This window comes from Podarcis gaigeae, assembly GCF_964106915.1.
Source record: "Podarcis gaigeae genome assembly, chromosome: 2".
Lineage (NCBI taxonomy): Eukaryota > Metazoa > Chordata > Lepidosauria > Squamata > Lacertidae > Podarcis > Podarcis gaigeae.
The window spans coordinates 90,613,785-90,902,142 of NC_139679.1; the positions used below are offsets into that span (position 1 = coordinate 90,613,785).

At 43.0% G+C, this 288,358-nt stretch overlaps 2 protein-coding genes across 4 annotated transcripts; both read left to right on the forward strand.

Annotated features, from left to right (window-relative positions):
• The first annotated feature begins 18,588 nt into the window (after window positions 1-18,588).
• Window positions 18,589-123,534, forward strand: RAD18 (RAD18 E3 ubiquitin protein ligase). Of its 2 annotated transcripts, XM_083724613.1 has the most exons (13): window positions 18,589-18,721; window positions 21,050-21,131; window positions 26,101-26,162; window positions 28,676-28,746; window positions 44,292-44,629; window positions 48,393-48,492; window positions 53,434-53,618; window positions 57,394-57,470; window positions 58,133-58,193; window positions 73,571-73,702; window positions 77,342-77,504; window positions 96,070-96,132; window positions 122,879-123,534. In XM_083724613.1, the coding sequence occupies exons 1-13, from the start codon at window positions 18,668-18,670 to the stop codon at window positions 122,970-122,972; spliced, it is 1,482 nt and encodes a 493-aa protein (XP_083580739.1). In that variant the 5' UTR covers window positions 18,589-18,667; the 3' UTR covers window positions 122,973-123,534. The 2 variants fall into 2 exon arrangements, with proteins under 2 accessions (XP_083580739.1, XP_083580740.1); XM_083724614.1 differs by lacking the exon at window positions 96,070-96,132.
• Window positions 123,535-242,662: 119,128 nt separating this feature from the next.
• Window positions 242,663-272,801, forward strand: OXTR (oxytocin receptor). Of its 2 annotated transcripts, none has more exons than XM_083724958.1 (3): window positions 242,663-243,009; window positions 251,080-252,358; window positions 268,626-272,801. In XM_083724958.1, exons 2-3 carry the CDS (start codon window positions 251,440-251,442, stop codon window positions 268,871-268,873), a joined length of 1,167 nt encoding a protein of 388 aa, XP_083581084.1. In that variant the 5' UTR covers window positions 242,663-243,009; window positions 251,080-251,439; the 3' UTR covers window positions 268,874-272,801. The 2 variants fall into 2 exon arrangements, with proteins under 2 accessions (XP_083581084.1, XP_083581083.1); XM_083724957.1 differs by lacking the exon at window positions 242,663-243,009 and adding an exon at window positions 250,522-250,714.
• Window positions 272,802-288,358: the final 15,557 nt, after the last annotated feature.

A 288,358-nucleotide genomic window follows, 5' to 3' on the forward strand; every position in this document is an offset into this window, starting at 1 on the left:
AAGTTTTTAATGTTTAATGTTTTGTCGTGTTTTTAATATTCTGTTGGGAGCTGTCCAGAGTAGCTGGGGAGACCCAGCCAGATGGGCGGGGTATGTATGTATGTATGTATGTATGAATAAATAAATAAATAAATAAATAAATAAATAAATGGCAGAGAATCCCTGGTGTACAAATCAACATGGAAAGCTATTTCCTGAAAGTAGAGTGTGAATGCCATTTAGAGAAAGCCACTCTCAGAGGCTCAGTGAGTTCTGACTGCTTACCAGGCATGGTCAAACTTGGCCCTCCAGCTGTTTTGGGACTACAATTTCCATCATCCCCGATCATTGGTCCTGTTAGCTAGGGATGATGGGAGTTGTAGTCCCAAAAAAGCTGGAGGGCCAAGTTTGACCATGTCTGGCTTAGCCCCACTCCCTTGAAGGCCATCAGTAGATACCCTCCAAGTGCCCCTATTTTCCAGAGACAGTCTTGGAATTACAAAAACCATCCTGGCTTCTGGTCCTGGAATGCCTCTATTCCCCCCCCCCCCACTGCCGAGCTCAGGGAGGAGGAGGATGAGCCTGGGCTTGTCCTGAGCGGCAGGGGCGGCAGTGGCAGCTGTGAGGGAGCATCCCATTGTCTCTCTATGACCTCTCCACAACCGCTGCTACCAGTCTTCTCCATTGGGCACCTCATTGTGGTAGCTGGAAAGCGGGTGAGGAGGAGGAGAGGCTGCCACCGCTGAGGCCTAACCTTGTGTGATATGCCAGCCCTGAGGTGTAGGCAGAGGGCAAGGCCACCCTGGACAGGAAGGAAGGGTGAGTGGAACAGAGGGCAAGTCTTGTGGGAGTTTCTCTTTCTGAAAATCTATCAAAGAATATATATAAACAATGGGGATTTAGAGGTTTTCTCAGGATGGTGTGTGCTGTGTCCCATTGGTGTAGTGGTGGAGAAAATGATGGGGAGGGGGAGACAAAAAAAAGGAGGAAGGGGCTAGGAGTGTCAGTTGAGGGAGTGAGAAATGTCCCTATTTTCACCTGAGAAATATTGGAGGGTATGTCAGTGTTCCTAGGAGGCAGAGGCAATAGGGAAACACAAGGGAAAACCTAGGATGAAGGCAGGAAAGGCCACCTAAAAAATCTGGCAATTTGTAGTCTCTTACCTAAATAGGGAAACCGTGTAATTTTTTTCAGTCCTGAAACTTGCTTATTATTTTTATTGTAAGATGTTTTAAGAGCCTTTCCTGAGCTATGAAGCAAAGTGTACGTATTCTGAAAACATGCATTCAGGGGATAAAAAAGGTAAAGGAAAAGGATCCGACAGTTAAGTCGAGTCACGAATGACTCTGGGGTTGCGGCTCTCATCTCGCTTTAAAGGCCGCAGACAGTTTTTCCGGGTCATGTGGCCAGCATGACTACCTTCCCGCCGGAGCAGTAAGTACTTGCACTTTTTGGGGTGCTTTCGAACTGCTAGGTTGGCAGGAGAAGGGACCAAACAATGGGAGCTCACCCTGTCGCGGGGATTCGAATCACCGACCTCCTGATCGGCAAGCCCAAGAGCCTGTGGTTTAGACCACAGCGCCACCAGCATCCGTATTCAGGGGATAGGATGTGCTAATTTTGCACTGAACATATGCTCTAAGAAATGTTGAAAGTGAAGACCACAACTTGGGACACTTATGAAATTCCATCTATCCAGATTTCTCATGTGCACTGATTAAATTTCAGTGCAGAAAGCGCCTTCTCCCCATTGTGAACTCACATATGAAAGGGATTTTTGTGTGCGCTGTGATTTAATCAAAGAAAAAAGAGGGCAGGGGAGAAATGATTGAAACTAAAAACTGCAATAAAGTATTAATATTAAAATGGATGCTAGCAATGAATAAATTTGACTTCCTTTCCTCATCTGCTACTTGAAAGATCATAGAATTGACATAACACAAAATCAATGAGATAACTTTTTTTCTTCTTTAAAAATGTTGCACTAACTGCTGTTTTAATGCAGCAGTGCATGGCCTGGGTTAATTGGTTCTATAGACTTTGCATTCCCTGATTGCTGCGAGCAGACACAAAAGTTACATCAGTTTATTGTCAGCATAAGCATTTTTCAAAGAAAATGACTATAATTTTCCTGCCTGAAAAATTTGACATAACTACCCCCTCTCCACATAGTCAGCTAATTTTATGCTGAGAGAATAATCAACAATCTTTGAATTATGAAAAATTACTACAATCTGCTACAGGTCATCAAAAATGATCTCTACAAAATTCATTACATACATAACAATGAACACTTGCTTCAGTAAAAAACAGGGAGTTTCTTTTGGAAACATGACTGATAGGACTGAATCAGGAAGTAAAGTCAATTAGCCTAGACGAATGTTGGTTGAGGTATTGCTTAGCAACCAGGCAAAGTGGCATGAGTAGCTGAGTTGTTCTAATTGAGCTTTCCCTCTGCATGTTTGGTTGAATGACCTGCTATATACAAGGCCTGAAGAAAGACAAAACATCTCTGTTCCTTTTGCCTCAAATTATATGCTGTTTTTGATCAAGTTTTCCTCAGTGAAGTATTATCAGGATTTAGTTTCTCTCTGGATTCTGTCTGTGTTATATAAGTGGCACAGGGTTGATGATTGCAGGATGCAGGGAGGGTTGCTTTAATTCTTCCCTTTCCAGCTCTAATCTCAATGAAAATATTCCTTTCTCTCAGTGCTGCTATTAGCTCTGTGGGAAGGAAAGCTCCCATTGGTGCCAAGCTGGTGGTGTTGATTTTCATTGGGATCGTATCTGGAGCAGAAGCAGATGAACTCCTGCCTGCATGTTGCAGTCCTAATTAAAATCTCCCCGTAATTTTTCAGTTTAAAGTGATGACAAGGGATTAAAAGATGAAAGTTGATACCTGCTTCTTGTGACCCTCAAATGTTTTAGTAAAATAGATTCCCCCCCTGATAACCCTGCAATCATAATCTGAGGCCCTCCTTCGTGTGCCTCCTCTAAAAGAGGTCTGGAGAATGGCAACACAAAAACAGGCCTTTTCTGTGGTGGCTCCCTGTTTGTGGCATGCTCTCCCCAGGGAGGCTCACCTGGCGCCTTCGTTACACATCTTTAGGTGTCTGGCGAAAACATTCCTCTTCAACTAAGCCTTTGGCTAATTAAACAACCTATGGCTTTTTTATGTTATGCATTTTTGTGTTTTTGTACTGTAAACTGCCCTATGATCCTTGAATGAATTAAACAAATTAAATAATTAGTCATGTCATATAGATAGGTAAAGGTACCCCTGCCCGTACGGGCCAGTCGTGTCCGACTCTAGGGTTGTGTGCTCATCTCACTTAAGAGGCCGGGGGCCAGCGCTGTCCGCAGACACTTCCGGGTCACGTGGCCAGCGTGACGAAGCTGCTCTGGCGAGCCAGCACCAGCGCAGCACACAGAAACGCCATTTACCTTCCCGCTAGAAAGCGGTACCTATTTATCTACTTGCACTTAGGGGTGCTTTCGAACTGCTAGGTGGGCAGGAGCTGGGACTGAAAGACGGGAGCTCACCCCGCCATGGGGATTCGAACCGCCGACCATACGATTGGCAAGTCCTAGGCACTGAGGTTTTACTCACAGCGCCACCCGCGTCCCTATGTCATATAGATACTTGTATGCAATTTTTGCCTACTTGCCGAAACGGTGTTCATTCATATTGCCAAACAGCAAAATAATTTAATAGTGTGGAGTCAGTAGTATACAAAGCTTCTTACCAGATCTGGTAGATTAGCTTTTGTGGTCCAAAAACCTGTCAGCTGTAGCAGTTCATGGCATCCTATTGATTTCACGGCAGTTGCAAACTTGCAGTTGCTCTCGTAAATTTAGACAGGTCCTGATTGATGCTTCTAATTGACAAAGCTCAGTTACTGAAAAACGGCACAGGGCAGATCAGAGACAGTCAGAGATTTAAAAGCCTACAAGTTTATTGCTGTCAAGCCTCCCATGGCACACACATTTGATACAGCCCACAATCATTTTCACCGTCAAGCTCGTTGTCCTCACCACAGCCTGAACCGTCATCTGTCAGAAAGTCATTGCTTGTCATCTTTTCTCTTTATGGTTTCTTATTTTCCTACCCACATCACTATGAAAACCACATTTGCAGGGCCGGCCATTCTGTTCCCGGGCTTAAGTCTTATACAGCTGTTTGTATGCAATATCTGCTTCCTTGCCACAGGCTTTTACTAATGGCCAATAGTACTTCACATCATCTTTAACCTCTGTTAAAATGCTTGCTCATTCATGCTGATCTCTGCTGAACAGCTGAATAATTGGATAGAGCGCAGCCTGTAGAGCCTACTGCCAAAAGCAGACTTGGAAGATTTCCAAATGGGCTTGTGTGGCTGTGTTGCTTGCCTACTCCTTCTCAAATACCACACATTCAGCCTCTTTGTACTAAGAATTAAAGAAATGTAGAATTTTAGAGTTGGGTCCTGTCTAGTCCTCTCCATGGTCAGTGCAGGATCTTCACTGGATCTACACCAGGGGCCTGCAAATTTCTTTAGCAGCCAGCCGGTCCACTGTCCCTCAGACCTTGTGGCAGGCTGAAGAAGTGGCACCGGGGGGGGGGGAGCTGGAAGAAGAGGCGAGGGGGCAAGTAGTCCTCACCCCCCCCAGCTGCTGCGCTTACCTTCCCAGGGGCTGCTGCCGCCACCACCACCACCGCTGCTGCTGCTACTCATGGGTAGGCAGAGCGAGCTCGTCTACTCTGCTCTCTGGCCCACAGAAGCACCAGAGTGGCGGTGGTGACGGCGACAGGAGGAAGAGCCCGAGCGGTGGTGGCTCTACCAATCAAATGCCGTCCCTGGTTTACCTCAGTGCGGCGCAGTGACATCTCTGCCAATCAAACACCGCTGAGGTAAACCAGGTGTGGCATTTGAGTGGCAGAGCTGCCGCCACTCGGCCTCTTCCGTCACCATCGCCAGGAGCCTTGGCTTCATGGCAGGTTCCGGCTTCGTGGTGTGGGCCAGATTTAGGCCCCGGTGGGCCTGATTCGGCCCGGGGACCATAGTTTGCCGACCCCTTATCTACACAGTAGCTTAGCCACTTCAGTTCATGCAATGGTAACCTCACAACTGAACTACTGCTCTTCATTCTTTGTGGTGCTATGGGGATTGATCTGGAAGCTGCCACTGGTGAAGTATACTGTGGCCAGGTTGTTGAGTGCAGCAGCTGGACATGCTCTTATTACCCGTGCTGAGAGAACTGCACTGGCCAATGATCACCTACCAGGTCATGTTCAATGTCTTGTTCATGAACAGCTCTGGCTAAGGTTGCCTGGAAGACAGCTTGACCCTGTATAGACTGTAAGATCACTTTGCTCACCTGAGGAGATTCTACTTGTGCCACCATCCTACAGAATACCATAGGTAGGGTTGCCATATTTCAATAAGTAAAAATCTGGACAGAAAAAGCTGCTGAGCTCTTTTAGGACAATTGCTGATAGCTGGAGCGGATCATGCCAGAGTTCAGGCTGGAGCCAGAGCTTGAAACAGAGCCGCCCACACATTTTAAAAAAACCCAAATCCAGGGTATTTGTTAAAATGTACAATTCCCCCCAGATGGGCAAGTAGGACCCCCAAAAGAGGATATGGTGGCAACCCTACCATAGGGCGGAGACCCACAAACAGGCATTTCCTGCTGCTGTCTCAGCAGAGGAATGCTTTACCACAAAAGGGGACACAGATATGCAGAAAATGTGTGTATTCTAATAGGTATGTTTAAGTGCAAATTTTGAAACAATTATTCTAATTCAAACAGAAACACATACTGTGGAAAACTGTGATCAGGTGATCTGTATGCAGTCTAGTTGCCGATTATTGGTGGACAACTTCCTATAGTTTTTTTTTAATCTTTAAATGGGGCTCAACCTGGACAGTTCCTGGGGGCTGTGTTTTGAAATTCTTTGAATAGGGGAATGTCCTGTTTCCAAGACTTAAAAATACAGTCTTATTCTGGAAAGTTTGTTTTTAATAAGGGAGAAGGAGATCCATATTATTTCTAAACTTGCTTCTAAAAGAAAGGTACAGAAGAAGTTTCTTTCTAAATTAGAAATGAATCTTTAAATGCTTCAGAAAGGCAGTTCATAGATCATCCCTCATCTAGGCATGTGGGTAGCAGGGATATGTCAGTCCTTGAATGCCAAGTGATGGATTGATTTCTTTCCCAAGGCGGCACACTCATTCATCTTCGGTTGTGATGCCTGAGACAGCCAAGGTCTTTGATCTGATCTGAAGGAGTTATACCTAGGTTGCACATGTCAGCAGCATAGAAGGAACTTTTTGTGGTTCATTCACAACAAAGAACATGACATACATTTTAGCAATACTGAAACATGGGATGGTAAAAGAGGCTGCTTAATTTGTTACACTTCTTTATCTTTTGCCGCATATCTTTTATCTGCAGACTGGAGCTCTGGAACTTGTGGCCAATGGGAAACAAGTACTCAAGTGCTTTCTTTTGTGTGCGACTAACAGCCCAATTCTACAGTTGTTCCTCCAAGTCCAGTGGCCTTACTTAATTTCTGTTCACTTTCAGGGCTGGCTCCACCAGGAAGCAACCAACTTTGAGTGGCACCATGCGATGTGGCCATGGCTCCCAACTTCAATGGTTTAATGCAAAGGAGATTAGATTAGACAAATTCAAGGAAGATAAGATTATCAATTGCTACTAGTCACGATAACAAGATGCTACCCCCAGGATCAGAAGCAGTATGACTCTGAGTACCAGGTAATGGAGGGAACACCAGGTCATGTCCTATTTGTAGTTTGGATTTGGATTTGATACTCCACCTTTCACTCCCCTTAAGGACTCTCAAAGCGGCTAACAATCTCCTTTCCCTTCCTCCCCCACAACAAACACTCTGTGAGGTGAGTGGGGCTGAGAGACTTCAGAGAAGTGTGACTGGCCCAAGGTAACCCAGCAGCTGCATGTGGAGGAGCGGGGAAGCGAACCCGGTTCACCAGATTACGAGTCCACTGCTCTTAACCACTATACCACTGCTGACTATACCACTGTAGGATTCCTATAGGACTCTGGTTGGCCACTGTGCTGAATAGGATGCTAGATTAAATAAGCCTTTGGTCTGATTCAGCACTACATTATTTTTGTCAGGGAAGATAGATGGAAGACGGATGAAATGAGTGTCTGAATAGCAAGACTTTTCAAAGTGCTAGAAAAAATAGTGCCACTGATAAATGGCCAGGAAGATTAATTTATAGCTAAGAATTTTTGATGCTTTTGCAAATTATTACTCTGGGTTGGTATCTTTGCAAGAAACCCAATTCTGTGAGCATATATGACTTTCTGAATGCACATCTGCAGCATGGAAATGTGACCCAATGGATCGCCTACAACATTTGTCTGAGTATTGGTATTGCTTGCAATGAACAAAATAGCTATGCAAATTAAGGTTTCTATGCCCCCATCATTTCAAGGACAATTTCTTTGAAAAATAATTCCCATTTATGGTATATGCTCACTCTCAAAGGAGGGTGTGTAAGAGGGCTGCTATTCAATCCTATAGTTATATTGTGTTTTGTAATATATTTTGCATTCTACTTTTGATCTCTGACTCTGAAAATATGTAAGTGAAAATTGGTGGCTATATTTCAAATGAGTGCTTAATGCAACATTGATTAATAAAATATTGGTTAACGCATTGCTCTTTTGTAATGGAGACAGTACAAAAATAAACACAAATAAACAAATTATTTGCCCTAGTGGGGGGAAGGGAAGCCATTTGGCAGGGCTGGATCAAGGAATTTTGCTGCTTGAATTAAAGGTCAAGATGGCTTCCCCTACCATGGCATGTGTTTTAAAATCACCAGCAATTAAAATTATTTCCACGCCGGAGATGGGATAGCCACGTGCAGTGCACTTGAGAGAAGTAGGCTGGCATAGGGCAGGCCATGTGGTACACACCACTCTGTCCTCTCAACATCTTAGTGCTGTTCTCCTAGCATTTGCCAGCTGAGGCAGCCACCTTACTCTACATAATGGTAGGGCTGGCTCTGCCGTTAGGCTCTGCATCAGGCGGCAAAATGTCTTGGGCTAGCTACACATGTAATTGAATACAGTTTATTACTGGGCACAAAGAAACCAGTTGGCTTATCAATAGAATCCATTAAAAAACCCACACAACAACAACTCCATAATTTTCCTGGCAGCCTTGCTGTATATGGTAACATTTATTTATTTTTAGTTCAGTGAAATTGTTTACACCCATTTTTGTCCGTTATCAGATTTGCTCCTCATACAATAAGCTATCTGGAACTTTTCTGTGCTTCTGGAAAATCCTGTGCTCTGTGACATCGTGAATTATCTTGAGCCAAAATTTAAGTTGCCTAAATGATCATTAGCACCTCCAACATGTGTGTCTAGACGATGTTGTTTATAAGATCTGACACTTCCTCCAGGCGTCTGTCTACAAGGTACACCACCACTGTACTGATAACTCGGAAGGAGCTGGTTTCTTGCAGGCCATTTGTAGTATGTGAATTAATCTTAACTGTCAACGTTTATAATAAATGCTGATAGAAACTGTCTGCAGCATCTTATACAAAACAGCCTAAGGCAAACAGCACTTAACTGCTGTTGGGTGTTTGAGTAATAACTTGCAATGGAATCCTGCACATGCCTACTCAGAAGGAAGCTCTACTGACGTCAATGGGACTTACTCCCAGATAAGGGTGAAGTTGTATGGGAACATCTAGGAGTAAACCACTAGTAAACAGCGACTGTAAGTTTGAGCATTGTGTCCTTTTAAAATGAAGCTGTAAAATAATTACTATGTAGTTCAGGCTTAAGGCAATTTATAGCAATGCATTACTTCAATGTGTATACAAGCATTCACACAAAAAAGAAAAAAGCCTGGAACAAAATGTTGCAGTGCAGAGTGGATGCTCTATCCATCCAGTCACACCCCTTCCATTCAACTCCAAGCCCTGCAACAGACACTTAGCATTCTGTGGCTACTACTCAGTGGTTCTTAAAGTAAACCCTACACAAATCTGGAGTCAAGCCCCTAAGATGGTTGGATGATGAAGGCACCTCCTTCTGGCAACTCCTGCAGCCAAGCTGGTGCCTAATGTATTGCTCTGCTTTCCTTTGGACCACAACAGTGAGGCCAAGAGGGGGTTTTGATATTTGGGCAGCCCAGGACCTCTATACACACTGCCCAGGCTTGTGCCCTGGAGAGGTCACTTCTGTGCTACACTAATGCAACAAAAGCAACACGAGAGGCAACAGTTATGAGTTACCACTCTCTGCGGCCACAGCAGGCGCTGTGATTCTCCAGTAGTTTGACTTCATCCCAGCGGAGCTCTTCATTGTCTCTCAAGACAGACAGATACCAGCAACTAAGGGCCATGCTTAGGCCATTAAGTCACCAAGAAGCTGGCCTGGCCACTTCACCAACTGAATCCACCATTAGATTTTAGCCCTTGTGGATCCAGGAACCCAGAAATTAGAAAAGACTCAGGCATCATACAGGCTAACCTCCCCAAACTTACAACATGATGCAAGATGATCAACAGGAATATGAATCCTGCACTTTGACGCTGCTTAGACATGCAAAAAATAGTTTCTATAGTAATACAATTCATGTGACAGTTTCTAGATGACAGAACTTAATTGCAAACCAATGATTCATATCATACAGCATTCAAAATGAGATTATGCTATTTGCCTTGTAGAATGGCTATAATGAAGGGTAAATATTACAAAATAGAGAGGGAGAACTACAGATTAAAGGCTGGGCTATTGAATTTTAGCATTATTCTCCCCCACTTCCTCCTAGAAACTGTAGTTTATAAGATCTCTGGAACACCCACTGATGTAAAAAAGAGATTACTTATCTTATGCAATCATTTCTGTTTCACAAATGTGTCCAATAGGCTCTCTTATGAAAGATGTGGATTTTACTGCTGGTAGCATCTTGTCACTTTACCTATCTACCTGCAGGGTAAATGTTAATACTTTGCTTTTTTGTTATTGCTGTTTGGGTGCAGTATAGGGGAAGAAAGGAACAGAAGGCTTGCTATATTCTGGGAAATGCAAGGAAATGCTAAAAACATTAATCAATTTCACAGCAAAAACACCAAAATTTATATTCAGAAATGCAGCACTGAAGAGAGATATTTTCCATAGAAAAGAAGTTAATCACTGAAGGTCATATTATCTAAAATTAAATTCTTACTGTTAATGCAAGAACACATTCTGAATGAAAATGAAAACTGGTTCAATATGATATGGCACAAAAATCCACATTTATTTTAATATGGTAATATTTATTTCAACCAAAAACATATTCTCTTAAAAACACATTCTATTTATATGGGAAGGAGTGGCAGAATCTTATAAGACACAAGCTCATGCTCAAAGCAATGGTGGTGGCTGGGGATTCCTTCCTCTTCAGGTCTCCACTGGGTGCTGGGGGAATCCCAGAAATACTCCAAAAGCAGCAGAGACGTCTTACTGCTCTCCAAGCATTTCAGAAGTCTGCACTTTTCTGCATGCTCAGGAGAAGTACACCAATGCTTCCTGATGCTGCCCTCACCAGATCAAAAGACATGCTAACTTGTGGTGAGCAGGCAAGCGCATATGTGGAGCATGATCAAGACGTACAGTTCTTCGGGGTTCTCCCTCTTTTCCCAATGTGACCTACCCCTAAACCTCCCCAAATATTCAACTCCTCCTCTGTTCTGCAGGCCTTCAGGTTGTTAGATGTGTTAGATTTGGGCCCACCATCCATTGTTGATACTACACTACACTTCGACTGTTGTGATCAGCAGAGTATGCACAACTTCAGCAGAGTAGAGTAGTAGTTTGGACTTGATATCCTGCTTTATCACTACCCTAAGGAGTCTCAAAGCGGCTAACAGTCTCCTTTCCCTTCCTCCCCCACAACAAACACTCTGTAAGGTGAGTAGGGCTGAGAGACTTCAGAGAAGTGTGACTAGCCCAAGGTCACCCAGCAGCTGCATGTGGAGGAGCAGGGAATCGAACCCGGTTCACCAGATTACAAGTCCACCACTCTTAACCACTACACCACACTGGCTCTCAAGAGACTTCAAGCACATCAGGGTTTTCCTGCTTTCCAGTAGTCACCCTTTTTCAGAGTCCCCAGTTAAGACACCTTCTTTCCCACTCAGCTCAGTTCAAAGTACAGTAGGTGTTGCCTCATGGCACAAGAGGAGCATAAGCACACTAGCGACATAAACTAATCTACAGTAATGAAATTATCTGGTCTTAGAAATAAACCTTGTAAAGAGACAAGCATACAGAGAGATCCACTAGCACTTCACCATGCTAGCTCACCATGCTATACCGAACCATATAGCATGTAACTGTCAGCTTTGCCACAGATACCTTGCACTGAGCAAAAACCTTACTCTCAGTGAATACTTCTCGCCAATGCTGCTGAAGCCAACCTTGGCTTTATACCTGCCACTGCACATACACACATCTTAGAGAAAGGGAGGGAGGGAGAGTCGTCCTTCAAGCCTTGGGCTGTTTCCTGTGCAGCTGGGTCTTTCTCTAAACAAAATCCAGACAAGGCAGGTGGGCTCCTCAAGACATGGTCCAAGTACTTAGTGCAAATTCACCCATTTTTCCAAATTACGCCAACACTGGTCTGCCCTGTTTCTTCACCTCTAAAATGCCCCTCCACCTCTCTGTGCTTCTCCTGTCCATCCACGTGCCCTTTTCCTACTTCACTCATCCTCCCTGGAATCCTTTCAAAGCTCTCCCACCTACCAAGAATGTATTTTTCCTAACAGCAGTCCCCTTGACCCCTACACAAACCTCTGTCCGTTGTTCATTCTGAATGTACCCTTGCTTTTATGCAATCCCACCAGCCAGGTGAGGGAGGTGACCAAGGGCAAGTTTAGGCAGAATTAGGTATCCTTTTCTGAATGCAATAGGTTACACCTTGGTGAGAGAGCCTAGGATCTGGGCTTACAATCCTTGTTTCCAGCGCTCTACGACACATGGTGTAGACTCATTACCATACTGTTTATGCCTTCGTATGTGTCAGTAGAGTAATGCTCCTTTTTAGTTTTCACCATGACTGCTGAGTGGACACCATGTGTCTCGCCTTGTGGATCTGCTGGCCATACATACAGAACACACAAGTTCTGTATGAACAAGTACACTGTGTACAATGTCTAATGAAAGCAAAGTATGCTAAATGCTTAATGGCAGGGTGGATTCTGACTGTAATGGCACAACAATTAAGACTAAGAGAGGTGCTCAGAATGCAACGGTCTGGGGCAATTATTGCTATTAGCTATACAGAGCCATTTTGGCCCAAGTGCAATGCCTATTAACAACACAGTAGGGTTGTGTTCTTCAAACTGGTGTGCCCTTTAAACCTTGGGGGCACCACAGCAGTTTACCAGGCAGAAACAATTGGGAACGAAGGAACAGCCTGTGGTGGATGTTCAGCCTGTATATAACATTATGATGCATTTGGAAATAAACTGAATGGCAGCTTAAGATGACCTTAGAAGTCCCTGAATGTGATTCAGAAAAGCAGGCGAGTCTGTGCCAAGATGGTGAAAATTGCTTCTGTACCATTCAGAATAAAGGGAATGGAAAAACACTGAGCAGATAACATTGCTAAGGTCACAAGGAAGGTGGATTGTCAGAATGTCAGGATTTCTTTCTTTCTTGTCCTGCAGTTGCCACTGTAATTGATTTAAGGTTTACAGGATATGTTGGAAATGTCATTAGAAGTGCTGTAAAAATTTGCTCTCCCATTCGATGGGAACACATCCAGAGTGTGAGGCTGCTATAAATAATAACCGCATGTTTGTAGTTCCCTCTGCACCCTGGAGGGGAATGTAAGTGCGAGTTTAATAAACTATCTGCAGATGCCTGGTTGATAGCAGAATCCCCCAAAGCCTACAAAGAAGTACATACTGTGAAAGGTAAGCTCTGGTTTTGTACAACTGTCTATAAATTGAGCTGGGTGGGAAATCCTACTGTAGTTGGCCTTATTTATATGGATTGAATGATATCCTTGGAAAGTAAAACCAAAACCAAAACAACAAGATGAATGGAAGAGGGCGAAGAAATAATACAGAAGAGTTTCAGCATGTTCAAAGCACTTCACATAAATTATATTCAGCCAAAGTTCTGTTAGATACGTTATTATTATTGCTACCTCCATATTTCAGATTTGATATTTATTGCCTCCTTCATCAACAAGTTACTTGCCTGCTACAATATATTAACTAAGAAAGGCAACACATCTCCAAGCATCCTGTGTCTGCAATAACTGGTAGTTTGCTAAAAGAATGAAATCCGCCTCAAATTGATGCGCAATTCACTAAACATGAATTACAATCAAGCTGTGTATAAATGTTAGGAAATAACGAAAGATGCAGCGTGGTTGCCAACGTATGCTACTTTCTTTTATAATGAGGGATAGTCCTTATTCCTGAATATCGTTCACAACACTGTCATTTTCACAGAAAACTTGTGGTATAATGAATGCTACAGAAACGCACCCACCCCACCTGCCACCCCCCCAAACCCCTCCTTTCTGAAATTTATTCTACCAACGTTTAATCAGAACTACTCACAGATGAGAGTCTCTTGCAGGATGGAAAAACTTCCATTTGTATGTTAGTAGTGTAAACCCTAGAAGGGACGTGGGTGGCGTTGTGGTCTAAACCACTGAGCCTCTTGGGCTTGCCGATCGGAAGGTCGGCAGTTCAAATCCCCGTGACGGGATGAGCTCCCATTGCTCGGTCCCAGCTCCTGCCAACCTAGCAGTTCGAAAGCACGCCCCCCCCCAAAAGAGCAAGTAGATAAATAGGTACTGCTCTGTCGGGAAGGTAAACAACATTTCTGTGCGCTGCTCTGGTTTCGGTGTTCCGTTGCACCAGAAGCGGCTTAGTCATGTTGGCCACATGAACTGGAAGCTGTCTGCAGATAAACGCCGGCTCCCTCAGCCTGCAACCCCAGAGTCGTCTGCGACTGGACTTAACTGTCAGGGGTCCTTTACCTTTACCTTTTAGTGTAAACTGTATAGTATGTTGGGAGCCTAGAAAGCAGGGTGATTTCCTGAAGATCACACCTTACCAGAAGTATCTGCCCTAGAGGGTGGGCAGGATGGAGATATTACTGTTTATAAAAACCCACAGTACCTACATTTTAGTTATGTAAATATTCAGATTCCCATTATGATTAAGCATCTGTTCTGCTGGGGTGCTCTTAGTTGAAATACAACATGTCTAACTGAATTCATCAAATGGCACACTATATACATGAATGACCTGGGGAAAGTCCTTTGGAATTCAACAACAGTTATAAAAGGGAAGTTTGGAAAAATGTAGTTTGCACTTAATTTGTTTTAAAGGAACACTGTTTTAAAGCTACATTGTGGATAAGGCATGTCAGGTCATATCCCTATAATAAGACTCCTGCTTATCTAAAGAATGGATATACTGTTATCTCCTAACTGCTGAACTGGGTGACCTGCTGGGTTGTTGCTGTCATGCCCTGGCAAAATGAAAAAAGCATTTTCAGATTAAAAATGATGCAGCCAAGAACTCATGGAAGTGTAAATTACAAAATCTTATTTACAAGAAATGGCTGAACTTTACAGAGACCTTTTCCCTGCACCACCTGCTAGATGTAATCTTTTGGTCATTGTGTCCTCTCCAGTTACTCTAATGAATTTGTGGCAGATACGAGATTTACCACAATGTATTAATCAAATAACTGGAAGTGCTTTGCCTTAGCCGTAAACCTGCAGGGGATAAGTCCCCAGGTGCTCAGTGCTGTAGGAATTCAAAATCATCATCATCATTATTGCTTGTGAGTGCTTGGTGCTGTACAAATGTGGAAAATATCCTAGTCAGGTTGCATGGTTCGAGAGGATTATGTGGTTCATCTCAGGTGACAAAATTTATTGGGCTGGCCCTGTCGGGAGGGTAATAGATAAGCCACCCAAGTCCTAGTGACTCTTTGTGTAAAAAAAATCTCAGCCACATCAAACTGCAGACTGATGTTGCTTTTGTGGAAAGAATAGGCCCTGGACAGGAGAAAAATGGAAGTAAGAAGTGGATTTAGATATATGATTCCAGTAAGTAGCAGTAACTGACCTATTGATTAGAGTGTTTAGAAGTTCCAAAACAGATAAAATACAAGCCCTGCTTTACAAATGCATTATAGGTACTGTGGCCATTGGACTATGTAAGATGTGTTTTGTTCAACCATTTTTGTACCTTTGGAACGTGTTGTGTGCTATTGGTCAGCTAATTCTGCCTCACTGACCCAGAGCAAGCAGGAGTCCTACACTTGTCCTCAATGGAGAGTTTCAGAAAGTCTTCTTACTCCTTGCCTTTGTGTGTGTGTGGCTTTATACAGCATATAGGCTTTGCACCCGGGCTCCATTGCATCCCGAGTCTCCCTAGACATACAGTACAGTCTCTGTGGCTTTCTTCAGTCCAGTTAAATCAAACACAGAGAAACTGTGACATAATTCAATACAAATGGTTTCTTTGTCTTCTTGCCGCTGAGAGATAGTTTAGACTGTATTTTCAGATCTGTCCTGACATCTCTTAAAAGTACCAGCCAACAGAGAAATAAAATTGAAGTGGAAGTGATAAACGACATCCTTTTAAATAAAACCTTTCAAGGGCCTTTTTTGCAAATTGCGTTGACAGGCAGTGTCCAATAAGCAGAGTGAAAAACCATTAATTGTTTTAATTTTTATCTGCTGTTGCACTTTGAATTTAAACTAATATTGTTATGTAAAAGTGTTTAAAGTTCCCAGACAGACATAGAAAATGAAAGAAGCATGCGGTATATTCTAAGTACACAAGTGCCGAGGCATTAATAGAATCTTACACGATCTGAGCAATTAGTTCTGGTTCAAGGCCTGGCCCTTAGTGTATGGCATCTGCTAGCCACTCTCTGGGGGAATGTTCCAGTTTCTCACTCCTATTTCATATCTCCTTCCTAACCTCAACAGTGCTCTCATCAGGTATTGTTTTCATGTCTGCTTCACCTTCACAGTGTCAACATGACTTTCTAACAAGAACATTTAACGGAACTCCCAAAGACTTATGGCAGGATGTGGATGAGTCAGCAAAGGTGGAATACTTATTTAGAAACAATTTGGTGAAATAGACCCAGTGAAGAAAAATACACCACTTAAAACTGGAAACTGAACAAGGTCACTTTCACCACTCTCTGTAGAATTATAAGCAAACATAAACAGTAAACAATGTTAAAGACGAGAAGACAGTACGTATTGAATAATATATTTTGCACGCTTTTTTATATATATGAAAAAGCACAAGCAAATATAGGGGTAGAGACTATTGAACACTTGTATTTGATGAAATTTTATGGAAATGGGGAGTTCTATGCTACTGCAGAACTCTGAGGTTCCACAGCTGTTTTCATCACCATAAAGCTCTATTCTGCAGTCTTACGGAAACCCATTTTGGTGTCTCATGAAGAACTCCCAGTTCAGCATCCCCTCCCTTTTTCTGCTCCTGCAATGGTTGTAAAACTTTAAATAATTTACAAGTGCCTGTCCTTCAATGGTACTCCCAAACCAGCCACCTCTGGTGGGCTGCATTGCCTTATAGTAGGGTCAAAAGAGAGTGCTTTCAAGCATATATAGATGTTTCTCATCATTGCTGAGTCACTGCTCTCCATCATCTGGGATACAGACCTTCATGCCCAAAGGCTTCCAGGCAGCTTTGTGTGTGATTTCTGAGCACAATTCAAAGTGTTGGTGCTGACCTTTAAAGCCCTAAATGGCCTTGGCTCAGTATAACTGAAGGAGCATCTCCACCCCCATTGTTCAGCCCGGACACTGAGGTCCAGCGCCAAGGGCCTTCTGGCGCCTCCCTCACTATGAGAAGTGAGGTTACAGGGAACCTGGCAGAGGGCCTTTTTGGTAGTGGTGCCTGCCCTGTGAAACGCCCTCCCATCAGATGTCAAGGAAATAAACTATCTGACTTTTGGAAGACATCTGAAGGCAGCCCTATTTAGGGCAGTTTTTAATGTTTGAAATTTTATTCTGTTTTTAGTCCTCTGTTGGGAGCTGCCCAGAGTGGCTGGGAAAATAATAATAATAGCAATTCCCTATAACAGCTCCTGGCATGCTCCAGATGTATCATCATCCTGGACATTCAGCATAGTGCTGGGTCCAATGGGAGCTGGAGTCAAACAATACCACAAGGACCACAAGTTCCCCACCCGTGCCATTGCTGAGTGCAGTGCTAGATTACTTGCTGTGTACTGTATAGAGGAGGCTGTGACTGGGAGGAGCTCTCCAGAGAAACCCTGGAGAGCATCTCCCAGTCAGTGCTGACAATTCTGAGCTAGCCAGATGGATCAATGGATCAATAGCTCAGCGTTTCCCAAAGTGGGCAGCAGGATTGCCTAAGGAGGTGCCAGAGCTGTAAATGGCTATCAAAGTAAGGTTACCAGACATTGCTGTTTCCCGGGAACAGTCCCTGGGTTTACAAATCAGTCCCCTGACAAAATCCTTCTATTTAGTAGCAAGTTGAAAAATGTCCCTGGAGTCATTGAAAAAAACCTTGTAACCTTATATCAAAGTCTTTGTAAAGCTGGTATCTCTGGATCACGTTCATCAGTTTTGTTGATTTAATGAAGCTAACTAGTTTTATTTGGATTTGGAATAAATGTGCAAATAAATTGGTGATGCTTTGAATTGTGTTGTTATTATCTTCCTAAGTGGGTCACGCAAACCGCTATTCTGGATACAGTACTTCTTTTGTAGGTAAGTTTGGGGTGGTGGGGTGGGGACTGGGAATGAATTTACAGAACCAAGTGGGAGGGGTGGCCCGAAAAAGTTTGGCTCTAGCTTTTCACAAGGCAGATCCCTATGTTTCCAACAGGAAATCAAGCAGAACTGGAAGCCACCTGTGTTCCCTTACTATGAATACAGTGGATGCTTGGGTTGTGAACGTGATCCGTGTGGGAGGCATGTTTGCAACCCACAGAGCGCCGCATCTGCGCACGTGTGGGTCACAATTCGGCGCTTCTGCGCATGTGCGATTTAGTGTTTCTGCGCATGTGCGAGTGCTGAAACCCGGAAGTAACCCGTTCAGGTACTTCCGTGTTTGGCGCAGTGTGCAACCCGAAAACGCGCAACCTGAAGCGCCTGTAACCCGAGGTATGACTGTAGAGTGGCTGGGGGTATAAATAAATAAATTATTATTATTATTATTATTATTATTATTATGAACATACACACGTCTATGTACAGTAAGCCCTTGAATACAAGACTCTTAAGTCCCCACATCTCTTCCAGGTGGGAAACCAGGTGGCTGCAGGAAATTCATTCCCCAAACACGCTCATCATCAGCCTGCCTGCTCCACTAGCGAACAGCGGCGTAGTAAGCGGAGTCAATTGCCCTCCTTTCAATAACCTGGTTGCTTCTGCCCCGCTGCGAGGGAATTAGCATGGAGCGCGGTTTGCCCCCTCCGCTGCTTTAAGAAACACGGGGGGGGGGGGGCACAACAAACTACATTACCCATGAGCCTCGGCGCCGGATACGAGTGCGTGGCGTGCCGCGCGCTCCGGAAGGCGGAGAGCGCGGGTGATTCGGAGTTTGGGAGGCGAGGAGGGCGGAGTTCAGGCACCGGCGGGGGAATCATGTCTGTCCCGGCGGCTGAGTCTCCGTGGCCTCAGCCTCTCCAGGCGCTGAAAGTAAGTAAGGGGCCAGCAAGCGGCGGGGAAGATCCTGCCTGCGAGGCCGGAGGGGCCCTTATCCCTATGGCAAGCGAGGCAAGAAATGCCCAAGAGCGCTTCTGAGCATGTGCGGGGTGCCTGCCACGGAAGAGCCGTCCACAGCCCCGTGGGTGGAGCAAAATCCAGGTTCCTTTGGAAGCTGGGGCCTCCAGGTCGCTTCTCGAAAGGCTCGCCTTGGAGGCGAAGCTTCTCTGGGGCGGCGGCAGAGGGGGCCACACTTAAAGCTTCCACTTGAAAAGGCATCTCTTTTGAAAGGTTGCTGTCTGAGGTCCTCAAATCCTCTACCGCTCTTGGGTAGTTATGCCGGATTGTATAAGCCAAACAAGCTATAGTTTAGGCCCCCCCCCCCCAAAATGTAAAGGAAAGAAACCTGGATGTACATTTCCAAAATATAAGATAAAGAACAAATAAAATAAAACCTACATACAGCAACAGTGTCTTGTGTTGTGCAGGCTCCTATGATGTAAGTAATGGCTTTAGATATCTATTAGGTCCATAAATTACCATATAGCATATATTCAGCACACAAAAAACAAAGGACAGCTGGACATATAAAGGGCCCCAATACTTTCAGTAGCTTAGGGCCTCATCAAACCTAGATCTGGCCCTGCTTGGCGGGTGGTGATATGTGCAGGTGTGCATGCATGGCTATGTATTTGCTAGCCACATTGATAAAGTGCTCTTCACGATAAAGTCTAAACCCTGAAATGGTGCTAGATGCAGCTGTTAATATTAACTGCAAGTGGGACCTGCAACAAAATGCAACTTTCTCATAAACTCAGGCTTCTTATTTTACTAAACTTCCGGGGCTAGAGGTGGCTGATAAATAGTTGCATTTTTTCCTACACTGGGCAGGATTCACCTTACACTTGCACCTCTGAAACAGGGCTCCCCCCCCCATCCCTCTGAGTGTTGGGTGAACCCCCAGAACAGCATGCAGGGGGAGCGAGGATTGTTTCCTCAGGCAAGCTGATACGCTAGTGCACCTGGAACATTTGTGACATTGAATTCTTTGCCCTTTTAAAGAATTTAGCTTCACCCTGAAGCTCTATAAAACTGTCCTGAAGCTGTCACAAAGGAGACTTGCACCTCACTCGTGTCTCTGTGTGTCTGTGTGAATCATTGTATGCATGTGCTTTCTTTTAGTGTGTTTTGTTCATCTGCCATGATAAATGTGGAAAAGGTGGTTGCAACATCTACATTGTTTTAAAAATAATGTGTCGGGGAAAAACATCTGTGTCTGTTTACACAGGGTAACTTGGTATCATTTCTCAAAAAGGATTAAAATTGTTCCAAGCTTGGCCCCTGATAAACTGCCTGTGAGTGTTTCTACCATTAGAGAGCAGAAATCAAATAAAAAACAAAGATAGCCATGACAATGGGGCAATATCTTTATTAGGCTAAAAGTATTGTCAAAATACTGATTTAGAATTTTTTTGAATGCTGCTTGTAAGCTTCTGGGCAGCGCCTGCTTTTATTTTTGAAGTTTGTACAGTACTTATAGTTAAAGCCATGGTCTTCCCAGTAGTGATGTATGGAAGTGAGAGCTGGACCATAAAGAAGGCTGATCGCCGAAGAATTGATGCTTTTGAATTATGGTGCTGGAGGAGACTCTTGAGAGTCCCATGGACTGCAAGAAGATCAAACGTATCCATTCTTAAGGAAATCAGCCCTGAGTGCTCACTGGAAGGACAGATCGTGAAGCTGAGGCTCCAATACTTTGGCCACCTCATGAGAAGAGAAGACTCCTGGAAAAGACCCTGATGTTGGGAAAGATGGAGGGCACAAGGAGAAGGGGACGACAGAGGACGAGATGGTTGGACAGTGTTCTCAAAGCTACAAACATGAGTCTGACCAAACTGTGGGAGGCAATGGAAGACAGGAGTGCCTGGCGTGCTCTGGTCCATGAGGTCACGAAGAGTCGGACACGACTAAACAACTAAACAACAACAGTACTTAAGGTGGTCAACTAAGTTTTCATCTGTGTAGGCCTACTGAAACTAAAGGACATAACTTAGTCATGTTCATTAATTTCAATAGGACTACTCTGAGTAAAACTTAGTTGAATACCAGCTTAAACAATTTTAAGCACAATAAATCATAATGATTATATTTTGTCAGTAAGTTATTATGTTGCCTCTATTATGTAATTGTGGCAGTAATTTTATCCAGCTATTCTTTCTCAGTAAATAGTTTCTCCAAATGAGAAACTTTACTTTTGAAAGGTAATCTGAACTGTTCATTTTGCCAGATCTTTATAAACAAACTTTTAAAATCCCATTTCAGGAGGTGGATAACTTGTTGCGTTGTGGAATATGTTTTGACTACTTCAATATTGCAATGATCATTCCTCAGTGTTCACATAATTGTAAGTATACAAGTTATTTCATTTTTGTTTCCTGTTAATGTATTGTTTTATATCAGTGCTTAGTTATTTTTGAATTTTTAAAATCCAATATGTCAGTGCTAAGATACATAAACTAGAAATTTAAATCTTTAGGGTAGGGTGGTATTGGGAGTCTGTAATTTACAGAAATTGATGGCAGACTTGTTGATTCACCAGGTTTCATTATAGTTCTGTTATGCTCATCATAAGTGGCTCTTGCCACTTAAATAGGAGGTTCTTGGTTGTTTGCAACCTATTATGCTACAGTGCCCTGAGTGCAAGGCAACCAGTACAATACAACCTGGTGGTGCTGACCTGACCTCTAACTTGATCCTAAGCATATTTACTTGGAAGCAAGTAGCACTTATTTCTGAATAAGTGTGCTTAGTGATATGGCCGTTGGACCATAGCTAAGGTCCAGGACTCTTAAAGTTTGGGATATGCTTGTTTTATTTTTTTTATTTGTTTAATTCCATATATGAGTCACTGCCCATAAAATATATTGAAGTGACTTCATAATTTTTAAAAAATACCCAATTTCATATATAAAAGACAATTATAATAATTAAAAAATATTAAAAACTCTTCCATATGTAAAAACGTAGATGCCAGAAGGAGACACAGACAGCTGTCAAAGGCAGTAGTGCATTTGGGGATGGAGAGAGGGAGGCAGAGGCCATTCTCTCAGTATGAGTTCTCATGGATGGTCAGGATGTAAGTTCTCATTTGTTCTCAAGGTCCTTCACCACAAAACATAGCACTTGCACTGGGCCTATGGAAGACATGAAAGTCATATATGGCTGTCATAATGAAGATGGTAAGGAAGCAGTCCTAGCTCAGAGTGTCTGTTATGTATGCAAAAGTTCCATGGTTCAATTTCTGGAATCTCCAGGTTGGGCTGGGAGAGAACCGTGTCTGAAATCCTGGAGAGCTACTGCCATTGAGAGTAGACAGTACTCAGCTAGATGGACCCAATGGTCTGACTCTGTTTAAGGCAGCTTTCTATCACAGCAAACATTAGAAATATAAGGGTCTAAACTATTTATGGAGCAAAAAGATGTGTGGGGCTGCTAAACAAAATTATTTGTTTTAATTGATTTTAGAATAGTTGTATCATTAATTACAGTAGTATGATACAATCAAATTATTAGATACTCAAAGTGACTTGGAAATAGCGATATGTTTTTCCCACCTTAGGTCTTCTGGTTTAGCCTGTTTGCAATGCGCAGCTTGCAAGCATGACTTCCTTTTTTCTTCTTTTGTTTGATGTTTATCAGAAGTGGATTTACCTTTTAAAACATGAGATTTGCATGCTATGGACCATATGCCATGGTTAGCTGAGCTGCAGTATTCAGCTGTGTTTTTTCAGCCCCTCCCCTCAATTACTCCACTTCAGTCTTCTGCACTACTATTTTATGTTCTTGGTTTGCATGTAGATCTTTTTGGAGCTTTGCATGAACACCTTTTTAAAAAACCCAATTCTTCTGGAAGTGTGCAGAAGTGAACATTACCAACCTTAGCTATCATGTTTCTCAGTGAGCAAAATGAAGGTTTGTGGGTGGAGGGATATGCAAAATAGTCATTTCTATTTGTTGTTAATCTTGCAATACTGATGTCAAGAGCTTTATTTACCTAAGGTACAAGGCTTGCAATAGTGATCAACAGGTCTTGTACAAGACCTCCACATTATTATTTTAAAGCCTGCTGTAGGTACTCTGATTAGTTTCCAAGGTAATCGCTCACATTTACTTTGCAGAGATCTTGAGTGACTCACTCCTTTGAAAACCAGCATGCCTTCTGCATGCATGTATCAGAGGAAATAAGTGTTTTTCCTTTAGCATTGTGAGCAGTAGGAAACAAAATGGTTTGGTTATTCTCATGCGAGGAGCAAATGGAAGTAGGGGTGTGTCAATAAGGACCAGCCACAAAAATATTGTCATATGTGCCACAAGCTACGTACCTAACAATTGTGCTAATGTGCTTCCCCATCACAAGTGACTGCAGATACATGACAAGTTTACTTTCCAGATTTTCTGTGGTAAGATAGAAACTTAAATGTGTGTGGGTTTTTTTGTAAAAAGAAAAAAGGTCAGGCTGGCATTTTGATGATGGCAATGTCTTGTGGACAGTGCAAAAAAGGCCCTTCTGTGCATTACTAACACCAATTCCACAATAAACGTCCACCTGGGAGCATCCTTCATTCAGTAAACAACTGATCCTGAAAGCTAGCATAATGTGAGAAAATGTAGCTGTTTACTCTGTTTTCATCATTCATAACCTTATGAGCTTCTGTTAGGTCTCCTAGATGTGTTTCTCTGAACAAAGAAGTTTCTGCCTCTTTAGTATTTCTTTGCAGGAAAAATATTCACTCATGTTCTTTTCAGCTGTAGTTTCCTGCAGCTGCTGCTGCTCTTATGAAACCCCTTTTGAGATGGGATGACTGCAACTGTAGACAACATTCTGAATATGCCATAGATCTGTATAGTGGCACTGTGAAGATCATATCGTTTAGAGAGCTTCATCCACCTTTGTAAAAAGAATAAAAAAGGCTAAGGCTAAGATTTTATCAAAACATTGCTGGCATTGTGGTATAGTTCTGACTCTGTTGAACAGCTTGGGGTCCCTTGTCCTGGTTTCCTTTCTCTGGTGTTTAATGTAGTTGGATATTCCTGAGACTGGGCTGGACAGTAGTTGGCTCTTCTGACTTGGCGATTCATTTGAGTGCTGTAATTAGTTTTGTAGGTACAGTTCTTCAGGCAGAGATCTACTGCAGTGTCACCGCAAATATAAATGAGGTGTAGTGCTGAAGACTGTTCTTTTGGTTCAGCTTCAGTGTTTATCTCTGAGTGTGTTCCAGCTCCTCCGGGACATTAATATTGAACATAGCATCAACCAGTCCTTTCACGTTCTAAAATGTCTTGGTGCTCAAGGGATTGCAAGACAGACCAATTAAGCTGATCCATATTCATGCAGCTCCAAAGCTTCCCTTCCAGTATGGATTTTCATATATGGCATTTTGAATTATGTATCATTAATTGTGTTGACTACTTAATTGATTGACAGGGTAGACGCTGAACAGGAACTTTGTTAATGGCTCCAGTGCTTCTTAGTTTTCATCATAAAAGGTGATGTAAATGGATTAGTTACTAATTTTAAACTTGCGTCAACACCAGTGCTATAGTGAACAAGGAATTTGTCACTTATTCAAAACACATCTTAATGTGGTATAATGGTCTGATGTGAGTTCTGCAAGACCTGGTTGCTGCTTCTTTGATTGTCTCATCTCCACATGGCCTGGAGGGTGGGAACTGACTGATTCCAGTTACATAGCCTCCTGTTGCTAAATGAGCCTAGAGAGAAACCCCACTCAATTTGTTATGGGAAGAATTATTGGTAGTAAAGGTTTATGGGCTCTCTGATGAGACGAGGAGGAGCCTTGATGATGCCCTAGATGAGAGCTTGGATACAAGGTTGCCCAGCTGAGAGATGGGCTGTCCAGTTACTGTTTGTGAGAACTGGTGAACTTCCTTGGTATTGGATTTTTCTGTGAGCTTGTTTTTTGCTTTTCTTACGTTGATAAAGATGAACAACTTCCAGTTTCCCCAGCCTTATTTTAATAATGCTTCTGTGATGGAAATTAATTGGTTTAAAATGTAACCTTTTGATACTTAAAAGCCTTTTCTGCTGCAGATCCCTTTGTGATTTGGATTCATTAGTGAAAAATTGTTCAGTTGAATGTGGATATTTTAATTCTTGTGAAAGAAAAGTTTTTCTTACATTCAGGGTAGCTCTAATTGTAATATTTGTTAGCTTGCTAGCATAACTATATCATTCATTCATTTATTGGTTGGGGCTATATATTTACTGTTCTTGTAAGCTGATTTGAGCATACTGTAATTTGGAATAAGAAGCATATAAATAAATTTGTTGATTCCAAATGGTTGGATTAAACAATGTTGTCCCTTGAGGGCAAGAACTTAAAGGTTTTGTTTCCTAAAAGGAGGGGTTGCCTAAAGCACTGTCTAGGATCTGGCTGAAAGAAATATGGTTTTTCCAAAACAAAGTATTGATATTTGTGACAGAAGGTAGGCTATTTAAGTTTTTCTGCCACAGGCTTCTGACTGTCTAACTTAAAGGACAGGGTTGAGTTTCATGTGCTAAACTGAAGAAAAAACCTAAGCTTATGCTACCATTGACCATGGGTGCCTGATGCAAAAGGTTTCCATGCCAACATGGGTTGCTGGATCTTTACCTTCAAAAGCACAAGGGAATGTCAACTGACCTAACAATCCACAAAACCTTTAGAACAGCATTTGTTGGAATTCTAGAGTTGGAAGAGACCCCGAGGGTCATCTAATCCAACCCGAAGGTAATTTTGTTCTCACCAGGGCTAATGATTGCACCAGCAGACCACTCTGTTTTTATTAAAAAAAAGTTTTTAATCAAATATGTTTTGAATCATTTTTTTTTGATCAAATATGTTTTGTTTTGTTTTGTTTTTTTTAAATCCACATGTCTTGGCTGTAGTTAGAATTCTGTGCAGAAAGAACTGGTGTACATTTACTCCAAGGTGTTCACCTGTACAGGGATGTTCTGAAATGTATGGTTTGTTTATCTTAGGAAGTAGCTGGCAGGACCAAAGTGTGGGGTAGCATTTCCTGTTTGCATGTGGTCCATTATTGTCCATTAGATGTATGTTATGAGCTATGAATGTGTTTCATCCTACTTGCAAGGTTGCATCGTATAGTTTCCTCTACTTTGTGAGGCTGCTCTTCTGATAAATATTTTTCACCATTAAAACGATGAGCACAAAGTTAATACGCTGAGGGAAATTGAAACCAATTATGAAATTTACACTCTAAGTTCTGCCAACTGAAAATCAAACTGCAGCACTTCTAGCGCTGCCAAGTAGCCTGGTGTTCTAATTATGCTGTGTTTGTTTTTCCTCCAGATTGTTCTCTCTGCATTCGCAAGTCCCTGTCCTACAAAACTCAGTGCCCTACATGTTGTGTGGTAAGTGTTATTTCCTGTCCTACTGTTTCTGTTGAAGCAAATGCTCTACAGTTCTACAAACTGAGAACACTTGGAGGTATTGGAAAATGTTTCTAGTTCAATCAGTGCCTGATTTAGGCATTTTGGGATCTTAAATGGAACAACCTGTCCCCCTTGTTTGATGTATGACTTGGATGGTGAGCAAGCCAGTAGCACAACGTATGGTAAATGCTTAACTTTCTTTCCAGCATAGTCTACTGTCACTTGTAAGTATTTGTAGAGCACAGTGTGCATGCAATTAAATTATTGAGATCTTATGGGATTTCCTTGAGGTGCAAATGACTTCACCCAAAACAGAGAAAGGTTTGCTGTTTTCAGTGTTAAAAACTGAGATATGAAAGCTAGGAGCTAAATGGCACTTTAAACCGAGGGTATAAGCGCAACAATGGAATGTTTAGGCATGCTTTTTTACACCAAGAATACGAAGCTGAAAACTGCAGCTAAAATATTATGTTGATTTTTCATAATTAACCCCCCCCCCCAATATTCTTAAGATGGGTTGCGGGTGGCACTGTGGGTTAAACCACAGAGCCTAGGACTTGCCGATCAGAAGGTTGGCGCTTCGAATCCCCGTGATGGGGTGAGCTCCCGTTGATCGGTCCCTGCGCCTGCCAACCTAACAGTTCGAAAGTACGTCACAGTGCAAGTAGATAAATAGGTACCGCTCCGGCGGGAAGGTAAACACCGTTTCCGTGTGCTGCTCTGGTTCGCCAGAAGCGGCTTAGTCATGCTGGCCACATGACCCAAAAGCTGTACGCCAGCTCCCTCGGCCAATAAAGCGAGATGAGCGCTGCAACCCCAGAGTCTGCCACGACTGGACCTAATGGGATGGAGAACATAATTCTGAGGAAGAGGGAAACAACCTAGTCGGTCACGATTGGACCTAATGGTCAGGGGTACCTTTACCTTTACCTTAATATTCTTAAGAGGGTCTCTTCTCCAGTCTTCAGAGAGTAGCTGGAAGTGCGGAGGCAGAAAAAGGTCCTCCTTTCCTTCCACTCTGCAGTTTTAATCTGAAACTGTACTGCGCCCAGAGCTCAGAAACAGCTTGCACTAATGAAATTCCCTGTGGCAAAATGCACCTAAAACAATGGGAGTTTTGAACACTGGCTGTTTTACTGTTACTTATTTATACAACATTTTAAAATTTGCAAAACGTAAACTTTAGCCTAGAATTGCTCTCACCACAGCCATATAAGGTAAGACCCATTTCATAGGTGGGCAATTGAGGCTGAGAATGACCTGCCCAAAATCTTCCATGGGTTTCTTTGGCTGTGAAGCAAAGTTTTCCAGGCCTACCACTGAGTTTCTGGCTATCCAGACCTCCTAGGTTCCTGGTCATATGCTCTAATCTAGCCTCTGGCTCACAGTTGTAGCATTCTGTGTGTTTTTAATTGATGCATCCCTCTTGTGACTGCTCAATAAAATTTATCATAAGATTAAGATTGAATGCCTAGCTAATAACTGTAGTGTACCCAAGCCCTTATGGCTCATGAAATGGTGCTCAGCATTGAGGAACTGTAGCAAATCTGGGAGTAATGTTTCCTAAGTAGTAAATGAAGTCTGTATTATATATGCACAGTATGTTGGCTCTAAATCCATTGTTGGAAAAGTAAATAGCAGGGAGCCATATTTACTCTAAACCATATTGGGATTAGTTGTTGCTTCAAGCTTGTTGGACTTTAGTAGGCTTCTTAAAATGATAAGTTTCACTAAAAACTGAAGCAGAGGTTTTGATAAGCACCGGCAAAGTGTGTTTGCCTCTTATTACCTCCTCCTGAAGGTATGAATCGGACTACAAAGAATGGAAAGTTGGAAGTCTCAGCTTCCTGTCTCCCCTGACGCCTGGTGCTGGTTTTGAAGACTGCTTTGTAAATATGTCTGGAGCAAATAACTTGTTTTTGCCTTTGTATCGTCTACATCAAACAATTAGTTTTATTTCAATGGAACACAGTATGTATCAGCTTGGCACCATACAAGGCAACTAAAAGCAGAAGAAAGATAAATATCAGGCAGTTTTTATAAAAAGAATAATTTATATGCCACAAACCTTTGTGTTATCTGTATCTGTTTGTTCCACCATTAATTGAAGTTTTATCCTTTTTAAGTTCTCTCTCTAATTTCTCCAACCCCTGAATGTGCCTTAATATTAGCATCTTCAGTATATATCCTTTTGCCTTATAAAAAGCCATTGCAGCCATAATAAAACAGTGAATTTCTGGCAATTGGAGTTAAGTGTTTATTAGTTTGCCAGTAATAGCTTTTTATAATTTGATAAAAGAAACTTACATTTATAAAACATTTCTCAGATTTTTTGGTAAAAGAGGTGATTTCCCTAGCAGCTTAGATGTTTAAGGAAAAAGGATGCATACTTGGTTTTTTTTGTTTTGCTTTCAACATAGCAATTTTTGTGCAGATGATTTGAGATACTGGAAATGTACGAGCAAATTAGCACCCCCTTTGTTCTTTTCTAGGCAGCTACAGAACCTGACCTGAAAAATAACCGGATATTAGATGAACTGGTAAAAACCTTCGATTACGCAAGGTATCCCACATAATTTTGTAAATTTCAGAGTGAGAATGCGGATGTGACTGAATTTCCATTTGGAAATACAGGTTATGCTGAGGTTAAAAACCTAGACCTGTGATGATTCTGATATTGACTAACTTCTAATTTGGTCAGTGGCCATAGTAGATACTCCTATATTCTTGAAACCTTTCACTCATACATACATATATGGAACTTTGGATGACACATTCATGTATAATTCCTACAGTACCACAGTGGTTAGAAGCTGTTCAGAGCAACCAAAGACCGGAAGGGAGGGAGTAGGTGGGGTTAGGCCAGATGGTAAAATACATGCGTTGTGTTCAGACAGTCCCAAATTCAACCCTCAGCATCTCCATTCATGAAAGACCTTTGTCTGAGAGCCCAAAGCCACCGCTAGTCAGGTAGACAGTACAAGGCACATATCACAGAATTTTAGAGTTGTGAAAGCCTCCAGGGGTAATCTAGTCCAACCCCCTGCAATGCAGGAATCTCAACATAGAATCACAATATTGCTGCACCACTAGGAGGTAAATCGTTCGATCTTTCTCATTGTCCGCTCCCAAGTTATTTTTAAAAAATAATAAACAAATGATTGAGGAACGTGGTGCTCATTGCTTTCCTAATAGCAATTTAATATTCAGAACATCAATTCCTCCAGGTTAATGGCCTGCCAAATGGCAGAGAGTTAAGGAAAGCGAAAGCCACAAATAAATGCGTTTCCTGACAGGAAATCAAGCAGGAGACAAGGAGCGAGATAAAATTGTGAGTGGTTTCAACTTTCTTCTCTTGCGCTTGATAGGCCTCAGGCACCCTGTTGGCTTTGAAAGGAATATAAACTAGGGCTGACCTGGAACGGATTTCGTTTACATGAACATCACTGCCTTCAAAGTCATCTCCTGAGGGTAGTTTTTTTCAGGGTAGGGCTCAAGAGAGGAAGTGAACCCTCTTCATATAGTATGGTGGCCAGCGCCCTCCCTATACCAATAATTTTGGGTGACAGTGCTTCATTGTGAACACCATGTTCTGGTTCTAATGAGTAGTAATAATGGCAAAAATAAATATCATAGTCAATAATGGCAATATTTGAGTCTTTTCAAGGAAGGCTAGGGAACACAGGTGTTGTGTCGGGAGTCATTCAAGCAGGTGGATGCACAAGAATGGCAATGAAACCTGCATAAGACAACTGGCAAGCATACTACTTGCTGAAAAGTGACTGTTACGTAATTTAAAAAATAAATAAATTGTGTGGCAGCGAGCACTCTGTAAGAGAATGGCTATTGATTCCATTGTAAATTACAACAAGAATTGCTTTTCTTAACCAGAAGCTGTTAATAATTGGATATTTCCTGCAGTTTGGGTGTCTGAACTGTGTTACTATCGACTGCTTTGCCTTTTTGCTCCCCCAGTGTAATTTCTTTACTTGGATGACTCAGAGTTCTGTACCTCAGGGGTTCCGCTAAACTTCTAACCTTTCTGTGTGGAGCAAATTGTGTTTTAAAAATGTAGGCAAGGTTGTAGAAAATGTATTGATTCAAGAGAAAAATCCTGAGTTCCGACTTGTTTTTGGCTACCCAACCCTTCTTCAAGGGAATATCTTGGTGTGTGTGGAATCTTTCATAAAATAAGTGCCTTGCCAAGAGAATGCAATGAAATGGATCAATTCCTACATATATTATGGTTTTTTTTTTGTTTTTTTAAAGGAGGTTATTCTTTGAAATGTGGCTCATACCATGTGATAATAAGATTGCTATTTCCATACCCCCCCCACCACAAGGATCTGACCCTGAAGAATGTTTATATCGCTCAAAAGGAGTTGCAACTCAGAATATTTTCTTGCTTGACTTGACAGCTTTTATGGCAGAGGTGAGGTAACTTGCTGGACTTCAACTCCCATCATCCCTGAACATTGTCGTGCTGATTGGGGCTGATAGGAGTTGGAGTCCAACAACAATAGGAGGGCCATGTTTCTCGATCTCTGCTCTGTGGCCTACTCTGTGTTGGTTTTTAGTGCCATCACTGTCTCTCTTTACTTTTAAAAAACATGCTTTGGCTTTTCCTTTGGGCTTTTCAGCTCTGGGATTTCCCTCTCTTTTGAACACCTAACACTTATTTATATATATATTAAATGAAGTCATGTAACAAGTCTCCACTTTCTAGGAGGCAGCATACTTTGGTTCTTTTCACTAACTCTTCTTGAGATATCTCGGATCTTTGAATGTTAAGAGTTAGTTTTGGTATGACAAGTTGTAGCTTGTGGAGGAAACAGAGGACAGCAAACCATGAAATGAAGACTTTATAGTGACACCTAAAAAGATGAGAGAAGCCACTATCCATATAAACCTCAAAAAGTTGTGCTCTGGTTTTGAAACCAGACTTGTCTTTTATGAAAGGGAGCCAATCTGTAAAACATAACTACAGAATAATTATTATTATTATTATTATTATTATTATTATTATTATTATTAATATTTTGCTTTAAAGTCTTACTGGCGTTCCCACATGCCAGTGGAAGGGCAAGAAGGAACGTCAGAGAATAAGTCACACTTTAAAAAAAACAAAACAACTCTGAAATAGTTGTCATATGATAACATAGGTTGATCTGTTGTCCTCTGGAACCCTAGTTAGGAAACTTTGGAATGTTCCTGAATTTTCAACATGTAGACGTTTATTACTGTAATAGCATTGCCCAGGTAAGGTACTTGTTCTTTTTATTTTGAACTTGCTTGATCCTACACAGCTATTTTTATTGAGTATTGAGGGCTCTGGGTTAAAATAGAGATCAGCAGAGGACTTCTTGTCCGGGGTGGTGGTGGGTATAACTGTTAAACCAGGGTGGGGAACGTCTTTTCTCACAATGGCTGCATTCCCTTGGGGCTAAGCCCAAGCATCTGCAGTCTTTTTCAGCAGGGGGCCGGTCCACTATCCCTTAGACCTTGTGGGGGGCCAGACTATATTTTGAAAAAAAGAAGAATGAATTCCTATGCCCCACAAATAACCCAGAGAAGCATTTTAAATAAAAGGACACATTCTACTGATGTAAAAATAAGCTGATTCCCGGACCGTCCGCAGGCTGGATTTAGAAGGTGATTGGGCCAGATCCGGCCCCCAGACCTTAGTTTGCCTACCAATGGGCTAAGCCATCATGTCCCGCTTGCTGCTGGTGGATGGTGTTCCAGCCAGAAGCGAACGGCAACCCTTAAAACACTCACTCATTCTGTCCCTCCTTCACTTCACCTTGGCATCTGATAATGGCAAAAATACCCCTCCCCAAATTCTTACAAAGGAGCTCAAAGAAGAAATAACCCCTCGAGGCTTGTGGTCTCTACTCAAACTTGAGGAATAAAAAAAACAGCAGCAGCAGCAACCCAGCTGTTAAATGAATTGGACAGATGCCACAAAATATGAAAATTGTGGGAATTAAAGCATTTCCCTGAAGATGTTGGTTTTTTTTTTACTTGCTGTATCACTGAAACCTCTTCTCTATTTCATGGTTGGATTGTCTTCTTCTTTGCTTCTTCCACTGGGTATATTCCTTAGGAAAGCAATGCTGAAACTTGTTATTGTGCTAAATAATTTTCAATGTTGCTATCTGGTTATTCATAGGAGACTGCAAGTATTGCTTGAAGATGCCAGCTTTGTTTTTTTGGGGGGGGTTGGTGGGTTGGGGTTGGTACAGTGTTTGTTTCAATACTGTAAAGCAAGGGTAGTCAATCTTTTTATTCATACCGCCCACTAATGCATCTTTCTTGATGGTAAAATTTCCTTACCGCCCACCAGTGCTCGATGGAAGGAGGATTCAGCTTGTGTTGTAGAACCCCCTACCGCCCACCTAGAATCCCGAAACCCCCACTAGTGGACAGTAGGGACCAGGCTGACAACCCCTGCTGCAAAGGGTCTTCGTGTAAACTCTAGGAATCTTGAATTGAAACTACCATAAGGAAAAGTATAAAGCACATACTGTATATTATATTTACATACAAGCTCTGACTCAGTTATGGGGGGCATCATGTACAAGAGGACTATAAATGAGATGCTTCAACCTGGGGTATTGTGGTTGTCGTATTAGCCAGCCGTTGGGTCTGCAGCTGCTGCTGAATGCTAGATTGGCTCTGAATAAGACCTCCCTCATTTATGATCTGATTGTGGATGAGGAGGGCGATCTGGTCGGTAACCCTGAGACCTGAGGGGGTGAGCAGGGTGGAGTTGGTCTCATCCAGCTGTGCACACCTGGTATTTGGTGCAGCATCAGGACAGACTTGAGGGTTGGGGAGGGGGAACTGCTGTGGGTAAGAATAAGAAAAATTTATTATTTCTACCCAGCCCATCTGGCTGGGTTTCCCCAGCGACTCTGGGCGGCTTCCAACAGAAGGTTAAAAATACATTAAAACATCAGTCATTAAAAACTTCCCTAAACGGGGCTGCCTTCAGATGTCTTCTAAATGTCATATAATTGTTTATTTCTTTGACATCTGATGGGAGGGCATTCCACAGGATGGGCGCCACTACCAGAAAGGCCCTCTGCCTGTAACTTCGCTTCTCGCAGTGAGGGAACCGCCAGAAGGCCCTCGGTGCTGGACCTCAGTGTCTGGGCAGAACGATGCGGGTGGAGACGCTCCTTCAGATATACTGGACCAAGGCCGTTTAGGGCTTTAAAGGTCAGCACCAACACTTTGAATATAGACATATTCTCCCTCTCCCTTTCCTTCCCTTCCTTTCTAGGATCTCTGTCCATTTGGGAAGAAGGAGGATCTAGAGTGTGTGTTCCTGGTATTGGGCAATCAGAACAGATTAGGGATTCTGTTGGTTTACTATCCTCCTTGCTGCCCAGCATTCTCCCTGCCTGAGCTGACAGAGCTCATCTCGGAGGTGGTGTTGAGGACTCCCAGACAACTGGTTTGGGAGAACTTCAACATCCATGCCGAGGTGACTGGCTCTGGGGTGGTTCAGGACTTTGTGGCTGCTATGATGATCATGGCGCTGTACCAGCATGTCACCAGTCCAACGTATGTGGCAGGCCACAGTCTGGACCTTCCTTTCTCAACGGTGCAGGAGTACGGTGATCTGAAAGTGGGGGATATTGATATCAGTCCCTTGTCTTGGTCAGATCACTTTCTGTTGAGATTTAGGCTTTCAGCACCATTTTCCCTCTGCAGAGTCAACGAATCTATTAGGATGCTCCGCCCTCAGAGGCTGCTGGACGCCAAGATGGCTCTGGGTTTTTTCTGGCTGATATAACTGGCACTCCTGTCAAAGCCCTGGACGACCTCTGGAGCCTCTGAATGGCTTGGGCTGTTGACATGAAGTGACACACAGCTTCCCTTCTCCTTTACATCTGCAGGTGTGGCAGTGGATGTGCTGGAGTGTTGGCTTGCCTTGGTAATGGACTGAATGAGAGCCAGGAAACTGAAGCTCAAGCCAGATAAGACACTGTTAGTAGGCAGCTCCCTAGACCAGATGAATGGGAGGTTGCCTGCTCCTGAGGGGAGTGGGTATGTGGCTTGGAGGTAGTTCTGGATCCTATGTTGTCGCTCGAGGCTCAGATGGTGTTGGTGGTGTGGAGTGCCTTTCATCAGCTTTGGTTTGTTGGGTTAGATTGCTACAATACATTATACATGGGGCTGCCTCTGAAGACAGTACGGAAACTCAGCTGGTGAGAATTCAGCAGCCAGGTTCTTACCAGGGCAACACGGTTTGAGCACATAACGCCAAAATTGGCCCAAGTGCACAGGCTGCCAGTTAGTTTCTGGGCCCAATTCAAATACTTCAAGGGCCGCCTCTCCCCAAATGTACCAGCCCATATGCCCCCTCTGAGATCCTTTTTGTGTGCCCTCTCCATGAGAGATCCGGAGGGTACCAACACAAGAATGGGATTTTTATGTAGTGGCTTCCCTTTGTGGAATGCTCTCCACAGGGAGGCTCATCTGGCTCCTTAGTTACATTTATTTAGGTGCCCAGCAAAAACATTTCTCTTCTCCAAGGCCTTTGGCTTAAACAATCTGTGGCCTTTCAAACAGGGAATGGGAAGTTACTGTTTTTGTTTGTTACTATGTTAAGCATATTTGTATTCGTTGTTGCAAACCACCCTGTGATCCTTGGATGAGGCCAGTGTATAAAAATAAATTAAATTAAAATATCTGTTTGAAGTAGCCAACCTAATTTCAATATATTTGAAAACAGAACATTTCTTAGTGGAATGACGATGACACAGCAAATGGGGCATGGCTCAGTAGTACACCACCACTTCCCCTAGCGTATTTATTTGCATGCGAGTAAGTGGAACACCCAAGTAGGGCTACAGTGATGTCAAAATGGTTAAGAAACTCGCAGGCCACTGGCAAAGCTGAAATTTGGTACATATTCATAAAGCGTGCTTCTCCTTTCTTTTTGCATTTATGGATTGCATATTTAGAACAAATTACAGGAAGCAAAAAGAAGCTTGACTTTAATGTGGCATCTATATCTATCAAAAAAATAGTGTTTGATTCCCAGGTGCCTCTGTTTCTTAAGAACTATTGATATTCTGGAAATGATTGTTTTAAATCCCACAACATAAATATTTTAGTTTCTGCTTTCTGTCTAAATTGTCTTAGGGGCAGATTTACTGGCACCTTTATTGTTTCCTTGCAGTATTGCAAAGAACAAGTTGTGCTGCCTCTACCCATTCTGATCCTAGGCTGTTAATCCTTAACTACTTCTGATTTACTTAATGGATCTGAACATATCTTATAAATCAGGGAGGGTGAACAATCTATTCCTCTGTGGCCCAAAGGGCTATCAGCTTACCAATGCAGATGAAATCAATCGATGCTCAGCACAGTGTCCTTGGCTAACCTGATATACAATTAATACACCACAAAAAAGCCTGTAGTCTCAGGATTGTTCACACTTTTATATTCTAAGTCTTCCGGGTCGGCGCCATCGCCGAATGGCGGGCTCCCTCCGAGCTCCGGAGGGAGCCGGCTTGGCAGGGGCTGGGTCCTACCGCACCGGCGATGCGGAGACCCTTAAAAACCACGGCCAGATTGAGGCCGTGGACATGGAGACTCGGCTGGCACCGTTAGCGCCCTCCCGACTCGTGAAGGAGCCTTTTTAAAGGCTACGGATCGGGTGCCGGGGAGAAGCGTGGTGCTTTGAGTCCTCTGCTATCCCTGCCGAGCGCAGCCGCATGCCATCCGGCGGAGAGCGCTGACTTCTTCTATTGAAAATTCGGCTCTAAAGAAGAACCCGTGAGTAATTGGAATATGGACTAAAAAAAAGGGGGATAAATTTTTTAAAATTCGGAGCGAACGGGGGAGGTGGAAAAAAGGAAGTCAGCCTACCCCTAAATTGTAGAAGAGCCAAAACAAAGGACTGGATAACTAAGATCGAGTGTAACCTTATCTTGCCGAATTAGCAACTTCGCGAGGGAAAATTATAAGATTGAGCTGGAGGAGAAAAGTGGAATTGTCTTTAAAAGCAACCCCCCCCGGAATCCCTGGAGCGATTTGTGAAACTACCTGGAGAAAAGTGATGGAGGTTTTGACAGCTGTCAAAGAGCTGTCAAAAAGGAAGATTAAAATAGAGACTTTGTTATGAGGACTTTGCCGGTTATATTTGTTACAAATTGAATACAAATTGTTTTAAATATTGGTCAACAAGCTACTTGGTCTGGTGGATGTGATTCCGGAAGGGAACTTTGTTACTGCAATCCACCTAGAGGAGTCGAGGGACATTGCATGTGTTTTTCACAGGAAATGTGAACAGTTGAATGGAACTTTCAATCTCCTGGGAAACTGCAGGAATGGAACACTATTTTGTCTACAGAGGTCTACACACTACAGGAAACAATGGAACTATTTGTTGGAAAATGAAAGGAACATGATGTAATGCTTTGCTTCATGAATAACAAACCTCTGCAGAGACACTAGAAACTTTTGGAAAAAGAACATTTCTGTGGGGAACAGAGAAATAAAAAGGAGGAGAATGATTGATAAGAACAAGGAAACAACAAGAACTGGACAGAACTGGGGGAACATTTGGGATATTCAGGTTTGACAAGCTTATGGATATAAAATTGGAGTTTTTACTCCTGGATATAAAAACCTGGATAGAAGAAATGGGCCCTTATTTGATAGACTCCTTCTACGATTGGACATCCGTAATTAAAGACTGGCAAAGAACCGGAGGGACATAGTGTAATGTGGGAACTCCAGGAAAATATTAGAAGTGGAGGGATAAGTGAAACGCAAAGGGGAAAGAGGGGAGGGAAAATTGGAATCCAAAGGCTGTAAAATTATTATTTATATTTATCTTATTTTCATCTGTACTATGTTTGGAAGGGGGAAACCCGTGGAAGGGTATAGATCGATCTTAGGGAATGAGAATTTGGATAAATTGGGTTATTGACGAAGAGTGTAATTTGGGGATAAGAATTTGTTGAATTTAATTGCTTATTTGGAAGATTTGGAATACAAGAGGGGGTAGGGAGGGGAAGTCCTAGTTATTGGCAATAGATTGGATTTAATTTGTTATGATTTGTTCTAATTTGGAAAACCTTAATAAAAATTATTATAAAAAAAAATATATATTCTAAGTTTTAATGTTGGGTACCACAAATTAGTTTAAAAAAAGAAGTCTCACTTGGATTTATGGAAATGCTGGTATGATTCAGTATCTTGAGGCAGATAGGAAGACATTAGGTCCTTGTGTCCTAATTATGTGTCCTTTGTCCTTTGCGACCACAAATAGTTTCTCTCTTGCTCTTTTACAGTCTTTGTTTCCTTTTTCTTCTTCCTTTGAGACATTAGAAGCTGCCAAAGTGTTGAACTCTGGTGCTGAGTTTAGCAAACTGTACTAAAGGGCTAAGAGAGTTCATCGTGTTTTTGTTCATTATGTTTAGTGGTTGGGCTTAGCGTGATTTCTTCAAGTTCTTAAGACTGAAGTCACATCACCAGAGAGTTGCCTACATCTGAGCAGCTGCAGTGGTGTGATCACAAGGGGAAACAATAGTGTGACTGTGACTCTAGACAACTCACATTTTCTATAGTTGAAAAAGCACTTCTTAGTTACTGCAGTCATGGGAATAACTGTGCTATACACTGATGTTTCTGCGTGTGAAAATGGTACTGCTATTTCTTTTTTGCATGGCATGGGGGAAACTGACAGGAGTGAATGTTTCTTCTGGAAGAAGCTGACTAGTGATAGGAAGTTTTTATTACTCAGTTGAGTCATCAGCCTGGTGGTGGGATAGGATCTGTAGGGACTTGTGGAGGACCCTTTATCTGGCATTCGTGTGTGTCTCTGGGTGTGTGAAGATGGCAGTTGGGTTCTGTGACTTTGAGAACCCTTCAAGCTCTACAGTTCTAATGATTATCAGGACTCTTCCCCCCCCCACTGGAACTCAGTTCTGGCACCTTTCAGGTGGGCACCATTGGCATTAATAGAGAATAAAGGAGGTGTTCATGGTGAGTCCCTGCACCTCTTTTTCTATAAAAATAGCACTGAATGATGATTACTACAGTGGAACCTCGATTGCTGAATGCTTTGGAAGTTGAACGTTTCGGCTTTCAAACGCCAACAACCCAGAAGTGAATGCTTCCATTTTTGAACGCGCCTCAGAAGTACAACAGCTTCCGAGGTGTGTTTTTCCATTTTTCTCAATGGAACTTGCTGACCGGCAGTTGTGCCTCGGTTGTCAAACGTTTCGGAAGTCGAAAGGTCTTGCGGAACGGATTACGTTCGGTGACCGAGGTTCCACTGTATTTATTATTTATTAAGATTTTATACCGCCCTTCATCCATTGATCTTCGGGTGGTTCATAACATAAAAGACAACTTCTTTTACCTTCAGCGTCTGAAGGCTCTTGCCTTGATAACTTCATGCAAGAAGCTACAAAAAAACAAGCAACCCATTTTGAAGTAGCATAATTTCTCCGTGGTCTGTTGTTGGCAGCAAATACATTCATCATCAGTGAGAGGTTACTTTTTGTTCTTATAGAGCAGTGTGGTTCCCTCCAGATGTGGTGGACTACCACTCCCATCAGCCCCAGCCAGCTGGGCTTTTGGTGCGGGATGATGTGAGCTGGAGTCCACAACAAAGCAGAACATTTCCTCTGCTGTAAACCAGCTATACATAGAGACTTTTAGTGTTGCCGCCTTCTCTGATTCCTGCAGTGTTCACGAGGTATATGTGGTAGACCCAGAGCAGAGTAGTGGCTTCTTGTGGCCTATCTTGGCCTTCTAGTATCTTTGACATCTTCATTCTGTACAAAGCCTGGTATCAGCCATTTACCGTATTTTTCGCTCTATAAAACGCACCAGACCATAAGACCATAGTTTCTGGAGGAGGAAAACGAGAAAAAAAATATTCTGAATCTCAGAAGCCAGAACAACAAGAGGGATCACTGCGCAATGAAAGCAGCAATCCATCTTGCTGTTCTGGCTTCTGTGATAGCTGCGCAGCCTGCATTCACTCCATAAGACGCACACACATTTCCCCTTACTTTTTAGGAGGGAAAAAGTGAGTCTTATAGAGCAAAAAATACGGTAATTGCCGTAAACTTTCCCCAGAAACATGCATCTCCCAGTCTCCTTACATTTGTGTACCCAGGACACGTTTTAATGTCCAGTAAATAAAACATAAAAATAAGTTCTAAATTCAGAAGAAAGAGTGTGCGCTGCTAAAAGCAGTCTATTGTGTATTAATAGTTCTGTTTCGTCTCTTATCTAAGAAGATTAATGGCATCCATAATATTCAAACACACACAGGCCTGGGATGGAGTTTATAGAGGAACCATTGTATATTTTATGAGGTAATAAAGAAATAATTATGGTGAAACCGCTCGGCTGGTTTGTGTTTTAAGGTTAAAAGAAATGTTCCCAACTTCAATTGATCATTGAAAAATGTGACTTTTACTGCGCAGCTGTGAATTTTTTTGGATTTCTACTCTGGTAGGTTTGTGAAAGACGTAGCTTTACCCTTCCTCCTTTCAAAGGTGGGTTTTGTGGTTGTTTGGTTGATAGTTCTACAAAAAATGGGGGGGGGGAATATTATAGTAGAATTTTGGCGGGGCCTCAGCTCACTTTTCAGCAGTTGCTCCCTTATCCCACCACTGTGGCCCATTCAGAAGGGTAGTCTGACCTTTGTGAGAAGCATTTGGAGGGCTTCAGGAGACTGCCAGGTGAGGAAAGGTACAAGTTCACCTTCACTGAAACGTCTTACATTAGTAATTTTCTGGATCCAAACCATATAAGTTATTTTCTCTCTTTTTTTTAATAAAAAAAATATTTATTACTTTTAAAAGTTACAAAAAAGGAGAAGAAAGAAAAAGAAAGACAAAAAAGAAAAAAAACAGAAGAGAAAAAAGCAAAAACAATACAATACAATATATAAACAATACAAAACCCAACCTAAACCCATTAAACTAAACACATAAATGAAGCAAAACAAAAACAATTTTTAAAAATCCCTCCTTTTCCATACTCTATCCTTCATTCCCTTGTTTCCTCAACTTCCTCACACCTCCCTTTTTGTATCCCACTTCTAGTACTTGTTTCAGCAAATCCTTTCCATCTTTCTCTATTTTCTATCATATTATAAACATATAAGTTATTTTCTCTTTCCCTCCCAGTTTCTGGGTTTATGTGAATAAATATAATTTTATTTCAGTAGAATACTGACCTGGTGGTAATTGTGGTAAGTTGGCGTTAAGGTCAGTGAGAAACCCCCTCCCCCCGAAACAGGGGGATTGGAGTGGTTTTACTGAGCTGCTTTGTAATATATATGAATCTTAGGGATGTCTGTCCTTCATCTAGGACTGAAGGCTACTGACCCAAACCTTTTTGAATAAATTTCAGCTCACATGAAAACAAACAAACAGAGCCTTCCTGCCTGAAAGCAGAGACCAGGCTTTATTAGCAGGGTGACATTTTCAAGGAATTGAGATGTGAAATGCAATTTCAAAGTGCCCATATTCCAGACTGTCCTGGTGGAGAACCGTTACTTGATAAGAGTTGTAAATAGGTTTATGCAGTACATATCAAAAAGAGGTATGGCGGGGTTCTTCTTGCAAGCTTATACAGGCAAATTTATTTATTTATTTATTTATTTATTTATTTAGTGAGTGACATTTATGTAGAGCTGCAGCCAGTACTATGTCAGTTTTCATTTCTCAGTACAGAAAGTATTGCTTTGATGTGTAGAGATCTTTCCTATTCTGATTAGTTCAATACTAGTCCTACTCAGAGTAGACCCACTGAAATTCATGTAAGGCGCCAGGCAAAAATATTCCTTTTTAACCAGGTCTTTGGTTGACCTGATCAACATCCTATACCCTTTTAAAATGTGGCTCTTTTTTGGGGGGGGGGGTATTATTGGGTTATTGCTTTTACATTTATTTTACATACTCTGATATTTCTATGTGAACCGCCCTGAGACCTCCGGGTATAGGGTGGTATATATTCAATCAATCAATCAATCAATCAGTCAATAAAATAAATTCGCATGATTAACGGATCAGACCAAAGAACAATATAGTCCAGCCTGTTGTTCCCCACTGTGGCCAGCCAGATGTCCGGGGAGCCCCTAAACAGAGCATGGCACCACAGCACTCTCCCACTGTTGTTTTCCAGCAATTATGTATGCTGTTCATGATTGATTAATTACCTGCTTTGTTTCGTTATCATGTGAAGTGCATGGTCTTTTGCTATGGGGAGTTCCAGGAGCCTTGTCATCTTATTTTTTTTCCAAGTGAATTTTTATTGTTTTCCTTACATATTCTTTTCCAACAAATTGTAATAACACCATACATTCCCTTTGACTCTGCCGAGTCGCGACCCCCCTCCCTCCCCACAACTGGTATATTTATCCCCTTTCCATCACACACATCATTCTCATATTAGTACTATTATACATTGGAGGTATTATGTCAATCCTGCTAGTGTCTTGACCTCTTTACAATTCTTCTTTAAATAGTCAATAAATTTACTCCAGTTATTTTGGTATCTTTGATCTCCCTGGTCCTGGATCCTCCCTGACAGTTTGGCAAGTTCTGCATATTCTGTTAACTTCGCCTGCCACTCCTGTATAGTTGGTATATCTTGTACCTTCCATCTTTGGGCCAGAAGGGTTCTCGCGGCAGCTGTAGCATACATGAACAAAGTTTGATCCAGGAGCCTTGTCATCTTAGATTGAGAAACATTAAACGGTTGGGCAAACCTGTGCGTACTGATTGACTGCTTTCTTCCGCTGCCCCCTTTGGCCATTGTGTGGTGTGATTGCCCCTGAAAACTCATTGGATCAAATTGACACAAAGTGAAAACAAGGGTTAGGATTCATCTAAGGAATCTTGAGAAGTGACCAAAAGTGATTTTCAGACCTCCAAAGATAAATACAGGAGGTAGGAGTCTTTCCCCAATCCTCTTAAGTTTTTGACATCTGCTGTGCCCATCTCTTCTTTTACTTGTGCTAAGTCTAAAATTATATAAATTACAGTGGTACCTCGGATTAAGAACTTAATTCGTTCTGGAGGTCCATTCTTAACCTGAAACTGTTCTTAACCTGAGACACCACTTTAGCTAATGGGGCCTCCTGCTGCCACCATTCCACTGCTGCGTGATTTCTGTTCTCATCCTGAAGCAAAGTTCTTAACCCGAGGTACTATTTCTGGGTTAACAGAGTCTTTAACCTGAAGCATCTGTAACCTGAAGCGTATGTAACCTGAGGTACCACTGTATGTGTATCTGAAGAAGTGTGCATGCACACGAAAGCTTATACCCAGACCAAACTTAGTTGGTCTCTAAGGTGTTACTGGACAATTTTTTAAATTTATTTCGATTGCATCAGACCAACGCAGCTACCTACCTGAATCTAAAATATGCCAACCTACTTGTTTCCAGATGTTAAAGTGAACCCATGGTGTTCCATTATTCACATTGTTGTGACCTATCCTAGGACTTTCTAGTGAAGGGTGGGTAATAATAAATAAATAAATAAATAGCCAGCCTCTTGGGTCTAATTATGTGGTATGGTTGCACCCAATATATAACCACTAGATGTCACCACTTAGCTTATTGAAGTTATCAAAAGAATGAGTATTATAACTTCAGAAGCAATATTTTTGTCATCTTTTTGTGTTACATTTTTGCTTTTTTGGTTCTTCTGCGTGATATACATGCAGTCGCCTGCTGAGGGCCTGAAGGGCCCTGCCTTTGCCTCTCTCCACCTGGTTTCGGGCGGGGCTTGACAGACTTCACAAGGACTGCGGCTGCTGCATAGCAGAGAGGGCTCCTCTTTTAAATTGTTTTTAATTTTTATCTGTGTTGTTTTAAATGAGACCATCTTGGCTGTGAACCCATGGAAGACATGCACCCTGCCTTGCTGGCTTTTTCCCATCTGGCCTGGGAGAATGGTGCGCTGACTGACTCCAGCTACAAAAGCTGAGGCTGTTGAACAGATTCTTGGGCTGGAGTATTGTTTATGGGGGGGGGGGGGTTGAGAGAGCTGTTGCTGTTATTGATATTATTGTTGTATCTTTAGTTTTAGATCTTACGATTTACGTGGAAATTGTTTCCATTTGATTGTGTACTTTTTGATGTGTTCTATTTATTATGATTTCTGTTATGTTTGTATTTATTTAAATCTTGTGTTGTAAGCAGCCTTGAACATAGTTTCTACACTTGATCTTAGCCAAAAGGCCGAGAAGCAATGCCTTGAGCATAGTTTCAACCATGGAAAGGCAGCATACAAACAAAATGATGATGATGATGATACATAGCTGGAATGAACATATATGTGTCACCAGGAACCATTATTCATCATCATCATCATCATCATCATCACAAGAGTGGCGCATGTTCTGGTTATCTTCCTCTTGGAATACTGCAATGTGCTCTACGTGGGGCTACCTTTGAAGGTGACCTCGAAACTGCAATTAATCCAGAATAATCTAGACTGGTGACTGGGAACGGCTGCCGAAACCACATAACACCAGTCTTGAAAAAACTACATTGCCTCCCAGTACATTTCCGAGCACAATTCAATGTGTTGGTGCTGAACTTTAAAACCCTAAATGGCCTTGGCCCAGTATACATGAAGGAGCGTCTCCACCTTCATTGTTCAGCCCCTACGCTGAGGTCCAGTGCCAAGAGCCTTCTGGCAGTTCCCTCACTGCGAGAAGCGAAGTTGCAGGGAACCATACAGAGGGCCTTCTCGGTAGTGGCACCCGCCCTGTGGAACGCCCTCCCATCAGATGTCAAAGAAATAAACAGCTATATGACATTTAGAAGACATCTGAAGGCAGCCCTGTTTAGGGAGGTTTTTAATGACTGATGTTTTAATGTATTTTTAACCTTCCATTGGAAGCCGCCCGGAGTGGCTGGGGAAACCCAGCCAGATGGGCGGGGTATAAATAGTTGTTGTTGTTGTTGTTGTTATTTATTATTTTATATTTATTAAATTTCTATACTGCCCTTCATCTGATGATCACAGGGCGGTTTACAATATAAAAACACAAAAATACATAGCATAGTAATACACTGACATAGTTCTGTGTTTACTCCTAGACAGCGGCTGTTCCAGGCAGTCTTAGATCCTGCAGCACTTTCTTCTCCAAAGGTACTTACCAAGAAGGCTTCTGACCAAGTCCATATTTTGAGTTCCTCGTTTGGTCTTGTTTTAAAACAAGAACAGCAATCTGCTGATACCTTTATAGTCAAAGAGACCATTCCAGCCCGTAGAAAGCACTTAAACCCATCTGAAAAGGAAAGTAAACAGATCAAAATGGAGCAGGAGGAGATCCCATGTGGCTCTCAAGAGGACCAAGAGACTCTTCACACAGAAGCAGCAGGCACCAGAAACCCTGAAACGCCTTCCACATCTGCAATAAAAGTTATCCCAAAGGGTAAGTTGTTGGTTTTGTTTTATCGTTATTTTTTCTGTATGCACCAAGGTTCCACATTGATTTTTCATCTGCACTCAGATGGGTCTTTTGGGGTTGGATTATTAAGGAGTTTAAGTTTTTGGTTCAATCATGAGTTTACTGAAACATTGACTCCAGTGAAATGTAAGGTTCATATTCATTTCTTAAGTTTGTTTCACAAACTGCTTTCTCTCTCTGATTCTGAAACAATCCCTGTGCATTCTTTATGGCACCTTAAATGGAAATGTGTACAAAGTGATCTCTCATCCTAATGGTTTAGCTTCCTGCTGGGTTCATGCGCGCCCCTCCTTCCTCTCCTCTCCTGTTGTGTGATGGTAAAGAGGAGATTGGAAGTGTCCATTCCCTTTAAAAATTAACCACAGTTTAGCATTTTGTTGAAACCCTAAACTGTGGTTAATCTTAGTGTTAGTGGCCACCAGGCAACTTCAGAAACTATGGCTTGCACTTCCCTTATTTCAGCTTACTTTGGTTAAGAGTAACCACAGTTTGTCTGGGTAGAGATGATAGGGCAAGTTATGGTTTATCTTAAAAATCTGGAGCAGAAGTAGAAGTTTCTGAACTCATTCTTGTAGCCATTCTTGAGGAACAAGCCTGGGGAAAGGTTAGATTCATTCTTGTAATGTTAAGTATAGTTTACCATAGTAAACCAGCCTATAGTTCAATTATCATGCTACAGTGGCCCAAAAAATGAATCTGGTGCACTGAGCCATAACTATGCCTTCTGCAACAATCAGCTAGTATCAGCTAGTGTGATGCAGCACATATGTGGTTTAAATAGTGCTCAGCCATCTGATGGAAAGGTATTCCTATTAACACAGAAAATGTTAAATATATTAAGAGAAGATAGAGTTGTGTAATAGAATGGTTTCTACTATGTTTAAATTCTTGCTCATTGTAACATCCTGTTTCTTTTTGGGTCTTAAGAAAAAGGCAATAAGATGCCCATCAGGTGATAATGTTAAAAGGATTGTGCTGTAGCTGTTTTTTTCAATTGAGCATTTTTTGGTTTAAAAATGGACTTTGATAGAATCCCTAGTCAAGTGGTGCTTTGCAGTTGAGGCCTCCTTAATTCCAAAAGAAGTGGAAAATTCAGAGGTTATGTTTTTAAATTGCCAGTAATAAAGCCTTTACATTCATGATATACCACTGTTGTTCTTGCATATTTTGATGGGCATTTTTTTTTTGCTGCCTTAATATGAAAGGGGAAAGAGTGCAAACTTTCTAACTCCGTCTTGTGAATTGAGTCATAAATGTGAAATGCAACGATATCCTTTGTACGCTACCTTATATCACATATAATTATCTTTGCTAATTTATTTGTTATTTGGAATACAGTGTGGGAACCCAGTTGGCCTAGAAACAAAACATTATTGCTTAGATGAATTTGGCATTCCTGATCTCTTTTTTCAGTGTTATTTATAGAAGCATCGGAGCACATTTTAATAATTAACATTTCAAGAAATGCTACATTAGTAAGTGACGTCCCAGTCTCTATGCCCATGAAAAATAAACTTTACTGCCTGCTCCCAGATTCCAGTCCAATTATTCCATTTGCAATAATTCCAATTATTATATAGGAATAATTACTGTGTTTTAAGGATATTGTGTTTCGAATGGTGTTTATCATTTTATGTTGGAAACCACACAGAGAATAATGCTTTTGGGTGGCTTTATATAAAAACAGCAAGTAAATAAGTAAAATATTCCCATTCCCTGTCTGAAGCATAAGGAAAATAAATGCAGTACTATATTCCATTTTTTATTTTCTGTCCTCTGGCTTTGTACTACTCTATTTTGCCTTCCCCCTTTATGTCTCTGAGACATACTCTGAACCTTTTAAAGCTGTGACTTACAGTGATATAGCTGAGCTGAATATCTGTATACAATTAATTCGTTGCATAAGTTGCCTTATAAAAATGTTCTCTAGGTGACATAACACAGATAAATAAATAGACAAAATTAAAGCATGACACAGCAACTCAATAAACCATAAATCAATAACGCCAAACCAGCGGTAGGACAATAAAATCCAGCCATAAAATCCAACATTGCCCTGTTCCACGTGCTAAAGGGAGCCTGAGGTGACAAAACAAGAAAGGGAGTTAAGCAGATATGCAGAGAGAGGGTAGGTAGCACACATTTATTTAATTAAAACAGTTCAGAATAATAAGGATCCAGTGTAAGAACATTGTATGCTAGGAGCCAGATCCTGAAAGAACTCATAACTCAGGAGCTACATTCTAGGGGTAGGAAGCCTGTAGATACCTACGCTAACTCTGCGGGGAAGCTGGAGGGGCCACAGTAAACTAGGCTAAAAGCTTCCATTTTGGAGAAGGGATAAAAAGGAGGAAACTCCACCATATATAGTTCTACAAAACACAGATCTTGCTAGTGGGAGAATCAGCTTAGTTTTAAAAAGAGTGGGCTTAGCCTTCTTTAAAAACACCCCTCACCCTTCATAAGCTCTGTTCCCCTATATTATAAATGTTAGACTGTTGTTGTGGGTTAAAATAAGGTGCAGCTGAAAACTTGCAGCTGTCAGTGCAAGTTAAAAACAGGTAAAATTTAGTCAGGTCTATCAAAGCTAGGGACGTGGGTGGCGCTGTGGGTTACACCACAGAGCCTAGAACTTGCCGATCAGAAGGTCGGTGGTTCGAATCCCCACAACGGGGTGAGCTCCCGTTGCTCGGTCCCTGCTCCTGCCAACCTAGCAGTTCAAAAGCACATCAAAGTGCAAGTAGATAAATAGGTACTGCTCTGGCGGGAAGGTAAATGGCATTTCCGTGCACTGCTCTGGTTCGCCAGAAGCAGCTTAGTCATGCTGGCCACATGACCCGGAAGCTGTACACCAGCTCCCTCGGCCAATAAAGCGAGATGAGCACCGCAACCCCAGAGTCTGCCACGACTGGACCTAATGGGATGGAGAACATAATTCTGAGGAAGAGGGAAACATTCCCTTCAAAGGGGCCAAATTCCTTGGGAGACAAATAAATATCCTCTCATGCTGAGGTCAGGTTTTAGTAGGACTTTGAAGTCTGCACCTAAGAATCATGCCTGTGATGGACCACATTCCTGTTCCACATTGGCAGAAATATTAAGATTCCAAACACAGAGAATATGGGTTTGGAATCCAAAGTGGTTGTGTGTATGTTGTAGGGGAAAGTGGTGATTAAGAGAAGAATGATCTTTCCATGTCTTCTGATGCTTTGCTTCAAATGGATCCTTCTGATGCTGCTTTAAAGAGAAAGTGATTCTTTGGATTTTAGGATGTGAATTAATATGCACTTTTGACTTCAATTTTCTGCTGGAGAACGGAGCTTCCATTTTTTCCAGGCTGGCAGGAAATGTTCTGCAGACCTGGACCACTGGGCTGCGTCATTTGGGGTAAATTCAGTCATGTTTGGGAAAATCTAGACGAGGATGCATTGCTGGTGCCATTGTGTATCTTAAATATCCTAAATTTGCTAGAGGAAAGACATGTTTCTATATAGAAAGTGGCTGGTGAGGTCTGTACTTGTATTTTTGTGGAAGTAAGCTCCATTTGGAACAGGTAACGAAATGGTGTTCATATATTAGGAGCACCTCCACCCCAAAATCCTCATTTTGCTTTGCACATAAACACCAACGCTTTCCCTCCTCCCTTATGAAAATAGATGGTTTTCTTCAGTTGGCAAGCATTCTTTAGGAATGTCCATGTTAACATGAATGCTTTCAAATGTTTCAGTGGAGTGCCCTGTCTGCGGGGTTCCTGTTCAAGAACTTCATATAAATAAACACCTTGATGGCTGCTTGAGAAGAGATGAGAAGAAAGACAGTCTCCGAAGGTAAGATACTTGAGTGAGTGAGTGAGTGAGCTTCTGGTGAATGCTGCCCGTGCTTGCTGCAAGGAGATGCCATTATGTACCAGATTGTGCCAAGCTTTTTTGTTTGCTTGTGAACTAATGATATTAATAAGCACCACCCAAAAGGGGGGAAATGCCACTATCAACAACAAAACTCCGGGTGTTCAATTTATTCAGAGTCATTGGATTTATTGAATAAAGGGGAACATCTGTCCTGCACAGTTGTCTGGAAACAAGCTGAACCAGTCTTGCTGCCTTTGTATCAATATTTGGGTCTTTGTCACTTTCTTAGCCAGACTTAAAGCAAGCACCCACTGACTTCCTTTGAATCCTTCATAGATGCTATTATATTGTTAGCTAAAGGCATCATTTATGTTTATTTATAATATCATTCAGGTACCACTTTTGGATGACAGCCCAGCCTGGGTACAGGCATATAAAAAATAGCATAGCTGAATCTTTGGAAGAAAGATGATTGGCATTATGTCTGGACCTCTTCCTCTATCTTGTCAATCAACACAAATAAGAAGGAGGCACAGTGCAAAATTCTCAGTAGGTGGAGCACTACCCTTGCAAGACCTCACTGGCTATATCCAAATTATAGTTATACTTACTGGAAGAGGCATAGGCAGATTGATTCATCCTCCCCCGCCCCCCCCCCCCCCACTTTGGAAGTATCCAACAATGTGGATGTTCTGCAATGTGATTCCTGATTACTTCCAGGAATTTCTGCACATCATTATTATTAGATAACTGCAGGTAACTTTTTAAAGCCATGCTTCAGAATCTAATGATGCTGGGTCCATGCATCAAGACCTAATGAAGCAGTTATATAGACCAGCAAAGTCGATAGAAGATTCTCATATAGTCTTCTAAAGAGCCATGAATGCTTTGGAGACTGATTATGTACGAACTTGCTCAGCAAGTACAACAAACCAGAAAGCTTTATTTTGAAGAAAAGATGTTAGGGTGCTATGGCTTCCAGTTGTCTGCTATGTTAGAAGCCCTTCAAGCTTCTGATCACATCCAATCAAGTACAGACACACATCTTCTTTTTTCTATGATTACATCCAATCTATCTCAGTAGTCTGTGAGCTTCTCCTTAGGGTGTTTTCCTCTAATTGTTCCACAAGCTTACCCATGATGTACTAATGATTGCCATACCAGTGAGTTTGCTTTTGCTCTTAAAGATCGGTGATCTCGTTGCATTGTTATGCACGTTCCTTTATTTTGGACATAGAAAAACGCTTTCCAGCCATGTATTTTAATCCCTTCTCCCTCTTTTCTCTCATAAAAGCACACACAAAGCCAGGATAGTGAGTGAACGGACAGGTTTAAATGCAGTGATTATGTTTAACCATTTAAAACAACAACAGTAACAACAAGCATAGCGTGTGATACATTATTTGCACAATACAAATGTGGGTGGAGGACAGCCTTAGTTGATTTCATTAGTAAGAAACTAATGTCATTAGTAGGAAAGTAACATCTCTGATTGATCCCAGTAGAACATATATAAAGTCTCATGTAGATGACAGAATCCTACAATCACCTTGAATAAAAGAATCATGAATGGAGTTCATTTGTGAATAGGGTAGAATGGTTTATTCTGCATTACTGTGTGAAATAGCAATAGCACAAACAGGGTGAACGATGTCAAAGATTTTTTTATTTTTTTAAAGAGATGAAACGTGTGAGTTGCCTGTGGAGCCTGAGCTTGTTGCTAGGGAACATTATTGGTGGCATTTGTCGCAAATTGTTTTGAATGCCTGTGGCAGGACAGTGATTCATATGTGTTAGAAATAATAAATAAACAAGAAGGGATTAGATAAGTTTGTGGAGTACAAGAGGCGCTGGAGCCAAATTAGTCAAGTTAGTTAGGGAATGCAGTTGCATGTACCCATTGACTATATCTGTGACTGCGAGAAATAGAGAGGCGTGATTGCAGAGATGGGCCTCTTCATTATCGTCTGTTTTCCCACTTAGGAATATAGAATTCACTTCCAGTGAAACAGAATATCATGCTTGATGGGAATGCAATGGGGTCTAACAAGCTTAAGGTATATACACTGCCTTTTTCTTTAAGGAGTTCTTCATAACTATGTGAGGCAGACTCCAGCTTTTTAAGGCCTTAGTTACACAAAGACTATTTGTTTTCTATTGTGTCTCAAAGATCACAGTGTACATTCAAATGGCCCAAGGTCACCCAGTGAGCTTCATGACAAAGTAGGGATTTGAACCCTGGTCCCCCGGCTCCTAGACAGGCACTGTGACCACTGCACCACACTGGCCCACTGGGAGGATGACCACCTGTAACTTGTTCCAGTTTGCTGACCCTCGAAATGTTTGGCTTCCCATTTACTATGGGGTGCACATGCAGGTTGCACTGTAGCTGTGGTTATGAGCTCCACAACTATGGCAAAGCTCTACATACCTCTCTCCATGCCACCCTCAAACGCATAATGGTGATTTAGAACACAGGAAAAGGAAGTCTTGTTAACAGAGTGCTGTCATTTCTAAAGTGGTAGGCCGATTCAGGATTTCAGTACCATGAGTATTGAATGTGTCAAATGAGCTATAGCTGTGTCCCCAGTCAAAACATGATGACCTTCGATGCACATAGCATTTTCAGCCTAGGGATGATTAACCAGGGTTCTTGTCCTCATGTTGAAAACCCTATACATGGTGATCTTGGGCCAGTCACTCACTCTTGGCCTAAGCTTCAAACTAATGCAGATAAAGGTTTGGCTCCAGGTATGACCAGCAACAGATCCTGAAGCTGAGGCTCCAATACTTTGGCCACATCATGAGAAGAGAAGACTCCCTGGAAAAGACCCTGATGTTGGGAAAGATTGAGGGCACAAGGAGAAGGGGACGACAGAGGACGAGATGGTTGGACAGTGTTCTCACAGCTACCAGCATGAGTTTGACCAAACTGTGGGAGGCAGTAGAAATCAGGAGTGCCTGGCGTGCTCTGGTCCATGGGGTCACGAAGAGTCGGACATGATTAAACGACTAAACAACAACAACATGACCAGCAAATTTATTTCATTATGAGGAGGGGTAGCCCCATGTGTCCCCTTCACCTGTTTGGAACAAAGTGCCTAAATAGGACTCATGTTGACTTGTGATCCAAACTATAGGGACACAATGGCTGTGTTTAGATGATAAGTTCAACAGCCGAGCTAGGAACGGGTGCCCATGCACAGCTTCTTTGAGTGAGCAAACAGATTACAAAATCTTCCATTAACTATAGTTTCCTGTTTTGTTTGAACTGGGAAACTATGGCTAACAGGTTTGGAACAAGCCAGGATATGAGGCTATGGTTCAAAGATTGCTTAAAATCATAACTTGTTCTAAAGACATTAACTGTAGTGTCCTGGTTTCATGAAGCAAGAAACTAATAGTTACTAGATTTCCTGGCTTATTTTTCCACATCACATGAAGGGGCTGCATTGCACACTCACTGAGCAGTAGTTGTGCTGTCGGTTCTGATATAAATTTATTGAGCCATTTCTCCAGCCCTGATTTCAAACTTTGATCTAATTCTTAGTGGAATAGTAGGGAATATGAGCATGGCTAATCTGCCATTAATTTTGTTTTGCAAATGATGCACTGGGATTTTGAAATTTCTGTATTTGCTCAGTAGTTAATTCTTTCCCTTGTGCTCTCTCTAGTTCAAATGTGTGCTTTCATTACCCAAAGTTCTTAGTGTTATACTGAATGCAAAATACCACAAGCTTACCATGTATTAGCACTTTGCCATGGAAAGACAATGACAAATGTTTGCAAGTCATCTTATTTCCACAGAGGTCTCTGTATTGCACTCTGAACAGGTGCTAGCATCTTTATTTTGACAGCTTTTTGACTGTTTCTTGATTTTTGTTATTACTTGCAGATGTAAAGATTTATATATGGCTGGAACACGCTTTCCCTCTGGAATTCTAAGAAATGTGGCTGTTTTCTGTAATGTGGTTTATTTTTGTCTAGGCGTCATGCAGTTTAAAACAGCCTCTGAGAAGATTCTTGTCTCAAAAGATTTAGCTACTAAAAGTTATTGAGCATGACCTTGGCAATGTGTTCAACTTCCTTACAGTGGCAGTTAGGAGATTTAGCTTGCCTGTAAGGAATATTATCTGGGGTGGGTTTTGGTTTTTTTTGCTTCACATGGAGAATGGCCAACATATATTTTAAAGCAGTATTTCAGAGGGGCAGTTATTTATGATTCTGGGTTTCACACAGGAAACCTAGTAACTGCATACAAGTATGCTAACCTTTTTCTGTTTTCTGAGCTTAAAATGATGTGTGGAACTGGTTGTCAGTGCAGACTCTTGAAAAAGCTCAGTTCCCATTCTTTCTTTAAACAAAGATTTTTTGCCTCATAGGCTCATTTGCACATTAAGCTGTACCATGGCAAAGAAAACCTAACCTTCAATAGCCTTCATGCATTCAAATAATGAGCGGGGGGGGGGGGGCTGTCCCTGCCAGCTTCACCCTACATAATTTCATGTGTGGGGGGTGGAAGGCTTGAAGAGGGAACATACATGGGTTCCCTCTTCAGACTTTCTGCCCAATTTAATAGTGATTTTGGGGCAGGGCCAGCATGTGTGCTTCTAACTCCCACTCCATGTGTGTTTTGAAAATGTGGAGGTTCGAAGAAGCAACTCCCCCCACCCCCTATTAACCAGCATGGTAGAATCATACATTACGTTTTGAAGTTGGTTTGCAAGCCAAAACCAATTCTCAAAAAAGTAGTGTGCATTTTCAAAGTCCTTGATCTTTTATTGCAGTGCATTTGTGTGTGAGTCTCCCCCCTTTTGTTTTTTTGAATAACTATAATGTAGGGAAAAACGCATACATTTGTTGAAGTGCGTGACCGGAAAAACTTTATTGATTCCCTCCCATTTTTAAAAATTATTTCAGCTCTGGACAAAAAAGAAAGCTACTGTCTAAAGTGGTGTACAGTTTACTGTCTGATCGTGATCTGAGAAGAAGGCTGAAAGAACTTGGACTGTCCACTCAGGGAACGAAACAACAGCTTATTAAAAGGCACCAGGAGTTTGTGCACATGTATAATTCAGAGTGCGATTCTTTAAATCCCAAATCAGGTAGGAAGCTGGATTTCACATAATGGTTTTCCTTGAAAACTGCCAACATTTTCATAAAGTATGCCTCTTTCTGACAGCTTGTTTACCTACCATTTTATTTATTTGAGAACAAAACACTCAAGCATGCCTATTCCAGATTTCTCTTTGGACATATTTGGTCTTGGACTCTTTTCGCACTCTGCTGAAAGGCCATTTGAATTTTCATTGGCATGAGGTCAGCTCAGCGCAAGGTAGCTATTTGTGTCCAGTGGTTGCTTTCCGCATGGCGTTGGGATTCCCCTGTAACCCTGGCAGAAATATTCTCAGTGGTATCATGGTAGTTAATTTCTATGGCCTCCACACACACTGCACAGCTGCTACATGGATGCGACTTCAGATAACTTATTTGTGTGTTTATAGAGTGAAGTCAGCCTTAGAGACTTAATTATTGTTGGTGTTTGTCCTTGTTCATCCAGGGTGGTGGTGGCAATGCATGTGGTCATCCCATTCCGTCTTGCGCTATTTTAGCTATGGGTGCTGTAAATTGTTTGCTTCTAGCCAATCAACTCTATACACGCAGGCTACACTATCCAAACACTCGCTATACGAAAATTCACTTATCCAAACACAAGAAATTGGTACCCAAACGTCATGTGAGACCTGTGTGTATTATAAAACTCAAGGTATAATACACATACTCACCTCTTTCCCCTGGTCTTTCACATCTGATATATAAATTTTGAGGAACCCCCCCATTTTCTTGAGCGTAATGGTGGTAACCCACTCAGTAAAATGTACAAAATCTAAATAATGACGATGTCGATTCTCACATAGTTGCACAACACACTTTAAAAGTAAAAAAACAAACAAACTCTGAATAGAACTTAGGAGAGGAATCTCTGATTCAGTTCTACTTGTCCCATTTTAACAGAAAGCTAGGAAATCTTTTCTGCTAAAGGTCAAAATGACCTCTAGAGTTACAATTCGAAAATACAACTTGAGGGCACAAATATTTGTCTAGGGGAAGACAACATGACAGCTTACCTCTTAAAACGTGCTTGCGCTGGTTCCAGTAGTCGTAGGCAACAACAGAAGTGTCTGTTCTGAGTGTTTTGATTTGACTTTTGTTGCTGCAAGAACTAGAGAAATACAGTTGTTTTTTCCACAGAAAAATGAATGATAGTGGTTAACGTTAGAGAAACCCTGCTGGATCACATCAAGGGTCCTTCTCCAGTGTTCTGTTTCCCACTGTGGCCAATCAGATGCTGGCAGGAAGTCCACAAGCAGGACACAAGTGCAGTGCCTGCCCACACACTCATGTTCCCCAGCGACTGGCATTCAGAGGCATGATGCCTTCAAACCTGGATGTACTAGAGTAACTCAATGAAAATGTCAAACCACAGACCAATTTTTAATTTTCTTATACAGTTAACACGTTCTAGGCCATTTAAAATATAATTCCCCAAAATTTCATCTTCCAGCAACACTTTTACTTTTAATGACGCGAGTAAAACGACGAGAAGCATGACATGCAATATGGCTCAGAATTTGGTTTTTCCAAATCATACATAATTTTATAAGCATCTACCATGTTCTCTCTAGTCACCTACATTTACTTGCCTGGTTCCTTTTGGTCACAGTTTTTCCATGGGGTGATGATTATGGTTTGGGGAAACAAACCAATTTCAGATGGTGGTTTTGCTCAATTGCCTGAAACCATAGTTAAGATTAGACACAGTTTATGGTTCGAACAAACCTCTTAACTGGGGTTTATTGAAAATTGAAGCAAAAACTTCCAGTTTCCTGGCAGCCACACTGGAGGAAGAGATTGGAGACAGGCATGTGTGAGCTCATATATGTAGCATTAAAACATATTTTAATGTTGCATACAACTCAGGCTATTGTGATTAGAAGCAATGGGTTTCTGACTCTAGTCCAGGAATGGCAAAACTGTGGCCCTCCAGATGTTGCATTACAGCTCCCACCACCTCTGATGTTTAGACATGTTGGCCAAGGCTGGGGAGTGTTGGAATCCAACAACATCTGTAGGCCCTATCGTACTCCCTAAACTGCTCAATCTAGTCTGGATTTTTCTACAAATCAGGAGAGGTTTGAGTCACGTTTGGCTTATTTCTTAGATATCTATTTATAGAGCAGCTTCTTTAAGAAGGTATCGGATTCCTGATGGAAGTAAGGTTTGAGTTTCGTTTTCCCGTGAGAAAAATCCATAGGCTCTAAATTAATGATCTCTACGCAGGACTGACTTAAAATCAACAAACATGTCGATTGCAAGCAAAAATACAATCCATTTGTGATGCCAGAAAACTCTCATTTTATAGCATGCTGTAAATTGTCATGCTGTTTTGTTTTTGCCAGCCATTTGGATTTCCAAGACCAGAAATAAAAAACAACAACAATAAAATAAAATAATTCTTGGTGGCACTAACAGGCAAGAATGCTACCAAGGACCCTCTTTCCCATGCTTGGTCCATTTGATCTCACAGGTCTGTAAAATAGGTCAATTATATTTCTGTTTCACAAAAAAGGGCACCAAAATGGAGAGTGATTTGCCCAAAGCTGTTGTCTTGGGAGTTTGATTACAAGTCGGGGATTCAGAGTCTAGGATCTTAATCTCTAACCTCCACCACCTGCCAACAATTTTTATTTCAGTTCTAATTAGAGATGTTCTGTTCTGTTGAATAGTAGAAAATATTGATGCATGAAGACTCAGTCATTATCCACCTACATATGTTGTTCAGGCACATGTATACATTTATTTTTATATGGCTTCAGCTCTGTTAGCGCTGAAGAAATGTTTGCCTGCTAGTACTGACAGCAGTGACTATTAATGCTCATAGCCCTAATTTTTCACACGGGTGGTGAGTAGAGGAATGCTGGTTAGGCATTCCAGAAGCTGTAGTATACCAAAAATGTTCCCCAAAGAGAGAGAGAGAAATAAGAACTCTGTTTTTTTGGTCATTCCTGCAAAATCCAATAATAATAATAATAATAATAATAATAATAATAATAATAATAATAATATAGTAGCAGCAGTTGGGAGTTGACACATGAGAGATGTAACAGTCACTTGGAGATCTATGGACCTTGTTGTAGTGACATTCAGAACTCTCTTAGCACAGTCTCCTGTTGAGGTCTTCTAGTCCTTGATTTGTCTTTGTTGCTTATAGGTCTGGGGTGGATAGATTCTGGGAAGGAAACACAAGGAGCAGAAAACGAGCAGTGTTTGTTGGACAGGAGATGGGCTACTGTTGCAGAATCAGGGGCTGTTACGGCAGCCAGTCACAAAGAAGAACCTCTTGCCTTTTTCCTCTTTCATTTACCTTTCTCCTTCGCTCTGTGATCTCCTTTATTGGGAAACTATTGCTGCTTTTGAAAATACTGCCTAATACTCAGATACATTAACAGTCAAGGATTTCCTGAGAAGCCTCTTAGAGCTTGCTCAGAATGGCATGAGAAATCTGTCCTAATTCTGAGATCCTTCTGGCAGCTAGCATGTGGTTACTGAAGTTTCCTACCCCTTTCAACAAGGATGCAGTCTTTATTCCCCTATTCAGGTCTTACTTTTCACAAGCAGGTGAACTGCACCTTCCTCCATTCTCTCGTACTCCCCGTCTCTTAGAAAAAGCTTCATTATAGGTGAAAATGTGTGTTCACTTCAGACTAGCATGTTTCAGTTCTTACAAAGAATATACTCTCAGAAACATTTTGTGCCTTGATATAAGAGGCGCCCCCGTGATGTTAGGCTTCTGCTTACGGCAATCGTTTATTTCCACAGTTGCTGAAATTGTAGGAGAGCTGGAAAAAAATGAGAAGACTCGAACACAACTGGAATCCAGTAAACCTAGAAGAGGCGTAAGTTGATAAACTTTGACTGAGGCTTAGTGACAAGAAATGAGCATGTGTCACTTCATGTGATGAAAATCCCACAATGAGCTTTTCAAACCACAACTGAGGATGTACCATATGTGTACCCCCTGCATTGCAGGGGACTGTACTAGATGATTCTTGGGATCCCTTCCAACTCTACACATCTATGAGATGTAGTTAATAATGATGGAGACTGGCGCGCCTCAGTAGGGAGGGCCAGGCACAATTGGGGAACCACCACTGAAAAGACCCCGTCATGAGTCAGCACCAACTGAGCATCCTCTGGTGATGGCACCACCAACAAGGCCTCACCTGCCAATTATAGGATGTGAGATGGTTGGTATTGAGGAAGGTGCTCTTTTAGGTACTTGGGTCCCAGGCCATTTAAAGATTTATGCACTAGTGCTAGCACCTTGAATTTGACCCTGTAGAGAAAAGGATCTCCCTTTAGGTAGACTAGCACACGTTAAATGCAATCGAGAGTGTATAGAAAGAGTGCTAAACTACAGCTGTCAGGGGAGGGGAGGGTTGTGTGAGGAGAATATAAAAACTTCCCTTTTAGATAATTGTGTCTTGATTATTTTGGGGTGTGTGGCTTTATATCCTTCATCCTTCATTAAAAAGAAATGTTTGTTCTACTGTTGCAGAGTATGACATTTACCAAAAAACAGACAGAGAAAGAAATAGATGAAATTCACAGAGATTATCGTAAGTAAAGCGATTATTTCATTTGCATTTTTTAAAAAAAGTAAATTACATCTTAGGAGATGAACAAATTACAAATGGAACGGGTATTAAAATACTCATTTTCTCCCTTTTCCCCATCATTGTTTACCTATACTAGTGTGCCCAAGAAAAGAAAGAAAATAAAATAAAATGTGAACAGTTCATTATGGGATTGCAGGGAACTATAACTAGGAAGCAAAACTCTCCACTCTTCCTCCCACATTTGGCATAATAGCTTTGGTGTCAACATGAAGGCATACTCTGGTTCAGTTAGTTACATCTTTCCTGCAAATTTGTCCTGCAAATAGGATCACAAACTGTAGTTTGAAGTTAGTTTGCAACACTGGTTTTGATGGGAAACAGAAACCATAGTTTGTAGGTTTTGGTATACTGGAAAAAACCTATGGTTTATGCTAAAGAGATAGTATGTAATTGAATCAGAGCATGGGAGCTGCAGCGGGGTGGGGGTTCACATAGTGCCAAGCCACAGTTTCACATTTTGTCTGAACTGAACCAATGCTTTTTTATTTTAACTGTTAGCTAGCAACCTCATAGTTTGTCCAATAAGAAGTCTTAAGGAATCATTAGATTTGTAATTGTATCAAATTATGCTTAATATAATGTTGGCTATGACTCTGGTTTAGAGTTCAAGTTACAGTGGTAACTTGGGTTACAAATGCTTCGGGTTACAAACACTTTGGGTTACAAACTCCGCTAACCCGGAAGTAGTACCTCAGGTTAAGAACTTTGCCCCAGGATGAGAATGGAAATCACATGGCGGCGGCAGCGGGAGGCCCCATAAGGAAAGTGGTACCTCAGGTTAAGAACGGTTTCAGGTTAAGAACGGGCCTCCGGAACGAATTAAGTTTGTAACCAGAGGTACCACTGTACTTTCAGGTATACCCTTGATCGACCCAATATAGGACTGCTGTGTGTCTGTTCCTCATCATATTTAGTAACTAAATGTCCTTTGGGAGTGCAGCAGGATGTTGAACTAGTTAGAAAAGCTTGCCTCATGAAATTGAGTTTAGGATATATTTTAACAGGCTGCTCTTAATTATTTTTAAACTTTGATTTTGGGAATAATTTTGATCCTACCTGGTTCATTCTTTATTTAATTTCAGGGCTAATTTTTCTACACTGGCTAGTCCAGCACTTCCTCTTTTAGCTCCCAGTCGATGCTTTATAAATGTCAAAACACTAGTATTAACTAGTGTAATGTGAAATGTTGTAGCAGCATTATGCAAAAAATATGTATGCATATCAGTCTTCACTGTAGCATGACAGGTGAATGAAAGTACTGCATCGCAAATGAAACTGATCAGTTTTTAATGAGAGCAGTGAGAAGCAAGAATACTGTACATTTGCTCTGGCCTTTTATGGATGAGTTGCTTGTCCCCATGCATTTTTTCCCTGACCAGTAATTTGCTTCACTTCCCGTATAGGTTCATACATTCTACAGCCATATGGGACTTTAGGGACATCGAAACTGACTAATAGCAGTCTGTGCCCAGATCCTCAATGAATGACTCCGTTTTCCTTTGCTTTGATACAAGGGTTCTTAGAATTTTACCTAAGGAATGTTTAAGGTTACCTAAGCACAATGAATACAAGGATCTAAAGGCAAATCCCTCAGGAGGGAGATGTTTTGTATTCAGCTCCTAACTTCCTTAACCTTAGATCAACAGTTAGGGATGATGGCAGCTGTAGTTCAGCAACACCAGGGTACTCAAGGTTGCGAAGACCAATGTAGGCCAGTGGAATAGTTAACAATGAAGGGATTATGCATTCATTTATTGCATTTATAGACCTCCTTGTCCTCCAAGGAGCTCAAGGTGTACATGGTTCTCTCCTCTCCATTTTATCCTTAAAAAACAACAACAACCCTGTGAGGTAGGTTAGACTGAAAGACAGTGACTGGCCCAAGGTTACCCAGTGATCTTCATGGCTGGGTGAGGATTCAAACCCTAGTCTCCCAGGTCATTGTCTGACACACTTTTCACAGTTACAGTACATGGGCACTTCAATTTACAGGGAAGCAAATTTCTGAGAGTGAAATTCACAGTCCCAGAACTAATTACTACATATAGCGAGGAATGAAAGTGCATTGTTCAAAAAGGAACCAACATTGGGTCTGTTGGGAAGGATTGGGTCAGAATTATATATCGGTTTTTTCACCAGAAGATTCACAAAGTGCAGGTGCTTGCGTTGCCCGCACCTGTTCTAGTAACTGAAAAATCTTCGCACGTCTGACATTTTGTTGTTCTTGATATTTGACACCAAATGACACAGAGCTCGTCCAATGAAGCTGAATGTATGTAGGAAGATTCAGAGCAGATAACAGAAAGTACTTTTTCATACAGCACATTGTTAAACTGTGGAACTTGCTCCCACAGGAGGCAGTGATGGCTACCAACTTGGATGGTTTTAAAGGAATTGGACAAATTCATGAGGATAAGGCGACCAGTGGCTGCTAGCCATGATGGCTATGCTCCACCTCCACTGTCAGGAGCATTATGCCTCTGAGTCTCAGTTGCTGAGCATCACAGATGGGCAGAGTGCTGTTGCGCTCATGGCCAGCTTGCAAGCTTCCAACAGGCATCTGCTCAGCCACTGTGAGATCAGGTTGCTGGACTACATGTGCCATTGGTCTGAATCAGCAGGCTCATCTTACATTCTTAACCAAAGCAAATTGCGAATTATTTTGGCCAGGGAACATAAACCACGCTCGGAAACAGCACATTGAATCAACATTGGCTGGCTACACCAACTAGACCCACCTTCTGATGTTGGGAGAGCATAAAATGTCTTAAGTGTGAATGAATGAGAAGGAAAGAGCTGTGGTAGAAAAGGCTAAGGAGAAAAGGTTTCTCGGAGAACACATTTCAGACTGCTGAGGCATTGGTTCTCAGTTCTGGAAATGGCAATCGTGAAGCTGGAAGATATTTTCCTGGAGACCAGAATTTCATAGAAGCATCCCACTTTGCTTGTCAGCTAGCTGACAGTTTGATCAGATAGCAGGAGGCTTGCTAAACTCTGGAATGGCTGCTTGAGCACGTCTGGTCTCTTAAGGGAGAAGGAGAAAAGGCTTTGCCTGATTCACAGCTCTGGCAATTACACCAGCAAAGATGATACTCAACAAGAGCTTTGGCTTCCAAACACATCATGCTCACAAAGGCTCGCATCAATGAACTTTCAGTGCTGTGTTTCATGAGCCTCACACCTCATACTACACATATACAGTCGTACCTCGTTTTGCGGCTGGGATCTGTTCTGGAGCCCTGGCCGCTAGCTGAAAAGGATGCAGGGCAAAGTGTCGCGTCTGTGCACGTGCGCGGAGGGGTTTGCCCTTCTGCGCATGCGCAAGCGGCAAACCTGGAAGTAACCTGTTCTGGTACTTCCAGGTTTGCCGTGGACGTTCACCGGAATGGACGCTAGACAAGGTGAACGTTCGCGGAGGTATTACGGTAACACTAAGGTTTCAATGGATTAAAATTTATTAAGCATTTTAGTGCTCCCCTCAAAAAAACCCCCAGAGATAATTTATTTTTAGGTGTGCTTGTTTATGTGCATCTATGTACAAATAGATTTATAAGCGCAAAGTATCCAAAATATATTGGTCTATGCTCAGATGTCATGTTCGCTCTTCCTACGCTCACCTTTTCACTTCCACTTCAGCTTTTCTGGTTTTACTTGTGTTCTAGTAGTAGAAACCTATCACTGAGATTTCTTAAAACAAGCTTTTATTGATGGACACAAAAGAAGAAAAAGAAAAATCGTGGTTCATGCAGGGGGCTGGCTGTCTCTAATAGAATTAATTCATACATTTTCAATTTTTATCAAATGACCAGGAAGAAAGCAATTTGTGCTGCAAATAGAGTCCTGAATCTTTCCCGTCAACCCCCCCCCCCGAAGGAGGGAGAATTATGAATGCTGCAGATGGTTTTTGTGCATTTTTAGATACTTATTTTCATCATTGTTCTCTTGTTCTTTGGGTAGAGCCATACTGTTACCACATGCATCCACAGATGATGGATAGTAAAAGGGTCTCCACAGGGTGTTAGCTATGAATAGATGGTGAGCTCAGATGACTAGCAATTGTGGACCAACGGTGGCAGTACAAAAAAGGTGGGATGCAAGCACCACTGTCTTCCTGAAGTATTCACAGAATCTCTAATGGCACTGTGACATGCTGAGCAAATGCTACCATATAGAAAGTTGCTGTCTTCACTGCCTTGTAGATTAATTCTTGGCAATTTGACCTTTTCCAAACAAAATCAGTGTGGAATAGGACTCCATCTAGCAGTTGATCACCAGTTATCTAACCAGGGACTGACAGATTCTGGATGGGCAAGCAAACATTTCTGATAATTGGGGCATTCACTTGCTCCAGGGGGAGAAGACTTGATGCATACCTCATGCTGTATCTTGTACTGCGTCATGGACAAATCAGCACACTTCTGCTGTCCTCCACCTCGGGGTCACTGAGGGGCAGTGGAGGCATTCCAACCTTCTCTGTCTCTGCTCTTCCCAGCCATTCAGAGCTCCACTCCGACTGACCAACAGGCACAGAGATAAGCTGATGTGCCTTTACCCCCACGCCTTCCAGCTCAGAGCCAGAGAGGGCAGGGGACATGGAAGGTCATTTGAGTTCTCTGCTTGCATCAAGCAAGCATGGAGATGAAGCAAATGGCAGAACTTAGGGAGGGTGCGAGGATCAAACCTCCTTCCCCCTTGGAGTTGCAGGTTTGGGCTTTTCTCACTTTGCGAGAGTCTGGCCTGACCCCTTGTAAAGTGAGACTGTCAATCCCTGTTTCTTACCTTCTGGAAATCAGCGCAACCAGTTGTGCTCTAGGTGAATGGGAAGTTGCCGCTCTTTTGTATTCAGCCTGTAATGTCATGGAAGGCGATTTGGCTCTTGGGCCAGTTTGATTACCCTTAACACCGCTGGCATTTTTCAGCAGACCACAGACAGGATGCTTTGTCATTGCATTCACCCGGATGAATGCTTCAAAGCCATCTTCTTCCAGACGAAATCCCTTGCTGAATTTTTCTGCCCTTTATGAGCAGATGCTTTGAGTTACAAGTGTTCATTTCCTTTCTGATCTACGTTTGCGCTAACTGCAGCCGTACTGTTAACTTTTTGTATGAGACTTTAAAATGTGTCTTGTCAAACAGTTTTTAAAAAGCTTTAGATTTAATTCCAAAATATTTGGGCTACACAAGGGTGAAGAATGCATTTCCTATTGTTAATGCCATGTTTGCTGGGTATTTTGGGGATGTGCACTGCTTCGCCTTCATCCTTGGATACAATGTGTGTCTCAGTTGCACCTGATTTCTACACTACTCATATGCAGGGCACATCAGCTGTGTCAATACCAAGGACATACCAGAACCATTGTAGAATTAGTCTGAGTGTTGTGCCTTTTCCAAGAGAAGTTCCTGGGCTTCCAGTTGTTGCCATACTACTGAACCACGACTGGGAGAAGCTGACCTAAGTTACCAAGCACTACTTGTGCATATCTTCCATTCATTTCATTGAGACATTCATGGATGCTTTCACCTCTGTTCAATTAGGATGGCTAATGGCTATTCTGTTGTTGTCCAAGGTGAGAATACACCAGAGTAATCCATTTGCTTTTCTGGATGAGCACTGGCTTTGCAAGGATGCTCATATATACATGAATTCATATTGGGGAAAGAAGATTGAGTCTTCAGTAGTTAAAGTGAAATAATGGTCGAAAGTGGCTTTGAATACAAGTTCTAAACCTGTGGTTCCCAACGTGGGGCACACGCCACACAGGGGGCAATTTGATTTTTAAGAGGGGTAATTCAAGAATGAGTTATTAATGGCCTTTTGGGCTTCCTCCATGTGAATAAGAATTCACTTTTTGAATAATAAGAATTACATGTCACGGGGCGGGGGATCAGGATTTTAGAGATGCTTAGGTGGGGCATGGCAAAAAAAAAAGTTGGGAACCACTGCTCTAGGCAGAAACACATGTTTTCACCCATACTGAGTGAAATCTTCTTGTTTCTAGAATCTGCAATAAAAATCCCATTTAAATACACATTTTAAAATGTATTTTGACCCTTTTTTCCAACTGAGAACTATGAAAACCAGTGGATAACAGAGACAACAATCTGAGGTATCCAATCTTATATAGGCTTGCCTGGGTGCAACTCCCATTAAACTCAGTTGTATTTTTGTCTGAGTAATGTTGTAGGTTTGCATTGTTTTAGCTTGGGCATAGGAAGTTCATAATTAGAATTTGCAAACTTTGAATGCAGACTGATTCTAAACTGTATTAATGCTTTAACATTTTCCCAGTTTAAAGTTGAAGTGAATGGGGGACAGTGGAACAATAACATACATTGCTTCCTTATTTATTATAACATTATTATGCTTGAATCTTTTCCCCCTTATGAATTTGGCCATTGAATTTCACTAGTGTCTTAAATTTGGCAGCTGGACTCTCTTCATTACAGCTGTCCTGCCTGGATAGACCCCTCTGCTCCTTTTCAGCTCTTTGCTGAAATTGGAAGGAATGTTACAGTTGAAAATAACAGATGCCTTAGGTTTGGTTTTTACCAGTTAGGCGACTGAGGAATAAAGCAGGTGGGAATGGATGGGGGGGGGGGGACTTTGCCTGCTTTTGAGGAGTTTTCTGACCCATGTGTTTCAGAGGCGGACAGGATTTTTGTTGGACTATGATTGCTGTCTACAGTATATAAGTGACACCCCTCCCCAATAAATAAAAACAGGAAAAGAAGAATCTTTATAGTGGGGTAAAGTGCAGATACGTACTACTTAAAATCTTAGCTGTCTGAAATCTATATTTGCAAAATCTTCCTATGTGACACTATTATTACCCAACATGATTTCAGTTCCTTCCCCCTTCACCTACCTTTTGTATCCCCCTAAAGCGGATGCTGAATGGTGATTTTTGAAACAGGAGAAACCTTGGAAAGGGAGCTGCAGTAAGAGAAGGTTCATGTCTCCTGATATGACCAGGAAAGTGCTGCCCTCTGTCTCTGGCCATATCACATGGAGACATGAAAGACTGCTACAAGAAATGTATTTGAACTCTGAACTGGGATATCATATGGAATGATACATTCCTCTTAGCTGTTTTTCAGTTTCTGAAGGGGTGGTGGTGGAGAAAGCCTGCTATAACCTAGTGTAGCCCACAGTGTCCTCCAGTTGTTGTATTGATTTTGTTTTGTTCTGTATTGGTTTTGTTACACTGTACACAGCATAGATATATTCATGTGATAATGTGGTATGAAAATTAAACAAAGTGAACTAATGAACCATTGGCCATGGATGGGTTGGTAGTAGTTGGAATCCAAAACATCTTGAGGGCACCAGGTTGGAGAACATTGATGTAGTAGGTCATCGTTCTTACCCGAGTATTAGTTAATTTTATCCAGGAGGGGCCAAGAGCCCTGCCCCTATTCTCCTGATCACCTCACATTGAAGGGGAAGGTTTGAAGAAGGATTGTATATGCATTCTCTTGATTGTGATAATAGCCCTCCCAGCATTCAGCTGAACATGCTTCATATCCCTCTTTGGACCTTCCCACTCAATGTGAAAAGGTTGTGGTCAGAGGACTAGGGCTAATGCATGCATCCCTCTTCCATGGACACAGTTAACAAATGCCTGAGTAGGGCTGGTGCCTGTTTGATTCATCATGTTGCCAGAAAATTCTTAAGCAGAAATGCCTGGCTTAACCCCAGGGCCTGGGTTGCATATTGCCCTGTGGGAGGAACCATTCCTTTGTGTCCTTGGTGGTTACCAGACTCAGCGGTTCGACCAGCAAATCTGCTCTGATTTTTGGATCTGTGCTGTCTTCACAAACGAGAGACATTATCACAGTTCAGGGACACATTGCAACCACACGAAAGCGTTTGAGGAGGGTGCAGAGCAGAGCCTGTGTAGAGTGTCCCCTGAGGAGGGGGGTGGCTCAGAGACAGTCCCCAGAGCCAAATAGAAAGTCCTGGCAGGACCAATCCAGCTCCCAGGACTGTTTTTATATTCTTCATTTTGAGCATTCAGTGATCCACATAATTATCACAGCAACCAATCTGATAGGGTTAACTGAAGACTGTTTTGAAGTGTATTAAATTGATCTGTATTAAATTGATCTGTGAGAGGGGATCTTTTTAATACCTTAGAGAAGGCTGCAAAGAGGGTTCATGTCTAGGTCATAGAAAGTTCTTTGTGAATCATGCTTGAAAACTGGAAACAAATTTAGATGTAGAATAGAGCCTCACTTACTATAGCAGTTGTTGACTTTTGTGGGTATAATTCATCAAGTAAAGCTTTAACCGCCTGCTCATCGCAATTTGAAAAGAATGAAACTGTATGGAGGAGTACTTGGTGGATGGCTCTGATGACCTCCCAGTTCATCTGCCTTCTCTTTGTATGGATTTTGCGTCAGCTCGCATTGAAACCTTGGCTAGTCAATGTTTATTCATACCAAAAAAACCGTGATGGTTGTTAGAACTTAAGCGGTGTGCTTGGAGAGGTTTTGTCCTTTATTAGATCCTTTAGGTCTATCCAATTACCGCCCGGTTTTGAATCTTCCATTCCTGGGTAAGGTGATTGAGAGAGCGGTTGCTGAACAGCTTGGTGGGTTTCTGGATGAAACATCGGCTCTGGATCCATTCCAGTCTGGCTTCCGCGCTGGTCATGGGACCGAGACGGCTCTGGTTGCCTTAACAGATGATCTTTGTAGACAGCTGGATCGAGGCGGGTCGGGGCTGCTGATTCTTCTAGATCTGTCAGTAGCTTTTGACACGGCCGATCACGAACTTCTGGACCACCGCCTTGCCGACGTGGGGATCCAGGGCACAGTCCTTCAATGGCTGCGCTCATTTCTCTCTGGTCGGGTACAGAGGGTGGCGTTTGGGGGGGAATTGTCATCACGCCACTCCTTGGTGTGTGGAGTGCCTCAGGGTGTGATACTCTCCCCGATGCTTTTCAACATCTTTATGCGCCCCCTCGCCCAGCTTGTCCAGAGTTTTGGGCTGGGCTGCCATCAGTATGCCGATGACACCCAACTCTATCTGTTGAAGGATGGCCATCCTGACTCGGCCCCAGACACACTGACCAGATGTTTGGAAGCTGTGGCTGGATGGTTACGTGGGAGCCGGTCTTCGAAGACAGAGGTTCTGTGGCTGGGACGGGACGATATGGGATTTGGGGGGCAACTCCCATCTCTTGCGGGGGCGCAATTAGCGCCAGCACTGTCCGTTAAGAGCTTGGGTGTAATCTTCGACACTTCCCTTTCCATGGAGGCGCAGATTGCAGCTATAACAAAGGCAGCATTTTTCCATCTCCGCCAAGCTAAGCAGTTGGCACCTTACCTCTCTCGCCTTACCTAGCCACTGTGATCCACGCGATGGTCACCTCCAGACTGGATTATTGTAACTCGCTCTACGTGGGGCTGCCCTTAAGACTGACCCAGAAACTCCAGCGGTGCAGAATGCTGCAGCGAGACTCCTTACGGGGTCTTCGCTGTGAGATCACATTCACCCAGTGCTATACCAGCTGCACTGGCTCCCGGTGGAGTACAGGATCAGGTTTAAGGTGCTGGTTTTAACCTTTAAAGCCCTATATGGCCAAGGACCCTCGTACCTACGGGACCGCCTCTCCTGGTATGCCCCACAGAGAAACTTACGGTCTTCAAGTAAAAACATCTTGAAGGTCCCAGGCCACAGAGAAGTTAGGCTGGCCTCAACTAGAGCCAGGGCTTTTTCGGCTGTGGCTCCGACCTGGTGGAACACTCTGTCACAAGAAACTAGGGCCCTGCGGGACTTGACATCTTTCCGCAGGGCCTGCAAGACAGAGCTGTTCCGCCAGGCCTTTGGCCAGGGCACAGCCTGACTCCCTCCCTTGGCAATCTTCGCAGAGCTCTGGCCCAATGGTGGCCAGTGGCTTGAATTTAATTAATTTTATAATGAATGATTTTATAGTTGTTTGTGGTGTACTTTTGTACTGTTTTATTGTTGTTAGCTGCCCTGAGCCCGGCTTCGGCTGGGGAGGGCGGGATATAAATAAAATTTATTATTATTATTATTATTATTATTATTATTATTATTATTATCCCATTAACTTCATCATTCACTGCTCTGGAAAGTAAAATACTTTTAAACAGAATGAAACCACCACAAATGACCGGTCATTGTTAACAGCACAGGTGCCAAATGGGTCCATTAACATCTTCACCAAGGAGAAAGTTATAGAGAACTGAAACTAGTTATTTTGGGTGACCTCCAGTGGTGTCCGCCCAATAGCAGGATGGTCTTCTGCTCATGCAACAGGGCCTCCATTCATTCTTTTTTCCTATACGGCCACCCACCCCATTCTGCTCTGGGGGGTTGGGGAATCCTCCAAAGCAGATGCAGGATGGGGGCAGTGGGGCCGCAGAAAGAGAAGTCCTCTTGGGTGAATGAAAGTCTTCTTGCACAATGTTGGTTCTCACACTACTTTTAGGTTAAAATGTAAGATACTACAGTTCTTTACTGTAAGATAGGTGTTAGCTAGAGTAGTTTGACCTCAGAAGCTTAATTGGATTTTTGCATCACAAAACCAGCTTTGTGTATGAAAGCTGGATGACCTCTGAAGGTTGGAAAGACCTTTTTAACTATAAAATTTTCAAGTATAGCAGTGGCACTGAACCATTTCTTCCCTACAGTGTTGAGTTCATTTCTCAATTTATGTGTGTTCTTGGGTTCTTCAGGGCATTGAATCTGCAGCAGGTTCATCGTGGTGCTGGGGGTTTTAAACCTATCCTGGCAGGCTGAAACTGGCAAGTTGCCTTGTAACTGTCCCTTATAAGCATTCAGCAAAACAGCCAGAAAGCTCTACATTCTTCTTTGCTGAAATCAAAACAAAGGACACAGGCCCTATTTTTGAATTGCATGTGTGATGGTTCTGAATGAAAATTGAACATCTGAGCGTATATGAAGCTACTGAATTTGGCAGAGGGGCCATAGCTAAGCGTTGGAGTGCATGCTTTGCATGTAGAAAACAACATTCATTCTGTGGCATCTCTAGTTAAAACGAGGATCAGATGCCATGTTTGATGGGGAAATCTTCTGCTTGAGGCCCTGTAGAACATCTCTGAAGGCAGAGCAGAGAATACTGGCTTAGATAGACCCACAGGGTATGTCTCAGTATTGAATTCTCTGGTCCACCCCCTACATTCTGTATCATGCAATCTTCTCTTCTTCCATTTGCCTAGAATTTAAATTCTCTGGAATGCATGCCCTTAGACCAGGAAGCCTGACTTAGTATCATAAGAAGCTCATTTTTATTTTCTTCAGATCACTTGGCAGTAGTAGCACTGGTACTTGAAAGCATGAAGGGTTTATTTTTATTTTATTTTTCTGTTATGTAAATAAGATACTTTGGCAGAATGTGTTGTAATAAATTTTTAGGCTTGGGTATGCAGAGGGTTCAGCTTGGAACGAGACAGGCTGCTAGAGAGCCACAAGCTAATGCATGTTTTTGTTTATAATGTTTCTGAAAACAGCAAATGTCACGCTACAGTTTGTGCAAATGTTTTTTTCTTAGCTTACAGATTTAAGATACATAGCAATGTAGCTAATTGTAGCTGATGCTTAAACTATTTGAAGCCATGCAGAAATTTGCAGGTTCCCAGCCCTGTTTTTAAACCATTAGGTTAATGACACCAAAATTAAGGAAGTGTGGGTAATGTCTTTAGGAGCATTCAATCAGGATGCAACGTGGGGTAGTAGAGAGAGTGCCAGGAGAAACAGAGGGTGGGTTGTAATATTCAAAGAGGGTGACATTCCTGCACATTTCCTTAAGCTTCTTGGATGAAGGGTGATGTAGCAGTAATAACAACAGACAAATACAGTGGTACCTCGGGTTACAGACACTTCAGGTTACAGACTCCGCTAACCCAGAAATAGTACCTCGGGTTAAGAACTTTGCTTCAGGATGAGAACAGAAATTGCACGGCGGCAGCGGGAGGCCCCATTAGCTAAAGTGCTACCTTAGGTTAAGAACAGTTTCAGGTTAGAACAGACCTCCAGAATGAATTAAGTTCTTAACCCGAGGTACCACTGTGCTGTCTTAGGGCCAGAACAGACGTGACATGGAAATCCAAACCTGATCTCCCAAATGTGTTAATAATTGTTTGTTAAAACTTAGAAGCAGTTATCTTCAGCACGTTGTGGATTTGATTTTGATCTGAGTGGTGGCAGCAGTGAAGATGCGTTTAAGCATTTCCCACATGCCATTTTCTGGAACAATCTGTCCCCTGGGGGGGGGGGGGGAGAGCTGGCATTAGCTTCACTAGCGAAAAAAGAGGCACAATGCAGATATTTAATATTTCTTGCTCTGATATAGGGGGAATTGTTTCCTGGTGTCATCCCTGGGTTCCAGTAGAATTTATTGTTTGTCAGTTGGTATTGTCAACTACTCTTCTGCATAATTCTCTTAAAGATTTCTACAGTTGTATAACTAGCACAAGCGTGTGTGCTTGTTTATTAGCAGTAGTCACAGGAAAGAAGGGTTGCATCCTTATTGTTGGACTGTTGTTTTTAATGCTGTTTGTCAAATAGTGCTGGGAAAACATTTCATTTTCCCAGTTTTTGGAATAAGCAGCAAACAATGTAGCCTGTCCATCTGCTTGCATTCTGCTTAATGGATGGTTTGGCATTCAGAAGTCTCTGTGGATGGCCTGTTTGGATGGATTTCTGAGAAGGCAGAGTATGTGTATTGTGCTTGCATACAAAATACAGTTATCCAGCGAAGTCTTCAAAAGTGCCTTTTAAGTAAGTTGCTGAGGGCTGCTATATCATTTATTATCAAAATTGTCATTAATCAAATTATTATTTTCTTTTTCACCAGAGCCCTCCGCCATCTCAGAGATTCTTAGTGGATTTCTTGAACAGTCACCTTTTTTATTAGCAAATCTGAACTTTTAAAGAATGTTTCTGAAGTTTTATTACATGCTATGCTTTGGGATTAGGACTTCTTTAAGTTTTTAAAAGGAAATGAGTGTTCTGTTTATCCCAGTTTTTCTGTCATTTCAAAGATATTAGTCTCACAAGCCAAATAAATAGTTTTGGCCTTGGAACAAACCAAAATATCGAGTCAGTATTCTTCAACACTAAAATCACTTTTAAACAGTTATGTTTTGTCTCCCTACTAGCCCTTTAAATGATGTACTCCCCCCACTTTTGGGTATATAATGTGTTCTGATGGAACCTGGAAGGTGATGCCCAGTACAGATAATCTTCTGCCTGAGCTGCTGTCTCATTTTTCAAACACTTTAATGAGGGGATTAGGGATATCCAAAAAGAAGAAGCACTCCTTTCACAAAATACCAGAAGATGATGAAATGAATGCAGTCATCATAAGTACCCTGAATACTCTGCTAACAGATAGAGTACAATTTGTATGTCACACACACATATATTCCCTTCAGTAATATCCTGGTTAAATTGATGTCTTTGACAAGAGATATGCTGCTCATAAAGCAGAGAAGCTTAGGGAGGGAAAAGCAGTGGAGATTTTAGACCTGTGCATTGGAGCATTTTAGCTGAGCAGGATGGACATGCTTCTCTCGATAAATTGATAACACTGCTATGTGGGCTGTGTAGGTAAAGCTCCTCTGAAATATTTCAGTAAAAATACAGTCTAGTTACATCAGTCCTTTTAGCAGCGGGAACTGTAAGAAAATCAACAACCCACGCAGGGGCTGTGTGTGTGTGTGTGTGTGTGTGTGTGTGTGTTTTCTTCCCCATTACTGTAGAAGAGAAAAGTCTAAGATTGCCCTTAATGTCATCTAACTCAAAAAATTACCATTCTAATTTCATGCCTCTTTGTTAGGTATTCAGCATTTACCAATATCTAGTCGCACAAGAAGGGAAAGGTGATCATTTTCTGTTGTTGAGCTTTATTGAAAACCATCCATAAAGGCCTTCGAAAGAGAATCCTATGAAGCAATTGAACCAATTTAAATGAATGAGTACATGTTTTGCTGCTTATTCCTCCTCCTCCTCACTAATCATTGCTGACATATTTGTGCAGGTACTTCCACTGTAGTGTTTGCAAACCACGGAGCAAACCTTTCCTCATGCAAAAGTTACCATCCCCGTGTCGTATCACACATATCTGCACAAGTGGCAATTCACTGCATCAGTCTGGATTTTCATCATATACAGATGGCAGTATTTTGCACTTGATCTGTCCACAAGCTAATCCTTGAGGACATTTTTTTGTTTGGTTTTTGGGCAATATAGTTGGTTTGTTTTTTGGCAAGGAGATGGAATAGAGAGGGGATAGAGGAATAGAGCTGATTGTAGCACAACCATTCGTAGCATTTTCAGGAGCAGTAAGATGGTTGATATTTTGATGATGTTGTGGCCTCCATCATTTCCAAGATACAAGGGAAGGACCAGGATATCTATTATGTCAGCAGTGAATGTCTCATCCCATTCTTCTGCTAATTGTAATTCTTTCCCTCCTGCAAATGAGTGTATCAGCATCATATTTGACATCAGTCACAGATGGAAATGTCACTATTGTTTTTGATGGGTACAGCACTACCAGTATTAAATATCTGGACAATGAAATTGGCAGGTGTGAAGCTTGTTGTGAAATCAGTGATTTTTAAGTAAATTACTCTTTCTGTCAAAGCAGTATTTGTGATATTTCCATAGTGTCATTTAATGTGGGTTACAGCATCATTGTTTGTTTATTTTATTTATTAAATTTGTATACTGCCCTTCACCTGTAGATTTCAGGGTGGTTCACAACATAAAAATAAAAGATTAAAAACCATTATTTTCATTATTTCCACAGTGAGTAAGAGCAATGAATGAAATTGCATTAAGAGCAGAAAATATTTCTGCCTTGCAAATGAGTCCAGAAAGGTTACTAGTCAACAAAACCTTTTTTTTTTGCACCTTTTGGGATGCACCTGTATCCTTGATAAGGAGGAAGGGAGTGACAACTCTTTCTATTTTTATTATTTTTTAAAACCCTCTCCTGTCTTTTTGGCTGATAGTAATTGCTCTTAGCCGTGGGCAAGTGGCTATTTACAACTTTATATTGCCTGGTGTAATTGCTAGCATCCACCAGTTTGTCGTGAGGATCTGTTGCTGTGAATCGCTTTAGGTGAAAATGCACCTGAAATTGAAAGTGAATGAGTAATTAGAGGAGCCTTTGTCAACGTGGTGCCCTCAGGATGGTCTGGCCCCCCACTTCCATCAGCCCCAGTCAGCATCAGCTCTTCACCAGCACTTTCTATTCTGTTAGTATATTTATGTATTCTGTTTGCTCCTTATGTGCCAATGTGATTTTGTTTTTCAGGAAAAAAACATAAGGCTGAATTTCAGGCTTTAATTGACCAAGTGAACAAGAGAAAGAAAAGTGCAAGTAAAATAAAGGAAGAAGGACCAGAGCAGGAAGAGGCAACTGCTCAAGAACTACCTATGGAGACTGGTACGCAGTGCTGATTAAGGCAAATTAATGTTGGATATTCATGTCTGGCGTTTCTGTGCGCTGCTCTGGTTCGCCAGAAGCAGCTTAGTCATGCTGGCCACATGACCCGGAAGCTGTACACCGGCTCCCTCGGCCATTAAAGCGAGATGAGCGCCGCAACCCCAGAGTCGGCCACGACTGGACCTAATGGTCAGGGGTCCTTTTACCTTTACTAATGTTGGATATTAATTGTTCAAAGAACAGAAGCTTGATTTTCCAAGAGCTTGGTTTGTCAGGTTTCTGAAATATTTGCCTAACTTTAAGCCAGATTATTATTGTATTTATGTAAGTGTATTCTAAGCCGAGTCTGGAAAAGTAGTACAATAAGTCCTCAATTTATGCGAGGTTTACATTCCAGGGATTGCTCCTAAATCCAAAATTGCATATAGCTAAAACACCAGTGGTAGGTAGGATTGCCAGAGTCTTTTTTTCCTAGACTTCTGCCCCCGCCCCCTTTCTTCTTCTTATTTTTTTGCCAAGCCTGTAAAGCTGAATGCACATAAGTTAAATGCATGAGCTTACGGTAAGTTGTGAGCTTACCGTATTTCAACATCGGCCATTGTCAGTGTTTCATTACAATCCACTCTCTCTTTTAAATGTGAGCATGTAAAACCACTTGTTGGAAACTTCAGATTTCCTTATTAGCCCTTGACATAGGAAGGCATTTCTTCTCCTTGCTTAGTGGACACTTTAACCATGATGGGGCCTGAAATGTGTGGTATAATTTAGTACATTGTGGACTTCCGGCTTAGGGGGGAGTTGGGTGTTCTTATTACACCGAACCTTACTTTTATTCTGTGTTGACTACAGTAATTCAAAATAATTTTTCTTTCAGATCCCAGGCTGGTTCAGACACACATCAGAACACATCCTATGTGTTCTGAATTCAGAAACTCTGGGCTGTTCTGATCAAAGTTAGATAATGCAAACCAGAATCAAACTGTGTTTTTTGATCTTGGCTTGTTATTAAAATTATTATGGTTGTTATTTTTATTCCATATATGGGGAGCATCATTTTTGACTGCATCTTTTGCATTTTCATGTTGGCAGTTGGTTTCGTTTAAGTTGTCTAAACCCCAGCCCTTCTCAAGTTAACAAGATTGCTATTTTGTCCTGTCAGAGGCTCTTGACTTGTTTCACTTAGCAAAAGCCCTCTTGAATAAAAATAAATAGAAATACCAAGATGTTTTTTGAACCTTATCGCTGACATCGTATGCAGTTCTTGAAGCCAAAGCAAGCTTGAGATGCTTCCAAGAATAAAAGTTATCACAAAAGTTTAGCCTGTTTGGCGATAGTTGTCCCGCTTTGTATATTTCGAAATATTATTGGATGGAAGAAGTCCAAACTTACATTCCTCTCTCTCTGCACTCATTTTAGAAGGATTGTTTTGCAAAAAAACTAGCAAACCTATCAACACATTTAGATAACATAATAAAAGCCACGATACGAGGGTGACTTACAAGGTCAACAAATGTTCACAATTATCTCCTTTACAACAGATGGCATAGTTCTTTAAAAGCATGGTGACGCTGTAGGTATTAGAATCATAGAATTGTAGAGTTGGAAAGGGACCACAAGGGTCATCTAGTCCAACCCCCTGCAGTTCAGGAATCTTTTTGCCCAATGTGGGGCTCGAACTCATGACCGTGAGAGTAAGAGTCTCATGGTCTACGGACTGAGCTATCCCAGCCGATTGCGTTGTAGTGTTATTTGCTCAGTTATTTCATAGAATTATAGAATTGTAGGGTTGGAAGTTTATAAATCACTTTTCACCAGAAAATATCACAAAGCGGTTTACAAAGAATTGGGAATCAAAGTGTGGGTCCACAGCAGAGGCAGAACTGAAATGTGGGTGCCGCTAGATCCCCTTTGGTTTCAAGGCATATCTTAAATCATGCCTGCGCAGCTAATGTCCCAATACAGACCACTGGTGATTTCTGGTGCCCCATCAGGGGGCTGACAAGTGTCCTTCTTGTGGCTTGCCTTGGGACTGGCAAATATCCGGCAAGCCACAGAACTTGGCTAGCGGCTTCATGCAGCTTATCTTCTAGGGCAGGCTTCCTCAGACTTGGCCCTCCAGGTGTTTTTGGCCTACAACTCCCACGATCCCTAGCTAGTGGTCAGGGATGATGGGAATTGTAGTCTCAAAACATCTGGAGGGACAAGGTTGAGGAAGCCTGTTCTAGGGCAACACTGTTGTCTTCTTCTTCTTCTTTGGCGATCACTCATAGCCAAGGAAGATTGTTTTCCATAAACACGGTTTTAACAAGTGACTGTGGAGGCCAATTTTGGATTCACATGTCCTTCCATGGTGGGGACATTGGTTTCCAGGTGAGAGTTGATCCCGGTGTGGATTTGCCAAGCGTGCACTATTCTTCCATTGCAGTGCTATGGAAAGGGTGTACCATGAGATCAAGGATCAGCATAGTTCCCTCCATATGTTGTTGTAGTACTGATGGGAGTTGTCGTACATCAGCCCCAGCCAGCTTGGCATGGTCAAGGACAACGGGAGCTGTAGTCCAACAACATGTGGAGAGCACTGTTTTCCAGTTAATAACAATAGGTGATAGAATACCTAATTGTATCCATTATACCTAAGCCAATAAGGTCTATTGAATGGCTTTAGACCTCTGATTACCATGGTTTGTTACAGCTCAATGATGAACTTTCTTGGCATGTTCTGTCAAGGTGTACCATTCCTGGTTCTCCATTTGTAAAATGGAGGTCATAAGCATTTGAGCAACAGGATTTTTTTTTTTAATGTACTGTAAATATTGTGTGCTGATATATTGGCTTGGATCCTAACTTCCACTTGCAGCTTTCTTGCCTTTCCCCATTCAGTGCAGCCCCCACCCACCCCAGCCTTCTTGAAAAGCTGCCCCTGAAGGATGGGGTTAGGAACTGAAGCGGGTCTGAGACATTGGTGAACACTGTGGATTCTTTCTTGCCTGAGCAAAATTACCTTCCCCTCATGCAACTGCACTTTGGGAGTCAAGCCATTGGACATTAATTGTGCTATGCAGAGAGAGGGCTAACAGTGGTAATTCTAAAGCTTTGCTGAAGAGCACCCAGATAATATTTGAGTTACAAAGCTTTAATACCACATGACTTCTGTGATCAGTGATTATGAGGAGAATAATTCAGAGCCATCACTGAGAGTGCTTCTTTTTTCTAGTTTTCTCTATCCTAGTTTCATCTTGTGATTGGAAAAAACCCCCAAATCTCACTCATACAACAACACATGCATTCCACTCACTCGCATTGGCTGTTTGTGCAGTAGTTGTTGTTTTGCAGTAGGGAGAGAAATCCATTCCTTGTAATTTCTCATTTCACTTTAACACTGAGCCTCTGTGGAGGCATATATATAGAGAGAGACATTGCTGAAACAGTTGTTGAAGTCTCACCATAAGAAGTTTATTATAAAGTATGGATTTTTAAAAGGGCCGTGCAATGTGCAAGTCACAAAAGCCCAGTGTTTTCATCTCTGCATGTTCTAGTTATACGCAGAAGACTATAGGTACATTGTTGGGGGGGATCAATTGAACAGTCGCTGAGTCAATTTACTTTCCTTTAGGTTGTGCTTTTTTTCTTTCTTTCTAGGAGAAAAACTGAGTGTCGAAGAACAAACAGACTTGGTCCCCCATACAGATCCCTCTTTCAAAATAGATGCTCTTGATTGTGGAGGAAGCCAGCCTCCTGATTACTCTGAAGTCAGAGGATTGTCTCCTACTTCCTCCCATCAGTTCTCTGAATCTTCAAGCAGGTTTGTTTGCATGAAAGCCTTTTGGGTTTGTATTGCCTTTTCTCATCACAGGGCATGAGACCATAAGTGTAAGATGAATGTTGAAGGTGAGAAGACTTCATTTATATAGGTAATTACAGGGCAGAGAGGGATGTGGGTGGCGCTAGGGCTTGCTGATCAGAAGATCGGCGGTTCAAATCCTCGCGATGGGGTGAGCTCCCGTTGTTCAGTCCCAGCTCCTCCCCACCTAGCAGTTTGTAAGCACGCCAAGTGCAAGTACATAAATAGGTACTGCTCCGGCGGGAAAGTAAACGGCATTTCCGTGCGCTGCTCTGGTTTGCCAGAAGCGGCTTAGTCATGCTGGCCACATGACCCGGAAGCTGTCTGCGGACAAAAGCTGGCTTCCTCGGCCTATAGAGCAAGATGAGCACGCAACTCCAGAGTCGTCTGCGACTGGACCCGACAGTCAGATGTACCTTTACTTTTACAGGACAGAGAACAGCAGAGTTTAATGGCATATTACAGTCTGCTTTGGAAAGTCATAGAATCATAAAATTGTAGAGTTGGAAGGGACCTTGAGGATCATCTAGTCCAGCCCCCTGCAGTGCAGGAATATGCAGCTGTCCCTTACGAGGATCGAACCTGCAACCTTGGCATTATCATCACCATGCTCTAACCATCTGAGCTATGTTTAGATGCTGTGGAATTGGGGTGGAATTCTCTTGAAGAAACATACTTCCAAAATGCCATCTGCTCCCAGAATTCATTGTGAATACTTTGTATCTCAGCCAGTGTTTTCTTTCCACCTGAAAGTGGACTTAAGTGCATTATCCCATTATCTCTTCCATGAATGTGTTGTGTTCCAACTTGCAGGCTGTTTCAGTCAGACCACCAATCTTCCAAGCTCAGTATTATTTACTTGAGAGGCGGGGAAACATGTGCTTATTAAACTGATTATCCCTGACCATTGGTCGTATTGGCTGAGATTGATGGAAATTTAGTCCAACGACAACTGGAGGCCATCAGGTTCTTTCCCCCTTGTTTTACATTGAGTAGCAGTAGCTCTCCAAGGCCTCTGAAGGGAAGTTTTCTCTGAGCCCTGCCTGGTAATGCTGAGGACCTTCTTTTTGCAGAACATGTAATCTACTACTGAGCTATGATCATGCCTTTGAAAATTTGTAGTTAAAATATGCAAAGAAACTCTGAAGTTAAAATAAGAATAAGAATAATAAAAACCCATCTTAATAAGGCTTGTGCCTTTCTGACACTGCAGCTTGGGAGTATTGGGGAGTTAATTAAGGTCTTTTGCAATTTCTTTACACCTTTGGCATGATTTCATATTGTTCAGCTATGGGTTGGTGTCTTTACCTTGGGGCCCTCATGTGCACATGATTTGTCCATTCATGCTTCATGGGTGACCTTTACTTGACTTTCATATTTGTTTTCAATACAAAAGAGAATAATTAAACAGAAATGCACATGAGAATGTAAAGTATGTGAAAGAATTTTGAGGGGGAAATTTGGCAATGACCATGGCGTTCTGAGAAAACAGCTTTTGAAAATGTAAATTTGCAACATGTTTTAAGGAACAGATGTTTCCCATTGCTACCATATCTCTGGCTAGCAGAATGTTTGTCCCTATGTACTGCAGTCAAATCGCTGACCATTGTTAGTATAGTTTTTTTAATCCATTTTGGCTATGACTTTGAGAAAAGTTGTGCCTCTTGTGTCTGTGTCTGAAAAGTCAAATTTTATGAGCCATCAACTAGCAGAAACAAATGCATTCACAGCCATTCTTGCAGTGGCAGCTTATTTTAGGAAGAAAGGCACAGAGGAATCTGCCTTGTACAAAGCCAGTATTGTCTACTCCAACTAGCAGCAAATTTGCAGGGTCTCTTTCATATCATCTGCTACCTGATCCTTTTAATTGGATATGTCAGGGGTTGATGAATTAAAAACCAACAAATCACCAAGTCAAGATGGTACCCTTCCAAGAGTTTTTAAAGAACTCAGATGTGAAGCTGTTGATGTTCTTACAAAAAACAGATGTAACTTGTTTGTAAGACCAGCCTCCATGCTTGAGGACTGGAAAGTGGCCAGTGTAGTTCCAACTTTTAAAAAGTGATCCATGAAGTTGCAGGCTGATTACCTTAACATTGTTTTGGGGAAATGGTTGGAAAGCATTATTAAAGACAAAATTGCCATATTAGGAGAACACGTCTTGCTGAGGACCAACATGGCTTATGCAAGGGTTAATATTGTCTGACCAACTTTTTAGAGTCCTTTCAGAGAGTCATTAAGCATGTGGCTAGGAGCTGTGTATTTGGATTTTCAAAGTAAACTTCGAAATCAACTTAACAGACATGGGGTAAGAGGACAAGAACTCTTTATTGCAGGTATTAATATTGCACAGCTTGAAGAGAATGGATGAATAAAAACTGACTCTTTTTGGAATGAAACATTGTCCAGACCTATTAGATATTATTCAAAACTTTACTTGCAGAACTTTCTTCAAAACAGAAAAAAGGAAATGATACATCCAAACAGTTCCATAACAATAGGTTTAGGGCAGCATAGGCTCAGCATCAGAATCTAGATCAAAATTCTGTCTCTCTGAGATTCCTGCATTACAGGGGGTTGGGCTAGATGACCCTTGGGGTCCCTTCCAACAATAAGATTCTATGGTTCTCGCCCCCATTACAGTCTGAGGCTGTGTGTTCCTGAAGTGGTTCATTATTTACACCCTACTTCCATGGAGCCTAGGAACAAAGTCTCCAGCCACCACCCTTCCAAGATGACAAATTTGCAATTCAGTGGCCTTCCATGTGATCTAAAGTTAAACACCTCCTCAGAGCTACCAGAGAACGATAACAGTTAATTAACAACCTGTCAAGGAGCTCAGAGAGCTCTTCTTGCTTCTCTTTAGATTCAATGGAATCTTCCAGTTAAACCCTTTCAGCAATACACATAGACATTCTCCATTTCAATGTCAATTAAACAATTAGACTTATGGCTCAGTAACTGGTTTAAGAAAGGAGAGAATATTACAGTTTTCCCAATAGAGGGATGTAGAAAGTGGACTCTTCCCATGGGACACATGATTCTTGTTCACAAATTGCTGAATTGCAACTCCAATCAGTCTCAGCAAGAATGGCCAATGCCAAGAGATTATGAGAGTTGTAGTTCACCAACATCTGGAAGGCCAAAGGTTTCCCCACATGGGCTTTACACTGAACTGAAGGTGATTGAGCAGGAAAGAGATAATGGAATCAAGGTGGATAGCTTGATGAAGATGTTGACCCAGGGTGCAGCAGCTGTGAAAAGAGGCATATTCCTTGTTAGGTATCATTAGGAAAGGGACTGAAAATGAAATTGCCTATATACTAATGCTGCTGTACAAATATGGTTTGACTGCGCTTGGAATAGTGTCTTCTGTTCTGGTTTCCACATCTAAAAAATAATGCCATTGTAGTTGCTGTTGTTTAGTCATTTAGTCGTGTCTGACTCTTTGTGACCTCATGGACCAGAGCACGCCAAGCACTTCTGTCTTCCACTGCCTCCCGCAGTTTGGTCAGACTCATGTTTGTAGCTTTGAGAACACTGTCCAACCATCTCGTCCTCTGTCGTCCCCTTCTCCTTGTGCCCTCCATCTTTCCCAACATCAGGGTCTTTTCCAGGGAGTCTTCTCTTCTCATGAGGTGGCCAAAGTATTGGAGCCCAAGCTTCACGATCTGTCCTTCCAGTGAGCACTCAGGGCTGATTTCCTTAAGGATGGAGGGGTTTGATCTTCTTGCAGCCCATGGGACTCTCAAGAGTCTCCTCCAGCACCATAATTCAAAAGCATCAATTCTTTGGCGATCAGCCTTCTTTATGGTCCAGCTCTCACTACCATATATCACTGCTGGAAAAAGCCATTGTAGAGCTGGAAATAAAAGTGCAGTATTGCACAACATAAAGAAGGCTGCTGTTTTGAAAAGTAAACAAGTGAGCAGCTAGCAAGGAGGGTTACCTGGTTTAGAAAGAGGCAAGCCTACGGCAGTGAACCATGCAAACATAAAATGTGCAGCCTCTGAAGGTGGGTAGTTCTGATGTGGCTGCATCAGGAGTCTGTGAATGATAAAATTGCAGGATCACCCAGCCTCAGTGGAGTCTGAATCGAGAAAGCAGGCCAGATGCATCATTGGGAGATAAGGGAACTTGATTCAGACACTTTACTAAAGCTAAGAAGGTTTAGCTCTGATGAGTGCCTGGGAACTCCATATAAAGCTTCTTACTTGTTTGTTTGTTTATTACATCTAAATCCCACCTTTACCTCAAGGTGGTATACATAGTTCTCCCCATTTTATCCTCACAACAACCCTGTGAGTAGATCAGCCTGAGAGCGACTGACTGGCCAAGTAAGCTTCATGACTGAGTGAGGATTTGAACCCTGGACTTAGTCTAGTACAGTGGTACCTCGGGTTAAGTACTTAATTCGTTCCGGAGGTCTGTTCTTAACCTGAAACTGTTCTTAACCTGAATCACCACTTTAGCTAATGGGGTCTCCCGCTGCTGCCGCGCCACCAGAGCACAATTTCTGTTCTCATCCTGAAGCAAAGTTCTTAACCTGAAGCACTATTTCTGGGTTAGCGGAGTCTGTAACCTGAAGCGTATGTAAACCGAGGTACCACTGTACCTCTATACCACACTGGTTCTCATGAGTTCCGCAACTGACGAAAGGTGGGGTTCAAATAAAGAAACCTTTGGGCCTCACATAAGCCTTTAATTTCTCACAACATACTGGGAGTTTACAACTTAGTGTGCTTCTTATGTTGGGTGCTGATTATAAACCTTTATTTTCACAGCCTGCTATTATTTGATCCTGAGTTTTTGTTCAGTATTAAATGCTTAGTGGCAGTCTTTTTGCTCTGAAAAGATTGGGTTCCAGTATTTCTTTCTCAGATTCAAAATTGATTCATACCTTATTTGGTGTTATCGATCAGTAGAAAATGGCAATAGACACTTGGCTTTGTAAACTGCTGTTTTTTATTAGTGTGGTTGCTGTTTTACTTCTAATTGTGCAGTCAGTTTGCAATCTTTTATAATCTATACGTCATGGTGATTTCAGTTTGGAACCCTTTCTGGTTTCCATGACCATGGAGATGTTCTGCAGATAAATACTATCTTAATTTCAAAACTGATTGGGGCACTGAAATAGTGGTTGTAAATGGTACGTTGAGAAGGAAGGATGGATTAATCATTAAAACACTGCTTCATAACGTTACATTCCATGATCTAAGTGCATAGGTACCTTATTCTTGTATTGTACCTATATTGTCTTCAATAGTGCAACTACTCAATTAGCAATAATTTGTTTTTATTCTAAAATACATTTGCTACTCTATGTTCCATACAAAAATAAATGCACTAGAATTTAAAATGGTGCTTCCTCTTATTCAGAGCATTTACTGTTGCTTATAGCCATGTAAGTTTTCTAGGCCTTTGGTGGCATTGCAGAGCCACACATTTTCTTTCTGAAAGAGCTTTCTGAGCTTTTGAGCCTTCCTTCCTTCCTTCCTTCCTTCCTTCCTTCCTTTTGAGCCTTTCTTTCTTTCTTTCTTTCTTTCTTTCTTTCTTTCTTTCTGCTTTTTCATCAAATTTAAGCCACATGTCTTTTTACAAAGATAATTCACAAACATTGCCTCTAATCCTGTTCTAAACACATTTTCTGGGAATCAAGAAACCAAAAGACACAAATGCAGAATAAGTGTGGTCAGAATCTAAACATATGCATACAAATGGTTTTAGACCTCTGTCTCCGTGACAAATCTGTATTGCAAAACATTTCAGGACTTTCATTCTTATCAATCCTGAATGCCTCTTTCTTTTCTTTGGTATTTAGTATTTCTGTGTCCAAGTCTTTTTGGTGAAAGGACTGCATTGTAACAAGCAGGAAATGTGAGGGGTTTTAAAGGTGAGAAAGGCACCAAGGAAACCTTGCATTGCATCCTCAGGGGGTAGCATTCCCTTGTTCTAGTTGGGCCAGTAAAGACCTAAAGGGCTGGGTCAAGTTTTTTTTCCGGGGGGGGGGGGGTTGGGTCGGGGCTTTTGCTATTGACTGCTAGGTCCCAAAGTGCAAACTTGGTTGGTGCAAATTTCAGTTATAAATTTGTTCTAACTTGCCAGCCTAAGTAAATCTTAGTATTGTAACCAACACACATCAGTGAGTTTTCTAGCAGGGCAGTTTGTATAAGCAAAATTTTCCAAAGGGGAAAAATGAAGCAACTTGCTCCACCTTTGCATTTTCTCTGTCAGTCATTCTGAGAGATCCTCTGAAGAACAACACACAGCCTTTTCTGTGATTTCTCACAAGGGATCCTGTGTTGCAGCTGTGTTTGCAGCTGTGCCAAGCCTCAGAAATGAGTTCCAGGTTTTATTTTGCATCTGGAGTTGCTGGTCTTACTAAGTCTCTTCTCTTCTTTGTCATTCAAACTCCCAAACGTGATGCAGACCATCTGATTATAATGGTCCAATGTATGTTTTATATTGTATGTGATATATACAATGTATATTGTGTATATGGTTCTACATCACAGTGGTACCTCTGGATGCGAACGGGATCTGTTCCGGAGCCCTGTTCGCATCCTGAAGTGAACGCAACCCGCATCAGCGCATGCACATAACATCATTTTGACCGTCTGTGCATGCGTGAGCGGCGAAACCCAGAAGTAACATGCTCCGTTACTTCCGGGTTGCCGCGGAGTGCAACCCGAAAATACTCATCCCGAAGCTACTTCAACGCAAGGTATGACTGTATTGCTATTGTTATGTAGGGTGGGGTGGGGTCACTTAATGTACCTCTTTGGTAGAAACCCTGCAGAAGGGGCTTCCTTTGTTGTGTTTGCTCCACATCACTCGTTACTTGTAAGACAGCTGCTTACCATGTTTGCTCAGCGTTAATTTAAAATGAATTGTTGTATTATGTAGATTTAAAGGTCACCCCCCCATTATTACGCACCTCTGCTTCTGATCTCAAATCATTTTCAACATCTTTCAGATACCCCGCTGTACAAAATTAGTTTTAACTGGTTTAGAACACAAAATGAAATATTTATCGTATCTTTTGAAGTAATTCCTTTCAACCACGTTGGAAGTAATGTGCAAATTTTTGTTCCTTTTGCTTAATGAACAATCTGTAGGTTGAAGAAGAAGAGGAAGAGATATGAAATCTTAAACCTCACAGCAATTACCACCGCTTGATTTTACTGGCCATTTGGGAGGAAAAAGTCTCTCTCAGGTGTAAACTGTTTAAAAATAGGATTAGGCAGCTCTGGGGTGTTAGTCAAGTGAAGAAGATGGAACAGCTGCTTATTCCTGTTCTTTACATACCCCATGTGCATAGCTGTCCTATCTTCAAGGTGGGTTTCAATCGCAGAGTGATAAGCACTGAGTGGTCTCTATGTCCCTTTAGCTAAGTTTACCAATGGCAGAAATAATCATCTTGAAAGTGATGTACATTTTTGGGAACTTGCAGGGGGGCGGCAGGAGAAACAACTGTCACATTTGATGTTTTCAAAACCAAACTCTACTAATAAATAATAATTGTACTCTTTCACATTCAGTTCATAAGCACTTCAGGTACAGCAAGCCCTCAATTTACATGGGGGTTATGATCCAAGGATTGCGCTTAAACTCAAAACACATTGGCTGTAATAGCAGGTGTGATTGCCAAAGTCTTTTTTCCTGGACGCCCGCTCCCTATTCCACCCCCTTTTTATTTGATTTTTAAAAAATTAGTTGTTCTTGCCAAGTGCGCAAGTTATATGTGCATAAGTTACAGGCTTACTGTATTAGACATGGGCATGGATTTGCAGCAGCATATTAACAATAACATATGGAACCTTGAACCCAAATTTGCAGTATATCTATTCTTTTTTTTTTAATGGCACTTAAGTATGATTGCATTCTAGGGATATTTTCCCAGTTTTATTTTAAAAGGAATAAGACAGGGTGGAATGTAAGTGGCTCCCCTATGCTCATGGTAGCAGAGACACCTGCTAATGGAAGATGAGGGAAGGTGATTTTTAATTTCTCCCTCTTCCTTGCAGCTCCCACCAAAACCAGATTCAAAGAGTTGGAGGGCCCTGTAGAACAGGCTGGAAGGGGGCATAGCAGGTGACAAGGAGAAAGGCAAATTTAGCAAAAAAATTCTTCCCTCTTGTCCCTTGGTTTTGTCTCTTGGTTTTAAACACAGTGTAAGGTAGTCTCTATGGAAGTAGATTGTATTTAATTATGGGATATCAGAGTTTTTAGGGGGCTAACCAGGCTGGGATAGCTGGGATAGCCGGCTTGCTGGTTTTTGAATGTCTGGTGTAGATTTTTTCAATTTCGTTGTTCTGTATGGGACAATGACAGTAAAGATTATCGTATCGATGCCTCTGATGGATTGCAGTCCCTTCCGTGGGATAGTGCACCAGTTGGATTCCACCCATTCATTTAAAAAAATCTACACACACACACAGATGTTGGGTTGAAATAATCATGAACTGAAGGAAAGTAGACGCTAGTCCCTTTTCACAAATAGTTAACAAGAGTTAGTGCAGAAGTAGATATGGTGCTATAGGTCCGTTCTATCACCATTCTCATGCTTCTGAACATGGAAATGATTGCACAACTTCTGCATACTATTTAGTCATTTATCCGGCTAAGATTAACTGAATAAATTGTACTTTAGTGCATCTTAAGGTTTTCTCTTCTTGTTCCCACATCACCTCCTTTTTTCTGCTGCACAAGGTTTAAAGCAGTGTTCCCTAAACCTGGGTCCCCGGCTGATTTTGGCTTACAATTCCCATCATCCCTGACCTGATGGGAATTGTAGTCCAAAAACAGTTGGAGACCCAAGTTTTGAAAACCCTGCTTTAGAGCAAGCAGAACACCACATTTGGAGACTAGTTTTGCCTTTCTCATACAAACCTCATTGTTTATATATAAGAAAAACATGGATTTTTATCCACTGTCTGGTTAGGCAGAAGTGGTCCTATTAAGTAAAAACATGGAGTTGTTGACAGCATTGAGCATGTTAGCAAGGCATTTTACTAGCAGAAGTTTTGCAATATTAAATCTGCTTGCCTCATCTTGCCAAGGGACGTGTTACAGCTGGTGGGGTGGAGGGATGTTTGTGGGGTCAGCCAAATGCAGTGACAAAAATCCAAGCGCAGTGATGCACTTGAGAGTGGTGTCAGCTGCCTTTTTCAGCAGACAAACAACAGGACCACCTCAGCAGCAGCCGACATAAAAAGTGCCATTTAGGGTCTTTATAGCTCTGCTGGGTGAGAATATTTAGAGTTGGAATATTATATTTAAATCCTGAAACATCAGTACTTTTAAGGCTTTTAAGTATAAGAAAGAAATTCTCTTAGGCATTGTTGTGGAGACTAGACAGGGTCTTGGGAATTTCTGTTTTGACGTGCCGCGTGCGAGGAGGGCTGCTAGGGGTGTTTATTGTGCAGTTATGTTTTTGGGTCACTTAAACCTCCAACTGGCATAGTAGGAAAACCAGTAGTTCTTAGAAATACACTTAATGGGCTTGAAAATCCTGAAAATGCAAGAATATAGTACAAAACAGAGGTGGAAGTGGAATCACAGAACTGTAGAGTTGAACAAGATCCCAAGAGTAATCTAGTCTAACCCCCTGCATTGCAGGAATCACAGCTAAATGCCTGACAGATGGCCAAGGATTTAACTGAACGTGTCTAACTCTAAGCTGACCGCACTATTCTCGTTGATAAGAAGCCTCCTTTTTTTTTTTTTTGTCAAGTCATTCTTGTCAGAATATTTATTGCTGGTTATTTGGGCGAAGAGGAGCTTGCATACTTGCAGTCTTTCTTGCAGAATTTCTAAAATTCCCAGAAAGCAAAGCAGCAAAGCTCTATCATGATGGCAAATGGTTGTCTTGCAAAACATTTTGCTCTTTTCATTCTTAATAATAATAATAATAATAACAACAACAACAACAACAACTTGTGGATTGGGTGTTCAGTGGCTCAGTTAAAAGCTTGCAATCGTTACTTGTTAATGGGTATAATGGAGTTCACAGAGGCATAGCACTGCACCATTAGTGCTTCCTATAGAGAAAATAGTCTTGCTATTAGGTCATTTGGTGCTGAAAGCTTGTGCCTCATTTTAAGTTTTGTTTTAACCGAAGAACGGTGCTGTGGACCAAATAAAATTGGTTGAAAATATCAGCCAGGTGAAATGGAAATTAAAAATTAAAAAATAGTCCAGTAGCTCCTTAGAGACCAACTAAGTTTGTTCTGGGTATAAGCTTTCGTGTGCATGCACACTTCTTCAGATACGGGTTTGCATAAGGAATTACCGTTTCAAGCAGTCATACAAGCCTCTCACAAATTAAGACATTATGTAGTAAGCTAAGAACTCAGTTCTAAACTTCATTAGCTCTTCTCGGATGCATTTCATTTACCAGGATTACTGTGATTCCCCATAAACATCTGCCAAGACATTGAACTGAATAAATTCTTAAACTCTGTGGGCAGTTTCAGAGCGAACTTTTTAGCGTGAGCAATGGAGACTGAACTTCTTGACTGCTCACCTCACAGTTCTTTGACAAAAACTGTGGATTTGTGAGATTTTTTTTAAAAAAACACATTCAAGAATCACATCAACATCAACATGGAGTCTATTTAATTGGGGGAGGGGGGGAGTAGTGACTAGTACTAAAAATCTCCCCCAGAGATTTTTGGATCTGTATGTTTTTATCTTGCTGTTTTATTGGTTTTAGGATGCATCTTGTTTTCAATGATGCTGGTTGTTTTTATATTGTATGCTGCTTAGAGATTTTTAAAATATTAAGTTGTATATAAATACTTTAAAATATATAAATAAATGTTGGCTGCTCTCGAGAAAGTGTTTTTTTGGTGAGCACTCCAGTGCCACATTGAATGCATGTGGCTGCAACACTAAACCACAGTTGATTTATCTTATTAATTATAATAATGCTGAAGGTGAGGGTGAGGGAGAATTGAAGAGAATGGTGCCATGGGGTGAAGGGTAATCTGGCTGCTTAATGAGATCAAGAAGGGAGAGGGTGACTTTAGCCACTCTTGGCAGAACTGAATAGGCTGTTTTTAGGATCTTGTGTTTGGTAGCAATCTTTGTTGTTGTTTAGTCGTTTAGTCATTTTTTGTGACCCCATGGACCAGAGCACGCCAGGCACTCCTGTCTTCCACTGCCTCCCGCAGTTTGGTCAAACTCATGCTGGTAGCTTCGAGAACACTGTCCAACCATCTCGTCCTCTGTCGTCCCCTTCTCCTTGTGCCCTCAATCTTATTGTGGATAATTTATCGCTATATGTTTTTCTTGGTATGTTGTAAGCAACACTGAGGTCTCTTTGGGGGCGGCTAGACAGGATTTAAATCTCATTGAGAAATGAGAAGTTAGTGTAAATGCAAACAGAAATCACAAGTTTGCAATATGACTTTTGATGGCCAGTCAACACCATTGGGCCCTGGTTCAATTAACCCAGCACACTAGCTCAAGTGCTTGTCCTAATGGAACAATCAGAAGAGCACAATGTTGAAATCCTTCCTTTGTCTTGCTGAGAGACGTTGCTACAGCCAGTCATAAAAATCTGATGCTTAAAAATAGCAAGTACGCTCTACCTAAGCTTGCTGTTTAAAATATTACTTTTTTGTAAGAGAAGTATAATTGGAAATAAGATTTCAAAAATTTGGTAATGATAGATTCCTTAGGCTTCCCAACTTAATTGAAAATTGGGTACTATCACTTTCTGGCATGTGAGAAGCTGAAAATTGTTCAAATCCCAAGATTCTTTTTATAGAATGTTAAAACTTTCATGAAGTATTAGATAGCAAAGACAGTTATGTGTTCTTCGTGTATTTGATTAACTTTGAATCACCTAGCATTTTTTAAATATAGAAGGCATTTTTTGAGAGTTGAAGCAATTCTAGGAAATGAAATGTATGGGAGAGATAATGCTTTGATCTATAGAAGGTATCTGACAGAAAAGAACTTTTATTAGTGGTGTAAAAAAAATGGCATCTTTTTCATAGCTATCATATAGATGGGGCTGGGATGTCTTAAATAATCTGTTTTTAAGTGATGAATGTGAAATTTAATCTAGGTTTCTGCAGTTGAGGTCAAAATTACATCTACTGTATCTGCTGACAAGGCAAAATAGGCAATTGTATTTCCAATATAGGACACAGATTTATAATCTTTTTAGAGAGGCGTTTGTGTGTGAGAGAAAACACACACACACACTACACACACACACACACACACACACACACACACACACTACACACACACACACACACACACACACACACACACACATATACACATGATTAGAAGTATGTATTGGAGAGATAATTAAATACTTTTAAAAGCTAGTTTTTAAAAGTAGCTGATTATTTGAACCAGCCTTTCATTTTTTTAAAACCAAAACCCTAGCAGTTAATAAATTGCCTCCTAAACTGTATCCTTGCTCCCGTTGTCAAAAATTATGGCTCATTTATCTTATCTACCTGCTTCAGGTCTTCACTTCAGGATACGGGTTGTTAACGCTTGCCATTTTGGTTTTAAAAGAATCCATGTGAAAATTTCCAGCTGTACTCTGATTAATTTTTCAGTCTTAGTCATGCCTGAGATAATCAGGTGGAAGTTTTTTTTTTTTTTAAGAAAAGCTTTATCTTGTGAATAGAAGAACATAGGAAGAGCCTGCTGGAGCAGTCAAACATCCTGTTCTCACAGTGACCAAACAGATACCTGTGGGAAGAAGCCCTCAAGCAGAACATGGACGCAACAGCACTCTGCCCACCTGCCATTCCCAGCATCTGGTCTTCATAGGCATACTGCCTCTGACAGTGGAGGTGGAACATAGCCGTTGTGGCTAGTAGCCATTCATGGCTTTGCTCTTCATTAATTTGTCTAATCCTCTATTAAAGTTGGCGGCCATCGCTGCCTCTGATGGGAGCAAATTCCAACCAAACACCGTGTGAAGAAGAAGAAGAAGAGTTTGGATTTGATATCCCGCCTTTCACTCCCTTTAAGGAGCCTCAAAGCGGCTAACATTCTCCTTTCCCTTCCTCCCCCACAACAAACACTCTGTGAGGTGAGTGGGGCTGAGAGACTTCAGAGAAGTGTGACTGGCCCAAGGTCACCCAGCAGCTGCATGTGGAGGAGCGGAGACGCGAACCCGGTTCACCAGAGTTCACCACTCTTAACCACTACACCACATTGGCTCTACCTGTCCTACCTGTCTGAAATCTTCCCACATCTTAGTTGGATGTTGCATGTTCTAGTGAGCAGGAGAAAACCTTTCTCCAAGCCATGCATAATTTTACAAATTTACAAGATTTACCTCTTAGCTCATCTTTTCTCTAAACTATAAAAATGCCCCAAATAGGCTCCATACCCTTGATCGTTTTGGTTGCTCTTTTCTGGACCTTTTCTAACTCTACAATATATTTTTGAGGCAAGGTGACCAGAATCATACTATTCCAAATGCGGTCACACCACAGATTTTTATAAAGGCATTCTGATATCAGCAGTTTTATTTTCAATTCCTTTCTTAATGGTCCCTGGTATAGAATATGCCTTTTTCACAGCTGCCATACACTGGGTCAATACCTCCACTGACCTGTCCCCAAGATCATATTCCAGGTGTGTCACCGCCAGTTCAGACTCTGTGAGCATTAAACTGAAAATAAGATTCTTTTTTTTTTTTTTGCCCCAACATGCATTACTTAACACTTGTTTACATTCAACTGTATTTGCCATTTGAACACCCATTTAATCAATTTGGAGGCGTCTCTTCACAATCTTTTTGTTTTAATGACCCTGAACAATTTCGTTTCATTAGCAAACTTTGCCACCCCACACCTTACTCCAGGTCATTTATGAACAAGTTAATCCAGCTTCTCATAAATTGCAAGCTGTCTCTATGTGTCAGCAAGGCTATTAGACAGATTTATCTACCGTATATAGGTTGCTGCCAGCCAAGGTCAGAGGCAAAGCCCTAAGAAACTTCATTCTGAAAGGAGAAGAGAGAGGGCAGCAAAAAGGTATTTTTATCTCAAACCCATTTTTGCTTGACTTTCTGTTGAAAGAGGGAACCGCAGTGTGTCTTGGATGTGACCATTGTTTCTAAAAACATGTCCTTGAACAATAAATGTTCTTTCTTCTTTCTTTTGGAAAGGACCTGGAGTTTGTAGCACCTAGCACCTGAACTACTATGCTCTGTTATTGGTGTTATTCCCAGTTTTATGGCGGTGAATTCTACACATATCAAAAACTTCCAGGGCTTAGAAAGTTGTTAACTTCCAGGATAAACAAATTCTGAACTAGATTTCTCCCTAGCCTTGTTCAGGCATTACAGTGGTACCTCAGGTTACATACGCTTCAGGTTACAGACGCTTCAGGTTACACACTCCGCTAACCCAGAAATAGTGCTTCAGGTTAAGAACTTTGCTTCAGGATGAGAACAGAAATCATGCTCTGGCAGCGCAGCAGCAGCAGCAGGAGGCCCCATTAGCTAAAGTGATGCTTCAGGTTAAGAACAGTTTCAGGTTAAGAATGGACCTCCGGAACAAATTAAGTACTTAACCTGAGGTACCACTGTATCCTGAACACATGAAGGGTTAAATCAGGGAGAGGCAGAGACATACATCAAGACTGAGTTTTGATGGCATACCCAGAGTCGCTTAGTGAACTTCATGACATGGATGTCTCCTGCCCAAACCCATGAGTAACTCAGTTTGGATGTTGTTTTGGGACTAATCCAGCCTATGTATGCAGCAGAGTGAAAGCACACCTGTCCTTGCTGCAAATCTGGCACATCAGTCCCATCTTTGCTGACCTCTTTCATGCACATCTTAAGCCGCAGTTGCCCAGTTACCTTCGGATATTTTACAGGGATATTTTACAGGATATTTTCAGGCCTATGATTTTACAAACGTAGGCAGGCTTTTGATGCAACAAGGAGGACCGGTAAACTTTTTCCCTTTGCGATGAGTGAATCAACCCAAAGATATAAGCTAAACGAATGACTGCATCACTCTGGCTTTCCAGGCATTAGTCAGCTGGAACCGATTCTAGTCACAAACATATTCTCAAGAGGCACAACCATAAAAAAGCATGCTGCTTATTGAATGCATCCAGGCATGCTGCACTGAATGACACAGGTGGTTGGATGGCACAGCTTTTGGGCATTTTTATTTCTGAAATTGGAGTCAGGGTTGGATTTGTAGCACTCCCATCCTAAATGGCAACAAAATGTGAGAGTTGGGTTTGCACAATGATATTATAAAAAAAGTCCGGAGGGCATGTATCCCAGACTAGAATTCCTTTCCAGCCCCATGTAATGGAAACATAGGGGGGAGTTTATGACAGTAACTGTATGTAATGAATTCCTTAATCTCATTCCATAAGCCACTCCAGAATGGTCAGTACCTTTCCAACCTGGATGGGCAGATAGAAAGTTAATTTACTCTCTTTATCAAACCTTCGTAAACTTGAAGTTTTACCTATTCACCTTAATGCATAAATTTGGAAGGATCCTAGTTTATACTGACCCAGACCAGTTTGCTTTCTAGTCCCACCTTGTCAGCAGGACTGTCTCTCAGTTGTCCTCTAGCTGAATAGCTTGCAAAATACACCTGAATAAGGCACCTGAAAGTATTTGCAGTTACCCACCCGATGCAGTTACATCACTTTTAACTGAACTTTTAAAGCAACCCACATTTTTCATTTCTGCTTCAGTCGGTCTGCCAGAAATACATGAAGACCTTAAGTAACCTATTTGTGTGGAGCTGAGATTGAAACAGCTATTATCTCCTGCCCTTCGTTTTATGTATGCTCCCTTGTGATGGGAGTTTGAGGACTTGGCAAATTAAGCATTCTTTCAAGAATGCAATAGCATCCTCTGTTGCTTAACCAGCTCCAGATTAACATTTGAATTTATTGGACAGTACCAATCCAATTCATTTACCCCCTGTTCCATGAGTGAGTTGTCACTGTAAATATGCAGCTTATTTATTTGAACATAATTCTTGTCTTAGCTACTATGATTTGTTATGCTACACTGAAACATGGGCGCTTAACTTAAACATATGCATTGCTTTTTACATATGGAAAATCAAACAGTCAATAACAGATGCTAACAGTTTGAGGAGCACATTGTTAAAAATATAAAGGCCAACTACATACAATGCATTAATAGGCCTGTGAACCTGTTGAAGCTTTGAATGATAAGGGAGTCTAAAGACGTTCCAAAGGAAGAGTATGGAACTGAATTGATTATTTGCATCTGTATTCACAGCGGAAACTATTGAGCAGATCTCTGTGCCTGAACTAACTTGTGCAGTAAGGGAGTCTGAGAAACTGAGACAAATAGTGGCAACAACTTCTACGTCTACTAGACATTGAAACTTACAAATCGCTCGGTCTGAATGCATCCACTCAAGGGTTCTTAAAGAAGTCATAAGCAAAATTGCTGGTCTTCTATCAAAAATATGCAACTTATTCCTAATATCAGTCTCCACACCTGAGGACTCAAAAGTTTAACATCAGTTTTTAAAAGTGATACTTTTTTCCCCTCTGGCCATTGTTGTGGATTCTGTCACAGTGGCCTGCTGTGTCAGAGCAGGAAGAGTTTGGATCAGAAGAGGTAACTTAGCTCTTTCTTCTGCTTGGATAGTTAGATTTAAAAGTATATTGCTGCAGGCAGAATGTCCTGAGAAAGGCACAGTCCATTTCTGCCCCTGTGGATGATACTCCTGTATCCCCACCTGGACAAATGATAAATTAGAGTTTTCATGCAGTTTTAGATATTCCATTGCAAATGTCCATATGACTATGTTGCCAGTTTGTTGGATTTTCTGGAACATATTACATATTCTCAAAAGCTTTGTAAATTTTAGCTGTGTTTATTTTTAAAGGCAAATTAATTATTAGATATGCACGCCAAAGAAAAAGGGGAGTGGAGCGTTTCATTCTGAGTGCTTGCTTAGAAGCTTTTGCCTACCATTTTAGGTTTCTGAAGCTCAGTTTACAAGCCCTCCCAGCTTTATATGAATGCTTTAGATGGATGTGGTTCAAATTTGGAAATTGTGGATGCTGCCAAGGATCTTTGCATACTTTCTGCTCCACATGGAAGCTAGATTTCCCCCCTTATGAATTGCATTGCAACAGCTCTAGATTTGATATCACATTGATTCCTAAATGAGGAGTTGTTCATTTCTCCTCTTTTGTGTTTGAAATTATTAATAATTTTAATTTTTAATCTTTGCATCAACTAACTGTGGTATGCTTACATATTTCCACTAGGTTATACAAATAATACAGGGGAGACATGCTGAGCAAAAAACCTTTTAGGGTATTGTATGTCGATGTCTCCTTTTCCCCTTCACATGGTTTGGTTTGGGGTTGTGTGGTTGTTGTTTTTTTTACACTTTTACTAAGCCTATGTAATGGTATAAATGTTAATATGACAATCTGTGGCTATTTTAGTTCAGTGTGCATGTCTTAAGTGAATCCATACTTTTCTTAAGGGATCTACAATTTTTGGCTGCCCTTGCCAAAAGTTGCACTCACCAGCGCCTCCACCCAACCAACAGCCAAGGAAGCCCCCTAGGGTAAATTCCCATGTGACTATGAGCCAAAAGCTTCAACTGTTGGAATTACAGAACATAGTTTGTTATTACTGCTCTGAATGTTGGATACTTTTTTCACTTGTGCATCATCCAACAAACTCTGCATGACTTCTGTCAGATGGGACCAGTTTCTAACCAGGTGTTCATTTTCTGCATTGTAAGAAACCATGCCTTCTGAAAAAGATGCCTTGGCTATTGAACAGCAGTCGGGTATTGGATCCAAATATAGAGCTAGGGGAGACTCTTGTCGGTTCTGAAGCAACCTCTTTTGGGCAAGCTGACTATGTGTCGGCCCAGGACCTATTAAACTCTAGGTCTCCTAGGAGAATACATCTTTTGGAATGTTCACTCCATTTGAATGCATCTGCATTGGCAGCTGTGAAATTTCAAGTTTATTAGAAGAGATAAGAGATCCCACTCCCCAGTACATTTGGGTGACTAATGGGAAAGGAAGGGTAGAGGTGGAATTTATTCATGCCCTGACTTTCGCCAAGGAACTTAAAGCAGCACACATGGTTTCCGTCTCTCCTCGCAACATGTGCTCCATGTTATCCTCAAACCAATCCTTTACCGTAGGTTACGTTTGAAAATAGTTGTTGGCCCAAGGTCACCCAGTGAGTTTCATGGCTGAACATGGATTTGTACTCTGATCTTCCCAGTCCTTGTCCAACACTCTGTAACTCAATGGCTTGTATGCAGAGTACAAATAGATCTGCAAATCTGGAAGAAACTGAAAGTGCCTTAGGACAGTAGCTTGGTTTGTGATCATTTTGTTGATACTGGATCCACATTCTGATATAATCGTTGTTTTCATCTTTCTTTCTGTTTGTAGCATGGCTTCTTTGCCTACTCGATTGGAATATCTGAAAAGTACTACACTGCTCGTTAAGGTTAAATTTTGTTTTACTTTTCAGCTCAAGTTCAGACATCATAAGGGATTTGGAGATTGCTGGGAGATGTTCCGATTCGTCAGAGAAGTAAGTGTGGTGTAAAATAATTGTTTTCTGTGTCTTAAAAGTTGTCACCTATACTTTTCTTCGTCATTCAGCTAACTGGAAACTTGACTAGTGGACTTGAAAATGAGCCAAATATTTTGGCATTTGATCCAGAAAAACATCTGTGGAAGGTGTCCATCCTGCCATGTGCCCTCCCCCAAAGTCCCTTCCCCCCTTGGCTGCCCTCCCCCAGGGCTCCACCAAGGTCTCTCTGAAGGATGGGGGAGAATTCCTGAATAGGGTGGACTGAAGCATAGCAAACTGCATGGGGAAAGGTGGACAAAAAAAAAGAAAAAGAAGAAGAACAGAAGCACCTTCTTTGAGAGGTTCTGTCATTCCATTCAAGATGGTCTCCCAGCTCTCAGGATTGACTTTTCAAGGAAATGTCATGCAAGGGGTGTGAGTGGGAGAGCCACCTTTTGCTGAATATCTTCTACCATGAATTGTCTCAGTTCCATCCTGTCAGGGAACTGCCATCGGAGAGTCAGGTGGTGGAAGGGCTCAAGGAGGCTAAGAGACCCTCAGATGCTGAGGAAGGAACCAGCAGGGGGAGAGGGAGAGTTCCTGCAGAAACTCAGGCGGAGGGATGGCTCCAAGATGCTTCCAGTGAGAACAGCGGGGAGGGCTCAGGACCTCCGCTGGGGACGCCCACTCCGCGCAGGAAACTGTCACGCAGAGAATCCAGACGTAGAGTTTCCGTTAAGGAACTCTTATGTTGGCGTAAATTCCGGAAGCGTCCACTGACGGATTCTGCCAGCGATTGAGGGAGTCATGCTTTGAGGGCTCCCGTAAAGGCAGAGCTTTGAGACCTATGCAAAGCTCTGAGGGATTCAGCTTTTACGCACAAGCAGCTCATTATCCCATCACACATCCTATCTGTGTCTCTCTCCACCTCGGTTTCCTGTCAAATTCTTTCTCTGAAGCAATATTTGATTTATTTATTTCATAAAACCTGCACACCGCTTGATTGTTAAAAAACAAAACAAAACCTCAAAGCAGTTTACAAAAGATGAAACAGTAAAATCAAGAGAGAAAAACCTACAACCCTACTTTTAAACATACAGAAGTTGAAATACTAAAACAGATTTAAATTCACCTCAATTCAACGTCTGGGTAGGCTTGTTTTTATCAGGCACCAAAAAAAGGTACACTGAAGGTGCCTACTTGATCTCACTAGGCAGGCAGTTCTAAAGTGTAGGCGCCGCCACTCTAAATGATTGAGTATGGAATGGGTATTACGAGATGATACCTGTAGTCGTGCCAATTCCACCGATTGAAGCAGTTGAGTGAGCACATGTAGGGTAAGGTGATCTCATAGGTAAACTGCTCCCAAGTTATTAAGGGCTTTATATACTAATAGTAACACCCTGAACTTGCAAATCAGCAGCCAGTGCAGATCTCTGACCACAGGTGTTAAATGCTGACAAGGCCTCACTCCTGTCAGCAATCGTGCTGCAGCATTCTGCCCTAGCTGCAGCTTCCGGGTCAAGCGTTAAGAGCAGCAACGAACACAATTTGAAATGGGATGGAAATAAACTAAACCGTAAAATATTTTAATGGCATTTCTTTGTTCTGAAGCCCCATATTCCACTGCGATTACTTATGCCTATTTGTGGCCATTCAAGTGTTTTTTAAACAACTGGAAATAATAGCATCGGTTTCAGAAGTTTAGGCAGTTCCACAAAGCTGTGACTTTTCCAGCTGAGTTTAATTGAAAACGTTTGTTACATTGCGAGATGTGTCAAAAGAAAAGCTTTTGCTGAGGGGTAAATCCAAACGCGAGGCTTACAGATCAGGAAAAAAAATTGTTGGATTGTTAAGTAGTCAATAAAGACATTATTTCATATGAATGTATGAACTGATAATTCAGACTCCCCCCCTCCGTGTGTGAGTGTGTGTGTGTGTGAGAGAGAGAGAGGGAGAGAGTTTGACTAGATTTTGTCTCTTTACAGTTGAGAAGGTGAAGGAAAGAAGCTGGGGTGCTGGGCCTTCTCTTCTTTTCGTTTTATCTTTTTCAGTTCTTTTCTGGCGAAAGCAAATGGACAGTGAAACCTTATATGAACCCAAGCAGCATTCCAATAGCATACCGCGCCCCCCCCCAAAAAAACCCTTTCTAATTGTTAATCAAATTTAAAACACCATTGGTTAGAGAAATCATAGCTTCCTCTGTAGGGGATGGAGGGACTGGCTGCCTCTTAATCTTTCACATGTAAGTGGAGAGGTTTCTCCCTCCTTCCCACAGATAATGAATGAAACGTGAGCTCTTTTTCAAAGGGCTGCTTTCTATGTATTCTAGGAGCAGGTGTTGCAGGTATAAAAACAGCAATATAATTCAGCCCACTCTGAATTTCTAATCTTCAGAAGCCTTTCGTTGCAAAAGATTTAGAGCAGCACCAAAGGAAGTGAAGGGGAGGACTTGCATGATAAATTTTCATAAACATTAACTGGTGCAAAAGTACTATTCAGCTCCTGTTCCAGCATCAGGTTTGAGGGCAACTTGGGAAACCCCGCCGGACCTTCTCCCAGTGGCAACGCAAAATAAGCTTACCCAGGCAGCCTGGAGTAGAGAAAATCAGGAGACTGGATGACACAGTGGCTTCCTTTACTCAGAATGTCACTGAATCCTAACGCAGTGGGGTTCAGAGACTGGAAAAATCAAGGTGGGGACTGCAGCTTTGCCTGGTGCTTTCCTTCTCAGCACTGAACTGAACTGAATATTAAAAATAAAAGGGGGTGCTGGTGATTAGCATCAGCATTTGCCCACCATGCTTGAATAGCTCAGTCAGTAGAGCCTGAGATTCTCAATCTCGGGGTTGTGGGTTTGAACCCCACATTGGGCAAAAGATTCCTGCATTGCAGAGGGTTGGATTAGATTACCCTCGCGGTCCCTCCCAGTTCTACAATTCTATGGTTCTATGCCAGTTCCAGAGAGCCAGTGTGGTGTAGTGGTTAAGAGTGATAGACTTCTAATCTGGGGAACCGGGTTTGCGTCTCCGCTCCTCCACATGCAGCTGCTGGGTGACCTTGGGCCAGTCACACTTCCTTGAAGTCTCTCAGCCCCACTCACCTCACAGAGTGTTTGTTGTGGGGGAGGAAGGGAAAGGAGAATGTTAGCCGCTTTGAGACTCCTGAAGGGGAGTTAAAGGCGGGATATCAAATCCAAACTCTTCTTCTTCTTCTTCATCTGGTGACTTAGACCTGGGCCATTCTACTGCCTTGAGACTACTACCATGAATAAATCAGGCAATGAATGAATAAATCAGGCAATAATAATGCATGAATAAATCAGGCAATGGCAATGCCAGGTTTAGCAGGGCTCTCAGCAGCAATCTACATTTTTAGGGTATGGAAGAGCTGGAAACATCCCTGAACTGTATCCTCAGAACAACGGCATATTCTATTTTGGGTGTGTGCGTGGGGATGTTGTTGCTCAGCCACAAATACCATTTTTCTGGGAAAGGTGATGGAGAGAGTTGTGGCTTTAAGATTTTCAAATCTGTTTTTAATACTTTTAAAGATGTTTTTATTACTATGTTCTGTGTGGTTCGCTGCCCTGGGCTCCTTTGAGAGAAAGGGAGGGATATAAAAGTAATAATAAATTAACAAAAATGATCATACAGCTGGTGAAATTTCACAAAAGCTGATGCCATAATAAAGAAATTCGCTTTTCCATAAAGTGCTGCAAGACACTTCATTGTTTTTGTAACAGAAATAGTTACATGTCATTAATTGTTTTTTTACTTCCAGCAGTCTTACAGTGGTATATCTGACGCTTTTTGTTATAGTGCATGGAATTTGGTGGTTGGCAAATTGTTTTTTGTTTATCTGGATTGAATATAACTACAGTGCAACTATTAGGCGCTGTTACTATTTTACTATGGACATACTAATAAAGATGTGCATATCACCATGTTTTATTTCAGTATCATTTGTTTCCATGTACCGGCAACAGGGTGTCTTTTCATCCTGGGTTGTTGTTGTTGTTTTCTTCTCCAATGCTGTTTATTTGCAGTAATGTTTTAATAACGAAAACAGCATTTGTGATCAGAAAAGACATTTTTTTGTATTTGGCAGGAATTCAGAAGACATTGTAGATCCTGTCTCACATCTCCACTGCAGTCCTTTTGTCCCCCAAAAGCTGTTCCTCAATGTAGCACAGAGTGGCATTCAGTGGTGTAAAAAGCTGCAGCCAAATGGAGGAATCAACTGCCTCTTTGTGTGTGTGCATAGAAGTGCCTTAGGTATACATTAAGTAGCACTTTGGATCGTGGCCCATATTTATGTGGCATGCCTCTGTGAAAAATACCCTTTGATTAATACTCAAAAGTATAATTGCTTTTATTACTATTCCACTTTATTTGATTTGAACATCGAATCTGGATTATTGCCCAGAAGATGAGATTTGCATTTTTTTTTTAATTTGATGGGGCAGTTGTATCCATCATAAGAGTGTGATAATCCTTTCAGTTTCTCTAAACTTTTCTAAATGTATTAAAGAGTAGCATTCTTTATATATTAAAAACAAACCACAAAGTGGTTCCTCTCTTGTATGCAAACACGTTTCCAACTTGGCTTGTTAAGTAGGTTGTCTAATGGGTATCATACATTTCCCTTTATGCTTAGGTTCCTTTTAAAACTCTTGTAACTTACAACAAGGGTCATCAGCACAATTTATACTGTATAGTCTGGAATCACTGCACTTAAAGACTAATAGATTTTAGTGACTCTGGTTCAGAAGGTGATTGCTAAATGAGCAAATGTAAGTGCTGTCAGGGTATGTCAATTAAAATAACTGATGAAGTAATTACGTTGCAGAGTTGTTAAATTATTCTTTTTTCATTTCATTTACTCCTGAGTTTGATAAGCTACTCTTAACCTCAAGTGGCATAAACACTGTATACTCTGATCTTTGGTGTAGTGATGAGTAAACACCCCTCAGCTAACCTTGAAAAACCTTTGCAGTTTTCCAAGAGCACTGGGGGGGGGGGGATAGTGTGTTTTTTCTTTTTTCCTGGAGAGGTTAGAATTATTAAGGAAAGCTAATAAAAAATAGTTGGAATACTCCTCTCGCCTACCAGCCCCCCCCCCATTTCCAAGGGGAGGGAAAAAGCCTATAGTAACAAGTTTGCAAAATGTGGAAGTAAGCAGTGCTTAACTGGAAATTTTGTTTCTGAGCATAGCCAGAAGTGAAGTTCCTCTTTATCCCAAACTGAAACAGGAAAATGTACACATCCCATGCTCACTGGCTACGATTTGCTGCCAAGGTGCATGGGATTATTTTGATTTACTACTGGACTCGGAACGCAGAAGAAACTATTGGCTTGTTCACATTTGAGCATTATTTAGTTGTTAATTGACATTTTTTCCAGTCGGATTAAAACTAGACTAGTGCGTTCCTGCATGTATTTGAATTTGTCTATGCAGAGCAACTTTTGTAATTCCTGTTCATACCAGTAGATATTCCCTTTTATCTTTGTCCCTGCCTTCTAATGTGTTGATTCTCTTAGACCAATTAAGTACCAACGGAGCATGCGCAAAAATAGCTGCATGTTCACCTTGCTTTTTTCTGTTTAAAGTGCCCCTGCCCAAGGAGTGTGCAAAAGCACAAAGGCTGATGTAAGTTTGCTTGTGTAGTTTTCTAATTTTGTGCAAATCAGAGAGTGCAAAAGAAATATGTGTGTGCGGGCACAAGCATCTAAGTTCCTGGTGCATCCCTACGAGCACGCAGGAAAATAAATGAAAGCAATGGCAAAATCTCAAGTATCAAAAGAATAAAAATATTCCCCTATACAGAAGTGCACCAGAAATAGTTCCGAGCATGGCAGGAAAAGAATTGAAAGCATTGTGTCCACTCACACAAAGACACTGAAACAAATTGTCTGCGACTCCAAATAGAGTGGGTTTGAGCCTGATTTTATATGGTTGTATCTGTATCAGGTAATCCTGAATTTACAGGAGAAAAGCATTGAGACTGATGTTGTTTCAGGGTCACAGTATGTCATGTGGACAAGTTGTATGTCCCATGTTCTCCATGTCCAAATGTTCTGCAACAAGAACTGACTCCTAAGCATGCACATTTCCGGATAACAAGAGGCCACTCCTCTGGGTTTGTTTTTTTTCCTAAGAAAGGGAGACAGTAAATAGTTTTAGGAGAGATTTTTGTGTTTTGTGCTGGGAATCTAATTTTGCATTGTATCTGAATTCCAAAGGCCCTGAGCTCAGATCTATATGGCATGAAGCTTTTTGGATTGGGAATGTCATTATTTTTGTCCCCATCATCCATAGTTTAGTGGGGTTGTCAGGAGAAGACTACAGTATTCTTGCTCTTCATTAATTCATTTTCATGTTGCTAGTGGCAGAAAGTGCTGCATGATTACAGTACAAGCTATATCTTTTGGTAGTATTTACCGTCCATGTTGATTTCAGATGAGGCGCTAAGGTCCAGCCCTGCAGTGTGCTCTCATCTTTCCAGAGGGGCGAAGCTTACTGCCAAGAGGGAAGGTGCGCTGTATAAGAAACATTGCTTAGACATCCTGGTGACCTGACTAAGGCTTTCGACACTGTAAATCGTAATGCCCTGTGGACTGTCCTTCTGAAAACTGGCTGCCCAGATAAATTTGTAAACATCATTTGGTTCCTCCGTGATAATATGACAGCAACAATCAAAGATAACAATGGCTCTCAAAGTGAACCATTCACAGTGGGGTCAGGTGTTAAACAGGGTTGTGTTATTGTCCCAACTCTATTCAGTATTTTCATTGCCATGATCCTACAGTTTGTCGGTGGGAAACTCCCCACTGGCGTAGAAATCATATATCAAACAGATGGAAAGCTCTTCAATCTGAGCAGGCTGAAAGCAAAGAGTAAGGTTACCGTAACTTCCATCATAGAGCTTCAGTATGCTGATGACAACATAGTGTGCACACGTTCAGAGGATGACCTCCAAACCATCCTAATTATCTTTGCAGAAGCTTACGAAAAGCTTGGCCTATCACTCAACATCCAAAAAATGAAAATGCTTCACCAACAAGTACAAAATAACTCCTCTGCAGTGCCACAAATCCAACTCAGTGGTGTAATGTTGGAAAACGTCGATCACTTCTACCTAGGCAGTTATCTTTCCACAAGGGCCAACATTGATGCCAAAATCTAGAATCACCTGAGCTCTGCGAGTGCAGCTTTCTCCCAAATGAAGCGCAGAGTGTTTGAGGACCGGGACATTCGCAGGGAAACCAAAATGCTTGTTTACAAAGCTATTGTACTACCAACCTTACTATATGTGTGTGAAACATGGGCCACTTATAAACGCCATCTCCAACTCCTCGAAAGATTCCATCAACGGTGTCTCCGAAAAATGTCACACATCACTTGGGAAGACAGGTGAACTAATACCAGTGTACTGGAAGAAGCAAAGATCACCAGTGTTGAAGCAATGATTCTTCAACATCAACTTTGCTGGACTGGTCATGTTGTGCGGATGCCTGATGATTGTCTTTCAAAGCAACTACTCTATTCCGAATTTAAAAATGGAAAGCGTAATGCTGGTGGTCAACAAAAGAGGTTTAAAGGCTGTCTCAAGGCAAATCTTTAAAAATGTTGTATAAACACTGACAACTGGGAAACACTGGCCTGCAAACGCTCCAGTTGGAGAATATCCTTTATCAAAGGTATCATAGGCTTTGAAGACACTTGAACTCATGACACAAGGGAAAAACGTGCTAGGAGGAAGGCATGCTTGGCAAATCCACACCGTTATCAACTCCCACCTGGAAACCAATGTCCCCACTGTGGAAGGACATGTGGATCCAAAATTGGCCTCCACAGTCACTCACAGACTCTTTGTTAAAACCATGTTTATGGAAGACAATCTTAATCTGCTACGGGTGATCACCAAAGAAAAAGAAGAAGCATATCTAAACACGTTATGCCTTTAATTGTAACAATTAACATAGCTGCAATAAATTAAAATGTCTTTTTTAAAGCAAAGCACACATGAAGAGACATTGCTTAATTTCTTTAGGCATGGGCTGGACAGGCTCCAGATTCTTGTAATCACTGTACATTAATCTGGCTGCTCTTCAAAGAAAATTAAGCTCTCTGATCAGGACAGTTAATTCATTGTTGTAGAAAAATTGCCTTAACATATTTAATCCCAGGCTGGGCTTCTCAAATAAAACCAACTCTTCAGATAATCTCCCAACTTCTCAGCAAAGCCAAATGACCTACGTAGCAAACTTGGGAGCATTTGACTTTGCAGCGCATGACCTCCGGGGCACTTTTTGAATTCTATCCAGCTCGAATAATGTAGTAACAGAGTGACCCTGTTTTTCCAAGGAGTCGGTTCTTTCCTGTTGGAATTATTTCTGTAGTGACCTATCTAGATCAATTTGTAGAGGTTCAACAGTGAACTGGTGTTGGAATTCTCTTTTCCATAGAATTATCTTTTAATAGTATATCAAACTGCTATACTGGAGTAGACAAAAGAGGGAGAAATCAAGACATAGTTAAGTAATGGGAAGAATATGTGGCTATTTAAGTTCCACATAATTAGGGTACATTACAGCAGAGTTTGAGTCTGAGATAGCTGTCTCAAAGGTTTTGTAAAAAAAAAAAAGAAGAATGTCAAATTAAATAGAACTTCACATATGGAGGTGTATATCTCTGAACGCCGGCTGCTGGGGACTATCACCATCACCTTTACAGTCTGTGTAGGAGCTCCCATTTGACTGGATACAGTTGGTGGGGGGGAATCTTTGACTAAGTGCACTTTTATCTGATCCAGCACTGACTGGACATATGAGCAGTGTTACACTGACTTTGCTCTATGCATTATGGCAGCCATTGCGAAGTCATCATCATTGGCTGTATTCAGATGCTAGATCTAATCAGCATAGACCCACTGAAATCAATGCACCTGAATTTCCCTTTTCTTATCTTAAGTGGAAATCTGTTGCGTCCATTTCGGAAGATGTCATAATAGATGCAGGCTTATCAGTCAAAAGCAAGGAATGATGTTCCCCTCTGATAGCAGTCGGTGGTGTACAACAAAGATAGTCCTTGTGGATTTCAGTACTTGCTTGTGCTTTTAAAAACAACAACAGCAACCCACCATGTGGGAATACATGGTGAGCATCTGGGCACACCGATGCTGCAGTCGCAGCATTCTCCTGTGAAAATGATTGATTGCAAAAATTGGCCAGCTTCTGCCGTGAGGAACAGGGAGCTGTGGCTACAGAAGTAGGAGCAGGTTTCTGTGCAGACTACAACAAATCCTCTTGAACCCCAAAAAACAAAACAAAAATAACCCACTGCTAAATGCCTGGACTTCCACCAAGCAACAGATCTTTGTTATGTCTTGTGAAGGGGGTGCTTTTTTAAACCAAATTATTGTGCCCCACCTCAATGGCCAGTGCCTGAGGTTGGTTGGCCTACAAAGTACTCTAAAGAGTTTCGGAAGATTCCCAATACTGTTCTTCTTAAACCTTTTTGAACTTGCACAAGCAACTGCTTCGGAAAGTAGTACCTCAGCCATGGGGAAACTTGAACTGGTGCTTCAACTAGTGAACTTCAATATAACTGGTGAACTTCAATATAAATTAGTACTCCTTTATGAGAGGAAGTTAACTGAGCCTTCCAAGCAATTTATACAGTGCCGGATTTACGTATAAGCTAAACAAGCTATAGCTTAGGGCCCCACTCTCTTGGAGGCCCCCCCAAAAATTAAAGGAAAAAACCCTGGATGTACATTTCCAAAATATAAGATAAAAAACAAATAAAATAAAACCTACACACATCAACAGTGTTTTGTGTTGTGTAGGCTCCTATGATGTAAGTAATGGGCCCTGCCTGCTAGGCTGCTCCCTAAAATATCACTGGTTTGCTCATATCTGTATGTAGGGTGCCTACGTTCTGCATGGATTGGTTGCATGGCAACATGTGCAAATGGCTTTAGATACCTATTAGGTCCATAAATTACCATAATAGCATATATTCAACACAAAAAAACAGTGACAATTTGTTGTCGACAAAGGACAGCGGAACATATAAAGGGCCCCATTACCTTCAGTAGCTTAGGGCCTCATCAAACCTAAATCCGGCCATGAATTGATTCCAGTGCTATCTTATGCTGGCATCCTACAAATTACTTTGATAGGAACTGGCTATGTTTAGCCTTCTGAAGAGAGAGGCAATATGGTGGCTGAAGGACTATTTGGAGGGCTGTCACATTGATAATGGAGAAATTTTTCTGTTGCTCTGGAAAGTAATTGTGTATATGTTACATTTTATGGCACTCACTGTCACATGGTATGGTTACGGCCACTGGCTCAGACGACTTTAAAAGAGGACTAGGCTAATTCATGGAGTATAAGTCATGATTGCTACATGGAACATCCATTGTTCAGAGGCTATGTGCCACAGAATTCCAGGGAAGCAACAGAAGGAGATGACTATGGCATTCAGCTTCTGTTTGGGGGCTTACATGGTTAGCCACTGTAGGATGTAGGTTGCTGAACTACGAAAGGTGGCCTGCTTTAGGAGGGCTTTGTTCTAAGAGTTGGCAATGGTCACGGGGTTAGGTGGATTTAAAAGATTAGACAACTTTATGAAAGGAAAGCCTTCTGATTACCATCAGCCATGATTGCTAGCTGGGACCTCCAGATTTCAGAAGTAGTATTCTCCTGAATGCCAGTTGTTGTGGGATTGTGGCAGAAAGCAGGAGGAGTCGATGTCCTTCAGGCCATTCTTGTGGACTTCCCAGACCCATTTGGCTAGTGGCTTTTGGAAACAGGCTGTTGAACGGAATCTTCCCCAACCTGGTGCCCTCCAGATGTTGTTGAACTGAGCCCCAGTCAACATGGACAATGGTCAGGGTTGATGGCAGATGTGAAGGGGTCCTTGGGAGAAGCCTGGCCATTGCTTCATTCAAAACGAGAAGCCTCAAAATCTCTGCAGGCATAAAATTTCCCACAGACTGCTTTGTATCTGGATTATGCTGTGCCTTTTCCTTTCTTCAGGTTGCCTTTCCAGATGGTGTATTCTTGTGGAAGCTGAATGGAAGATTCATGGGCTGCCCGTCTCTTGTCAAGGCCATTTGGGGAGCTTAGTTGTTAATGCATAAAGCGGAACATTTGAGAGTGTTGTCAGTGCAGGCACGACTGTGAGATGAATGTGTTGTTAGTCATCACTGTGTCAATCAGGGCTGGTTCACACTGCCAGGTCCTTGTACGCTAATAATGGTTGATAATTTGCAGCCTCCTTGTTGTGTACTGTGTGAAATGGGTAAGGAAAGGGAAAGGGCAATGTGGTGAAAGAGTTCCGATCTTGAAAATCAGAAAAGAAAAGCATGTCTCTCCCATCTTGTCTCGCCATCGGGGGGGGGGGGGGCGGGCGGGACTTTCAATTTGAGCAGTGTTCATGTTAGCTCTCTCTATAGTCTGCATATACAAACTCCCTAATTGTGGACAAAGAAAATAGATGAGGTGGTTCTGCAGCACTCAACTAGTTAAAAGAGATTGATGTGCATTATAATGAGTGAAATAAGTATTTGTTCCCTTTGCAAAAGATGACTTACTTGTTGTTGTTTAGTTGTTTAGTCGTGTCCGACTCTTCGTGACCCCATGGACCAGAGCACGCCAGGCACTCCTGTCTTCCACTGCTTGGTCAAAGTCATGCTGGTAGCTTCGAGAACACTGTCCAACCATCTCGTCCTCTGTCGTCCCCTTCTCCTTGTGCTCTCCATCTTTTCCAACATCAGGGTCTTTTCCAGGGAGTCTTCTCTTTTCATGAGGTGCCCAAAGTATTGGAGCCTCAGCTTCACCATCTGTCCTTAGTACTTGGTGACAAAACCCTTGTTGGCAATTACAGAGGTCAGACGTTTCTTGTAGGTGGCCACCAGGTTTGCACACATCTCAGGAGGTATTTTGTCACACTCCTCTTTGCAGATCCTCTCCAAGTCAGTAAGATTTCGAGGCTGATGTGAACCTGGCAGTTAGATTCAGTTTGGAAGATGGTAGCTAATAACATTTAGAAGTGCAATAACGTCACTTGGGAGGTAGTTTGCTCAACACCAAATTAGGCAGAAAGCATGCATAAAACTTAAATTGCTTTTGCTTTTCCCATTGTGTGGCAGAAATGTTCTTTTGTAGAATAATCATTTTGATCCAATCTGCTCTAGTATGACGCAGAATGCAGCACCCTTATTCAAGGATATTAAGGGATGGGGTGGTTTCAAGAGAGAACACAAATGAGGGTTTTGCATCCGAGACCATATTAACAAATGTTAATCCTCTGAGGAAGTAATTACTTCTTTCAGCAGCAATTTAAGTCATTCTACAAGAATATGTAAGATGGCTGCACTGTAATCCCATGTGTGTTTAGTCAGAAGTAAATCCCACTGTGTTTAATGGGGCTTACTCCCAGGTAAGTATGTATAGGATGAAGCCTCAGTCTGTAAAGGAGGTGAATGGTTTTGTTCATTAACTACGGTGGATGCTACTCTTTTGCCCAGGTAAAGTCTCCCATTCAAGCAGCTTGCAGTGTCAAACCTGGTTCACTAATAGAACTACATTGTGTGGTTCTAGACCAGTGGTTCCCAGACTTTTCCAGTAATATGGACCACTTTTCTGCCCATTGTAGTAATTGGAATGTGCTGTGCTAGATGCTGTATAATCTTTAATTGCATTTTACAGACATGCCACAGATCACCTGAATGAATCTTGGATCCCAGTTTGCAAACCTCTGCTCTAGATCATGCCAGTTGGCCTATTGAAAATATCAGTGTGGATATAAGTTTAGATCAGACTTCTTCAACCTGGTATGTTCCAGATGTATGATGGGGCTATATAGCTTACAACATCTGTAGAGCTCCATGTTGAGAAAGTCTGGTTTAGATGAGTTCTTGGTCATTTCTTTTCTCCAGTTCTTTATGCTTTGATATTTACAATGTCAAAAGAAGTTTCAGAGGTGGCCACAATGTTCTGCCCACCCTCATGATTGAGAGCTTGTGAGCTTGTGATGCACAGTTGGCCATGGTGAGAAAGCTGTGAAAATTGCTTTTCCAAAACAAGAGCCAGAGCTTTTCCTCCCTTTCCAGTTGTTATTGCGTGGACTGCTCCTTCTCTGAATGGCTGTTAAGTGGAATCTCTGGAGGAGAGCAATGCATTTAGTATATTAATATGTTTTACTGGAACTACCTGCTGGAAGCAGCACCACGTGATCCATTATTTCTTTGTGAATGACCTGCAGAGGTGGCTGACCTCAGTTTATAGTTGAAAAATCTTTTTTCTGAAAAATTATAACTGGAAAGAACCATAACATTTTATTTGGATGGCCACGGGACTTTAAAAAAGATAAAATGACACAACAATTTTACTTTAAAATACACGAAGACTAAAAACAGCGATATTAATAGAGTGACATTTTTAAGCACAAATTTAGAACAGTATTTTTCAGTTTGCATATGCAGAGGCATAGGGAGGGGATGTGGGGCAATGGACCGCCCTAGGTGTCATCGCTGAGGGGGGTGACATTTGCCTCACTACCCATCCGCGACTCCCAAGCCTACCCTGAGCCATTGGGGGAAGGGGGGAGCTGCACCGCTTTGCCTTCATTTTGACAGCTCGGGGGAGGCTTGGGAGTCGTGGCCGACGCACCCGCAGGTGACATTCACCGCGCCACCTGCCTGCAACTCCCAAGCCTACCCTGAGTCGTCAATGTGTGTAAAAGGTAAAGGTAAAGGGACCCCTGGCCATTAGGTCCAATCATGGCCGAGTCTGGGGTTGCGGCACTCATCTTGCTTTATTGGCCGAGGGAGCCGGCATACAGCTTCTGAGTCATGTGGCCAGCATGACTAAGCTGCTTCTGGCGAACCAGAGCAGCGCATGGAAATGCCATTTACCTTCCTGCCGGAGTGGTACCTATTTATCTACTTGAACTTTGACGTGCTTTCGAACTGCTAGGTTGGCAGGAGCAGGGACTGAGCAACAGGAGGTCACCTCATTGCGGGGATTCGAACCGCCGACCTTCCAATCAGCAAACCCTAGGCTCTGTGGTTTAACCCACAGCGCCACCTGCGTCCCTTGTCAATGTGTGTTGGGGGTGACAAAAAAAATTCCCCGCCAGGTACCACCTGACCTTGCTATGCCTCTGTGCCTGTGCTCAATATTTTTACGATATTTTCCAGAATATATTTGCACTGTAGATAAGAATCCATAGCTGTATATATTTTTTGCTACTTTAGTGATCAAAACTACTTTCCACTACTATATACGAGCACATGATAAATCATAATTAGAACTGGAAAAGGTTGGGACAATAGCTGAAAGATAGGTTACAGTCAATGCTGAACCCTCACTCACCCCCCCAATGTCTCCAACCGTCCTGGGATGAGTTTCTTAACCCTATGTCAAGATCCCCTGGATCCTGACAGTCCCAGAGTCTGCATTTAATCCAGAAACCTCCTTGTGGCTCCTTTACTCTCAAAGCTTGTGTACTCTCTTCATTATTCTGTGTTTATAAGTTTTTTATAACCCAGTGCCCCCCCCCAAACCTAGCTTGCCTAGTTCTTCCCTCTCCTAGCTCGCCACCGAAGCCCCAAGCCCTGCTCTTTACCCTTCCTTTACTTCAGACCATCTCTTCTGTGCTAAAGGCACCCACCTGATCTTTCCTTCCTCTTTTGTGCTTTCTGTGCTCCCAGGCTCAAGACTCCTACTCCCTTTGCCAAGAACCTGCTGGTGTTGTGTCAGCAGCTTCCCCTTTCTTCTGCTGACAGCCTTGCCTTGAGTCTTCCCCTCCCATGTCTTGCCTCTTTTCCACTTCTGGCCTGCCCAGCTCCTTACCTAGTTAAAGGGGTAGCAGAGAGATTCAGTGCTGTGTGCTGCAATCTTTGGACAGTCCTGTTTTTCTGTAGCTGGGCTACTCAGATTCATAGATTTTTGGCTGAGGAGAGTCATTGCCTGCCTGACATTTGCATTTCTTTCGAGACTTAGGAGAACGGATGGGGTTTTTTATGATGTGATAGTGTCCATGTCAATATCAAAACTATCACTGGTGAGAGGGAATTCATACAAATCTCTGTTTTACTAGTCTTTAAGGTGAATCATTAAATCCCCAAATTATAGTTAATCCCCACCCCAGAGCACTTACGAAACCAGGTAATGAAATCTAAAAGACTGAAACAAAACAAAAGAATTTAAATTTATACATTTATAAGAATATGAAATTCTAAATTGTCAATCCCACAGGCTGGTGATGGGTAGGTTTCTAAATATTTGTTATGTTGTTCTGTGCATTTGTAAAGCATACTTCTCTGCTCAGTGATGTTTACGTAAAACCAGTTTTTTTAAAAAAATATTTCTGGCTTCTTAATATGCTAAAGTAATCTCCACATAATTTTCTTCCTTGCCATGAAGAATGCTCGGTGGATGCTTTCTTGGAAAAAGCAAATGAAACTGTGCCATTGGAATAATGTTCAATCAAGTTAGTTGTTTTTTTAAAAAAGTTGGAGTAAAAAATCAATTGTCTTGTTTTTCTCCAAACATCACATTCAGATACAGAATTAGTTACCTTTACCATCTATCCATGCTATGTGTCAAAAATTATTTTTAGCTTTATCGATTTGATGTCAGACATGATCTCCCTTGGTGAGGGGCGGGGAGATAATCTTAGATCCGAATTTTTTGGCTGCTGTTGCGACTTACGTAAGCAAAATACTGGAGAGGGTTGGTAGTTCGACAAGCACAAAAGATGCCAGTAAATTGAACACAGTAGGCAAATGTCTTGTTTGCTTGGCTCCAGACCCTTGGAATGAGCGCGAATGCAGACCAAAAATAGAGGAAGTTTTGAGGAGAGCAGTTTCTAGTTTAAGCATTAAAGAAGAGTTTAAGAGCTGCAAAAGAGTGCATTTCTTTGAAGGCCTACAGTACACTGTCAAACTGTGATTCCAGTTTGGATTCCAACTGCTAGCCTTGAATAAATCCTGCAGGTAGCCCTGCATCTCCCTTTAATAGCCAACTTCATGTGTCTATCACAATAAGAAAATTGAAGGTGGGGAAACGGTTGCATGATTTTGTCACACGGACTGGCATTTTGCCCCCTTACAGCTGTGGTAACCCACATACTTCCCTTCTGATGTTGTTGGACCCCACCAACTGCAGCCAGCATGGCCAGTGACCAAGGATGAGAGGAGATGTAGCCCCACAAAATCTAGAGGACAACACATGCACTGCCCCTTCCTTTCAATGCATTGGCTGTGGCTTCTATTCTCTGCCACTTTTCTCCTTGCTCAGTTTTCTTAGGGCCCCCATCTCTTCTTTTTTTTAAGTTAGCAAAAGGTAACTGCATTCATGATTGACATGTTTTGCTTCCCCTGTCTGCTCCCATAGGCAGTTCAACACTACTTTGGAGTACTTCTTTGTTACTGGATTAAACCACTAATTTAATCCAGTTTCAGAACTTGATCGCCATCAACTGTAAGCAGATGCAAAAATTCTGTTTTGCTAGAGGAGCACAGAGAACACAAAAATGAGGCTTTATTTCTGTGGCTGTGCTAAGAGATGAAATGCCTGTTATCTAAAAACACAGTTTTGAAGGATCCATGACATCCTGGCCTCTTCCATCATCAGGGGCCCAAGGGCTAATGGGTGGCTTGCTCTCAGGAAGGACATCAGTGGTAAGAATATTAGCCTGGCCGCCATCCATTGGCCAGAGAAGGAACAGCAGCTGGGAGCTTGATTCCCCCACCCTTCCAGAAAGAACATTTGACCCCAGCAACCACTCTCCCTGGGACCTCGGAGCTGGATTCTGGCATTAGCCAGAGGGCTGAGGGCTGATAGAGGACTAAGCACATGCAGGAAGGCCCACCTGACCAGATCATGATGCTGATGTTATCTAGCTTCAAGCACAGGGACCTGAATTTGTTTGCTTTCTTCCCCCTTTCCATTACTTTCTCCCTTTCTCTTTATTAGATTGTGATTTCGTGGGCAGGGACTATTTTAACTGTTAATCTTGGTTAGGGCTTAGAAAATGCCCTATGCTTTAGAAGACGGTGGCAGTGTTGTTGGTGATGAAACTGGATTTTCTCCCTGACCTTTCTGTCCTTCCACCTAATTTCCTAAAAATGAAAATCTCAGAGGCTGCAGGAAAGCCTCCAAAAAGCCTCTCGTGTAAAAAATAAATATAATAAAAACCCTAATATTTTCTGTATATCAGTCTAGCGTGCATGATACTTCCAGACTGTACCAGACTGGATACATGAATAATATCTGGATGGCGTCAGTGCAGAATTGCTCGGAAAACCCCAAGGCAGAATATGCAATTAAAAAGTAATACTGAGTTTATTTTAAAGGAAATCTGGGTCCCTTTGGCATCAAGACATAAAGGAAGCAAATAGTTCTAAAACTTGTAAAAAGAATAAGAAAGCAGAACATTTCACAAGTCTTTAGGCAAATGCTTCTCTTCACTGTCTGGAGCAAGGTGTTATGCCCAGAAGGCTCCACAAAAAGTGCTTGTTACAAACATTTTCAAACTGGTGTGTGTTAAATAGATGACTGCCATTGCACCCAGAGGCAGTTCTAGAGTCGGAGCAAAGAAACCAAGAGAAGTAAGTAGTAGTAAGCAGAAGAGGGAAATCCCTCTTGATTTTTTCCAGATCCTTCAATAGATACAAGCTATCCAGGAGGTAGACATCACAGGTAATCTAGATTAGATCCTGCATGCAAAACTAGGCTTCCAAAAGCTATATCTGAAAAGCCAACATCAGTCTTAGTTCTCCACACCTCGTTGCAAAAGGGGGGCGGATTTTAACTTAGTGATTCTAACAGTTAGTTAGCTTGAGGGAATGCTCCATACCTTGTAGACAAAGACTGGAATGCACTCATCTAAAGCACTCACAGGACATGAGAAGAACCTACTGGATCAGGCCAGTGATCCTTTGAGTAAAGTAAGCATCCTGTTCTTACAGTGGAAAATGTCTCACAGGGCACTCAAAGCTGCTTTATCATAATGCAACTAATAGGATGAAATGGTGAGAATCTGAGGATTGTTACAGTTTTGATTAGTTGGATTTTATGCCCCATCTTTGTCAGTATGTAAATTGGTTACATGGGTCTCCTTTGGGAATAAACAGCTATCTTGTACCCACCCTATTTTCTTCTTCTTCTTTTGTAAACCGTGCAAAGATTTAACATCAACAAAGAACGCTCCTTAAGTTTGCCATCTTTGTCTTCAGATTTGCCTTCATTCTGATCTTCGTTGGTGGCATAGGAGAAGATAGCTGTCCAGTGTGACTGCAACTTTTGTACTTTGCTTCCTCCCCAAGTCTTACCATGAATATTTGCCAGAATCTATTATTCTTTCCTAACCTACTTGCTTTGATCTCTTTGGACCTGATTCCCATGTAGTTAGTCTGTTTCTCTAGTGCAGGGTAGCCAAGATGGTGCCCCCTAGAGATATTGTTGGACTATAACTCCCATCCAGCATGGCTAATGGTCAGGGATGACGGGAATTGTAGTCCACAAATTCTGGAGGGCACCATGTTAGTTATCCCTGCTCTCTAGTGGATAGAAGGGCAGTGGATTTATGGAAGGTTTAATTTAGTTGGTGCAGGGTTTATGTTTGTTTTAGTGACATTTGAAAAATCCTATTGTTGGACTTATTTTTACATCATTTGATTTTGCTGTGTTGTAAATTTCAGGGCTGGGCACATCAAGGAATTTAAATGCATACAACATTTTGAGATTTTCCAGGCCATACAATTTATCATCAATTGAATAAAATGAAAATGTGAATCAAATTCAAAATGCTCATCAGACAGCTGTGTGTTTTTCCTTTATTTAACCATCAGCCAGGTTTTTATTTCAAGGACGCATTCCTTGGTAAAATTAAAATCCCAACAAAATTGATTCTTGGAATTGTATTTTCTTTGCTGGTAGTAAAAATAAGAAACAAAAATAAAAATCGTGACTCACAAACAATGGGAAATGTTCAGACATTGAAGCTGAAATGTAATGGTTTTTGGAACAGAATTATTCAGAGATATTCAGAAAACTCAGCTAAAGCAAGCATTTCATTATAAAGCTTCTGGTAGTTTTGCTACAATGCTTAAATACTACTTTCCAGTTCAGTCGTAGCTGAAATTCTACCAGACTTTTGCTTATATGAAAGATAACCCTTCGTTTTGGAGGGCAGTTGTAGCCACAGGAAGTATGCATGTGTGTGCTTCTTGGATTGTTATGGATTTGCCTTGTAAGGTTTTCCTATGGTTCTCTCTCTTTCTCTTTCCTCTTCCTCTTTCTCCCCCACCAAAAGAAGCAACCCACCTATTTGCTAATGCAACATGTTTTAGTGCAAATATTTTAGCTTTCAGCAGTCATTTTTAGAGAACAGCTTATTTTGTAAGTAGTTCATCAAACAACTTGTGTTGCTACTAAAGGCAATTTATAATTTTACTTTGATGACACATTTTACTTGGACAGCTAAGCTAGCAGCAATAACAGAAGTCCCTTTTTGTGTATAAAAAAACATTCCAGCTATTCTGTAGACTCTAGTGGATGTAGTAGCAGTGCCATGTTTTTTCTTGTTATTATAGGTTCCTTTGTTAGGCAGAACTGAGAGACAGACCTAAAGGACCTTTGCGATATATTTTGATATGTCAGGGGGAAGATTATCCACTATACCCTGGTTTGTTGTCTCATGAAAAATTTCAGGATCCATTCAAATGTGACATGATGAATCCTGGTGGGTGCAGGCTTGGTGCACATATAACATTATCCATCTCTGTGACTAATCAGAATTTGAAATGCAATTCAAACTGGGTTCAAAACACTGTCTGCAAAGTTAGTCCTGGTGATGCTGAAGTAGGACAGAATTTGCACAGGGAAACCACAACCTGGAAGATGATCCTGACCTACTAAGACCTGGGGTGAGTTTATTTCTTTGGAGCTCAGTGTGCTTAAGTCTTTTATTTATTTTCATCAGCCAAAGATCCAGTTTTATTGGCATACTTCGTATTTAAGAGCTGAAGGACATTCAGAGCGAGCTGGCTCCACAGTCTGGGATAAAGAAAATCATTGTTCTAAATTAAAAGAAAAGCAAGGAGCTTCTCAAGTGAGGGAATTCTGGTGTCTGGGAGCAGACACCAAGAAGGCCCTCTCATGTTTCTCCAACAAGCATGACTGTGAGGGTCTCATGCTCTAAATAATTGGTCTTCATCAGGTGGGTCATGACTTTTTCCCAGTGGTTGTCACAAAGTTTCAGAAGTTACAGCAAACAAGTCCCCATCCATTGGCAGAAAAAAATAAAGGAAGAAAGTTTGAAATAACTTAAAATTAAGAGAGATTGGTTTCCTTATAAAATAATTGTGATGCAGGCTGTAGAAATCTATTTTTCATTCACTTGCATGTTTTTCTTCTTGAGCTGGGAGCGATTCTGGGCTACCAGCTTCTTCCAGGAAGCGGAGAGATACATGTTATTTCCATTGTGTAAAATGGGCTTTTGCCGATGCTGTAGTTCTGTTCAAATAAATAACATGATAGTTCTGTCACCATAGAAAAGCACTTGCAGATCTCTTGAAAAGGAGAATTGCATGAATGGTTAGGAGATCATCTACAGGTATACGCAGAAAGCCTTCCTTTCCCTCTAACCTGTGGCTAATTTAATTTTCTCAAAGTTATTGTGTCTATTGATTTCCATAGAACTCACATTGACTCACACCCTAACTTTTTATTTATTTTTTTAAAAATCATACTTATTAGCACATCAGCAATTATATGTTTCATTAGTAGAGCATTTGCATCGCTTATTTTAGCTGAGCAACTTTTGTAGCAAAGTTTGATGCATATTTTGAGTTCTTGTTAGAACTCATCTTCCACTGTTTCACGTGTTTATCCAAGCTATGCACCAAGGTGTACAACAGCTCTCTAGCACGAAATAGCAAATTTATTTTTCAGTTCTGATTTGGGGAAATGCCATGTTTAGACTTTCAGATCAGTGATTTCTGTTTTCTGTCCAATTTTTATTGTCTTGTTCAATTACTGTCGTGCAGTTGAAGAAGCAACCATGTGCTAGGAATTAGTGACCATAAAGGAAGACATTCCTTCTGGGATTATGCATAGTTAGTGCTTTACGTGTTAATTTGATGTGATCCAGTCTGGCACAGCTACGCTGGATGCCTGCGCAACCTTTGGCAGTAGAACTGAGATGGTGTATAAACTGTGATGTTGGATTCCTGGAAACTGGCTTGCAGATTTAAGAAGTTGTCTCACTTAGCAATAAGTGCCATACATTTCACAATCATTTTTCTAGTGTATGACAACAACAACAACAACGCTCTATATTTCTGTGCAAATATAATTTTCTCCTAGTTCATTGAGTAAAATGTTGAACTTCAGCCCTGGTATGGAAACATGCATTTTAATGGTGAGCAAAATGAAAGTATTTTGTGTGTGAAAACTGTTCTTATAAAATAATAGTTAGCAATGAGAAGAATCATATGGTGGAGCTCGTGAGTCCATAGTTGCCTGTCCACTTGGTAACAGGGAAATGATAGTAATCTCAGGGACTGTTAAGTTTCTTTGAATAAGATTCTCTTTCTCTAGTGTAAGTACACTTCATGGCTCTCTTGGATGTTATAGCTCTGCAATCGGTTTCAATTATTTGATAAGGAAATTATTTTTGGAAACTTTGTTTATTCACTTCAGACAGTCGCCTTTCCTCAGATGAGCACAAGGACACCCACCATCAGAGGTGAAACCATCAATTAACATTTTGAAACCTCACTTAATAAACTAATACTAAAAAAGGGAGAAAAGCACACAGCAGTAATAAAATTATATAGAAACCCGAGACAGCTAAAACCAATTCAATATATCAGTCATTTAAGATCTAAAAGGAAGGTTTTCATCAACTTAAAAAAGGCTGTTAAAAAGGGGATGGGGCAGACCTCTTTCGGGAGGGAGCTCCCAGAAAGACTCCTAGGATTACTGTACAGAATGTGAGACCAGATATTGTTGCTAGCGCTGCCATCTTATTATTTATTCAATTATATACCGCTTGTCAAGATGGCTTCTAAATGGTATATAAGTATAAAAACCAGTTACAAAAGACACATAATTGCAATGCGCAATGAAATAATTTCATCAAAACATCAAAATAAGCATGCACATAGAAAACGTTCAAGAAAACAAGCCAGCTGAAACATCGAGTTTTAGAGTTAAAGCAGCAATGAAAACAAAGCATGTCAGGAGATCAGGGGAATGCTTGCCTAAGCAGTTGTGTCTCCAAAAGCTGATGGAGCATCAATATGAAAGCCTGCTCTGGATCACCAGGCTGTGGCAGAACTAACTGGGTTCTACGTGGTGATCTCAACACCCTTACCTGGCAGTAGAAAAGAAGAGTGGAACAGGTCCAGGTTTTTTTCCCAATGCCTGCAGCTGAACTACGCTCACTGCTTCAAGCACCTTTCCTAAAAGGGGGAGGGTATTAGCACCTGGGTGGTAGTTGTCAAATATCTCAGGTTCAGGAAGGTTCCTTTTCCAGGAGCACGTGCACCATTGCTTCTTTCAAAGTGGTGCCGACCACCCCCTCACTCAGTGATACTTGGCCACCTGATGAGCCCACTCTGTCAGCCTTTCCGCCTTGTACGAACAAGCCAGAAGGGGCAGGGGTTGAGGGAGCAAGTAGTGGGATGGATAGGCAAAAGAGCCTCATTCACGTCATCAGGTCCCAGTCATTAGAATGGCTACTGATCTGATCTCCGTAACCATTTGCATCTAGAGTACCTCCGGTTATTTGTATGTTCCCTAGCAGCTTGTTCTCAACAACCTTGAATGCATTGAAGGAAAGGTGAGATACAAATGGAGGACTAATTTGGGAATGTCCCTAGCCATGGACAAATGAGACATAAAAGGAAGAACAGATATTTGAAAGAACTTTGCCTGAGGCCACTGAAAGTGGCAGCTGAGCTACATGGTCTTTTATTCTGGCATATAATCAAGTAGCTCCCTGTGTCACAGGGAGGAGCCAGAGCTAAATGATAGCACATGTATCGAATATGTATCGAATATGTACGAGGTCCAACCTCTCTAATTAAAGTGCCCTTGAAAAGCAGGATCTGGAAAGACCACTCTCTGAGACTTAAAAGAAGGTAGTCACCATGGTGCCTTCTAGATACACTGTTGAACTACAACTCCCATCAGCTTTAGCCACTATCAGCAAAGGTTTGGGATGATAGGAGTTGTAGTCCAAGAACAACTGGGGAGGGCATCACATTGGCTACCACTGAAACTGTTGCCTTTCAGAGTACATTGCCACCGACCTGGTGCAGGGTCCCATGGGCTAAGGCAGATCAAGAGTTGCAGGACCATGGATAGCTCCAAGGAAGCAATGTGCTCCAATGAAGGTTGAGAGCAGACTGAGCATTTTAAAGCATTTCCTCCGCTCCTTGTGGCAACCTAGATTCTTAAAGCGCCAACCCTTTGACTTGAAGATGAGCACTCCACCCCCTGTTGCATTCTATAACCTCACACCTGACCTGGTGAGGCACCGTGGGGTGCATTTACTTCCTCAGGCTCAGGGAAAGGCACCCATGAGGGCCCTGGTGATATGGCAGGTTGCTGAAGAGGCCAGAGACCATCTTGGATGTGAGTCCTGGAAGACCTCTTCCCTGCCTTGCAGGCCTTTTCCACCTGGCCTGGGAAGGCAGGACTCTGACTCCAGCTACAAAAACCTGAGGCTACTGAACTCTTGGACTGGGATATTGTTTAGGGCAGGGTTTTTTTTGGCTGTTATTCATTTTTGTATTTTTGTTAGATATTATTATATATAATCTGTGGAAATTGTTTATTTTGCTTCTGTAATTTTGATGTTTATTGATCTTTCTGGCATTTGTTAAGTTTCTTGTAAGTTTTTTAAGTTTTCATGTAAGCTTCTTGATCACGGTTTGAACTATAGAAAGGTGGCATGCAAATAAAATTATGTATGCCTACATACATGTATGTTGTGGGTTCCTGTCAGTTGGCCTTAGGCTCAGGGGTTTCCCAGTTTCCAAGAGCAAACTCGGAGCCTTGGACCTGTTCCATTTCCTTAGCTGCAGACTCTTGAGTCTGGTTGAACATTGAACCATATTGGAAGGGCCTTAACTCCCTCTGGACTTCAAGATCTTTTTCACAGCCCCACCACCTTCACAGGCACATTTGGTGAGGACATGAGAGAGGGCCTCCTTGGGGACTGCTCTCAGGTTGTGGAACTCCATTCCAGGGGGGGCTAGGCTGGCCCAGGCTTTGCTTTCTTTTCACCGGCAGGCCACTAATGGGCTGTTGTGACAAGGTCATCTTGAGGGTGGGTGTTGCACTTGTGTGTGTGGATGTGTGTGCACTTTGAGGGTTTTCAGTGGTGTTTTTAATAGGGTTATTTATTTAATTGCTTTTAAAAAAATATTTGTGTGTTTTAGTTGTATCTGTTTTCATTTATGCTGTGAGCTGCCTTGGGTCCTGTGCTGAGAAGAAGAAGAGTTTGGATTTGATATCCCGCCTTTCACTCCCCTTCAGAAGTCTCAAAGTGGCTAACATTTTCCTTTCCCTTCCTCCCCCACAACAAACACTCTGTGAGGTGAGTGGGGCTGAGAGACTTCAGAGAAGTGTGACTAGCCCAAGGTCACCCAGCAGCTGAATGTGGAGGAGCGGAGACGCGAACCCGGTTCCCCAGATTACGAGTCTACCGCTCTTAACCACTACACCACACTGGCTCTCAGAAAGGAAAGATATTTATTAAATATACAATTAGCTGCTGAACTCTGTGGCTGTGGCATCTAGGCAAGATGGACCACCAGCGCGACTCAGTATAAGATAGTTCTGTAGGTCTTAGTGAAAGCATGAGGCTTTCACTTGCTGTGAAGGTGCACTGGAAATTTAAAACCCCCGTAAGTTAAATCCTTATATATTTTGAGTATATAAAATATTTAAGGGGTGAGGAACCCTTTTCAGCGAAAGGCCTCATTTTCTCATGGTCAGCCTTCCAGGCATCTCATGCCAGTGAAAATCAAGCACTTTGTTGGATGTGACTCTTAATTTTCTACAGTGGGCTACGCTCCAGCCATGAAAATGTCAAAGGTTTCTACAGACGCCTGCCTACCTACCTCTTTAGCCAGTTAAGAAAGAGACATTATCATAGTTCAGGGGCACATTCCAGTCAGGTGAAAGCAGTCGAGGAGGGCATGGTGCACGGTTGGTGAGCGCTGTGGCCTGAGAAGAGTGGGCCGGGCCTGGCAATAGTACTACGGGCCAGGTAAAATAGTGGGCCTCATGTTTCCTGCGTCTTAAATAAATGAATATAATACATTTCAAAATGACAGCACTATAGCAGACTGTGTATAGATTTTTGGGCTTTGATCAATATACCCTTTTATCTTTTTAAATTCCTCCTCAGCATTCACTCCTGTTGTCTTCTGGCTTTCCAATAGTAGCCTTTATTTATAGTAGCACTTTACATTTTGAAATCTGAGGTTTTTATCCTACCATGGGAGAAAATGTAATTACCTTTTCTGACTGAGCAGAAATTCCTTTTCAAATTAAATGTTACGAGATGTCACTACTATATTTATGTAATATTAAAAGGGGGAGCCGTTTCCCCATAAGGCCCTGTATCTGTGCTTGCCCATTTCTGATCCTCATTATCACGTTTAACATTTCCACTTCTGCAACATTTTACCATTTTCTTAACCTTTCAGATTTTTTTTTAATGCATTTATCTGATCTTCTTATAACTTTGTTCCTGCCTTTTCGACACATTACTGATTAGCACTGGGACCATACGTTGTATCCAACTCAGTTCTACTCTCAAAGTAGACCCATAGCAGTCAACGGACCTCAGTTAGTCAAGACTTTTAATTTTAATGCATCTGCTGTGATTAACGTTGGATACAACTTTACTTGGTTGGACGGCAGGAGACTGAAAGCATCTGTAGATTTTGAGTTTTCTCTTTCCCCCCCATATATTATACATTCAGATTACTGTTAATGTTTGAAAAGACACAGCATGAGGTTAGGGCATAAGCTTTTATTGCTTAAGGCTATTTTGTTCAAATCCCCACTTTGATGATGTATTTCCAACCGCCTGTCCGGATCCATTGTTGGGAAAGCCAAAAGATACAATACTGGCTGCATGACTCCCGTCAGGCACCCTCAAAATTGTTGTATTGTTCATTAGGACAAACTCATCATCTCCATTATAAAACAACCACATGTGGTTTCTCTCCTACATCAGTATAGATGGCTTAATAAGGCCTGCAGTGTCGTATAATAAAGAAATTGAATGTTAAAAAAATTGTACAAAATGATCTCTTTGGGTATTAACTTTTGAGACAGAGGGGTTGCTCAGTTCTCCCTGATTTAGTCTTAAAAATCAGAACTGGATGTCCTTCAATAATGAATGCTTTAGCTAAACTCAAGTATGTGAATTTGATTTTTGTAATAAATATCTGAGCTGCATGCAGGAGGCTGGATTAGAGAATCCTGAGTGGTTTCTTCTGACCTTTGGCTATGTTAATATTGCCTTATTTTAATCAGCCTTTGCCCATAATGTAGATGCGATAAGCTGAAGATGGGGAGAAATTCTTTTTGATCTTTACAGAGACTACACTGTATTTATGACTCATAAGTCTTAAGATAACTACTATCCATTTCTGTTACATTCAGTTTTAAGATTAATTTTTTCTCTTTTTTTGCTTTTCTTTTAGCAACAGTTTCCCAGATAAGAAAACGACCAAGCAAAAATCAGAACAGTCTAGAAGCAGCTTGTTACTTCCTAAGCATAAGCGAAGAAAAGAATAGCAAAGTTCCTGGATACTACCTTGCATTAAGAATACTTCCAAAATATAACATACTTGTATAGGTAATCTTATCTGTCCTGCTTTTCATATACCTGCATCATTTGCCACCCATCACCCCTTTGCTCCATAATACCTGGGACTCACTTTCCCACCCACATCTTCAACCTGCTTAGGCCTGGTATGAGCAATTGCACTAAAGAAAATATTGGGGATAGTTTGCAAAGTTACAACAAAGTGATGGATCTGCCACTGCCTGATTTATCAGCCATATTATTCCAGTCAAATTTCTTTACTGATGAGATCTCTTAGAGATTTGGCTTAACCAAACCTCATTTTTTGAAAAAAGAATACAGATGTTTTGCCAACATTTGTGGCGGTTTTAATATGCATAAAACATGATTGTTGTGGAAAAAATAACATTAGAAAACCTCATACAGTATAATATTATTATTATTATTATTATTTACAAGAGGCTGTTTATTTGGCATTCTGTAGCACTAGAGCACTTAATGCTAGCTTGCTTCTGGGATGTACTACAAACTAATAAAATGTAAAATGAAAAACCACCAACCTTTTTTATTTTTCTCTCCAGTGTGTGTAAAATCTTTCTTTACTGCTTGTGGTATGGTTCCCTTGAGTCATTGGAGACACCACCACCCCTTTTCTCATGCATGTTGTCTGCAGCATACCTGATTTTGGTGAGGTCCACCACCTACAACTTGCATTGTTGACTCTCCTTTTCATTTGAAAACTGCTCTTTAAGCCCAGGCTTTTTTAAAAAATCCATTCCTGGATTTGGCATGAGAACAACATAAATGCGAAATGAGGCCATGTATGCTTTTTTCTTCTAACAGACAATCTCCTTGACACTTTTCCTAAGCCATCTATCTCATAAATGTGACTGCTACAACACGGCTGTTGGGGTTTCCCCCCCAAAAATTTGCACTTTAGTACAAATAATACTTTGGGCATAGTTCACTATATTTCTGCAGACTAAATAAAAATAAAGCAACTATTAGTATTTGAAGCCCTTCCTATTCTGAAGAATGACACACCAACAACAATCACCAGCTCAGTTTGGAGTAGGCAGAGATGCTTTTGGCTGATGGTCTACCAGCTCAGAGAAGAGAATCCAACCTGTTCCTTATAGGTTTGTACTTCTCTTTAAAGGTCATGTTTTGGTCTCAGGTGCCCATGTGGCACCCATAGCGTAGAGTGTCTTTCACCAAGTCAGTGTACATGTGTTTGAGAACTATGATTCGGCCAGATTCTGAGATGTTTATACATCAGCACTGAAAAGCTCAAATACAAGTCCTGTATGCAAGCCACAATTTCAACGTGAACCCATTTTAACTGATCAAATGAATAAGATGGATGAGATGCCCTAGAGCAGGCATAGGCAAACTCGGCCCTCTAGATGTTTTGGGACTACAACTCCCATCATCGCTAGCTAACAGGACCTGTGGTCAGGGATGATGGAAGTTGTAGTCCCAAAACATCTGGAGGGCCGGGCTTGCCTATGCCTGCCCTAGAGACTGGCAACACACCTTCAACTGCTGGCAACCATGGTGCAATCTATATTTGGCTTGATGTGAACGATCAACAACAAGCTTTTTTGTCACTGCATAAAATAGCAAAAAGGGGTTTTAAGGTAAGTTACCTTCCTAATAGGATGATAAATTCAAATGAGAACAGACATACATTTGGTAATAGATATTATGAAACTTTTTCTCAGACTAACACTCGATCACCGTGCTGCATTATGCCTTCCAGATTTAAATATGTGCAGCAGACACTCAGGACCTTAAACTAGAGCCTCACATTGAAATACTAAGAGAGAATCTTGTGTGAGCCAGAGCAGTGAAGAATTATGAATTAGTATCCCAATCTCTTTGAATCTGTTTGGCATTTTTTCCCTATTCATGGTTAGTTTTCTTGCTGATGGTTGAGAGCTACCCATCATCTGAGCATTTTACTTGAGTGAAATATATGAATATATGAAGCAGTAAAGGCTGTTTCTTAATCATATTAAGGCAGTAGTTTCTAAACATTTTTTTCTCCACAGTCCACTTGGAGGGTCTTGGTGGAACACTTAATGTTTTTTTCTGCCTATTGTAGCAATTGTAATGTGCTGTGCTAGATGCTGTATGGTTTTTAATTATATTTTTATTGCTTTTTATTTCTTTTATATTGCATTTTATTCTGTTGTGATTTGAATTCTATAGAATTCAAATTGTATTGCAATAAAATACGATAGAACAAATAGAAGAAGCAATAAAAATACAATAAAAAAAATGAAATCTACTTGAATCTTAAATATGATCCATGTGCTGCCATCTCTTGTCTCCACCAACATGCTGCAGACCACTGGAGTGAAGTTTGGGAACCTCTGATCTAAGATTAACAGATGATTGCTAACCTTTGCAAAGGCTACTATTTCACCTCAAATCTTTCAGGGAGGAAGCTTTTGTTGGAGAATGGACTCATACCTACTTGAGTATTCAACAATAGTACAAGTAATATTATGGTTAGTTCTTTTTGGCCTACTATGTGACCAAAATGTGAATTGAAATTTGCCAGGCTTGATGTGAATGATATATGAGTATGTTTGGGTGAGCTTTCTGAGTTTACTGTCTGTGCATGTGATATATTCAACACAATGAGTTTCTGCCCTATTTTACATTAATGATCCCCTTGCTCCTCTTTGAAGACAATAGCAGATTATAAAGTCAATCTCAGTTGACCAACAATGATGAGTCCCTTTAAAAACCCTTTAAATCCTGCTGTATGTGCAATGTTTCTGGATTGATGATCCCTTAAAAAAAATAGGAAAAGAAAGATTGTGCGCTCAAACTTTCCTAGACAGCCATGCAGAGAATCTGTGCTAGCTAAATGTTTCCATCTACATTGCAATCATTGAATTTCTATCCTTTTTACTAAACATTGCCTGTCAAAGTTAATTACTCATAGAAGGCTCTGAAACTTAACATCCACAGAGCAAGAAACACCCAGACTGTTTTAGTGTGGGCACTGTTGATTCAGTTAAACTCAATTCAGTTGTGCATGCATGTGCATCTGAAGACACGCAACCCACAGTGTTTCATACACTGAAACGTGACCCTGAGATTAAGAGTCTCATGCTACATTTAATGTTGTCTTGCAGATCTGACATTTTTCATACTGACCACAGCACTCTCTAGAAAAAGGGAACCCAATATTTTGTTTTTGTAGCAGGATTCGGTTCCAGGAAAGTAGTGTGCGTACCCCACACATTTTTGTCACATTGTAAACTGTTTCCTATTATTGAGACACAAGTTGTATTTATGAAGAAACTCAGTTGATCTAGAGTTTATAGTAGCAGTTCTAGGCCAAATCTAAATAAGCAAGCCTTGTTTTATGGAAACTTGTAGATAACCAGTTTCACTCAGTGACCCCTGTTTAAGCAAGTGACCGTACTTGACATAATCTGCATTAGTTTCTCAGTCTTTGCGCAAGGCTGAAGGAGGGAGAAAAATGAGCTAAAGAAATTGGTGATGAACTTTGAAAGTAGATATAGCCACTTTTCACTTCTTAGATTCGCCATGAAGAAGGAAGTGGGATCATATGTGCCATCTCTGCTTCCAAATTCAGTATATATAGTTCCTACATGTGTACGCTTGGACTTTTGCTGTGCAACTAGGAAAAAGCAGAGTCTGCATCGTAGCAGGACTGAGGCAGTATGGATGAGGGGTTCTCATGTCTAAGAGACTGGGCAGTTGCCAGTTCTGGATGGGACGGCACTCTTTCTGAAGAAGAAGGTACCTAGTCTGGCGGTACCTGTGTATCCATCTTTATCACCCCGTATGCTTAGTGGCTTGGAATGTCTTGACTGGCAAGATAGTTACAGCTGTTTCTGGACATGGGGAGCTTTACCACACTTTTGATGCATTGATAACCTAGGAACTAGTTTACCGCAATGTGTTTTAGGTGGGGGGGGCCCTTAAGGTTAACCCAGAAGCTGCATTTGGTGAGAAGACAGCAGCTAAAATGCTAACTGAAGTGGCCGACTGTCACTGAGTAGGCATTTGTTGATGGCTGCCAATATCCTGATGGGCCAAGTTGAATTAATCAGTCAATCATTTTATTTGTATGCTGACTTTCCGTCATTCATGCTCTGTACATAACAACAAACATAACAAAAGTAGTCATAAACTGGGGGGGGGGGGATACACAGTGAAATTGAACAAATAGGAAGAACTGAAATAAAGATACAAACAACAACAAGCCTGGCCCAACAAACCCCCATAAACAATACCCCAGGTCAAGATTTAAGGTTTTGGTCTTAGCCTATAAAGTCCTTAACAACTTGTAGTCATCAGGGAAAGATCTGTTGATGCTGCAACATGCCCTGGATATCTGTTTAATGGCAGCCCCGAGCAAGGCCTTTAATGTGGCAGCGCCTGCACTACAATGTTGCACCTCACAGCATTAGACAGGCGACAACTCTATTATAGAGTTTCTATGCCTATTGAAAACTTAATAATAATCAGGCAGGCCTTCTCAGAGGAGTGATTCCAGCCATGCCTACTGTCAGTATAATATAACAGCGAGATAACATTTTACATTGTTTGTACATGCTCTTTTATTACCTTACGTGTTTTGATTCTGTAAAAACTGTTGTGCGTTGCTTTGGAGATGTTCCCGTATGAAGCAATTAGATAAGCTCTGCAGTGAAAACCACCCCACCCTTCTAGAGTAGAAGCATCACTCAGGGTGGCTTGCAGCATATACAACGTTACAACACCATAAAACAAGTTTATGTGTTTTACGATATAAACAGAGACGGGGTCAGTAGTTTAAAAAGGACATGAAAGCCTGTTGGAATAAAAAGGTCTTCAGCAGGGGTGGGGAAGCCGAGGTGCCGAGGTTGATACAAGTCCCCAGGCCAGGTTGATACAAGTCTCTGCCTGGCCCAGGGCACCCTCCACTCCCTGACAAGCCTGCTCTCTCCTCTCCTCAAGTGCTTTTGCCTGGCTGGAAGGTGCCCTTGAAATGTAATAATGTGTCTTGTGTATGTGGCTGGAGAAACCTCTGGCTGTTGCATGACTGAACCGTCCTTTTCTGTACAAAAGTAAGGCCTGGATGCAGAATGCTGAGGTGCTAGAAAGGACTGTGCCATGTTCCCCATGTCGAAACCTTCTTGCAGACAGAAAAGTTGGATATTTCCAACCTAGCCTGCTGCCTGCTATACTGCTTTTCTACTCGCTGGGAGCATTCAAAATCTTCTAGCCTGAACAGTGAAGTGGTAAAATCTGTTCTCCTAAACATTGCTCCTTCCTCCTTCTGCTACTTGGGTAGACCAGGGCCTTAACTGGTAACAGTGGGGAGTAACATGTTCTGCGGAATTCCCTCCCATAAGAGTGTCCTGTAGACTTTTAAGTCAATGGGCGAATCTTATTTCAAAAGGTATTCCGACTGACGGATGTCTTGATTCATAGGAGCCACCTCCTGGGGTCGAGGGGTCTTCAACCCTCCCAAGAAAAAAAATGGAGCCCACCCCAAGGTGATGGGCATTGCTATTCAAATAGTGTGGGTGTACTGCATCATGTGATTGATTATGTGGGGCGGCACTTACCTGGGCCTCACCAATATTTTGTTCAAGTTGGCATCCCTGCCTTGATTAATTAACCAGAATTAATGGCCTGGAGCCCAAGTTCTTCCACTCACAAGAAGGGGCTGTTCCCCACTTTTATCTGCAACCCTGCCACCGTGTGACACACCATTCACAAGGGTCTCCGATTCTTCAGGAGCAGCCGAGGATGCAGGGGGCAGCAGAGGAATATAGGAATTCACTATTTCATAACTGGAACTCTGCTGCATTCACAGAAGGCGATTTAGAGTTCAAGGTGCTGTATTTAATGTGTCTGGTTTTTGGTTTTTGTTGTTAGCATTTTGAGAGGGGCATGTACTTGTCTGTGTAGTTCTGAATACATTGAATTGTAGTGTACATTAAATAAAAAAAAATTCCTTGGTAGCCTGATTTAGGGCTGACAGTTTAAAAAATATGTGTTTATAGATATAGATACTGTATTTTTTGCTCCTAAAAAGCAAGGGAAAATGTGTGTGCATCTTATGGAGCGAATGCAGGCTGTGCAGCTATCCCAGAAGCCAGAACAGCAAGAGGGATTGCTGCTTTCACTGCGCAACGATCCCTCTTGCTGTTCTGGCTTCTGAGATTCAGATTTTTTTTTCTTGTTTTCCTCCTCCAAAAACTAGGGGCGTCTTGTGGTCTGGTGCATCTTATAGAGTCAAAAATACGGTATATAATAAGCTATTGGAGAAATTCTTGGGATTTCAGTGGCCATTTGAGATTGCAGCATTCTTCAAATGTGCCAGGAGAATTTGCTTAACCAAAGGAAACCCTGTAATCTCGATCTCTAGAAGTCCGTTTTGAAAAGTATGCTGGGCAAAAATCCTGTGAGCTGAAGAAAAACACCTCTTTCAAATAAAGCTTTCAGTGACTGACTTCACAGAGAACTCCTGGTGGTTGCCTATCACAGAGTCTGAAGGCAACAAAGCTGTTGGATGTTTCTCTCCCCACCCCCTATTTTGGGCTTTCATTGCACGATATCCTGAGAGATCTCCTGCTGGTGATCCAAAGAAGAAATAGAACAAAGCAAGAGAGCTTGAGCTGGGTTAGCTTCTGTTGTATGGGGGGGGGGGGAGCAGTGGTGGAATGAAGGAGCTCTTCAAAATGAAAGCTCCTTTTTTCTTCTTGAAAAGGAGCTGTGAGATTTATAATTGTGCACACTCCCCATGGCTAAATCATACTGTTCACCACAGTGTTTGAACTGCTAGCTGTTTTATATTGTGTGTTTGTTTCTTTGCTGTAGCCCCTCGAAAAATAATATGCATATATATAAGGCCATGTTATGATCCAGAAAATAAATTCGCCTTGCAGAAGCTGAAACAGCAATCTTGCTGCATTTGCTTTTGCAAAATCAATCAATCAAAACTTTATTAGCAAAGCCAACAGGCCACAGCTATACAAGAATTAAAAATAGAAATAAGGATAAAAGGGAGAAAAGAACAAGCAAAAGGAGGTCCGTCAGATGAACAAGTCTGTCACTCAGATGGTGGCCCTCAATTTCATAGCTCTTTCGATGTACCTCGCGACCTTCTCTGTTATCTGACTATCCGTATCAGATAAGAGGAAATACAGTGTGATGTCTGGTGAACGGCCGGGGTTGGAGAGAATGAGTGGAGTAATAATCTCATTCCTTAGGTCTTTGTAAAGGGGGCAGGATAGGAAGACGTGGGACACTGTTTCCGTGTTACCATCTCCACATGGGCAGAGTCGTTTTTCAAATGGAGTCTTTTGGTAGCGACCTTCGAGTACGGCAGAAGGGAGAACATCCCATCTAGCCAATGTAAAGGCACGTCTGTATTTTGGGATGGTTAATTTAAACAAATATGAAGCTGGAGAGTCAAAATGAGAAGGGGGAAAGTAGGTATACCATGGGCACAGTTTCTTTAAGATAGTCAGGTTGTTTTGCCGTTCAATGTCTTTCAGGCGCTGGCCTATTAGACTCTTTGCTTTAATGAGGCCCATTGATAGTAGGGACTGTGAATGCAGACCGCATGTAAGAAGTTTTTGATGCACAGTTTTGAACCACTTGCTTTTGTGGGGGTCTTGCATTACTAGAGGCAGTAGATCAGGTGGATTTAGATTAAGACGAAGGCTTTTGCAAAACATTTCGGCTACCTTATTACTCTTCTGAGTGGGAAATCACTGCTTAATAGTCTTCTTCTGTAGAGTTTTTAAATTAGCATGGTGTAGGGATCCAGTATAAAGGATCCAGGTTTGACCTACCTGTGTAGACAGAGCTACATTCCATCTCACGTACTATGTGTTGCCACTTGCAGGGAACAATTGATTGGGGTGGGGAGGGGAGCAAGAGACGGTTTGTTTTGTGGCTGCCGGTTCTTCTCCCCTGCAAATCTTCCCCTAAGGTCACCCTGCCACTCTGCTTAGACTCACTTCCTCTTAAAGCCAACTTGGGAAAACTCATTAAAAACATGCTAGAAGGCATTTGCATGAGAGATTGAACCAAGGAAGGGTTAAGCATCATTTCTTGCCCTCCAGATGTCCCCTGCAATTGTCTCTTCATGCCCACATTGGCCGCATGAAGGAAACACAGAGTTCACGTACCCTGTGTTTTAGGCTGTTTGGGTGTACTGTGGCTGATATGACGAGGACTTTCTTCTTGTCTTCTTGAAGCTGCCTCCAAGTCTTTCTCCTCACGCCATGTGGAGTTTTTTATCCAGATGTTGGCAGCTTGTCCGGGTAATCCTGCCTTCCAACCACTGGCACGATAATCATCGAAGAGCAGGATCTCACTTGTGTCTGTTCATAACTATTGCCCTGAGGGGGGGAAATGTGAAAGCGTCTTAGAATCTAAATAAAAAGCAGTCACAATTTCATAAAATAGGCTAGATATTGGATATAAAAATATAGCTTTATGTATTGCATCTGGTATAGGGATGTTTTATCAGGCATGTACTGGGGCAGGGAAGGAGAGATTGCCATATATCTAAGAACCCATTACTCTGAAACTGGGAACCATGTAGGCCTGGTTGCCTTAGAAGAATATGGCTGGGAAGTTGTCATTTCCTTTAGCAACAGAATTCAAGGCTCAGGCATCTGACCCAATGTTACCTCCAATAAAACTCATTTCATACCATCATGGTTTATTTTAAAAGGCCCTGAAATTAAACACAAGATGCTTAAATGCAGCACAGTGCTGCTCTTACAAAGATGAGTTGCTTTATATTTTCGATACTCCAAATAGCAACAATCATATGGTCTTATTTTGATTAAGGGGTGTCATCATTAACACTCTTGGCTGCCAATATTAAGTTTGCCTTTTTGTGTTACATAGTTTCTTCTTGTAAAACATGTTTCACAACACAAATTTGGAGCTGGAGAAACTTCAACTCATCATCCTTCAGGGTGGGCTAACCATTTGCCAGGACAAATAATATATGTCTGTCATTAGGGATCAGTTGTGCTGTTTCAGCACTTTGACTTTTCATGGCATATGTGCAGATTAGGAAGTTTTTCAGCATAGATTGGCTTTGTCTCTAGAAATATGGCTGTTGGGACCAGTTCAGGTTATTCTGTCTGGATGGTTTTTTCCCCCACTGGGAACTGATCTGTGTTCCATGTGGAGACTTCCTTGCAATGGTAAGTTCTCATTGAGTAGAAGACTTCTTCAGATGTTCACACCAACTCATGGACCCTCTTGGGTAAGAGTGGGAGCATGTTTGATACCAGGGGGTTGACACAGCAGTCTAAGCCTCACCCTTCTCTGGCTCTGCCTATGCACTTTTCAGATTACGGGTAACGAATTGCATCTACAATTCCTCTCCAATGTGAATACAAAATTCTCAGCATTTGGAAAATACCATGTCAGGGAGGGCGTTGGGCTTCAATATGGTATTCTAGTTTGCCAAAACAAAACAAAAAAATTCTTTCCAGTAGCACCTTAAAGACCAACTAAGTTAGTTCTAGGTATGAGCTTTCCTGTGCATGCACACTTCTTCAGATACACTGAAACAGAAATCACCAGACCTTTCTATATAGTGAGAAGGTGGGGAGGGGTATTACTCAGAAGGGTGGTGGGAATGGGTGATTGGCAGATAGCTGTGATGAGCCTGTTGACGACTCTTAACGACTGCAATAGGTCTTACAGGAAAAAGCAAGGGGTGAGAAGGTGAAAAATGGCTTTGTCATGTATAATGAGATAAGAATCCAATGTCTTTGTTCAAACCAGGTCTCTCCATGGTTTTAAGTTTGGTGATAAGTTGCAATTAGTTTGCAACTTATTTGCAACTAGTTTGCAATTAGTTGCAAACTAGTTTGCCAAGTTAAGGGAGTTTTGTGTGGGAGATGATGCAGTTTCCTCACTCACACCCAGGTAGCATAGTTGAAACAGGGTTGTACCATCTGATTATTCTGAATGAGTTTGGAAGGCTGGGGGGGTGGGTTGCTGCTTTTGCCTGAAAGCATTCTCAGTTTCAGGCTACAATGAAGAGAAAAGAAGAAAAAAAAAAGAGTTTGGATTTGATATCCCACTTTACCAGAAGGAGTCTCAAAGCGGCTAACATTCTCCTTTCCCTTCCTCCCCCACAACAAACACTCTGTGGAGGAGCGGAGACACGAACCTGGTTCACCAGATTACGAGTCTATCGCCCTTAACCACTACACCACACTGGCTCCCAATGGAGTGCAGGATGCTTTTTAAATCCTGGTTCTTAGGTAACACACATAGAAGAGAGTCCACGGCAGCTCAAGGGGCTAATGAACTATGAGCAGCCTGTTTGAGGCTTTAATTTTGCTCAAGTTGAGAACTGTTGTGGCACTTTACAGTTATTGCCTTGAGATTGTGGAATTGGCCATTTTGAGGGGGGTGGGGGGACTGTAAGACACACCTTTTGGTTTCGCTGGCTGTACTTGTTTGGCTTACAGAAAGATTGGCTGCTTTTGTTTATTTGTGGTTTTTCAGCTGTTTGAGGTGTAGGAAAAGGGAGAAAGTACACGTGGAAACATTACAGTGGCACCTCGGGTTAAGTACTTAATTCGTTCCGGAGGTCTGTACTTAACCTGAAACTGTTCTTAACCTGAAGCACCACTTTAGCTAATGGGGCCTCCTGCTGCCACCGTGCCGCCAGAGCACGATTTCTGTTCTCATCCTGAAGCAAAGTTCTTAACCTGAAGCACTATTTCTGGGTTAGCGGAGTCTGTATCCTGAAGCGTATGTAACCCGAGGTACCACTGTATTTTACATTTTGAGAAAATGTGTGTGTGTGTATAGATATAGATACAGATAGATAAGTTTCCTCTAATTTGAAACATTGCCTGCCTTCACTCTTATCTCTGATACATGTCCTTGATTCAAACGACAGTCTCTCCAAATAGGATGCACTGGATCTCAGATATAGCCCTACTGACCATTTCTTCCATGAAGATGTTACTATTTGCCCCCATGAACAATGGTTGGCAAGCAGCATGAGTGGGGGGGGGGAAATGTGTAGCCCCCAGTATTATAACGTGTTCTCTTGGCAAAGGTAGGGATACCCTGCAAGACAAACTACTTTATTAAATCAGCCTTTGACATTGTGAAACATTTTTGAAATCAACATTTTCATACATTACTTACGATGGCTTGACACTGAAAATCCCTAGGAAAAGATCACATCTAATTTTCAGAATTGCAAACAGCTTTGTTTTTCTTCACTGTGGTTTCACTTGGGGGTGGGTGGGAAGTGTTTGTTACTACAGTGGCCTCACAGACTGAACCCCACAGAGCAATTTAAGAAGATATATTTTGCTGGAACAATCTGTAAGTGAATATGCAAAACAAAATCAGAAACGGTTCCAAAATCTAGGTTTGGCTTTCTGTATTTCCGCCATAAGGTTATTCCAGTGAAATGTATCATGGAGTTTACTTTGTGTAATAAATTGCCTTTTGTATCGGTATAAGGAACCTGATTCAGAGAGACGTGCTTGTTTCTGACTTGGAGGTTTCTGATGGGGACATAGAGGTGTGTATGATTAGAGTTTCTTTTATCCCAGATTATGAGATGAAGGCATAGGATACAGCAAATTTGCTGAAGCTAAACAGGTCTAGTTCTGGCCATTACCTGAAGAGGAACCCCATGTATGCATACAACTTTTGAGTTCTATAGCAAATGAAAGGTGAGATATAAATGTAATAAATTCTATTTTATTCAGCCAAGATTCTATACGCACAGTTTCACATATATATCAGAAGAGCTCTGGGCTATAATCTTAATCTTGAAATGAAAACTGCAATTGAAAACTTCTTCTTCACGTCTCTTGGTTTTGTATTTTTCCCAATCTTACATTCAGTTCTCCACATTTCTGCAGCGATTTGTGATTTTCTTCTTTGGCCCCATAATTAATGTTAAAAGTTCCAGGAGGTATGTATATTTGTGCCTTGTAGCAAATAAAGGGCAGGGTAGAATTTTGAACTAAATCAGAACGACTATTTTGGGTGCTGCCAATATGAGGACATAAAATATAAACAGTATTAAATGTCCAGGTTCCATTAATAGATATAAGAATTTCAATTATATTGCTATTTAATTTTTTAAAAACAATTATTTATACTTTTTGAATTTATGCATTTCATTAATTTTACAATCATTTTAACATTTCAAGGCTTGACTTCCTTCCCCCTCTTTCTGCAGTTCCTTGAATTTATTTTTAAATATCTTCTGCATATCCAAATTCATTTAATTTGCTCGTTTAATTATCTACTTTAAATACCGTATTTTTCGCACCATAGGACGCACTTTTTCCCCTCCAAAAATGAAGGGGAAATGTGTGTGCGTCCTATGGTGCGAATGCAGGCTTTCGCTGAAGCCTGGAGAGTGAGAGGGGTCGGTGCGCACAGACCCCTCACGCTCTCCAGGCTTCGCACACCTCTCCGCAAGCAGCGGGACCCCAGCGGTGGGCTCCCGCTGCTTGCGGAGACTTGCCTGCATGCCGAAGCCTGCGCGCGCTGAACTCAGCGCGCCCAGGCTTCGCAGACCTCTCCGCAAGCAGCAGGAGCGCTCCCGCTGCTTGCGGAGAGTTGCCAGCATGCCGAAGCCTGCGCGCGCTGATATCAGCGCGCCCAGGCTTCGCGGACCTCTCCCCAAGCAGCGGGAGCGCTCCCACGGCTTGCAGAGAGCTGCCTGTTTGGGGGCTGGGGTCGGGGGAAGCTCGAGCTTCCCCCGCCCCAGCCCCGCGCTGGGGGGGAAATAATTTTTTCCCCTTTATTTCCCCCCCCAAAAAATGGGTGCGCCCTATGGTCCGGTGCGCCCTATGGTGCGAAAAATACGGTATATACAGTACTCTTATGAAACTGCAGGTTGTTACAATAATCCTGCCAATTTTTTATTTGTTTGCAATCTGTTTGGAAATATTCAATAAACCATTTCCATTCTTTTATAAAAAGTCTGTTATCTTGATTTCTTATTCTTCCAGTAAGTTTTGCCATTTCTGCATATTCCATAAGTTTTTATATCTGTTCTTCCTTTGCTGGGACTTCTGCTTCTTTCCATTTTGGGGTGAGTAAGTCTTGCTGTTGTAGTCGCATACATAAATAAATTTCTATACACTTTAGGTAGTTCTGTCCCTATAATTCTCAAAAGAAAAGCTGCTGGGTTTTTTTTTTTTACAAATGTGATTTTAAACATCCTTTTCAATTCATTATATATTATTTTGCAGTAAGCTTTAAGATTACTACAAGACCACCTCATGATAAAAGGAACCTTCTTTCTCTCTGCATTTCCAACACTTGTTTGATTTAGATTTATACATTTTTGCCAATTTACTTGTTGTTATATACCATCAATATATCATTTTCATATCATTTTCTCTTAGACCATAACATGCTGTAAATTTTATATCCATATTCCACAATTGTTCCCATGCTTGCATGTCTATATTATGACTAATATCTATTGCCCAGTATATCATTGGAGATTTTACTCGCTCATCCTTTGTCTCGCATTCCAATAATATTTTATACATTTTAAACAACATTTTTACATTACATTCCAACAGGTCCCTCTCCAGTTGTGATATTTGTTCCCCAAACCCTCGTATCCTATCTCTCTTAAATACTTCATTCAAATGATGATATGGTAACCATGCTGTTAATTTTCCTGATAATTCCTTAAATTCTATATTGCTATTAAAATATCTGACACTGCTGTGTGTATCCTTGGAGACCTCTTTTTGAAACACCAGTTGGATTTCACGCTATGATGGCGACAAAACAAGAACGTACAACAATAACGTCAATACTAGAAAGGTCAGCTGCAAATATCAGCCTTTTAGTAGGAAAGCTAGCTCACCAGAATATCAAAAGCTAATAAGGAATACATAGAGGGGATACGTTCCCTTCTAACAGAAATTCATCTTGCCTATTATATCTTTATATGTCATTAGCCTGGCCAACAAATTTGATAATAAAGGAGAGGATTGTTTATGAAGGCAAAGCGCTTAGGACTTAGCAATGGCAAAGGCACAGAGATTATTAGCCCCCAAAAGGCATTGATTAAACTTGATTCCAGACAGATGAAAGGAATGACTGCATAGTTCCTGCTTTGCAGAAGACAGTCCTGGGGATCAATTAGACACTGACTCCCTAACTCCAGTTTTCAGGCAGAAGCCCAGGGCTCATTTTTATGACTATTTTGTATTGTTTTTATGTATCTGACATTTTATGGTATTTGTACATATTGTTGTACACCACCTTGATCTATTATGATGGGTGGAATATAAATATTTATACAGATAACTAATAAATCCCTGGCATCTGCAGGTAGGGCTGGCAGAGACCCACGCCTGAAACCCTGGAGTGCAGCTGCCAGTCAGAGCAGACAGATGGACTGAGATAGACGGACTAATGGTCTGATTCAGAATAAGCCCAGTGAGCCAGTCCATGCAGTCACTGTTGTTACCTGCAGGTATCCACCAACTCATGATGGCGTGGTTATTGATAAGCAGTGACTGTTTTATTTTGTTACCTTATTACATATATACAGTGCTTTTTTTCTTTAAAAAATTGAACCTGGGTCTCCCCAATCCTTGTCTAACAATCTTACCTGCTATGATGATGATGGTGGTGGTGGTGGTGGTGGTGGTGTTATGCCACCCTCTATCCGAAGATCATAGGGTGGTTCACAACAAAAAACTACAAAATGAGAACACAAAATACATAATAAAAACAAGCAAACCAAGAACCCCCCTCCCATAAACACATAAAGGGCCATAGAATGTTAAACAGCCAAAGGCCTGGTTATAGGGAAACATTTTCCTCTGGTGCCCAAAGATATGCAATGAAGGCACCAGGCAAGTCTTCCTGGGGAGAGCATTCCACAATGGGGAGCCACCACAGAAAAGGCCCAGTCTGGCTCTCACATTGGTATCATTAATATCAGCAGTCCACACCGGAGCCTTCAAAAAAGTTTATACTTCCCAGTGGAAACAATCTTACTGGATGACAAATTTTTACACATTGAGTAAGTATTGTCTACAGTGATTCTGTATCTTGGGTGTTAGAGAAAAGGGATTAGAACTACATACTGATCACATTGTTTTCTATTGTTAATCCCCAATGCTTGATCATCAGAGGGTATGCTGTCTTTTGGGCTGTGAAATCTGAACCCACAGGCCGAAACTGGGTATCTTCCACAGCTGATAAGGGTGTAACCCCTAGCATAACAGAAGAACAGTTTTTGAGAAATATCATATTTTATCATTTCAGCTAATTGGTTTGTGTGTATGTGTATGTTGAAGGGACAGGGAATTGTGGGTTTTGAACCATATGCTTCTTTGCCTCAGGCGGCAAAATATGTTTGTCTAGGTTGGACAAGAAATAATATTCAGACCAAAAAAAGAGGACTTAGGGCTAAGGTTACAGGAAGAGCCAAACGTCAACAGGTAAATCACAAGGAAACAGACTAAAGGGGAGTCTCAGTGGGGCACACAGGTAATAGGAATTATGCGAGATAATGTTGGCAGGATTATGCTGTTAAAGTGGCTAGGGCGAGAATGGCCTACTGGCATGAATTGCTTAAAGATCTAGGCAGGAAAGAGAACTATTTAACCTGGTCAACAGCCAACTGGCAGTCAGATTCAAGTCAACTGACTGTCTTGGCAGGATATTCAATGCATCTGCAGAAGTCCCAGAACCACGTTTCTACTAATGCGCTGCAAATGGGTGCACCCATTGCGTCATTCCCTTTATGTAAGCACTTACACACAGTATGCAGTGTGTTCCTGTTCCTCTAATTATTTAAGTCCTTCTTTCAACAGAAAACTGTACACAAAGGAGATTTACACACTACAATGCAGATTACTGTGGGTTTTGAAATATGTACTGTTTTATACCAAGGAGGGTATGAAATTAGTTCCGTCTGCATGGACATGACACTGGAGGTTCTTGCCTCACCAGTGCACAGTGGAAGATGCATGTTTCCTGCTGTGCAGAATGTGATTTGCACTCACTGTAGTTTTTAGAAAATTGGTGGTGCATGCGTTATTTTCATGAAAGCCCATCCTCAGTTTGCCTGATGCCATTTGTTTGCTTTCTAGTGTTTAAATCCGGAAACCTGTTGGACATCTGCCAGTGACCCCTCTGTGAATTGTCGCAGCTGCTCATGTCTAGTTACGTAATTAGTTTGCAGTACATTTTCTAATGTGTTCCCTGTGGTGGTTCCAATATCTCTGGAGTCAAAGTTAATTTGAACTACATTGTTTGAGTAATTTCGTTGTCCCCGAGAAGGGGCAATGACAATAAAGATATTATTATTATTATTATTATTATTATTATTATTATTATTATTATTGAGAAATTGTATCCTATCGCAGCCAGATAACAGATCAGCCACCCTTGTTTCTTTAATAACCCCCCCATTTTTTTTTTTGGCTCTCCTCACAAAACAGAGCTTACCAATACTGTCTGCAGACTTTCAGAAGAGCAGCTTTAAGGGGGAAGTTGTGCACCATCTCAGGTCTATGAAATCTGATGCTCAAAATAGCCAAAAAGAAGGGGTAGGCTCTGCACTACAATCTATGGCTGCTTACTAAAATGTTCTACTTTCTCATGTGTCTCGTGTTTTGTGTTTTGACTGCATTTTTAAAAAAACTAAATTTTAGCAAGTTGCTTTAAATGCCAACTGTGACAGAAAGGAAGCTTTTTAATGACTCATCACAACATCTCAGGACGGGGGACCGTGAATGTTTCTCAGCGAGAATACTGAATGATTTGAAACGATGTTGTCAAATAGAAGGCAGTGATAGATAATGATAAAGAGCCTTTGTAGGAACATAGGAACCTTCGTAGGAACCTTATACTGAATCAGCCCATTGGTCCATCTTGCTCAGTATTGTCTACACTGATTGGCCACAGCTCTCCAGGACTTCAGACAAAGTCCAGGGCCTATCCTTACCTGGAGATTCCAGAGATGGAACCTGGAATCTTTTGCATGCTCTTCCACTGAGCTACGACCCTTCCCTGTACAATATGCTGAGCGCAGCTGAGGGAAATAAGGCAGCTTTTAGCTACAGAAAGAACCATTTAAAAATTGGGGAAACGACAAAGGCAAATAAAATGAGGGCATTTCCAAAGGAAAACGTGCTGAAGAGACATGTTTAGGAGGGGAAAATGAGAAAGAAGGAGAAAACATTATTTCATATTGTCAGAGCTGCCTCTAGGTCCCAGCTCACAGAGGACCAACGCTAGGCTGTCGTAATGTACAAAAGTCTTTATTGAAGTTCAATTTCCATTTCAAAGCCGCAGCGTGCAGCCCTACGTCTTAAACCCTAGATCGGCGAAGTCCTGTCTGAGTCTCCTCCCCTCTGACACCAGTTTAAGATCCTAGCCCTGCTCCACCTTTTCCGCTGCTCTCTCCTCCTCTGGGTCCTCCTGCCCGCTGGGGCATTGCCCTTTCTGGACTCTTCCGACGCTGAGTCGCTTAGCTCCTCCCCCTGCCTCCGGCGGGCTTTAGGACCCGGTTTCCAATCCTCATTCTCTGTTGTCCCGCGCTCCTGTACATTTGAACTTGCCTCTCGCGCCAACCCAGTGACCTTTCTCCTAACCGTTACACTACTTCTGTCACTGCTTCCCTCTTCCGGGATGCTGGCCGGATCTGACCTTCCCTCTGTTGTCCGACTCTCCGATGGAGGCGTGGTCAGCCCTGCCTCGTCTTCTCTCCCTGGTGGGGAGTGCACTGGCCCCGATACTTGGGACCCTTCCCCCCCACTCTGCTCTGGTGGGGAGGCTGGTCCTGATTTCCAACTACTGCTCTGGGAGTCCCTGCTGCCCCCTTGCTCCTGGGGCGTTCCCCTTGGGAACCCCCTACCTCTGGTCACTGGCGCCCCCTTCTGTGAATCTTCCAATTCGCTGGAGAGGCTCATGGAATCCCTCGGCCCACTGTCCTCTTCTCCTACGCTCCCCTCGGATTCTTCCCCTTCGCTCTCCATTCCCTCTCTTCCCTGTGCCTCTGCTCCTGAGCCCCTGACATCCATCCCCCCTCGAAGCCCCCCTTCCCCCTCCCTCTCTTCTGGTGTGGGTTCTGGGTGCTCCAGTGTTGTGGGGGTGAGTGTGGGATACAGTTCGTCCCCCGTGGTGTGCAGCCAGCCGGATAAATCCGGATAGTCCTCAATGGGCTCGTCGACGTCGATCTCCTCAGCTCCCATCTCTCTGGAGGTGTGTTCGAACCCTGGATCTTCCCCCAACTCGCCCATGACCCCCTCTCCCTCTGTCGCCTGGGGTGACGCTGCGTGCAAGGGCCCGCTCGGCAGTTCTCTGCGCCACCCCACCTCAGGTTGATCTTCCCACCAATAAGATCCGCCTGTGCCAAACCCTGAGAGGGATCCCTCCGGGGAGCTAGTCTCCGGCGCCGTGTCCTCAGCTGAAGAGAACCCCTGGAATGTGCTGGCTGAGAGTGTGGGTGTGAAAAGATATTCGTCGAAATAATCTGCCGGCATGGTTCTGTGCGGGAAAAGTGCATGGAATTCGTCTTTGAGTAATTGCTCCTCCACTGCATAGTCCGGTACCCACCTGTTGGCGCTGGCCGGGGTGTCTTCCTTGGCGAGGAGATATTCAATCCCTTCCTCCCCCCATCTCGAGTCTAAAATCTCTGTGGCCTCGTTGAGTGGCTCCACCCTCGGTGACCCCCCCTTTGTGGGCACTTCCCTAAGCGGGCCTGGTGCTGTCTCTTGCGCCTGAAATCTGTGAGGTGCCTTGTAGGGCGTGAGCACTGATCTATGAAAGACCGGGTGCATTCTGGATCCCTCCGGGAGTGTCAACCGGAAGGCCACTGGATTGATCTGTGCCTCAACTTGGTAAGGCCCTAGCTGCTTGTGTCCGAGCTTCTTCTTAGCTAACGATCTGGTCGGTACTGCCTGGGCTGCCAACCAGACCCAGTCTCCCACCTGTATGTCTTCCCCAACCCTTCTGTGTCTGTCTGCCTGCATCTTGTAGGCGTGTTTCGCTAGCTCTAACTGCCTTCGGAGTTGCTCATGGACCTCTTGTAACTCCGTTGCCAAGGCCTCTGCTCCCTGTGGCTCCCTTTCCCCCACTCTCTCTAATCCCGGGAAGGTTCTGGGATGCCGCCCATTGTTGGCGAAGAACGGTGCCACCCCCGTGGACACGTGCTTCGTGTTGTTGTAGGCGAACTCGGCCAGCGGTAGGTAGTCCACCCATGTCAAAGGCTGCTGATTCGCGTAGCATCTCAGGTACTGCTGCATGATGGCGTTGACCCTCTCCGCTTGTCCGTTGGTCTGCGGGTGTCTTGCCGACGCTAGGTTGATCTTGACGTTCAGGATGCCCATCAGCTTCTGCCAGAAGTTCGAGATGAACTGGCGCCCCCGGTCAGACAGGATAGACCGTGGTAGACCGTGCACCTTGAACACGTGGTCTATGAACAGCTTGGCGGTCTGTTCCGCTGTGGCCACCTTCGCGCACAGAATGAAGTGGGCCATCTTGGTGAACATGTCCACGACCACGAGTACTGCTGTTTTGCCCTGCAAGCTGGGCAGATCCGTGACGAAGTCCAGGGCCACCCTCTCCCACGGTTCGAGCGGTGTCTGTAGCGGTTCCAGAAGTCCTGCCGGCGGTCTGTGTACTGGCTTGGCCCTTTGGCATGTGTCGCACCTCGTGACGTAATCCGCAACTTCTCCCCTCATCTTGGGTCACCAAAAGTCTCTGGCTACTAATTCCACCGTTTTGTCCTTGCCAAAGTGCCCAGCGCTGGGCGCGTCGTGTAACTGCTGCAGTACCTTCGCGCGGAGGTCGTCTCCTGGCACGTAGAGGGCCCCTTTGCGGATGAGCAGCCCGTCGCGTATCTGGAACTCGTCGTCCTTCGCTGTGCCGCTTCGCACCTCCTCCATCTTGGATCGTGCGAAGGGATCCGTCTGCAGTGCGTGACGTACCGCGCCCAGGTCCACCGTGGCTGAGGCGCATGCCCACGCTTTCGGCGCGAAAATGTGCTTGGCCGCCGCCGGTGCCTCTTCCTCGAGATACTGCGGCTTCCTGGATAGCGCATCCGCCATGATGTTGTTGTCTCCTGGGGTGTATTCTATCCTGAAGTCGAAATCCGCAAAGAACTCCGCCCAGCGGATGTGTCTCTGGTTCAGGAACCGCGCCGTGCGCCAGTGCTCCAGGTTCTTATGGTCCGTGTGGACCTGCACTGTGTGTTTGGCTCCGATGAGGAAGTGCCGCCACGCCTTGAAGGCTGCATGGATGGCCAGCAACTCCCTGTCCCAGATGGTGTAGTTCTGCTCCGACTTGCTGAGTTTCCTGGAATAGAAAGCACACGGCCTCCAGTCCCCTTGCGGGTCTCGCTGCAACAGGACTGCCCCCACCGCTCTGTCTGAGGCGTCCGTTTCAACCCTCATGGGTTTGCTGGGGTTCACGTGCAGCAGCTGCTCTTCGGATGCGAAGAGACGCTTGAGCATCTGAAAGGACCGCTCCGCCTGTTCCGTCCAGATGAACTTCTTCTTGGAGCTGAGGGTGTCCGTGATGGCCGCCGTTTGCATGGCGAATCCCTTGATAAACTTGCGATAAAAGTTGGCAAAGCCGATGAATTTCTGGACCTCCTTCCTATTGCGAGGGCTCTTCCAGTCCAACACCGAGCGGACCTTGGCGCTGTCCATGGCCAGTCCCTTGTCGGACAGCTTGTAGCCCAGGAAATCCACCTCCGTCATGTCGAACTGGCACTTCTCCAGTTTGGCGTAAAGTCTGTGCTCCCTTAGTCTCTCCAGAACGTCCTTGACGTCCCTCTCGTGAGCCTCCTGTGATTCCGAGAAGATCAGGATGTCGTCCAGGAAGCAGACGCACTTCTTGTAGAGGAGTCCCGCTAAGACGTGGTGCATAAAGGCTTGAAAACAGTGGGAGCCATTTTGTAAGCCAAACGGCATAACTCTATATTCATAGGTGCCTAGGGGTGTAAACATGGCCGTTTTCCACTCGTCGCCCTCCCGCATGCGTATAAGATTGTACGCCCCTCGTAGATCCAACTTGGTGAAGATGCGCCCCTTCCTCACCGTCGCGAGCAGGTCGTCGATCTTGGGCATGGGGAATGCCGTGGGCTTTGTCCTCGAATTTATGACCCGGTAATCAACTACAAGCCTCTTTTGGGGCGTGTCTTTTTTCTTCACGAAGAACACAGGACTGCCCCCCACTGCTTTGGATTCGCGGATGAATCCCCGCTTCAAGTTGTGATCTATGAACTCCCTGAGTTCCTGTAGTTCATCCTCAGACATGGAATACAGTTTCCCCGTCAGCAGCGTCGCCCCCGGCAGGAGGTCAATCTTGCAGTCGTAGGGCCTGTGGGGAGGCAGCTTGTCCGCTTCCTTCTCGCAGAAGACCTCCCAAAACTCTTTGTACTTGTTGGGTACCGCTTGCAACATGCCTAAGTGTAGCTGTGGTCCATCCTCGTGCCCCTCATCTTCTTGGTTAGCGAGGATGCAGTGTTCTGCGCAGTAGGAGGAGCAGAAGGTCAATTGACGCTGGTACCATGCTAATGCCGGGCTGTGCCTGTCCAGCCAACTCATGCCCAATACTATGGGCATGTCCGACAGGTGGGTGACGTTGAAGCTGATGACTTCGCGGTGATTTCCAATTTGCATCACCATTGGCGGTGTTTGCTGCACCACTTGTCCTCCCAGTAGCTCTCTGCCGTCTACCGTGACGACGTTCAGGGGCATCGTGGCTGGTAGGAGCGCTACGTTATGTTGCTTGAGAAAATCCACTCCTATAAAGTCTGCATTGCTGCCAGAGTCAATGGTGATAGGGACTTCCATGGTGAGCCCATTGGGAAGCTGGAGTGATGCGGTGAGCTGCACCACTGGTTTGGGTGGGAGGGGGTCTGTGGGCTGTAAGATTCCTGGGGACTGCTTCACTGACTCATCTGGCTGGGCCCCAGTGCCTCTGCCTCCAGCCAGACTTCGTCGTTTCCCTGCAGTGAGTCCTCCTGCTGAACTGTTCCCTTTACTGTTGCTGAGGCTGCAGTGTGCTTGTGGATCCGCTGGGGACACTCTTTCGCCATGTGCTGAGCACTGTCGCAGATGTAACACTTCCTGTTCCCTCTAGGAGGCTTCGCTTTGCCTGCTCCCGGTGTTAGGGCTCTGGCTGCTGACTGAGCCTTGGCACCACCTAACTCCATCAGCTCTTCTCCCCCTCCCAGTGGAGGCGTGGATTGAGCGCGCGCTGTGTCCCTGGGAAAGAAAGGAGGTGCTCTAGCTGGCGTGCGTCCCCAACGCCCTTCATCTTTGCTCCAAGGGCGTTCTTCCAGATGCACCCCTATCGCCAGCGCTCTCTGGACGACTTCCTGCGTGGTCTGGGGTCTCTCCCCCCTTGCAATTTTGTCTTTCACAGCCCCGTTCAACCCCTCCCAGAACAGGTCCCGGACGGCAGCTGAATCTTTGTCCCACCCCAGCGCGTTGACCAATTGAAAAAAGCGGGAGTGATATTGCCTTACAGTGGCTCTGCCTTGTTTCAATCCATGTATCTCCTTTCTGGCGATATCTACATCTACCGCTGATAAAAAACAAGCATCCATCGCCTTAATGAAGGCATCCGCATTTCGGAGGGCTGGGTCATTATCTCTCCACAGATTGCGCAACCACGCTTTAGCTTCTCCATGGAGATGAGTTAGTATGAAGCCTACTTTCTCCTGCTCATCTCTAAAGTCCTTCTCCAGCAACTTAAGCGCAAAAACCACGTCTGCTCTGAAGTTAGGATACTGCTGCAGGTTCCCATCGAAATGAGACACAAGGCTGCCTCCTCTCTTTCCTAGACCAATCCCCTCTGGTCTGGCTCCCGGTAGCCCCTGTTTAGTCAACATTTCCAACCTGGTTTGCAGATCTCGGCAGGCAGCGGCTGCTTCGTCTTCTCTCTTTCTGGATGCTAATATTTCCGCGTTAAGCTGTGTCACTGCATTTTGCAGAGCTGCCATTTGTTCTTCGGTAGTCATCTTGCCCTGCTTTCGTGAGCTCACGAAGCACCAATCTTCGCCCCTCGCTGCGCCCACTGACGTTGCGAGGTTTTAGTGAGACGGGACTTACTGTCAGAGCTGCCTCTAGATCCCAGCTCACAGAGGACCAACGCTAGGCTGTCGTAATGTACAAAAGTCTTTATTGAAGTTCAATTTCCATTTCAAAGCCGCAGCGTGCAGCCCTACGTCTTAAACCCTAGATCGGCGAAGTCCTGTCTGAGTCTCCTCCCCTCTGACACCAGTTTAAGATCCTAGCCCTGCTCCACCTTTTCCGCTGCTCTCTCCTCCTCTGGGTCCTCCTGCCCGCTGGGGCATTGCCCTTTCTGGACTCTTCCGACGCTGAGTCGCTTAGCTCCTCCCCCTGCCTCCGGCGGGCTTTAGGACCCGGTTTCCAATCCTCATTCTCTGTTGTCCCGCGCTCCTGTACATTTGAACTTGCCTCTCGCGCCAACCCAGTGACCTTTCTCCTAACCGTTACACTACTTCTGTCACTGCTTCCCTCTTCCGGGATGCTGGCCGGATCTGACCTTCCCTCTGTTGTCCGACTCTCCGATGGAGGCGTGGTCAGCCCTGCCTCGTCTTCTCTCCCTGGTGGGGAGTGCACTGGCCCCGATACTTGGGACCCTTCCCCCCCCCACTCTGCTCTGGTGGGGAGGCTGGTCCTGATTTCCAACTACTGCTCTGGGAGTCCCTGCTGCCCCCTTGCTCCTGGGGCGTTCCCCTTGGGAACCCCCTACCTCTGGCCACTGGCGCCCCCTTCTGTGAATCTTCCGATTCGCTGGAGAGGCTCATGGAATCCCTCGGCCCACTGCCCTCTTCTCCTACGCTCCCCTCGGATTCTTCCCCTTCGCTCTCCATTCCCTCTCTTCCCTGTGCCTCTGCTCCTGAGCCCCTGACACATATGGAATTCAAAAAGGCAGGAGAACGTGTACATATTGTTCATGCCCAACACCAGCTGTCCTAAACTGTGGTGTGAGTTTTCCAGTAAAGGTAATATTGCATCACATAAGAAATGAAACAAGATTTGGAGAGGTTGCAAATTACTTCCCTGGCACAGAGTTTCACAGAAGGGGTTGTCTCATATACACATGATTACTGTCTTGTATTTTATTTCTTTATTTATAAGATTTATATCCTGGCCCTCATCACACAGGATCTCAGGCAAGTCACAGCAGATAAAAACAGATAAATACCACACAACACCTCCCCCCAAATCCATAAACATATTAGGAAAGTATTATAATCCCTTGGTCTGAACGTTCCATCATGCAAAGGCCTGTTTTAAGAAAAAAATGTTTTCAGTCAGCACTGAAAAGCATACAATTTAGGAGATCAGAGTTCGTACCTCTAGATAGCAGATTTAAGGTACATCAACTAAATCTAGCAGTTTTAGGAGAAGTCCCAGATCTAGGCCCCAGACGTCACAAATACATTTAAATACTTTTCTCATAATCCATGTGGTGTCCTTAACTCAGAAGCAATGTGAATGAAGGGTGGAGGTTCCAAAGAGTCTTGAAGAAATGTTACCAGACCAAACATGAGTGAGTATCTCCTGTATCAAATTTGAGAGAATGGACAGAATAGTATTGGAACTGGGACATAGGAAATTGGTGGGTGCCCATGATAGATACGTAGTTCCTTACAACCCATATCCATTAAAACACCAGTGTTGAAATGTACGCAAGAATTGTTTCCACCTGCCTGAAACTCTTGCACAAATATGATTGCACACGTCTGGCAATATCAGTAGAGGACAGTGTCCAGCATTATTATGAAATAACACACGCCAGTGCTAGATATATTGTTCCTGCTGGAACTGCAGGGAATATCTGAGTATCAGTTGCATGGTAAATGAAATCCAGTGGCTATATTCTCTGTACATCTTCCAGGTCACCAGCAACTTGCTTTCAGAGGTGGTCCTGAATACTGGGTTTTATAAACAGCATAAACATCAGGGACCATGTATGACTCAAACGGATAATAACAAAATTATGTAAGTAGGGCAACAACACAAGATGTAGTGCAGGATGACAGCTTTGGCGTGCCAAGAGATTATCTGTACCCAGAAATGCCTAAATCTTACAAATGGAACGATGCAGCCAAAAAAACTGGGGGAAGGACAAAAGCAGACAAAATAATTGGAACAGCGTATGCTATTCTTCAACAGACATTAGGTGATTTGGCGTGAGACTTCTGCTACTTCATGTTTCAAATGCAAAATTCTTTGAAGATTTGAGAACTTAAAGCTCTGCTTCTATGCGATGTCTCTTGGCACAAGAACTAAAGGAGCAACAAATCTAGGAAGATGCCCGAGCCATCCATCTCCATTGGTCCATTGGTCCATTGTTTATACTGATTGGCAGCAGCGATCAAGGGTTTCAGGCAAGTCCTACTGTGGCTGGGGATTGAAGCCTGCATGCAGAGCACACAGAATGGTTTTCCAATTAAAGTAGATATTGGCACAAAGCTGGGCAATTGAGCAAACAGTTCAATGCTGCCAAACTGGGGGGAAAATGACATAGGGTTACTCCTCCCCTGCCACCGAAGGCAACAGCAAGGATTAGCTGGAAATGTTCTCACCAAACCAATATAGTGGTACCTCGGGTTACATACGCTTCAGGTTACATATGCTTCAGGTTACAGACTCCGCTAACCCAGAAATAGTGCTTCAAGTTAAGAACTTTGCTTCAGGATGAGAACAGAAATCGTGCTCTGGCGGTGCGACAGCAGCAGGAGGCCCCATTAGCTAAAGTGGTGCTTCAGGTTAAGAACAGTTTCAGGTTAAGAACAGACCTCCAGAATGAATTAAGTACTTAACCCGAGGTACCACTGTACATAGGATCGCCTAGCTTCAGTCTTCAACTTTCAGATGAGAAAATAGCACAAGAGGCTGAACTATACATTGGACTGATTATGAAAGCACAGACAAATGAAGAACAATTAGAGATAATGGAAGAAATCCTTCATGCAGTCGGTGGCTGCAGTAGAATTGACACGTGTTCCAGGGGAATTGTGGTAAAACTTCTTTGTCAGACTTTGTTACATGCTGTGGGCTGGATTCAGACCTTGTTTCCCTTGAAATGAAAGGCACCTTCTGCCTGTGAAAGGCTTATCATCCTGTGGAAGAATCTCTCTAGTGGAGTCGGAGAAGCCCTCTATGTCCCCTTCCCAAATCTGCTCAGGGAGTCTACATGGTAAAGCAGGGAGGCCCCCAGACCCACATGCATGGAGGGCAGCAGAGCTAAGCTGACATGACAGAACTAGCCAGTGGGGCCCCATCCTCCTCCTCCTGCTATTCCAATTGGACAAGAATGCCCAAATTAGACTAATGCGATGCAGCAGGTATGACAATATTCCTATATCCGAGTATTCAACATATAGAGAAGAAGGAATGAAAGTGGTGCAGAGAGAGTGTGTCAAGGCTGACTAACGTGCATGTGCTTAGAAACAACAGCACAGATGTGAATGGCAAATGATTTGATTTCTAGGGCATGGCAGTACAGTGGTACCTCGCTTCAGGTTACAGACTCTGCTAACCCAGAAATAGTACCTCGGGTTAAGAACTTTGCTTCAGGATGAGAACAGAAATCGTGCTCCAGCGGCGCGGCGGCAGCGGGAGGCCCCATTAGGTAAAGTGCTGCTTCAGGTTGAGAACAGTTTCAGGTTAAGAGCGGACCTCCGGAACGAATTAAATACTTAACCTGAGGTACCACTGTATATGTTGTGCGCAGGCACGGGGCAATTTTTAGAACGTTTCTGACTTGATCACCAAATATTGTGTTCACAGACTGTCATGTTGCGTGAGCTTCCTTTTGTCTGTGGCCTATTCCAGATGGAGATGTTTGACTCATTTCAAAATTTGCCAAATTGATTGCTACTGCCACCACCTTTTCCTGTGCTGATTTAGGGGCAAGGGAATTTAGAGGCGTTTTCTCCTCATGTACATTTCCCAACAGCTCTCTCTCTCCCCCTTCTGCTCCCCCTGCCAAAAAACCCTGGGGATAAGAGCCCACATTCTTTCCAGTATTTGATCTGTTGAGTTATGGTAAGGTTTAGCTTAAATTTCAGACTCTTAAATTTCAGACTCTTAGCTTAAATCTCTGCCCTTTGAGAGTGTGTGTGAGGGAGAGTGTTCTGTTCTGTTTCGTACAGTTTTACTTCTTTGAAATTCAGTGTTGAAAATACAGTAGGATCACCAGGTAAGAACACATAATGATTTTAGAAATCCAAGTATTTCCTTTATTGATCGGTAAATAGACATCTTTTAATTTTTTGTTTGTGTATAAGATAGAAAAGATCCTTTCAGTTCCTCCTTGATCAGCTTCTGTTTGCTTTAAATATTCCTTTCAAGCAGATGAACATTCATTTCCTACATTTGGCTGGGTAAAATGACTAAATATCCCACGCTGTTAAGCTCTACCCTATTGTGAGTGGTGCACAATTTAAAATCCAAAGAGTAAATCTAAGACACAGGTGCTTAAAAACTGGCAGCGTCTCCTTTCTGGGATAATTGTGGAAATACAGACTAAATGTTGACAAAGTAAGCACTTGTTGTAAGTAGTGTAAACACCACAGGTGGGATAAGTTGACAATTATAAATAAAATGCAAGGTGGTGTACATGCTTCTCCCCCATTTTACCCTCAAAACAATCCTGTGAGGTAGGATAGGCTGACAGAAAGTGACTGGCCCAAGGTCACCCAGTAAACTTCACAACTGAAGGGGGATTGAACTCAGATTTCCCAGGCCTTGGTCTAGCTAGCCACAACAGCACTCTGACAATATACATACCTGGCTGCAAATTCCATTTAGTTCAGTGGAACTTACTTGTGAGTAGCAATGCACAGAGTTGTCCTAAAAGTAACACTTTTGGGAAAACTCAATTGCAAACACTGATTCTGTATTTTCAAGATTTATGAAAGAAGGTGTTGTTAGCTTGGTTACTCTGGAAAATCATTAGACCAACAAGAAAGCGGTATGTGGATTTAATGCACATTGCAACCTCGGTGGAGGGGAGGTTGAATCTGAGAGGATCTGGGAGATCCCCTTGAGATTCACTGTTGTTGGACACCTCTGTACACATGGACACCTTGCTTCTTACCGTACTTGCAGACTGTTTCTTCTTTGGCTCACTTCTATTGTTGTTGGGGTTTTTTGTTTAGTTTCTTTGAAGTGGAAACTGTTCTTATTTGTCAGTGTCAAAAATTGCTTTCATAAATTGTTTTCTTGGCTGAAGATTGCTCTTGCCCATGAGAGCTATTATTAAAAAGGGTGTGGACTTTGATTGCCGGCTGGGCACTCAAAGGGCTAGACACACATCTTGACATCCTGGGATCTGTTATTTTTGTTAAGGTTAAGAATCCTCAGTTGGAGTTCCCTGACCGCATCACAATACTACTGTTCCCAGGTGGTAATGTGTGTGTGTTATTTTACCCTTTTTACCTTTACCTTATTCACCACAATAGATGAAGAATATCAGTTATAAACGTGTGTCCTTAAACCACTTTCACTGGAGTTTTACTTACGATAATGACTATATTGGATTCAGTAGCTTGAGAATTGCAGCTCCTTCATTCTCTGTGAAATACAAAGGCTATACTTTTCAACTGCATCTTGGAATGAGCTCTCTATCCATCAGTTACTTTGCCGTATGTACCCCCTAGCTGCTGAAAGCACTATATATGGTTTGGATAAGAGCTCTTAGGAGTTCAAATTGTAAATGTCAAGCACCTAAGTGCACTTTTTGCCTTACGAAAAGTTATCTACACTTACCAATTTCATGTCATACAGACTGTATTGTAAGGGAAGCATGTGTGTCCATTTTACAACAGTAAAAAAAAGGTAAAGGTAAAGGACCCCTAGATGGTTAAGTCCAGTTAAAGGTGACTATGGGGTTGCGGTGCTCATCTCGCTTTCAGGCCAAGGGAGCCAGTGTTTGTCAACAAACAGCTTTCCAGGTCATGTGGCCAGCATGACTAAACTGCTTCTGGCACAACGGGACACCGTGATGGGTGCCAGAGTGCATGGAAACGCTGTTTACCATCCCGCCACAGTTGTACCTATTTATCTACTTGCACTGGTGTGCTTTCGAACTGCTAGGTTGGCAAGAGCTGGGACAAAGCAATGGGAGCGCTCTATGTCACAAGGATTCGAACTGCCGACCTTCCGATTGGCAAGCCCAAGAGGCTCAGTGGTTTAGACCACAGCACCACCCATGTCCCCCTGTACAACAGTAGCTTTACAGGGCATGCCAATCCCAGTGCAGCAAGAATTTCATACTACATACAAAGCAGGTGAGTGCAGAAGCTCCACACATTCATACCTGTACCACAGTGTGGTACTTCTCCAGTAGGACCATATTCTGAACGAAAATGTACCAGCAGATTAATGCTGTTTTTGTTATTGTGGTTTTTGCAGCCAGGTTGCCCTGCTGCAAGATCCTCCTGCTTTCCTTCATTGGTGAGCAGGGGGTTGGGTTAGATCAGGGTTTCCCAAACTTGGCTCTCCAGCTGTTGTTGGACTACAATTCCTATGAGTCCCGAACACTGGTCCTGCTAGCTAGGGATGATGGGAGCTGTAGTCCAACAATAGCTGGAGACCTATGATTCTGTTCATCGTTCCCTAGAACTGCCTCTGTATCAACAGCACCCTCTTCTTCTGCCTGCTCAGCCTGAATGAGTCGAGCAGGCGATGGCTGGTTCCTAATCCAGAGATGCAAGGAGCTCCATGCCATTCTGCAGACTTACAGGCCTACAGCTTGCTTAGAACTAGAAGCTTCCCACAAGAGCTTGAATAGCAGCTCTGATGCCCCACTGAGCAAATGGCTCAGGGCCAGAAGATTACAATGAAATTGAACCTGAAGGCTCAGCTCAAGTCCTGCTTAACAGCAGCTTCCTCAGTTCTGGCCCAGGGACCAGGGCAGGTCAGAAAGGCACACCAGTCTCACCAGTACATGCCAGCCCAGCTTTTGTTTGTTGTGAGCACCACTCAGATTTCCATTACGAACAGGCTGAGCAATTGAATAGCCCTGCCGTTCTTTTTGTGTGTTGTTAAAAATGTTATCTAGCCATCTGATTTGGGTGGTGACCCCAATCAAAGCCGCTCAGACAATAAGGAGTGGGAAGGGTGGTTCCTTAATTCACAAGGTCAGCTCTATAAAGTTGCAGAGTGACAGCTGCTCTTGGGGAGGAGCCAGTGACTCAGCACATGCTTCTTATCTCCAGTCAAAACAGTTCCATTAACAAGTGCTGGGAAAGATGTCAGCCTGAAGCCAGGGGTAGCTAATGCCAGTCAAAGAGGACAATCCTAGCAACATGGATAAGGAGACTGACCTTGTAGAAGGTAGAATCCTAGGTCCTCCTTGCCTTAATAAGAAGGATGGGGAACCTGTGGCCCTTCAGGCACTGTTGGAGTCCAAATCCCATCAGCCCTGGTCAGCCTGACCGGTGTTCAGGATGATGGGACTTGTAGTCCAACAACCTGTAGTCCAACAATATTCCTTCATTGCAGGGGTTGGACCAGATGATCCTCAGGGTCCCCTCCAACTCCACAATTCTATGATAAAAAAACCTGTGGTATTTTGTTTGAAAGTATTTGGTACTTGGCCCCAAATGGTGTTTACATATCAGCTATCAAAGTTTTTAGCACTTGATAATAGACACGCTACAGTGTTTTGTATTGAATATCAGTAAGTAATTTTTTTAAAAAATAAACATGTTAATGCAGTTGACATACAGAGTGGCTTTGAATTTTATTATTATTTATTAAATTCGTATACTGCCTTTTATCCGCAGATATCAGGGCAGTTCGCAACATAAAATTACATACTTACTTTTTCAATAATCATGGCTGACAATTTGTGGCATCTTATCTTTGTCATCTGACAAAACCTAAATGATCAATATCCAATGTTAGTCATACTCTGAGAAGACCCACATTAAACCAAAAAAATCAGTTGGATCATCTAATAATTTTAAAGTACTTTTGAGATCATTTTTTTGTATATTTTGCACTTCACCATGGATTTCACAGGTGGACACAGGCACACTGCTGTCTTAGACTATATTACTTCACAGAGTGACTATGAGCAAAAACAGAACGAGGATGATAGAGACTTGTTCACTGCAAATCTGCCACAGGAATGATAGATTAGGATTTTTGTTCATCAAGGTGATCCCTGGCAGAAGGTTGTTGGGTTGCGTACATGTCCCTTTATGTATCTTTGGCCGAGAGTTGTTTTCTGTCATATTGTGCTTATGAGCTTGACCAAGTCCATTAATCATAGCTTAGAGGACAACTTCACTCAGTCTAGACACATCTGATTATCGGTGAAAAGAGACCTCTGTGTCAGAGTGCGGCAGACTAGTGGCAAATTTGAAGGTGTCCATACCCAGGAAACTGCTTCACTGCTGTGGCCTCTTCATCCATCTACTTCATTGCTGGGACTTGATAACCTTGGCAGCCTAGCTAGCTTCATAGTTCCCGAAAAATGCAGTAGAGAAACAGCTCTGTTGAGTTATGAGCACAGTGGTGATAAAACGGAAACTGAATTTCATCTTATATACTGTGGTACCTTGGGTTACATACACTTCAGGTTACATACGCTTCAGGTTACAGACTCCGCCAACCCAGAAATAGTGCTTCAGGTTAAGAACTTTGCTTCAGGATGAGAACAGAAATCGGGCTCCGGCGGCGTGGCGGCAGCAGGAAGCCCCATTAGCTAAAGTGGTGCTTCAGGTTAAGAACAGTTTCAGGTTAAGAACCGACCTCCGGAACGAATTAAGTACTTAACCTGAGGTACCACTGTATACTAAAAGGATGGCCTCTCTTTCCCCTCCAATGGAGGTACCCAAGCAGGCAACAAAATCCAGCACCATCTGAAGTTTCTGGCTGGTTTCCAAGGGCAGCCCCATGTAGAGCAGGTGCAGTAGTCAAACCGTGATGTGACTAGAGCATGTTATTGGCTTGTTTTTAGACATGAAACCAGCATGTTGCTCTCACAGCTACATGCATGCTTAGGCTATATTTTCACATATATAAATGGAGGAAGAGAGAGACCCATCTGTGCAATACTGTCTGCATCTGTTGGCTCTTTCTGCTACAGCAGAACTTCTATTGCGGCTTACCTCCTAAAAGAGATTTTTTGCATAGGATGCAGAGATTCCTGATTCTGAACTGCATTTCTAAATTGCAATAAGGATTCAAGTCTGTGGCCTTATCTATTTGTGTAATTTTTTAGCCCTGTATCTAAGCTCTCCTTCTGCCTTTTCAGTCGAACTCCTTCAGGTTTGGGAAGTTCTCCTAAGAAGTGGGATAGAGATACTTGAAATGGAAATGGAAATCTGTTTTTATCACTTCCATTCCCACCCTCAATTCCTCTGGCACTTCTGCTGCTACTTTGGCATGCAGAAGGAATACTGTACTATACCAATTTCCGAATGCAGTTCAAATCATGAATCCTTTTCCTCCAGGGAACCTATTCAACATGTGAATAAAGAGTTCAGGATCCTTGAAAAATGAATTCTTCCATTTACTTCAGAGTGATTTTTCTTAGTTCAGCAGTTGTGAGTTTTATTTGGCTTTGCTCCTGTTAGGAGAACAGCTACTTGTAGTAACAAGTGAGATCTGCCACAAAATGTTGCAGTACAGAATGCTCCTGTTCTCTGTTCCGGTCAATTAGATATTCCAAGATACTCCATTCCTTTCCCCCCTCTTGCCCCCCCATGACTAGCCAGCTTCTGTGATGGCTGAGCATGCTCAGTCCTCTGTTTTGGGGTTATAAACATTTCCCCCCATCTTCTGCAAATCTCTGGGTTTCCCTGAAGAACAATATGAGATGCATGTCATGATTAACCGAAGGGGAAATGAAAGTGTGAAATAAACTGTAAATACAGAAAAAAAAGAGGATTAGGCTAAGGAAGAACCTAATGCAATGGGGATATAAAGAGCGCAGCAATTTACGCAAGAATAATTAACTGAAAGAACTCATTGCCAAATAAGAATAACCGATGAAACAGCTACCCATAAAGACTGTATTTAGCTAAGCCCTATATTGCATCCTAAAACTTCAGCCAAACCAAACTAGTTAAATGCTTAGTAAATTCCGTGTTTACACAGCAGTTTTATCTAAAGCCACCTCCCTAAAATTGGGTTCCTGTGCACTCGAGGGGAAAGCTGAGAAAGATGGTTCCAGCATTCAATATATAGGATCTTAAGGGAAAATTAAATTAGGTAAAAATAGAAAGGGGGTGTTTAAAATTAGAATAGTGGAGTCTGTTGCTTTCATGCGCCTGAGGGGGTGGGGGTGGGAGAAAGTGTATTGGTTGTTTATCAATCTATTCCTTGAATTCCATTTTTGCTCTCCTTATCACCAATTTTATTTGTTTTGCTGGAGTTTGTGTTCCCCGCTCCTTTTGTGTGTGTGTGTGTGTGTGTGTGGCTTTCCGTCTTTGGGGCAGCACTTCCACTTTTATTTTATTTAAAGGGAGGCTTGTTGCCTCTTATGACTTCCTCAATGCTGCTATTTAACCACTCGGCACCCTCTTGAAATTGTTTGCACCATTTCTAATCTACGATGCACACTTATCTGTGCCTCTGATCAAGGGGTTTCAGATAACAGACAGGCTTCCTGAAAGGATTTGGGACTTCTCCAACTTCCTTCAAACTAATTCCTTCAACTTTTGAGAAATCCCCTTTTCTGAAATTAAATGTGGCTGGACTTTCTATACAATCTTCCACTAAAATGTATGTTGAATATGATAGTCTTGTGTTCACTGCTTCTTGGGGGTCCAGCAGAATTTCAATATTGATCCAGATCCTGGGTTTTTGCTTACAATCAGTTCAAGTGCCAACTCTCCTAATGTTGGCCAACTAAAGGAGCAGGACCACTGTGAGGCAGGTATGGGAGTACTGATGTGCTGGACCCACAGCCAATAAAAAGATAAAGGACCCATGGACGGTTAAGTCCAGTCAAAGGCGACTATGGAGTTTCAGCACTCATCTTGCTTTCAGGCTGAGGGAGCCACCGTTTGTCCACAGACAGCTTTCCAGGTCATGTGGCCAGCATGACTAAACCGCTTCTGGTGCAACGGAACACCGTGACAGAAACCAGAGCGCATGGAAACGCCATTTACCTTCCCGCTGCAGTGGTACCTATTTATCTACTTGCACTGGCGTACTTTTGAGCTGGCTAGGTTGGCAGGAGCTGGGACAGAGCAACGGGAGCTCACCCTGTCACATGGATTTGAACCACCAACTTTCTGATCGGCGAGCCCAAGAGGCTCAGTGGTTTAGACCACAGCGTCATCCGCGTTCCATGCCACAGAATCTGAACTCTAGGGCCAGCCCTACCATGAGCCAGTATGAGGCAGCTGCCTCAGACGGCAAATTATGAGGCATGGAAAGTGGCTAGAAGGGTATGTATGCCTTGTGGTCTGTCTGCCCTACTGCCCCATAGCTAGCTTGCTTCCCTAGCATGACTGGTGCACCAATGAGGTGCCTCTGGCAGCCTGCTTCAGTAGGGGAAGGTGACCCTGTTCTGGCCTTGGTTGCAGTGGATTCTGACACAGCTTTGGGTAAGTTGAAGACGCAGCTGAAAGCCAAAATTGGGGAGAGCAGCAGCAACGCCTCACAAAATGAACCCTTTTCACAAAGACTTTCAGCAAAAGGCAAGTGATCCTGCAGAGCGGCTGCATTGCTGCTGGTCTACTTGCACTGCACTGGGGTATGGGCCCCGCTGGGGATTTTTGCCGTAGGAATCCTGTCTCCTGAATAGAACAGCACCAGCCTAATATGGCAACTCTAATAAATAAGACATGCCATCAGCAAAAGTGGCCTGTGGAACATCTCCTGACCAATTTGTTCCTTCAACCATCCCTGGAATCATTTGTCTCTGAAAAGCTATTTTTGCACTATTAAATATTTAATGTAGTTTCTTGAAAGTGGTGGAAAAATAATTCCCAATAAATAATTTAGTTCTAGCCATCTTTTCAGATCCAGTCCATAGGTTCATATGTTCTTATTTTTCAAATAGTTGCCCCCCCCACCTGAAATAATAATTATTTTTGGCCAGGGGAAGGTCACTTTCACCACTTTTGAGTTTCCCTTCCAATACCTGAAGTCTAAGTTTTTCTTTTAGTTCCTTCTGATCACTGGGATCACGTTGATAACACTTTTGCTATTTAATTGGAGGAGGGCCACTGCTTTGAACTCCTGTCTTGGAAGCAGAATCGGAATTGATGGTGAAATCTTTGGTGAAATCAGTGGTACCTCGGGTTAAATGCGCTTCAGGTTACAGACTCCACTAACCCAGAAATAGTACCTCGGGTTAAGAACTTTGCTTCAGGATGAGAACAGAAATTGTGCTCTGGCGGCATGGTGGCAGCAGGAGGCCCCATTAGCTAAAGTGGTGCTTCAGGTTAAGAACAGTTTCAGGTTAAGAACGGATGACCAGAACGAATTAAGTTCTTAACCCAAGGTACCACTGTACATTTGTTTGTTTGTTTGTTTGTTTGTGTGTGTGTATGTGTGTGAGCTTCAGCTCCAGAAACTGTAGAGGAAGTTTGCTTATAACAAATCACACCACTTGTCCACCTAGTTCTGTATTATCTCTTTCATTGTCTGGGAGTGGCTCCAAGGTTTCAGGCAGGCAGCATTCTCTCTCTTTATATATATAATAATATTTATTAGCATTTTCATTTTCAAAAAACACCATACAGTTTTTACACTTCTTATCATCACTTATATTTTGACTCTCTCGAATCATTGAGTTCCCTCCATCCCTCCAAACTGACTTTCTAACTTCCAGTCATAATTTCACTCACATTTCTCATTCCCCCATCTACCTTTCTTTTTGCTTTCATATTCCTTATAATTGTACATAAGCTTCTACTTTTGACTAGCAAACCCTTAAGTCAGTCCTGTAAGTGTTGCAAAAGGTTTACGATATTCTTTCAAATACGTAATAAATTTACTCCAGTCTTTTTCAAACCGTTGGTCTCACTGGTCTCGGATCTTCCCGGACAGTTTTGCCAATTCTACTGGCAGGCAGCATTCTCAGCCACAGCATTTCAGATAAAGGTCCATTTCCTCCTCATTCACCCCTTTTCAACTAGAGGTGGCAGAGTTTGAAGCTGATACCATCATACCTGCCAATCTCTAACACCAAGTTATGTCAGCTCAGTACATAATAGTCCCCTTTCTAGTTCTGCTGTTAGGTATCCCTAATAACATTTACAGACCTCCACTCTTCCGCTATAACTTTGTTTTGATGCTCTCTTGGGTGACAGTAGAGGGGCAAGATCTTTGGAATGAGATGTTTGTGGATTTCAATCTAGGATTCAAGAAACCCTGTGTGGCTGCTGTTACTGTTGGAGGAAATTAAATTAGCATTTTCTTGTAATAGATTGTGACTTCAAACATTATTCAAATGGGGAATTACTGAAATCCTAAAATGGAAACATCCACACAAATTTTATGCATTTTTCAAAATCATATTTTTTTGGGGGGGGGGGAATATCTAGCTAGCTGATCTTGTAAGGGAAAGAACTGGAAGCATTTCATACTATCAGATACACTATCATCTTCTGACATATGCAAAATATATTATTGTTATTTATTGTTAAGATAGTGGCAACCCTGTTCATCACAGAATAGGCTTTACAGATCTATTCCCCAAGGGCACAGATATTTCAGCAAGAGGAAACAATCTCTTTTTGCTTAATGTTGTCCAACAGTTCCCACTGAGCACAAGGAATCGGTCATTTCATATTTTTTTAATAATAATATTTATTAAAGATTTTCAAATATAACAAAAAAAAGAAAAACATCCAAATTTAAAACCTTATTTTCATTGGCATCTTTCCAGGACTTCCCCTCCCCTCCCCCTCTTGTATTCCAATTCTTTCAAATAAATTCAGCAAATTCTTACCCCAAATTTTAAAATTATTATCATTGTCCCAATTTAAAAATATTTTCCCATCCCCTAAAATCGACCTGTTCCCTTCCATGAGTTCCCCTCTTTAATATGCAAAACAGATTAGAATAAAAAAATAGAAAAAAGAATAAAATGTAATTTAACACCCTTTGGATTCCAAATTTCCCTCCCCCCTTTCCCGGTTGCGTTCCCAATGTCCATCAATATCTACTGTCCTCCTGGAGCTCCCACATCTAAGCCATAGCCTTTCACCAGTCCGCTTTGCCGTCTTTTTAATAGTCTTTGCCGTCTTTTAGTCATCTTTAGTTTCGAATGTCCAATCTTGGAAGGAGTCTGTCTCAAAAAGGTCCATTCTTTCCATCCAGATCTTTGTATTTTAAGAGTAAAAACTCCAATTTTATTTCTTTAGACCTTTCAGATCTGGATGTCCCAAATGTTCCCACTTCCAACTTTGTTCAGTTCTTGTTATTTTTGTTGTTCTTGTTGATCTCTCTCCTCCTTCCCCCCCCCCCCTGTTCTCCTGCACAAATGTTCTAATTCCAAAAGCTTCTAATTCCTCTGCAGAGGCTTTGTTATTCAGGAATGAAACATTGCGTCAAGTCCCTTCCATTCTTCAATAGATAAATCTATTGTCTCCTTTAGTGTATAGACCTCTGTAGACAAAATAGTGTTCCATTTCTGCAGTTTCCCAGGAGATAAAATGTCCTATTCAAATTCCATGCCAACAATACTTGTAGTGTCCCACAGCTCCTCTAGAGGGATTATAGTAACTCAGTTTCCTTCCCGATCACACCCAACAGTCAAAGTAACTTATTGTTCCTTGTTTTAAACAATTTATATCCAATTTGTAACAAATGTAACCAGCAAAGTCCTCGTAACAAAGTTCTCTTTTTGTTCTTCCGCTTTGACAGCTCCTTTGACAGCTGTCAAAACCTCTATTTCTCCTCTCCCGGCACTCTCACGGATCGCTCCCGGGGTTTCCGGGGCGGGGGGTGTTGCATTTTAATTCACATTCCACTTTTCTCCTCCAGCCCAGTCTTGTAATTTTCCATCGCGAAATTAATACCTTTATCAAGATAAGGTTGCACTCGATCTTAGTTGTCAAATCCTTTGCTTTAACTCCTCTACAACAGGGGGGAGGTTGACTTCCTTTTTGCACCTCCCCCGCTCGCTCCGAATTTAAAGAATTTTTTTCCCCCTTTTTAATCCAAGTTCCAATTACTCACGGGTTATTCTTTTAAGTCCAAATTTTCAATGGAAGAAGCCAGCGCTCTCCGTCGAATGGCATGCGGCTTCGCTCGGCAGGGAAAGCAGAGGACTCATAGCACCACCCCCCCGTCACCCGCTCCGTAGCCTTTAAAAAGGCTCCTTCGTGGGTTGGGGGGGCGCAAACGGTGCCCGCCGAGTCACCATGCCCATGGGTTTCAGCGCCCATGGTTTTTGAGGGTCCCCGCGTCGCCGGCGCGGTAGGACCCAGCCCCTGCCGAGCAGGCTCCCTCCGGAGCTCGGAGGGAGTCCGCCATTCGGCGATGGCGCCAACCCGGAAGTCCTCCAGGAATCGGTCATTTCAGACCTGGTGGTAGGAATCTGAAACCTTATGGTAGAATTTTGTATGTCATTCCTCAAGAAGCTGCAAGTGTTTAGCTAAATCACTGAAATGGGCTCAGTTTTGATTTGTCTCATGCAATTTCTCCAGTGCAAAATGGTGGAAGAAGGGCAATGGTGTGATATATATATATATATATATATATATATATATATATATATATGCAGGTTTTGGTGTCCTCGGGTGTCTTCCCGTGTAAAAGTTGGGGTGTCTAGGCGACGTTTCGACGAGGTCTCACTCGTCATCTTCAGGCTGGTGCTTTCGGCTTCTTGTTACTGGAACAGAGCGGGATCTCAATGTTTGAGTTCCTATAAATACTGTAGAGGGGGTGTGGTGTCTAGCCTCCAATGTTCTGGGCAGAGAGGAAGTTCCCAGGCTAGTGTGCCTTTTCTTCTTTTGTTCCTTAATTACTTGAGAGATACCTTGAGTGATTTCTTGAGTGATATCCTGAGTACCACTTAGGTGGGTCATTAGGTGTGGATTAGTTGCTAAAGTCTTTGTGTCTTGACCTCTTGAACTTTGTGAAGAGTTTTCCTGAGAAGATGGCTGTATTGCACTTAGTTGTGCTTTGGCTTGGCTTCGTGTATAGGGGCGAGCTGTGGTTTTGTGGCTTGTGTCAGCCAGATCTGTGTAGGGATTGCAGGGGGGTGCAGCATCCGGAGGTGCCACCATGGATTGGCTACTGGATGGTGTCAGTAATTCATCTGTGGAGAGGGTCTGGGTTTGGGTCTGGTGTGGTTGATTGGTGTTGGCGTTCTGTGTGCCTCTGGATCTGGTGTCAGTTTTTGTGGGGAGGGCTAATTTCCAGATGTCTGGCAAGCGGGATGTGTCGTCACGCTTGTTCATGTTGTGAGGGTGTTTCTCTATCTCGATGGCTTCCATGATTATTCTCTTGTGGTGATGTTCCGTGTTAAAGAGCAATTTGGAATCTGCTTGGAATAGCTTCCTCACACATCTCAACAACTTACACCCCAAAATACAATTCACTATGGAAATAGAAGCCAACAACCAACTTCCCTTCCTTGACGTCCTAATCTACAAAAAACCTGATGGCTCCCTAGGACACACTATCTACCAGAAAAAAACACACACCAACCGCTACTTACATGCACAATCACACCACCACCCTGCACAAATAAACTCCGTAGCCAAGACTCTCATCTCCAGAACCAAACGCCTGGCTGACAAAGACCACTTGACAACTGAGTTACAGAATCTCTCAAATGTGTTAATTGCCAATGGATACCAGCAAAACAGGATTACGAAGCTAATCCAAAAGGAAACACCCCCCAAAAACCAAGACACAGAAGAAAACAATGGCATGGCCCTCCTTCCTTATATCAAGGGCACTACAGATAAAATTAGCAAAATCCTCCATAAACACAATATCAAAACAGCCTTTTGCACCAACCAAAAAATAGCCAATATCCTCAGAAACCCCAAGGATAAAATCCAGTTGGAAAACCAAGGGATCTATGAAATACCCTGCAAAGTCTGCCCAGCCACGTACATTGGACAAACAAACAGACGAATAAATGCACGTATCGCAGAACACAAGAATGCCGTCAAAAAAGAAGAAAAAACTTCCTCTCTTTTCCAACACATGAAAGAAACAGGACACGAAATTAATTTTGCAGATTCCAAATTGCTCTTTAACACGGAACATCACCACAAGAGAATAATCATGGAAGCCATCGAGATAGAGAAACACCCTCACAACATGAACAAGCGTGACGACACATCCCGCTTGCCAGACATCTGGAAATTAGCCCTCCCCACAAAAACTGACACCAGATCCAGAGGCACACAGAACGCCAACACCAATCAACCACACCAGACCCAAACCCAGACCCTCTCCACAGATGAATTACTGACACCATCCAGTAGCCAATCCATGGTGGCACCTCCGGATGCTGCACCCCCCTGCAATCCCTACACAGATCTGGCTGACACAAGCCACAAAACCACAGCTCGCCCCTATACACGAAGCCAAGCCAAAGCACAACTAAGTGCAATACAGCCATCTTCTCAGGAAAACTCTTCACAAAGTTCAAGAGGTCAAGACACAAAGACTTTAGCAACTAATCCACACCTAATGACCCACCTAAGTGGTACTCAGGATATCACTCAAGAAATCACTCAAGGTATCTCTCAGGTAATTAAGGAACAAAAGAAGAAAAGGCACACTAGCCTGGGAACTTCCTCTCTGCCCAGAACATTGGAGGCTAGACACCACACCCCCTCTACAGTATTTATAGGAACTCAAACATTGAGATCCCGCTCTGTTCCAGTAACAAGAAGCCGAAAGCACCAGCCTGAAGATGACGAGTGAGACCTCGTCGAAACGTCGCCTAGACACCCCAACTTTTACACGGGAAGACACCCGAGGACACCAAAACCTGCATTCCTGTACCCGTGAAAATCTACGAAAGCAAATATATATATATATATATATATATATATATATATATATGAATGACATACAAGCAAGATGAGACTACTTGCCAGTTGATTTCCTGTGCTTGTTTAATGCTCCTAGCTTGTGCTAAGATTAAATTTTGCAAGTGCAAAATGGTTTGCATATTATTACCCTGGAAGTCAACTCTGCCTACGGATATTAGAATACATTCTTCTGCCACAATACTAAATCATTCATTGAAATGTTGTGGGCTTTATGCAACTAGCAAAGCATAGCAGTGTCTCCTGAATTCAATCTGTTTTACCCTGCGTGCTTAGATGATTTACATGGAATGATTCCATCATTTTGAGTATATGCATGTTCTCTCTCTGTGGAGTGGGAGGGTTTTTATAGGCTGCCTTTATTTCATTTTTTAAAGCAAATGCCCAATTCCTTTTGCAGTTACCCACACCCTCTTTTGATGCAGTAAACACAATTAGAGTGGTACCTTGGTTCTCAAATGCCGCAAACCCAGAAGTGAGTGTTCCAGTTTGCGGACATTCTTTGACACCCAAACTTCCACCAGGGCTTCCACAGCCAATCAGAAGTGCTTTGTTTTCCGAACATTTTGGAAGTCGAGTGGACTTCTGGAACGGATTCCGTTCAACTTCCAAGGTGAGATTGTAGTTGTTTATTTCCTTGGCATCTGATGGGCGGGTGTTACACAGGGCGGGTGCCACTACTGAGAAGGCCCTCTGCCTGGTTCCCTGTACATGAGCTTTGGGAAATCAATAAACCTTTTCTATGATAGCCATCAGAAGATGAGATTGAGAAAGAGACAGAAGTGAAATGCTAAAAAGATAAGTACTGGTAGAAGTAATGGAAACATTGCATGAAATAAGAGAGGCCCCATTACCTTTTAATTGATGTGCTGGCAGCTAAGTAAGCTTGCAGTTGTTTTTTTTAAGTACTTCTAAAACAGCTGTACAAAAAGCAGAACAATGTAAAACAGAGCGACAAGCATGCTATAAACTGAATGTGTATATGTTCAAAGTAAGCAGAGAAACTGCATTTTTACCAACTCGAGAGACAGAGATAATTGTCCTGAGAAAACCTCAGTCTACAAGAAAATCATCTTTACGAAGTTGCCTCATGCTTGCAGGCCTTTCACATATACTCTGATGCACAGTGCAAATGTAGACTTCTACATTTTGTTTCTGTTTTCCAAAGCATAGCCTGTTTCAGCAAAACCAACAGAGTCAGATTTCCAGTACCTTTGCATATCAAGAATTTAATCAAAAATTAAATATAGTTCAATGCGAAATGTCACCAATCTGTGACATGAAATATCAACAGGTGTCAAACACAAATTTAGAATGTCAGAAGAATAATCAATAAATACACAAATAGTTGAATTGCTAGAGAATATGTGGTATCAACCGTTGAAAAGAAAGCAGCCCTTAGTTTATATTTTGTATGGGTCCTCATTTTTCCAGGAAGTGAGACTTCCAAGTATCCTCTGCATATTTATATGCCCCCACCAACTGGCTAAAACACCACCACAATATATTTTGAATTTCATCTCCAGGTTGCCCTAAATATTCCTTAACAGGAGGCAAGCTTGCTAGTGCCTTCAGAATAGCTGATGCACAATATTTCTGGAAAGGGAGGGGTGAGCAGTCTCACTGCAGCTGTTGATCAGAACAGCTGGATGTTTTAAAAACAAGTTGAATGAGGCAGAAGAAGAGTAGGAGTTGATGATTTGGTACAGATGGAAATACTACTGTCGGGTGAGGGAAGGAGTTGGGGAAATGGAATAAAGGAAGAGATGGAACAAACTGCAGAGTCTGTAGTGCTACACATAAACAATAATTAAAGGGAGTGGTGTTGTGGACTTCTCCACAGTGGGATGTAGCTCCATTACTGGCTAGCCTAGTCTACACAGATGTTGCCCATTGTCTTAGTTTGACACTTGGTTGTAAAATCAGAATTGAGGAAATTAGGCCCCTTGCAACAATGTCCTTCCTTCCGTGCTTCCTTCTGTCCTTCCTTCCTTCCCAGGTTTCCAAGCATCAGCAGCCACCCCACATTTGATGCCACAGTATCTACTAATCTGCTACAACAAAGCTCTTGGATTCTTGTTAGATGGGACCTGGATTGGGATTCTCATGAACCATATTCATTGAAGAACACATATCCTATAGAGACTCCTCTCCTTTGATTCTACTTAACAAGCTATTCACATTCATGTGGTATGACCCTAGAGACCATTGCCTTCTCATCGGAACCACCACACATGAATGACAAGAAAGTTCAGTCCGATGCCAGTCAGAGATGCCCAAGTTGTTCCAGCTTGAGCAACAAATTCCATCTTTTGACATTCTTGTTGGCACTCAATCATAAATATTTTGTCTAAATTGTTCTGGGTTTTTGGAAATAATGTCCCCCATCTGCATTTAAATTGTATGCATTTTATATAATACATACTTAGAAATGTAAAATACAGTATGTATTTTTTCTATGCTTTTCAAATCATTCATCCATAAAATATGCAACAAAACAGAAAATACATACAAGGGGGGGACAGGTTGTGACTACAGCTATTGAAACATACAATCCAATTAAAACTCTATCGAGAGAGACAAACAAATGCCATATTGCATATGAGAGAATGTTGGTAATAATAATAATAATAATAATAATAATAATAATAATAATAATAATAATAATAATAATAAATTATTTCTAACCTGCCCATCTGGCTGAGTTTCCCCAGCCACTGGGCGGCTGGTATCACTTCCCTTTAGAAAGTACCAGAGATTAGTTTAAACACGGGTGGAAATGTCTGTCCACATTTGTGCAGGCATCATCCAGCCCACACAGTTCATCATCCTGGGTGCAAAGTTCCCATCCTGTTCACCCACAGGCAGCTGAGCCACCTGCATTACTGTGATAAGCGGTAATGAGGATTTCACTACATGTGATGCATGATTGAAATGGGTGTCTGTATCCACCCTAGGTCAGGCCAAGTGCTACTCAGGCATTTGTTTCTCTTACACAAGGAAACAAGGAAGTGTTGTTTGGTTTTGCCTCCTCTATTAGGTCCCTGTGCTTGGTGCTCTCCACATACGGAAAGATAAACATCTGCAGCGAGGAGCTTGCTGCACTTGCCCAGGTTCCACACATGGTTTGATCACAGAAGACTTCATCTTTGTTGCAAAATTTCCACCCTGTGCATGTTATACAGCAGAATGGTTGAGACCAGCCACATGATTCTGATCGCATGAGGGAAATGAATGCCGGAATAGGGCTCTAAAATTTTGTGTTAAACTGCCCCCCCTCCTCTCCTTTCTAGATTTTTGTACAAGATCAATAATGAAATTCTTGCTTGCTGAAAGTCCCAAATCAAGAGGTATGCCAGGAGCTACACCCTCCCCCACTCTGTTCACAAGTAAGATGCTCACGTATAGCAGCAGGAATTGGACCAACAGGACCGGAAAAGACCAGGGCTGCAGGCGTAGAGCCTCCCCAGATATTGCTTCCCTGTCATTCCCAAACTGCTTGCTGAAAAGGGGGAGGAGCTTTCCAGACAAAGGCTTCCCTTTTCAGACCTCTTGAGGTCAGCATGCGCCCCCCCCCCCAGCTGCTGCACGTGAGGAGGGCTCTCCATCTGAAATAATACACGAAAGGGAGCTGCTAAAACTGGACACAATCCGCTGGGGAAGGGCATTGTGTGAATGGGAGTCGCGAAAGAGTTTCCAGAATGTTGACATTAGGCGTGATAGTAATTTCAGGCGTCGTGTTTGTACGATTTGACTTTGATCCTTCCCAACAGCACTAGATTTTAAAAATAAATAAATAAAAGCAGGGGGTGCCGCCTGTCAAATTATTCACACTTGTCACTGGTTTCGTGAGGAACAAGGCCGAGAGTGGAAAGTTAAAAAAAAAACCACGCACACCCAAAAACTGATGAAGCAATTTGCAATGTAATGTGATTACCGTGGCTCTGTTTTCCTTTATAAAGACAGTGATGGCTGATTTGGAAGTCAAAGCGAACGAGATCAAATGCATATGCTGCTAAGTAAAAAAAAAAAATCATTTAATGTGTTAGGCAAACAACTGTGTGGTCTTATTTATATTAGTCTCTTGCTGTTTCCTGTTTGTGTGCAGATTGATTTAATGTGATGATAATTATTATATTACCAATAGGGTCCTGCCCTCTGCATGCTAAGGCCAGGGAATGCCTGACCTTAGTACAAGGGGCCTCAATGAAAGGGGGGCAGGGAAGGCTAGTTTCTGGTGTGCATAACATCCCATGTAACCACTGCAGGGTGATGATGAAGAAGAAGAGTCTGGATTTGATATCCCGCCTTTCACTCCCTTTAAGGAGTCTCAAAGCAGCTAACATTCTCCTTTCCCTTCCTCCCCCACAACAAACACTCTGTGAGGTGAGTGGGGCTGAGAGACTTCAGAGAAGCGTGACTGGCCCAAGGTCACCCAGCAGCTGCATGTGGAGGAGCGGGGAATCGAACCCGGTTCACCAGATTATGAGTCTACCGCTCTTAACCACTACACTACTCTGGCTCTCTGATGATGATGATGATAGTGAGCTGCATTGGTTATAGGAAGTAGCAGGTGACTGCCTCTTTGCCCATTGCTTCCTAGACTCAGAACCGTATCACGGAGGGGTAAATACATACTGGGTTACACCCCAGCTGTGAGCAGTACATATGCAAGGGAAAGCAGCACCCAAGGGATGTGTGAAGAGAGATCTCCCTTGATTCATGGTGTTCAATTTTTGATGGGTTGCTTCTTCAAGGCTGGATTAGAGCCTTAAAGGTGGATTTGTACTGTCACTGGTAGACTGACCAAATCCAAAGTGTGGTGACTTATGGTTTCTTATCATCTTGGAATAAAGTTACAAACACAGGGTTGTGTCCTGGGCCTGTTCTTGTTCAATGTCTTTATAATCGACTTGGATGTGTGAATTGAAGGGGTCCTCATCCTATATGTAGATGACACCAAACTGGGAGGGGAAGCTAATGCCACCGAAGACAGAATAAAGACTCAAGATGACCTTAACAGATTGGAGAACTGGGCCCAAGGTAACAAAATGAATTTCAATAGGGATAAATGTAAGATTCTACACTTAGGCAGGAAGAACCAGATGCACAACTATAAAATGGGGGGAGGGGGAGGGGTGACCCCTGGCTTGCCAGTAGTACGTTTGAAAAGGATCTTAGGGGTCCTAGTAGACCGCAAGCTTAACATGAGTCAATAGTATGATGAAGCAGCAAAAAAGCTAATGCTATTCTAGGTTGCATCCACATAAATCTAGTGTCCAGAACAAGGGAAGTGATAGTACTGTTCTATTCTGCCTTGGTCAGACCACACCTGGAGTACTGTGTCCAGTTCTGGGCACCACAATTTAAGAAGGATATTGATAAGCTGGAACATGTGCAGAGGAGGGCAACCAAGATGATCAAGAGTCTGGAAACCAAGCCTTATGAGGAGCAGTTGAGGGAGTTAGATATGTTTAGCTTGGGAAAAAAGGAGACTGACAGGCGATATGATAGTCATATTCAAATATCTAAAGGGTGTCACATGGAAGAGGGCAGCAAGCTTGTTTTTTCCTGCTCTGGATGGTAAGACCTGAGCCAAAAGAATGGAGATTCTGACTAAACATCAGAAAGAAATCTTTCTGATGGTAAGAGCTATTTGACTGTGCAATGTACTTCCTCGAAAAGTGGTGTACTGTCCATCTTTGGAGGTTTTTGAGCAGAGGTTGGATGGCCATCTGTCATGGATGCTTTAGCTGAGATTCCTGCATTGCAGGGGATTAGACTAGATTCACATTGAGGTACCTCAATCTACAATTCACAATCTACAATCTACAATCCAAATCTACAATTCTATGATTTTTACAAGTTAGGGACTCTGGGCACTGTTTTGAGAAAAAGTGGGTTGTAGTCAAGAAAAAAAGGATGATAAACCTCTTATCTAGAAAATTATAATAATGAGTCTTATGTCACCTTAGAGACTAACACATTTTTATGGCATAAACTTTCATGAACTCAAGCTCAGTTTGTCAGAAAAAGATTGTTGTGTAGTTAGGAATGAAATAAAACTGAGATTAAAATATGCTGTTGCTTCTAGTTCCTCTGTTCCCCCAACTGTGGTGTTTTAGATCACCTTGTGATTATTCCTTAGATGCACTGATATTCCTTTCTATTAGGAGGTATACAATAGTCTGGGCTCCCCGCTCCCCAGTTAAATATTATATTGGTGACCTCACATCCTGTAAACGGTAGAAAGGAGAGTCTATTTTTTAGGAAACATACCAATGCCATGAACCAAACAATCACAGCGTCAGTTTTCCAATTGCAGCATTATGTATTTGTGCATTATATGGTTTCTAGAAATGACAAAAGCTTGAAATGAATTGTGTAAACTTTCAGCTGGTGACTAGTATCTTGCGAACTTTTTATGCACACTACACTAACTCGTGGAAAGAGACAGAATAATCAGATGGAAGACCAACGTTTCTAAAATCTTGTTTTTATTTTTACTTGCCTTTCTTATAACTCTGGGAATTTATCTTGGTTGGTTGGTTTTTGTGATGTGTAGCCTTGCCTTTTAGAACATTGATCAAAATTCATTTTTAAAAATGCTTTCACTGCATTCGTAATTCAGTTGTCTGATTGAAAAACTTTTATTTGACTGAATGTTGCATTTAAAGCCACTCAATATAAATCAATAGTAACAAGTTCCACCAGATCCCAACTCCAAATTTATAATCACTTCAACATTTTCCTGACCCACAAAACTCTATGCAGACAGCATGTCATCTATGATACTGCTGTGAATATGCAATGAAAATGGTCCTTCTTCATAACAGTAGAAACTTGTAGAAAGATAGGAACTGCAGATGCAAACTCATCCAAAGTGATCTTCAGGCATCAGTAAGATATCAGACCCTGATAGTTTAACAATTTTTGGTTTTAGCAAAGATTCTGAGATGCAGCAGTGGTAACAGATTCATATTTTAGCTATAATTAGTTAGCATATCTTAAGTAATTATTGTTTTCTTGTTTCCACTGCAATGCAAAATCACTAAGTAGGTCACAGGAGAACCACGTATTTGAACCATAGTGTTCCAAAAGTTGGATGCCACCCCTACTCTGTGCCGAGCGGTAGCAAAATTCCAGGGGGTTCCAGGCGTTTACCCAGGGTTTGTGCTTATTTGGAAAATTGAAGACATAGCGGAGGCTGTCATTGCTTTAAGAAGAAGAAAAAGAAGAAGAGTTTGGATTTGATATCCCGCTTTATCACTACCCGAAGGAGTCTCGAAGCGGCTAACAATCTCCTTTCCCTTCCTCCCCCACAACAAACACTCTGTGAGGTGAATGGGGCTGAGAGACTTCAGAGAAGTGTGACTAGCCCAAGGTCACCCAGCAGCTGCATGTGGAGGAGCGGAGACGCGAACCCGGTTCCCCAGATTACGAGTCTACCACTCTTAACCACTACACCACACTGGCTCTCTTAAGAAATGTGATTTAGTCACACATTTACACCTTCATTCTGCATGGAGGGACTATTGATCTTACAGCGGTATCTCTCCCAGCCAACCTTCAGCCAGCCTGCCCAAGATGGATCTCAGTCTTTGTCCTCCCCTTCTTCTCAACACACCTTGCTATAAATACACTTTTTTCCTGTCGCCTCTCTCACACATGCACCATCATCATGATAACCTCTGTCTGCCGAGGCCCAAGGATTCCTCTTAGGTGGTTATCAACACCTTTTGTCATGTTAACACTGCTATCCCAGGTGAGGACCTGGCTTGGAAAGGAAGCTTAGCCTGTATTTTTTCCCCACTGGCCTCCAGTCTTCCCTTCAATACTCTCAAATAATCAAAATCCAACCATTTATTAATTTCTAGGGTTTAGCCTTCCCTCAAATCTATAACATCAGTTTGGTTTTATTGTTGTATGCAACCTATGTTTTTATTTCCCTTCCCTTCATCATGTCCAGATATCTCACTGACATTGTCCTTTGAATATACTTCATGCCCTTGGGTGTGTATGCGTGTGTTTAAAATACATTTTACCCCACATTTATCCCAGAGTCAGCTGACTTTTAAATATATGAGAATGAGAGGAGGGAATCCCTCTGAAACACAAAGAGCAGCAAATAAAACATCCAGCCAAGCACAACCCAACATTCAAATTCATAAAGAAATATCAAACCATACCAAAAAGTTTAGGGGAAAAACAGGGTCTTTAGTCCAAACCCTGCCCCCCGCCCCCCTCCACCACCCTGAAAGCCAGCAGAAGAGTCTGGAATTCTTCTTTTTGCAGAGCAGGGGGCAATTGCTGAAACTTTTAATAAAGAAGTTGGGCAAAGTTTCAGATGAATCGTTTGAGCCAGGGCCACAGACTCTGATTTGTTCATGCTCATGCCTACGATCAATTTATAAAATGCATTGCATCTTTCTCGTTATAAAGAAAGGCCCTGGGCTTTGGCAATGATTGAAAATGAAAGAGAATTTGGGGGATTTTGGATCAAGTGTTGTGGCTCTTGCGCATATCAAAACAAATCGTTGGGAATAGAGTTAATATTGGATTAAAAAAAAATGTCCCTGGCAGTTGACTTTACATAATGAAAAGCTTTGTCTAGCATGTAAGAAATGCAGTCTTTGGGTAGGCTAGTCTCCCTCCCTTGCTTCTCCCTTCTTGCTTTCCTTTAGAAGCTGCTGTACTGTTGTAATGATCTAACATATTGCGTACTTTTAAATTAAAAAGTGTAACAAAGCATAACTCCTAATACAACAGAATATTGCGTTTCAGCTAGCTGCAAGCACCAAAGGCACACTGCAAATGTCCTCATAGTATCCTGTTGGTGTTACTGTTAGGTGGGGTTCTGCCCATTTTTTGTCATCTCATATACAGAAGGATGGACTGTGACCTGAGGTAAGACATGCTGCCAATGCCCCCAGCCCCAGATCAGGACCCACGCACTGCCAGGGTGGGAGCTGTGATAGGAATTTTATGGTCTTAGATATATGGCAACGTTCATAACCACACGTACATAGATCAGCACAGGAAAGCCAACCTGGAACCATTTTGATTCCTAAACTGAGCAAATGTTTCTCTGCATGGTCAAAATGGAAAAGCTTCCCCATTGTCTCTTCCTTCACAAATCCTGTCTTATTCTGTGTTTGAATAAGGGTGTGAGCCTTATCATTACAAGTCTGCCCAGGCTCCCCAAGAAATCCAATCAAGTAACCTGCCAGACAGGAAATAAACAAAGCGACAGAAGATAAACTGTGACAAGAGAAAAACAACATTTAAATTTCTGTGATGTAGGTGGGATGTATCTGAGGGGTGGTCTTAGGTTACACCCCTTCTGTGATGTATGCATAATGTTTCTGGGGGTGGTCTTGATCTACAGGGTGGCAATTTCAATAGTCTTTATAAGGCCTTGCAGGCCATTGTTCTGGGTCCTCTTCCTCTCCTGCGTGTGAGGGGAGTACCCTGTTGCAACAGATCAATAAAGATCAAGCTTACTAGCTGCTTTGCTTCTCAATATTCTCTGGTTGGCCTCTGTTATTTTCTCCTACCAATAGGGAACCTATGTAAGGACTCTATATGGGCTCTTGGATACCCCATAAGGGAAAAGGGCATATTTTTATTTACAACAGAGCGGACCAGTGGCAGTGGAGGATATGAAGTGGTGCAAGGTGGGGAGACTGTGAACTGGAAAGTGAGACCCCATGGGCCACATCTGGCCAGCTGCTCTCCACGCCTGTCCTAATTTGATTGGCATCCGTCTGTCTCAAGAGACAATGGAGGAGTGGGCCTTTGGGGGTGAAGTCAAACCGTTGGAAGGTTGCAGTGCCTGCCGTGGCTGTAGGGATAAACATATTTTGTTAAGGGTGTGGCAGATGAAGGTATCTTGTTTGGCTGCTACGGGTGCACCATGGCGTTTATTCTCTCTGCAATCCTCCCGGTGATCATTCCTCCCCAGATCACTGCTATGGATGCATGACCTGACTGTCTGTCTTCACGCATTGTGGGATTCCTACCTGTCCTAATGCAGGCTCAATAATCAATGTTGCAGAATGCTTTGGGTCTATCATGCAGAAAAACATGGCAATCAAATGTCTCTGGCAAAATATTTGCATAACTGAAACATAACTTTAGCCAAGTGCCAACAGAGAGCAGATACACATGAAGAGCCCTGCTGGCTCAAACCAAAGACCAACATCCTGTTTCCTAACGTGTCAAACCAGATGCCTGGGGAAGCCCAGAAGCAAGACATGAGTGTAGCAGACCTCTCCTGTTGGTGTTTCTCAGCCACTTTTATTCCCAGGGATGCTGCCTTTGATCCTGGAAGGAGCACGCAGCTATCATGACTACCAGCCATTGGTAACCCTGTTATCTTTCATTAATTTGCTTAACATATATCTCATGGAAACAAATCCCATGATTTATGCACTATGAGGATAAGTGCCTTTTTTTGTTCGCCTCCAACCTCCCACCATTCAATTTTTCCGGATTTGTTCTTATGAGAGAGGAGGAATATAAACACACACCATTTTATATGTCTGTTGTTTCCCCCCCTCGTTCGTCTTTTTCTAAACTCAACACACCCAAATGAAGAAGAAGAAGAAGAGCTTGGATTTGATATCCTGCTTTATCACTACCCGAAGGAGGCTCAAAGCGGCTAACATGCTCCTTTCCCTTCCTCCCCCACAACAAACACTCTGTGAGGTGAGTGAGCCTGAGAGACTTCAGAGAAGTGTGACTGGCCCAAGGTCACCCAGCAGCTGCATGTGGAGGAGCGGAGACGTGAACCCGGTTCCCCAGATTACGAGACTACCGCTCTTAACCACTACACCACACTGGCTTTCTTCTTAGGACAGTTGCTCCAGCTCTCTGACCATTGGACTGTCCTTTTCCCAGATCCTTTTTGCGTGGAGTAAAACTTTCTAAGTGCATCAAATTGCTACATTTATTTCTTTTTTTTTTTTTTAAAGAAATATGAATTTCCTGGATCTGGGCACGAGATTACAGGGACAAATAAGCACGCCTGGCTTTTGGCTTGTCATCAGAGAAGATTCAAGAAATTTGACTAGGAACAGAAGGAAGAAAGCAGCAAGCTTAAGAGCCTGTTGAATCAAGCCCATCTAGTCCAGCATCCTGTTCTCACAGTGGCCACCCAGATGCTTGTGGGAAACCCGCAAGCAGGACAACAATACTCTGCCCACCTGCGGTTTCAAGCAACTGGTATTCAGAAGCATTGGTACCTCCAGCTGTGAAAGCTTATCTGCTAAATTTCTGAGAGTGGCATTCTAGGCAAGGCTTGCCATTTGCAGAGAATGCTCTCTTTCAGGGTCTTCGTGTGGGTAAACAATGCCACAGCTACTCTGTCTCTTCTTGCTGTCAGCGCTCCTTCAAGCTATGAGTCATACCTGCCAACTTGAATTCTTTGGACCTGATCTGAGTCCGCTGTGTTGTTATTAATTTGTGGCTGTGACTCACGTCAGAAGAGATGGCACAAAGGACAGCTGGCTAGTTTTAATCATCCCTCAACATCACTTTTATATCTGGAGCTGCAGCAAGCTAAATGAATGTGTGACATTTCATGAAGAAGCGCAGGTTAGAAAAATATCAGGCGTGCTGTTTTCTACCACTGTGGTGTGGAATGCAACAAAGACCACATCCCACCCACTGTGGGGAGAGGATACAAGGCAGTGGGATTGCACATGGTTGCTAGAAAAGAAGGAAGGGGAAACTGTGGTAATTCCAAAGACCAGAATATGAGACAGAAGCAGGAAGGGACAGTACATTAAGGGGGGGGGGGAGAGCAGCTTCTCAGAAGCTTACCTACAGGCTGTCGGGAGGTTGTGGTTGCAATCTGGCATGGCTTTGGCAAAGTGGTCTTCTGGCTGTGGCGCGACTGGGGGAGGCTGTTGTTTCCTCCTTCACCAGATTATCAACATTCCCCTGTGGTCAATCACAGGCGTGCTTGTGGGTGCAGCTTAAGGAATGGACCGGAGGGAAAAAGGTCTTCCCTCTGGTCCACTCCTTGGCTATAAAAGCCAGCTGCGCCCAAGCCCTAGTCTCAGTTAGTGCTGGCTTCACCACTTATCCCATGCTTTATGTGTGGGTCTGCCTAAGACGGCAGGCCCTGTGTAACACCTTGCTATGGAAGTACTTGGCTGCCATATATGGCCCCAGGGAGGAAATTGCCTGCAGACAAATTGGGCCCATCTGGGGTTTTTGCCTACCTCATAGCAATTGTCACAACTTGGTGGTGCTTAAGACATTGGGTTGGAGCCTTAGTCTCCACTGCCAGCCAGGAAATCAGGGTATCCCATTAAAGGGGTCCAGGGGGTGGTACTTCTGTCCAGACACCCAGATGAGGGTGATGAACTATGGTACCCTCAGACTGATGATCTTGGGTGGGAGGGAAGTCACCCTGATTTGATGTACGTCATCCTTAACTGTGATTAGCCCTCAGGGACTCTTGCAGCCTAGAGTTCAATGAACTCACTCACTCATTAAGCGCAGCTCTGACTTCACTCATTGACTAAAAACACTAAAAGGTGGGAACAACCAAGCTGGTTCATCTTACAGAAATTGCATTGAAAGCTGGCTGCATAGTTTGCTTCATAATTTTTACTTCCAGGATGTCTGGAGTTTTCCTTCTTGCTTTTTTTTAAAGGAAGCTTGGAGTCTGGGTCCCCTTGCAGGCATGGGCCCTGGTGCAATTTCTCCCATTGCACTACTCCAATCTTGCCATGCCTATTGATGCCAGCTTGTTGTCTTTTCAGCACAAGGTCAAAATGTTTCTGTTTGTCCAGGCACCCAAAAACTTAAACCAGTTCTTACAGGGCAGTCATTTCAAACGTTCAAAGGCTCCGTTTCTCTGTTGGCAGTCCATACTGCACATCTTTTAGTGTGCTATATTTTATAGTTATCTTTAAAAAGCAAAAACGAAAAAGGTCAGTCCTAACTTTCATGCAGATGCTTTGATCAGATCCCAGCAACCCTCTCTCATTGGAGAGTCCCTTTGATAATTAATTTATAACGTCTACTTGTTACAGAAGCTTCTGTGCTTTAATGAAGAGTGAGGTCCTTTTAACATCTGTGGTCCACGGGATGACCTGTCATAACCTTCCTCAGGCAACTCCTGGCTGAAGTTTGGGACCCAACTCTGAGCGGAGGCTGGTGTTTCGCAAATTGGTGGGCATGAAAATAGGCACAAGAAGTTTACTTATTCTCCATAAAAAGCTCAGTTGGTTAGAGCATGGTGCTGATAATGCCCAGGTTGAAAGTTTGATCCCCATATGGGACAGCTGAATATTCTTGAATTGTAGGGGGTTGGATTAGAGCAGGCATAGGCAAACTTGGCCCTCCAGATGTTTTGGGACTACAACTCCCATCATCCCTAGCTAACAGGACCAGTGGTTAGGGATGATGGGAATTGTAGTCCCAAAACATCTGGAGGGCTGAGTTTGCCTATGCCTGGGCTAGAGAATCCTCGGGGTCTCTCCCAACTCTACAATTCTATGAGTCTATAATATACATTTTAAGAATACGTATGCTTGGATTTGACCTAGCTATAGGAAGGCAACATGTTCTGATCCAGCAAAGTGTGATATGCAACAGAAGCAGTCTTCTGTGTTTATCTCTCTAGTTGGATGAAGAACTAGATATGCATGTGGATGTGGTGTTCAGTATTGTGTTACTTGACCAATTCAGTACCAGCACCAACCAGCTGTCTGGAAGGCCAAGGTTTAGATCTAGTCCCACTGAAGAGCTGACTGACACTGTTGTCAATCATCTTATCAGTACAACAGAAACGTAACAAGAGGACACTGCCTTCTGCCAGATCAGACTATGTTTCCATCTCTCCAAGACTACTTTGACTAGCAGCAATCCTTCAGGGTTTGAGAATGAGATCCTTCCCATCACCACATACCTGTTTCTGTTTGAATGCATGGCATCTCCAGCTAAAAACAAAAAGAAATCGGAGACTTTCTGTATGTAGTGCTTAAACTATGCACACTTCTGGATTGGGAGCCAATCCCAATCTCTGCCTAGCAGGGCCAAGATTCTAGAGGGGTTGGGGGTCTGCTCCTGTGAGACTCAAGATGCGGTGTAGATTGTTGTGCCTTTAGAAATATGGTTTAATTACACATAGCCTGCATCAGGGGCAGTCAACTACCACAATGCATTTTATACCTGCCCACTAATTCTACCATCTTTCTTGATGGTAGAATTTCCTTACTGCCCACCAGTGCTTGATGGAAGGGGGATTCAGCTTGTGCCGTAGAACCCCCTACCGCCCACCTAGAATCCTGAATCACCCACTAGTGGGCAGTAGGGACCTGGTCTACATAGAGGGAGTACAGATCTACAGCATAGTCAAGAAGGGCTTGTTCCCCACAGTAGTGCAGTGCTGCAGTCCAAGGCATCTCTCCCAGCCTGCCTTCAGCCAGCCAAGATCATTCTGCCCTTTTTTCAGCTTTTCCAAGCCTCTTGCCAAAGGCCCCAAACTCTTCCTGTGACATCACACACAGTTACCCTGGCAACCTTCCAAATCCCCTGTCTCTGTTCACATCTCAGGGCAGGGGAGAAGGATGGCCAATGGCCCTTGATGGCCCTGTGTTGTTCCTTAATGGCCCTAGCTTGGCCAGGCCATTTTGTATAGGCAAGCCTAGGAATTCCTCTGCAGCTTGTATTTTCCCTTCATATCCCAAATAATCAAAATCCTATCATTTATTAATTTATTAGGCTTAGGGCCCCCCCGTCATAATATATATAACCAGTGCTTTTTTCTGGGGGGACGTGTACCCCTAAACATTTTGTGAATCTGCGTTTGGTCTCATTGAGGGGCAGTATTTCAATATGAGTAGGAGAATGAGAGTACCCCTAAACATTTTTTTTAAGAAAAAAACACTATACATAACCTCCCTGCAACCAAAACAGAATAAAAGCTCAATAAGTAGTGGAATTCATCTAATCTACCCGCAAATTTTGTGCAAACAAATCAAAATAGGTTGTCTGGAAGTGACCTGAGTCTGACCATAGATGAGTTAGAAGTCATTGTTGGGTCATCTCAGCAACAGTAACAACAGCAAAGAAGCCATTTCCCCATGTAGCCTCATAGGGTCTAGTGGAGCCCATCTCAGTATAGTCCTGTGGTCAGATATAAAGTAGAATTGAACAGTATCCCAAAGTACAAGGGAGATTTTGCCTGTGATTTTCAGTGACGCCTGTGCTGGGAAGTATACAGTGTAGCTCTGCTCATAAGCTTGGCCAAATGCGGTAACTCAAGCAAGAATTTGGCATGGATATCAAAAACCTCTCTTGGGGAAAAACGCTATGGGAAATTAAGAGATAGCTACCCTGAGTCAGGACCTTACATTTTATGTCCTCTGACGACAGTCAAAGGGAGCAATTGAGAATGTAAGCTAAACAAGTGTTTACTTCGGGAAGACGAGGGAAAAGAAAGCACACAGATGAGATCAAAAGCAAAACTTGAGAAAAATGAACTTAGTGATAAGAAATTAGACAGGAAGACAATCAAATATATACAAACACCAGCAGTGAAAGGAAATGCCTGCCAACAGAAGATGAGAGGGCCATGCAAATGTAACAGCAGAATTAAATACAAATGAGAACATAAACTATGATTTCAAGTCCACACTTCCCAGGGGATTAAGAGCCAGCTGAAAAGTGAGTTGTATTACTTTCAGGTGTTTGCCAGGACACCTGGGGGGTTAAAATGGGGAGGATGGAAGGGGTGCATACACAAGCCCTGCTTCCAACATCCTTGCGCTTGTGCTGTCGTCTTCAGACCTTTGATGAGGAGGTTTCTGAAGATGATTTCTAAGCATGATCAGTTGAACACATCTGGAAGCCTCTCCATGGTTTGCAACCCTGCCTCATCAGGGTTCCCGACAGTGGAGAGGCTTCTATGTGCGCTGTAATTTCATATCTGATGACTAAGTCCTCACATCCACAACAGAATCATAGAATTGGAAGGTTCCCAGAGGGTCATCTAGTTCAATGCAATGCAGCAATCACAGCTAAATCTCATTGATTGAAGTGGAAGCAGAAGCACTGCATACATATTTTAAATGCATGCAAATCTGTTCCTTTCATTGCTATGGTTACGAATGAGATCCAGTCGCATGCTGACAAAAACCAGGTGTGGAAATAATGCAGAATGGCAATGCATTGTTTTGTTGTTGTTGTTTTTTGTCATGTGATTTTATTTATAATCTCAAAAGAGGGATGTATGCCACATAAAATTTAATGACAGCATGCTTTTTTGGTCTGTACAGTGGCACCTTGGGTTAAGAACTTAATTCGTTCCAAAGGTCCGTTCTTAACCTGAAACTGTTTTTAACCTGAAGCACCACTTTAGCTAATGGGGCCTCCTGCTGCCGCCGCATTGCCAGAGCACGATTTCTGTTCTCATCCTGAAGCAAAGTTCTTAACCCGAGGTAATATTTCTGGGTTAGCGGAGTCTGTAACCTGAAGCGTCTGTAACCTGAAGCGTATGTAACCCGAGGTACCACTGTATATACTTGGGAGGCCGCAAACAAAATACAGAAGATAACTTTCCAACAATTGTATTAGGTGAGCCTCAAGCAAGGATCACAACCTGTATTTAAGCAGCTGTCTAATGTACTGTACTGTTTCAAGTAAACTGTAGAGAAATAGCCTTCCTCCGGGAACTTCTTTTGATTCTCATGTACAGTAGGGTCTCCTGAAAGATCAGCAGCTTTATAAACCTGCCTTGTATCATTTGTGCCTTTGAAAGTCTTCATGAATCCAATGATTTGAAATGGGGATTTTAAGCTCAATTCCCAATTTGTTTTTACTTCTCTGACCACACCCCCTCCCACTTCGCTTCCAAAACTATGGTACAAATTTGAGGCACGTGTGGTTAAGGGTGAGACTGAACGTGCTCTGATCCTGCAGCTGTTTCTTGTACTGGTATGCTTCATAAAAGTTGCCCCACTGAATCAGACCAAGGGCCTACCTACTTTATGTCTCTGAGCAGCTTGCAAGCTGGGCATGAGCAAACTCTCCTGGATCTATCTGTGATGAAGGGGCAGTGAATGCTCAGAACCTGACACTTAATTGATGACTCTCCTGTTAGGAATTCATATACAAATACAGACTAGCATCACTTGCCTGACATTTTTTTCAAATATGACTAATGGTTTTGAGAACCTCTGCTTGAAGCTCTGATAGATGTCTGATGCTTCAGAAGAGATCATCTGGGTTGGTTAAAGCACAGCTCTATCAAGGCCACCCGCCATATATCATTTCCCCCCACATCGAGGCATCTTTCCAAAGAGGTGTACACTACATCATTGTTCATGCTTGCCACTAACTAACCACTATCGTGAAGCAATGTTTTGTTTCATGCGGTCCAGGTAACACCAGCATGTGAAAGACTGGTTGTGCCGGAAGAGCCACCTTTAAACAGATTGCAGTAGATTTCACGGTGTGCCTGGCATTTCCTTCTGCAAAAGGTCATTTTCATGGCAAGTTCAATTTGTGCCACTCTTGCTGATATTAAGGCACATATGCGCAAAACACAGGTGTAATGGTCTTTGTCTGACAAGGTTTAATGTCCAGGCTCTTGCTTAAAATAAATCTCAATCTAGCACAGTGCTTCTCTCAAACAGTTTATGGCCAATGTAGTTGCTACGAAGTATGCAGAAAGGATGTGGATGTTGTTCTACATGGGAAAGCTTTTTGCAGGCAAGTAGTTCAGTCCAGTTTGGACAGCAAATGGGACCTGCAAAGAAAAAGCTGCAGCGTATCCTCACCTCCTGAAAGGTGTCTCCCATTCTTGGTTTTAACATGACGAGGAGAGCTGTGTGCCCCTAGAGCTCTGCCTGTTAGTCCTAGCAAGAGGAGCCCCGTGCTTGTGTGGATTTGCGAACTGCATCTGTAGGTACACATTATTGTAGCAGATGTGTAAGCAGTTCTTTAAATACTCATTCAAACTGCTGTCTCTAAGTGATTTCATCTTCACAGGGCAGCTCATTTCATCTAAGGAAAATATCAATATTTATGTTGGGACATGCCAAGAACTATTAAAATCATACAGCAAAATTAAGGTGTTTGGCAGAACTATGAAAGGCAGGTGAATAGCTGCTGGTTATTATCTTGCAATAGTTCATCACTCTGGGGCCCGGGCCTGGGGGGGATCAGTTTATTTATAGATCATAGTATGTGATGGATTTAGATCACTTGAGCTTCATGACTCTTAGTCAAACAATTTTAGGCATTGTGTATGGTACTATGTTAAGAGATTCCTGCAAACTGCACCTCATTAGTCCTTTTTCCAGTTTTGGGCTGAGGAAAGAAGGAAGAAAGATACTTTAGGTCTGAAAACAACTTGAATGACTCCTTTCGAAGAAGAAATATTTACATGGGGCTTTGTCCAAATAATCATTTATGATAGGAGAAGGATAGAGAGGAGTAAGAACAGGCATTAGAAGACACATCCTGGTGTCAAACAACACTGTGAAACAGCCAGAAGGTCTCAACACCTAAAAAAACCAAAAAAACTGGCTAAGCTCAGGAAGCAATTAATTAACTAAAGGTTATAAAATGGGACACATTTTGAGCTCTTGTTGATAAAACGTGCTATTTGCAGAATTCACACATTATTCACAAGTGGTGTATTTTCAATGTCATTTTAAATTGAATATGGGCCCCAATAAGGACACTGCTAAATGGGCAGTTTTTATGCTTCAAGAAGGGCTGGGGAAACTGTGGCTTTCCCAATGTGGTTAGTCTCCAGCTTTTGACAGCCACAGTCAGCACAGCTGGTGGGAACTGCAATGGACAACATCTTGAGGGACCAACGGCCTTCAGCTTTGCACAATCTCCTCTTGTCTCCTTGCTGGGATGACAGCTGTTTGCTCTGTGCCGCTGAGGTTAAAGCAAACATACTCATCAAGAGACAGATCACTCCTGTGAGTTTCTCCTAATACAGTATATAACCCTGTGTGCCACAGCAAAGAGCGAATCTTCCCACTTAGTTGCTTACAGCCTTGTTAAGAGGCGCTGTGAATTCCACTCCTGAATCACATGCCCTGGGGGAATGATTATTGGTGACGGCAGAATGACCTTTAAAGCTCCATGTGAGCCTGGCAAAAAGACACAGGCTTGTTAGTTCAGTATTAAGAACTAAAAGCATTTATCCTCTGCAATTAGTGTGCGTCAGTATGTGCTGGGCAACAGCTTCATTGCGCAGAAGTAGTTAGAAATACCTAATTGTTCAGCAAAGTGCAACAGGGCAAATGAATTATCTTGAATTACCGTGGGTGTGGGTTTTCCCACTGTGCAAGAATTGAGGGGTGGTTAATGGACTGGCAGGTGTCTGGTTATCATTCAGAAATGCAGTCTTTATCCTCTAGGGGTGCGGCCCCTCCCAGACTATTAGATCATAGGAGGGGAAGTGTTATAATACAGCTTGGCATGATGAAGTCACTGTTCTACCTGTGTTTAAAGACATATGTGTTCATAACGCTGGAAGTGTGCTCCCCCATGGAAGGACAATTAAGAAAGTAAGAAGAGCCCTGCTGGGTCAGACCAAAGGCCTGTCTATTTTCTTTCTTTATTTTTCTTTATTAAATTTACATCACAAGATCTCAGGATTTTATTCACAGGATAAAATACAGGATAAAAACACAAGTAAATAATTAAAACAAACAAACAAAAAACAATAACCCCTGCTTCCCACAGACACATTTAAAAGGATGTAGAATATTAATCAGCCAAAGGCCTGGTTGAAGAGGAACATTTTTGCCTGGTGCCTAAAATATATATAATGAAGGCGCTAGGCAAACCTCCCTAAGGAGAACATTCCACAAACAGGGGGCCACTACAGAAAAGGCCCATTCTCGTGTTGCTACCCTCTGGACCTCACATAGTACAGCATCCTGTTCTCACAAATGGCCAACCATATGCCTATGAGAATCCCACAGGCAGGATTCCCTTGTGTGCAACAAAACTCTCCCAACTTTTGTTCGCCAGCAAAGGTTACTCAGAGGCATACTACTTCTGATGTTGTACATAGCCACTGAAAGTCTTATCCTCCATGAATCAATCTAAATCCCTTATAAATCCAAACTGGGGCCATTACTACTTCTTGTCACAGTTAATTTCATAATTGGAATTCCACAATGAAGCCATGTGTGCTAGGGTTAAATATAAGCTACGCATGCTCAAAATGAATCATGCAGTGAGTAGCCCTTATGGCAATTGTGCTTCTAGTGATTTCAGTGTTGCTCCCCATAATTTGGGGAGGAGGGTTATTATTTTGTGTGTTTCTTTGTTGTTAACATCCCTGTTTCTTTGTTTTAAACATCCCCGTGATCCTTGGATTAAGGACGGTATAGAAATTTAATAAATGATGAATTAACAATAATTTAGGACCCAGTCTTTACTATTGGCACTCACAGTTTCTTCAGCTCTTCATGACAACTTTCTGAGGTAATTCACCTCTAGGGTGACTTGGCTGAAGGTCTATCACCTGGACAAGGACTTCTGTGGACCATAATTCTAGACTTAATCTGTTTCTTGGAATTCATTAGGATATTTAATAAGGCGTTTTCCTTTAGGAAAAGTACTAACGGAACTACAAGTTGTGCCAGGGTAGCATAATTGGATAAAGAGGCAGCATTTAATCCTTTGTTTTGTCAAGTTGCAGCTAGTGCTGTTACAAACTTCAAATCTATACAATGGCAGGGAACCAAAGGTTCTTCTATTCCACCTTCCCCATATCCTTAGGCACAATATGCTAAATATAAACCATTCCCTCCTGATACTTGTACAATCTTTGCATTAAAGTTCACAATTAAAATGTTCTATTGCTTCTCTGTTCTTCTCCTCCAGCTCCTCCTTCCAGTTTTTTTTAAAGAATCACATCATTCCATGCAACAGAGTTGATGAAATACAGAGTACAGGACTATAAAAAGAGCCCTGCTAAATTAGGCCAATGGCCTATGGAATCCATCATCTTATTTTCCACAGTAACAAAGCCACATAGAGGGCATCCGGTTATTCAGAGGCTTAGTGTGTCTGACACAAGAGGTAATACAGTATATAGCCAACAGTAGCCTTATCCCTGCGCCTGAATTAGTCTAATCCCTCTTTCAAAGCCATCACCACATCTTGTGGCAACAAATCCCATTGTTAGACTATGCTCTGTGCAAAGTAGTGCTTCCAACTTTCAATTTCATTAGGTGACCCTGGTTTCTAGTATCACCAGAGAGGAAGGGAAATACCTCTCTCCTTCCACTTTCTTTATGACCTGTGCTCAGCTCTCTCATGTCCCCACATGGTTCACATCTCACTCCCCCAACTAAATAGTTCCATAAATTGAAGCTTTTTCTCATGGGGGTGTTGCTGCTCACTTTGGTTGCCCTTTTCCAACTTTACAACTCAGCACCAGAACTGGGCCCAGTATCCCAAATGTTGTTGCAGCATAGACTTTTATAAAGTCACAGTGATACCATTTTATTTTTGATCCCTTTTTCTAATGATCCCTAACATCGAATTCACCCTTTTCACCTAGACCTTTGTCCCTTTGCCACTATTACTTGCCAGACCCACTTTCTGAAAATGTCAGTTCTGGCATGGGTATCTGCCAAATATCTTCCTTAGTGAAAACAGATGCAATAAAATAAAATAAAATAAAATAAAATAAAATAAAATAAAATAAAATAAAATAAAATAAAATCCAGCTTTTATCCTCCTTAAGCACATCTTTAACTGCATCATCATTCCTAGTTGTTTTCTTGCTTCTGAGATATTTTTTAATAAAGAAATAAGAAAGAACTAAAGAAATATTGTCGGTCTTAACATTTTAAGCAATATGCTCCTCGATTTCTTTCTTTCTTTCTGCTTATTGTCAGTAAAAGAAAGAAAAAAAGTATTCATTCTTTATAAGGTAAAATTAAAATTACATTGACCAGTGGTTTTTCATTGTGTGTAGACTATGTAAACTGCTTTCAACTCTTCTGCTGAAGTCGACCTGAAGTCTCGGATATGTTTAGAATTGTTTCAGCTCTCTCATAAAATATGGACCATTTATTTGGCATATTTTTTAGAGCTATGGTCTGCTAGGCATTTCACACAGAGTCTGGAGTATATATAAATGTTTTAAATAAAACAAAGTAAGTATGTTTACTTTGCACTATATTATTTTAGTAATGTGTCTGATTCCAAGCACTGGCTTGCATATTTAATAGTTTGGAGAAATGCCCCAGCTTCAGATATTTAGACTGTTGCTTGTCTAGAGCTTAATTGCCAGAATTTCTTTTATCAAGGCGGTTCATGATATTGTTGTCTGCTTGGTTGGTCCAGGGTAAAGCCTGACTGACTGGAACACAAATGATGTCTTCCAGAAGAGAATAACAAGGCTTCTCTCTGGCTGCTGTTTCCCCACCTGACACAACAGCAGGCTATCCTTATTTGATGCTAGGTGACAAAGTAGCTTTTCACACTGTGATAAGGCAAGAGTAGCACTGACAAGCTGACTCCATGAATTGCATCACTTTGATTTTGAGCGGAAGCAGAGCTTGTATTTAGTAGAGATTGTTGCTGGTTGAAGGAGCCTGAAGCACACCTTGTTATCCTGCACTCAGGGGGGGGTTTGGCTATTATTTTCCTGTGGCCTTGTTTGCACCTCAGGTAAGCCAAACTATGACTAGGACCTTGTGAATATGTGGGTTTCTGAACCAAGCTTCTCCCTGGTCTATTCTGCTGATGCACCATGCTGAGTTAATCCAAGGTTAGCATGTCATCTGTGATTCCGCTCTCTCCCCACTAACCATGAGCCGCAGACAAAACCAAACATGGCTTCGCTCAGCACAACACTAGAGTAAAATGCTGCAAGCTCCTCTCTGTGAACCCACATGTTTGCCTGGTCCTCTTAAAGCAGGGATGTGCAACAGGTCAATTGTTTGCCCTGAACCCCCCAAAAGGGGTTCTGCCAGTTTTTAATTCTGTGAGTAGATCTCAGTCTCTTGGGAGTTGGCCACCCCTGTCTTAAACCATAGCTTGATTTTCCCTGAAGTACAAACCAAGGAGGCTTACACCAATTAAAACAACACAGATAAAATAAAAAAAAACTATATATAGATTTATGACAATGATTAAAAAGTAACTAAACTCTAATAGAATGGGAACAATATAAAAACAAATCTATTAAAATCTATTCAAAAAAAGCACAGCATTATTAAAATCTTTTCTTTTTTTAAAAAAAACACCTGTCAGAGTATGGCTGCTGGCACATAATTTGAATTCTTTGCATATTACATCACTGAATTTTCAAGGGCTGTTTATTATAAGCTCACAGTCAAAAAATTTAGAACAGCACTTTGTTACTTTTGCACACCTTTGGGTGAAGGCAGCATGTTTAGATCTAGCTTGCTGGTACTCAAGAGATTCAGGAAAATGCTAGCCAGCAGTACTAAAGAGACTCAGAACCTAAGCAGCAGTACTCAGGAGACTCAGAAGAATACTGTGCTTTTTAATTGGATGCATATAGATGCCTTTCTTTGAGACTATACTTTGAATAATAAGTACAATTATTCAGTGAGTGAGTGCATTTTGCTTGGGTACGGAAGCATAATAAGTGCTGTGAAAAGAAGGCCGAAGTAAAAAAAAAAAAAGTGGGGGGGGGGGCAAAAGGGCTCTATTGTACATTGAGCAGGCCAAGGCATGACTACCACATTACATTTGCCTAGTAACAGCTCTGAAACCAAAATAATGAAGCGTGTTGCCAAGAATCTTGTCTGGATCCTGTTCTGTTTTGCTTGTGAGGACACAAAGAACATAACTTTAACTATTACATTTGTTGGCTGAGGGCTTATATAACTTGATGGCATTTTAATGTGTGTCTGCTTAATCCTTTTGAGGATGTCAGCTGTTATTCCAGTTTGAGGCTGAATCGCACCTCAGTCCTTCACGCTCCTCAGAAAGGCCAAAGTGGAGAGCTGTAATGAAAGGAGACCAGGCCTGACACTGTTGGCCTTGCAAACAACTTTGGGCTCCAACTGTCAAGCTGTAGCTGCACAGTGGACTAAAGCCACCCAGTAATCAATTGTCTCACAAAGTGAGCCCCCTAAATGGACTTGGAGAACTGCTTTCAACTACTACCCATGAAATTTTGCAAAGATGTGTAACAAGAAATGAGTATCAGGTTTTCATTTTTATTTTGAATAACAGAGCTCCTTCTCTCGAAGACCCTGGTTCAACATAGTTTCATGTACCTATGGAACCTGTTTGATATTATACAATAAGAATATGGATCAATTAAGACTTGTTAGGCACTTCACCTGAAGGTCTACAAGCAACTAATATAAACACGTTGTTGTTGTTTAGTTGTTTAGTCATGTCCGACTCTTCGTGACCCCTACACTGTACCATAAATCAAAACAACTCCCATAACAGCCAATAGAAGCTTTGGCAGCACACCAGCAACAACAACAAAAAGTAGGTCTTCACCTGGCACAGAAAACACCAGGTGGACTTCGGTGGGGAGAGCAGTCCACAGGCAGGGAACCACAACTGAAAAGGCCCACTCCCTTGTCACTACTCCCTGAACCAACCTCGGGGGGGGGGGACTGCTATGAGAATACTTTCTGTACCCTAAATATGGCAGATACAATCATATCTGTTTGTTGTGCTTCCCTTGCAGACTTTCCTTCCTCAACACAGGAAAGCGAGGGACTATGCAGGTGGGGCCAACACATGTGGAGATGTTTTGGGTGTGGCTTGAGCAGCCTTTGCAACTGGAAGACAGCTTACCTCCCGGGACATCCTGTTACCTCTGTACACTGCTGGCTCTGTCCCCCTCAGTAGAGAGTCACCTACCAGCACCACATGTCTTTTCCTCCTCTGGAGATTGGCAAGAATTGTTCTGTACGCTGTACTTTCAACAGCTGCCTTGGTGCATTCTGAGGTCTGCAACTGCTGTCCTTGCTCCTTGGTGTCTGAGATGAGGGCATGGAATTGATTTTGCAGCTCTAGTGACACAGCATGGCTCCTGAATGTCCTGTTTCTGTGTGTCATGTTCCTCCAGGGGTCTGTCTCCTGAAATGGGCGATCTTCCCCCTCCCTAGGGGCACCCCACCTGTGTCACTGTTCCAGGATGGTACACTCTGCTCTATCAAGAAATTCCTCACCTTGCCCGATAACTCAAGGTGTGGATAGTTGGTCCTCAGGTTGCTGTACCTTCTCTTCCAGCGAGGCAAGCAGCTTGCACTTGCTTCAGGTGTAGTTTTGCATATTGTGAGGCTGGAGGACAAACATGGCACAGGAGTTGCAGGCAATTGCAGCAGCTCCCTTGCCATCCATGCCTCTGGGTCCTACCACATGCACTGTGGGACAGCACTCCACCTTCACCCCTCAAAATGCCCTTGCAAATGCCCCTGTTTACATGTTCTGGCCACGAGCTCCCAGAGGCTGCAACCAGCTAAATAGGACTGCTTCTGGCTGCTAGTATATTAGCATATATTAGATCTGACATATAATGTATGAATGCGCTTTTGAGTTGCCACTTAATATTAGATGGAAATTAGCTCTCATATTCATAGCCAACTTTTTTCACATGTGGTACTTACTGGCCTTTTCTAAGGGGATAAGAGTCCTTGTGCAGGAGCTAATCTATTTACTCAACGACATATTTCACCAGCCTATTTTGTTCATTATTAACTAGCAGCAATTTAGAATGTCTGCCGCAGGCATCAACAAATTGTACATGGGAAACAAATGTTTGGAATTTGATTGTCCCAAATGGAGCTTGGTATTCCATTAACAATGTCCCTGTCCCTGTAAACAAATCTCATGAAAGTAATAAAATTGTTCTTGTTGTAAAATCACTCCTTATTCAAGTAGATAAATAAGCTTAAAGGATGAGCTGTGTGTGTTCAATACAATTGGTACTGTTTCGGTATATGTGGAATAAGTGATGACTTTTTGCTTACAGCAGGGACTTTACAGGCAAATCCCCTCCCCCACCCTCTCTCTTCTTCTGCCTTTATTGTTACATATCTTACTCACCCTTCCCTATGAAGTCGCAAGGTGAATTACAATAATTTAAAAATATAGTATTAGAATCATTTAAAGCAAATCACAATCAAGAGACTAAGGTGAGCTCTGCAGAGTGAAGGAGTCAATCTGACCATAACAATAGACAGCAAGAAGTGACCTGCCCATGACCACAGACTCACAAAGATTCCTTCCTCGTCACCATCAGTGGAGTATTACATATCCTCTCTTTGGCAAAGACCAGGTTGAGGGTACGTCTGGCCATGTGCATCAAGCCAATCAGGTATGGTTGTCCTGGAGGCCCTGAGGTTCCAAACCAGCCTATCTGAAGCAGCCTCAGAGTGGACACTGAAGTCCCCCAACACAACCACGATGGATTCTCCATCACCACATCTTGCCAGCTCAGTTAGGGAGGTTCTAGTGCAGGTGGAGAGAGAAGATGGCAACGCTATACAATATCCCTGTTCTTTCTGATCCAACACAGCAAACAACCATTTAAACCCAAACACGGTGGGGATCAGTTTCCTAGCAAGAGAGATGGATTTTTTTAAATGAACGATGGTTACCTGCACTTCTCTGACACTCTGACATGGCATGTCACCAAGTATTCAGGTAGAAGCAGCTGGGTTAGCATAGAGTTACCCAGCTCATCCACCCAAGCCTCAGTTATACATGCTAAGTTAGCCCCTTCATCCATGAACAATTTGTGAGTGATAGATCGTTTACTCTGGGCAGACTTGGTGTTTAACAACAGAAGCAGGCCAGGGAGTTAACTGTCTAGATCCCCAAATTATGAAATACAGTAGGCAAAACGGGATTTCTATATTAGTCACTTTGCTTTTGGTCTAGCCTAAGTCTACCGCATGCCAGCCATATATATGCAAACTCATAGCAGGTTGTTGTTGTTTGAGATAGCAAGAAGGGCATGGAAGATGCTGACTGGCCAATTGTTTTACATCCTAGTAATGAGTTCCTCCATAGAGTTGTTTTGTGATTGTGACAACCAGCCTGGTGACGGAGGAGTGGGGAGTGACTGCTAAATCATTTGGGGTGTAAGAAAATCTCTCTCTCTCTCTCTCTCTCTCTCTCTCTCCCCCATGTGTGTGTGTGTGTGTGTGTGAGAGAGAGAGAGAGAGAGAGAGAGAGAGAACATGTGGCAATACCGATCAAGATGCCTGTGTCTGTGTGCATCTGTGATATACAGAAGGCTCTGTGTTCCTGGCCAGTTCAAAATGATAAAAATGGCTTCCAAAAACAACACAACACAAAACACTTATGGAATGCACATCACGTACCAGTTCCCCACATGGTAGTCTTTCATCAGGGTACTGACAGTATCTGTCAATGACAAGAAAGTTCACATATGATAGTGACAATATTGCTGGAATGCTAATAGTTTCTGCCATGTGATTTCATTCTGTCTGCAGTTCCAGTCTCCCTGAATAACCTAGCACCATACAAAAACAGCATTAGAATCCAGTTAAACTACTAGTTTGAACAAAAGCTCTTTTCAGAGGCTTTCTACACATATTAGAATAAAGATGACAAATGCATTTCTCCCTCCACAGATTCATTTGTCATGAATAAAGGTCTGAAGAGGGCTAATGAGTGAATAGGGCTCATTTTAAAAAGTAAGGGATGCATTATGTACCTAATGAAGTGAGGCGTTAAAGGGTGTCTAACACCATGTATAAGAAAGGAATTAAGTACAGGTTGATGAACTTATCAAGTAGGAAGATTTTCTGGGTGGTGTTCAGTGCTAGAACTACCCAGAGTAGTTCTACTGAAGTTAATAGACATGTCAAACTTAGGTGCATTAATTACAACAGGTCTGCCCTGAGTAGGACTTAGTGGAATCACAGAATCAAAACATTTGTTGAGTTGGAAGACACCACGGGCGTCATCTAGTCTAACCCCCTGCAATGCAGGAATATTTTACCCAACATGGGACTCAAACCCACAACCCTCTCGCGCTCTACCGACTGAGTTGGCTTGGCCATCTGAATTAAAGACAAGATCTGTAGTAGCTGTAGCAAGCTACTACAATTTCTGCACATTAACCACTCAGTAAATTGAGCCCTGTTTGTGTGTTTGATCTACATTGGCTCCCAGTATGTTTCCGAGTGTTGGTCCTGACCTTTAAAGCCCTAAACGGCCTCAGTCCTGTATACCTGAAGGAGCATCTCCACCACCACCGTTCTGCCTGGACACTGTCTAGCGCCGAGGGCCTTCTGGCGGTTCCCTCACTGCGAGAAGCCAAGTTACAGGGAACCAGGCAGAGGGTCTTCTTGGTAGTGGCACCTGCCCTGTGGAACGCCCTCCCACCAGATGTCAAAGAGAAAAGCAACTACCAGACTTTTAGAAGACACCTGAAGGCAGCCTTGTTTAGGGAAGCTTTTAATGTTTAACAGACTACTGTATTTTAATACTTGGTTGGAAGCGCCCGGAATGGCTGGGGAATCCCAGCCAGATGGGCGGGGTATAAATTATTATTATTATTATTATTATCATCAGCATCATCTCCTTCTTATTCTTGTGTGTAAATGAACACACAAGAGGAAGCTGGGACCCAATGCCAAGCCCTGCCCTCTCCAGCACTCCATAAATTTGAAGACAAAGGCCTGAAGGCAGGAGCCACCCCTTTTGTGGAGGGTCCCCACGGGTGACCGGTGTGGCAAGTGCACAGAGCTGCCCCCTAGCAGTGATGTTGCTGCTGCCTACCAGGGCAGGGCAAGGTAGGACAGAGCAGTGTTGTGGTCAGAACATGGCCGAGCACATGGTTCTCTGGAGGCTGCCTCTGCCGAACTGCAGTCGACTCCCATGCTGTTTACCACCCTGATTGTGCAGGGGTGCTAGCCCCCTGAGCTTCCTCTAGTCGCGGAGCTGACTGCTTCAGAACTGTGGATGCCTCTAATATGTATAGAAATGATGCGCCACAGAGGTTGGGGCCTGGCAATATTTCCCCACTTAGAAATAAAACAAAAATACAAGAAATAGAACAAAATACAGTGGTGCCTTGGGTTACATATGCTTCAGGTTACATACGCTTCAGGTTACACACTCCGCTAACCCAGAAATAGTGCTTCAGGTTAAGAACTTTGCTTCAGGATAAGAACAGAAATCGGGCTCCAGCGGCGCAGCAGCAGCAGCAGCAGGAGGCCCCATTAGCTAAAGTGGTGCTTCAGGTTAAGAACAGTTTCAGGTTAAGAACGGACCTCCAGAACGAATTAAGTACTTAACCTGAGGTACCACTGTACAAGACAAAACACAATTAAATAAGTAAAGCAAAACAACAAAACAATAAGCCCCATTCCCACAGGCATCACTTTCTCTTCTGCATGAGACTGCAGTGTGCGCACATTGCTATCACAAAACAAGAATGTGCAATGGGTTTTGTGATTTCTACCCTCCCATTCCCCACACACCCCTGTGCCTCCCCAAATTGGCTCATCTGTGCACAAGGGGGATAGTTCTATCTGGCAAGCTGATATGCTTTAACAGTAGTAGCTCAGCGTTTAATTCCACCCAAAGAATGTAACCCTATCATTTGGACAGCAGTTGATCACAAATAATAAACTAGAAAAGAGCTGCTATGGTGCTAATTGGGGGTCTGTGCCAGGATATTTAGATATCCAGAGTACAGTTTCTGTGTGTGGCTGAGCCTTCCTGTGGGTGGGTGTCAGCCTAAGGACAATCCAGCCTTTCATCTTTCCGTCTTAAATTCAGATGCCCAATTGGCAAAGCGGATGAAAATCAGCATCTGTTTCAGGTGCTTCCCAACCCCTCACTGAGTGATTGCTTGCCAAATGTGTGTTATCCAAGAGTCCCTTCTGATGGCCAGACCTCCTTTTCTAGGCATTGTAAAACTCATTTGGTCTAATTAGCACTGGGGCAAAACATTGAGAACAACCTATCTGTATGGAACTTTGAAAAATAATCTCAAGAGCCCTTGAAACTCTTTCAGAGTTAATGTTGCTCATCCTGTGATTTCATTTCAAGAAGTTCATGCTATTCAAATCAGTTCAATATGGCAGGCTTATTAGTGGCCTGCGGAGTTTAATTTTAAATCATGTGGACAAAGGAAAATGCTTCACCTGGTGTCATGGTGATGTCAGGTAATTGACAGCCAGGCAACCACACCCACCTGTCAGTGTGGCCTGTGGTCCACTTGACCAGATCCAGTTCCCTACCCCCAGCTAAAACATGGTTTGGTTTAGTGTGTTGTCTGAACCCCAGCTTGAGGTTTGTCTCCTCTAGCAAACCATGTGCTGCATACAAAGGACACTTGCACATTTGTGCTAAGCTATGGTTTGGCTTGGCGTTATGTGTGAACAAGGTCATTGACTCACGCTGAGGACATCACTTTGAAATTCCTGACATTTTTACCAGCTGGTTCTCTCATTAAAAATACTGACTAAAATAAAAAAGCATGGTCTGGAGAAACAAATTGCCTTTGTCTTCTGCTTGGATTGGTTATTTAAATGTTGCCAGAACTATACTCCCAGAGCCAATTCTCTGTTGACTAAAAGCATTCATGTTGACCAGGAACTATGAGCGGAACAGAGTACAGGAAATCAAGCAGGTATTTCCTCAGTAGGTTTTGCCTATGATTAATTTTAAAGGGTTTTTTTGTTTGTTTTTTAAGTTGCTGGTAGGCTCGCTTCAAACAAGGTCATGGAGCTGTATGCCTTCCTTCTTTTTTGCTTTTTGAAATCCTAAACACGCCTACTTAAAAGTTCAATGAGATTTACTTCTAGGTAAGTGGGTATAGGACTGCAGACTCAATGTTATGAACCACCCTGAGATCTAGGGATGAAGGGCAGTATACCAATTTAATAATACACACACACACACACACACACACAGACAGTAGTACCTCTGTTTGTGAACGGGATCTGTTCCGGAGGCCCATTCGCAACATGAAAAGAGCGCAACCTGCAGCGGCGCATCTGCACATGCGCGGGTTGCGATTCGGTGCTTCTGCACATGCATGTGACATTATTTTGCCCTTCTGCGCATGCGTGAGCAGCGAAACCTGGAAGTAACCCTTTCCGGTACTTCCGGGTTGCCGCAAGATGTAACATGAAAGAATGTAACATGAAGCAAACGTAACATGAGGTATGACTGTATATGAAAAAATGGGATTGAAAACAATTTACCAGAGATCCACAGGCTCATGAGGGTTTCCAGGCCAGGAGCACCCCAGACCCTGAGTTTTCAGGGCCCCAAACTGAGGCCTAGGGGTGGCCCCTGGCAATGTCATAGGAAGTAAGCACGACACAATAAGCATTAACCAAGGATCGCTGAGCGCATGTCATTCAAATAAAAGATGCAAAGGGTAACCAATGAGCAAACATGTCAGTGAAGAGAAGCAGGGGTAGCATGTACCATCTCACTGTTTGAGGGGCCACCACCTGCTTGCTCCTGCTGCCACTGCAGCCACTGCCTTCTCCGCCACCACCGCATACCCTGCCACATTCGCTAGTGGCAGGAAAACGCTACCACCATTGGCACCAATTTCAGGCAAGATTGCACCAATTGTGGGTGAGATTTTGCCCCAAATGTATGTGATCTTGCCTGAAATCAGTTCTTCTTCTTCTTCTTCTTCTTCTTCTTCTTCTTCTTCTTCTTCTTCTTCTTCTTCTTCTCTGGGGTTGGTGGTGGCGGCGTTTCTCTGCTGCTGGAGGAGGCAGTAGAGCAAGTGGAGCCATGGGGCTGCCACCAGGGAGAGGGCTTCTACAACCTGAGGCGGCAGCATCACCCTCTCTATTAGCTGGGGTAGCACTAAAGAAAAGAAGCTTATCTAAAGGGGGTATTCCTAGGTCTAGCGAGCATTCCTTCTCACCTGCTTATGGAGCCTGGGTAGGGAAGGTGCTCTCACTCACCTGGGGATTCAAGCCCTCCCCCTGCCACCTGAGGGTGGGCAGGTAAACCTGGAGACTTCAAGTCAGCCCTGAGGGTCTGGCAAGCCAAAGGTTCCTAGCATGCAAAACTTTATCCACCTTTCACAGGCCTTTGAAAGCAACCTGACGTTCGTCAGCAGCTTTGTCTATCTCTAGGTAACAGCACGTCAAAATAATTTCATCCCCGGAATGGGTAAGAAGCCACAGTCAATAGAAACGAAAGCTGAAGCATAATAGGGGAACAACCTTGCTCGGACTAGAAAAGAGATATCACTGTGGCAGCAATGGAAAGCTTATAATAGAAATAACCCCCCAAAGGTCAAACAGAATGTAATTGTTCCCATTTAAAAATGCTGATTGGGAGTGACCTGCATGTTTGTTAATATTCAGAACGGTATGAAAATCACAAAAAATACACGAAGCGAGGCAGAAACCACAGTCTTCACATTTTATGGAAGGGTTGGCTAGTGCATGCTGAGTCCTCATTTTGCCCCACTTGAACCATCTTGAGTTATCTGTTCAAAAGACCAGGTAAAGAAGAAGGGATAGTTCATTCATCTGAAATGACCTTGTAAACAATTCCCTTTGAAGCGGCTCATCATGTCATTCTGTGGCTCAAGGACCGCTGCCTTCATATAATGTTTGCCTTTGAATATCTAAGCTTAGTCACAGAAAGCAAATATTTTAGTATCCATAACCAGATGAGAATGAGATATAGAATATATTTATACTGCGTATGCTTTTAAAACACGATGGTCGTCATTTCAGTGTTCTTTTTGGTCTTGAGAAAAACATGTTTTGAAACAGATCATTGGAAATTGACTTTTAATTTGACCATATTTGGCCTTTTCACAACTGGGCTATGAACATGTGCTTACAGCTGGATAAATATATTGGATTATGAATGCATGTTTTTTAGACCGGAAACAGAGACAGGTTGACCACTGAAACTTATCTTTATCTGTAATCCTGGACCAGTTTGTATCCCATGGAAGAGCATTTTCTGAGTAACTACATAAGGAGTTTTACAAGTCAGTTTAAGATGGTTTAAAAGTTTCTAGTACCATCTTTGGAATTGTTCTGAAGTTTTGCGTGTCGAGGGCCCCAAGCCACCCCCCAAATAACTCACAACGCACACTTAATTTTTGTTTAAGGTTTTTGGCATAATTTTGGCCACAACTTTATTTAAATACAAAACCGTGAGTGGTTGTTTAGGCATTGGTTAAGACTATCTGTCCCCCCGCCTGGGGACAGAACTGACTTCTGGGCACCACCGAAAGACAGTGCAGGGGAAAGCAAGTCGGGGAGAAATGGAGCTGAGTCACAGACCCTCAATTCTCACCCGCCTGCTCCCCGAAGGCTTGCCGGCCCTAGTCCCATTCCAGGGATTGGACGAAAAGATGGCAAGCCCCAGGATTCCTTTAACGGAATTCCCTTTCCGCAGCAACCATGGAGGGGCAGGCCCAGCCTATCCTAACCCCTCCTCCACCAATTTATAACCAATGCCTAACCGCAACCTTACAAGTTGTGACGATTTGCTACGCAGTAGGCAAAAACCAAATGGCCCAGCCAATCAGCCAGATGGACAAAATTCCTACCAGGCCCCTGCCCCAATGGCAGATGACCCCATGACAGGCATAGCAAGGTCAATGCAACAACCCCTTACTCAAGGGCGGGTGGGCGGGTGATCCGTTGCACGCAGCAAAGAGAAAGCTCCAGGCTGCGTGCAAAGTATTTAAACATTTTACCCCTCCCACCAAAATTGCAACATAACTTTTACCCCAGCAACCCAGTGAACCAATCACTGCCCCAGGCCATCTTTAGAGACCCTGCCTGGTAACAGAGGGGTGGCTCAGCAGACCCCACCGCAACACGTACTCTCCATGAAGGAGAACACGCTTAATTAGTTAAGCATGGCATAACAGAACCTACTGGAATATTATAACTAGGAGCCAGTGTGGTGTAGTGGTTAAGAGCGGTAGACTCATAATCTGGTGACCTTCCCTGCTCCTCCACATGCAGCTGTGGGGTGACCTTGGGCTAGTCATACTTATCTGAAGTCTCTCAGCCTCACTCACCTCACAGAGTGTTTGTTGTGGGGGAGGAAGGGAAAGGAGATTGTTAGCCGCTTTGAGACTTCTTAGGATAGTGATAAAGCGGGATATCAAATCCAAACTCCTCCTCCTCCTCCTCCTCCTCCTCCTCCTCCTCCTCCTCTTCTTCTACAAAAGAACAGCTTGCTGGACCAGGCCAGTGGCCTATCCGTTCCAGCATCCTGTTCTCACAGTGGTGAATGTTAGAAATTAGTGAAATTGTACTGCGGGTGTAGTAATTCAGATTTTATTAAGAAAGAACCATAGGGCAAGGATTCAATAGAAACCTAGAGAAGTGTAATGATAAACTTTTGGCAGAGTTGTAATGAGTCAGTCAGTAGAAAAGAAACAGTACAGTTGCCACTACTTAGTAGGTAAATGGACTGACCCTATCAGTTTCTTTGAAATAAAGCCCTCCTCAGAAACAAATTTCCCCTCCCTTCAACCTAACACTTAGAAAATGTTTCACGTCTTTTTAGTGCTTCCTCGAAATTAAAACAAGTGTAGCATGGAAGTCAACACAAAGCGTTCATGGGGAGAATTAGATTTTAAATATTCATAGTAAGAACATGCACTGTAAATTCACAGTTTGGAAAAATGATTTGATTATGTAAGGACATAAGGACAGCCTTGCTGTATGAGACCAAAGTCTTATCTAATTTCACATTCTGTGGTCAAGCAGATGCTTATGGGAAACCCACTGTCAGGGCATGAGGGCAACAGACCTCTCTTACGGTAGTCACTGAGGATGAGCAACTGTCAAATTTTGATTTCTCTCAATTTCTTATTTTCTAAGCTTGAATTCAGTTCTCCGCATTTCTGTATCAGCTGTAATTAGAAAGTCCCCATGAAAATTCGTAAGTGAATTTCTTCTAACATAGCCTAATATAAACATATTATTTTGCAAAGCAATTTACACTAATATAATGCATTTTTATGTTATTTTGGTAATACAGGCATTTTTATCCTAGTAGATGCACTTTTGAACATATAGCTTGATTGAAGAACTGTATCGCACAATTTGGAGAAGTGTGAATTTTGGTTCATATATTTTGTAATATGAATTTGTCTAATCCCTTTTCAAAGCTGCTTGTTGTTGACCATTGCTGCATCTTGGGGAAGTTCAAAGAAGTCATTGGTCTTGTCTCTCCTGACTCCCCACAGGCTAGACTTTGGTAATGTGGCACTCTGAGCAATGACAAAATTTGTCCCCCTCCATTTCTTATTTTCACAACAATTCCTCATAATTCCTTTTGGTACAGTTGCTTTTAAAATTGATCTTTTCTGTAGGTAACTGCATAAATATAGGTGTTGTTGTTGTTGTTGTTGTTGTTTACTTTACGCCCCCTCAGCTCAGTGCCCTGTGTGGGAAAACCGTCTATGCCACTGCTCCCCCACCATTTATTTCACTGGATCATCCTAAATTCAAGAACTATGTGAAATGTACAAAAACTTCACTATATCTTCTTTTTCTGCATCATGCCTAATTATATACATGTCTATCATTACTTACTTCTTTTCCAAAATGAATAGCTCCAAATGTTATAACCTTACATTCCATAAGAGTTGCCACAGCTCTATGGTAATTTTGGTTGTACTTTTCTGCATTTATGTGAAAATGTGCCTTTCAAGATGTTCTTGGCAGCACTGTGTCAAAACGCAATGCAACGCAACACAACACAACACTAGGCCAGAAGACACCATGACTGACCACCCTGCTATCTGCCTTTGTCATCTGCAGACACTCCAAGTGTCCCTGTTTTCCAGGGACCGTCCAAGATTTACAGAAGGCATCCCGATTTCTGATTTGATACCAGAATGCCCCGCTTTTCCTTAGGATGTCCCTATTTTCATCGGAGAAATGTTGGAGGGTATGGTAGGACATCCCTATTTTCATTGGACCCTTGAGCCAAATTATATAAGTAACTATACAACTTTTAGAAGACATCTGAAGGCAGCCCTGTATAGGGAAGTTTTTAATGTTTATTTATTTTGTTTTATATGTTGGAAGCTGCCTAGAGTGGCTGGGGCAACCCAGTCAGATGGGGGGGATATAAATAATTATATTATTATTATTATTATTATTATTATTATTATTATTATTATTGAATAGGATGTCCCTATTTTCATCAGAGAAATATTGGAGGGTATATATCTGCAGGTCCACACACACACACACACACACACACACACACACACACACACACACAAACACATTTATTATCTGAGGATGACTTAAATTTCAAGTGATGACTTGCATATGTCAATGGACCATCCCAGGTATAGCACCCCAAAAAGAATTTCCATTTGTTTTGTCTTTGTATGCAATACTTTTCAGTGGAGTGTGTTGATATCTTAGCTGCCAGGTATCAAGGCCAGCTTTACACATACTTAAGCACATGTATGCTTAATTTTTCTACACTTGGTGATTGACAATTGAAAGTATGAGCAGATTTCATTTGAAAGCAGTGGGGAAAAGAGAATGGAATTGGTTCCATTTCCCCCAAAAGTTGTGTTATTTAAACTAACATTCCTTGTAAAAGCAATATGTTACATATGATATATCTTATCTATATAGCTCAGGGTATTAGATATGATGTATCTTATCTATATAGCTCAGGTTATTAGATCCACACTTGCTCAGCAATATAGCAAATTACTATGTGTTTTTATAAAGGTGGAAATATTTGCATTTGCAACAGTAGCATTGCAATAAATATTATATCAGATGGTCTCCATGGCAATTGGTTGTACCTACTTATATCTGATTTTGTTTCAGCGGCTATTACTAATGTCACTGTCTTAAAACTAACATTTTTATCTGAACCAGACAGCAAATAATGGATTCTGCTGGAATTTATTAATCCAGTTTGGACTTTGAAAAGACCTGTGAGGAATCTCTTCCTGGCAGCCTGGCAGAATAGAAAATGAAGTAGGTTCTTGACTTTATTTTGATCACATACACATAGATTTAGCAAAATTTTGTTACACTGCCCATCCAAATATGCTAAAGGCATTGTATAAAATATAGAACATGTAAAAACTTTCCTGAATGGGAAAAAATGGATATGACCATCACTTTCAAAGATGTTAAAATGGGATTGGACAAATTCATGGAGGGTAAGGCTCTCATTGGACACTAGTCTTTAAGGCTGTATACTACTTCCACGCGGGTGGCGCTGTGGGTAAAACCTCAGCGCCTAGGACTTGCCGATCGTATGGTCGGCGGTTCGAATCCCCACAGCAGGGTGAGCTCCCGTCCTTCGGTCCCTGCTCCTGCCCACCTAGCAGTTCGAAAGCACCCTGAAGTGTGCAAGTAGATAAATAGGAACCGCTTTATAGTGGGAAGGTAAACGGCGTTTCCGTGTGCTGCTCTGGTGCCGGTTCGCCAGAGCAGCTTCGTCACGCTGGCCACGTGACCCAGAAGTGTCTGCGGACAGCGCTGGCTCTAGAGTGAGATGAGCGCACAACCCTAGAGTCTGTCAAGACTGGCCCGTACGGGCAGGGGTACCTTTACCTTACTACTTCCATGGTCAGAGACCCAGACCCTCCAAGTGTCCCTATTTTCCAAGGAACGTCCTGGATTTACAAAAGCTGCCCCAGTTTCTGATTTGATCCTGGAATGTCCCATTTTTCCTTAGGACCTCCCAATTTCCATTGAAACGTTGGAGGGTATGGAGTTATGAGAGCTCCGAGCCAACTATACAACCTTTAGAAGATGTCTGAAGGCAGCCCTGCACAGGGAAGTTTTTTTTAATGTTTAATGTTTTATTATGTTTTTTATACATGTTGGAAGCTGCCCAGAGTGGCTGGGGAAACCCAGTCAGATGGGCGGGGTATAAATAATAAAATTATTAATACTATGAACTAGGATTTCCCAAATTTCATTGGAGAAATGTTCGAGCGCATGGAGGCTGCAGTTACTGAATACCAGTGACTGGGGCATTATTATTATTTTAATTTTTATTATATTCATTTACATCCCACCTTTTCCCCAGACTACGTCTCAAGGCAGTTGAAAGATAAAAATGCAAAACATAGATAGGACTGTGTCCTGCTTTTGGGCTTCCCATAGGCATATAGTTGGTTGCTGTGGTAACAGAATGCTGAACTAGATGGGTCTTTGGTCTGATCCATCATGCTTTTCTGATGCTCCTTTTCCCCCTCTAGAGAGCCAAAAGACCATTTACCTCTTTAAAATGCTTCTGTTGCTACAACTTCTAGATTTTGCTCTTCTGGAATTTGTTTTGATCTTGTTGTAAACCTTGCAACTAGTAGCATTCTCCAGTTATGTAGTGCAGTCGTACCTTGGAAGCTGAACGCCTTGTGAGACGAACGTTTTGGCTCCCAAACACCGTGAGTGTTCTCGTTTGCAAATGTTCTTCGGAACCTGAACGTCTGTTGTGGCTTCCACGGCTCCCAATTGGCTGCAGGAGCTTACTACAGCCAATCGGAAGCTGCGCCTTGGTTCCTGAACATTTGGGAAGTCAAACAGACTTCTGGAACGGATTCCATTTGACTTCTGAGGTACGGCTGTATTCATATTACTTGTAATGGGGTGTACATTGCAGTTGTTTCAGGTGTTCACCCACAGAACACCCCCACAGAACCCATTTTCCATATCACAGATTAGGCAGTCTGAGATGAAGAGACAGCACCTCCTCTTTCCTTACCAAAATTGATAGCAACAGGGTGCCAACTGGAATAAAATATTGAGGGCCCAGGTAAGCCCTACCCCACATAATTGATCACATGATGCAGTGCGTGCATGCACTTTGAATGGTAATGACCATCAACTTTGGGAGGGCCTGGCCCCCTCAAATAATTTTATGGGCGGGGGGGGGGCAGAGGACAAAGGCCTCTCAGCCCCTAGGAGTTGGCTCCTATGGATGGCAACAACAGGATTTGAATCCAGTTCTTCCAGAAACAACATTTTCCATCCTAAAAAATGGATTGCAGTGACTTTTTTTGGTACACAAGGAAAAGGAACTTAGACATCTAGGCATCAACATATTACATACTCTCTCCTTCTTGTCACTTTTAAGTGGTTTAACTCTCTTTAATCTTTGGAGTGCGGGGAAGGTTTTGCTTTAAAACGAAGAGGACAAAGATATTATAGTTGTCAGTAATGGGTAGATTCAGGTAAGATAATCAAAGACATTTAGAATAAGAGAAATAAGAAGAAAAATCTAACGGGATGACTAAACACATCAAAGGAGCGAGGGAAATGAACAAAACTGAGCGACAGTCCCTTCAAAAGCAGCTTCTGCTCATTGATGAAAACAGAACAAAGAAGTAACACCTGCTGATCTATTATCATGAAATGCTGGCTCCCACAAGTCGGAAAAATTGACCCTATATTTGGAAACTTTGAAATGTGCATGTGGGTTTTTTAAATAGACTTCTCAAAATAGACTTCATCTAAAGGTTGCTTAGCAGGTGCCGCCAGTCATAAAGCCTTGGGCTGTTGAATTTTTTATAGGTCTCTTATTTTAAGTAAAGGAATGGAAGTCATGGGGGTCAGTTCTTGACTTTCTCCTCTCAATCAAGTGTTTTATCATTCCTTCAGGAGAAGCTGAAGAGTTTTACTATCAATATGCTCTGAACTTTAAAAAATATGGTCTCACAGCATGATCCACAGTTCAATTAGGACACAATACATTAGAGGAAAACTGACCCTTGATGGCAGTGGAATTAGATAAGCAACAGTCTTCACTGTGCCATGAATTCAGTGGTTGACTTTCAATAGATAATTATCTTTCAGCCTCAGTTTCCCACCTGTAAAATAAAATTAATAATGATTGATCCCAAAGGATTTTTGTTTATTGTGAACCCAAGGAAAGTACATGTTTCAAAATACTGTGTAAGTGCACATAGGACACTTGGAAGTGGAGTCCCCATGAAAACCAAAAAGGTTCAAAGAGAGTACAGCAAGTCTAGAACTGATTCCTTTGTTAGGGGTGTACAGAAGGCAGAAATCAATTACAGTGTATATATATATCATGGACAAAGTCATAGTTATAAACTGTCATATTTCATTGTTGTTGTTTAGTCGTTTAGTCGTGTCCGACTCTTTGTGACCCCATGGACCAGAGCATGCCAGGCACTTCTGTCTTCCACTGCCTCCCGCAGTTTGGTCAAACTCATTCTGGTAGCTTCGAGAACACTATCCAACCATCTCGTCCTCTGTTGTCCCCTTCTCCTTGTGCCCTCCATCTTTCCCAACATCCAGGGAGTCTTCTCTTCTCATGAGGTGGCCAAAGTATTGGAGCCTCAGCTGTCCTTCCAGTGAGCACTCAGGGCTGATTTCCTTCAGAATGGAGAGGTTTGATCTTCTTGCAGTCCATGGGACTCTCAGGAGTCTCCTCCAGCACCATAATTCAAAAGCATCAATTCTTCAGTGATCAGCTTTCTTTATGGTCCAGCTCTCACTTCTATACATCACTACTGGGAAAACCATGGCTTTAACTATATGGACCTTTGTTGGCAAGGTGATGTCTCTGCTTTTTAAGATGCTGTCTAGGTTTGTCATTGCATCACATCTGTGGGAGCAGCCAAATAGGGCGAAACTGCATTGCCAATTGCGAGCCCAATTTGCAAGTCATAACCATGACCAAGAAAAATGTTGATACAGGGAAACTTCACAAACTGAGCAAAGCTGATCAGCTCTGTGACACATCTGCTATGCACACGTTGAGCAAAACGGCTGAAGCTTCCAGTGTGCATAACAACAGCAAGGTGTGCAAAACATAACCTTGATAAAGCATGCTGCCAGGTCTGATATTCATTAAAACACACACAACCGCTATCACCCCATCTGCAGGATATTATGCAGGTGGATCCATTTGATGCCATCTGCTCTAATTGCTTTTCATGTTAAGAGAGAATCTTGCCCCCCAATTAATGTACAGCGCTTCTGTTTTTCTTAATTGCACTGAAATGGAAATGTTGGCGGAGGTGACATCGGCTGGCAAGGGTAAGGCACTTGATTTGTGCTGCCCAGTGAAGGGCACTGAAGTTAGTTGACGTTGGAGATGAAGCCCTTCAGTACTCTCAGGCAGTCATAAAACAACACCTAATATAAAATATATAACAAGATAATCTAATACAATAAAATCCTACTGACCACACCAAGATAAAGTAGTGCAACAGAGCACAAGAACAGCTCAAAGCAATTAAAGAAAACACCTCCCACATGTTGCTGACTACAGCTTCCATTACCCAAGACCATTTGCCATGTTGACTGGAGGTGATGGGACTTGTAGTCCACAACATCTGGAGGGCACAACTGTGGCTGTCCCTGTGTTAAATGGACAAGACATAGCAATGTAGGATAGATAAAAGCCATGGGTCTGGGAAGTAGTCTTACAGTACCATCTTCTGCAGTTAGTTACCAGGACAGGAGTAGAACCACTGAAAGACAGTGTCTCCTCCCCAAATCCCCAATCTAGACATGGTCCAAGAGACCTAGCATGGTTGTCATGCTCCTTCTGTCCTTTCAGCATAGGTCATCCACCAGGGTGACCAAGTCTATTTTGGTGATACAGCCAGGCTTCAAAAGAGATCAAAATGGATCCAGCTAATGTCTCCTCTGAGAGTGTAGACCAGGGGTGAGCAACCTGTGGTCCTCCAGGGATGCCTCTGTGCAAGTTCTCTACAACTCCTGCATTTTTTAGAATATTCCCAACAAGAATTTGGGAAACAGAAGTTTTCATAGTTCCAGCCTTAGAGATTGCAGCAACAAGAGGCAGTCTCTTTCATTTTATCAGAAGTACAGTGCTACCTCGGGTTAAGTACTTAACTCGTTCCGGAGGTCCGTATTTAACCTGAAACTGTTCTTAACCTGAAGCACCACTTTAGCTAATGGGGCCTCCTGCTGCCACTGTGCCGCTGGAGCATGATTTCTGTTTTCATCCTGAAGCAAAGTTCTATTTCTGGGTTAGCGGAGTCTGTAACCTGAAGCATATGTAACCTGAAGCGTATGTAACTTGAGGTACCACCAGTGGCATAGCGTGGGTTGTCAGCACCTGGGGCAAGGCAAGCAATTTGCGTCCCCTAACCCATGGATTTGCGCCCCCTAACCCTAACCCCCAGATGTTGCGCCCGGTACGGCCGCCCCCCTGCACCCCCCAAGCAAGCCACTGGGTACCACTGTATTATAGAAAGAAGATTTTCAGTGGTTTTTCATTTATCATTTCCTAAGGAGTCACAAACGTGATCCCATTTGTTCAAAAACCAGTCATGTAAAAGAAAACAAAAACTTGGATGGATTTCCAAAACTCAAAGCACTTAAGATAATAAATCCCTTTTACACTCATGTGCCCTGTTCCTCCTAGTTGAGATTTCTTTAGTTAAGTAAGGAGTGCAAGGTGGCTGTCTTCTTTTTAATCTGACTAACATTATCTCATGACACTGCCGTTTTGGAAGAGAGGAGTTGCATTAATCCGATAAATGCAGCCTTATGCTTTGAGGATTGTCAGATGTAGGAAACAGGTTGAGCCAAAAGGAAACTGATTGCCTCAGTCATTGTGATGCAATATTTGTTCAGAGAGTTTTGAAATCCAACCCATCACAATTGGCCCAGACTCCTCTTTGCTTGCTAGTGATAATAAAGGAGCTCCAGTTGCTCTCGTTTTTGCTTCAGCATAATCATAATTCATGGTCGATTGACACATTCCCATCCTCCGTCTGCACCTATATTCATTAAGCATGCAAAGTGTATGTCATTCATTGCAGTTGTGCATTCTACCATGAAAGCAAGAAATGTTCCTAATGAAGCAAATGACTTTGCTTGCCTGAAATCAGTTTCATCCTAATCATTTGAAGCTGGGTTGGAGGTCACATCGCTTGCTTCAGGATATTTAACTCAAAGTATGTTTTGTTTAAATAGACCCTAAAATGATATTTAATTGAGTCTGCCAAGGGCTGGTTTTGAGTAAGTAGGCTGTGGAGCAGGTCAGAGAGCCCAGCTGTCATGTCCTTTTATGAAGTGAGAGTTCTGAAGTGTGTCCAATCTTACGCACTTCAGCAGTTTCCTCTAAGATGCCCTAGCCATTCAGAATAGCAGAGGATAATTCATTGAATAGCAGAGGATAATCACCCAGCTTGCTGTTGTAGGTTAATTTAAAAGTTTAACAGGCCGTGCGGAAAGAAGAGTTGCAGGTTTGGAGAGGGCAGCTGGTTAGAGCATGGCGCTGATAATGCCAAGGTTGCAGGTTCGGAAAAGTTGCTTATTCCTGGATTGCAGGGGGTTGAACTAGATGGTCCTCATAATCCCTTCTATGATTCAAGTGTCCTCCCTTTTGCACTTAGGTATGCTCTCCTTTAATGACAATACTCAGCATTTATAGAACATAGTGTTCTCATGAGATATGAGCTCTAGGAATCTTTACAGATAATCCTAATAGGTCAGACTTACTACCTTCATCTTGTTGGTTGTGGGGAGGGGATAAGATTGCAAGACAAATTCACCTACTGAATTTGTGATAGAAGGGGCATTTGAAACAGGGATTTAGCTCATAGCTAGCTGTTCTATATTCACTCTCAAGATTGGGTGATTGTGCTTTTCAAAAACATTTTTCAGAGTTTGATATTGCTGTTTAATGTATTTCCTTCATTATTTATTTTTAATTAAATTAATGGAAAAACGTTGAGTGGAACTCAAGAGACTATGTTTTAATCTAGACTTGATGAACCCTTCCTACTTGGTGTAAACCAGAAGGGCTTTGTAGCTCTGAAGCTACACTGTAGCATCATATCCTTCATTATGATTAACCTACTGGGTGGCCCAGAAATCCCCATATGGTGTATCTAACCATGCTGGTAGACAGTCATGCTGCAAAGACAATGGATTGTTCCACTGGCCCCTATTACAAAGGATGAGGCACATAATTTCTTGGAACACACTGATTTACAACACTTGAGGGAGGTGTTGTCTTCTGGGCTGATGGACATGAAAGCTTGGAGAGGTTAATGATCATCTCATGCCCAGCCTGGCAACTGCCTATGCATCCCTAGGGAAGTCTGCATCAAACTAAACACTGGACTAGATCATATTATTAATTGTGACTGGTTTTGGCCTTTCTTTGCCCCAATACAAATTATATTCACATTCTAGCAACTTCCCATTGAGCTGCAGGAGATAAATGTAACCAGTCTCTCCATGCCCAAGTTTGCAGTCAGAACCCAGTTTCACATAAAAAATGTGTATTTGCTTGAACATCTAAAAGCCAAACACAAGCCTCTTGAAAATATATCTTGATATGCAAGGCTATGCATGTACATTTATTTATAGTCATTTAATCAATCCCACAGTCACTTTTGGAAATAAAATTGCCCCCAAAATAGAAGGTGTTGTCACAACACCACCAGTGTTTGCATAGAAAAATGGACCACTGCACCTAGCTTGAAATAAAATGTAAGATCTCTTGAAATGTAAAATGTAAGATGTATAGCAGTTATACTATATATATATAGAGGCCCAATCCTGCCAAAGCTAATCACCTTTAAAGTGTATTGATTTTGTTGGGAAAGTTAACCATATGCCTAACAGTGCAATTGTATGCATATTGGCTCACAGGTAAGTCCCACTGAAATGTTTACTCCCAGGTGAGTGTGTATTGGATTGCAACCAAGATTCATTGAAATCAAAGGGGTTTAATATTTCTTGACTGCAGCTGAATCATCTACCTAACAATAATGATCATAATGTTACAGCTTAGCAACTACTTGTTGTAGTTTGAGTTGCTCAAAGCACTTCACGCACGTTATTTATACGATCATTCAAAATAGACCAATATATTTAACCTGATTTCCTGTTGGGGAACAATGGGGCTGTGTGGATGCTGAGGGAAAGGTAGCATGAGGGAGTGAGATTTGAAAGAGGGGTTTTCTGGTATTGGGATGGGAGAAGCTATTCTACTCTGAAATACAGAACATCATGTGAGCAGGAAGAATTAGACAACTATGCAAGCAGGGGATCAGTTCTGGGAGAGACCCGAAAGGTAAGAAAGCTAAGATCTCGCTAGTTTTAATCTTGTATATAGTTTGGTAGCAGTATGCTGCTATGTAAAGCTGATTCCTTCTAATCCAGTGTCCATGACTCATTTGTAATATTGCAAATATTGCAATCAGTTAAAATTCATACTTCTCAGAATTTTGCAACGTTGCTCTTTAGTCAAACATTGTATTTTTAAAAAAATGCTTGTATCAGGTGAAGTGTGCAAAATAGTGAAGACAGGAGTGCCTGGCGTGCTTTGGTTCACGGGGTCACAAAGAGTTGGACACGACTAAACAAATGTGCAAAATAGTACACACATTAGTGAAAATAGCATACAAAAATGGCTCATGTAAGGGGGGAATACTTGGCACAAATGTGTGCATTAGGAAAAATTGCAAACAAAAATGGGTGTCTTGGGAGAAATTAATACTAAAATGCTACTGAATTTTCATTTGAACTAGTTTTAAAATTTTTATTAGCAAACTGATGTGGAAATGTAGAGAACTGAACGAGACTGGGAAAATGAAAAACTGAGAGAAACCGAAATCAACAGATTTGTCCATCCTTATTTGTGGCTGATGTAAGTTGTAGCTCAAAATATACTACAGATAGAATAGAGACTTTGGTGAGGAATGTTGCTTAACAGGGCACTTTTCATATCTGCACTGTATTGATGGGTGAGCTGCAAAACATCACTGTCTCTGTGTCACTAAATCCCAGACAGAACGTTTCAACAGGTTCTAAGACATCTCTAATCTCCAATCTCTAATTTCAACATGCTGCAATTAGACTGCACTCCAGTCCTAACTCCAAACACGTTTTGAGTTGGACCTTGATGGAACTGGAATGTGTACATGTAGGAGCATTCTTGGCTCTTTCCAGGATCCTGAACTATGAGCCAATGGTGCATGCTTCACACCCTCCCATTCATTCCCCAGTGAATATATTTCAGTGCCAGGGAACCACTTTATAAAACTGTCAGGTGACGGCGTGCTTTGGTGCCTAATGGACTGTCACTTTGTTCTTATGAGCTGCACAAGCGACTCTCACTGATTCCAGAAAACGGTCACACTAACCTTTGGAGGCAGCTTGTGATACCGTAGGCACCACCCTGTGCTCCTTTGAGAAAGGGTGCGGTGCAAATGTAGCAAACAAATTACATCTAGGATATTGGATCTGAGTGAGGCTTTCTCACTGCTGACCTAGACAAAGGCCAGAAAGCATCTGTGTGCTCAGGGGTTGTTGCTGTTCCACAGCCACCCTTCACAACGCACAGTCTCTTGGTGTCAGGCTTCAGGGAATTGGCTTCCTCAACCCCTTGGCAGTAGATAAGCAGAACAAAGGAAAAGGAGTCTTGTTACCAGTTAGAAACGTTAATGATCACAGTGAGAGACAAAGAATCCTTTTCACAGAATGGCGGTGCTCCCAATTAAGGGTTCCAACCACTTCCTCCCTAGTCACCCATGTCACTACTGCGTGTCACTAACCTGAGCTCATAATTTCTGTGCTTTCTGTGCTGCCACCTTATCAGCTCTTCTTGTCCTTGGGCTGGGCGGAGGAATGCTTTCCAGAGGCAGAGAATCTGTTAACTCTCTCCCCCCCCCCCAGTGCTTCTTCTCTTAGCTGTTCCCCAGCCAGTACTTCCCAGCTTCTGCCTTCTGAACTGTGTCCCTCTGCAAACCACTGTTCCAAAGCTATACTGTCCTCCTGCTCCTGGGAAGATTCAGGAGCAGGGGGAGGGGGCGGCTCCCACCATTTCTCCTCAGTGCAGCCCTCCTCAGGATGACACTTGGGCTCGGAACAGCAAAGCACGCCAGTCACCCGGTAGTAGTTGTAATGAGCATAAAAACTCATCACAGTGATGATGGATAAAAAATTTTGCCCTCTGCTGACACGGCACAACCACATCAAACAAGCAACCCTTAGGCAACCTTTTGCTATCTTTCTACATATCACCACCGCCTTGTTCTAAACAGCGTCAAATTCATCTCACGGTAACCCAGCTCCTAGATCCCTATTTAGGCCCTTGTCTGAAGATGTGCTGAGGGAATAGTGGGGCTGTGCAATCTAGCCTTGTCCCTGCTGGCTGTAGCCCCAGACCTTTGCTTGCTGGGTGGAAGGGGGCTTCTTCACAAACGGCCTTGGAATCCTTCCTGTGTTCAAGAACCATAATCATAACAGAGGGGATCATGGTGAGACTTCTTAGCTTAGAATCCCCTTTCAGAACTCCACAGTCAGTGCAGGTGAGGAGCGCAGCCAGCATGTATGGGGATGCTGGAAGCAGACGCAGCACTCATACCTCTGAATAATAATAATAATAATAATAATAATAATAATAATAATAATTTATATCCTGCCTATCTGGCTGGGTTTCCCCAGCCACTCTGGGCAGTTTACAACATATAAAACACAGCAAAACATAAAACATTAAAAAACAAGATATACTATACAAGCAACAAACAAACCAATAAATCAATAAAAACCAATGACAATAATAATAACAATAATAACAACAGTGATAAACAGCTTACAGTTATACTCAAATCAAAGTAACCACTGCTCCACTGAATTGCAATTTCAGCTTTCATGACATAGGAAAACGGCCAAGTAAACAGCTATTTTCATGGAAGAGGGTGTAGATATTAACTGATAAGCATGAAATTTCAGATAAAGCTATATAATCCCTAGTGTAGTAAGATAAGACCTTTGGAGCAGGTATTTTCAAAAAAATGTTTTTTATGAACCGCCCTACCCTGCATGCTTCATGCTTCCCTCATGTTCTCATTGAATCCCCAAATAAGGCTCAGATGCTCCTTTAATCCCATCAGAAGGTTATGGTGTGCAACATTCATGATGTTTGTAGCTTCTGTTTTGTCCCTTCCATTTTGCATAAGAGTTCCCTCACTGTGAGATATGAAATTACAGGGAACTAGGCAATAGGGCTTTTCAGTAGTAACACCCAACCTGTGAAATGCCCTCCTGGCAGATGTAAAAGTGTTAAACAACTATACAATTTTTCATTGACATCTGAAGGCAGCCCTGTTTTGGGAAGCTTTTAATTTTTGATTTTGTATTTTTGTTGGAAGCCACCCAGAGTGGCTGGGGCAGCCCAGTCAGATGGAAAGGGTATAAGAAATAAAATAGTATTATGTGAGTTCTTTGTTGGATAATATTAAGGGGGTTAATGTAACACTGTACAAAACAAAATATTCCAGCACTATGACATATAATTCCAGAGTATGTATCAGAGATTTATCCTTTGCCAAGAAGCCAATCTGCAAGCCATTAAATATTATCTGCGTTATAATTTCTAGCAATAAAAGTTAAATGTCACCAAATTGCTGTGGCATTTTTAAAATTTATTTTGGGGAATAAAATAAGTGCTTCACTTGAAGAAAAGTTGATTGTAATTTAGTAGAAGTTATTCCCTTGCAATTTTTGTGCGCACGGTTTTTGCCATCGTTGGGGAGTTGTGAGGTGGGTCAGGTTTGGAACAATTTCCCCCTTGGGATGAAGATGATAAAATGGATGGAAATTTAAATGCAGAAGCAGAGGATAGCAGTTCAAGTGCCCAAGACATTTGAAGAGAGAGACATTACACAAGTGTTTATATCAGGATACTGTTGTGGTTCGAGGACCCGACCCCCGCGAAGTAAAATGAAGACACAGGGACACATGATATAAGGTTAATGGGCTAGAAAAGGCCACAACTTTATTGATTACAGCAATGAAAAGGTATTGGCTTAGGCATTGGATCGCGAAACAAGTGGGTTTATTCACCAGGGGTTCATCACCTGTTGATGCTAATCCAACTGTAGGCTCACCCCTGATGTCACCGAGGGTCGTGCCATGGCCTCCCGCCAAGCAGGCTTCGGACGCCCCCCCCATGGCACCTGGTTGGACGGCCACCGGGGGGGCGTGAGTGCCAGCCAGGTGAGCTGGAGGCAGGGGGCGATGCCCCCTGCTAGGAGCGGTGTTCGGGCTCCCGTCCACAACCACTCCCCTCTCTTTCAGGGAGGAGAGTCTTTCTCAAAGCTACCAGCATGAGTTTGACCAAACTGCGGGAGGCAGTAGAAGACAGGAGTGCCTGGCGTGCTCTGGTCCATGGGGGTCACAAAGTGTCGGACACGACTAAACGACTAAACAACAACAAACAATCCAGGGATAGGCAAACTCTGGCCCTCCAGATGTTTGGGACTACAATTCCCATAATCCCTAGCTAACAGGACCAGTGGTCAGGGAATTGTAGTCCTAAAACATCTGGACGGCTGAGTTTGCCTATGCCTGGTTTATATGCTAAGGCTAGATGCCTCTGAGCTAAGGTGGATGAACTGAAGTGCTTGGTCTTAGAAGACATTGATATAGTAAGCAGAATGGAAACCTGGTAGAAAAGCAGAGAACCAGTGGGACACATGTATCTCTGGATATCATCTCTATAGCAAAAGCAGCACTGGAGGTGATGCCACTCTGTACGTCAAAGAGGGCATTGAGTCCAGCAAGCTAGAAATCCCCAAAGGGGACTCCACAGACTTATCCACAGAATTGTTGTGGGTGCTGATAACAGGCCCCAAGAGTATTTTAATACTGGCGATGTGCTATCATCTCCATAATCAGAATGGTCAGGGAGATATTGAGATGAAGAATTAAATCAGGGAAGCATCCACTGGGGCTACTTTGAGTAAAGCCACTTGCTTTCCCTCAAACTGAAGAAATCATTGGGAAATAATAGTGGGGAGAAAGGTTTCACAATATCTCTAAAACAAAGACTCCAGATAGTACAATAAGATCAGCCTAATTTCTGGTGCCATTTAGATAGAATACATTATGGCAGAACACAGACGTCCCTTCCTGGCTCAGATGCAAGAAATGGTGCACAGCAACAGATCTGCTCTTTGTAATGGAAAGCTGCAAAAATCAAGAATAAAAATAAAAATGAGGATTTCATTATTGCTGATGAGTCTTCATAAGAGCTGGACCAATCCCTTTGCTGCTGCACATTGTATTATTCTCTCCAAAGTGAATGCAGCTGCTTATCCACAGACCCAACAGAGACACCTGAATTATGCCAAGGTCAGGACTGAGAGTGAGAGACTTAAAAGCAGCACACTGATAAAGAATTTCCAAGATGCCATGGAATTGAGTGATCTGAAAGCCTTTCACAATGTGTGCAAGACAAAGGAGCCGAAAGCAATGAGGAGGCAATCATTCTGAAAAGAGTCAAGGTACTTTGTAAAGGCACAAAGCCAGAAATTTCAGATTGCGGAGGAGTTCTCCCATTCAACCTGTGTGAAATTGCCTTGATGTGACTTGCCACCAGTTCCTTAAGTCCAGCTCAATGGTGTAACATAGGAAAATGTTGATCTCTTCTCCTACCTTGGCAGTTATCTTTCCACAAGGGCTGACATTGATGCCAAAATCCAGCATCACCTGAGCTCTGCGAGTGCAGCTTTCTCCCAACTGAAGTGCAGAGTGTTTGAGGACTAGGACATTTGCTTGTTTACAAAACTATTATACTACGAACTTTACTGTATGCTTGTGAAACATGGACCACTTATAAGCGCCATCTCCAACTCCTCGAAAGATTCAATCAATGGTGTCTCCGGAAATTTTTACACATCACTTGGGAAGACAGGTGAACTAATATCTGTGTACTGGAAGCAGCAAAGATCACCAGTGTTGAAGCAATGATTCTTCAACATCAACTTTGTTGGACTGGCCATGTTGTGCGGATGCCTGATGATCATCTTCCAAAGCAACTACTCTATTCCAAACTTAAAAATGGAAAGGTAATGCTGGTGGTCAACAAAAGAAATTTAAAGACTCTCTCAAGGCAAATCTTTAAAAATGTAGTATAAACACCGACAACTGGGAACCACTAGCCTGCAAGCGCTCCAGTTGAAGAACAGCTTTTGCCAAAGGTGTCATAGATTTTGAAGACAAAAGGGAGTAATTTGCTAAGAGGAAGGCATGCTTGGCAAACCCTCACCGTGATCAACTCCCACCTGGAAACCTATGTTCCTACTGTGGAAGGACATAGTGGCCTCCACAGTCACTTACGGACTCACTGTTAAAACCATGTTTATGGAAGACAATCTTACTCAGCTATGAGTGATCGCCAAAGAAGAAGTTGTTCAAGGTGTAGTTCCTTATTTACAAACCCTTATTTATTTGGGTGGTGCTCCATAAGTGCAAAAGGTATCTAATGAAGTATCATTAGCGTTCTGACATACACAATATGCCATTGTTTAACGGCCTCTCAACGTGTTCCTTATTTTGGAGTTTCTCAGGTGACAATGCTGCCCACAGTGTCTAATCATTGCCAATTAAAAGTGCTTAATGGGAAATAATTTTTTGTGGAATTCTCACAAGTAGCATTTGACTGAAAGTTGCCTCACAGTGGAATACTCTTTGCATCTACTCAGAAGTAAACCCCACTAGATTAAGTGCGATTTACTCTCAGATGAGCGAGCATAGGGTTGCATAAGATGATCCATATTTGTTTTTCTTCCACACTGGCACACATCCAACAATGAATGTTGTGCCACAGCAATGGCTGTGAGGGGCCAATTATGAGATGCATATAAAACCAATCACGTGATTGAAAGTGTGTGTGTGTGGGGGGACGACGACAACAACTATCCACCCAGGGCAAGGAAGCAAGATGAAAAACTTTAACAGCTTTCCATGGTGCCAGGAGCAATGGGGAGCATGCCCTTTGTTTAATCTTACCAATTATAGGATTTAATAATCTAAAACCAATTGACTGATTATTCTGCATTTGTTTTTGTACCTGAGTAAACAAGTTCTGACTTGCTTACGCAGGTGGCGCTGTGGGTAAAACCTCAGCGCCTAGGGCTTGCCGATCACATGGTCGGCGGTTCGAATCCCCGCGGCGGGGTGAGCTCCCATCGTTCGGTCCCAGCTCCTGCCAAAGTAGCAGTTCGAAAGCACCCCCGGGTGCAAGTAGATAAATAGGGACCGCTTACCAGCAGGAAGGTAAACGGCGTTTCCGTGTGCTGCGCTGGTGCTGGCTCACTAGAGCAGCTTCGTCACGCTGGCCACATGATCCGGAAGTGTCTCCGGACAGCGCTGGCCCCCGGCCTCTTAACTGAGATGGGCACACAACTCTAGAGTCGGACACGACTGGCCCGTACGGGCAGGGGTACCTTTACCCTTAAACAAGTTCTGAAAAGAAAAGGAGGGCTCATGCACCAGGAAAGAGGACAAGCTATCTCAAAACATGGGTGGTGTCACAGGAGCCTGATGGATATTACACCTCACCTCACCTTATCTTTTTCTTTTTCTTCTAAAAATGAAATGAGAATACTGAGAATGCAGGTAGTAATAGACACATGGTCACGTTGTTAAAAATTCAAGGGGGATAGGCCGAAACCAGAAGTGTTCCTGTTCCTGTAATCACAAATAGCCTGAAAAATAGCAGCAGGCACACAGGATAAATGCTTCCCCACCCCACATCCCCAAGTGAGATAATTTGCCACAGACAAATTGGGCTGTGGCATACATTGGTTCTGCTTTTCACTTCCTGGTGATATATAAAACTCCCAGGTGGGCAGAGAATAAGAATCAATCCTATCTGAAGACAAGAGAACTCCAAACTAGGTGGTTGTCTGTACTTTTAACTGCATCTAAAACCACTGATGCTTCTCCCTGAAGCCACTCTGGAGATTTTAATAGACTTGCTGATAACCACAGCACTACTTAGGGTGGGGAGCAGAGATGGCTGTCTTCTTTGTTCTCTCAGGGAGAAACTAGTTATTTGCCCTCATATGGCTTTTTAAAAACCAAATAACAAGTACAAGGAGTGGTTGAACCAGACTGGGAAAGGGATCTTACTGCTCCCCCCCATCATAGAATTATAGAATTGTAGTGTTGGCCTAATGATAGCACCAGCCCTTAAGTTGTTGGGACAGTGAGAATGCCACATTTACCCCAATGCGCCAGACTCTACTGGCTTCAATGGTGCCCAATATTGTTCCACTATGTGCATATGGAACAGCCTCCCAGAGGAGGAGAGGCAGATACTGACATCCTATGGATTTCAGCATGTCATGAAAACATCTTTCTTTCAGCAAGCAATTCAGAAATGTCAGTTTTACCTGATCACTTTTAATACTCTACTGATTTATTTGTAGTGTGTCTTCTTCTTTATTTTATTCTGTTGGAAAACTGCCCTGAGATCTATGATTTTGAGCAATTCATAAATATTTCAAAATAAACAAATTAAATAAATAATGCACAGTGCAGGATTTTGCCCTGTATAATTTCATCCATAGGCAGCAACACTCCATCTAATAATTTTTCTTCTTCTTCTCCTTCTTGTGCAGGTTACTGGGATTATAGCTGCATTTCAGCAATACCTGACAGACAATGGAGAATATTCTAGAATAATAACGCTTAAGTACTTGTACTAACATCCTCTGAGATTCTGATAAAGGTGAATCAGTTACTTCAGCAGCCATGAGTATGACATTTACTGTTCTCGGGGTGATTCAGGAGAAGGAGGCATACATTGCAGAAAGAGAGAATATCCCTAAAGCCTGTGTGGAAGTAAAGAAAGGCCTAAATATTATTTCTCACCACAGGTGTCTTAGAGCTTCTTCATGGAGATTCCTGGGATCCAGAGAAGAAAGATAAATATTCAACATCTGGTCTAATTAACATTTGCTTATTTCTCTCAGTGTGACATTTCGCTAATAAACTCAATTGCACAGCAAAGTACCTTTGGGTACAAGCATATGTGGTGTTTTGGAATCTCAGCTGCTCTTGGCCAATCACAGTTGTTCCAGTGATGTCAAAGCATTCCCTGGAGCCTATCAGAGTGTTTAAAAACAACTGATTCAAAAGTAGGTCAATACTGTCGATATTCCCATGCTTTTAAATTCCCTTCTTCCTGCCTGTCGCTCTCATCACCTTAAGTGATAAAGCGATGCCGCCCTGTACTACTTTACTCTCTGATAAATGTTCTCCTGCACTGCTGTGAAATGTGCTTTCATTTTATTTGAGCCTGAAGGAACAGAGGAGTGTGTCTGAAGTGCAGACTCATTTACAGCAGATATATATATATATATACACCCGAGGACACCAAAACCTGCATTCCTGTACCCGTGAAAATCTACGAAAGCAAATATATATATATATATATATATATATATATATATATATATATATATATATAGGTTTCCGTGACCTTGTTGGCCCAAACAACCTTTCCCCCCCCCCTTGCTTGCTTGAGGGAAGCCGATGTGCTGTGCTGGCAAGTTGTGATGCTTCACCTATGTCATGTGCTTGTAGCTGCAAGGAATGAAGAGATTGGCCATGGGAATAAGATCCTGTGGCAAGTTAAACACACACAGGGGAGGTTTCAAACTGAAATGTAAGAACATAAGAGCCTGCTAAGTCAGGCCAATGACCCATCTAGTCTAGCATCCTGTTCTCAAAGTGGCCAGCTAGATGCCTGGTATTCTGGAGCATCACTGCCTCAAACTAGAGTAAAACATGGCTAGTGGCATCGATAGCCCTCTCCTCCACAAATTTGTCCAGTCCTCTTTTGAAGCCATGTAAATTGGTGCCATCACTGCCTTCTAAGGGAGGGAGTTCCATAGTGTAAATATAAGCTGTGTGAAGAAGTACTTTCCTTTATCTGACCTGAATATTCCAACAATTCAGACTCACTGGATGTTCACACATAATTATTATTACTGTTGTTGCTGCTGCTAAGAAAATCTCATTTCTGCCATGAATGCAAATCACTTTATTGAAAAATATTTGCATGCTACCTTGTAGATTGCCTTGAGAACATTTTGTTGAAAAGTGGAATATGAATATTCTAAATAATACAAACAAACAAACAAACAATCAAATAACATAGTAAGGTATGGTATGGTATGGTATGGTATGGTGTATGGTATGATAAAAGGTAAGGTAAAGGTCAAGGACCCCTGGATGGTTAAGTCCAGTCAAAGGCGACTATGGGGTTGCGGCGCTCATCTCGCTTTCAGGCCAGGGGAGCCGGCGTTTGTCCACAGACAGCTTTCCAGGTCATGTGGCCAGCATGACTAAACTACTTCTGGCACAACGGGACACAGTGACGTAAGCCAGAGCGCACAGAAACACTGTTTACTTTTCTGCCACAGCAGTACCTATTTATCTACTGGTGTGCTTTCAAACTGCTAGGTTGGCAGAAACTGGGACAGAGCAACAAGAGCTCATCCCGTCATGGGGATTTGAACTGCTGACCTTCTGATTGGCAAGCCCAAGAGGCCCAGTGGTTTAGACCACAGCACCACCCACATCACTACATGGTATAGTATGGCATGGTATGGTATGAGATGGTATGAGATGGTACGGTACGAGATGAGATGTGATGTTATGAAGTTTTTCTGTGGTTTGAAGAGGGAGCCTAGCCACACACAACCACAAAGTGGACCAGGGAGAAGAAAAGCTACTTTTGCTTTCATCATTCTTCCAGGGTTTGTTCAATAGAATGAGGGCTCATCCAGACTTCCTTTTCCCCATGAAAGCTCTTTAGCTCTGAATCGGAGCAAATGACAATCCACAGAAAATCCAAACTGCCATTTGTTACGATTCAGCATTAAAGAGCGGATTTTCACAGGGGAAGCACCTGGGCAAAAAGAGAAGAGAGCTAGGACACAGAGCTTTAAAGTGTGAACCTGTGCCTAGAAAAGGATGGGGCAAAAGGTGGAAAAGCCCTGAATTTTGTCTAGTCTATTATCAGCTGAAGAATCAGTGACCTGCTTTCAAATGCTAAGAAATTTTAGGACTGCAGCTGCTCATGCCAGCAACAGATGCACCCTGGGGAGTCCTATTATGCGTCTTTTATAATAGACCCAAATTCTGCCCTTCATGAACCCTCACAGTCCAGCTTCACAAACTGGGATCTTATATTGTGATTAACAAAAGAGCACTAAACGTACATGTCTGAGCCTTACTCCTCTGTTCCTTGGCTGTATGGGAAATATACATTCCCTTGCTGGGATAATTTCAGGATCTGAATTGATGACATAGTTATTTTGGTTTGTAGAGTTGCTCATGAAAAGGATAAAGGATCATGCAGTATCACCATAGTAAAGAAAGAAAGAAAAATAAACCTGTATTAAACTATTCAGAGTGGCTGCCGAGGGAGAAGAAGACGCTATGAAATTTCCTGGAAATGCAGAAAATGACATCTGTTTTAGCAGCGAAAACACCATGCTGGCAGATGATCCAAGTGACCTATACAGATGTCATCCATCAGCCCTAGTGCAGGTCACCAGATGATGAATCTATTCTAAAGTAATCCAGAAGCAACAAAGTGAGCCAGGTTTAAAATGAAGATTAAAATTTGGCCCAAGGCCTTCGTCCAAAGGATGACTGTGATTTCTTCACACACTTTAGGCAAAAAAATACATACAACTCCCATTGGAATAATATTAACTGGTGCTGTGCCAGAAATGTGTCCTCCAATTTCTCAAAAGCTTGCTTCCCCTGCAAAAGAGGTTTCTCTATTTCTGCCTCATTCTCACGGCACTTTAGAATTTCTTCAGAATTTCTGTAGGTGCAGGTTTTGAACTTGCCTTATTGTTTGCAAGGTGACCAAGAGTGGTGCAGGCATTTTTCTTTCCAGTAAACCAGGTGTGGGGAGCTTTAGGCCCTCCACATGTTGCTGAATGACAACTCCCATCGTCCCTGACCATTGGCCAGGCCTGCTAGGGCAGATGGGAGTTGTATTTCAGCAACACCTGGAGGACCAAAGGCAGAAAGTGTAGTCAAAATAGCAGAGCGATCCTAACTTGAGCTGTGGAGAAGCAGATCAGAGGATCTACTGCTGGCCAAGGTAGAAGGTAGGGAGCAGGTATTCCTTTTATTTTACTATGCTGGCTCCAGGCTGGCATAACTAAGTGGTCAGAGGATAGACCCATCACCTGCTAGGTCACACCTGGGGCCTCTGCTGTGTTGCAGTCCCTCTCGGCGGTGCAGGGGAGAATTCTCAAAGTTTTTCCACTCAGACTGGCACAATTTCTACCCATCTAAACAACATAAGGATTAAATCAGGCAGAGGCAAACTCGGCCCTCCAGATATTTTGAGACTACAGTTCCTATCATCCCTGACCCTGGTCCTGTTAGCTAGGGATGATGGGAGTTGTAGTCCCAAAACAGCTGGAGGGCCGAGTTTGCCTATCCCTGGGTTAAGTTATCAAAATCCCAAAAGACCATAACACTGAGATCACTGGAATATTTGTGCCTGATATAACAAGCAAAACAGGTCCTCAATGCTGTGTCCAAATACTTCTATGTCAAGTATCAAGCCAGCCATATAAACCACAGCATGTTATGAAGTGTGTAATTGATTTTGTGCTGCACGACACCCATCAACATTCATAGTAGCTGCGTGTGAGTGAAACTTCATACTGCGCTTAGAAAATGCATCTCCTTGAGGATACTGATTCAGCATCAGCTGATGCAGAATTATGGCAGCAGCCACAGACATTTTGAGCATGTTATTTGCTATTTAAAAGGTTGCATTGGTAGATTATGGAAATGTCACCACCTTTCAAAAGGAAATATTTCAGCCTCCACAAAATATGAGCAATCCAAAATGAAAGATTTATAGTAGTGACATTTTTCTTTCTAAATTAAAAGATCACACTTTTGAATTTTTTTTGTCCATTTGTGTGTGTGTACATGCACACACTGAAAGGACGTGGGTGGCGCTGTGAGTTAAACCACTGAGCCTACTGCTTGCCGATTGGAAGGTCGGTGGTTCAAATCCCTGTGATGGGGTGAGCTCCTATTGCTCGGTCCCTGCTCCTGCCAACCTAGTAGTTCGAAAGCATGTCAAAGTGCAAGTAGATAAATAGGTACCGCTCCGGTGGGAAGGTAAACGGCATTTCCGTGTGCTGCTCTGGTTCACCAGAAGCGGCTTAGTCATGCTGGCCACATGACCAGGAAGCTCTACGCCGGCTCCCTCAGCCAATAAAGCGAGATGAGCCCCGCAATCCCAGAGTCGGCCACGACTGGACCTAATGGTCAGGGGTCCCTTTACCTTTACCTACATGCACACATATGTTGCATGTTTGCCCCAACCAAACTGGTTAGAAGCTTCTCTGCACTAGCTTTGAGGGAAGGTCAATACTGCTGAAATGTGCCATGGTGCAATATATGGAAACAAAGACTAGCAGGAATTATGCAATTGTCTACCTTCCTTTGTCCTCCTGATGTTTCTGTAGAGGCTTGCTATGTGAGCCAAAAACATCTACAAGAAAGCTCCAACTGGAATTAGATCCTGAAGACTGTTCCTGTTACCAATTGCCTGAATCCTGTATGTCCACACTACTAGCTCAGCGGCAGAGCACCTGTTTTGAATGCAGAAGGTCCCTGGTTCAATCCCCAGCATCCCCAGACAGGCATTGGGGAGAACCCAGCCTGAAACCCCAGAGAGCTGCCATCAGCCAGTGTAGACAATTCTGAGCTAGCTGGACGAGATAGTCTCACTTCCTATGTACAAGACCTGGGTGTGATAAATGGACACCTCCTCCTCAAGAGCACCATTTAGGAAAGTTAAAAGGTCAATAGACAATGTGATTATGCCTCAAGAATACCTATAAACTCAGGCACCTTGAAGTCTAACAAATTTAATTATGGGATAAGTTGCCAGGAACTAGTCTACTTAAAGGTAATGGGACCCCTGACCATTAGGTCCAGTCGTGGCTGACTCTGGGGTTGCGGCGCTCATCTCGCTTTACTGGCCGAGGGAGCTGGCGTACAGCTTCCAGGTCATGTGGCCAGCATGACTAAGCCGCTTCTGGTGAACCAGAGCAGCACACGGAAATGCCGTTTACCTTCCCGCCGGAGTGGTACCTATTTATCTACTTGCACTTTGAGGTGCTTTCGAACTGCTAGGTTGGCAGGAGCAGGGACCAAGCAATGGGAGCTCACCCCGTCGCAGGGATTCGAACCACTGACCTTCTGATCGGCAAGTCCTAGGCTCTGTTATTTAACCGACAGCGCTACCCGCGTCCCATACTAGTCTACTTAGGTGCAGCTTATTTCTTAGTACATAACATGTGTTGGTCTTCAAGGTGTCACAATTGCAACACTTTAACATGGTGGTTAAAGGGAAGTGAGAGCTGGACCATAAAGAAGGCTGATCGCCGAAGAATGCTTTTGAATTATGGTGCTGGAGGAGACTCTTGAGAGTCCCATGATCTGCAAGAAGATCAAACCTATCCATTCTTAAGGAAATCAGCCCTGAGTGCTCACTGGAAGGACAGATCCTGAAGCTGAGACTCCAATACTTTGGCCACCTCTTGAGAAGAGAAGACTCCCTGGAAAAGACCCTGGTGTTGGGAAAGATGGAGGGCACAAGGAGAAGGGGGCGACAGAGGATGAGATGGTTGGATAGTGTTTTCGAGGTTATCAGCATGAGTTTGACCAAACTGTGGGAGGCAGTGGAGGACAGAGGTGCCTGGCGTTCTCTGGTCCATGGGGTCATGAAGAGTTGGACACGACTAAACGACTAAACAACAACAACAACAACAACAACAACAACAACAACAACATGGTGGTTCCTCTGAAATTATAACTTTTTTTGGCTAACTCACTGATTAAACACACTGAGTGGCTATTATAAACAATTAAATGTGACTATATATACTAAATAGTATATACTTCCATTCCTGAAAACAAGAAAAGATTATATCCTTCAATTCCTGAACACAGGACAAGTGGCCGTCTATGTATGAACTAAGTGGTGGGGAATTAGGGCTCTTCTGAATCATGGCCAAACAAGCAAGGGGTTCTGGGGGTAATGGCTCACTTTCAACTCAGCTGAGAGGCACTGGGAGGCCCCACTGGCAGTAGATATGATGCAATGGTGTGAGGAATCACTTCTGCACTCCTGACATATCAATCTGAAAATTCATTTTAATCAAAATTGTGATCTAATGTATCCACTCTTGGTGTCTATTCTCCCATATTCACTCCTGGCCCTGCTTTATTGCCAGCTCCAGGCACAATAGTATTACAGTGGGGGAAAGTTATATCATAAAGAAAATTACCAGAACAAATGCACACTGCCATTATTATTCTGTGTTCCTTTGGTCTAATTGTGCTAGTGCAGATGTTCTTATGTTGACCTCAAGGACCGTGGCCTTAAATCTGGATCGTTGTAGCTGTGGTTACAAAACATCGAGAGAGATCCCAGGGGCTTTTATTAGCATATTGAGTGGGATATTCAAGAGTGACATGAAAACTTGCAACACTGGACCTTCCATTTTGTGAGGACCAGGCTACAAGCTTCCTAGTTTAGTCCTGTGAGAAGAACTTCCTAAGGTTTGTATGATGGGATAATGAGCTGCTTGTGCGTAAAAGCTTGATCCCTCTGGGGTTTGGCTGGTCACCCAAACCTAGGCACTAACGGAGCCTCCCAAAGCATGACTCTGTCAGTCGCTGGTAGAATCCGACAGTGGGCGTCTACGGAACTTACTCCAACATAAAAGTTGTTTGACAGACATGCGCCTCCTGGACTCTCTGCATGACAGCTTCCGGCGAGGGGTGGGGGTTGCTAAAGGGGGTCTTGTTACCTCCTCACTGTTCTCACTAGAAGTATCCCAGAGCCTCTCCCCCGATTCCCTTTCCGCTGGAACTCCTGCTCTCCCCCTACTGGTTCCTTCTTCTGCTGTAGAGTCTCTCCTATTCTCCTGGAGCCTCTCCACCACCTGTCCCTCCGATGGCAGTTCCCTGACATCCACCTCCCCCCCCAGGGCCCCCTTCACCCCCCGCCTCCTCTCCCACTGGCGGTGAGGGCGGAAAGCCCCGGAAGGAACTCTCCTCGTCGTCCGAGGATTCAAACACTTCTAACCACGGCATACCGTCTCTCTCCTCGTCTTCCTCTTCTTCGTCGGAGTCGGCTTCCTCACCCACCCCTGACTCTGGGAACCCTTCAAACTCCCCTTCCTCATCGGTGGTCCCAAAGTGTTCCCTTCTAAATCGTGCCACGGGTTGCGGTTTTTTTGGGAAACGCTGATGAAATGTTTCTATTAAAACCTTGTCCTTGACTAACTCTGCTGGTACCCAAGTGTTTTCCGACTCAACTTCCCCCTCCCATTCTACCAGATATTCCACCTGATTCCCCTTCCACCTGGAATCAATGATTCCTGCCACGTTCATGTCGCGTTCTCTCTCTTCTATCACGGTCGTTTGGGTGACCTCTCTCTCACGCTCCCCCCACTCACGTCCCTCTCGGTACGGCGACAGTAATGACCTGTGAAATACTGGGTGCAATTTCATGTGACTGGGCAGTCTGAGTTTGAATGTTACTGGGTTGACCTGCTGTATGACCTCAAAGGGTCCCAATCTTTTGGGTCTCAATTTCTTACTCCCTCCCTTGAACGGTAGTCCTTGGGTGGATAGCCACACCCGGTTTCCCACCCTTATAGTTTCACCTTCCCTCCTATTTCTGTCTGCTTGTTTCTTATATTCTTCCTTGGCTTTCTCTAAGTTAAGTTGAAGCTGACGGTGGATCGCTTCCATCTCTTCAAAAAAGTGTTCCGCCGCTGGCACGCTCCACCTCTCCCCTCCTTCTCCTGGAAATGCCCGGGGATGACACCCATAATTTGCCAGAAAAGGACTCATCCCTGTGGACACGTTCTCCGCGTTGTTGTAGGCAAATTCTGCCAGAGGTAACTTATCTACCCAATCATTTTCTCTGTCTTTTACATAACACCTCAGGTATTGTTGTAAAATCCCGTTTGCCCTTTCCGCTTGCCCATTTGTTTCTGGGTGCCGGGCAGTTGAGAAATTGAGTTCCAAGTGCAGTAAGCTCATAAGTTTCCTCCAGAACCTGGAAGTAAACTGTTTTCCTCTGTCGCTGACCACCCTCAAGGGGGCGCCATGCAACCTGAAAATATGCTCTACAAATAACTTGGCGGTTTCCTCCGCGGTGACCACATGGGAACAGGCTATAAAATGACACATCTTAGTTAATAGATCTACCACCACCATGACAGCTGTTTTGCCCTTGGATTTTGGCAGGTCCGTCATAAAATCTATGGATACTGCTTCCCATGGCCTTTCTGGTGTGGGTAAGGATTGTAATAGCCCCGCTGGCGCCACCCTCTCCCCTTTCGCTCGCTGGCACCTGTCGCAACCCCTGACATATTCCCGTACGTCCTCCCTCACCTTGGGCCACCAAAACTCTCTGGTAACCAACCACATGGTTTTGTGCTGTCCAAAATGCCCCGCTGTGGGGCTGTCATGCAACTGCTTGAGTACTCTGCCCCTCAGTTCCCCATCTGGTATGTACAGTGCCCCTTTGTAATACAACGCTCCGTTCTTTTCTTCAAACCCCCCTGTGTTCTCCTCTCTCCTCCTGAGTTCTCTGAATTTCTCTTGGGCGTATTCATCGTTCTCAGCACCCTCTATCAGTTCCCTCTGCCCCACTAATGCCGCCCCACACACCCAGCGGTCTTCAGGGATTACATGCCTTGCCTCAGGCGCTCCCTCCCCCTCTAAGTACTCAGGTTTCCTGGAGAGAGCGTCCGCCCTCACGTTCTCAGAGCCTGGCACGTAACGAATCTCAAAGTGGAATTTGGAGAACTCCTGGGCCCATCTCACTTGTCTCTGGTTCAGCACTCGTGCTGTTCTCCAGTATTCCAGATTTTTGTGGTCAGTTCGGACTTGAACCTTGTGCTGCGCCCCAATCAGCAAGTGGCGCCATCTCCGGAATGCTTCATGAATGGCGAGCAGTTCTCGGTCGTATACTGTGTAGTTCCTCTCGGATTTGTTCAACTTCCGCGAGAAGAACGCACATGGTCTCCATTCGGACGTATCTTTTCCCGGCTGGAGAAGCACGGCCCCCACCGCTCGGTCTGACGCGTCAGTCTCCACCCTCATTGGTTGTTGTAGATCTACGTGCAAAAGTTGCTCTTCCGACGCAAACGCCTGCAAAGGCTTACTTAATGGGATAGTCTGTATCTGGTGTTCAGCTGCAAACTCCTTACTCATGAAATTACAGGAACTACCTGAATCCAATAGCGCTTTTATCTTTAGTGGGTGTCCGTTTGCCAGTTCCAGCAACACCTCTATCACAAGCGCTGGTCTTGGGGGTTCCGGCGTGGGCACATTCACTACTCCCTGGCCTGGCTGCTGCGCCCTGATGTTGGCAGCCAGGCGTTGGCTTTTACTTGCTCCTTGATTTGTTCTTCCTCCTTTCCCCCAACAGTTCCCGCCATCCCTTGCCATTCCTTCCTTTGCGGACAGACTCTGGCAAAGTGACCTGGCTGTTGGCAGAGATAACATCTCTTGGCGCTCTTTCCCTCCTTCTTCCGCCCCTCACTGGTGTTTGAAACTGCGCGCGCGCGCGCTGTTCCAAGTTCCATCGGCTCTGCTGGCGGGAAAGGCTGCTCCGGAATCTCCGGAATGCGGAAGTCCTTCCAACGTTCCCCCTTTCCTTCCTGCTTTTCCAAAGCTCTGGCTTCCTGGCGCGCTCCTATGGACAGCGCAGATTTAGTCAGATGGTCCATAGACTCCGCCCTAGGCGCCTGGGAAAGTTCATCTTTCACTGACGGAGAGAGCCCTTCTTCAAACAGCATTTGAATAGGTTCACTCGCAAGGTCCCACCCCAGTCTATGAATCAGCATGGTGAACTCAGTCCAGTACTCACATACAGATCGGCTCCCCTGTTTACACGCCATTAACTGCCTGCGCACCACCCCTTGCTCAATCTCGCTGGAAAACATCAAGTCCATGGAGCGAAAAAATTTCCTTGTGTCCTTTAAGATTTCATTATTGGCTGCCATCAGGGGCCTAATCCAGTCCCTCGCCCCTCCCTCTAGATGGCCAATCACGTACGCCACTCTAGAGTTCTCATCGGGGAAGTCATCAAACAGTAGATTGAGAGCATATTGCATCTCTGTCCTAAAGGCTTGATAGTTCCTGGGATCCCCCCCAAATTTCTGCACCAATTCAGGCACCTTTCTGGCAAGTGGGGTGGTTTTTCCCTTATCCGCATCTTGAGCCCTCCTCTCCTCGAGCCTCGCCGTTTGCAGCGCGAGCTGGACCTCCAACGCCCTGTACCTTTCTTCCAGGCTTGGACCTGCTCCAGCTCCGGCTCCTCCGGTTCCGGCTGGTTCGCTCATGATGCCCTCTGCTTGCACAAGCTGCTTTCAAAGACTGTCGGATTGCTATGATGGGATAATGAGCTGCTTGTGCGTAAAAGCTTGATCCCTCTGGGGTTTGGCTGGTCACCCAAACCTAGGCACTAACGGAGCCTCCCAAAGCATGACTCCGTCAGTCGCTGGTAGAATCCGACAGTGGGCGTCTACGGAACTTACTCCAACATAAAAGTTGTTTGACAGACATGCGCCTCCTGGACTCTCTGCGTGACAGCTTCCGGCGAGGGGTGGGGGTTGCTAAAGGGGGTCTTGTTACCTCCTCACTGTTCTCACTAGAAGTATCCCAGAGCCTCTCCGCCGATTCCCTTTCCGCTGGAACTCCTGCTCTCCCCCTACTGGTTCCTTCTTCTGCTGTAGAGTCTCTCCTATTCTCCTGGAGCCTCTCCACCACCTGTCCCTCCGATGGCAGTTCCCTGACAGTTTGCCTTCATCTATATAAGCTGTTGCCCTATGGAATTTCCCTCAATATGATCTCCAATGCAATCCTTTTTTTAAAAAATTGCTTATTTTCCAAAATAAATATTACAAGAGTATGTTTTTCCAAAACAAAAACCATGGAACTTAATCCAGTGGTTATGAAAATTCCTACAATGACAGTCCAGTATGTGTATGGATAGAAAAATAGTATTAGTTGTGGAAATAATTTTCAGAGATCAGTTGAGATTCTTTTTAAAAAGGAAACATTTTGGTTTTAATAAAAACTCAGTGGATAGACACGCTCATACTCCACTTGAAGAGATGTTATTCAGTTTCAGGAAAACTGAATGCAGGTCCGCTTGGTTTGCTTTTCACTCTCCTCTGCCTTTCATAAAGTTTCCCATAGAAATCTCAAAATGTTATTTTAGACTTCTCTGGTTTCAGATACCAATGGGAGATGCTGCTGAGACATGCACTTTACTGTAGCTACATCTCAAATGCTTCTTAGACTTCAAGGAGTTTAAAGAGCAGCCTGCTTTGTGGGAAAGAAAACACACAGAGGGAATACACAGGCCAGTCTAGGCCAGCCTCCCCCAAGCTTGTGCCCTCCAGATGTTGTTGGAACTCCCATCAACCCCAACCAACATGGCCTGCTTGAGGGCTTCCTGGAGGCATCTGGTTGGATGCTGTGAGAAAGAGGATACTGGGCTAGAGAGGCCGTTGGTCTGAACCAGCAGAGCTGTCCATATGTTCTGAAAAATAAATAATCAAACTGCATTACTTTACTTTGCCTGCATTGCCAACATATTGTAGCAGCCATAGTTTTGGCTTTGTATAATTTCAGTCTAAGGTGCTTGAAAAGTTTAATAAAACGTATGCCAGATAAAATAAAGTGTACTCATTAAGAGTAGACTTGTAAAGATACTGGAAGTCCTTGACGTACCTTTCTCATTCAACAAACCAGTTCATTGTTCAAATAGGTGTAGAAGAGACTTTGCTAACCTGGTGTGGCAGCTGAGGATGACGATGGGGTTGGAGCCCAAATCTTCTGCAGGTTGGCAAAGGCTGGGATGCAAAATAAGGGTGTGATCCACTCCCTCTTGCACATGCCACAAAACTTCATTTCCCAACGACACAATAAATTATTCACACTGTGTACACTGGCACCAATTTACTGTTATGTGTGTGATTTATTCTGAGGCTATTTCCAGAAATATGAATGCTTGGCAAAAGGATTCCCTGATTGATTCCCTTGTTTATTTATATTCTGCCTTTTGACCTCAAAGCCTTTCAGGGTGGCTCATAAAACTCTGCTGAATGTTTGTGGTCAGGGGTAGAGTCCGCTGCTGCAGTACTATTCCTTGCCCCTGTATACATCCATTCTACCTCTCTTTACATATTTATATAAGGCAGCAACCTTATACATCTTTTTCTGGGAATAAGCCCCACTGGGACTTCCTTCTGAATGGACATTGATACAATTGCTCTGCTAAAGCTTTATATGCATTTTTCCATATAAGGTTGTATAATATGTAATGTAATGCAATGTAATTTGGTTTTGGCAGACCAGATTTAGACTTACAGTTTACTCTGTGTGAGCTATCAGAGCAGCCCCTGCACACAAATCTCATTCAAAGAAAAACACATCTTTGAAACCTACAGATCTTTTGTCATCTCTGGTGTTGAATCCACAACTGAGTTGTGCAGCAGCTTAAACATTATTAAATTTATGATGGCACCACCTTTCATGAACTGAAATCCACTTCACAGAGACACACCAAGGGAGTCTCCCTAATTTTGTAGCTCCTTCCATATCTGTGTGGGCTTTGTGAGCAAAGTATGATGTCTCCCACTTTCAAATGAGCTTTTCCAGAGAAATGAAAACTAGTGTGAGGCTGCAGGACTGTATGTCTGAGGAGGATTATTCATGAACACACAGTTCATGTGCGGTCAAAAGAGTGTCAGAAGGAGTACACACATCATTTGGAGGCTGCAGTCTGATCTTGCAAGACTTCTAGAACAGATTGTATGTGACAAACTGCACTGAGTCTTAAGGCCTCCTTGGCTAGTCAAATAATTCAAGGAAAGGTGAGATGGCAAGGCATGTTCTTGCTATTTATCCTTGGTAATCAAGTCATCATATCAGTTTATCACAAGGCGCAATGTCTGGTTTTTCATAGCTCTGACCATGTCAGCTGTAGGAGTGTGTAGGAGCAGCAATGTCTTATCAAAGTAAAATAGGCTAATCACCTGGAACCATATGACTTGGAGTCTGCATTCTAGACTTTCCCAACATGGTGCCTTGCAGATATTTTGGATTTCAACTCCCACCATCCCCAGCCAACATGACTAATGGCCAGGGATAATGAGAGTTCAACATTTCACAGAGGATGCCACATTGGGGTAGCCTGTTGCATTTGTTAGCATAGGAGTAGGTAACATGATGCCCTCTAGGTGTTATGGATTACAACTGCCATCAGCTCCAACCAGGATAGCCAATGGCCAAGGCTAATGGGAGCTGTATTCCACCACACCAAAATGGCTTCACTTTGGCTACCCTTGCAGCAGCAGCAAACCCTGGAATCTCACCTTTTGTAGCCAAAGCTGGGTAAGAGGAAAGCGTGCATCTTCAAATGCTTGCCTTGCGGCAGATTAACAACAATGAATGGTTTATGCCTTCACAAGCAGCTTGTGCCTTCCCTGGGTGCATGGCTCTTCCTAATGCTATGAAACCCACCCTTTTAAAAAAGCTGATCTGTTTGTTGCAAGGGAAGTTAGTGATGAGATCTAAGTGCTGGGAATCTACCACTTTATCAAGATGCTTTCCCACAGAGAGTTGGCCAGATAAAACATTTGGGCTTGAAAGCTCTGCTACTGATTCTGTACGTAAGAGGAAAGGGGCCAGGGTGACTTTCAATTCAGATCTGCAAGTCAATAGCCTTTCCTCAAGTGGAAGCAGTAGCTCTGCCAAGTGGCTTCCCTTACTGGGACTACAAAGCTGGGATTTGAGATGGTTATTTAACTTAAAATGAAATGAAATATAACATTATGTCATGAGCTTTATATTAGTCTAGAGTATGTGCTTGAAATAATGATGATGATGATAACATAACAATAACAAAAGCAGCAATAAGAGCAATAAATAATTCCAACCACAGCAACCCATGTTCCCTGTCTCATATAAATTACAATACGACGGCGGGGTGTGTGGTGGTGGGAGGATACGAAGAGTACAATTGATTAAATCTCTTGTTGTTGTTTAGTCATTTAGTTGTGTCCAACTCTTCGTGACCCCATGGACCAGAGCACGCCACGCAATCCTGTCTTCCACTGCCTCCCGCAGCAAACTCATGGATCACTGCCTTGCCATGGTGAAGGAGCTTGAATAACTCAGAGAAGCTATGAGCTATGCCGTGCAGGGCCACCCAAGATGGACAGGTCATAGTGGAGAGTTTTGACCAAACATGATCCACCTGAAGCAGGAACCAGCAAGCCGCTCCAGTATCCCTGCCAAGAAAACTCCATGGACAAAGATTAAATCTCTACTCAGAAATAAGTCCCAGGACTGCAGCCCCTGGGAGGAAGTCCCATTGAACTTGATTTACTCCTGGCCTACAGAATTGCACTTTAAATGAATAATACAATTATGTAAAGCTTGTAAGTGTCTAACTGAAAATTGATTTTTTTAAATCAATGACAGATCAATAGAGGTCATTGACAGGTTTGTTTGTTTTTTTGGTCTGACTAGGATTCTAAGAGAGGACTTCTGCAGGATCATACCTCTTCCAGTCCAGAGTTAGTATCCATTTTAATGTTAAAATGTGAAGCTGACTAACACAAAGACCAGCCTCGTTTACTCACAGAGCTGGGATTTCCCACCCAACTTCATGCAACAGAAATATAGGATGGGCATCCCCATCTGCTTGTTCAGCATGCCACCAAGCCGTTTTGCCAGACCCGGAGGAAGGATGAGTGCATTTGTTGCAGCAGGGCAATGCCTGAATTTACTGCCCAAACATCTCGAGTCCAAGATAGCAGGGAGGTACACCCTGCCATTATTATCTAGCATCAACAAACGTGTTTGCCTTGTTCTAGACAACTGGCTGGTCAAGCTGGATGAAGCTGGTGCCGGAGAGAGCTGGCTTCTGGAAAGAGCCTACACATGCAGAACAGAACAGGTTAACCCCATGGATCCTTGAAGTTAATAAATAATAATAATAATAATAATAATAATAATAATAATAATAATAATAATAATAATTTATTATTTATACCCTGCCCATCTGGCTGGGTTTCCCCAGCCACTCTGGGCGGCTTCCAACTGAATATTAAAAACAGTACAGCATCAGACATTAAAAACTTCCCTAAAGAGGGCTGCCTTCAGTTGTCTTTTAAAAGTAAAATAGTTGTTTATTGCTTTGACATCTGCTGGGAGGGCGTTCCACAGGACGGGTGCCACTACCGAGAAGGCTCTCTGCCTGGTTCCCTGTAACCTTACTTCTTGCAATGAGGGAACCGCCAGAAGGCCCTCGGTGCTGGATCTCAGTGTCCGGGCAGAACGATGGGGGAGGAGACTCTTCTTCAGATATACTGGACCGAGGCTGTTTAGGGCTTTAAAGGTCAGCACCAACACTTTGAATTGTGCTCGGAAACGTACTGGGAGCCAATGCAGATCTCTCAGAACTGGTGTTATGTGGTCCCGGCGGCCGCCCCCAGTCACCAGTCTGGCTGCTGCATTCTGGATTAATTGCAGTTTCTGGGTCACCTTCAAAGGTAGCCCCACATAGAGCGCGTTGCAGTAGTCCAAGCGGGAGATAACTAGAGCATGCACCACTCTGGCAAGACAGTCCGCGGGCAGGTAGGGTCTTAGCCTGCGTACCAGGTGGAGCTGGTAGACAGCTGCCCTGGACACAGTATTACCGTAACCTGTGCCTCCATGGACAGCTGTGAGTCCAAAATGACTCCCAGGCTGCGCACCTGGTCCTTCAGGGGCACAGTTACCCCATTCAGGACCAGGAAATCCCCCACACCCGCCCACACCCTGTCCCCCCAAAACAGTACTTCTGTCTTGTCAGGATTCAGCCTCAATCTGTTAGCCGCCATCCATCATCCAACAGCCTCCAGGCAATCACACAGGACCTTCACCGCCTTCACTGGTTCTGATTTGAAAGAGAGGTAGAGCTGTGTATCATCTGCATATTGATGGACACCCAGTCCAAACCCCCTGATGATCTCTCCCAGCGGCTTCATATAGATGTTAAAAAGCATGGGAGAGAGGACGGAACCCTGAGGCACCCCACAAGTGAGGGCCCAGGGGTCTGAACACTCATCCCCCCCACCACTTTCTGAACATGGACCAGGAGAAAGGAGCAGAACCACCGTATAACAGTGCCCCCAGCTCCCAGCCCCTATAGACCGTCCAGAAGGATGTTATGGTCGATGGTGTCAAAGGCCGCTGAGAGATCCAGCAGAACTAGGAAACAGCTCTCACCTTTGTCCCTAGCCCACCGGAGATCATCAACCAGTGCAACCAAGGCAGTTTCAGTCCCATGGTGAGGCCTGAATCCCGATTGGAAGGGATCCAAACGGTCTGCATCCTCCAGGCGTGCTTGGAGTTGTTTGGCAACCACCCGCTCAATCACCTTGCCCAAGAATGGTAAATTTAAGACTGGGCGATAGTTGGCCAAATTGGCTGGGTCTAAAGATGTTTTTTTAAGAAGCGGTTTAACGACCGCCTCTTTCAGCAGGTCTGGGAAGGCTCCCTCACAGAGGGAAGCATTCACCACCCTGCAGAGCCCATCGCCCAGCCCTTCCCGGCTCGCTTTTATCAGCCAGGATGGGCAAGGATCAAGGAGACAGGTGGTCGGTTTCACTTGTCCAAGCAGCCTGTCCACATCCTCAGAGGTAACAGTTTGGAATTGATCCCATGTAACAGGACTAGACAGAACTCTAGCACTCTCCCACCCTGGCCCTGCTCCAACGGTGGAGTCTACCTCCTTCTGAATCTGAGCGACTTTATCTGCAAAAAACTTTGCAAAAGCATTGCAGGAGATCTTGGGATCCCTACCAGGCCCCGTGGTGCAGGTGGTTCCGATAGATTGCGAACCACCTGAAAAAGTCTCCTGCTGCTGTTTTCTGCAGATGCAATGGAGGCGGCGAAGTGCACATCTGGTAAGTACATGCTCCATTCAGTCAACTGAGACTTGCCATCACAACAGGAAACATGCTTTCTGCTAATATCTAGTCTATGAATTATGTCCGTACTTGTCCTGAGGGAGGGGTGATGATCTTCACTTGAAATTGAACTTGGATAATGGAGTTATATTCCTAAAATGTCAGTAAACAGCTTGACTATTAGTCAGATTACAAGGCCTTGGGCTCGATGCCTCAATGATATCATCAAGAGTGCAATTTCATCATGGGCACATTATTTCTGTCCTTTCCTTAGGACCCCCTTCTTTCCATTCACTTAGATCTTCCTCACTGGGCCTGTTCCTAGTGCCCTGGTCATCGAAGATTAGAAGTGGGGAAACTGGGACCAAAATGTTTTTGGTGATGGTCCCCTGTCTTTGGAACACGCTCCCAAGAGACACCAAGCTGATGCCTATACTTTGGTTGTATACAAGTCAATTTAGGCCAGTCTTATTTTCCTGACTGGATTTCTACTGTTACCAGCTTTTATGTCTAGTCAGCTGGGGCGTTTTTTAAAACAGAAATGTAGGGGCATACATTTAACAAAGAAAGGCAGTGCAGTGTAATGGTTAGAGTGTTGAACTAGGACCTGGGAGTCCAAAGTTCAAATTCCCACTTAGTCATGAAGCTCCCTGGGTGATCTTGGGACAGTCATAATCTATCAGCCTAACCTACCTCATGGGATTGTTGTGAGGAGAATATCAGTGCCTGAGGTTATTTGTTTTCTTCCCTCCTTGTCCCTTTTCCTTTTGTGTTGTGTCTTTTAGATAATAATAATAATAATAATAATAATAATAATAATAATAATAATTTATTATTTATACCCCGCCCATCTGGCTGAGTTTCCCTAGCCACTCTGGGCGGCTCCCAATCAAGTATTAAAAACAATACAGCGTAAAATATTAAAAGCTTCCCTGAACAGGGCTGTCTTCAGATGTCTTTTAAAGATAGGATAGCTACTTATTTCCTTCACATCTGAAGGGAGGGTGTTCCACAGGGTGGGCGCCACTACTGAGAAGGCCCTCTGTCTGGTTCCCTGGTTTAAGCCTGTAGGAGGAGACTGACTTCTTTTTATTGCTCTTATATGAGCGCTCTAGGAGCCCTTTGAGCTGAAAAGCAGGGTAAGAATGCTTTAAATAACAAATAAATAAATAAAATAGCTTCGATTTCGTTCACACGCACACACTTAAATCATTTGAGTTTTCTATTGTACACCTCTTGGCTTACATAGAATGGGTCGTGCAAATGTACGCACATATCCTATAAGAGTACGGTTGTCGAACAAGAAATACCAGGAGATTTTAGGTTCTTCCTTTCTGTTACATTCATTGCTAAGAGGCAGCAGAGCTGGCCATTACAATAAAATATTCCATACATAATTTTTTGTGTGAATATCTGCACTCTGTTCTTAATACAGGAACACTGCGAACCCAGGGAATGGGGGGGGGGGAATCAAACTGAATTTTCTTCTTTCATGTTAAAAGTAACTGATGAATGAGGCTCAGAAGTGTGGAATAGTACTTTTTTAAAAACCACCCCCCCTCCCTACCAAAAACCAGCAAGCAAGAAGACCCAAAACTTTTCAAAACTTTGAAGTTCTGATGAGCTTTAAAGTTTTGGGTCTTCATGGACATGCGGCTGCTGAGTTTAAGATACGCTGCAGGAAAATGTTTCTCACTGTATTTCAGGATTCTTGCTTTTGATGATTAAATCAGAATGACTGATCACGTGGTAGGAGTTCGGTGGTGGGGTGTTCAGCAATGCAAAGGCTGCTTTCATGTTACATTTTCCTTGTGGTAAAGCAAGTGGTACACTTCCTTTTTGTCAGTGCTAGCTCTTCAGTTATCATTTTAATCTGGTGACAATACCACCGTCAGGATGCGTTCCTTGTAGGTCTGGAGATCTGGGTGTGTAGCAAAACGTAGCATTGCCAACATCTGCGGTGCATATGCTGTACTGTAAAAAGTTCATTGAGTAGCCTAGGATATACCCATTTCTGGAATATATCTCAGAGTTATAGTGTGCTGGTCAGTTTCAGATGATTAAAAAGCCTTTTAAACCAGGCGGATTTGACAGCTGTGCAAGCAAGTAAGATTCTCCAGGGTATCTGGGAAGCCTCGTTCTCTGCCCAATAAGCACTGGACGCCTTTACCTGGGGCTTGTGGAATAATGAACTGATGCTGAGACCCTGGCACCCAATGCAATGCGAACTCTGGCCCTGCCTGCTGCTGTCAATAAAGATTTGGCCTGATTTTATCCCAACACTGTTGTACAGTCTGGTTATTTTGCTGCTCTCACGGGTCACATACTGTGCCTGCCTGGGCAAATGACAGATAGTTTTATAGTACCTTAAAGACTAACAAATATAACAAAGTATTCAGTAAAGTGGGCGGTAGGCTATGAAAGCTCATGCCATTGTAACTGGGGAATGTTTGTGATCTACCTTCTAGAGCTGATGCAAGGGTGATGGAAAAGCCATTTAAAAAGTGCTCCGTAAATCTGATAATTTCTCTTTGCACAAATTTCAGTACTAATAACAGGAGCTTATTCTTTGCATGGGGTTGGAATGCCCTTCCCAGATTTTGGAGTAGGAAAAGTCTTTGCCGTGAGGGGCCTCTGCCTGCGGCGGCTTCTGCAGACACATTATTTTTTTCTCCTTGGGGTATCTGAAATGCAGAACATGCTGTCTTCTGCAACCACTTACGTTTCAGCTCCCCACAGTCACTAATTAACTGAAAACCTTTTAGAAATCTTGAAATTAATAATAACTGCCCAGTTACTGACATGCCTGGGGTGAGTATGAATGTCTTGCTGAAGTGAAGCTTGGCAGACCTAACATGCAAGCCTCTCTGAGCCACACAGGAACATGTATGTGGGCAGACAAAATAGCATGTCTTTTGGGGGAGCAGGGCCTGTTAATTTTTTTTTATGTGTGTGTACTTATCTGCAAGGCAGGATTAATGCTTTAATGAATTAATCACAGAGAATAATCAATTAAAGCTTTAAGCCCCACAGGCTGTATGTAGGCTTGATAGGATGTTCTTTCCAAATAGCTTTTTACGTGGCCACTCTAGGTTTTGCAAAATTATCTACAGCGGAGATGGTCACTGCGGCATTAAGTCCTCCAAGTGTTTGGCCCAGATTTGAACAAGGCCTGCTGGAAGAATTAGAGCTCTCTTATGCCATTGGAGAACTTTCCACATTTCATTGTTTGTAGTACTGAGTAGCCTGTCAAATAGAAATACTGGTATTCTTATCTCTTCAGTTTGCAAGCTGTGTCGAAAGAAAATAAAAAGAAATCAGGCAATGCTCAGGAATATGTCTTGACAGGAACATCTTAGTAAAATCACAGTATTCGTAGCCGTGCTAAAGACTTGGCTCAGAAATCTGGACCCAGGAAGCATGACACATGGATTTTAGCTTCACAAAATGAAGATAAAGGGTTTGTGATGGGTTGTGCTTGTGGATTAGGCCAAAGGCCCAACCAGATCAGCATCCTGTTCTCACAGTGGCCAACCACATGCATATGGGAAGCTTGCCAGCAGGACCTGAGTGCAACAGCACCCTCCCCCTTTATGATCCCCAGCACTGAGTGGAGAAGACAACCCTTTCAAAATCTGTGAACCGTTTTTTGTGAAACTGGGCAGAACTTCAGGCAAACTCTGGAGAAAGGACACTGGGTCTTTTGAAAAATATGCATAAAAAAAAATGAATTGGCCCTGCGCATAGGTAAACAAATACCTGCACACGGGCCCACAATGGACCTGTGGTTTCCAGAACTTAGGTAGGGTGGGGAAGTAATAACTGAGGGGAGGAGGACAACAATACACAGTGTGAATACACCCCATCAAACACAGCCCACTAAGGCCAGAAGTAATGAGAGAAGTGTTCAGTTGAAAGCAGTGCTTTTTTCTGGGTGTACACAAGGGTACACATATCCTTAAACATTTTGTGAATCTAAGTTTGGCCTCATTGAGGGGCAGTGTTTAAATATGAGTAGGAAAATGAGAGTACCCCTAAACATTTTTTTAAGGGAAAAAGCACTGGTTGAAAGCACCCATGTGACCAAATGTGCAAGTCACATGTGCATTGACAACCTGTTGCGTATTCAGCCTTAGACTTGATTCAGACCAATGGCATTTAGCACTTACTAAGACTGGCTTTATGCAAGGATGGGACAATGTCACGAAGGATAGGTCTGTCTATGGCTATTAGCAACAACTAAGGGAGCGGGTGGTGCTGTGGTCTAAACCACTGAGCCTCTTGGGCTTGCCGATCAGAAGGTCGGCAGTTTGAATCCCCGCGACGGGGTGAGCCCCCATTGCTCGGTCCCTGCTCCTGCCAACCTAGCAGTTCGAAAGCACATCAAAGTGCAAGTAGATAAATTGGTACCACTGCAGCGGGAAGGTAAATGGTGTTTCTGTGTGCCAGTAGTGGTTTAGTTATGCTGACCACATGACCTAGAAAGCTGTCTGTGGACAAACACTGGCTCCTTTGGCCTGAAAATGAGATGAGCTCCACAACCGTATAGTTGCCTTTGACTGGACTTAACCATTCAGGGGTCCTTTACCTTTTACCTTTATTAGCAACAGCAACTCCATATTCAGTCCCCATATTCTTCTGAATGCCAGGTGCTGAGGGCCAAACAACAGAAATCAGCTATGGCTTTCATGTCCAGCTTATAAACTTCCCGGAGGCATCTAGCTGGCCACAACTGGAAGCAGAATGCTGGACCAGTTAGAACTTGAGTTTGATCCAGCAAGACAACTCTCATGTTCTTAACTTGAGACTACATGAATCATACAAGGCTGTGGGCTGCAGCCAAAAAATGCTGCCCCCCACATCACTCCCCACTTTTGCATTTACGTTTACCCTTTGCAGAATCTTTTATAAAGCATTTATTGAGGACATTCACCATCTGGTTCTCTTTATATGTTTCCCAGGTTTTTGTTTTGTTTTTTACTTTCATCAAATTCCAGCTAGTCAACTGATTGTGGTTTAGATTTTATATAACATGTTTTCATATTTTGCCTGCACTGCGAGGACTTGGCCATACTGTCCTGGCAAGCAGCACTGTAAGCTTTCATCTCTCTGCAGGTAACATCAGCCATTTGTCCAGTTTAATGGCTTTTAAATCTTCTTCTTCTTCTTTCTCTCTCTCTTTGAGAAGTTTCATCAATTAAAACCAACATTTATTGTGCCTACAGTGAAGTTAAGTGGATCCTAAGTGGAACATTGGCATGAATCTTAAGCAAGCCATTTGTTTATGTTTTCACAGGTGTACTGGCAGTTGGACTCTGAACTCATTGCTGAAATCTGAGGCATCCTGAAATTTGGGTTAAATATTCTGATACAGATTCTGATCCCAGAAACTCTGGTGGCCAAATCTACCATACTTTTGACAAATTTGTGTGTGACATGCTTATCGGAACAGGGAGCAAATATTCATGAGGCACATGCATTCTTCCAATGTTTAACTCCTTTCTGCCATCTCTGGGAAGTCTCATTAGAAAAGAGCAATCAACAAACTATTAATAGTGCTAGAAAAATTCAACATAATGTAAAACGTATTTCAGTATACAATATTCTCCATGCATTACTCTGTGCATTGCTATTAAAATGACCCTGTAGATAATCAAAATGTTCCAATTTCTTGGGAAGTGTTTCTTACATATTGCTCTTCAGCATAGCTCAATCAGTAGGACATGAGACTCTTGATCTCAGGGTTGTGGATTCAAGTTCCACGCTGGACAAAAGATTCCTGCATTGCAGATGTTGGACTAGATGGTTCTTGTGGTGCCTCCGAACTCTACAGTTTTGAGATTCTATAATTCTATGATCATGATTGGTGGATAGCTGTACAGTCAGATGGAGACATCAAATCCTGACATCTATTTGGGTTCCTATGCACTCTTTGTTCTCCTTTCATCATCAACAACTGGACATTTATGAATCATCATTCTGGCCATCACAATGCTAAATGTGTTCGTAGGATTTGGGATATCAGACTCCAAACCTTTCTATGATAGGACACTCTGAATGGTTTTGATATATATATATATATATATATATATATATATATATATATATACACACACATACATACATACATACATACATACTGTTGATCTTTAGAGTAGAGGCATCTTTCACCTCCTCTGAGGTGAGATGTTCCAGTTCTCATCAAAGGATATATGCAACTACCAGAAGTCCGGCTCTCTTTCATTTCCTGTATTCATTCATATAATTATATTGTAAGAATATTCATTCAGATAATTACATTGTAAGCATTCTATCTATTGTCCACGGGCATCCATGTACCAGGAGGAAGATATCAAGGAAGAGCACAGCAGAAACATCCATTCCCATTGCTAATCCCTAGGCTGAATCAGGAATAAGCTGCTCCTGAAGCCACCCTTAAACTGACCTTAGTTTAGCCCAGGGGTCAGCAAACTTTTTCAGCAGGGGACCAGTCCACTGTCCCTCAGACCTTGTGGGGGGCTGGGCTATATTTTTTTTTGAGGGGATGAATGAATTCCTGTGCCCCACAAATAACCCAGAGATGCATTTTAAATAAAAGGACACATTCTACTCATGCAAAAACACGCTGATTCCTGGACTGTCTGTGGGCCGGATTTAGAAGGCAATTGGGCCGGATCCGGCCCCCGGGCCTTAGTTTGCCTACCCATGGTTTAGCCCATGATCTTCAACTTAAACACAACTTTTCAGACTTTATAGAATTTGCTCCCACTAGTGTTGGCCACCAACTTGGATAGATTTGAAAGAGGGTTTGGCAAATTTGTGGAAGAAAAGGCTTTCTTCTTCTTCTAGTGGCTCCTGAGCCTGATGGCTAACCCTGATGGTTGCATTTGTTCTTATTTGCCTTGTGTTACATTCCTTTTCCTTCGTGTTTTAATCCCTTCTCCCAACTATCAAATGCACCTGGAGGCACTGTGCTGAGCTAAAGCTTTGGTGTCCTCTGTTCAGTGTCTGCATGAGGAACTACCTGAGAAACCGATGTATGCAGTCTTATAAATAAATATTAAAATTAAATATGCATGCCTAATTTCTGCTTGCTTGCTTTTGCTTGTGATGCTTTGGGCTGCACCATATCCACGGACACTGCTTGTAAGAGATTAATCACAATAGTAAAAATGAAGGTCTCACTTTTTCCTATCTATCCTAGTTTAGAAGCCTTTGAAGGACCTACCATTTAAAAGTCTCACATTTTTTAAATTAGTTGTCTAAATTCCTGCTCTTTATAAACTGAGCCATATATATATATATATATATATATATATATATGCAGGTTTTGGTGTCCTCGGGTGTCTTCCCGTGTAAAAGGACACCCGAGGACACCAAAACCTGCATTCCTGTACCCGTGAAAATCTACGAAAGCATATATATATATATATATATACACACACACACACACACACACACACACACACACACCTAAAGAAATCAGCAGGCAGCACTATGTCCTGCAGGAGCAAAAGGCAGCTGTTTTCCTTTTTTGAAAGCAGAGCACTCGCTAGAAGTCTCCTGCAAAGCGGCACTACTGTGCCCTGCATGCGTAATTGAGTCTGGACTGAGGCTCCACTGCTTCATCTTGCGGGTGGCAAGCTATAAAGCTGGCAATGCTACATCTTTTGCTCCCTGAAGCCTTTCCTTCTAACAAAGGGGAGGGGAAGAGAGCAATTTTTGCTTCGGTGGAAAGCAAATTAAAAGGGGTGGGGTGGGAGTTTCCAGCAAAGCGAAGCGGGGGGAAAGTAGACCCATTTGCCATCAGAATGAACAGCATAACTCCATGAATGACAACCTAAAGAGAGGCAGGCAGGTCGTTCACTTCACACCAGAATGTGATGCTATAAGCAGGAAGGTGAGTGTTGCTAAACATAGAATCACGGGGCTAGAGTGATCTGGAGCCGTCACATCCAGCCTCCTGCTTTGAATGTGTGCTGCAGTGTAATGTACCTTGGGAGTGGAGAAAATAATACAAAATCTGTAGCAGAGGGCAGTCAGGCAAGGTCAAGAGAAGCTGGTTGGCTTCTAACTTTTACCTTTGGAAACAAAGAACTGTATGGTAATTTGCAGCTTGCCTGTGGAAGCAGTGAATCACGTGGTGCCAAAGGTAAGATACACAAATGAAATGCAAATGTCTATGTTGGTACAGTTGGGGTTATTTGTATCAGTCTGTATGCAGATCAATGCCAATTCGTAGAAACTGACTCAAATTGCACACTTTGTTCTGAACCTGTTGTTTGCCTCTTTTTTCTCTCCTTTTCTTTTTCGCATGATGGATGGGTTTTTATTCTACCAAGGAGTAGCATGGCAGAAAGAGGAGAGAAGTGAGTAACTAAAGTTCACTGCCAGTGCACTGGATGGAGTAGGTCCAGCATGGGCTGAATATGAGGAACATGCAGAGAGCCCCAGCACAACTATGTTTAGAAGCACAATTAACTTCATCTAGCAGACAGCTGTGAGCATAGATACTCTAATGTAGGGTTGCCATATGTTCAGAATTTCCAAGACATAACCAGGATTTGGCTGTTGGAAACTGTGTCCGGACAGAAATTGCTGAAATGCCCAGGAAAATCCAGACATATGGCAACCCATGTTGGTAGTGTAGATTTTGGCATATTTCCTTTAAAATAGCTCAAAAACTTCTCTTTTTTGAGATTTTGCAAAAAAAATCCATTGGAATTCCATTGGGATTAATGGCCCTAGTTTGCTCATTAAGTTCGTAGGTCTACTCTGCATAAAACTTAGTTAACTATCTGAGGAAACTCAGAGGCCTCCTCAGTAGTGGTGCCTGCCCTGTGGAACGCCCTCCCATCAGATGTCAAAGAGATAAATAACTACCTGATATTCAAAACAAAAAAAATTCCTTCCAGTAGCACCTTAAAGACCAACTAAGTTAGTTCTTGGTATGAGCTTTCGTGTGCATGCACACTTCTTCAGATACACTGAAACAGAAGTTTCCAGACCCTTCTATATAGTGAGAAGGTGGGGAGGGGTATTACTCAGAAGGGTGGTGGGAATGGGTGATTGGCAGATAGCTGTGATGAGCCTGTTGACGACTCTTAACGACTGCAATAGGTCTTACAGGAAAAAGCAAGGGGTGAGAAGGTGAAAAATGGCTTTGTCATGTATAATGAGATAAGAATCCAGTGTCTTTGTTCAGACCAGGTCTCTCCATGGTTTTAAGTTTGGTGATAAGTTGCAATTCAGCAGCTTCTCTTTCCAGTCTATTTCTGAAATTCCTTTGTAGTAAAACAGCTACTTTGAGATCTTGTATAGAATGTCCTGGGAGATTGAAGTGTTCTCCCACTGGTTTCTCTGTCTTGTGATACCTGATGTCCGATTTATGTCCGTTTATTCTTTGGCGTAAGGTCTGGCCTGTTTGTCCAATATAGAGAGCTGAAGGACACTGTTGGCATTTGATGGCATACACAATGTTAGACGATGAGCAATTAAATAGTCCCGAGATGGTATGTGTGATGTTGTTGGGGCCAGTAATGGTGTTGTCCGGGTGTATGTGTATGTTATGTGTTTATTATTATTATTATTATTATTATTATCCATGCATTTCAGTAGAGAGAGAAAATTTGCAAAATTGCAAAGATAAAACAGCATGTTCAGAATAAAAAACGTTGTGTGGCTCTTTGGGGACTATACCACTTGTTCAAACTGAGATCCTACCACTTCAGACTGCAGCTGTAGGACCACATGTTTAAATTCTTTGCCATTGCCTCTTAAACTGCTTAAATACCTAAGCTCCACTTGAACTTAACAGGATTTACTTTGGAGAAAAAAAACATGTATGGGATTGCTCTCTTAGGAAACTAGCCTATTATGGAAAAAGTCTTTATACTGTTCCCAGAGCTGGCCCTGCTATCAGGCAGGGTGAAACCTCTGCTTCAGGCTGCAGAAGCCCCCAAGGAGGCATACCCTCAGGTGCCTTGCCTGACCTGTCACATCCGCTACTGGTGGAGAAGTACCACCTCAACCAGTGCTGATTTGGTGTAAGATCGCATCCATTTGGGGAAGATCTCACCAAAAAAATCAGCACAATCTTGCCCAAAATTGGAGTTAATGGTGGTGTCAAGGTGCTGTCAGCAGCTCCTGGCTGGTTGCCCAGGAAAGTATAAAGACAAGAAAAAGTTTATTACAGTCCTTTTTTATTTCAAACTTTACAAAGAGAGACAATAGAACACTGCTTCTTAGATAATGGCATTGTCCCGAGTGCATCTCCACCCCCCTTCTCTCCCACTTCCTCTTTCATCACCATCATCTCCTCTATGGGTGCCACTAAGTGCCCTCTGTCTTCAAGCTCTTTGCTCTCCTACTTCTAAGGCTTGCCGGGTTCTGGGAGATGGAGGGTCTGGAATGCTTTCTAGTGACAACGTGTCAGCCAGCTGTTGCTCTGGCTCTCCCATGATTTCCCAACTTTCCCCCTCAACCGCCTCTGAGTCACAACCTCCCTCAAACCCCCATTGTAACTCTATACTGTCTTCCTCTTCCTCCTCCCTCACTCACACACATACATACTCTCCAACATTCCTCAGATGAAAATAGGGACATTTTCCCCTGAGGAATGTTGGAGGCGATGTTGCCCCTTCAGCACCTGTGTTTCTGTCACCCCTGCAGGAGTTCTCACGCCCCACAGCTGACCCTCATTGACTTCCCTTTTTGGGTGCCCCACAGCCTCCACACAAAGCATTTCCTACCAGAGAAAGGGCGTGTGCCACCACCACAGCAATGGGACACAAAAATACACACCCTCCACTGTCCTGAGAATAACTCTTAATCCTGATTTTATTTTATTTTGTTCTTTGTAAATTTTAGAAAGGGGCATAAGTAGACAGGGATGCACAAAGTTTTTTGTTTTAAATCAAGACTCCTTGCTCTCTGCTCTGCTCCCCCTTTCTTCCCACCCATGGCAGCCCTGCCCTCTGCCTGCCCCTCAGAGCCAACACATCACACAGGGCTGGGCCTCAGTGGGGGCAGTCTCTCCTCTTTGCCCACTTTCCAGCAGCCACTACAAGCTACTCAAGGTAAGAGGCTAGCAGTGGTGGCCATGCTGAGGCAATGGGATGCTCTGTTACATAAATTTTTATTAATTTTCAACACAATTATACAATTTTATCCAAATTTTCACAAATTATCTCTTTTTGGACTTCCTTCAGCTTCTCTGGTAATCTCCATATTTACCTCTCAATTACACATTCCCTTTATTTGTATTGCAGTTTGTCCTCCCTCCCCGTTCTATTTCTTTTTAGCAATACACCTCAGTTTTCACAGTGCTTCTTGAAACCCCACTAGCGTTGTTTGCACATCACATACATTTTTCAGATATTCTACAAACTTTCCTCAGTCTTCGAAGAACTTTTGGTCTCGCAGATATCTAATTTTCCCCGTTAGTTTGTCCAATTCCGCATAATCTGTCAGTTTCATTTTCCATTCTTCTATCGTCGGTATTTCCTCTTGCTTCCATTTCTGGGCCAATAAAATTCTTGCTGCTGTAACTGCGTATTGGAAAAGTTTACAATCCTTTCTCCTTATTTCCTTTCCTGTAATCCCTAAAAGAAAAGCTTCTGGTTTCTTTACAAATGTGTATTTTAACATCTTTTTCAATTCATTATATATCATCTCCCAGAAACTTATCACTTTCTTACAATCCCACCACATATGATAAAACGTTCCTTCTTTTTCTTTACATTTCCAACACTTATTACATGTCTTAAACATTTTTGCTAATTTTACCGGTGTGATGTACCATCTATAAAACATTTTCATGACATTTTCCTTTAACACCATACATGCAGTAAATTTTAAATTTTCTTTCCATAATATTTCCCAATCATCAAACTGTATATTGTAACCAAAGTCCTTGGCCCAATGTATCATTACTGATTTAACTTCTTCATCATTCGTATACCATTCCAACAATATCTTATACATTTTTGATAAAGTTTTACAATCATTGTTTATTATGTCTGTTTGAAACTTTGAGTCTTTTTCTGCATAACCATTTTCTTTGATGTCTTTTTTAAACATTTCATTAACCTGAAAGTAACGCAACCAGTCATAAACATAGTGGGATGCTCTGTTACAGCTGCCACTGCCACTGCCATCTCTTGGGACAAACGCTGGCTCATCCACCTAGAATGATATATTCTGATAATGCAGCATTGCTGTAGTTATGTAATTTACCGGTTTTTAAAAAAAGCAAAGCTACTGGAGGAGGACTGGAGTGGAGAAATGGTGGCTGTGGTGATTTGGGTTCACCTTTAACCAAAACACAAAAGGCTTCATGGGAGGAGGCCTAATCTCTAGCCTTGTTTTTAGCTGACAGCTGGGAATGTTTCTTTGCTGTGCATGCTAACCACAGGTTTGGGGACAGGGGGACAATATCAGAGGCATAGCTTTCTTCCCAAAGCCACATCTTGCTTGACTATCGGTCTCTTTCCTTGAAAAGAACAGTCTCAAACTGCTTATTTAAGGCCCACTGGATAAAATGCTTTTGTTGTACGTTTAATCGGAGTAGGCAGTCCATGGAATGTGTGCGAGGCGTGAGGAACAACATTTGGAGCAAAAAATAAATGAACAGCAGAATAATAAATGAATAAATGAAGTGACGTCTTGCATCCACTGTTGATTTAAATCGAGAAAATGAGTGCTAGTTGATTGTTGGTCAGTGTTTCATTAATATTCTGGTGAAGGAATTCTGTTCTCTGAGGAAAAAATGTCCAAATGTAGAAGTATCATTGTCAGCATACAAATAGTTTGTGAAAGGCATGTGTGACACCAAAATGCCTTCACAATAAGGAAGATCAGATGAACCCTCCTCCTCGTGAACTAAAATAGCCCATGAAGCAAGTTGCAAGGCCATTTGGTCTAGTAGCCTCCCTCCCTGAGGCTACTGCACACATCTGCAGCAAGTGATAGAGATTGTTCACAGGACTCCATATCCCCTTCAGTGCATTCTTTCAGTGTGTGTGTGTGTGTGTGTGTGTGTGTGTTGAGGTGCATCTGAAGCCCCTAAATAATAGGGGATTTGAATAACAGAATCTGGTTGCTCACAGGAAGCTCAGCTGTGAGGATGCTTAGAGAGCTCTTACACATTTCAAAAGCCCCTAAGGTTGTTCCAAAAGTTTAGATGGATTCTGCTGAATCTATTTGGTCCAGCTTCCAAGTTAGTAAACAAATAAGTGTCTGCAAATAAAAACTTCAAAACTACTAAGAATCTGGAGGGGAATTTCAGTGGGCTGGTGGGAACTCCTGCTTCACTTATCATGGGTACCAGTCTGAAGTCTCTTTGAATATCACCCTGGACTGATCTGTATGTCCTACCGCCTCTTCCCCCATCACATGAAACCAGAGATGAAAATAAGAAGTGAAGGAGAATACAAATGCAAATTTGCTTTCATAATTTATTCAGAAAGAAAAAATTAGGGGTTGGGGTTACAACTTTAGGATTTTTGCAGGGAAGTCAATATAGAATTCAAATTTCCTTTGATGTTGTCGGTCCCCCCCCCCCATCCCTCACCTGTCACAAAACACTTGAAGGCATTTGGACTCTTCTAAACAGCATATAAACCCCTAAGAGCTGGATCCTGTCCCTTGTCTCTCTCTTGTCAGTAAATGCTGTAAACAGGAAAGCCATTTTTCATTAGCGCCTGACATTCTTTTATGTAGTCTGATTGTCAACACAAAAGGAGAGTAATTAAACTGCAGCTCCAATCCAGCCTAACAGATGGGGCTCTCCCCCAAAGCTTTTACCACACAACTAAATTGTTACTACAAGAAATCAACATCTAATCTATTCACTTCAAAGAGCACCCATATCCCCCTCACCCCACTTTTCCAGCTACCGAGATGAAACTATCTCCTTGTTAACAAAAAAATAGGGAAAAGACAGGAGGTGCAGCTGAACCAAAACATGTACTGTATGCTTTTCAGTTAAATTGGAGGGGGGAGGATTCCTGCCTAAATTAAATAATTAAGGGTGGGAGAAGAGATACCCAGGGAAAACTCAGAAGCATATAGTGCAGAACAATACTGGGAAGAGCCAGAGAGGTAAATTGGGAAATGACTGTTGTGACTCAGAGGAATGCACAATGTACCCAAATGCACCCGAGATTCTTCTCACAGCACAGCTGTACTCCCCCCCCCCCGGCAAAAAGCTAAAAAAGCAGGCTTCTTAAACTCCACAGAGTTTAAAAAGATCTTTGGGGGATTTGGTGTGACAGCTATTTAAGCAAACACTGTCACCAGGACTAGATTGGAGCAAAGGTTGTGAGGCAGATTACTCAATTTTGTGAGCTTTCTGACAAAGCCAGAAAAGTGTCATTCAGAGACATCGACTCCTTCAGGCATCCGCAAGGCCTGTCCTCATACCTCTCACAGTTCCAATAATTATATCTTGCCTCTGAGGAGATAATGTGTGAAGTGCCACACCTCTTTACCCTGGCTCTTGACACTTGATATGTATATTTGTAGGTTCCACCTTTTTCTGTGATTGTCAGTTCTAAAAAACAAACAAACACTTTTAAAACTGTGTTTTATTTGCTCTAAACTGCCCTTTGACCAATGCTATTTTTCTAGGAAAAGAGGTGCCAGAACTCACTCACCTCCCATGTTCTCTTATAATGGCAATAGCACCCACCTGAGAGGTGCCAGAACTGAGTTCTGGTGATTCTGGCTGAAAAAAAGCCCTGCCTGGGACCTTAGGGTTAAGGACAGGTAATTAATAATAAGAACAATAGTAGCAATAATCACTTCCAGGTCTTTGGAAATGTAAAGTGTGGTTTCTGTTTATGTGATGAAATTGATCTTTAGCTGGAAGGTGCAGTCACTTATCTTCTCCTCAGATCTTTGCTCACTGTTTTCACACAGTAGTCCAGGGAGTGCAAGAGCTTTGCCTCAGGCCAATGGAATTTTTAACTCCTCCATTTTGGGTGGGTGAGCAGCATGCCACCTCACTATTTGTCCTAGAGCTGGCTTTGCCAGTAGGCAGAGTACAGTAGTCACTTCCAACAGCTGCAGATGAGCTTCATGAAAGGCTAGGAAATTGTCAATTATTATTGTGGTTTGTTTGCTTGTTTTTGCTCTCAGGGAGAGGTGCTTATGTCTATTTCTGCCTCAAGCACCAAAATAGCCTAGCGAGTCTTGGATATTATAGATGTCAGTTGGTGGTGTACCCATTTGCTGTTCTGCCTCAGGCAGCAAAACATCTTGGGCTGGTCTTGCATGCAGCAAAGGCACAGTAGGGATTTGTGTGGAGAGGTGTTAGCAAAAGGTAGCTGTCCCCCCCCCCCCCCCCAATCTGGACTCATAGAACAGATTTTGCTGTTCTTTGGGTTCTGGCTTTGCATTTTTTCCATGCCTCTTAAGACACAGCTGTGTGTAACTGTGCACATCTAAAACTAATTTGGAAAGCGGTCCTTGTTGAGTGGAATCTCAATCCTGTCTCTCCTGAGCTTTTAGTCCCTCACTGCAAACGAGAGCAAAGCGGTGGCCTATTCCGCCACCTAATGGAAACACAGATCTCCGCAGTGTTTAGACAGTAGCAGTATATTTTGCCCATGAATGACTCTGAAGGGCTGACTGCAGCCTCCGCTCCTCCTCCACCCCCCCTCCCTCCACTCTGTCCTCCTGGATTCATTTGAGAGCAAACTTGTGGAGCAGCTGGATGTGTCACAGGGATTAAACACTCACCTGAAATCCTTGGATCATCTCATCTGGAGAAGGGTAGCTGGAAATACTACATTTTAAAGGGAGAAAAGAACTCTACAGCCAATGAGTTTCTAAAAGAAAGGAATGAGTTAAAGGTAAGAAACAGGATTTCTTTGCAAATAGGAAAGTCGTGTTTAGCAACAACAGATAATATGTGCAAGTGTGTAGTTTTTATTTATTTATTCTCTCCCTTGATCTGCATGTAGTGATATGTTGGAATAAACACCGCAGCTCCAAAGGGACTCTGTGAACCAATGAGCCAATGGCTCATTGTTGCATTAAAGTAAACTGGAGCAATCCATTGAAACAAACTGAAACGGTCCTGAGATTGAATGAGTGCCCTAGTAATACAGCAGCATTCTGGGAAGGGTCCAGCACTGAGAGGATGGCAGGGATGCAGGGTGGTGATTCTGATTTCTGGTAAAAACACATTTCCTTGCTTTTTCTGTGACTGCTTTAGGAGCCCAGGAGGAAGAGAGTCGAGTAATTTTGAAGGTAACAGGAAGACAGAGCTGGCTGCTTGGACCTTTTCAGCCCCAGACTTTTCCCAGGGCAGCTAAGCCTGCAGAGAGGGAAAAGCCACTCACAACTCTTCTCCATGTGCAAACACTAGTGAATGACCCAAAGGGAGCGAAGTGGAGATACATCTAGGAAAGAAAAGACCAAATGGGAGCAAAGGGGCGTTGCAGAAAAAGGAAAGCAGAACTGAAAGGCCTGGTCCCAAGGAAGGGAGAGCTGTGAAGGGGACTGCAGCTCACAGAGAGAGGCTCCCAGCCTCAGATCAATCTAGCAAAAGGCACTGGATGGGAAGCAGCCAGCCATGGATACTCTCTGCTTGTTCGCAAGTGACCCGTGGATCTACAACTGCTCCTTGAGCAATTCCAGTGTGGAGAACCAAACGTCCCAAAGCAACAGAACTCATGTGAAGCGGAATGAGAACGTTGCCAAGGTGGAGGTGGCCGTGCTCTGCCTCATCTTCTTCCTTGCCCTGACTGGAAACCTGTGTGTGCTGGCAGCTATCCACACGACCCGCCACAAGCACTCCCGCATGTACTTCTTCATGAAGCACCTGAGCATCGCTGACCTGGTGGTGGCCGTCTTCCAGGTTTTGCCTCAGCTCATCTGGGACATCACCTTCAGGTTCATTGGGCCAGATTACCTCTGCAAGTTGATCAAATACCTGCAGGTGGTGGGGATGTTTGCTTCCACTTACATGCTCTTGCTGATGTCCCTGGATCGGTGCTTGGCCATCTGCCAGCCTTTGAGGTCCTTACGTAGGAGGTCTGACCGGTTGTCTGTCCTCCTTACTTGGATGGTGTGCCTTCTGTTTAGCATCCCACAACTCCAAATATTTTCCATGCAGGATGTGGATAATGGGGTGTTCGATTGCTGGGCAAATTTCATCCAGCCCTGGGGACCTAAAGCTTACATCACCTGGATAACCTTGACTGTGTACGTTATCCCTGTGGTCATGCTGACCATCTGCTATGGCTTGATCAGCTTCAAGATTTGGCAGAATGTGAAGCTAAAGACCCTTCATGAGACCAATGTGAACTTGACCTCTAGGAATCCCCATAGAGGCACCCTCTCCAGGGTCAGCAGTGTCAAACTCATTTCCAAAGCCAAGATCCGGACTGTCAAAATGACCTTCATCATAGTCTTAGCTTTCATTATGTGCTGGACTCCTTTTTTCATTGTGCAGATGTGGATTGCGTGGGACGAAAATGCTCCAAAAGAAGGTACAGTTTTCTCTCCCCTTTCCCTGCCTATACAAGTTGTGTGCAATGAGTATAGAGAATTGCCACCCAATAATTTCTTTTTAAAAAATAGAGGTTGAGCTCATTATCAAACCAGCTGATCTGCAGTGCAATGTGAAATAAGATATGCAAGAGGTACTTCAGCAACAATAAATCAATAAAATAAATCAAGACATGTTAAGATGGCATGGCAAGAAGACCAGCTTGCTTACTTGCCAGAGTGATGATGGGGTGGAGAAGGTTGAGATGTAACGCTGGGAGACCTTGGCCATTATTTATGTGACCTTGGGTATGTTACATGGACTTGGATGTTTTGAAAATCGGGAGCAGGAAGAAAGAATGAGCAGCAGGAAGGAGAAGAATGCATTTGGGCTTCTTTATTTGTTTGTTTTTTATTTAACAAGGGTAAATGATTTCCATAAAGCAATATAAAATAATCATAAGAAAACACTGGTATTCATAAGAAAATATTGGTGGATTCACAAAGACACTCTGGGTTCACCCTGAAGTGAGACCAAATGATAAAAAGAATTTTGTGAATGGGTGGCCAGCTTGTCAGTGACTGGCGAGTTTAAAGCTGAATGGAGGGCTGACAAGGAGGTGTCTCCTGTGCTGTGAACTGAGATGACCAGGTGCGTCTTCTTGAGCAATGACAAAATGACAGTGGTTGGGTTCCTTTACTGAAACTAGTGGTTGCTCCAGTTTCCTTTTGCTTGTAAAAGCTGCCTCTCATCTGCCCACAAAGGTTGCCATAAGCGATCTCTTAGCATATAGATAGGATGTCAGTTACTGAGTGTCTGTGATCCTCCCTCTCCAAATCTTAATTTGCCCCTCTGTGTCAGGGAGGAACTTTATGTACACAAGGCCTGGAGGTTCCAGGTTGTTCCTCTGAAAACCACTGCCAAAAGCTAATGAGCACATTAGTGAGGGGTCAGTGGACCTCACCCCGGGGGCTTGGTTCGGGATTAGAGCTATGAGGGGAGACACTCATTGCAACAGGAAACACTCACCTCTCTCTAAATGGGTTAAGGCTACCTTTCAGAATTCTTAGCCATGTAGCATTTATCCACCAGCAGCACACAGAAGAAAAACAACAACACTCTCTAGAAAAGCTACTCAAGGCTATCAGCTACCACACATGTGTGCTTGTCGTTTGATCAAGTGGCAACTTATGTGTGACTGATTAAACCCCACAGACAGAACTCACATGTTGCCTCACATCACTTCAAACCCTGATGCTCCCATGTAAAGGCATGGGGGGGGGACTCCTGTGGGTTTAAGAGTGATCATACAGGAGGTCAAAAGCATATTCTGCTGCCCAACCTCAACCCCTTAATGGGACATCAAGAACTGCTCCAAAATCAGTGTCAGTTAGGAATGAGGGGCTTGGAGTTACATACCTAGAGCACACAGTCAGACATTTCCAAGGCAGTATATGCACACACACCCCCTAAAAAAATCATCCACCTGTTAAAATTCAGGGGATGGGGAACAATTTCCTTGCAAGTGAATATAGACAAATGATTTAACACTAAGATTTGCTGGGGATGGTGAGAGCTAGGTAAGACTGGGTGCTAGTTAGCTGTCCCTCTCTGAACTAAGAGACCCGTAAGGTATCTTCCAGTTCTGTTATTTTAAGTTTTCATAACTGATGTCACTTTGACAGCTGTAATATCATATACACCTAGCTCCTGTGGTCTAAGCTTGGTTTCTTAAGCCAGGAATCCCTTGCAAGTCTAGTCCAATCCCCCCCCCCCCCATTTTCTTCTTTTTCTTTTCAGCAACAAGCATCACCAGGATACTGCAAGTAAACGGAGGAGTAGCAGAGTAGAGTCTTGCTTAACACTTTCTCCTCTAACCATTTCCCCATTCAAATCTTTTCCCCAGTTGATTTTTTCCCCCTTGTGGGGGAGAGGATACATGCGCTACTTGATTATTTGAACTGAGAGCCGATGCGCTGCGGGTGGCTAGAATGATAGGTTTGGGTGTGAAAAACCCAGATTCATCCTTTAGCCCATGAAGCTTACTGAGAAAGGGACACTTTTGCCAAGAGACTTTCTCTTTGCCCAAAGCCTATTTAGGGGAAGAGTGTGATATGAATGCAATGAAATAAATATCAGTGCCTATGTCTGAGTACCAAGTATTGAAGCAAGATATTCTCTAACCTTTCTTTCTGCTACATACTTACTTCTAAAACTATATCCAGGAATCAAATACCTTCTGCTTGTTGTTATCCTGGAAGCCAAATCCCAATTTTGGGGCAAGTACTCTTTGGTGAAACAACCCCAGCAGGGCTTTAACATTGCAAAACATGCAGTGAAGAAAAGTGTGTAAACATAATCTGTAAAACATTTTCACAGGGTCCTGAATCCCTACCAAAAGATACTGCTTTCTCCAACTGGCATAAGCCACTGGCCAGCCAAAGCATAGGCCGTCCTGGAGCAGTTGTTCAACCCAAGTACTTGCATAACACAGACTATGTTTGTTGGGTGGGGCTTCTGTGACAATTATAGCCTTAGCTCCTTCAGATCAGCAAGCTCTATCCCCACAGCATGCCTTGTCATGATTGGGGAGATCCCAATCCTTAGCTGTATGCCTGAGGAAACGAGCACCAGATTGCTACAACCTGTTAATACCTGTTAATACTTTCAGGGAACCAAATGCTTCTTGTAAATAGCAACAATATCTGGTCTGTTTCTTTCAAGCATCACAGGAAGACAGAAAGGTTTTTGTCAGGCTGTCTGAAATGATTATCATTGTGTGCATGCACTGCTAAGTGAACCAGAGGGACCTTTGTCTTATTCTTTACCAAGAGCATTGTTTGAAAACTTTTTGCACCTCCGCTAGCAAAAACAGAAATTGACAACCACAACTTTATCTGCAAAAGGTGACAGAGCATAGAAAGCATGGACTAGAGAGGAAACAGTAGGTGGCAAAGAGGAGTGAGAATTGAGGAGTGCAGAGAAACCACTTATCTCTCACCAGAGATAACAGTAAAATGAAAAGTGTGGAACAAATTCAATTGAGAATAGGAGTGATAAAAGGAATCAAACACTTCCTGGTATTATATGTCACCTTTTGAGCAATATTGCTTCCCCCACCCCCATGAAGTTTCCTTATCTCTGATAAGGTGTTTTGTTAGCCAAAAATTCTAACAGATTCCTAAGCTAAATGTTTGCTTGAAATGTTTTGCCAATTATTCCAGAAGTTAACAAGGGTGCAGGGCAAGGAAAATGGGGTCTCTTCATCTTGTGGTTGGTCTTATACAGGGAACAAATCAAGGGCAAGGAACTCCTCGCTTTTGTCATCCTTAAGGCACATGAAGGACCAATGCCACTTTCAGAAGAGTTATTTCAAAACAATGGACCGAGGCATCACTGTGTGCTTGCGCAAAATATATTGGAATGAGTGAGTGGCAACCTAGAGACTTCGTTTGGTCCTGAGTGGCAGCCTGCTGTTCTAGCTAGTTCCCTCTAGAAGTGAAACAGGGGATAAGTTCATAAATCTGGGGCTGGTTCACACATGCGTTAACTTGTTTACTCACCATCTCATGACTCACAGCTGTAGGTCAAGGCAAGAGTTTGCTCCCGTGACAGTTTTATGAAGGATACTAGTGTTCAATCATGATCTTTCATAATCTGGTAACCATACTTGTCTCCATTACACAGTTTAGTGGGAGCCAAGACACCCATGGAGAATTTTGCTGCTTAGAGAAGATTAAAAGCAGGGAGAACCTCCTGGCAAACTAGAATCCAGATGTTGACAGACACTTTATGATCTGTCATTTCAGCTATAACCTAAAGGGAGAGACATTAATAATACTGCACTCGGGAGCCTTTGGAACTTTCATGAAACTTAATTGCTCATTAGACTTTCCTGACAAGTATTCTTTAGCAGTTCCTATTCTGTTGAAAACTGATGATGAGTAAAAGCCACATTTGTGGCTTATTTTTTAGGTGCTTTCCTAGAATCTGGACCACAAAAATCATAGAGGGCTTGGTTGGTGCACTGGGGAAAAACCCCCAAAGACTAAAGCAATGTAACAAAACCTTATATAAAATAGTTACATACAATTTTTAGGATCAACTGATACTACCTACAACTTTTGTGTGTTTTAGAAGATATAGAATTTACTCATACAGTAAAAGTATCTAAGAAGATGATCACCTAAAGAAGGAACTTAGCTTTCAGGGGCTATATGCCCTGGACCAAACACTAGATAATACTACCAAATTCTATTGACAATTTATTTATATACAGAGTCTGCGGCTTTTACATCATGCCCAGTTTTCTTCCCCATGCCCCCACGCTCCCCATCTCTGCTTGCTTGCAGTTTTCTTAACTATCAGTCTTCCATCCTTAAAAAGAGTTCCAGAAAACTTGAAAGCTTGCACACTACTTTGTGACATTTGACTTGGTCCTAATAAAGGTATTACTCTACTATGGCTGTTTGTCTAGAGACGTGATGTATTATGTGGTGGTGGTGAGTTGTTCCTTCAGTGCATCAAAATAACCCACATTGTGTGCAGAGTAAGCTGAGGTGACATGTTGTTGATCCTGTATTTTGCTTGTACTTGCAAATATTGTGCTTGCAAAGCCATTAACTGGAATTCCAAAGGCTGTGTTTCTAATTTTTTTGCAAGAGGGGAGGATATTTCAACAGGCAATGGTTATAAGAATGTGTTTATTATGTGGTTTGTGAATGGATGGCATGGACCACCCCACTGCCCACTGTGTTCCTCTCCAGTGTGGATGCTGGACCAGGGCCCTGGTTAGCAGGGCTTGCTGTTGGAAAATGGCTGAGAGGTAAATCTATAGCCTGAGAAGACATGCCTCTTTCTCCTCCCTGATAGGACAGATAAATAACAGCTGGGGGAGAGATACAACTATTGACAGTGATGCTTTAGAGTTCCTTATAACTGAAGAGAGGGCAGGGGAGAGGAACATCAATGAGCCTGACTCATTCCAGCGAATAACCTTTCAGGTGGGCACCATTGCCATTATACGAGAATAAGGAAGGTGTTCATTGGAAGTTCTGGCACCTCTTTTTCTAGAAAAACAGTACTGGGAACAATCCAGTGATTATGGCTATTGTACTCTGGAAGAAAGGGGTTGGGGGCATGGACGCAGTGCCCTTTGATGTACCCCTGCCATATGGAAGCCCAACACAGTCGATAGCTATTGTTTTGCTTTCTGTTGCAAGTTTGCAAGCTGATCCGTTATAATTACCAGTACTTAAATCCATATTACAAGAATATGAATCATTCAAGGAATTAACGCAGAGAGGCGAAACGGTCAAGAAGAAAGATCCCCAAGACTACCGTCTGAACTGTGGACTAAATCCCACAGATTTACCAGTAAGTCACATGGCACACGGTGACATTTTCAACAGAGACAACAAGATTAGGATCACGCAATAACTTTCATTACAGCGCTTGTCAGAGGCTGATATGCATTCAGTTGGAAAGGTGTATGTAAAGTGCAAAAGCTAACAATCCACCAAGCGAAGCACTCTGATTAACAGAGGCATGGCTGGGTTGGGCGTTTGGAATACAAAAACCCATTTGAGAAAGCAGCACGATGAAAAGTTTCCTAATGAGCAAAATGTTTATCTTCCAGCCTCCAGATGTAGAGCTGTAAAGAGCTTTTCTGGGCAGAGTTGTTGTGCCCCTATATTAACAAATGTGCGTCAGAAGTCTTGATACCATTCCCCTCTGGACTCTTTCAAACATAATAGCTTTTTGTCTAAACATTTCAGATTGCTTTCCCCACCACCACCACCACGCTGTAGCCTGCAATAACCTTTGACCCAACCTCACACATACATGTGGGTATCTCTATACATCACAGACACAATGTGGATAGCCAAGCTCATCCTGCTATCCAGAGAACGATTAGGACATGGTTAGACCCCAAGCTATGTCAAATTTTAGAAGTCCCCAGCTTACCAAAAAATAAATTAAAAAATGTAGTACCCCAACAGAAAGAGCAATGAAACTAGAACCCTCCGGGTCCCTTCCAAATCTACAATTCTATAATTCTATAACATAATAAACATTTATATTTACATATGTACTGGTTCACATGCAAGAATGTAATTAAAAGCTAACAATATAACTTAAAACACGTATCTTTCAATAAGTCTATTTGCACATGAAATACCTTTAAATGAAAAAAAAAAGCTTGTGGGTATCTTAGCCTATATGAAAACTTAATGTACAGTAACACAGAAAAAAAATGCACACACAGTTTATCAGTTACTAGATAGAAGAGACAGCGCAACTGTGTGTGGCCTGCTTTATTCAAACCTTTGTTGTTGCTTGAACCAGAGTTTTCCTCTGTATTCCTCCACCCCCACTTTACTCAAACTTCTGCTGCTGTTTAAAACAGCCACTTTTTCCCCTTTCAGTGTATTGCCCTTCTCACTGTACTGAAACTTTTCTGTTTTCCATTTGTCAGCTACCTCGTGTGAGAGAGATTAAGAATGTGGAACCCTCAAATATTACATAGTACTATACTCAAACCTCTGCCATTGTTTAAACCACCATTTCCCCTCTCAGTTCATTTCATCCCCTGCTTTATTCAAACTTCAGCTGTTGTTTTAAACCACCACTTTCCCCCTCTCAATGCTCATCCCTTTTTGCTCTAATACCATGGCCACTGCTGTTGCGCAAGCTGCCTCCTCTTTTGCTCCCCTCCCCTGACTTCATGCAAATCCAGGATTGTGATGCAGCACAACAAATGTTTTAATTGGGGCTGCATAATGACAGTCCTACATTTTATTTATATATGAAGAAACCTAACCTACTACATTTACTATAAAACCTATGTAAACCTTTGTAAAAGGAGCTTGCCGGATATGAATCTTGCCTTGGACCCATAACATTGTGTTTGTCAGGATATTGTGCTATTTTTCTTAGTTACACAACTCATATTGAATAAATTAGATATTATTGCAAGTCTAATGAAAATGCATGAGCAGACTCTGACCATTTGTAGTGGACCAAGCAACAATGGGAATGAAAACCCTTCCTCTTATGGGTCACTGTTATATTAATATACATCTATCTAAGTTAATTCCAGGCACTCTAATGTCAGACTCATGTGACTAAGAAGAGGCAGGACTATATATATGACTTTTAGTGAATGGAGTTGCCATGGACAGAAGAAATAAGCCTGTTTCTTTTCTCCCATGTGAAAGGAAAGATTGCATTCACACTCATTGGCAACTGAAGAGAAACCTGCCTTTCATGCATGCTGCTAGGTGACTCAATCTTCACTTAAAGGGGTTTGTGTGTGTGTGTGTGTGTGTGTGTGAGAGAGAGAGAGAGAGAGAGAGAGAGAGAGAGAGAGAGAGAGAGAGAAGTACAGTGGTACCTTGGGTTAAGTACTTTATTTGTTCCCGAGGTCCGTTCTTAACCTGAAACTGTTCTTAACCTGAAGCACCACTTTAGCTAATGGGACCTCCTGCTGCTGCCGCCACGCCACGATTTCTTGAAACATCTTGAAACAAAGTTCTTAACCCGAGGTACTATTTCTGGGTTAGCAGAGTCTGTAACCTGAAGCGTATGTAACCCAAGGTACCACTGAACATGCATGCATGTGCAATGCATTGCACAGGCCCAGATACCCAAAGATCCCTGTAATATGCAAGCCCTCTGTTCACACAAACACATACCACTCAAGGCATTTTGCTAGCAATAGCGAAAACCATTGTTTGCTTTGTGATTTATTACACTTCAAAGGCAAGACCCCACATGAGCTCAACATACCTCTTTCTTGGCAGATATAGGGCATCTGAAGGGATTTATTCAACAATGAATATGGGTCACCTTTAAAAACAAAACGAAAACATTTTAAAGCAAGCAGGACCATGGCCCTGGCATGTCTAGCTGTTGTAAGGGTATGCCTGAGGCAATCAGTTAGGATATTAAACGGCAGCACTAGAAGGGTAAGCAAACACAACCCATCTGGCTTAGCCTCCTGTCCAAACAGGATGGCCATTTGCTTGGCAGCCTCTCACAGATCAGCCTGTAGAATCCAAAGCACAGTGTTGCTACTGACAAAGATTCAGTTGAGGCAAATGAATGGGCAACCTCCACTCCAGGGGCATGGTGCCTCTGGAAACCAGTTGCTGGGATTCACAAGCGAGCAGAATGCTTGCAGGCTTCCCGCAGGCATCTGCAGAGCTGGCCCAAGACATTTTGGCACCTGAGGTGAACTGCAAAATGGTGTCGCCTGCAACCGGGGAGGAGTGAGTGACTGAAAATCTACACTGGTAGAAAAGGAGGGAATCAAATCAACCTTACCCGACAGTTGAAGTGGGACTCAAAGGCCATCACCGGGGGGGGGGGGAGGGACCCACTCTGAATCCAGCCAGGCATGTGCAGACCCCAGGAGACCCCAGAGGCAGCCCTCACTATTTCCTCCCTGGGAGTGGGAGAAGAACAGCAGTGCCTCTTATTCACCAAGAGGTGGCATTGGCAGGTCTGGCCTCCAGGGATCACGCTGCAGCCATTGCTGTCACCATGGCAGTAGCAGCGGCAGCAGCTGACGCTGTCTTTGGAGGCCGGATCCTGCTGCCAAATATAGTTGTTATTATTATCCACACTTTAACCAAGTATATGCATTTTAGTGAACATCATTTGGTTGGAGAACTGTATCACAAAATTCAGATAAGTGCAAATTTTGAAAGAAAGCTGTGCCTTGGTTTGCATATTGTTTCAGAAAGTGCAAATTGGGTTGACTTGTCTCACCTTGCCTCACGGGTTGGCTGGTCCTGGGCATCTGGTTGACACTGTGAGAACAGGATGATGGACTAGATTGGCCATTGGACTGATCCAGCTGTTCAGTTTTGCAACTTATACTGTCTTTTTTGGGGGGGGCAGTGAGTGTGTTATATAAACAACCTTTCCTGTGATTTTTAAATACTTTGTTATGTTGTCACAGGTGGCTGTGGTGCACGACGGACCTTGTGTAATATTGACACCTAAAAGAAAACTGAGACTGATAGAATTATTATTATTATTATTATTATTATTATTATTATTATTATCATATTATTTCATTACATTTATATGCTGCCCTATACCCACAGGTCTCAGGGTGGTTAACAAGATAAAATTACAAGATAAGAACACAAAAGACATAATCAAAATATAAACAGAAACAGCCAAACAACCTCTCCAAAACACATAAAAACAGGTAAAAAGAATTTTAATTTTGTAAAAAAGATTAAAAAACACAATTAAAAAGCAGTTAAAAAGAATGTAAATAGTACTCTCTGTTGGGCAGCAGCAGTCCTAGGCCCTGCCCCAGGCCTGGTGGAGAGAGGTAGGAGCAGGGCCCTCAGACTCTCAGCAGTCTGAAAGTTGACAATGATCTCAATGTCCCCAGTTATGCTTTTGAGTAAGACTGGACCCTGCCAAATCAGACCTCACAGAGAGTGCAACTTATTCATGAGTTGCCAAAATGTCTGGTAATTTTAAGGAGTAGTTAACGAATGGGAAAGTTCCTCCAGCCTTTTCCATTTTTTCCATCTAGCATGCAAAGAGAGTGATTCTCACAGGCATTATTTCCTTGAACATTAAACAGTTGAAAGCAATCATATTGTAATTACTTTTCAATAACACTTTTACAGCAGCACAAACAAAATAATAGGCCATAAATCCTATGAGACAGTACAAACGCAGTAGTAAAAGTTTAGTATGATTAGTGCAGTGCCAAAACCTGACCTCCAATTTCCTGAAAGCAAAGAGTAGGGAGATGATGGGGAGGCTTCATTTTACTTTGCACAGAATGCTCTCTCAGTCGGTCCTCGGCTATTTTCACTCACATTTTAGTAATCACATTTTACCCTAGTATATGAATTTTTGTAAACATTATTTGGTTAGAGAACCGTATCACAAAATTCAGGTAAGTGCAAATTTTAAAAGAAAGTTGTTCTTTGGTTCACATATCATTTCAGGAAGTGCAAATTGGGTTGACGTGCCTTAAATGCAAACTGAATTGAATTTCATCCCTAGTTCAAAGTAAATCAGACTGTTAGCATCTGCTGAGTGAAACGTTGGGGAAATCCATGCCTAAAAATGACATGGTAACTGGCTGATTTTTCTCTCAGTAGTAGCAATGGATTTTTCTACTTTCTAATTTTTAGAATCATGCAGCATCTGTAGTGATGGGGACTTAGGCTTCCACACGACCTGGAACCACCTGCAATCAGGTCTCATGAAAGCTTTTGCGTTCACAGCTTTAGGCATTGTCAGGGAACTGCCATCGGAGGGACAGGTGGTGGACAGGCTCCAGGAGAATAGGAGAGAATCTGCAGCAGAGGAAGGAACCAGCAGGGGGAGTGCAGGAGTCACAGCGGAGGGGAGGCTCTGGGATACTTCTAGTGAGAATAGCGAAGAGGTAACAAAACCCCCATTAGGAACTCCCACCCTTTGCCGGAAACTGTCACGCAGAGAGTCACGAAGGCGCATGTCCGTCAAACAGCTTTTATGTTGGCGTAAATTCCGTAGACGCCCACTGTCAGATTCTACCAGCGACTGACGGAGTCATGCTTTGGGGGCTCCGTTAGTGCCTCGGTTTGGATGACCAGCCAAACCCCAGAGGGATCAAGCTTTTACGCACAAGCAGCTCACTATCCCATCATAGCAATCTGACAGTCTTTGAAAGCAGCTTGTGCAAGCAGAGGGCATCATGAGCGAACCAGCCGGAACCGGAGGAGCTGGAGCAGGTCCAAGCCTGGAAGAAAGGTACAGGGCGTTGGAGGTCCAGCTGGCGCTGCAAACGGCGAGGCTCGAGGAGAGGAGGGCTCAAGATGCGGATAAAGGGAAAACCACCCCACTTGCCAGACGGGTGCCTGGATTGGTGCAGAAATTTGGGGGGGATCCCAGGAACTATCAAGCCTTTAGGACAGAGATGCAATATGCTCTCAATCTACTGTTTGATGACTTCCCCGATGAGAACTCTAGAGTGGCGTACGTGATTGGCCATCTAGAGGGAGGGGCGAAGGACTGGGTTCGGCCCCTGATGGCAGCCAATAATGAAATCTTAAAGGACACTATGAAGTTTTTTCGCGCCATGGACTTGATGTTTTCCAGCGAGATCGAGCAGGGGGTGGTGCGCAGACAGTTAATGGCGTGTAAACAGGGGAGCCGATCTGTACGTGAGTACTGGACTGAGTTCACCATGCTGATTCATAGACTAGGGTGGGACCTTGCTAGTGAACCTATTCAAATGCTGTTTGAAGAAGGTCTCTCTCCGGCAGTGAAAGATGAACTTTCCCGGGCGCCTAGGGCGGAGTCTATGGATCAGCTGACTAAATCAGCGCTGTCCATAGGAGCACGCCAGGAGGCTAGAGCTATGGAAAAGCGGGAAGGAAAGGGGGAACGTTGGAAGGACTTCCGCATTCCAGAGATTCCGGAGCAGCCTTTCCCGCCAGCAGAGCCGATGGAACTTGGAACAGCGCGCGCGCGCGCAGTTTCAAACACCAGTGAAGGGCGGAAGAAGGAGGGAAAGAGCGGCAAGAGATGCTATCTCTGCCAACAGCCAGGTCACTTTGCCAGAGTCTGTCCGCAAAGGAAGGAATGGCAAGGGATGGCGGGAACTGTTGGGGGGAAGGAGGAAGAAGAAATCACGGAGCAAGTAAAAGCCAACGCCTGGTTGCCAACATCAGGGCACAGCAGCCAGGCCAGGGAGTAGTGAATGTGCCCACGCCGGAACCTCCAAGACCAGCGCTTGTGATAGAGGTGTTGCTGGAACTGGCAAACGGACACCCACTGAAGATAAAAGCGCTATTGGATTCAGGTAGCTCATGTAATTTCATGAGTAAGGAGTTTGCAGCTGAACACCAGATACAGACTATCCCATTAAGTAAGCCTTTGCAGGTTACCACGATTGATGGGAGGGAGCTGTTGGGAGGAGAAGTGAACCAACAAACTGTACCAATGATAATGAGGGTGGCAAGACACACAGAACTGATAGCGTTTAACGTAGCCACCTTGGGAGGAGCTCCTATTATCTTGGGAATGAGCTGGCTGGCACTACACGATCCGCTAGTAGGCTGGCATCAGAGAGTGGTTTCCTTTGGATCAGCACATTGCCTAGAACACTGCAAGGAGGGAGAGGCTCAGGCAGGGGCCAGGGCCACTCTAGCAGGGATGGAAGTGATGGACAAGGGGAGGGTGCCACCACAATACGCTGACTTGATTGACGTATTCAGCGAAAAAGAAGCAGATAAACTGCCCCCGCACAGACCCTTTGACTGTCAAATTAACTTACTCCCAGGAGCACAATTGCCAGTGGGCAAGCTGTATGCAATGTCAGACAGTGAGATGCAGGAGTTAAGGGAGTTCATTGACAAGAACCTCAAGCGAGGTTTCATCAGAGAGTCACGAGCGGTGGGGGGCAGCCCAGTGTTCTTTGTGGACAAAAAAAACACGGGCAGGCCCAGGCTTGTATGTGATTTCAGGGCCCTAAATGCAGTGTCAGAACCAGTGACTTTCCCTATGCCTAGAATTGATGACATTCTAACACGGGTGAGAAAAGGGAAAATTTTTACCAAGCTGGACCTTAGGGGGGCATATAACTTGATACGTGTGAGAAAGGGGGATGAGTGGAAGACCACTATGTTCACCCCCTTGGGGGCTTTTGAGTACCGGGTTATGCCTTTCGGATTACAAGCGGGCTCCGCCTGCTTTCAATCATTCATGAATCACGTCCTGGGGCCACTGCTCTACAAGAACTGCGTAGCGTTCTTAGATGACGTCCTGGTGTACTCAGAGAATGAGGAGCAGCATGTGCGAGATGTAAGAGAGGTACTGAGCAAGCTGCGAGAAAACCGGCTGTGGGTGAAACTGGAAAAGTGTCAGTTTCATACCAGGGAGGTGGAATTCCTGGGGTACCGGTTGTCTGACAAGGGATTGGCCATGGATCCCAGCAAGGTTCAAGCGGTACTGGAATGGAAAACACCAAAGACCAAGAAGGACGTGCAAAGGTTCCTGGGCTTCGGAAACTTCTATAGGAAGTTCATCAAAAACTTTGCCCATTTAACAGCGCCCATCACGGATTGTCTTAGTAGCAAAAAGAAATTTGTTTGGACGGAAGAAGCGCAGCGGGCGTTCGAACGTTTAAAGCAGGCGTTTGCGTCGGAAGAGCAACTTTTGCACGTGGATCTACAACAACCAATGAGAGTAGAGACTGACGCGTCAGACCGAGCGGTGGGGGCCGTTCTTCTCCAGCCGGGAAAAGATACGTCCGAATGGAGACCGTGTGCGTTCTTCTCGCGGAAGTTGAACAAATCCGAGAGGAACTACACAGTATACGACCGAGAACTGCTCGCCATTCATGAAGCATTCCGGAAATGGCGGCACTTGCTGATTGGGGCGCAGCACAAGGTTCAAGTCCGAACTGACCACAAAAATCTGGAATACTGGAGAACAGCCCGAGTGCTGAACCAGAGACAAGTGCGATGGGCCCAGGAGTTCTCCAAATTCCACTTTGAGATTCGTTACGTGCCCGGCTCCGAGAACGTGAGGGCGGACGCTCTTTCCAGGAAACCTGAGTACTTAGAGGGGGAGGGAGCGCCTGAGGCAAGGCATGTAATCCCTGAAGACCGCTGGGTGTGTGGGGCGGCATTGGTGGGGCAGAGGGAACTGATAGAGGGTACTGAGAACGATGAATACGCCCAAGAGAAACTCAGAGAGCTCAGGAGGACAGAGGAGAACACAGGGGGGTTTGAAGAAAAGAACGGGGCATTGTATTACAAAGGGGCACTGTACATACCCGATGGGGAACTGAGGGGCAGAGTACTCAAGCAGTTGCAGGACAGCCCCACAGCGGGACATTTTGGACAGCACAAAACCATGTGGTTGGTTACCAGGGAGTTTTGGTGGCCCAAGGTGAGGGAGGACGTACGGGAATATGTCAGGGGTTGCGACAGGTGCCAGCGAGCGAAAGGAGAGAGGGTGGCGCCAGCGGGGCTATTACAACCCTTACCCACGCCAGAAAGGCCATGGGAGGCAGTATCCATAGATTTTATGACGGACCTGCCAAAATCCAAAGGCAAAACAGCTGTCATGGTGGTGGTAGATCTATTAACCAAGATGTGTCATTTTATAGCTTGTTCACATGCGGTCACAGCGGAGGAAACCGCCAAGTTGTTTGTAGAACATATTTTTAGGTTGCATGGCGCCCCCTTGAGGGTTTTGAGCGACAGAGGGAAACAATTTACTTCCAGGTTCTGGAGGAAACTTATGAGCTTACTGCACGTAGAACTCAATTTCTCAACTGCCCGGCACCCAGAAACAAATGGGCAAGCGGAAAGGGCAAACGGGATTTTACAACAATACCTGAGGTGTTATGTAAAAGACAGAGAAAATGATTGGGTGGATAAGTTACCTCTAGCAGAATTTGCCTACAACAACGCGGAGAACGTGTCCACAGGGATGAGTCCCTTTCTGGCAAATTATGGGTGTCACCCCCGGGCATTCCCAGGAGAGGGAGGGGAGAGGTGGAGCGTGCCGGCGGCGGAATATTTTTTTGAAGAGATGGAAGCGATCCACCGTCAGCTTCAACTTAACTTAGAGAAAGCCAAGGAAGAATATAAGAAGCAAGCAGACAGAAATAGGAGGGAAGGTGAAACTATAAGGGTGGGAGACCGGGTGTGGTTATCCACCCAAGGACTACCGTTCAAGGGCGGGAGTAAGAAATTGAGACCCAAAAGATTGGGACCCTTTGAGGTCATACAGCAGGTCAACCCAGTAGCATTCAAACTCAGGCTGCCCAGTCACATGAAATTACACCCAGTATTTCCCAGGTCATTACTGTCGCCGTACCGAGAGGGACGTGAGTGGGGGGAGCGTGAGAGAGAGGCCACCCAAACGCCCGTGATAGAAGAGAGAGAGCGCGACATGAACGTGGCAGGAATCATTGATTCCAGGTGGAAGGGGAATCAGGTGGAATATCTGGTAGAATGGGAGGGGGAAGTAGAGTCGGAAAACACTTGGGTACCAGCAGAGGTAGTCAATGACGAGGTCTTAATAGAAACATTTCATCAGCGTTTCCCAAGAAAACCGCAACCCGTAGCACGATTTAGAAGGGAACACTTTGGGACCACCGATGAGGAAGGAGAGTTTGAAGGGTTCCCAGAGTCAGGGGTGGGTGAGGAAGCCGACTCCGACGAAGAAGAGGAAGACGGGGAGAGAGACGGTACGCCGTGGCTAGAAGTGTTTGAATCCTCGGATGACGAGGAGAGTTCCTTCAGGGGCTTTCCGCCCTCACCGCCAGTGGGAGAGGAGGCGGGAGGGGGTGAAGGGGGCCCTGGGGGGGAGGTGGATGTCAGGGAACTGCCATCGGAGGGACAGGTGGTGGACAGGCTCCAGGAGAATAGGAGAGAATCTGCAGCAGAGGAAGGAACCAGCAGGGGGAGTGCAGGAGTCACAGCGGAGGGGAGGCTCTGGGATACTTCTAGTGAGAATAGCGAAGAGGTAACAAAACCCCCATTAGGAACTCCCACCCTTCGCCGGAAACTGTCACGCAGAGAGTCACGAAGGCGCATGTCCGTCAAACAGCTTTTATGTTGGCGTAAATTCCGTAGACGCCCACTGTCAGATTCTACCAGCGACTGACGGAGTCATGCTTTGGGGGCTCCGTTAGTGCCTCGGTTTGGATGACCAGCCAAACCCCAGAGGGATCAAGCTTTTACGCACAAGCAGCTCACTATCCCATCATAGGCATAGATGCCTTCTCCTTGAATACCTTGCCCTGTACGTAGAGATGCAGTGGGGGGGGGATGACTCAGTGCACATAATGTAGGGGTTGGTGTGCAGCCTCACTTCCCCTTTGTGTGTTGATTTAACATGGAGCACTTGGGCAGGATTTTAGTGAATGATAGTTTCTTGCTCTTTCAATGTATGTATGTCAAAAATTGCCATCTGAGGTGGATCTCCTGGTGCTGCCAAATGGTTTACCTCTTCTACACAGTTACCATGTTCTAGTCACTCACCCAGGATCATATCATATTTTCTTGCTTTCCAACTCTGTAATGTCACTGAAGTACTATAGGACGTGCTGGGCTGAAGGAGGGCCAAAGCCAGGCATTTACAACACCTTCCAATTTGTTTCTGACCCTCCTGGCATGATAGTGGGAATATGGACCCTTTCCCCCCCAGCAAATCATGCTGTAGCTAAAACTTCACAGAACTGCGCACTGTTTGTTTACCTGTCATGCCTTTCTCCCCTACAGAAGTGGCATTCATCATCACCACCCTCCTAGCAAGTCTGAACAGCTGCTGTAACCCCTGGATCTACATGCTTTTCACAGGCCACCTTTTCCATGACCTCTTGCGTCGCTTCCTCTGCTGCTCCTCTCGGTACTTAAAATCTCGGCAAGGATGTGACCTGAGCGTTAGCAGGAAAAGCAACTCCTCCACCTTCGTCTTGAGCCTCAAAAGCTCCAGTCAGAGGAGCTTCACTCAGCCGTCCACAGCGTGAGGAGGAGAAACCCAAGTCCTCCAAGAACTGTGCCACAACGAGATGGGCAGACTGGCCTTAGCGTGTACATACTTAAAAATATGAAATAGAGGTATACAGGAGTGTTTGGATGTAAATACATATATACATATATATAATATATTACATAAAATATATTAAAATGTGTGTATGATGTGCAGGGTACTCATTATTTAAGGAGCAGGATAGCAGAAAGACAGCTATAGCATAATAGTAGTGCACAGAACGGATAGCTCAAGGTTCTAGTGCTGTATTTTTAAAAGACACAATGGACTCCACAAGTCATTGAAGCCATAAGGCAACATCTGCCCGCAGGTACAAAGTGGAGGACAGCTCCTCTTTGAACACTATTACAGCATGGATCAGATAGAAGTGGAGGCGTTTTAGGAGACAAACTACACTTGCAATAGAATAACTATCTCCCTGCCCCATATTAACTTTTCAGGCCAGGGGGTGAGATCAAATGTGGAAATGCCCACCACAAAATGAACTTTCAGATAGAGATGGGTTGATCAGCCTAAAAATGCTCCATGCCATTTATTCATGCCCCCAAAGAGCAGTTTGCCCCATTGCATTTCAACATTAATGTGTATCTTTTTTAAAAAAAATAAAAAATCAATGCAGAATTAAGACCTTTTTTGATTTGGTGGTCTGAGCAAGGGAGCTACCATTATTATTATTATTATTATTATTATTATTATTATTATTATTTTAAAAAATTAAAGGCAAGCAATTGCCACTTGGAGAAGCTTGAAACCAAATGACTCCTGGAAGTGATAGGGGCATGATAACACCCCATTGCTCACAGACTTCTAAAAAGAAATAACTGCAGCAAAATAAAAGCAAAATGGCTGTCCCCAGGATTTGTAGTGGAGACACATTTCACCAGCTGCCAGCACTGTCTCATAACTAAACGCCATTGCATGCCGACAATCACAGACTGCAAGATATCGACTACCAAGATATTGAATATTATTTATTTTGTATTTATATATATATACCACTTAATGCCAAAAAGGAAGGGGGGAAGCTTCTAAGCAGTTCACAAAGTTTAAAAGCAAGTTATACAAACTGTTAAGATATAAATATTCATAATTAAAATACACAGTTAAGAACAGGGCACTCAGGTTAAGAAATCAACATAAACTTATGCATCTTCAAAAGCTGTTAGAATGCCAATGCAGATGGGGCCTCTTATATTTCAGCAGAAAATTAATTCTTCAACATCAGTGCTACTAGTGAAAAAGCAGTCCCAACAAACTGACGGTCATCAGACTGTGACCAGGCTAACCACGTTCCCTTTAGAAGAAAAAAAAAAACTTAATGCCCTTGCCAGGCAGTGGAAGGAAAATCTGGGTAAATCTGTTCCAGAGTTGTTGGGGGCTTTATAAGTAAATAGCCCTGGCTTGGTGGCTAATAGGCAGCCAGTGCAGGTTCTACAGTACCTGTATGATATGTATCTGGTAAGGGCCACCACTCACTGCGTGGATTGTGGCCTTCTGCAGTAGCCACAGACTCCATACCAGCCATAAGAGAAGCCCTACACTGTGTACATTGCAATAGTCTAAACATGAGGTTACCAATGCATGAATCACAGTAGCCAATGTATCTTTGCCAACCCAAGAAAAGATAGCCAACACTGATTGGTTGGTGGTTTTTGCCCCCTGGGATTCCATGGACAACTATGGCTCCAAGAACTTTTTACCAGTTCTTTCAGGGTGAGTACAGCCGGCTCCCTCGGCCAGTAAAGCAAGATGAGGGCTGCAACCCCAGAGTTGTCCGCAACTGGACCTAATGGTCAGGGGTCCCTTTACCTTTACAGCCTCATCTAGAACAGTCAAAGTCCTCAATTCTAGGAGCTGGGGGCTACTCACCTGCAGTCTCTCTCTCTTAACAGAGCTCTGGTTCAGTTTATTCATCCTCATCCAGCCCACCACTGCATACAGGCACTGGTTCAGCTGCTCCACGGCCTCTCCTGACTCAGATTTAATTGAACAATAGAGTTGGCCGGCACACTGATGGCACTGAGCCCAGTTCTCCTTATGACTGTTCCAAGCAGCTTCCTACAGATGTTAAATAGCCTTTTGGGATAACATAGTGCCTTACAGCACCCCACAACTGAACTGCCAGGGTGTAGGCACTTAGTGCCCCAATGCAATTCTTTGAGACAGGCCCTGTAAGTAGAAGCAAAACCACTACAGAACAGTGCCTCCAACTACAAACTAGCAGAGAAAGTCCATGAGGATACCATGGTCAATGTGGTATCAAAAGCCACTGAGAGATCCAACAGAAGCCACAAACATGGTTGCACTTCCTCTGTCCCTCCCCCAGAGAAGGTAAAATATAACTGGATGCCAAAAACAGCATTCAGAGAATATTCAGAGAATATCTGAGCATCCATCAAAACTGCAAAGGAGGATTTTCCATCCAAACTGGATTCACTTCTAGAGATTCTCCACCTGCAGTCCTGCAGTATCCATATCCCATGTTTCCACTGCTTGCATCCATTTAGTTCTGCCACTTTAAGGCAAAGAGCCCTTTACATTACAATTCTATGCCATCTACTCAGATATAAATCCCACGGTGTTTAATGGGGCTTGCTCCCTAGTTTTAGGATTGCATCTTTAGTGGCTGGGGATAAATCTGAGGATATCTTAATTGTTGTTTTTAATCTGCATTTGAGCAGCTTTTCATTTTTGCATTGTAAATGAGCCAAAAGGATGGGGTAGGATAGACATTTTAAAATTAAATCATGTTAATAGCAACGAGCCTAATTATCTTGTCTGAAAGGAGAACCCCAGCAATGCTTCAAAACAGATGTGAACACTGGCTGGCTGGCTGGCTGGCTGGCTCCAAAGTACTGCAGCTTTGGATTATCAAATCAGTAGGATTTGATTCCGACATTTTTCTTTTAACCTTTTAACCTTTCTCTTAGTGAATGGAAATCTGTATGAATATTGCATAAGGTCTGAGCCTATAAGTGCTCATTTGCTTGACAAAATGCATTGGATAGATTGGCAAGAAATTCCCTGACTTTTTCAGAGCTTCATCAATGTGAGAATACCACTGCGAGTCAGGAAAATCAGCGGTGTCATTCAGGAGTAATTTCACTGAATACCATTAATAGCAGTAACAATTTTCAGGCCTAGTCTTACATACTGATGCTTTTTTAAATGTGGAAGTTGGTCCATCAATTTCAGTGGGAGATCTTAAAGCAATTCAAGAGCTTAAACGTTTGCAAAATTAAAGCTATGGGTTGGATACTGAGAACCATGAGCAGCAAACCACAGAAAGAAGCTAGCAGAAGGGGCCTTTTCTATTCATTCATTCATTCATTCATTCATTCATTCATTCCTCTCTTCTGCTGCTGGCCTGTAAAGTGTCTCCTGACAGCTGGGGAACCTTTCTGAATGGCATGGGATGGAGTAGGAAAGAAGATTGGCCAAAATCAGGCACAGACACCTTGAGTGGAGCTCCGCCCCATTCCATGCTGTTCAGGAAGGTCCTCCTACTGCTCTCTATAGGGGGGAGGAAGGAAAGGGGCAGTCTGTTTACTTCCTTCCTGACAGTAGTTCTCAGGATCCATCTCGGGATCCATCCAACACATTGTTCTAAAAAGCTTTACTTAAGGCCGAGACTTATTTCATTGTAGATAAATTTGATAAATATTATGTGGCTATAACTTCATTGCTGTGTAACTCATGCAAGTACTTTAAAGAAAAAAACAGATTTTATGTAAAGATTTGGTTGTGTTCTTTAATTTGAAAACATGGCAAATAAAAGAAATGGATGGAAACCCAAGAAAAAACAAACGGCAAAGCATATGTAAATATAAAACCGTAATGCACCAAGCATACATTACGCCATGCCTTATTAAACAAGCGCTCATTTTTGTATTTATTGAAACAGTCATATGCTTATGGTCTTTTTATTTTCCCATTAAGATTTCCAGGTCCTCTGCATGCAGAGAAGGTAAAATGGTAGTCCTTTGACTATGGTGATGGCAGGGGGAGAGTATAGGCAGGGGAGAGCAGTGAAGAAATGGGGCAGGAGTTATTGGCTCAGTTGTCTTAGAGTTTTTAAAACTATAGGATCTCAAAGTATTTAGTTCTGTTTTACAGAGCCTGGAAATCAACGTGGAAGCCAAGTTACAACCAACATTGAAAAATGTTGCTTGTTTGACTTGAGATTGAGGCTGCACCAAATAAGAAGAACCAAGTGACAGTAGTAACTCCTAACTCTGTGGCCTAAGGGTTGGTTGTAGGATTAAAAGCCCCCATTCTTGGCATAGTACTACAAATGCTGCTGTTGCTGTGCAATCCTCTGTCATGGTTCCTCATAACAGTCAATGAAGAAGAAGAAGAAGAGTTTGGATTTGATGTCCCGCCTTTCACTCCCCTTCAGGAGTCTCAAAGCGGCTAACAACCTCCTTTCCCTTCCTCCCCCACAACAAACACTCTGTGAGGTGAGTGGGGCTGAGAGACTTCACAGAAGTGTGACTGGCCCAAGGTCACCCAGCAGCTGCATGTGGAGGAGCGGAGACACGAACCCGGTTCCCCAGATTATGTGACTGCCGCTCTTAACCACTACACCACACTGGCTCTCCAGAGAGATGGACACCAGAGAGGTTAAAACAATGGACACCAGAGAGGTTAAAACAATAAAGCTACTTACTGGACAGAGCTCAGAGGGTTAGGATACAGATGGGCAGCTTGAAAAGTAATGACAGTGTAGTCCAGCACTGCCAGAGAAGGAAAGGAGATGGAGATGAATAGGAAAGATAACATAGGGAAGTTCTGACAGCCAGAGGAATAGTCCATTTGCCTCCGTAAACTACCAGAACACCTGGACCTTTCACTTGCTGTCATATATACTGTTACAGCTACTACGACTGTCATCAGTTTTAACAGGCACTTGGTTTAGATGCCAGGTTGCTATCACAACCATAACTGTTCTTCATAACATGTTCTCCTGGAAACACAGTGGTTTATGAGTACATTTTCAGGCCAACGGCCTATTTTGCTTCCTCCAAGCAACCAGTCTCCTCACCAAATGGCTACTACCACTTAAGGGGAAGACAGGATTCCCACCCCTATCCCCCCACCATTGTTCCTCCTTCCATGCCACAAACACAATTCTTCAAACTAAACATGAAGGTCCTTTATCAAGGAAACTCCACAACTGGAAACACACTGAACAAAAAATATGGACAGGCATAATTTAGGCCCATGTAAGATGTGAAGAAGGGACGCAGGTGGCGCTGTGGGTTAAACCACAGAGCCTAGGATTTGCCGATCAGAAGGTCGGCGGTTCGAATCCCCGCGATGGGGTGAGCTCCCGTTGCTCAGTCCCAGCTCCTGCCAACCTAGCAGTTCGAAAGCACGTCAAAGTGCAAGTAGATAAATAGGGACTGCTCCGGCGGGAAGGTAAACGGTGTTTCCATGTGCTGCTTTGGTTCGCCAGAAGCAGCTTAGTCATGCTGGCCACATGACCCGGAAGCTGTCTGCGGACAAACGCCGGCTTCCTCGGCCTATAGAGAGAGATGAGCGTGCAACCCCAGAGTCGGCCGCGTCTGGACCTAATGGTCAGGGGTCCCTTTACCTTTTCCTAAAATGTGAAGAAGCTTTATGTGTGTGTTGAGGTTGGTGGTGTATGGTGTGTGAGAGGGGCGTATCCAGAGAAACATTTAGTCATGTGAGTCCTCAACTCCAGTGTGTTGTCCACGTTTATCACCTCTGGAAAGACTAAGCATAGTCTAACACTGGAAATTTTTCTTTCTTTCTTTCTTTTTGCAAATAGGTCAAGTACTACGGGGCACAGCCGAGTGTGTGCAATGAAGTTACTTTGCATTTAATTTTCATCTGCTTACCCTGTTGCCTCTCGGCACTTTTATCCCACAGCACCAGGTGTCTCCCGAAAAATGTGCGTCGGCATCAAGCATACCCACAAATAGTAAACAGGGCCTCTGAAATTCAAAGCGCGTTCTCTCCACCCCCTGCTTATCTGAGGATGGAGTCCCAGATGTTGTTTATGCTCATTTTTCAGGATTCATGTTAATTAGCAAGAAGATAGTTATATGCATTTCCTTGCCAGTTGGTCGGAGCAGAATGATCACTGACTAATTAGCATTTAGCATGCCGCGACCATGGTTTATTCAGTATTTAGTTACATTCTCAATACCTTCACTCCCAAGGCAGTTGTGCTGCCTTCCTCCTAGGGGAGGGGAAGGAGAGTGGAGTGGTTTTTAACAAACCTGCAGAGACCAGGTAAGCATACTCCCTATGTCATCTGACAAAGAGTTTGGGTTCTGCATTATTGGTCAGGTATCCAGAACAGTAAGTTGCTTCCCATAGGGTAGCAATGGAGGGATAGAACGGGCTGATTTGTGACAGGTATAAGCACTTTTTCAGGTATTATTGCCCTAAAAGGAGAGCGTAACTGCAGGGATGCACATTCCGTCCTGCCAACAGGTTTGCACAAATTCTCCAACCTCTTGAGCCTTGTGGCGAGCCTTGTGTATCAGTGGAAACTCCATGTGCTATTGAGAACCCAGACTTCTCAAATTGCACACAGAGCCTCCACAGATGTGCAATATTCCATACTAACATTCCCCCAATGTTGTCACCTTACCATTGACAAGTAATGGCATAAAAATATATCCTCCTAAGATGCATTGAGCTCCTGTCCTATGGACCTGCTACTTGTAACCTGTGCATTGCCAGCTTCTATGTTCTTAAACAGTTAACATTAGGAAGCTGAATGGAAATGATGGGGAAGAAAAATACATAGCAGAAAACGAGCAAAACCACTTTCCATAACATATTTTTTACAAAGCAGCACATACTGAGATAAGGTACAGTGAGCAATTGAAATTGCATTCTCCTGCATGGAAATGGGCCACAAATACTTCAGCTTTGAGTAGTGCTTAGCTAGCGTTTTCATTTGCATCCAACTCCTCATATTATCTTCCGTTACATTTTTGTATTAAATGAAAAGAAACCAAATAAAGCACTTGTGATAATAAAAACTATTGAGAAGAAAGACGTTTTCAGCATGTAGTCCATGGACATCTTTTTCCAGGAAAGAGCAACTTTCCAACAAATGCTTTCGCTTCAAGAGCACCTCTGTATTTTATGGCCAGGGAGCACGTCAGGATATGGAGGGCAGCCAGCAAAGTGCCCCTCTTAAATTGCTAGACAGTCCAGACTTCATGGTGGCAGCTCTGCAGTCTACACTAGGCAGCCCAGACCCACATTGCCCCTGACACAGCAATGTGGGTCTGGGCTGCCTAGTGTAGCAATCACTGCAGGACATTGCGGGTAATTCTAGCAGTGGACAGCTTCCAGATCTAGCCTCCCAATGTAAGGAGCCCGGGTTCAGTGTCAGTACTGGGGCCTTACCATCTGCCCATGGATTCCGGATGTTCATACCATTTATGGAACCCTTCTATAATGAGCTGGGGGGATGGGAGAATTAAGGGGAGCTGAAAAACTGGATGAGGAAAAAAGGAGAGACAGATCCTCCTGCTTCTCTCTCACAAGACCACAGCACCTGCCAATGGAAAATGAAAGGAGTCTTCTAATTCCTTTCATTATCCCCTGCATTGTGGTTACACACTCTAAGAGTAGGGAATGGCAACCCCTCTAATTTCTCCTGAAGACATCTTTGGTCTACGGGGCATCTGGAAAATATAACCATGTGAAGTGACACTTGAAAAGGGGATCTGTGGTTCTGGGAAGCTTCTCCTTTTCCAGCTTCAAAGAAGCCTGAATGATGTTGAATTTAAATATCATTATCGTAACTTGTGCACTTCCTACATGGTCTAAGGCGGGGGATGAAGGCGCCACTGTGTCTGCCAGTACCTCCGGCAGCATCCACTAAATATCTCATTCAATATTCCTTGAAAAATCCACAACGTATGAGAAACTTTCCCCGCTCACTTCCTCCTGCCACATCCCAACCACCGCCATTTTGTGTTATGTCACAACCTCGGCCATTTTGTAATTGGCACCCACAACTCTTTCTCAAAATTCCCCAAAAGGTGGACAATGCCTGGATGAGGTGCTCTGAAGACTGCTGAACCTTCCCATGGAAGCATGGGGACGATTGTGGAATATGGATATGAAATTTACAGCATGTTATGGTCTAAGAGAAAATTATATGAAAATGATATATCGACAGTATCTAACACTGAGTAAATTGGCAAAAATGTATAAATCTAAATCAAATAAGGGTTGGAAATGTATAGAGAAGGAAGGTTCTTTTTATCATATGTGGTGATCTTGTAGTAAGGTTAAAGCTGATTGGGAAATGACATATAATGAATTGAAAAGGATGTTAAAAAAACACATAGAAGCTTTTCCTTTGGGAATTATAGGGACAGAACTACCTAAACTGTATAGAAACTTATTTATGTATGCTACTCCAGCGGCAAGAATGTTACTCACCCCCAAATGGAAAGAAGCAGAAGTCCCAGCAAAAGAAGAATGGATACAAAAACATATGGAATAAGCAGAAATGGCGAAACTTACCGGAAGAATAAGAAATCAAGATAACGAACTTTTTATAAAAGCATAGAAATGGTTCATTGAATATTTACAGATAAAATGTAAACAGATAAGAACTTTGGCAGGATTATTGTAAACCTGCAGTTTTATCAGAGTATATATTTAAAGTAGATGAATAAATGAGCAAATTAAGTTAATTTGGATATGCAGAAGATATTAAAAATAAATTTAAGGAACTGCAGGAACAGGGGGAAGGATGCCAAGTTTTGAAATGTTACAATGATTGTAAAATTAGTGAAATATATAAACCTGAAAAGCATAATCTTCTTCTTCTTCTTCTTCTTCTTCTTTTTAAAAAAGGACACTGCCAAACCTTTCTACCCTGGATTATTCAAAATACAGCACACAGATATCTATTGCTTCCACAAACACCTCATATGATGAGAATGAGAAAAGGAGTGAGAGCCTTGAATGCCAATTATTTACCTTGGAATCAAGCTCCTACAAAGCAGATTCAAGTCCAAAGATCTCCTGCTATGCTTGGATTACAGGTCCTGTCTAATACATCCCCCCATCCTGAGGTAAACACTGGCCTTGCCTTTAAAACCCTTCACAGCCCAAGATAGGGTACCGAAAGGATTGTCTGACTCCACATGTGCCTGCCTAGAAACTAAGATCCGCATAAGAGGGCATTCTCTGGGTTCCTGTGCCACCTGAGGTGTGGTGGGTGGTTGCCAGCAACAGGGCCTTTTTCTTGGTGGCGCCCCAGATTTAAATTGTTCTCCGGGCACAAACTAAACCTTCATCACCCACAGGTGGGTCTTTACAGAGTGGTGAGGAGACTCCTGTATCCTAAGCCTTGCCATGCACAACTACTGGGGTGCAAGATAGGGCCTGGATTGGGTCTGATGCTGTGGCAAGATGGCAGCGAGACATTGGATCCTGGACTAACTCAGCCCCATGCCTTCACCACCTCCAGAACACTCCATTTCGAAGCCATCCATTGGCTGGTGTTTGTAAGCATCCCAGTAACAGAGGACTCCTACCTGCATGTTCATTGAACAGCTTTTGCTCTATGCTGAAGATGCATCGCTGTACCCTGGCCTTTGACAGGTAAGGCATTTTGCTTTGGGCATCACTCTGTCAACAGTGGATGGCAGGAAGCCAGCTTAGCTGGGAGAGTTGTGTGGAAGAAGACGTATGCCCACCACAAGGGGGAGTTGAATCGCTCTGTTATCCGCAATAAGTCAAAAACATGACACTAAAATCAGATAAAAGAAGATAAAAATGGCAGAAATGAGATTAAAAGCCAGAGCACCAAAACAGAACAGAACAAATCAGCCCAGTGGGGTGGCAGACAAGGATCAATGAGGGGACTAGACAAGCCTCCCCCAGCAAGCGCTTCTAAGGACTGAGTTACTGCCACTGAAATATCATTGCCAAGAACATAATTAGGGGTAGCAGTGTCTGAGATGAAGGATAGGTTCTCATCTGTTTCCTATATTGTGGCCTTGTCACTTTGCTCCATAGAGTTTATGGACGACATTGAACACTTTCATGCCCCTGGTATGCCCATTTATTTGTTTATTATTGCATTTATTATCCCTTCTTCCCCCCAAGGACCTCAAAGTGGCATACAAAGTTCTCTACACACTTCCAGCTTTATCCTCCCAGACCCTCCAAGTATCCCTATTTTAGAGAAGCCGTCCCGGTTTCTGATTTGATTACAGAATGTCCCACTTTTCCTTAGGATGTCTGTATTTTCATTGGAGAAATGTTGGAGGGTATGGAATGATCCGATCCCTGAGCTGTTTGAAGGCAATCCTGTATATAGGGAAGGAGTTTTTTTAAATGTTTAATGTTTTATTATGTTTTTATATATATTGGAAGCTGCCCAGAGTGGCTGGGGCAACTCAGTAAGATATGTAGGTTATAAATAGTAAAATTATCATTATGGAATGGGATGTCCCTATTTTCATTGGATAAATATTGGAGGGTGTGTCATTACCACCACTCCATGAGGTAGGCTGGGCTGAGAAAGAGGAACTGGCTCAAACTCATTCAGTGACCTTCACAGACGAGTGGGGATTTGAATTCTGGGGATTTGAACTCCCTGGACCTTGCATGAAACGATATTTTAGTCCTGTTTATGAATCTCCATATGCTCTCCCGGATTCCATTGCTTATTTTGACACTGTGGTGTGATGGAAACCTGGGAATAGGCTTTAAAATACATTCAGCAAAGAGCATTAATCTATTTGGAGATATGTTTACCACCCTCCAATTATTGATGCACAGTAAATGGGGAAAATAACTGAAAGAAATTCCTTCTGAGCAAATGGCTCAATAAGCTGTAGTATGCCACCCAAATTATCAGAATCACCATATTCATACAAATGAGGCAGAATATAATGAGGGCTAATGCATTTTCTTTACTATTGAACCCCTTTATCACATTCAGGCTGGAGAAACGTAATTAAAATCATTTTATTTATGTTTATCGTGATCCATGAATATTCTGTTCTAATCTTCTTAATGTTGTTCTCCTTTTTTTGTAATTTTACGTGTGTGTTTTTTAAATTTTTTGCCTGTATATGAAAATGGGGAACGAGAAAAGAACATTGCATTTCTTGTGCATAATGAATACAAATCTGCCGCCGCTGAAGTCCTATGCAAAGTTTAGATAGTTTTCAATGAAGTAGAATATTTTACAGCCAAATAAAAAGCATTAGCCAAGTCAAGAGCTTCCAATTACTTCTTTAGCTGACACACAAAGGCATCAAGTTTTGGGGGGATGTTCCTGGTGCAGTGAGATTGAGGTGGGTGGAACGCATCAAGAAAAAATGGGGGAAATGGTGGAGGAGATCAAACACAAAATCTCTGTGGACAAAAGCCACTGGAAGCAGAATTAATTTTGTTTCTTTTATGAAGCAAATGCATTTAGGAGGCAGCTTCAAAGCTAAGTAATTAGGGTGAAATGTAATCATAAGAGAGACCTGCTTCTGCAAGGTCTGATACATTTGGAGATTCTACATGAAAGGCAGGGAGATGGAACATGTGACATACTCCATTTGGTTTTGGAGGGAAGTCGTTCTTGAGGACCTAAGATGAAGTAAAGACAGGGTGAAGAGGGATCGCAAAGTTTTGGGAGAACTGATCTACTCAGGAGCAGCCCAAGACGACTTCTTTCTTGGCCTGAGGCGAAAGACAAGATGGAGCCATCATCCCCAGGTCCATGCACAGCATGTAACTAGATTAGCAGTGAGATCTTGACAAGTGGGGCAACATCTTCCATCACAACTGAAGAAAGCAGCTTAGCTTCATCCAAGGACCACTTCACATCTTCTCATCAAAATCATGTATTCTGTGTAGGGACTTGTGAGAAACCTGAGCATAGACTATAACATGAAGTGCTCATGCACTGGGTGTATACAGGGTGGAAGGTTGAGGCCAGTTGTGGGTTTGCCACAACCATAAGTAACAGTGGGAGATCTCTCAGCTGGTTCTCCTGCTGGTTTTTAGTTTAATAATAGTTATTTGATTGGAACTGGGGTGGTGCGTTTCGCCCAGGGCCAGCCTGAGACAAAGGACAGGATGGCACACACACACACAAACACACACACAGAGAGAGAGAGATGCACATTGATCCACATACAGAAGTCAGCTGGCCTGGCAGTTACCCCTTCAGTACTGATGTTGGGATATCATTCCTCACTGTCAAGAATAGTTTAGCCCTTCGTGCATGCAGAAGCATCACATGCTACATTCTATATAGATATAGATATAGAAGGGTCTGGTAACTTCTGTTTCAGTGTATCTGAAGAAGTGTGCATGCACACGAAAGCTCATACCAAGAACTAACTTAGTTGGTCTTTAAGGTGCTACTGGAAGGAATTTTGTTTTGTTTTGACTATGGCAGACCAACACGGCTACCTATCTGTAAATGCTACATTCTGCATACTTAACCCACTCTGCTAAAAGTTGCACATGAATCACACTGTCAGAATCATAGGCTGAGACTTGCTCGGGGATTATTGGAGGGCTAAAATCTAAGTCACATTGTCCTGTGGCTGTGGCAAGTTAGTACATGGGCATGTGGTGACATGCTGAAAGACGGGCAAGTGGTGATGCTGTGAAGGAAGGAATGACATGACCACTTCATTATTCATACAAATTCTGCAGTAAACCCACAAAGGGCTGTGGCAAATAGCCTCAATAATATTCGCCATGCTGTCCTCCCTCTAGCACGGCTTAATTGCTTCCTAGATGTATCCCAGTTCAATTTGCCTTAGAGCCGATCTACCCTTCTAGGATTGTGCTGCTTCAGAATGAAGTGCAAGGGCTGAATGTTTAAATGTTCACTCGTGGAAAAGAAATCCCCGCTATCAGAAAATAGGATGTTGGGAAGGTGGTAATCCTAGCACACTTTCCTCACATATGCTGGATTTTCACATGCGAAAGATTCAGGAGGTTATTCATTCACGCTATCCGTCATTTTATCTGAGTCCCTGTCAGGGAAAAAGGCTGGTATAAATAAATATGTAGCAATAATCACAATCGTAATCTACTATTTGTATTCTGAATAGGTACAGTCTTGGAGGACTGTACCACATCCCTGCCCCCACCCCACCTGCACTTTGAAGTTTGTAGGCAGACCTTTATTTGCAAGTTGGTTCATAATTGCAGGGCTTCGTGTGCATATATTGGATCCGAACTCTTTTCGGTATAACTTTGTGGAAGACAAGAAAGTTGCTCCACTTAAATAATTGCTGTTTGATTTCTCAAGGTTAACCATTTTCAAGCATTCTCACGGGCTACATTAAATCACTTAACCTGGAAATGGTCCTGGACTCGAGAAGCTCTGTTGATTTTTATTGGTACTTGATGGAGAATACTGTGGTGTCAGTGGTCTGAGCACTGACTTACAGCTTAATTGCAGCCCAGGTAACTGAAAGTATTTCAATTAAAATGGATTGCCATCTCTTTAATAAAAAGGACTCGGTTTGGCTTTAATATGAAGGGTCTGGTTCAACACTGTTGTGGGTTGGATTTCCAGTTTTAGTTTTGTCATGGCTAGAAGTCTTTAAATTTGGGTAAGGGGCTCTCCATAGATTTCCTTCTGGCCAAATCATGAACTTCTTCTCCACCTACTTCCTTTTTGATCTCTGTGTGCTGATTCTCTCCAGGCTTCTAGGATATTACCTTCTGCTTTTCTCAATATGCTGGTGTAGAACAGCCTTACGTAATGGGGACCCTGTTAAACAGCCTATTTCAGAGAGAAGAAAGAAGAACACGAGTGCTCAGCCAACAATGTGTTAATTACAGTTCATATCCCAATTACAAAACAGAAAAGCAAATTAACTGTGGACAACAGGGTTTGAAGTGCGTCACAAATCTTGGTGACGACGTAGAAACGTTTCTTACGAAACACACTGGGAAAATAAAGAATCTCATGGGCGAATGGAAGCCTTTCCTGGTGTAATAAATCAAACACAGAAGTCAGTAAAGGGATACTAAATATTGCAAAGTATAGATTCTTGTTTTCCCACACAGACCACTTGAAAATTGCTGATAGTCTTCATGATTTTCTGCCTGTTTGTCCTGTGATGGGCTAGATGATTTTTAAATGGTATTTTTATTGCTTTTTTAATTTCCCACATTGTTTGGGAGTTTTTGTGACTTACTGTTACAAGGACATACTCCTCTTTGTGTTCTGCAAACAATTTTGCCTCTCTCTTCCCCTAGCCTGTAGACCTTTGCCCAAGCCCCATCATCCTTATTTTTCATCCCCCCCCCATTATTTTTCATTGACTTTTTCCACTGTAGCATCCAAGCTGCTCCCCTCTACACCTTGCCCACCCACTCACCAGCCCCTCACAGCTTCCCAGGTTTTGCAACCAGAATAAATTTTTAAAATATAGTAGGAGGAACGTACCATTGTGCTAAGGTGATCATTCCATCACGACAAGCATTTGAGGTTGCTAGACAGAACATCCCCTCCCCCCATGTACTCCTATGGGGGTTCCCTGACACCCACCACAAGCCAGTTTTGGGGGAAGTGGGGGGAAACCCCCATTGTGCAGGCTGAAGTCCTTGCAAGGAGCTTCTTTCAATGGAACCCTTTTTTCCCTTTCGCTGTCTGAGAGCGCAATCCTAAATTGGCTTCGAAAGTTGATGCAACAAAATCCATTTCCCCCTCCTCTGTCTTCCACGATTACTTTATCCGTCATTTCCAGTTTGTGGAAAGAACAGGTATAGATTTTTCCCCCCAGGGCATTTGATTCTTCAAGTCTAGACTGAGCTTGCAAGTTGCAGCCATTAGGGCTGGCTTTCAAGGAACAGATGGGGGGAATCTGAAATGGCAAAACCACATCAGTTGCTTTGCATGCTTTGCTTTGTGCTCCTTCAGCACTGTGGCATTTTAGTTCTCGCACATCACTATCCCCAGGGTCTTTGCTCAGGATCCAATTTTCACACTCTATTGGCATAATTACAATAGACTCAACAGATTACAATGCAATCAGAATATCAATGTGACATATTGCCTCCTTTCACTGTACCTCCTCCCATACCGAAGACAAACCACTCTCTTATTATATGTTTTGTATCTTCTTACAATTGTACATAGAGGTAGGCTGGATCATCAAAGAAGCGCTTCAGTTTAAAGCATTGTAAATTTAAACAGGGAAAACAGGTAGAGAAAAACGGGACTCCACATTGCCATCTGGTGGCACAATGTCACATATACAATGCATATAAATCGCTTTATCTTTACCAGTCCAGCTGAGCCTGTAGAGAAATTCTGAAGCCCTCCTTCTAGCTATCTCGACAAAAGAGGCTATGCTAGAAGTATATACTGTGAGTTTTGCTGAATTCCAGTGGAATTTATTTCTATCAACTATGACAGCTACAAAAGCCATGTTCTATTAATACACAGTGCAACAGAGATTGCACAGAAAATGTATCTTTATAACATCTTCGGTTACGTTCCTAGTTGCAAAATCTGTTTCTTTTAGGTGAAAATCATCCATTGTCTTCATTACAAATCTTGTTTGCTCCTCTGAAGTAGCTTTTCGTACTGATGAAGCTTTAAAAATCTCTGGTATTTCATAGCTTTGGGGATTCTAGAGCTTTTCAGAGCAAAACCTTGCTTGGGATAGCTACTTCATACCATAACTTCATCAAGATCGTCTGTCATATTAGCCTGTATAGCAAGTCTGCAACTAACTAAAAGGGTGCAATCCAAAACCATACTGTGCATATCGCCTCACTTGGGAGGTGGAGAGCAATAAAATCACTGTGTCACATAGTGATCAGGCCCAGATTGGCCCTGAAGCTGTCATGTAATGAGAGTGGGGCCATTTTAGATTTCAGCTAATCCTGGGCAGTGTGCGTGAAATGCATATACAGTGGTACCTCGGGTTACATACGCTTCAGGTTACATACACTTCAGGTTACAGACTCCGCAAACCCAGAAATATTACCTCGGGTTAAGAACTTCACCTCAGGATGAGAACAGAAATCGTGCTCCGGCGGTGTGGTGGCAGCAGGAGGCCCCATTAGCTAAAGTGGTACCTCAGGTTAAGAACAGACCTCCGGAATGAATTAAGTACTTAACCCAAGGTACTGCTGTATTAGTGAAAACGACATACAAAAATGCATTATTTTAGGGAATTTCCTCCTATCAGAGGAAAATGATATATTAAAAAAATACACATCTTAGGAGAAATCCATGCTTTGGGCCATTAGCAATGGCACACTTGTTCCTCCAGCACAGGCATAGGAAAGGAAACTTGCCAGCCTCTTGGTGAGGACAGTCAATGCTCTTCATTGGCTCTGTATAAGAGTTGATCCCTGTCAATGGTGGCTGGTAAGGGCAGAGCCTCAGTGCAGAGAGGAGGGGAAACTTCACTGCTCTGGGCCACACCAAGACTTTCCTGCTGCCCCTAGAGAAACTGAAATGGACCGAAGGGTAGGTATAAAAGTTTCTCTTCAGGGTTATCTGGGCCAGGGACCCTGGGCATTCATTTGTGCATTTCTTTAGATGCACTGGCCATTCCTGGGTTTGTATCCTGCTTGGAATCTGTTCAGGAAGTGGTGTCTGATGAGGACAGGAGGAGAAAAAACAAACCTCTCTGTGGATTTGAACCATCAGTTCGGCAAATGGGCATTTGCTTGTGCTTTAGCAGAGTACATCTCCCTTGCTTGCTGCCCCCTCCTGGCCGTGTGTGTTACTTCCACTGGGTGGTGGCGAGGTAAAAATGTACGTGAGAGAATTCAAGCCTGCTTACATGGAGCACATGGCATGAGTTCTCTGCGTTGGGTGGGTGGTGATGTGGCTTGAGCTACCCAGGGGTGTTCCCTTCACATGTGGATGACATGAGGAGGTCACTGTGGGCTCTGCCTCAGTTGGAGGGTTTGCCATCTTTCAAAGGATGTTGTTCACACCTGCCATTCTAATGCCATTTTAGCATTTTTACGGTTGCATGTCCCTTGCCCTTCGTGGTCCGAGTGTACAATGGATACAGCAGCCATTTGGCTGCCATTGGTGTTACATGGCACAATGTCAGGACAGGATTGCCCTCTTAAATATCCTTTAACCTGCAGCTGGGGGAGGGGTGTGTGGGAGAAAACTCTTTTTGGGAGTTCAACTGGGAGACTCAAACCGGATTCCTAGTTAGTCAAATTTTTAATTCAGCAGTATATTTTAAGGCAGAGCATATCCATTAACAGCCCCAGCATAGGGGAGAAAGTATCTGTTGATTCCCTAGGCAACCACCCTCTGCAACCCCAGCCCCTCAACATCTTTTCCTTCAACCACTATCCTTGTACCTCGGGTTACATACGCTTCAGGTTACAGACTCCGCTAACCCAGAAATAGTGCTTCAGGTTAAGAACTTTGCTTCAGGATGAGAACAGAAATCGTGTTCCGGCAGCAATGCAGCAGCAGCAGGAGGCCCCATTAGCTAAAGTGGTGCTTCAGGTTAAGAACAGTTTCAGGTTAAGTACGGACCTCCAGAACGAATTAAGTACTTAACCCGAGGTACCACTGTACTTGAAGAGGCATCTGTGTGCACCTTATCTGGAGTTGGGGGGGTTTACTTTAAAGTTAGCCAGACCAAGCAAAAACTGGTTGTTTTTTTAATGTCTTTTTATTAAAGATTTTCTTGGTCTACAAAAGTATGTGCAATGTCTCTCTCTCTCTTTTTTCCAAGTAACATTTTTTACAGATCAGTTTTGTTTGTTGAGAAGAAAAGGGGGAGAGCGGTGGAGGGGGGAGAGGTGAGTGGGGGTGAGGTCGAGTGGCGATGTTTCTATTTTACTTAATATATGTGGGGTTTTGTGTCAGCGTCGCTTGTACAGGTTCTTTGCTATTCACTTGTGTTCCTTTGGTGTTGAGAGAGGTTGGGGTTGGCCTAGGGTGTGGTTGTTCATTTGTGATTGGCTGTGGTGATCTTTGTGCAAAAACTGGTTTTTACTCTTGCACACAGCATGTGAGCAGGCCTCACTGACCATGGATTTCTCAGAATTTCTCCCTTGTGGGCTGGCTAAGAAAGGAAGGAAGAATCTGATATAGAGATCAGAGGATAACTCTGCATGCCGAAGCAATGCCTTCCATAGTATCCACCCCGGGCCCTGCAATTGATAGGGTGTTTATTTTCTTGACACCCCACAGGCAGTCTTGGCCTGCTGGACAGTGACCCTGCTCTGCACCCCCCACTTAACTCAATAATAATAATAATAATAATAATAATAATAATAATAATAATTTATTATTTATACCCCGCCCATCTGGCTGAGTTTCCCCAGCCACTCTCTGGGCGGCTCCCAATTAAGTATTAAAAACAGTACAGAGTTAAATATTAAAAACTTCCCTGAACAGGGCTGCCTTAAGATGTCTTCTGACTGTCAGGTAGTTGTTTATCTCTTTGACATCTGATGGGAGGGCGTTCCACAGGGTGGGCCCTCTGTCTGGTTCCCTGTAGCCTCACTACTCGCAATGAGAGAGCCGCCAGAAGGCCCTCGGTGCTGGATCTCAGTGTCTGGGCTGAGCGATGGGGGTGGAGACGCTCCTGCAGATATACTGGACCGAGGCCGTTTAGGGCTTTAAAGGTCAGCACCAACACTTTGAATTGTACTTGGAAGCGTACTGGCAGCCAATGCAGATCTCTCAGAACCGGTGTTGTGTGGTCTCGGCGGCCACTCCCAGTCACCAGTCTAGCTGCCACGTTCTGGATTAGTTGTAGTTTCCGGGTCACCTTCAAAGGTAGCCCCACATACAGCGCATTGCAGTAGTCCAAGTGGGAGATAACCAGAGCATGCACCACTCTGGAAAGGCAATCCACAGGCAGATAGCGTCTCAGCCTGCGTACCAGGTGGAGTTGGTAAACAGCTGCCCTGGGCACAGATTTGACCTGTGCCTCCATGGACAGCTGTGAGTCCAAAATGAATCCCAGGCTGCGCACCTGGTCCTTCAGGGGCACAGTTACCCCATTCAGGACCAGGGAATCCTCCACACCTGCCCGCCTCCTGTCTCCCAAAAACAGTACTTCTGTCTTGTCAGGATTCAACCTCAATCTGTTAGCTGCCATCCAGCCTCCAGGATACCGGCCCCCACCAAGGAATACAGAAAGCAGAGACTCTGATGCATTTCCACTGCCAAGTAAAACCCAGGCATTTGTGGGTAAACTAGCGAGACCAGTCATTGTTTAAAGTATTCTCAGGCTGCTGTGCTTTTTGATTAGTTTTTAGTGATCATTATCTATAGTAATTGTTGTTCCTTTTATACTTCAGAAAGATGCCTAGGATCAGATTTATGTGATGAAGGGTGGTGGGGAAATGACAGAAGTAAATAAAACAATGTGAGGCTGAAGGAAAAGTAGGTTATTTGAAGGCAAGGGCAGAATCCATAAATAGGTCCAGAAAACAGCAGAGCAGATTTCTAAAGGGCTGGTAGGCA

Bases quoted from the DNA above. Each gene is read 5' to 3' on its own strand.
- RAD18 (XM_083724613.1), top strand. From the start codon at position 18,668: ATGTCTGTCCCGGCGGCTGAGTCTCCGTGGCCTCAGCCTCTCCAGGCG. The intron at 18,722-21,049 runs GTAAGTAAGGGG...ATCCCATTTCAG, and splicing joins AGCCTCTCCAGGCGCTGAAA to GAGGTGGATAACTTGTTGCG. The intron at 48,493-53,433 runs GTAAGATACTTG...AAATTATTTCAG, and splicing joins AAGAAAGACAGTCTCCGAAG to CTCTGGACAAAAAAGAAAGC.
- OXTR (XM_083724958.1), top strand. From the start codon at position 251,440: ATGGATACTCTCTGCTTGTTCGCAAGTGACCCGTGGATCTACAACTGC. The intron at 252,359-268,625 runs GTACAGTTTTCT...TCTCCCCTACAG, and splicing joins CGAAAATGCTCCAAAAGAAG to AAGTGGCATTCATCATCACC.